The following is a 288358-nucleotide window of genomic DNA, read 5'->3' as shown; positions in this document are numbered from 1 at the left end:
AACTTTGTGTGAATGATCTGAAAAGCTGATCATTTGCATATCACACCATCTTCTTCGTGTCGGTTAAATTTCGCTTCTGTAGCACGTCATCTTCGTGGTGTAGCAATTTTAATGGCCAGTAGTGTATCTTTGATTATCAGAAGTCGGGGCGAAAGACCATTTAATGGGACCTTACTGTAGAGGTCGCCTCTTCACTGCTCATAGTGCTGTTTATGATGGTAACAAATTATTATTATCAGTACTATTATTATGTTGTGCGAGGAAACATTTATCAAATATATCGATCAATTAGAAAAAAAATCATTTATAATCATGGTTACCAATTCTGTTGAGTAAGTAGAGAGCAGAAACATTTCGTTCAGTGGACAAAACAAGAATGTGGGCTTGCAAACTGGACACTGTGGTCAGTATATTCTCTATCGCTTTCTGACTGACAACAAAAATAGTTCTCAGGCTCTCGTAAAAGACAGCGATGCACAAAATTTCTTACTGTAACCCGCAGCCCCACAGCTTCATCCATCTCAACAGCGAAATCACCATCACCTTTCAGTTTTTCCGCCATCTGATGATTAATGTCGTCAGCCATGTCCAGCATTCTACGACTAATAGTGTTTAATAACACCCTCTACCCAGTTGCCTAGCAGATGCCCATCGTGTCATAATAGATAAAGTGTCTGGAGTAGCCGGTGAAACAGTGTCTTCCAAGGACATATGTCAAACGGGCGAGAGTCCGATTTGTTAAAGAGGACGTTGAACATACTCATATTTTTCATTTATCCCTAAAATTTCCGTAGAGAACGATAAAATATTTTATCAGACAACGATCTCTGAGTTTTTAGCAAGCGATGATATAATCTCGTTACTCAGGAGTGCTGTATTTTGGCAAACCACTAAGAGGCAGTTATGATCCAATTTCCCTTCATCTTCCAGACTCAATTTACACTCCTCTTCTTTCATTTTGGATCTGAGTTGAGGAAGTGCTCAGGAATGCACGAGTGTAAATTTCTTGCGACAGCGTGATTACTACCTACAGGGCTTTTGGAATAAAGAGATTTTTCTTCGACACAGAAGCTAAAACAGTTTTTAATGCGAAAATGCAAAGAATCTGAAATTATTCAACCTTACACTTTCCCAAATTTCCTTATTTAAGTATGCACCTGTCACACCTTGTAGAGTAAGAATGATCATTATTTACACCGAAGAATGTCCCAGTAGACATATACGGTAGCCTAAATGAGGAGAATTTGGATTACTGTTTATTTATCTTATTTCGGGGTGCACTCAGCCTCGTGATGCCAATTGAGGAGCTACTCGACCGAATAGTAGCGGCTTCGGTCAAAGAAAACCATCGTAACGACCGGGAGAGCGGTGTGCTGACCACACGCCCCTTCTATCCCCTTCCTCCACGGAGGATGACACGGCGGTCGGATGGGCCCGGTAGGCCACTCGTGGTTTGAAGACGGAGTGCTGTTTGTTTATCTTATGGCTTTTAGCGCCAGGAGTCTCCGAAGATACGCTCGGGTCGTTTTCGATGCAGTTCTTTTCATTTAAGCAGAAGGGAATTGGAATCTGCCAGGAAAGAAAGATTCTGGAAAGGGATTGGTTGTGGCCTGTTGTAAAGGAGCAACACCAGCATTTGCCCAAACTAAAAATTGGGAACCACAGGTAACCCTTTTGAAGGTTGTCGGCATATGGATTTAAACCACCTCCTCTCCCGAAACCAGGGATTGGTTGGTTGGTTTGGGGGAAGAGACCAAACAGCGAGGTCATCGGTCTCATCGGATTAGGGAAGGACGGAGAAGGAAGTCGGCCGTGCCCTTTCAAAGGAACCATCCCGGCATTTGCCTGTAGTGATTCAGGGAAATCACGGAAAACCTAAATCAGGATGGCCGGACGCGGGATTGAACCGTCGTCCTCCCGAAACCAGGGATTGCTAGCTCGGCATCTCAGCACGCAGATCTACCCCCAAGTCAGCAGATTCTTTGGAAAAAATATTGTTTTGAAATAAAATACATTACAACAGCAAACTGAATTCTGACATTGCATGTTTTTCCTTTAATTGCACATGTTTAGTCATTTTATATGATGTGTACGCATATACATGCATATTTTAAGATTCAGTTGTGCATAGAATTATTGGCTTCTGTAATTATATTATGACAAGAGCGTAATTAGATTTTGAACGATATGGGGAGGGAGGGATGGAGGGCAGCTCAGACGAATCCGTGCAGCCCTCTGGAAAAATGTTTTAGAAAAGAACGAACTACAGGATTTGTCATCACATACCCCTTCTGCTATCCACATACCATACCTCTGTCATCACATATCGAAACGCGTTTTCATAACTGAGTACCGACCGCGTGGCAAGATTGGGCAATTTTCTGCCATTAGGGCTACTAACGATAGAATATTGAGCAAATTTTTTATAGAAATGCAACCATCTCCGCTTGGGCGATATTTTTTGTTGATCATCGCGACTTTTGGGCGACAAGAAGAATCCAAGTGTATTGTTATGCACTGATTTTAATTTACTGTTATTTCTATTGAAACTTACCACTCCGCTGCGTACTGAAATATTGAAATATTGCAATCAGTAAATTCTGCCACCCCCAAATAACGATTTTTAGTGCTGCCATTAAACTGCCATAATAGGAAATTAGGCCGTTGTAGTTGTGAGTACAATTTTTAATTTGCCATGAAGTCAGCGGACGAAACAAAATGTTCTCCTTTTCTTTCCAGTTACAAACTTATCCAGAAGCCATCACAACAGAAAATACCACAAAAACAATACACGGTAACACGTTAAATGCCAGTGCAAGTAAGAACTGAACAGATTAACAACACAATAACTAAGCTCAAGCAAGGCCAATAGTAGATCTTGGCCAAGACAGGTATGGGCTATGGATGTACAGAAAGTTTAAATCTACCGTTGGCTTTGCTGGCTATAGCTATATAGTGCATAATATGTCGGAATATAGAATTTAATGTTCTGTCACTTTTTTTAACTTTCGCGAAACATATTCTCGTGGTTTGTTTACCAAACTACCGTTACTTGCCTCAAAATGTTGTTTCAGTTTATTATAAAGCATGCTTTCAGTAGCTAGGACTTTGAGACGGTGACACAGTATTTCTTCATTTCGAACGGTAGTACATGCGAAACCGAAATACAAGTAACTGTCGTCATACGTTCTGCATTTTACTGTAATCACACCGTTAGCACTGCATGATACGTTTCAAATACCATATTTTGTAACGAGTTTCTTTGCGTGGCCATCCTCCGCAGTAAACACAGAAATATTTGCTTTGTAAATAAAAACGTCTTCTCTTGCTCCACTGTGTTTTATTTTCCCAGACGCGTTTCGCCTTTGTTCACTTTGTGGCATCTTCAGCGGGGGCTACAATCATACATTCATGATACACTTTTGTTTCATATGTGTTAATCGTACATTATAAAGCAGTTCACATCTCTGTTTTTTATGTAAATAAGTGATTTATTACTGTTCTCCCTGTTATTATTTGGCATCGGTGTTTCCTCTCATATGGTCACGTGGAGGTCGCACTACCGCTATATTTACGAAACATGAGGATGGTTTTTGTGTTTCAAACATTTTTATTCCCACTTTCATTTTGTTTGCACCTGTTGTTTTGATGCATTATCAGTGTTCTATGGTTATGAACTGTAGATTAAAACTGAAGAAACTGCAAAAAGGTGGGAATTTAAGGAGAATGGGACCTGGATAAATTGAAAGAACCAGAGGTTGTACAGAGTTTCAGGGAGAGCATAATGGAACAATTGACAGGAATTGGGGAAAGAAATACAGTAGAAGAAGAATGGGTAGCTTTGAGGGATGAAGTAGTGAAGGCAGCAGAGGACCAAGTAGGTAAAAAGACGAGGGCTAGTAGAAATCCTTGGGTAACAGAAGAAATATTGAATTTAATTGATGAAAGGAGAAAATATAAAAATGCAGTAAATGAAGCAGGCAAAAAGGAATACAAACGTCTCAAAAATGAGATCGACAGGAAGTGCAAAATGGCTAAGCAGGGATGGCTAGAGGACAAATGTAAGGATGTAGAGGCTTATCTCACTAGGGGTAAGGTAGATACTGCCTACAGGAAAATTAAAGAGACCTTTGGAGATAAGAGAACCACTTGTATGAACATCAAGAGCTCAGATGGAAAGCCAGTTCTAAGCAAAGAAGGGAAAGCAGAAAGGTGGCAGGAGTATATAGAGGGTCTATACAAGGGCGATGTACTTGAGGACTATATTATGGAAATGGAAGAGGATGTAGGTGAAGATGAAATGGGAGATACGATACTGCGTGAAGAGTTTGACAGAGCACTGAAAGACCTGAGTCGAAACAAGGCCCCCGGAGTAGACAACATTCCATTGGAACTACTGACGACCTTGGGAGAGCCAGTCCAGACAAAACTCTACCATCTGGTGAGCAAGATGTATGAAACAGGCGAAATACCCTCAGACTTCAAGAAGAATATAATAATTCCAATCCCAAAGAAAGCAGGTGTTGACAGATGTGAAAATTACCGAACTATCAGTTTAATAAGTCACAGCTGCAAACTACTAACACGAATTCTTTACAGACGAATGGAAAAACTAGTAGAAGCCAACCTCGGGGAAGATCAGTTTGGATTCCGTAGAAACACTGGAACACGTGAGGCAATACTGACCTTACGACTTATCTTAGAAGAAAGATTAAGGAAAGACAAACCTACGTTTCTAGCATTTGTAGACTTAGAGAAAGCTTTTGACAATGTTGACTGGAATACTCTCTTTCAAATTCTAAACGTGGCAGGGGTAAAATACAGGGAGCGAAATGCTATTTACAATTTGTACAGAAACCAGATGGCAGTTATAAGAGTCGAGGGACATGAAAGGGAAGCAGTGGTTGGGAAGGGAGTAAGACAGGTTTGTAGCCTCTCCCCGATGTTATTCAATCTGTATATTGAGCAAGCAGTAAAGGAAACAAAAGAAAAATTTCCGAGTAGGTATTAAAATCCATGAGGAAGAAATAAAAACTTTGAGGTTCGCCGATGACATTGTAATTCCGTCAGAGACAGCAAAGGACTTGGAAGAGCAGTTGAACGGAATGGATGGTGTCTTGAAGGGAGGATATAAGATGAACATCAACAAAAGCAAAACGAGGATAATGGAATGTAGTCGAATTAAGTCGGGTAATGTTGAGGATATTAGATTAGGAAATGAGACACTTAAAGTAGTAAAGGAGTTTTGCTATTTGGGGAGCAAAATAACTGATGATGGTCGAAGTGGAGACGATATAAAATGTAGACTGGCAATGGCAAGGAAAGCGTTTCTGAAGTAGAGAAATTTGTTAACATCGAGTATAGATTTAAGTGTCAGGAAGTCATTTCTGAAAGTATTTGTATGGAGTGTAGCGATGTATGGAAGTGAAACATGGACAGTAAATAGTTTGGACAAGAAGAGAATAGAAGCTTTCGAAATGTGGTGCTACAGAAGAATGCTGAAGATTAGACGGGTAGATCACATAACTAATGAGGAAGTATTGAATAGGATTGGGGAGAAGAGAAGTTTGTGGCACAACTTGACCAGAAGAAGGGATCGGTTGGTAGGACATGTTCTGAGGCATCAAGGGATCACCAATTTAGTATTGGAGGGCAGCGTGGAGGGTAAAAATCGTAGGGGGAGACCAAGAGATGAATACACTAAGCAGATTCAGGATGATGTAGGTTGCAGTAGGTACTGGGAGATGAAGAAGCTTGCACAGGATAGAGTAGAATGGAGAGCTGCATCAAACCAGTCTCAGGACTGAAGACCACATCAACAACAACAATCAGTGTTCTGTAATGTAGACATAACTACTTTGAGTTCACTGTATATCTCATCCTGTTTGGTTTGTTTACTTACACGTACATGTTACCAACGTAACGAAATATATGGTGAAAACTAACGTCTAACCACAGAACAAATATATCATGTTTTGCACTTATATCTAAAATTTGTCCATGTTTACCGAGAAACGCAAATCACCGATGACATATAACAATTATGAACGCCAGCCGTTGCAGAGGAGCGGTTCTAGGCGCTACAGTCCGGAACCGCGCTGCTGCTACGGTCGCAGGTTCGCATCCTGCCTCGGGCATGGATGTGTGTGGTGTCCTTAGGTTAGTTAGGTTTAAGTAGTTCTAAGTTCTAGAGGACTGATGACCACGGATATTAAGTCCCATAGTGCTCAGAGCCATTTGAACCAATTAAGAACGATCTGAAATCAACAAAACTAACGTTCAAACTGACCGTTGCTGAATAAAAACAAATGATTTACCTAGTACGATTCGACTCCACCTACTATGCTTTCATTGTAGCCACACTTACTTGCCTGCCTGCTAATTATTACTGCTAGGGTACACGTTATTCTTTTATTCACAAAGAAAGTAAAACTAATTATTATTTTAATGAAACTGCAGCGCGCCCCCACTGAAAGTCCGTGACGCTGCACAGTTTCAAAACCCCTGGTCTAGATCTTAGGTGAACGCAATGACAACCTACGTGCATTCTTTCAAACATGTTTGTTGCACTCTCCCTGTGCTCTGCTCGCTGCGGCAGAGTTAAATGTCAAACACAAACGCGCGCGCACACACGCCACACATACACACACACACAAACACACACACACACTCAAATAAACCTTGCCGCCAGCAGGAGCAGTCTTTTTTTTGTTAGCGGTGCTGCCCTCACATCTCGCCGCGTAACAAAACTCTCGACCCTGACCTGTGCCCTTCCAAAAGTGAAAAGTCTGACAGGAAAACCCGGACAGTTTTCGCTGAATTTTCCACGCTTTGTTCACCAGGACTGTACCTAGAGTCTAATACTTCACACACTTGCATTACATAGGTGCTCTGTATTCTCGTTCCTCTCCGTCTTTGTCACTTCCACTGTCTGCTCTCTGTTCATCAATTTCTTTCTCTGTTCCTCTTACTGCCTTGTTCCCTTGCTGCGTCCGGCGTTGAAATATAAAGTTAAGTGTGTGGGGGGGTGGGGGAGTAGGACGCCAAACGTGCCGAGTTGGAGCAAGAGAGGCACCACGGGACATTTTAATTTCCACTGTCTGTACTTGTACAAATAAATTCATAATACTTTGTTAGCATGAGATATTTGCTGTGGCTTGCTCGACACCGCATGTGTCTCCAATCGAGCACATATGGGACATCATCGGACAACAACGCTAGCGTGATCGACGAACAGCATTAACGGACATGGAACTTCGCTGCACAAACTGACATCCGGCACCGGTACATCACAATGCATGGACGTTTGCATGCAACGTTCTGGCGGTTACACAGCTCATTAATATACCAGCATCCCACATTTTCAATGGCATATCTCGCGCTTACATTAACCTGAGATCTTGCAGTCTTAATTGCACAAATATTTGTCCTAGACATACAAATTCCCGGAATTTCATTACTCTGCATTAAATATTTTTTGATGGCGAATTTTTCCCCGCCGGTGCATGTCGTTCATAAAGGGAGTATTACCGTAGAGCCAGCATTTTCATAACATGATGCTTCTCCCATCACTAAAAAATTCTAAAAAAATAAGAAATCGCCAATACCGGATCTGAGTTCTACCCTTTCCGGTAACGAAGGTTGGCCTGCTGTGTGTTCGAGATTCAACTCGCGGGGAAAAACAGAGCTCGCAGTTTTTGCGGTAACGCTGAACTGTCACCACCGGGGATTTTTGCGGGCAGAGCCGACTAAAAAATTCATTCCGGGTTTATTTACATATTTTAGCATTTTTATGGAACTTTTAGAGAGACTGGCAATAAAGTTTAGCGGGGGATTTAATTTGACACTGGCTGCTCTCCGCCCTCTAAACCGTGACGTCAGATTCAGTTGTTTTTTGTTTTTTCTCTTTCGGTATCCCTAATCTTCCCATGATGATCTATCGTATTTTTAAGTTTGATGCGCACAGACATATCGCTCCACCATAATTTAGTTATCTTGTTTTTATCATTATGGCCAGGTAAGGGCAATTTTGATGTTGCGGTTAATAATAGAAGCAATATTAAAGAAAAATCAAGACACGTTACTAGAATTTGTCGATCTGGAATAAACGTTCGAAATTCTGAGAAAAGTAGGTGAAAGCTATATGGAGAGACGGGTCATGTACAATACGTACAACAACCAAGAGCGAATAATAAGAGTGGACGACCAAGGACAAAGTGTTCGTATGAAAAGAGTGTAACAGAAGGATGCAGCCTTTCATTCCTACTGTTCAATCCGTACATCGAGGAAGCAATGATGGAAATAAAAGAAAGGTTCAGGAGCGGAATTAAAATTGAAGGTGAAAGTATATCAATGATATGTTTCGCTGATGACATTGATATCCTGAGTGAAAGTGAAGGAGAATTACATGATCTGCTGAATGGAATGAACAGTCTAATGAGTACATCATATGAGTTGAGAGAAAATCGAATAAGTACGAAGGTAATGAGAAGTAGCAGAAATCAGAACAGCGAGAAACTTAACGATTGATGGTCACAAAGTAGATGAAGTTAAGCAATTCTGCTACTGAGGCAGCAAAATAGCCAATGACGAACAGATCAAGGAGGACATCTAAAGCAGACTAGCACTGGCAAAAAGGGCATTCCTCGCCAAAAGAAGTCAACTAATATCAAATATCGACCTTAATTTGAGGAAGAAATTTCTGAGAATTTACACCTAGAGTACAGCATTGTATGGTAGTGAAACACGGACTTTGGGAAAACTGGAACAGAAGAGATGTGGTGCTACAGACGAATGTTGAAAATCAGTTGGACAGCTAAGTGAAGGTGCATGGACGTTGTACGCAGAATCGGAGAGGAAAGGAATATGTGGAAAACACTGGTAAGGAGAAGGGACAGGATGATAGGACACCTGCTAAGATGTGAGGGAGTGACTTCGATGGTACTAGAGGGAGCTGTAGAGGGCAAAAACTGTAGAGGAAGACAGAGATTGGAGTACATCCAGCAGATAACTGTGGATGTAGGCTGCAAGTGCTATTCTGAGATGGTTAGCATAGGAGAGGAATTCGTGGCGGGCCGCATCAAACCAGTCAGAAGGATGATCACAAAAAAAAGTCCTCGTGACAATTTCTAGTCCTGTCCTCATTTTCTGTGTTCGTTTGTTTCAATATGCTTTCACCTTTTCATTGCCTCCCTTTTTTCCTTCTTCAGAACACGGTTCTCTTACCTCTTCTATCTACCAGTATTTCTAATTTCATCACACTGCGGCGACAAAATTCATGGGATAGGGATATTCACTTATACAGATGGCAGCAGTATCACGTACAGAGGTATAAAAGGGCAGATCATTGGGTAAGCTGTCATTTGCACTCAGGTGATTCACGTGAAAGGATTTCCGACGTCGTTATGGCCGCACGACGAGAATAACAGAATTTGAACGCGGAATTGGTCGTTGAAGCCAGACGCATGAGATATTCCAGTTAAGAAGTCGTTAGGGAATTCATATTCTGAGATCCGCTGTGTCAAGAGTGTGCCGAGAACAGCAAATTTCAGGGTTTACCACTCACGAAAGACAACGCAGTATCCGATGCCATTCACTTAACGACCGAAAGCAGCGGCATTTTCGTAGAGTTGTCGGTGCTAACAGGCAATAATTGCTGTGTCTGCACACTTTGACATCGTAGCGCCTACTGCGTCGGCATCCCACTTTACACTCAACTATCACAGGATGCCTGCATCACAGGGAGTATACTCACCAGGAAAACATATGTCGTCTGTGTTGTCAAAACAAATACTTACCGGCGGTTACAACACAACACCAGGTCTCCACCAACAGCCACCAGGGACCGCTACCCGTTCGCAGAGCCTGAGGTCGCAGCTAGCCCAGGAAGTACTTCTGTACGCCAGGGACGTGATCGCAAATAGTCCCGGCGGATACACCAACAAGGTGCTTTATAAGGAGGCGCACTACCGGCAAAGAGCAGTTGACGCAACTCTCGGAAAGACACAAAGCTGTCGCCCCGGCAGCTACGCATACACGCCTCTTCTATCTGGCCGATCTCTCGGTACAGTCGACAAACCTCTGGACGTTGTAGAACTGTTTTTGTTTGCTCCACGTGAAGAGTGGGAGCTTTTTTTTAATAATTATTATTTTGTTTTTGTGCCGATCCGCAGTTGCCCCGCGTCGGTTGTTCTTTTGGATACTGTATTATTGTGTCGTTTTGGTGACTGAACCGTAAAATTACTACTGGTTCACCAAAGTTTATTAATCACAATTAATACACAAAATGTAAAGTGGAAGTACGTGCCAAGGAATAACTGGTGGAATTGCACCCAGTTTTCAGAAACACTCTTTATTCAAATTTCGTGCAAGACTTTACGATATTTAAAAAAAAAAAAAACGACAACAATCATTTAACGAATAAGTCACAATTTATTATAGGAAATGACTTTTAAATTATTAAATTATTACAAAAAAATTCACGCCATTAAAAAGGCACGTACAGGCAAGCGTATACAACGCGACGCTGTATAATATTTCAAGCTGAGCTAAATTACAGGTGAATTTCACTCCATTAATAAATGAATACAATTTGAATATATGACTTCACTTTTGGTCAGACAAGTTTCCCATTTGGTTACAGCAGCCGTACTTACGGCCGCCCACAACAGCCTCACTCAGGCTCATTAAATGGTGCAGAATCTAACTTGTCTGCAAAATATAAAGACAATCCTGTTTACCAAAGTTCTCAAAATAGAATAACGAAAACGCATGAATCATGCACACCGGGTGGGGGGGGGGGGGGACACTCACAGTTAATAACATTAACATTTCCAAAATATATACAAAAAAGCAAATTTTACAAATTTCTGCCAGTTAACTTACGGCAAACACACACGCTCGCCAGATAGGACTTGCGAACTTTTGCAACATTCTCCTTTCAAGGCAACAATTTCTACCCGTAATGAAATGGCAAACTTTTGCATGGCAAGAAAACACACTGATAACCAACTACCTGTATAAAAGACACAAGTATGTTGAGTAAAAGCCTTAAAAGGTACTTAATTGGAAAAACACACAACAGTTTTTGCTGACTAGAAACAATATAAAAAAAATCCATTACGGCGTACATTAACGTTGCTTGATTATAGCCAAATATACATAAACACAAAATTTACGTAAGTTACAGCTTCCAGATGAGCAGGAATTCGTTATGCAGTTGACGAGTTCTTACCACGAGGCAAAAGGAATTTATCTTCTTTCATAGAGTACCTTTTACACGTGAGTCTAGTAATACTAGTCATGCCAGGCGAGAGAATGGATCAGGTCTTGGTGCCTTGCATTTTAAACAGTACAGCCATTGGTGCCTTAGACTTTCACAGACGGGGCAGAGACTAACAGTTGAATAAACCCGTAGGTAAGCTGGGAGGAGAAAGAAGCAATCCGAACCACAGATTTACTCTGACTCCCGCACCCTTTCGTCCTAAAATGGGACAAACGGACCACTCTTTCTAATATTACCACCTTCCCGCGGGTGGCCACACGAGAATGAATGGCGGGAAACCCCCAAAATATACGGCTGGTATAATTAAGAAGAATAAGTAAATTGAATTAAATTAAACTTCATAAAATCTGTCAACAATCAATACTCAACTTGTGGTGCGTTACGACTTCTAGGCCTGAACCAACGCAGCACCTCCAAATGCTTTGCCGAGCCGCCCGCAGCCAGCCGTTTCAGCGGACGCAGGAAGGCGCGCCGACTTTCAGAACCTCCTCGCCGGTCGACGACAGCATGCGGCCGAACTGCAGATTAGGCCCCTCGCGGACCCACGCTCAGGGAGATTCCTTCCGTGACGAGCAGCTAACGCCCCATACCACGGAGCCGCTGCTGGCGCCGCTTACGCTGATGCCGCGGTCTGCGCGCTGTCCCTCTAGCACCGAGCACCGGCAGAGAAGTCGCTTCTTGATGCCCCGACTGCCAGCTCTCCACCAGAGCCCATACAGCCACTCCTTAAGCCCACGCGAACAGCCCACTTTTCCCCTTTCCCGCTAGAGGGAGACACCGAAGTCCTCAATTGCGACAGCGGCGCCACCGCCAGAAAACGGAGGGAGACTGCTTCACGCTACGCGCTGCGGCGCGCTTTTCAAAGCTAACTTTACTACGGCTCAGTGACTGCAAAAAAAAAAAAAAAAAACCGGCTCTGAGCACTGTGGGACTTAACATATGTGGTCATCAGTCCCCTAGAACTTAGAACTACTGAAACCTAACTAACCTAAGGACATCACACACATGCATGCCCGAGGCAGGATTCGAACCTGCGACCGTAGCGGTCACGCAGTTCCAGACTGAAGCGCCTAGAACCGCACGGCCACACCGGCCGGCTCAGTGATTGCAATAGATCGTTTTGGGACTTGTGTTTTCTACATCTACATCTACATTGATACTCCGCAAGCCACCCAACGGTGTGTGGCGGAGGGCACTTTACGTGCCACTGTCATTACCTCCCTTTCCTGTTCCAGTCGCGTATGGTTCGCGGGAAGAACGACTGTCTGAAAGCCTCCGTGCGCGCTCTAATCTCTCTAATTTTACATTCGTGATCTCCTCGGGAGGTATAAGTAGGGGGAAGCAATATATTCGATACCTCATCCAGAAACGCACCCTCTCGAAACCTGGCGAGCAAGTTACACCGCGATGCAGAGCGCCTCTCTTGCAGAGTCTGCCACTTGAGTTTATTAAACATCTCCGTAACGCTATCACGGTTACCAAATAACCCGGTAACGAAACGCGCCGCTCTTCTTTGGATCTTCTCTATCTCTTCCGTCAACCCGACCTGGTACGGATCCCACACTGATGAGCAATACTCAAGTATAGGTCGAACGAGTGTTTTGTAAGCCACCTCCTTTGTTGATGGACTACATTTTCTAAGCACTCTCCCAATGAATCTCAACCTGGTACCCGCCTTACCAACAATTAATTTTATATGATCATTCCACTTCAAATCATTCCGCACGCATACTCCCAGATATTTTACAGACGTATCTGCTACCAGTGTGTGTTCCGCTATCATATAATCATACAATAAAGGATCCTTCTTTCTATGTATTCGCAATACATTACATTTGTCTATGTTAAGGGTCAGTTGCCACTCCCTGCACCAAGTGCCTATCCGCTGCAGATCTTCCTGCATTTCGCTACAATTTTCTAATGCTGCAACTTCTCTGTATACTACAGCATCATCCGCGAAAAGCCGCATGGAACTTCCGACACTATCTACTAAGTCATTTATATATATTGTGAAAAGCAATGGTCCCATAACACTCCCCTGTGGCACGCCAGAGGTTACTTTAACGTCTGTAGACGTCTCTCCATTGATAACAACATGCTGTGTTCTGTTTGCTAAAAACTCTTCAATCCAGCCACACAGCTGGTCTGATATTCCGTAGGCTCTTACTTTGTTTATCAGGCGACAGTGCGGAACTGTATCGAACGCCTTCCGGAAGTCAAGAAAAATAGCATCTACCTATGAGCCTGTATCTAATATTTTCTGGGTCTCATGAACAAATAAAGCGAGTTGGGTCTCACACGATCGCTGTTTCCGGAATCCATGTTGATTCCTACATAGTAGATTCTGGGTTTCCAAAAACGACATGATACGCGAGCAAAAAACACGTTCTAAAATTCTACAAGAGATCGACGTAAGAGATATAGGTCTATAGTTTTGCGCATCTGCTCGGCGACCCTTCTTGAAGACTGGGACTATCTGTGCTCTTTTCCAATCATTTGGAACCCTCCGTTCCTCTAGAGACTTGCGGTACACGGCTGTTAGAAGGGGGGCAAGTTCTTTCGCGTACTCTGTGTAGAATCGAATTGGAATCCCGTTAGGTCCAGTGGACTTTCCTCTATTGAGTGATTCCAGTTGCTTTTCTATTCCTTGGACACTTATTTCGATGTCAGCCATTTTTTCGTTTGTGCGAGGATTTAGAGAAGGAACTGCAGTGCGGTGTTCCTCTGTGAAACAGCTTTGGAAAAAGGTGTTTAGTATTTCAGCTTTACGCGTGTCATCCTCTGTTTCAATGCCATCATCATCCCGTAGTGTCTGCGTATGCTGTTTCGAGCCACTTACTGATTTAACGTAAGACCAGAACTTCCTAGGATTTTCTGTCAAGTCGGTACATAGAATTTTACTTTCGAATTCAATGAACGCTTCACGCATAGCCCTCCTTACGCTAACTTTGAAATCGTTTAGCTTCTGTTTGTCTGAGAGGTTTTGGCTGCGTTTAAACTTGGAGTGGAGCTCTCTTTGCTTTCGCAGTAGTTTCCTAACTTTGTTGTTGTACCACGGTGGGTTTTTCCCATCCCTCACAGTTTTACTCGGCACGTACCTGTCTAAAGCGCATTTTACGATTGCCTTGAACTTTTTCCATAAACACTCAACATTGTCAGTGTCGGAACAGAAATTTTCGTTTTGATCTGTTAGGTAGTCTGAAATCTGCCTTCTATTACTCTTGCTAAACAGATAAACCTTCCTCCCTTTTTTTATATTCCTATTAACTTCCATATTCAGGGATGCTGCAACGGCCTTATGATCACTGATTCCCTGTTCTGTACATACAGAGTCGAAAAGTTCGGGTCTGTTTGTTATCAGTAGGTCCAAGATGTTATCTCCACGAGTCGGTTCTCTGTTTAATTGCTTGAGGTAATTTTCGGATAGTGCACTCAGTATAATGTCACTCGATGCTCTGTCCCTACCACCCGTCCTAAACATCTGAGTGTCCCAGTCTATATCTGGTAAATTGAAATCTCCACCTAAGACTATAACATGCTGAGAAAATTTATGTGAAATGTATTCCAAATTTTCTCTCAGTTGCTCTGCCACTAATGCTGCTGAGTCGGGAGGTCGGTAAAAGGAGCCAATTATTAACCTAGTTCGGTTGTTTAGTGTAATCTCCACCCATAATAATTCACATGAACTATCCACTTCTACTTCACTACAGGATAAACTACTACTAACAGCGACGAACACTCCACCACCGGTTGCATGCAATCTATCCTTTCTAAACACCGTCTGTACCTTTGTAAAAATTTCGGCAGAATTTATCTCTGGCTTAAGCCAGCTTTCTGTACCTATAACGATTTCAGCTTCGGTGCTTTCTATCAGCGCTTGAAGTTCCGGTACTTTACCAACGCAGCTTCGACAGTTGACAATTACAATACCGATTGCTGCTTAGTCCCCGCATGTCCTGACTTTGCCCCGCACCCGTTGAGGCTGTTGCCCTTTCTGTACTTGCCCAAGGCCATCTAACCTAAAAAACCGCCCAGCCCACGCCACACAACCCCTGCTACCCGTGTAGCCGCTTATTGCGTGTAGTGGACTCCTGACCTATCCAGCGGAACCCGAAACCCCACCACCCTATGGCGCAAGTCGAGGAATCTGCAGCCCACATGGTCACAGAACCGTCTCAGCCTCTGATTCAGACCCTCCACTCGGCTCTGTACCAAAGGTCTGCAGTCAGTCCTGTCGACGATGCTGCAGATGGTGAGCTCTGCTTTCATCCCGCTAGCGAGACTGGCAGTCTTCACCAAATCAGATAGCCGCCGGAAGCCAGAGAGGATTTCCTCCGATCCATAGCGACACACATCTTTGGTGCCGACATGAGCGACCACCTGCAGATGGGTGCACCCTGTACCCTTCATGGCATCCGGAAGGACCCTTTCCACATCTGGAATGACTCCCCCCGGTATGCACACGGAGTGCACATTGGTTTTCTTCCCCTCTCTTGCTGCCATTTCCCTAAGGGGCCCCATTACGCGCCTGACGTTGGAGCTCCCAACTACCAGTAAGCCCACCCTCTGCAACTGCCCGGATCTTGCAGACTGACGGGCAACCTCTGGAACAGGACAAGCAGCCATGTCAGGCCGAAGATCAGTATCAGCCTGAGACAGAGCCTGAAACCGGTTCGTCAGACAAACTGGAGAGGCTTTCCGTTCAGCCCTCCGGAATGTCTTTCGCCCCCTGCCACACCTTGAAACGACCTCCCACTCTACCACAGGTGAGGGATCAGCCTCAATGCGGGCAGTATCCCGGGCAACCACAGTCGTAGTCCGATCAGGGGATGCGTGGGACGAGCTGGCCGTCCCCGACAAACCCCCATCCGGACCCCCACAGTGATGCCCATTGGCAACAGCCTCAAGCTGTGTGACCGAAGCCAACACTGCTGGGAGCGAAGGGATGCCAACTCAGCCTGCATCCGAACACAGCAGTTGCAGTCCCTATCCATGCTAAAAACTGTTTTACAAAGAACGTCTGAACTAATCTACAGAGAGCGCAAACAAATCGACAAAATTTAAACGGTTATTAAAATACAAGATTGCCTAGTAACTGCAGTAATGCTGCTACTTGCGCACTGCTGACACTGCTCGGCGGCGGAAGGAGACTAAGCGAAATTACACTATTCGGGTACTAAAACGCGATGCTACACTCTCAAATACTATAATACGCCCGAAATTTATGAATTAAACAATGCAAGTACCAAAAACACACAAAGAAATTAAGAATTAAACTATGTAACAAATGAGTGAGCTAGGAGTATACGACTTGCTGCTCAGCTGCTTATCCAACGGCGGCAGGGAGCGTTTCTATTCTGCTAGCGCAGATACTTCAAGAGCACTGCGTGAAATAACCGTAGAAATCAAAGAGAGACGTGCAACGAAGGGCGAACTTTGGCATTAATGGACTGTGGCAGCAGACGACAGACGCGAGTGCCTTTGCTAACAGCACGACATCGCCTGCAGCGCCTGTACTGGGGTCGTGTCTACTTCGGTTGGACCCTAGACTACTGGGAAACCGTGGCCTGATCCGGTAAGTGCCGATTTCGGGTGATAAGAGCCGATGGTAGGGTGTGAGTGTGTCGCAGACCCTACGAAGCCTTTAGAGTCAAGTTTTCAACAAGGCACTGTTGAAGCTGGTAGTGCCTCAACAATGGGGTAGGCTGTGTTTATATGGGATGGGCTGCGTCTTGTCCAACTGAACCCACCATTGACTGTAAATGGTCATGTTCGGTTGCTGGAGGACCATTTGAGCCACTCATGAGCTTCATGTTCCCAAACAACGATGGAATTTGTTTGGATGACAATGTGCCATGTCACCAAGCCACAGTTTTCGAGGCAGTTTTGGAGGACGTTGTGGACGATTCGAGGGCCCGACATTATTATGGAACATAATCGAGAGGTCAATTGGTGCACAAAATCCGGCACCGCAAACGCTTGTGCTAACTTCCAACGACTTGTTGCGTACATTCCACGACGAGTTGCTCCATTATGTTGGCCAAAAGAGGGATGACGCGATGTAGCAGGTGTTCCACTTTTGTCACGTCGGTGTATTTCTTGTAGCACAAGTGCTTCTGCTGATAGACCTTCATTCAAGTTTTGTGTGTCCAGAAACTGCAAAGAGAGACAAGGCATCACTTTCACAGTCAACGTAAATGAAATGGAGGCAGTATTTAAGAAGGAAGTGACAAAGGAGCTACAGCCCATCGCGCATTTCTTACAGCCTTTACGTAAAGGAAGCAATACACTAAGAATAAATTTGGGAAGAATGTTGCACTGAAGCGCCAAAGAAACGGGTAAACCCGCCTAATAACGTGTGGAGCCCCCGCGAGCACGCAGAATTGCTGGAACACGACGTGGCACGGACTCGCCGAAGTAGTGCTGGAAGGAAGTGACACCATGAATCCTCCAGGGCTGTCCAGAAATCCGTAAGAGTACGAGGGGATGGAGAACTCTCTTGAACAGCACGATGCAAGGCATCCCAGATATGCTCAATTATGTTCATGTCTGGGCAGTTTGGTGGTCAGAGGAAGTATCTGAACTCAGAAGAGTGCAGTAATCTGGGTCGTGTCAGGTGTCTCATGGTCCTGCCCGAATTTCCCACGTCCGTCGCAATGTACATGAATGGATGGACATGATCAGACAGGATGTTACATACGTGTCACCTGTCAGAGCACAAACGTATCAGCGGTCCCATATCACTCCAACTGCACACGCCCCACACCATTACAGAGCCTCGACCAGATTGAACAGTCCCCTGCTGACATGCCGGGTTCATGGATTCATGACGTTGTCTCCATAACCGTACACATCCATCCGCTCGATACAATTTGAAACGAGACTCGTCCGACCAACGAACATGTTCCGAGTCATCAACAGTCCAATGTCGGTGTTGACGGGCCCATCCGAGGCGTAAAGCTTTGTGTCGTGCCGTCATTAAAGGTACAGGAGTGGGCCTTCGCCTATGAAAGCCATTATGTTTCGTTGAATGGTTCCCATGCTGACACTCGTTGATGATCCAGAATTGAAATCTGCAGCAAACTGCGGCAGGTATGCACTTCTGTCACGTTGATCGATTCTTTTCAGTCGTCGTTTGTCCCATTCTTGCACGACATTTTCCGACTGCAGCGATGTCGGACATTTGATGTTTTACCGGATTCCTGTTATTGGCGGTACACTCATGAAATGAAAATCCGCACTTCAACGCTACCTCCGAATTGCTGTGTCCCTTCGCTCGTGCTCCAACTATAACACCGCGTTCAAACTCACTTAAATCTCGATAAGTTGCCATTGCAACAGCAGTAGCCGATCTATCAACTGCGCCACACACTTGTTGTCATATACAGGGTGTTACAAAGAGGTACGGCCAAACTTATAGGAAAAATTCCTCACACACAAAGAAAGAAAATATGTTATGTGGACATGTGTCCGGAAACGCTTGCTTTCCATGTTAGAGCACATTTTATTACTTCTCTTCAAATCACATTAATCATGTAATGAAAACACACAGCAGCAGAACAGGAAATGTTGAAAATGACCTCCGTTAGCGAGCATACATGTATCCACCCTCCGTCGCATGTAATGGTTCAAATGGCTCTGAGCACTATGGGACTTAACATCTGTGGTCATCAGTCCCATAGAACTTAGAACTACTTAAACCTAACTAACCTAAGGACATCACACACATCCATGCCCGAGGCAGGAATCGAACCTGCGACCGTAGCAGTCGCGCGGTTCCGGACTGAGCGCCTAGAACCGCTAGACCACCGCGGCCGGCCGCATGTAATCCCTGATGCGCTGATGCAGCCCTGGAGAATGGCGTATTGTATCACAGCCGTCCACAATACGAGCACGAAGAGTCTCTACATTTGGTACCGGATTTGCGCAGACGAGAGCTTTCAAATGCCCCCATAAATGAAAGTCAAGAGGGTTGAGGTCAGGAGAGCGTGGAGGCCACGGAATTGGTCCGCCTCTACCAATCCGTCGGTCACCGATCTGTTGTTGAGAAGCGTACGGTCACTTCGACTGAAATGTGCAGGAGCTCCATCGCGCATGAACCACATGTTGTGTCGTACTTGTAAAGGCACATGTTCTAGCAGCACAGGTAGAGAATCCCGTATGAAATCATGGCGGTGAATCGAGGAAGTACAGTGCATACTGACGAAACTAAAATGAGCTCTAACATGGAAATCAAGCGTTTCCGGACACATGTCCACATAACATCTTTTCTTTATTTGTGTGTGAGGAATGTTTCCCGAAAGGTTGGCCGTATCTTTTTGTAACACCCTGTATAGGTGTAGCCGATTGCAGCGCCGTATTCTGCCTGTTCACATATCTCTGTATTTGAAAACACATGCCTTTACCAGTTTCTTTGGCGCTTCAGAGCAATATTACAAAGCCAACGAGGGAGTAGATGAAGCTGACATTGGTGATACGATACTGCTTGAAGAATTCCACATAACTCTGAAAGATCTTACTGCAAGCAAGACACCTTTCTTTCAGAATTATTGATATTATGGGACAGCCAACGGTGATGAAACTATTCCACCTGGTTTGTAAGAGAAAGTAATGAGATTGGTTTTTTGTCTGCCAAAGTTTTTATTTTTTTCAAAGGAGTGCTCTTCGGCAGCTATACACGGGTGGAGTCGTTCTTCCCAGTCATAAGAGCAGCATTGAATGGCTTCAACGGGTAGGGTCTTTAACATGTCGGTCATATTCTTTTGAATGCTCAGAGTAACAAAATGTTCTTCTAAGACATTTTCAGTTTTGGGGAGAGGTATAAGTTACAAGGACTGAGATCAGATGAATAGGAGGCGGTGGAACAACAGGAGTACCTTTTTAGGTCATAATTTTCGTAATGGAAATCGGCCGTTTCATATGCGGTGTTGTCCTGATGCACCATCCACTTGTGTGCAATATCTATCCTCACTTAATTCATCATTTTCCAGAGCCTTTCAAGCACATCTTTGTAGAACAGTTGGTTGGCAGTCTGCCTGGAGGCATCAATTCTTTATGCACTGCCGAAAAAAAGCAAATCAGCTTCTTTTTATCTTCGATTTGTTCCTTCGAGCTTTTTTCGGTCGAGCGGTGTCTCAGTGCGTCACTTCGCACTTTGCCGCTTTTGCTCAGAGCCGTCCTCAAAAATCCAGGTTTCATCACGTGTGGTCCAACGACTGAACCATTCGTGGTCATTTGCAATCTTTTCAAGGTATCACCAGGAGTGCGCCAGGGAAGTGCGATAGCGCGGTTCTGGTTCTCTATACACGTAAGTCATACGCGGACAGTATGACCTGCAATTTGTCTCTGTATCTCTACAGTAGACAATCGTCTTCAAGTGACTGTAGAAGGATACAGGAGCGCTTGGACAGAATTTCTCTGTGATTTGGTGAATTGCTGCCGCCCACACGTATGAGAAAATTTAAGCTAAAACAGATAAGTAGGAAAAACAATATTGTAATGTAAAAATAAAGTGTTTTTGGTGTGCTGCCAAAATGCAGTAGCGTCGATCTATGTGATCAAAAGTATCCGGACGACTCCAAAAACATACGTTTTTCATATTAGGTGCATTGTGCTGCCACCTACTGCCAGGTACTCCATATCAGCGACATCAGTAGTCATCAGACATCGTGAGAGAGCAGAATGGGGCGCTCCGCGGAACTCACGGACTTCGAACGTGGTCAGGTGATTGGGTGTCACTTGTGTCGTACGTCTGTACGCGAGATTTCCACACACTTAAACATCCCTAGGTCAACTGTTTCCGATGTGATAGTAAAGTGGAAACGTAAAGGGGCACGTACAGTACAAAAGCGTACAGGCCGACCTCGTCTTTTGACTGACAGAGACTGCTGACAGTTGTAGAAGGTAGTAATGTGTAACATGCAGACATCTATCCAGACCATCATTCTGCATCACGATCCACTGCAAGTACTATGACACTTAGGCGGGAGGTGAAAAAACTTATATTTCATAGTCGAGTGGCTGCTTATAAGCCACACATCACGCCGGTAAATGCTAAACGTCGTCTCGCTGTGTGTAAGGAGCGTAAACATTGGACGATTGAACAGTGGAAAAGCCGGCCGAAGTGGCCGTGCAGTTAAAAGCGCTGCAGTCTGGAACCGCAAGACCGCTACGGTCGCAGGTTCGAATCCTGCCTCGGGCATGGATGTTTGTGATGTCCTTAGGTTAGTTAGGTTTAACTAGTTCTAAGTTCTAGGGGACTAATGACGTCAGCAGTTGAGTCCCATAGTGCTCAGAGCCTTTTGAACCATTTTTGAACAGTGGAAAAACGTTGTGTGGAGTGGTGAATCACGGTAGACAATGACGCGATCCGATGGTAGGGTGTGGATATGGCGAATGCCCGGTGAACGCCATCTGCCAGCGTGTGCAGTGCCAACAGTAAAATTCGGAGGCGGTGGTGTTATGGTGTGGTCGTGTTTTCGATGGAGGGGGCATGCACCCCTTGTTGTTTTGCGTGGCACTATCACAGCACAGGCCTACATTGATGTTTTAACCACGTTCTCGTTTCCCACTGTTTAAGAGCATTTGGGGGATGTCGATTGCATCTTTCAACACGATCGAGCACCTGTTCATAATGCACAGCCTGTGACGCTTTGCAAAACCCGATGGGCAGAACAGGTAATTAGGATTGAGGAAAGGGCCAAATAAGGTTGGGTTAGTTTCACCTTCTAATTGTAATTTATTGTAATTTAATAACACATTTACAACCAAAGCGGCACATACCCTAACCTTTGCCAAAAGCAAATCTTCCATGGCCTTTCAGGGCCTCCAAACAAGAAATCTTAAAAATCAACAAGATAAAAATGCAGTTATAATAGCAAATACAATAGTTAAAAAAACGTATATCACAGTTAGGTGAAAAGCCTCAAGGCAAGGCAGATTGAACAAAAATATGCAAGGTGCCATACCAATGGCTGAAGGTCACAATTTTAAAATATATTACCATAATCTTTTAAAGGCAGAAGGCCGCAATGCTTAAGCTTGAAAAATAATTTTAACAATAATGTTATAAGGCTGAAACTCCACAATAACTTTTTCAAAATTAAAACAGAAATACAACCATAAGCCTTAAATTTTAAATAACTAAAACAGATAATTAAACACCGGTGGGAAAGACAATAAAGACAACGGCACTCAGAAGCCTCCAGGGAGGTCGGTCTGCTCTCGTTCACTTAGGAGAGACAGGTGGTGAGCCAAACTATGCTTGATCCGTCGGAACCCAACCAGGGGACAGCCACGGACCGACCGACACAACGACTAGCCTGCCACCAATCGGTACATCAGAACTGAAACACCAAAGATTACGAACGTGATTATCCACAATGAAATATGTATTATCTCTCAAATCTACACACCATGTTGGACAGCGACAATAGGTGAGCAAAGTACGCTGCGTGAAATCACGTTAGTGGCCAGGGTAGGTAACCAGAACACTAACGGACACAACGCAGAAAATTCCGCTGGTACACTTGAATTTCAAACACGGTAATATTGTTAACTTCACCCAAAACGAACACAGCCTGAATTTACGTCAGTGACCAGGGCAGGTAACCAGAACACTAACGGCCATAAGGCAGAAAATTCTGCTGGTGCAGTTGAATTTTAGTCAACCAATGTAGTTAATTGCACCAGATGCTGGCTAAATTTCGGCAATAGAATCACTCGATGTTGCTCACAGGAAAACCTCCCCAACAGCAAACCACGAAAACGAACCACCACTACGTGAATGGACATGGCTTTGGTAGTTGAAACCATCACTCAACTCTGACGTCCTGGGTCGGTGAACGACGAAACTCGTAGTGATCAGACAGCTCCACACACTTTCCGACACTACGCAGGGACAGCCAGCAGACCCAGCCGACTGCACCGCGCGGATCGACCACCTCAGAATGCCGACAACATCTAAAATAGTCGTCAATGAAAATAAAGCCAACTACACTCACAGCCCGACAAACACTTGGTCGAAGACCTAAATGATACCCAACGGTAACTAAGCATGCACGAAGACAAATCGGGATTCGATGCACACACACACACACACACACACACACAAACACACACACACACAGCCGACTGACGAACGATCGGCGAGCCAAAACGCGTCGTCCGGTAGGACGACCGACCGTCGATCCACCAAGACCGTGGCCCGGCTCAAGTGGTTCGTGGCGGCAATGGAGAGCCATGTCGACGCAGACCTCACTGCTGCTCCAACCCGACTGCGCCAGTGCCACATTGCAACTCCCCGACTGGCAGGTCCGGACTGCACTCCAGACGCGTTCCAACTGACTGGCAGACCAGAACTCGCGACCCGACCTCGCTATGCGAACTGGTCTACGACAGACAACGACCGGGAAGTAATAGCAGTTGAGCAAATGATACTACGAGCGGGGATATATCGATACGCGCTGCTAACGCCGCTCACAGCCAGGCAAAGCAACAACTCAGTGACAGTAATAACCTAAATTAACGTAGTGGGGTGGAAGTACGTTAAAAACAGGGGTAAAATACATGACTGCGGGAACACGAGCCGTGCACGGCTCATGGCCTGTGGGGGAGTGGTTACACGACAATAACATCCTTGTAACGGAGTGGCCTGCCCATAGTCATGACCTGGATCCTATAGAAGAGCGTAGCGTTCCAAAGGATTGGAAAAGGGCACAGGTCATCCCCGTTTTCAAGACGGGACGTCGAGCAGATGTGCAGAACTATAGACCTCTAACGTCGATCAGTTGTAGAATTTTGGAACACGTATTGTGTTCGAGTATAATGACTTTTCTGGAGACTAGAAATCTACTCTGTAGGAATCAGAGTGGGATTCGAAAAAGACGGTCATGTGAAACCCAGCTCGCGCTATTCGTCCACGAAACTCAGAGGGCCATAGACACGGGTTCACAGGTAGATGCCGTGTTTCTTGACTTCCGCAAGGCGTTCGATACAGTTCCCAACAGTCGTTTAATGAACAAAGTAAGAGCATATGGCCTATCAGACCAATTGTGTGATTGGATTGAGGAGTTCCTAGATAACAGGACGCAGCATGTCATTCTCAATGGAGAGAAGTCTTCCGAAGTAAGAGTGATTTCAGGTGTGCCGCAGGGGAGTGTCATAGGACCGTTGCTATTCACAATATATATAAATGACCTTTTGGATGACATCGGAAGTTCACTGAGGCTTATTGCAGATGATGCTGTGGTGTATCGAGTGGTTGTAATAATGGAAAATTGTACTGAAATGCAGGAGCATCTGCAGCGAATTGACGCATGGTGCAGGGAATGGCAATTGAATCTCAATGTAGAAAAGTGTAATGTGCTGCGAATACACAGAAAGATAGATCCTTTATCATTTAGCTACAAAATAGCATGTCAGCAACTGGAAGCAGTTAATACCATAAATTATCTGGGAGTACGCATTAGGAGTGATTTAAAATGGAATGATCATATAATGTTGATCGTCGGTAAAGCAGATGCCAGACTGAGATTCATTGGAAGAATCCTGCGGAAATGCAAACCGAAAACAAAGGAAGTAGGTTACAGTACGCTTGTTCGCCCACTGCTTGAATACTGCTCAGCAGTGTGGGATCCGTACCAGATAGGGTTGAAAGAAGATATAGAGAAGATCCAACGGAGAGCAGCGCGCTTCGTTACAGGATCATTTAGTAATCGCGAAAGCGTTACGGAGATGATAGATAAACTCCAGTGGAAGACTCTGCAGGAGAGACGCTCAGTAGCTCGGTACGGGCTTTTGTCAAAGTTTCGAGAACATACCTTCACCGAAGAGTCATGCAGTATATTGCTTCCTCCTACGTATATCTCGCGAAGAGACCATGAGGATAAAATCAGAGAGATTAGAGCCCACACAGAGGCATACCGACAATCCTTCTTTCCACGAACAATACGAGAATGGAATAGAAGGGAGAGCCGATAGAGGTACTCAGGGTACCCTCCGCCACACACCGTCGGGTGGCTTGCGGAGTATGGATGTAGATGTAGATGTAGATGTAGTGTGGGATCCGTACCAGATAGGGTTGATAGAAGATATAGAGAAGATCCAACGGAGAGCAGCGCGCTTCGTTACAGGATCATTTAGTAATCGCGAAAGCGTTACGGAGATGATAGATAAACTCCAGTGGAAGACTCTGCAGGAGAGACGCTCAGTAGCTCGGTACGGGCTTTTGTCAAAGTTTCGAGAACATACCTTCACCGAAGAGTCAAGCAGTATATTGCTCCCTCCTACTTATATCTCGCGAAGAGACCATGAGGATAAAATCAGAGAGATTAGAGCCCACACAGAGGCATACCGACAATCCTTCTGTCCACGAACAATACGAGAATGGAATAGAAGGGAGAGCCGATAGAGGTACTCAGGGTACCCTCCGCCACACACCGTCAGGTGGCTTGCGGAGTATGGATGTAGATGTAGATGAACACCTTTGGGATGTTTTGGAAAGCCGTCTTCTTGCCAGGCCTCACCGACCGACATCGATACCCCTATTCAGTGCAGCTTTCAGTGAAGAATGGGTTGCCATATCGCAAGAAACCTTCCAGCATCTCATTGAACGTATGCCTGCGAGAGTGGAACCTGTCATTAAGGCTAAGGGTGGGCCGTACTGAATTCCAGCATTACCGATGGAGGGCGCGACGAACTTGTTAGTCATGTTCAGCCGAGTGGCGTACCGCTGCATAGCAACATGTAATGGAACGCGTAGGGGCGCGTGTATTGGGCGCTTTCTAGGAAACTGTATCTCATGTGTCAAGGTGACAGAGTACAGAACGCTTTTGCCACCAATTATTGAGTACTGCACGAGTGTTTGGCATCCCCATCACGTCGAATTGAACGAAAACACTGAAAAAGCTCAGAGGCGGCCTGCTAGATTTGTTACCGGTGGGTTCCATCGACTCGAAAGCACACTCGGGTAGAAAAAGTCGTGGCGTACCCCGCCTAATATCGTGCCGGACCTCCTTTTCCCCAGCGTAGTCCAGCAACTGGATGTGTCATGGACTCAACAGTTGAAAGTCCGCTGCAGAAATAGTGACCTATGATGCCTCTACAGCCGTCAATCATCACGAAAGTGTTGCTGGTGTAGGATTTTTGTGCACGATCTCGATTATGTCCCATAAATATTCGATGGGCGGACAAATCATTCGCTCGAATTGTCTAGAAGGCTGTTGAAATCAGTGGTGAACGATTGTGGCGTGCTGCCATGGTGCATCGTTATCCATAAAAAATTCCAGCATTGTTTGGGAAGGTGAAGTCCATGAATGGCAGCAGATGGTTTGCAAGATCCCGAACGTCACTGTTTCCAGTCATGGATTGGTCCAGTTGGACCAGAGATCCCAGTCCATTCCATGTAAACACAGCCCACACCATTATGGAACCACCACCAGCTTGCACAGTGCCTTGTTGACAACTTGGCTGCGTGTCCCAGTGGGGACTGCGCCACACTTGAACTCTACCATCAGCTCTTACCAACTGAAATCGGTACTCATCTCACCAGGCCTTACTTTTCCAGTCGTCTAGGGTGCAACTGAGACCAGGAGACGCGCTGCAGGCGATGTCGTCTTCCTAGTAAAGACATCCGCTTCAGTCGTCTGCTGTCCTAACAGATGCGTTTATCGTACTTCCCACATCCATTTCTGCGGTTATTTTACACAGTGTTGCTTGTCTGTAAGCACTAACAAGTACGCAAACGCCGCTGCTCTCGGTCGTTAATTGTACATCGTCGGCTATTGCCTTGTCTGTGGTGAGAGGTAATGCCAGAAATTTTGTATTTCTCGGCACACTCTTGACACTGATCTCGCAACATTGAATTCCCTAATTTCCGAAACAGAATTATCCTGTGTGTCTAGGCTCCAAATACCATTCTGTGATCAAAGTTTGTTAATTATCATCGTGCGGCCATAATCACTTTGGAAATGTTTCCACGTTCATCACCAGAGTACAAATGACAGCTCCGCCATTGCACTGCCCTTTTATACTGAAATCTTGTTTCGCAGGATAGAGCGGATCAGGTTGTGGAGGAGGCCGTAATTGGTTACTGTCACTTGCACGCCCGCATCTCGTGGTCGTGCGGTAGCGTTCTCGCTTCCCACGCCCGGGTTCCCGGGTTCGATTCCCGGCGAGGTCAGGGATTTTCTCTGCCTCGTGATGGCTGGGTGTTGTGTGCTGTCCTTAGGTTAGTTAGGTTTAAGTAGTTCTAAGTTCTAGGGGACTGATGACCGTAGCAGTTAAGTCCCATAGTGCTCAGAGCCATTTGAACCATTTTTTGTCACTTGCACAAAACAAACTTTTATTTTGCTAAGAGCCACTTAATTACAGATTGCCTTAAAAGAATCAAAATAAAAAGATTATAGCTGAAGGCTTATTTAAGAAAACTTGAGATATCTCCTGGGCTGAAGGTCGAAAACTACACCAAAAACAAGAACGGCTGAAGGCCTGAACACAAGTTATAGAAAATTGCTTTTAAGAATACACACGGCTGAAGGCCTTACTTTAAAAATATTTCACGTAAAAGCTCGGCTGAGGGTCACACACAAGACATTGAACAACTCAGGGCTTAGCTTCTGGATAACAAGAATTTCAAATAGAGCAAATTTTTAAAAATTTTGTTTTGAACAAATGAATCTTCAAATTTTAATTTAAGATAGCTGAAGGCCTTGTCATAAAAATATTTCACGTAAAAGCTCGGCTGAAGGGTACACACTGGACACTGAACAACTCAGAGGTTAAGGCCTGGGTAACAGGAATTTCAGGTAGAACTAACTTTCAAAATTTAGTTTTTAAACAAATCAGTCATCAAATTTTAATTTAAGTGGGCTGAAGGCCTCATTTTAAAATTAAAACAGAGTAATTTAACAGGTGGCTGAAGGCCTCACACAGTACTTCAGACCAAAAGGAAAATCAGAATCTAAAACCAACAGAACGGTGGTGCTCTTTCAAGGGTCAGCCTGAGGAGGCAGCTCTAAAGGAAGGTGAGGTGAGAGAGGCAGCCAAGATTAAGGTTAAATAATCAGACGGCAACCCGACGATGTCAAAGTTAGCGTAAGGAGGGCTATGCGTGAAGCGTTCATTGAATTCGAAAGTAAAATTCTATGTACCGACTTGACAGAAAATCCTAGGAAGTACTGGTCTTACGTTAAATCAGTAAGTGGCTCGAAACAGCATATCCAGACACTACGGGATGATGATGGCATTGAAACAGAGGATGACACGCGTAAAGCTGAAATACTAAACACCTTTTTCCAAAGCTGTTTCACAGAGGAAATCCGCACTGCAGTTCCTTCTCTAAATCCTCGCACAAACGAAAAAATGGCTGACATCGAAATAAGTGTCCAAGGAATAGAAAAGCAACTGAATCACTCAACAGAGGAAAGTCCACTGGACCTGACGGGATACCAATTCGATTCTACACAGAGTACGCCAAAGAACTTGCCCCCCTTCTAACAGCCGTGTACTGCAAGTCTCTAGAGGAACGGAGGGTTCCAAATGATTGGAAAAGAGCACAGGTAGTCCCAGTCTTCAAGAAGGGTCGTCGAGCAGATGCGCAAAACTATAGACCTATATCTCTGACGTCGATCTCTTGTAGAATTTTAGAACGTGTTTTTTGCTCGCGTATCATGTCGTTTTTGGAAACCCAGAATCTACTATGTAGGAATCAACATGGATTCCGGAAACAGCGATCGTGTGAGACCCAACTCGCTTTATTTGTTCATGAGACCCAGAAAATAGTAGATACAGGCTCACAGGTAGATGCTATTTTTCTTGACTTCCGGAAGGCGTTCGATACAGTTCCGCACTGTCGCCTGATAAACAAAGTAAGAGCCTATGGAATATCAGACCAGCTGTGTGGCTGGATTGAAGAGTTTCTAGCAAACAGAACACAGCATGTTGTTATCAATGGAGAGACGTCTACAGACGTTAAAGTAACCTCTGGCGTGCCACAGGGGAGTGTTATGGGACCATTGCTTTTCACAATATATATAAATGACCTAGTAGATAGTGTCGGAAGTTCCATGCGGCTTTTCGCGGTTGATGCTGTAGTATACAGAGAAGTTGCAGCATTAGAAAATTGTAGCGAAATGCAGGAAGATCTGCAGCGGATAGGCACTTGGTGCAAGGAGTGGCAGCTGACCCTTAACATAGACAAATGTAATGTATTGCGAATACATAGAAAGAAGGATCTTTTATTGTATGATTATATGATAGCGGAACAAACACTGGTAGCAGTTACTTCTGTAAAATATCTGGAAGTATGCGTGCGGAACGATTTGAAGTGGAATGATCATATAAAATTAATTGTTGGTAAGGCGGGTACCAGGTTGAGATTCATTGGGAGAGTCCTTAGAAAATGTAGTCCATCAACAAAGGAGGTGGCTTACAAAACACTCGTTCGACCTATACTTGAGTATTGCTCATCAGTGTGGGATCCGTACCAGGTGGGGTTGACAGAGGAGATAGAGAAGGTCCAAAGAAGAGCGGCGCGTTTCGTCACAGGGTTGATAGCGTTACGGAGATGTTTAGCAAACTCAAGTGGCAGACTCTGCAAGAGAGGCGCTCTGCATCGCGGTGTAGCTCAATGTCCAGGTTTCGAGAGGGTGCGTTTCTGGATGAGGTATCGAATATATTGCTTCCCCCTACTTATACCTCCCGAGGAGATCACGAATGTAAAATTAGAGGGATTAGAGCGCGCACGGAGGCTTTCAGACAGTCGTTCTTCCCGCGAACCATACGCGACTGGAACAGCAAAGGGAGGTAATGACAGTGGCACGTAAAGTGCCCTCCGCCACACACCGTTGGGTGGCTTGCGAAGTATCAATGTAGATGTAGATGTAGATGTAGACCCAGGGACAGCTCAAGGACTGACCAACAACCTAATCAATTCTCTTCTGCCCGACAAAGGGCACGACAACGGAAAGTATCAGCCAAGGACGAATATACCAGCAGCACTGCGTCTTCAAAATTAGCGTCTATAAACAGCCAAGGCACAATAACCACTATAAGAAAAAACATGAACAAATAACTAAGAGGCTGTCTAACTACACGCCATGCCGGACAGCATCAACACTCCCGGATAACTGCTCTAATGACCAGGGCAGGTAACAGGGATGTTAACGGCCACAGGGCAGGAAATACCACTGGTGCACTCCACTGATACGTAACAACCAATTTAATAGTTAAAGACCATCAGGAAGACGGCTCCAACACACCATACATTGCTGCTAGCCGGGACGGCCGAGGAAGCGACAACCAGCAATGAATGAAGAGATGTCACAGCAGTTGAGGTTTCATAACGAGTTAACTTATCGCTCAACTTGTGTGTCTACGTTCGTTGGGCAAAAAACTTTGTAGCTCCTGCAGCTAGCGCCTCAAAAATCCGACCACGTGTGCACGCCGCCAGCGGCTCCGGCCTGATTACGCACCATAGAGACTTCCTCGCTGCTCTGCCCCAACCGACCGCTGCCACACACACACACCACCACATGGAAATATAGTGGTCATTCTAAAGATGGTACAGTAGCACTAGTATCGATAGGCGCTGCTGCTGCCACTGACGGAGGCAAGACAGCAACTCGTTATGGTAGTATGGAGAAATAAGTCGCCACTCGATTGTGACAAAATGCCAAAGAACAAACAGCATCAACACGAGCCGGCAATAGCTTATCTGCTTTGTGTACACGACAATACCGCCATCTGTATATGTGCATATCGCTGTCCCATGACTATTCTCACCTCGCTGCATTATGGCGAGGTTCCAAGAACTCAAAAAGGAATCCCTATAGGGTAGGTGAAGTTCTTCTCAAGGAACGCTGCTGACAAAATTTAGAAGACCGGCATTTGCGGCTGACTGCAGAACGATTCTCCGGCCATGTTGTGCAAAGACCATTAAGACAATAGAAATCGGGCCTCGTAGATAGTAGTTTCTTCCTTGCCCCATTCGCTTTTCGACCAGAAAATGGGGTGACTAATAGATGTAGACGGTACCCTTCGTCACTAACCGTATGGTGGCTTGCGAAATACACTATTGGCCATTAAAATTCTACACCAAGAAGAAATGCAGGTGATAAACGGTTATTCCTTGGGCAAATATATTATACTAGAACTGACATGTGACTACATTTTCACGCAATTTGGGTGCATAGATCCTGAGAAATCAGTAGCCAAAATAACCACCTCTGGCCTTAATAACGGCCTTGATACGCCTGGGCATTGAGTCAGAGCTTGGATGGCACGTACAGGTACAGCTGCCCATGCAGTTCAACACGATATCACAGTTTATCAAGAGTAGTGACTGGCGTATTGTGATGAGCCAGTTGCTCGGCCACCATTGACCAGACATTTTCAATTGGTGAGAGATCTGGAGAATGTGCTGGCCAGGGTAGCAGTCCAGCATTTTCTGTATCAAATGGTTCAAATGGCTCTGAGGACTATGGGACTTAACTGCTGAGGTCATCAATCCCCTAGAACTTGGAACTACTTAAACCTAACTAACCTAAGGACATTCCTACACATCCATGCCCGAGGCAGGATTCGAACCTGCAACCGTAGCAGTCGATCGGTTCCAGACTGTAGCGCCTAGAACCGCTCGGCTACTCCGGCCGGTTTTTCTGTATCCAGAAAGGCCCGTCCAGGACCTGCAACATGCGGTCGTGCATTATCCTGCTGAAATGTAGGGTATCGCAGGGATCGAATGAAGGGTAGAGCCACGGGTCGTAACACACCTGAAATGTAACGTCCACTGTTCAAAGTGCCGTCAAATCCAACAAGACAGAGACGTGTAACCTATGGCACCCCATACCATCACGCCGGGTGATACGCCATTATGGCGATGACGAATACACGTTTCCAATGTGCGTTCACGCGATGTCGCCAAACACGGATGCGACTATCGTGATGCTATAAACAGAGGCTGAATTCATCCGAAAAAATGACTTTTTGCCATTCGTGCAGCCAGTTCGTCGCTGAGTACACCATCGCAGGCGCTCCTGTCTGTGATGCAGCGTCAAGGGTAACCGCAGCCACGATCTCCGAGCTGATAGTCCATGCTGCTGCCAACGTCGTCGAACTGTTCGTGCAGATGGTTGTTGTCTTGCAAGCGTCCCCATCTGTTGACTCAGGGATCGAGACGTGGCTGCACGATCCGTTACACCCATGCGGATAAGATGCCTGTCATATCGACTGCTAGTGATACCAAGTCATTGGGATCCAACACGGCGTTCCGTAGTACCCTCCTGAACAAACCGATTCCATATTCTGCTAACAGTCATTGGATCTCGACCAACGCGAGCAGCAATGTCGCGATACGATAAACCGCAATCACAATGGGCCACAATCCGACCTTTATCAAAGTCGGAAACGTGATGGTACACATTTCTCCTCCTTACACGAGGCATCGCAACAACGTTTCACCAGGCAACGCCGATCAACTGCTATCTGTGTATGAGAAGTAGGTGGGGAACTTTCCTCATGTCAGCACGTTGTAGGTGTCGCCACCGGCGCCAACCTTGTGTGAATGCTCTGAAAAGTTAATCATTTGCATATCACAGCATCTTCTTCCTGTCGGCTAAATTTCGCTTCTGTAGCACGTCATCTTCGTGGCGTAGCAATTTTAATGGCCAGTAGTGTATGTATGATGGCGTACCGATCTCAGTAAATATTAAACGCTCTCTCAGCAATCGATCCCAGGAGCTTTGCGAGTGTTGCGGGCAGCAGCAGTCACTATATTGCAGTCCTATCGGCTTTTGGGCAACACTGCAGCGGAAATTCGCCGTCGTTTCAGGCCGATTAAATGATGAAACGCGCTCGAGCTAATGGTGTCGATGATTTGGATGACGATAACGACGCGGTTACACACGCGGTCGCACGTGTGGACCTGAATGCGGCCAGTAATGAGGCACGAGGCTGATTGGTGTGTTTAATGGCGGTTGCGACTGCAAAATGTATTATCTGCGTCATATATGGACCGCGTCCATTAAAATTATGGCGCAGTTTCATAATCAACTTCACGCAGATCCGCTTCAGCTGTAATTTCAGTAGCCGACGCGTCAGCCTGAATCTGCGTGATACACTGACCGTAATATCGTGACCAGGACAGGCAATCAACTGAAGACTAATGTCTGAAAATGAGTATAAATAGCAAACGCTACCTACATTTTTAGTTTGACGTACATACTACATCGGAATATTTTGTGCTATGTATGGCTGGTATAGAAGGCTGCTAATCTTGTGAACACTCCTTATCTTTCTTACGTAGCACCAGGCCTTTTATAGATGTAGCTTCAGCAAAACTTAGTAGGTTACACCCTGTTTTTGTTTGTAACAGATCTGAAGAGGGCAGTAGCCGAAACCGGTAGTAGTAAACTGTAGCAGTTTGTGTGAGCAAGACGGGCCTGTAAAATAAAATACAGGAAGGCAAGAGTCAGTGTGAGACAAGCAATAGATTACGCAGGGAACTTAATCCACATCGAGAAAAAGGTGAGCGAAAAAGAAGCGCTTGCTAGAAGTTTCTAATGATGGGTAGATATTATTTTATTTCTATGATAAGGCATCTAGGAGTGTTAAATTACGCAACACCTTTTGCTTGATATACACTGCAAGAAGTTAAATATTAGGGACGAGGATTGTGCGTTCAGCCGGCGTGTACCTTGAGACAATTTTATTTCTCCCTCTAACGTAAGTGTTTCTAACACCAAAAGTTGCCTGCCTACTATTATATGATTATAGTCAGCTGTTGGTACAGTAGCAACGTACAATGATTTCTATTTTCGACAAATATCACTGTTTTTTTACCTACAAGTAAATTTTTCTGTTCTTAATTCAATGTTATTCCAGCTATTAGGTTGGTGCATAAGTTAGTAGCCTTTTCCATGTACGAATAACAGAGAGTTGAGTCATCAACAATATAGTCTCCTTTAGTATTTACAGCAGTCTGCCAACAATGGAGTGGCTTTCCGATTCCGCGACTGCAGAAGTAACGCGGTTTTGAGGCGAATAACTCGTCCAGCCACGTTTGGAGCGCATTTTCGTCTGGAGAGGAAGTTCCTTCAAGGTTGTTCGATAGAAAGGGAAAAAGATGAAAATCTGAGGGCGCAATATCAGGTGAATAAGGAAGGTGCGTAATTACTTCCCAGTCGAACTACTTTATAGCGGGGTTGTTTTCTAAATCAGCCTTATGCAAACACAATTAGTTTATTTTTGTGTTTAGCCAGACATGTTTCGACACCTATGTGTCATCTTCTGTCGGTCAGATTTTTGTATCTTAAAATTACTTCCCTAGCTGAACTGTATTATTGTAACAGGTTTTAGTGCTCGTTGTCGTCGTTTTCTTGACAGAATGTCATCTGCAAATTTTTTTCGTCCTCTTTCGTGTCTCTGGTTAATGTCTCGATTAACTGCTATTTAGTGCATTCTTCGCACTCAGTTTTTCCAAATTTCCGCTCACTAATTCACCTCCCATGCACTTTCACGAAATGTGGCGAAAAGTGATCTGAGCAGTCATTTCTGACTCCATACTGAGTGAGAGGTGTTATCCTCGCTATAACCGGTGTATAATAATACAGTCCAGTCAGCAATGTAGTGTTAAGAAATAATCTGGGGGGAGGGGTGATAGGGATGGGGAAAGGGGGTTGCATAACTCAAGAGATATGAGGTCATATCTCATAAAACTTCGTGTTAATATTAAGATGAAGTTTTATTCATGGTAGTTCCTTTAAAAAATTGGGGTGTTGAGGTTGCCGGCCTAACACTGTAACTTAACTCGTTTGTAGCATAACGTGACTGATGAGTGTCCGGTTTGGCACTTCTTACGTGCTGCCATGACATCTACGAGGTGCATTCAAGTTCTAAGGCCTCCGATTTTTTTTCTCCGGACTGGAAAGAGATAGAAACATGCGCATTGTTTTAAAATGAGGCCGCGTTCATTGTCAATACGTCCCAGAGATGGCAGCACCGTACGGCAGATGGAATTTTACCACCAGCGGCGAGAATGAGAACTGTTTTAAATACTTAAAATGGCGGCGATTTCCTTACTTGAACAGCGTGGAATCATTCGTTTTCTGAATTTGCGTGGTGTGAAACCAATTGAAATTCATCGACAGTTGAAGGAGACATGTGGTGATGGAATTACGGATGTGTCGAAAGTGCGTTTGTGGGTGCGACAGTTTAATGAAGGCAGAACATCGTGTGACAACAAACCGAAACAACCTCGGGCTCGCACAAGCCGGTCTGACGACACGATCGAGAAAGTGGAGTGAATTGTTTTGGGGGATCGCCGAATGACTGTTGAACAGATCACCTCCAGAGTTGGCATTTCTGTGGGCTCTGTGCACACAATCCTGCACGACGACCTGAAAATGCGAAAAGTGTCATCCAGGTGGGTGCCACGAATGCTGACGGACGACCACACGGCTGCCCGTGTGGCATGTTGCCGAGCAATTTTGACGCGCAACAACAGCACGAATGGGACTTTCTTTTCGTCGGTTGTGACAATGGATGAGACGTGGATGCCATTTTTCAATCCAGACACAAAGCGCCAGTCAGCTCAATGGAAGCACACAGATTCACCGCCACCAAAAAAATTTCGGGTAACCGCCATTGCTGAAAGAATGATGGTGTCCATGTTCCGGGACAGTGAGGGCGTAATTCTTACCCATTGCGTTCCAAAGGGCACTACGGTAACAGGTGCATCCTACGAAAATGTTTTGAAGAACAAATTCCTTCCTGCACTGCAACAAAAACGTCCGGGAAGGACTGCGCGTGTGCTGTTTCACCGAGACAACTTTGAAGCGATTCCTCATGCTCGCTACTCACCTGACCTGGCTCCTAGTGACTTTTGGCTTTTTCCAACATTGAAAGACACTCTCCGTGGCCGCACATTCAACAGCCGTGCTGCTATTGCCTCAGCGATTTTCCAGTGGTCAAAACAGACTCCTAAAGAAGCCTTCGCCGCTGCCATGGAATCATGGCGTCAGCGTTGTGAAAAATGTGACGTCTGCAGGGCGATTACGTCGAGAAGTAACGCGAGTTTCATCGATTTCGGGTGAGTAGTTAACTAGAAAAAAAATCGGAGGCCTTAGAACTTGAATGCACCTCGTACATCGACATTACTCTGCAATTCACCCTTAAGTGCCTACCAGAGGGTTCTTCGAACCACCTTCAGACTATTTCCCCACCCTTACACCCTGTAACAGCACGTGGGAAAAATGAATACTTAAATCTTTCTGATTTCTCTTATTTTTTTACGATGATTATTTCCTTTTATGTAAGTTGGCGACAATAAAATATTTTCACAATCGGATGAGAGAGTTGATGACTGAAATTTAGTAAAAAAATCTAGACGCAGCGAAAAATGCCTTTGTTTTAATGACTACCATCCCATTTCACTTATCAAAAATTCAAAAGGCTCTGAGTACTATGGGACTTAATTTCTGAGGTCATCAGTCCCCTAGAACTTAGAACTACTTAAACCTAACTAACCTAAGGACATCACACACTTCCATGCCCGAAGCAGGATTCGAACCTGCGACCGGAGCGGTCGTGCGGTTCCAGACTGTTCGCTTATCATATCTGTGACAATATCTCCCCTATTTCGCGATAATACAAGACGGGCTTCCTTTCTTTGTTGTTTTTCGACGTGCACCATCAATCCTATCTGATGCGGATCCCAGACTGCGCAGCAGTATTCTAGCAGAGGATGGACAAACGTAGGGTAGGCAGTCTCTTTATTAAACCTGTCCCATCCTGTAAGTGTTATGCCAATGAAAAGTAGTCTTTGCCTTGCCTTCCCTGCACTATTATCTACGTGATCTTTCCAATTTAAGTTGTTCATAATTGTAGTTCCTATGTATTTAGCTGAATTGACAGCGTTTAAATTCGTGTGATTTATGGTGTAGTCAAAATTTCTTTTCGTTCCCGTGGAGATGACCTCACAGTTTCCCTTAGTGTCAGATAACTGTTACTTTTTGCACCATTCAGATATCGTATCTAAATCGTTTTGCAGTTAGCACTGATCTTCTGATGACTTTATTAGACAGTAAATGACAGCAACATCTGCAGAGAGCCTAACAGGTCTGCTCAGATTGTATCATAAGTCGTTTATGCAGATCAGAAACAACACAAGGTCTATAACACTGGCCGGCCGGTGTGGCCGTGCGGTTCTAGGCGCTTCAGTCTGGAACCGCGTGACCACTACGGTCGCAGGTTCGAATCCTGCCCCGGGCATGGATGTGTGTGATGTCATTAGGTTAGTTAGGTTTAATTAGTTCTAAGTTCTAGGCGACTGATGACCGCAGAAGTTAAGTCGCATAGTGCTCAGAGCCATTTTTTTTTTCTATAACACTACCTTGGGCAGAGCTGGGTATGACTTTCCGACGAATAAAACGCACTAGCACCTTTCTGATAGGAAACCACAGATCCATTCACAAACTGAAGCGATACTCCAGTGGCACGCAAATTGATTAGAACTCTCTTCTGATGAATCTGAGATCCACTGTTGATAACATTCATTGCTTCTTGTGATTAAAGAGGTGCCAGTGTTTCACAAGAAGAACTTTCCGAATCAGTGCTGTCTGTGCGTGAATAGCCCTTTAACTTTCCAATAAGCCGAAAACGGGTTGAAAATAAAGTTTGTTTCTCCGCAGCCTCAAGTAACGTATTGAATTCTGTCTGCTATGAGGTCCTCAGTCCAGTATCTACAAATGTCCAAGTAGATTTAACGATGACATTTACTGTACTTAACCTTGACGCTTGCTCATATACACTGGCTTTCAATCGCTTTATAGTCGCGATATACGAGGCGTGTTTTTAAGTTAGTACCATTTTGAAATTAAAAAAGACGTGCTAAGATATCTCAATAATTTAATTTTTACATGAAAGCCTGTAGTTTAATCCACGCACTGACGCCATTACGGTCTGATTCTTCCTTGTTTACGTTGTGTACTGAGTGTTTAAGATGCCTCCGATAATCGTGAGTCCCGCCGACTGTGAAGTACGGGCTGTTACAATATTTCTTACTGCTAAAGGCCTAAAAGCGATCGATATTCGTCGTGAGATCTGTGCAGTTTACTGAGAAAACATGATGAGTGATGGAATGGTAAGAAAGCGGGTGAGAGCATTTAAAGATGGCCGCACAAATGTGCATGATGAACAACGAAGTGGACGTCCTTCGGTCGTTAATGAAAGTTTGGTGCAGGAAGCGGACAATAAGGCGAGAGAAAACATACGCTCTACGATTTCCTCCTTGCGGGATGACTTTCCTAATGTTTCTCGTAGTGTTTTGTATGGCATTGTGATCGAGCACTAGAATTACCGAAAATTGTGCGCACGTTGGGTGCGGAAAATGTTGACGGATGTGCACAAAACCGAGCGTTCAGACAGTGCATTCACTTTTCTTAGGCGGTACCACAACGACGGTGATGATTTCTTCAGCCAGATTGTTAGGGGCGATGAAACGTGGTTGGCCTACGTCACACCAGAATCAAAGCAACAGTTCGTAGAAGTTGAGCAAGGGCATCGTTTTGCTGCAAGACAATGCCCGTCCGCATGTGACGAATCAAAGACCTCATCACATCTTTTCGATGGGAAACTCTAGATCATCCTCCGTACAGCCCCGACCTTGCGCCCAGTGACTACCACCTGTTCCTGCACTTGAAGAAACACCTGGGCGGTCAGCGTCTTCGAGACGATGACGAAGTCAAAACAGTGGTTATGCAGTGGTTAGCAAGTCAGGCGGCAGACTTCTATGAGGAGGGTATTCAAAAACTGGTACAACGTTATGACAAGTGCCTCAATATTGACGGAAATTATGTAGAAAAGTAGATTAAGGTACAGACTTTCATGCAAAAATAAAATTATTGAGATATCTTAGCACGTCTGTTTTAAAATTTCAAAACGGTACCTTAAAAAACACGCCTCGTATTACGGCATTTGTCCGTTTGTTTGTTTGTAATTCAACAAATGTACATTCTTATTCCGACCTTGACGAAGTTTTGCACACTTTGCATTCAAGAAGAGGGGTAGATTACTGTCTACTCAAGATTTCGTAATCAGACTTGAAACATACCGAAAATAACAAAAAATTTCTTGGCCCATTTACTACAGTTTTCCACTCTGCTCTAATGAACGTGAGGGGGGACGTAGGGTATATGTTTTTCGATTTACTTCGAATTTCTACATTCATATGAAGCAATGAGGAAAATAAAAGAAAAATTAAGTGTTAAGAAAAGAAATACTTCGTGCTTAGCTGAATATCGAAGACACATTTACCGACGGAGTTCAAGTTACTGCTACTCAGTATCTTCATTTTACCGAATTTCATTGAAACCTGCGAACTCTGCTGTACTTCTATTCCAAATTACCGCTCCATTATGTACTGTCTTCTTCCTCCTATTTCGCTTAATAAACGCGCTTTACTTTTAATCACAACAGCGTATAGAACGTGAACTGATTTACAATAAATTGTTACAACGTACAAATTTTCACAATACGAATATTTTCACAAAGAACAAATGGCTCTGAGCACTATGGGACTTCTGAGGTCATCAGTCCCCTAGAACTCAGAACCACTTAAACCTAAGTAACCTAAGGCCATCACACACATCCATGCCCCAGGGAGGATTCGAACCTGCGACCGTAGCGGTCACGCGGTTCCAGACTGTAGCGCCTAGAACCGATCGGCCACTCCGGCCGGCCACAAACGACAATTTAACATAACAAAATACATTCATAAATAATTCACATATGTTTACACGCTTGTATGAAGCAACAGACGCTGTTGACGATCCACTGCTGTGCGAAATACTTCGAAATTAATTAAGTGATAACGAATTCCTTGAGATCAGCTGTTTTACATATGGACCTACTACCCAATAGTGACATATGAAAATATGTGCCTGACCAGGATTCGAACCCGTATTTCAAAACTTATCGGGAGAGCTCGCATTAAAAACTTCGGTTATTCGTGCTCGCTCACCAGACCGACGCAAAATTCCATATGCCACACTGTGTACATCATTTTATCGTACTCCGCTAAATTGTGTTACGATAAAATATGAAAACAGTGTGACATGTGGAAGTTTGCGTCGGTCTGGGGCGCGTGCACGAATAGCCGAAGTTTTTAAGGCGACCTCTCCCGATAAGTGGGAATCCCGGTCAGTCACATATTTTCATATGTCACTATTGTTTTACAGATGTGTAAGGAATTCGCAGTTAGCGAATTAATTTCGAGATTCACACGTGTATTAACAAAAATAGGGCAGTGTGGATAGCGTTTTTACTAAGAGTCGTCACGCGTATTTTCTCTGTTATTTCTGTAATTACGTGCAACTAGATTCTGCTATGTGTAGCTGGAGCCAGCCCCAACAAATACTACTCCCCACGGCTTCCATGTGCGCCCCATTGTCGACAGAACGGCCCGCTTTGTTTGTCGTTAACACGAAAGTGATTTTTAAAGTCGACCTTTACGTACTCATTCAATAGAGCGGTCCTAGATTACTCTAGTGCGGTATTCGGTTTACCGATGTGTCTTAGCAGAAACAGTAAAACTCGAAGAGTACATCTACATCTACATCTACATACATACTCCGCAATCCACCATACGGTGCGTGGCAGAGGGTACCTCGTACCAGAACTAGCATCTTCTCTCCCTGTTCCACTCCCAAACAGAACGAGGGAAAAATGACTGCCTATATGCCTCTGTAAGAGCCCTAATCTCTCTTATCTTTGTGGTCTTTCCGCGAAATGTAAGTTGACGGCGGTAAAATTGTACTGCAGTCAGCCTCAAATGCTGGTTCTCTAAATTTCCTCAGTAGCGAATCACGAAAAGAACGCCTCCTTTCCTCCAGAGACTCCCACCCGAGTTCCTGAAGCATTTCCGTAACACTCGCGTGATGATCAAACCTACCAGTAACAAATCTAGCAGCCCGCCCCTGAATTGCTTCTATGTCCTCCCTCAAACCGACCTGATAGGGACCCCAAACGCTCGAGCAGTACTCAAGAATAGGTCGTATGCGTTCACACTGCCGGCCGGGCCGGGCCGGGCTGACGCGTACTGGCTCGGCTCGTGCCTGGCCAGCTCAGGCCGACGAGTAGTGCATTCACATTGCGCGCCGCGCCGAGCCGGGACGGCGAAATGGGGGAAAATCCACTTCTCCGATTTTCATGTTTTAAAAATTCTTAGCGGTATATAAGACTTCGCCACATCGTTTTATGAACTTATTTTTTCCTTAAAAGCGTTACTTACGTCGTGAAAAAAGAAAAAGTCTACTTTTCGTTTCGCGTGATTTCTTAGTTTCGTAACGCTTCCCAACCGATTTTGAAGAAAGTATGTGGCTAAAGAATCTGATTTTTGTACACCTGGTAGTGCAACATCTTAGCTTCGTATTGAATCATTTATCTTTCCATATTTCTTAACAGTCATTGTGAAATGATGCTATTTGTCAACGTTGTGCACTTGATTTACAAATCTTGTAGTGAAAAAGTTATGTAGCGGGTAGCGTACTGTTAGATCCGTTTTAGACCATACATTGCTGGGAATGAAATGTAGCTGAAAGTACCAAAAAGTTTTTCAAATGATAATGATACTGATATCTGTCTCTGGTCACAAGTAATGCGAGCTATTCAGTGGCGTCAGTGCCGCGTCCGCAAGCCACGGAGTTCGCGCGGTTACAGCTTGGTTTAGTGTAGTCATATAATGCAGCACAGAAAAAAATCTAATTACTAGTGATCAGCGCAGACCTATTGCCGGTTCCTCTTATTATTTTAATGGTCTCATTCTCTAGATAAATCCAAATGTATAAGAATTTTTCCCTCGGCTACTGGACAATTCATCTGCTATGCTTTTATAATTGGCCACACGTTGCATCGCAAAAGACAAACAATTATTTGTCATTAACATCCGACAATTAGTATGATGTACATTTCGTATTTCGAACTAAAAGATAACTGAAGCGCAATTCTGTAGTCTCGTTGTCAACTTTGACAGAAAAAGTAATGGAGAGTTAATGAAACTACTGTAGATCGGCACAGATGTGCGTTTCATTGTTCTTCATTGTTTTTTTTTTCTTCCTTGGCGGGCTGCGCTGCACTGTCAAGGTAATCCCCACTCTTTTGCTAAATGGCTGGCGGGAGGCCAAATAAATAAATTTAAAAAGATCTCCACCCTTCGACAGCTGACAAGCTAGTCAGTAGAAAACGCAGCTGCGGTCAACAGTTGCTCGCCTTTAGCTAGTCTGTGCTGTCGTGTAGAACAATGTCTTCACTCTTTTATTGGTATTGTTTTGACTCTGCAGTAACTCGTCGAGTTTTGAAGTACAGAAGAAGTAGGAGGTTATGGATTCATCCTATGAATAGCGACAGACATTTAGGAGAGTTTTTTTCGTTATATGAAGAACTTAAAAACTATCCTGAAAATTTTTATTCAAATTACAGAATGAATCATAATGCATTTCAGCATGTGCTGCAGAACATTCAAGACAAAATTTCTAAACAGAACACAAATTTTCGCAGAAGTATAACAGCAGAAGAAAAATTGTGTATAACGATAAGGTAAGATTCGTTAGTACACATCCCGCATCTCGTGGTCGTGCGGTAGCGTTCTCGCTTCCCACGCCCGGGTTCCCGGGTTCGATTCCCGGCGGGGTCAGGGATTTTCTCTGCCTCGTGATGGCTGGGTGTTGTGTGCTGTCCTTAGGTTAGTTAGGTCTAAGTAGTTCTAAGTTCTAGGGGACTGATGACCATAGATGTTAAGTCCCATAGTGCTCAGAGCCATTTCGTTAGTACACACTTTTTGGTTTGCAGTAGAACTTTGTACAGCATTCGCTACCTCCAGTTAATTGTAGTCATGCTTTTGTATTTTAAATTTCACAAACGCTAACTTCTGAGGGGAAGAGAGTTTATGGGACTCCTGAGAATCATTAGGAAGTAATTAGCTTCGTCATTTTGGGTAATGTCTTGCTGTGCCTTCAACGAAGAATCGCAGAAATACTCCTTCAGAATTATCCAACTTTTTTCTTCTTTTTTCTTCATGATGCAGCGCTTGGCAGTGGTGATGGTTCATCATGTGGAGCCACTGATGACCTCACAGAATTCTTTTCATTACCTTGTAAGATAGACAGATTGGTAGGCGAAGAGTTTTGAGATAATGCCCTTTGACTTAGTGGTTCTATTTCCACTGATAAGGAACTGCCACAGCATGACTTTACAATGCATTATCATCTGGTAGGGACACATTTCCGTCCCTCAGTGACACTCATATCTGTCTCCGTTTACGAGTAAATGCGAACTATTCAGTGGCGGCAATGCCGCGATTGCTGGCAAGCTATTGTTGTAAATGCATGTAAATACGGTAGATTAAATAAATGAATTAAAGTAATTTCGCATGTATCATCATAATAAACGTAATTTTTCGTCACTGATTGTGAAGTGTGAGGTAACATCTTAAAATAAAAGACGTGTGCAATCACACTTGTGATGAAAGCAGAAGGGAGACGTGTGATGCGTGTAGTGCAGAAGCTGTAGTGCTGCGCCACAGGCTCGCGCCTGCGGTCGGCTCGCGCCGGCAATATTAAACACTCGGAATGTCGCCGGCTCGGCTCCGGAAGGCTCACGCCGTGTCGGCGCGGCCCGGCCGCCAGTGTGAACACCGCAATTCAAAACCATGTGTTTGATATCGAAGCGGGCGGCGGCCCGGCCAGGCTCGGCTCGGCCCGGCCGGCAGTGTGAACGCAGCCTAAGTGTTTTATAACCGGTCTCCCAGAGTGAACGCATTATTGTGGCCAAGATAGACACGAAACCCACACCCACTACAGTAGTACAAGTTTATATGCCAACTAGCTCTGCAGATGATGAAGAAATTGATGAAATGTATGATGAGATAAAAGAAATTATTCAGATACTGAAGGGAGACGAAAATTTAAGAGTCATGGGTTATTGGAATTCGAGTATAGGAAAAGGGAGAGAAGGAAACGTAGTAGGTAAATATGAATTGGGGCTGAGAAATGACTTGGTTCAAGAATCATAAAAGAAGGTTGTATACATGGAAGAATCCCGGAGATACTAAAAGGTATCAGATAGATGATATAATGGTAAGACAGAGATTTAAGAACCAGGTTTTAAATTGTAAGACATTTCCAGGGGCAGATGTGGACTCTGACAACAATCTATTGGTTATGAACTGCAGATTAAAATTGAAGAAACTGCAAAAAGGTGGGAATTTAAGCTGACTAAACCAGAGGTTGTACAGAGTTTCAGGGAGAGCATAATGGAACAATTGACAGCATTGGGGGAAAGAAGTACAGTAGAAGAAGAATGGTTAGCTCTGAGGGATGAAGTAGTGAAGGCAGCAGAGGATCAAGTAGGTAAAAAGACGAGGGCTAGTAGAAATCCTTGGGTAACAGAAGAAATATTGAATTTAGTTGATGAGAAAAATATAAAAATGCAGTAAATGAAGCAGACAAAAAGGAATACAAACGTCTCAAAAACGAGATCGACAGGAAGTGCAAGATGGCTAAGCAGGGATGGCTAGAGGACAAATGTAAGGATGTAGAGGCTTATCTCACTAGGGGTAAGATAGATACTGCCTACAGGAAAATTAAAGAGACCTTTGGAGAGAAGAGAACCACTTGTATGAATATCAAGAGCTCAGATGGAAACCCAGTTCCAAGCAAAGAAGGGAAAGCACAAAGATGGAAAGAGTATGTAGAGGGTCTATACAAGGGGATGTACTTCAGGACAATATTATAGAAATGGATGAGAATGTAGATGAAAATGAAATGGGAGATGCGATACTGCGTGAAGAGTTTGATAGAGCACTGAAAGACCTGAGTCGAAACAAAGCCCCAAGAGTAGACAACATTCCATTAGAACTACTGACGGCCTTGGGAGAGCCAGTCCTGACAAAACTCTACCATCTGGTGAGCAAGATGTATGAAACAGGCGAAATACCCTCAGACTTCAAGAAGAATATAATAATTCCATCACAAAGAAAGCAGGTGTTGACAGATGTGAAAATTACCGAACTATCAGTTTAATAAGTCACAGCTGCAAAATACTAACGCGAATTCTTTACAGATGAATGGAAAAACTAGTAGAAGCCAACCTCGGGGAAGATCAGTTCGGATTCCGTAGAAATGTTGGAACACGTGAGGCAATACTGACCTTACGACTTATCTTAGAAGAAAGATTAAGGAAAGGCAAACCTACGTTTCTAGCATTTGTAGACTTAGAGAAAGCTTTTGACAATGTTGACTGGAATACTCTCTTTCAAATTCTAAACGTGGCAGGGGTAAAATACAGGGAGCGAAAGGCTATTTACTATTTGTACAGAAACCAGATGGCAGTTATAAGAGTCGAGGGGCATGCAAGGGAAGCAGTGGTTGGGAAGGGAGTGAGACAGGATTGTAGCCTCTCCCCAATGTTATTCAATCTGTGTATTGAGCAAGCAGTAAAGCAAACAAAAGAAAAATTCGGAGTAGGTATTAAAATCCATGGGGAAGAAATAAAAACTTTGAGTTTCGCCGATGACATTGTAATTCTGTCAGAGACAGCAAAGGACTTGGAAGAGCAGTTGAACGGAATGGATGGTGGTGGTGGTGGTTAGTGTTTAACGTCCCGTCGACAACGAGGTCATTAGAGACGGAGCGCAAGCTCGGGTTAGGGAAGGATTGGGAAGGAAATCGGCCGTGCCCTTTCAAAGGAACCATCCCGGCATTTGCCTGAAACAATTTAGGGAAATCACGGAAAACCTAAATCAGGACGGCCGGAGACGGGATTGAACAGTCGTCCTCCCGAATGCGAGTCCAGTGTGCTAACCACTGCGCCTCCTCGCTCGGTTGAACGGAATGGACAGTGTCTTGAAAGGAGGGTATAAGATGAACATCAACAAAAGCAAAACGAGGATAATGGAATGTAGTCGAATTAAGTCGGGTGATGCTGAGGGAATAAGATTAGGAAATGAGACTTAAAGTAGTAAAGAAGTTTTGCTATTTGGGGAGCAAAATAACTGATGATGGTCGAAGTAGAGAGGATATAAAATGTAGACTGGCAATGGCAAGGAAAGCGTTTCTGAAGAAGAGAAATTTGTTAACATCGAGTATAGATTTTGTAACCTCCCCCTCACTTAACGACCTTAATGACAGTGAAAAATTAAACCGCATGTACCTAATGGAAATTTGGGAAAAGCAATCGTCACCGAAGTTAATCTGTCGGTAAAGAGGGAGGAAAGGGTTACATCTAAATGAAAGGAATAATGCCAATGAAACTGGTGGATATTAATTTTGAAAAGGGGTAAAGTTAATAAAGAAAGTAAATGTGCGGCCGTTACGTTAACAATTAAGTAGCGGTAATTAGATATTTGAGATTTGGGGGAAATTACGGTCGCCATTCCTAAGTACAATTACTATAGTAACTGAAAATGAAAGGTTATTACACATATAATTAGTACTAGAAGCGTGGCAACTGAAGGTTAACACGTGTAGTGCGAAAACTGAAAGTTTGTCAGAAGTAATAAATTTCGCTACACTCCGACTTAATTTAGCAAAAGAATTAATAAACCCAGAAAAGCCGGCCGAAGTGGCCGCGCGGTTAAAAGCGCTGCAGTGTGGAACCGCAAGACCGCTACGGTCGCAGGTTCGAATCCTGCCTCGGGCATGGATGTTTGTGATGTCCTTAGGTTAGTTAGGTTTAACTAGTTCTAAGTTCTAGGGGACTAATGACCTCAGCAGTTGAGTCCCATAGTACTCAGAGCCATTTGAACCATTTGAACCAAACCCAGAAAATTGAAAGTTAATTTAGTGACTGAAGTTAATAGTGAGCTTTCTTTCTGAAGCACATCGAAATTCAGTAAAATACGGTTAGTCTTGGACTACCTCAACAATCATTTCAAAAGCTACTTGAATCTACGCAATTTAGAAATAAGAGATTTAACTTTGATCTTGAATTAAATGATTCTGAACAATTAACAGTAGTAAAATTTAGTACGTACCAAGCTGACCTGCAGTCACAGGTAAGCTAAAATACGGTAACAAAACTCACACTCCTAATTTGTGCTTGTGTAATCTAGATATTGTAGCCAGCTATGAATACCTTAACTGAACTTTGAAATTAAAGCAGTGAAATCGAATGATGCTGGCGTTTGAATTTCAAAGACACTCGGGTTCATTCCGGAAAAGGAAGGGACCCTGCTTGGTAATGCAATTGGGACAATGAGCAACAAAGGTTCATGCTATGTTGCTGTAATTTTGTGATTTGAACAGTTTGAAAAGCTGAGGTCTGCCATACAGTTCTAAAACTTTACGTGCTTCCAGTCTTCCTTGTTGGCTGATTGAAGGTTTGAAGCCGTCGATCGAGGAGGTGGCGACAGTCACTCATTGTCGGCCGTCGCTGTTGCTGAAGCCGGATGTTGGCACGCCTTCTTCTCGACGCGGTCACCAGACGAAACGGGCTCTTGATGTGCGCCAGCTAATGCTTCCCGTCCGCGACACGATGTCAGAAACTATCATCGCAAGTCGAGCGCAATTACATGCTGCCAAACCCCGAAAGCGCGGCAACTCGCGGGAGCGTCACACAACACACCTGCTCCACTCGCTACTCCAGCCAGACTCCCACAGCTCTGCCCGCGCTCCACGCGGCAAAGTTAACACTACCAAAGATCCTACACACTTTGATTCTTCACACGACCCATCGATGTAATCGTTCGATAGCATAGTTTTCACTAGGCCAGACCCAGCGTAAAAATACAATTAATTCTCACAAAACAAACCAATTATAAATCGACATAAATGCATAAATGTATACAAATAGTAAAACAATTACGATATACAAAGACACATAAATGTCATATCTTCAGGTAACAAAATAAGGAAAAATCTATAGTACAATAGATGGAAATAGAAGGATATGCATTTCCGGCGTTATAATTTAAGTGTCAGGAAGTCGTTTCTGAAAGTATTTGTATGGAGTGTACCCATGTATGGAAGTGAAACATGGACGGTAAATAGTTTCGACAGGAAGAGAATAGAAGCTATCGAAATGTGGTGCTACAGAAGAATGCTGAAGATTAGATGGGTAGATCACATCACTAATGAGGTATTGAACAGAATTGGGGAGAATAGGAGTTTGTGGCACAACTTGACGAGAAGAAGGGACCGGTTGGTAGGACATGTTCTGAGGCATCAAGGGATCACAAATTTAGCAATGGAGGGCAGCGTAGAGTGTAAAAATCGTAGAGGGAGACCAAGAGATGAATACACTAAGCAGATTCGGAAGGATGTAGGTTGCTGTAGGTACTGGGAGATGAAGAAACTTGCACAGGATAGGGTAGCATGGAGAGCTGCATCAAACCAGTCTCAGGACTGAAGACCACAACAACAACAACAAGCGGTCTCCTTTACAGATGAACCACATCTTCCCATAATTCTACCAATGAGCCGAAGACGACTATCCGCCTTCCCCACAACTGCCGTTACATGCTTGTCCCGCTTCATATCGCTCTGCAATGTGACGCCCAAATATTTAATCGACGTGACTGTGTCAAGCGCTACACTACTAATGGAGTATTCAAACATTACGGGATTCTTTTTCCTATTCATCTGCATTAATTTACATTCATCTATATTTAGAATTAGCTGCCATTCTTTGCACCAATCACAAATCCTGTCCAAGACATCTTGTATCCTCCTACAGTCACTCAACGACGACACCTTCCCGTACACCACAGCATCATCAGCAAACAGCCGCACATTACTATCCACCCTATCCAAAAGATCATTTATGTAGATAGAAAACAACAGCAGACCTATCACACTTCCCTGCGGCACTCCAGATACCCTCACCTCCGATGAACACTCACCATCGAGGACAACGTACTGGGTTCTATTACTTCAGAAGTCTTCGAGCTGGTCACATACTTGGGAACCAACCCCATATGCTCGTACCTTAGTTAGGAGTCTGCAGTGGGGCACCGAGTCAAACGCTTTCCGGAAGTCAAGGAATATGGCATACTTCTGATACCCTTCATCCGTGGTTCGCAAGATACCATGTGAAAAAAGGGCGAGTTGCGTTTCGCAGGAGAGATGCTTTCTAAAGCCGTGCTGATGCATGGACAGCACCTTCTCTGTCTCAAGGAAATTCATTATATTCGAATTGAGAATATGTTCGAGAATCCTGCAACAAACCGATGTTAAGGATATTGCTCTGTAATTTTGAGGATCCGTCGTTCTGCCCTTATCTACAGGCGTCAACTGCGCTTTTTTCCAGTCGCTCGTTGGGCAAGAGATTCGCGATAAATGGAACCTAAGTAAGGAACCAATGCAGTAGACTACTCTTTGTAAAACCGAATTGGCATCCCATCTGGACCTGGCGATTTATTTATTTTCAACCCATTCAGCTGCTTCATAACCCCAGGGATGTCTATCACTATGTTCTCCACATGGGAGTATGTACGAGACTCAAACGGCGGTAACCAGTATCCCGGCAGCAACAGCACCTGCCTGGCCCACACTGACTGCTACCGCCATGCACCAGTGCTACTCAGTCACTGGTGGAGTGCCGGTTACTCTTCTTCCTGCGTTATGCCCTCGCTGTTAACACATACTGATGACGTGAATATCGCACTGGACTAATTTCGGACAGCTCTATCGAACTGGCATCTATCCGCTTCATATATATAGGGTGTTACAAAAAGGTACAGCCAAACTTTCAGGAAACATTCCTCACACACAAATAAAGAAAAGATGTTATGTGGACATGTGGTCGGAAACGCATAATTTCCATGTTAGAGCTCATTTTAGTTTCGTCAGTATGTACTGTACTTTCTCGATTCACCGCCGGTTAGCCCAATTGAAGGAAGGTAATGTTGACTTCGGTGCTGATGCTGACATGCGACTCATTGCTTTACAGTACTGCTCTACAGTACTAGCATCGAGCACATCAGTACGTAGCATCGACAGGTTAGTGTTCATCACGAACGTGGTTTTGCAGTCAGTGCAATGTTTACAAATGCGGAGTTGGCAGATGCCCATTTGATGTACGGATTAGCACGGGGCAATAGCCGTGGCGCGGTAAGTTTGTATCGATACAGATTTCCAGAACGAAGGTGTCCCGACAGGAAGACGTTCGAAGCAATTGATTGGCGTCTTAGGGAGCACGGAACATTCCAGCCTATGACTCGCGACTGGGGAAGACCTAGAACGACGAGGACACCTGCAATGGACGAGGCAATTCTTCGCGCAGTTGACGATAACCCTAATGTGAGCGTCAGAGAAGTTGCTGCTGTACAAGGTAACGTTGACCACGTCACTGTATGGAGAGTGCTACGGGAGAACCAGTTGTTTCCGTAGCACGTACAGCGTGTGCAGGCACTATCAGCAGCTGATTGGCCTCCACGGGTACACTTCTGCGAGTGGTTCATCCAACAATGTGTCAATCCTCATTTCAGTGCAAATGCTCTCTTTACGGATGAGATTTCATTCCGACGTGATCAAATTGTAAATTTTCACAATCAACATGTGTGGGCTGACGAGAATCCGCACGCAATTGTGCAATCACGTCATCGACACAGATTTCCCGTGAACGTTTGGGCAGGCATGTTTTGATTGGGTCCCACGTTCTTCCACCTACGCTGAATGGAGCACGTTATCATATTTCATACGGGATACTCTACCTGTGCTGCTAGAACATGTGCCTTTACAAGTACCACACAACATGTGGTTCGTGCACGATGGAGCTCCTGCACATTTCAGTCGAAGCTTTCGTACGCTTCTCAACAACAGATTCGGTGACCGATCGATTGGTAGAGGCGGACCAATTCCGTGGCCTCCACGCTCTCCTGACCTCAACGCTCTATACTTTCATTTATGGGGGCATTTGAAAGCTTCTCTACGCAACCCCGGTGCCAAATGTAGAGACTCTTCGTGCTCGTATTGTGGACGGCTGTGATACAATACGCCATTCTCCAGGGCTGCATCAGCGCATCAGGGATTCCATGCGACGGAGGGTGGATGCATGTATCCTCGCTAACGGAGGACATTTTGAACCTTTCTTGTAACAAAGTGTTTGAAGTCACGCTGGTACGTTCTGTTGCTGTGTGTTTCCATTCCAGGATTAATGTGATTTGAAGAGAAGTAATAAAATGAGCTCTAACATGGAAAGTAAGCTTTTCCGGACACATGTCCACATAACATATCTTCTTTCTTTGTGTGTGAGGAATGTTTCCTGTAAGTTTGGCCATACCTTTTTGTAACACCCTGTATATATATATGTATTTTTTTATCGGTAAACAAACCAACCTTCCCTTCGATACTGTGCGTGACATGAAAGATATCCTGAATATTAGTTCTTTGGAGTATTCCAGCTTCACATTGATAAACTAAATTGCAAATACCTACCAAAACACTAAAGATAATGCGTCTGCCGACAGAATGGACACGCAATATATGAAAAACGCTTTTAACTCAAGACAAAAGGCGTTAACCATAACACATCGTCTAAGCAGAGCAGATAGTTACACATTAACATGATTTCCATTCCAGTGTTGACTAGATGACACGTTTAACCCTAGCAGTGTACCCCTATCAGGTCGGATTTAGGGAGGACATAGAAGCAATTCAGAGGCGGGCTGCTAGATTTGTTACTAGTAGGTTTGATCATCACGCGAGTGTTACGGAAATGCTTCAGGAACTCGGGTGGGAGTCTCTGGAGGAAAGGAGGCTTTCTTTTCGTGAATCGCTACTGAGGAAATTTAGAGAACCACCATTTGAGGCTGACTGCAGTAAAATTTTACTGCATATTTCGCGGAAAGACCACAAAGATAAGATAAGAGAGATTAGGGCTCATGCAGAGACATATAGGCAGTCATTTTTCCCTCGTTTTGTTTGGGAGTGGAACAGAGACAGAAGATGCTAGTTATGGTACGAGGTACCCTCTGCCACGCACCGTATGGTGGATTGCGGAGTATGTATGTAGATGTAGATGTAGATGTAGATGTATGCCTGTGAAACTGTCACACGAAGTGTACAGCAGGGTTGTAGTTATCTTCAATCCCATTCTGGAGTAACTGCTTGAAATCAGAATATTTTATGGTGAAATTGAACCCTCGTCTGCTAAACTCATTTCATTTCACCTCTCTCATGTGCTTCTCTTTATTTTTGGTGACACCCGTTCCCATCAGATCACCGAAGTTAAGCTTCATCGGGCTGGGCTAGCACTTGGATGGATGACCATCCGGTCTGCCGAGCGCTAATGGCAAGCGGGGTGCACTCAGCCCTTGTGAGGCGAACTGCGGAGCTACATGAGTGAGAAGCAGCGGCTCTGGTCTCGTAAGCTGACAAACGGCCGGGAGAGCGGTGTGCTGACCATGTGACCCTCCATATCCGCATCCAGTGACGCCTGTGGGCTGAGGATGACACGGCGGTCGGTCGGTGCCTTTCGGCCTTCATTACCTGTTCGAGAGGAGTGAACGATGCACTTTTTAAATCGATGTTAATGATAAAGCGTCCAAAATCCGAGATCAATTAGGAACTGTCAGGGAATGACCTCAGTGGAGAAACTTGAAAGTGATCCAGAACTAAAGACTTTATTTACGGTGTAACTGGATGATAATGCTATTCTTTTGATAAAATGCAGACCTTACACGAATATTTTGAGGTGTTCTCAGTTATTCATAAATCCGTTCATTCATTATTTCCACATTCTTGAAATACGGAATACAGTGTCATCGGCAGCTGGCAGGTCTGTGCTATTAGGGACAGATGCATTCCAACAATTACGATTCTTACTCTGAACGACTGTATTTTTTTCATCACTGGCTGAGGATTCGGCTGTGTGATCACTTTCGCCATTGTCCGTAACTGCTGCACGAGCAATAGTTACAGAATCACTTTCATCAAGAAAATCACTTATGTAACTTTCACAATTGTGTTCTTAACAATGCTTCCCACATACCATCTTTGGGTAGTAAAATATCACTCCTACGTGGCATTTTATCAGAATCTTTTGTAATGATATTGGACCCTCGTCTACTAAACTCATTTCATTTCACCTCTCTCATGTACTTTTTTAATCGATGTTAATGTTAAGACATCTAATATCACAGACTAAGTAAAAACTGTCATGGAAAAATCTCAATGGAAAACTTCAAAGTGATCCAGAGCTAAAGTCACTTCACTTTACACTCAGCGACAGAACAGTTACACCATGTGGACACCAGGGTCACAGTGACCCATAAAGAAATATTTATGTCAAATTAATTATATATATGAAGGTAGCAACTATTCTCGAAAGAACAGATACCATTGATGACCGTGCAGCTTCTCTAGATTAAATGATAATCAATTGAAACCCTCAGCGGCCGAAAGGTGTTGTTGATATATCTGGATGGGGACAGCTGAAAATCTATGCCCCGACCAGGACTCGAACCCGGTATCTCCTGCTTGCAGAGCAGACGTTCTATCCATCTGAGCCACTGAGGACAGATATGAATAGCGCGACTGCAGGGACTTATCCGTTGCACGATTCCCATGAGACCCACATTCCCAACTGTCCACGACCTACATACGAACAGTTACTTTCTTTTCTTTCTTTCTTTCACCGGCGCCATGTCCCACACTGACGCAGGGTCGGCATTGTTAGTAACGGATGTGGCAAGGTTAGTGGAAAGGGGCGAACGGATCCCCTTCCTGCCGCCACACCATACCCCCCCCCCCCCCCCCCCCGGGACGGAATTAGTGTACCCCACCTGTCTGCATCGAGTGTAATTAATGGAATAGTGCGAGCGTGTTCAGATGGGGACCAGCACGGTATTCAACTAGTGGGATGTGCAAAACCGCCTAAAAACCACTTCCAGACTGGCCAGCACACCGACCAACGACGGTAATCTGCTGGTCGGATTCGATCCGGGGCCGGCGGGCCTACCCTAGTCCAGGAAGCAGGGCGTTAGCGCTCTTGGCTAACCTGGTGGGTTACATACGAACAGTTACTATCTTCATATATATAGTTAAATGCTACCCCTCGTACGGGAATCGTCACCTTAGTGTGTGCGAGTAATGAGTGGATGGGAAAATATCTATTAGGAATGTAGATTGTGGACAGTTGCGAGAGTGGGTTTCCCAGGAAGCGTGCAAGGGATAAGTCCCTGCAATCCCGCTATTAATCTGTGTCCTCGGTGGCTCAGATTGATAGAACGTCTGCCACGTAAGCAGGAGATCCCAGGTTCGAGTACCGGTCGGGGCACAGATTTTCAGCTGTCCCCATCGAGGTATATCAACACTTGTCGGCCGCTTAGGGGTTCAATTAATTATCATTCAAATTAATTAAACAACAACATATCACTATTTTAAACCCCTTCCCTCCACTACATCCAATATTGGTGGCAGCGGACTGTGTATATGTAGTCCCTAATGCATAGTAAGAAATAAAAAAACTCCAGAGCAGAGTGAGCATGGTTTACACTTCTAGGCTTAAGAATATGGGATGCTCTTTTCGTAGGACTTCACATTTGGAGTGCTGCAATCAAGCGATCCAATACTGAGGCGCCATTTGGGGTGCCAAGCACTGTGGTCCGAAATGCCGACCTGAGAGTGGTTCGTTGCTCTCTGTTGCCAGTTGGGGCTGCCCCGTGCTGCGTCCATCAAGGAGGAAGAGGAGGGCAGCGGGAAGGGCACTGCCAGCGGCACGGAGGGCGAGGAGCGGCCGGAGGACGAGGAGGCGGAGGGCAAGGAGGATGTGGAGAGTCTGCTGCTGGCCACCTCCGCCTCTGGACGCGGGGGCTCCACCAGGAGGAGCCGCAGCCGCGCCGACGTCCTCAGGCTTCTGCTGGCGCGCATCTGCCGCTCGCACCGCTTCAAGAACCTCCAGGTGTGTGGGAGTGTCTCTCTGTCGAAAGTGTTTCCACAGCTGTCTTGAGATCCAGGTAACACTCGGTGCTGGCCTAACGAGATGGGCAGTCAATTTCCTGTAGGACTCACTGGTATCCAAGAACCTCCAGGTGCGTCTCTCTGTCCAAAGTGTTTCCCCAGCTGTCTTGAGATCCAGGTAACACTCGGTGCTGGCCTAACGACATGGGCAGTCAATTTCCTGTAGCATTCACTGGTATCCAAGAACCTCCAGGTACATGTCTCTATCCAAAGTGTTTCCCCAGCTGTCTTGAGATCCAGGTAACACTCGGTGCTGGCCTAACGAGATGGGCAGTCAATTTCCTGTAGGACTCACTGGTATCCAAGAACCTCCAGATGCGTGTCTCTGTCCAAACTGTTTCCACAGCTGTCTTGAGATCCAGGTAACACTCGGTGCTGGCCTAACGATATGGGCAGTCAATTTCCTGTAGGACTCACTGGTATGCAAGAACCTCCAGATGCGTGTCTTTGTCCAAAGTGTTTCCACAGCTGTCTTGAGATCCAGGTAACACTCGGTGCTGGCCTAACGACATGGGCAGTCAATTTCCTGTAGCATTCACTGGTATCCAAGAACCTCCAGGTACGTGTCTCTATCCAAAGTGTTTCCACAGCTGTCTTGAGATCCAGGTAACACTCAGTCCTGGGCTAACGAGATGGGCAGTGAATTTCCTGTAGGACTGACTGGTATCCAAGAGCACTACAGGGTCTGGATAAGAACTCCTGGCAGACAGTACTACAATTATCAGCACTGTCTGAAAATTCGCAAGCCCTGGCATCTTTCCCCGGACAGTGGGCAGTGATGATGATAATTAGTGTTTTAGGGCGCATAACAACGAGGTTATCAGTGCCCATTCCCAAAAGTAATGTTGACGAGTGCAGCCAAGATCTGTTAAACAAGTATCAATTCAGAGCCGATCTTTCCGAGAATTGGAAATGTTCAAATTGCAGGATTGGACACAGCACATCAAAACAGCTAGATAAAACTATAAATAAAATAGCAGTACAAAACAGGTAAAATAATTAACGGTGGCTGAGTGACCACATACAAATAATGGGTGACCAAACCACTTTACAGCACATTAAGATCTCAATCCCAATATTTTGGGAAGAAGTCCAGACATCACACAAAAACGTAAAACCCTAGTGACACTCGCCTCATTATTAGTTAAAATAGAGGGCAGGTCTGGTGGGAAACTGAAATCTTCCCTCAAACCCGCATATAAAACAGACTCAGTTAAAATATGTCGTATCGACAGCTGCGTCCCACAGGTCTGACACGTTGGTGGCTCCTCACAACGGAACAGAAAACCATGTGTCAAAGGACAATGTCCTATTCTAAGCCGCGTGAGGGCTACTTCCTCAGCGCGTCGTTGTCGGAAGGAGGTGAGCCACGGTCGGACAGAATCCTTCACCGCTCGCAACTTATTGTCCCTCACTTCCAGCCACTGAGCCTCCCACCCAACGCATGACCTTTCGAATCACGAATGATGTTATTGCCTGCAGGGGAACGGAACAGCGAGTAGGAGGTGGGATGGAGCAAAGCCTCCTTGGCAGCCGCGTTCATTTCCAGGAAATCCCTATGTGCCCTTGAACCCAGCAGAAAATGACATCCTTACCCTGCTTTCGCAAGAGCAGGAGTGTGTCCTGCACTTTTTGCACCATCCGATCTGTTGGGTACATCTGTTCAAGAGCCTGTAGACCACTTTGGGAAATGGAGCAGATGATGAATTTCGTGCCATGATGTCGTTGCATATTCTCTAATCCTTGCAGAATGGACAGTGGGCAGTCTGGCTTATGACAAGTGTTCCCACCACGTCAAGAAACTCCAGGTGGGTCTCTTTGCCCAAAGTTTTTGAAATGGTTCCATGAGCTGTAGATAATGCTGATCCATCGATTCATGTGTCACAAGATTAATTTACTTTGGGCTTCACTAGTAGCCAAGAGCACTCCGGGGTCTCATAGGTTTCACTGCGATTGCAGAGCCCTGCAGGGTCTTGATGGAACTCTTTGCAGACTGCCTGAAGATATGCAATCCTGGACATCATTGCAAGGTCAACAAGCACTTTAACAACATGAAAAGAGTTCCCACCACTTCAAGAAACTCCTGCTGGGTCTTGTTGTCCAAAGTGTTTCTATTGGTTCCACAGGATGTATATAATGCTATAGTGTCTTGTGGCAAAAACTGACTCTCTAATATGCTCCACTAGTATCTGAGAGCCCCACAGAGTCTCATGGGGCTCTTGTAACAGGGTACAAAATCTCCAAAAACACTTAAAAGACACTATTCTTGGTATCATTCCCGTGGAAATAGACTCTCTCTGTCAGTATGAAAAGTGCTCCCACTACTTCAAGAGCCTCCGACTGCATCCTTCTGCTCAGAGTGTTTGTACTGGTTTCACGAGATCTAGGTAAAATTTGGCTGTGGTATGTTTTGTTGGACAATCAATTTCCCAGGGACTTCAATTGTGTTTGAGAACCCTATGGAGCCAAGATGCAGCTCTTGGTAAAAAGTGTGAAGACAGCCCACAATGTAAAAGTAACCAATCCATGACATCATTCCCATGCCAACAGGCAGTCTCTGCCAGTACGTGAAGTGCTTCACTGCTTCAACAACCTCCAACTCATTTCTATGCTCAATCTGTTTCTACTGATTTCATGGAATCTAGGTAAATGTCAGCTGTGGACTTTGGTGTCAAGCAAAATATTTTCCCAATGGCTTCATTTATATCAGAAGAGCCTACCAGATTCTTGATGTAGTTCATGAATGACACCATGGCATTTACCCAAAGCATACGATTATTCAAAATATACAACCCCTGACATCACCGCCAGGGTATTGCTCAATCTGTCAATATGACAAGATTTCTCATCACTTCAAGAAACTCCAGATGAATCTCCTTGCCCACATCGTATTTAATGATACCGTGGGATGTTGGAAAAGTTGATCCCAGTTTTATGTGTCAGAAAATGACTTTCTCGTGCACTTGACTAGTATCTGACAGCCCTACAGAGCCTCAATGAACACTTGGCAAAAAGTGCGCCATTATCAAAGAACCTAAAAATACCCCATCATTTGCATCATTACGTGGGAAACGAAACTCCCTGGCAGTATTCGAAGTGCTTCCACTGCTTCAAGAGTCTGGGTTGCTGACTACACTGAAAACAACGTCCACATATGTCTCTTCAGCTCGTCAAAGATGTGAAAATCACATGGTGATTCATCCAGATGATGTTGCTGTGATTCCCAAGTCAATCACTGAAGTATTCCCTTCGTCCAATTGGCAGTGTGTGTGTGGGAGTTATCGCGCAGCGGGCTCATTCTGACCGACAACAGCCGGCCGGTGTGGCAGTGCGGTTCTAGACGCTACAGTCTGGAGCCGAGCGACCGCTACGGTCGCAGGTTCGAATCCTGCCTCGGGCATGGATGTGTGTGATGTCCTTAGGTTAGTTAGGTTTAAGTAGTTCTAAGTCCTATGCAACTGATGACCTCAGAAGTTAAGTCGTATAGGTCTCAGAGCCTTTTGAACCATTTGACCGACAATAATACGAGAGCCCGATGCCAAATGGCAAAGCGAACTCTGGGAACACCACACATCTGCCCCGGAAATGAAATCCAAAGCTGTTCACGCGAGTTGCAGGATAATGCCCGCCTCCACACCGCCAACAGGATGAAGGGTACGCTTCAGCGATTTGGTTGGGAAGCGTTGCAACCTCCTCTGTATGGCCCAGATCGTTCACGTTGCGATTTTCACATCTTTGGCGAACTGAAGAGAGACATGCATGGACGTCGGTTTCAGTCGGACGAGGGAAATGAAAGACTGGGTCCGGTTTTGTGTCCGCCAAAGGCCAACAGCACTGTACCAATCAATGTTGTAACGTGTGTCATGATTACTTTTGAATGGGTTGGGTTGGGTTGTTTGGGCGAAGAGACCAAACAGCGAGGTCTTCGGTCTCATTGGATTAGAGAAGGACGGGGAAGAAAGTCGACCGTGCCCTTTCAAAGGAACCATCCCGACATTTGCCTGAAGCTATTTAGGGAAATCACGGAAAACCTACATCAGGATGGTCGCACAGGGGTTGAACCGTCGTCCTCCTGAATGCGAGTCCAGTGTGCTTAACCACTGCGTCACCTCGCTCAGTTTACTTTTGAATGGAACCACATCATTATCCCATTGTGGCGGGTGTTCAGTTCTCATTTCACTGCCTATTATATTTTACAGTTATTTGTTCCACATACTATAATCGGACAATATTTGGTCTCTTGACAGATTTATGCATAACACCTTCCACCTATTTATGCCCAGAGTCAAGTGCCAATCCCTGTACTAGTGATCGATCCTCGGCAGGCGTTCGAGAATTTTGCTACAGTCTCCTGGCGTTGCGACACTCCTATAGATCACAACATCTCCTGCGAACAGAGTCATAGACATGAACTAGATCATTAACATAAACTGTAAATACTAGCGTACCGGGCACGCTCGCCTGGCATAGTTGTTGTTCTCCTCATTCCAAAGACTGGATTGATGCTACTCTATCCTGTGCAAGACTCTTGATCTCTGTGCCACTAATCCGACCTACATCCTTCTGAATCTGCTTACTGCATTCATCTCTTGGTTTCCCTCTACAATTTTTGGCCTCTACACTTCCCTCCAGCACTGAATTGGCTTTTTACCTCAGAACGTGTCCTATCAACCGATCCCTTCTTTATTCAAGTTGTTCCACAAATATCCTGTGCACCTCAATTATATTCAGTACTTCCTCATTACTTACGCGATTTACCCATCTAATCCTCATCTTTCTTCTGTTGCACCACATTTCAGAAGTTCCTATTCTCTTGTCTGAACTGTTTATGGTCGACGTTTCTCTTGCTTCAGAAAAGACATTCAAATACTTAAATATATACTTTTTCATAACAAATTTCTCTTCTTGACGAATGCTTTTCTTCTCGTTGCAAGTCTATATTTTACATCTTCTCTACTTTGGCCACCATCAGTTACTTTACCGCCGAAATAAAAAAACTCATTTATTGCTTTTAGTGTCTCCTTTCCTAATGTGGTTACCTCAGCGTCACCACACTTAACTGGACTACAGTCCATTATCCAAAAGCTTCCCTTGATGCTCATCTTACGTCCTCCTTTCAAGACACCGTCCATGCCATTCAGCTGTTCTTCCCAGTCCTTTCTTGTCTCTGACAGAACTAGTGACGTCGGCAAACCTCACAGCTTCTATTTCTTGTGTCTGGACTTTAATTCTTACTCCAAATTTTTCTTTGGTATCCTGTACTGCTTACTCGGTGTACAGATTGAATAACATCGGGCTAGGCTACAACCCTGTCCATTCCCTTCTCAACCAGTGCTTTCTTTTCATACTCCTTGACTCTTATAATTGCCGTCTGGCTTGTAAACAAGTTGCATATAGCCTCTCGCTACCTGTCTTTTACTTTCACTACTTTTAGAATTTCAAGGAGAATTTTCCATTGAACATGGTCAAAACCGTTCTCTAAGCCTAAGTGCTATAAACGTAGGTTTGCCTTTCCTTTACGTATTTTCTAAGTCGAAGGATTAGTACTGCCTCGCTTGTTCCCTCATCCAAGCTGATCTTCCCTGAGGCCGACCTCTACCAGATTTCCCATTCTTCTGTAAAGAATTTGTGTTACTATTTTGCAACCATGAGTTACTGAACTGGTATTTCGGTAATATTCACAACTGTCAGCACCTGCTCTCTTCGGTATTCGAATTATTATATTCTTATTGAATTCTGACGATATTTCGTCTGTCTCACACATATTGCAGGCCAGCTGGAATAGTTTCATCATACCTGGCTCTCACAAGGATATCAGAAGCGCTGACGGAATTTCGTCTACTCACGGGGCTTTGTTTCGATAGAAGTACTTCAGTGCTTCGCAGTATCGTTTCTCTCATCTCATCTTCAGCTGCGTCCTCTTCCCTTTTTATAATGATGCGTTCAGATACGTTTCTCATGTATAGCTCTTGTATATATTCTATCTATTTCTTCCATCTTTGACGTTTTTCTCCTTTCCTTCTAATGGTTTTCCGTCTGCGCTCTTCTTTTTCCAAAAACCTCTTTAATATCCCTGTAGGCACTACCTATTTTACAGATAGTGGCATATGCTTCTAAACTCGTTCATCTGCCCTCGAGCCATTTGAATTTCCCTTTGCCTACCTCATTGCTGCATTTTTGTATTTTCTACGTTCATCAACTACATTGAATGTCTCCTGTGAAGTCCAAGAATTTCCATTTCGTCGTCTGCTGGCTTCACTCAACTCTCAAAGCTACCCATTCGTCTTCTCCTGAATTCGTTTCTCTTGTTGCAGTCAATGTTTACCTAATTCTCCCGCTGAAATTCCGGACAACGTCTGGTTATTTCAACTTATTCAGGCCCCATCTCTTTAATTTCCTACCTTTCTGCAATTTCTTGTTTTAATCTACAGTTTATAACCATTAAATTGTGGTCCAGAATTGACATCTGTCCTTGGAAATGTCTTATGTTTTAAAATCTGGTTCCGAAATCTCTGTCTCACCAATACATAATGAATCTGGTTCAAAATCTCTCTATTAACATCATATAATCAATCTGAAATCACCCGGTGTCTCCATGTATTGCATGGGGGCTTAATTAAATATGATTGAAAATATTTTTAGTTTTTTTTTTAGTAGCTGTATGTCCGATTACGCTGTTTCGTAAACGGTTGGCCCTGACTGGTATTATTACGCAATCTGACTGCTTAGAACAACAACAAAGAAGGAAATGAAAATTTTCATTAACACAGTTAATTAATTAAGTCCCCAGAAACTATAAAACCTACTAAACCAAGCAGAAATGTAATTGTTCTGTGTGCGGGAGTGTGACTCAACGTACACATCTGGCACGGTTCTTCTTCAACAAGACAAGAACTTTAAATACCAATTATACTGATGTGATAAAAGAAAATTAGAAAAACTATAATTACGCAAGAAAACCAGAATTACACTCTAATACAAGAACACAAGCCAGATGCTTTGTTGACTGAACCTGTAATGACGCATTATTTAAAACATGGAAATAATGAAAAAACACGCAATATTTTACCTTCATATATATTGACGAAAAGCACACTGATCGTTACAATATCTTCATTAGAATAACATCTGCTATCTCTCCCATCAAATAACTGGATAAAACATGGAACAAGCACTCCTAACTACAACATCTCGACAAGCCTTGCCCACTCGCACATCTCAACACGAACTGTCTTCTACGAGCTCTGCCCACGCACTGACTACTGCGAGCTCTCGACAAGCACTGTGGAGGCGGCTTAATAGTACTCTTTGGCGCAATCTCTGGCGCAGTGGCTCAGTGTAGCCACCTTTCAGTATACAACTTTCCTTGTGGATTCTTGAACAAAGTGTTCGCGATGATTAAATTATACCCTGTTCAGAATACTACCAGGCGGCTTTCTGTACCGTTGCTTTCCCTCAATCCATATTCAGTTACTGTTTTACCTTCTCTTTATTTTCCTACTATCCACTTCTAGTCAGCCATTACAATTAAATTTCCGTCTCCCTTATCTCAATAATTTCTTTTATCTCATCATACATTTCTTCAGTCTCTTCATCATCTGCAGAGTTGGATCGCATGTAAACTTGTACCACTGTGGTAGGTGAGGGCTTCGTGTGTATCTTGGCTGCGATAATGTGTTCACTATGTTCATTGTAACTTACCCGCATCTGTACTTTCTTATTCATTATTAAACCGACTCCTGCCCTACCTGTATTTGATTTTCTATCTTTAACCCTATACTCACCTAACCAGAAGTCCTGTTCATCCTGCCACCCAACTTTACTAATCTCCATTTTATCTAACTTCAACCTACCCCTTTTCCTTTTTCTAATTTTCTAACCTACCTACTCGATTAAGGGATCTAACATTCTATGCTCCGACATCTTCCTGAGTACTCCTAGCCCGGATATCCGAATCAATTACTATTATACCTCTGAGACATTTCATCCAAGAGGAAGTCGTCATCGTTTAACCTTACAGTAGAGCTGCATGCCCTCGAGAACAATTATGGGTGCAGTTTCCATTTATTCAGCCATTCGCAGCACCAGCAAAGCAAAGCCACGTTGGCTGCTGATACCAGCTCGGATCAGTCAACCATCGAGACTACACTTGTTCATGGCTCAGCACTGAAATCTGCAGAATTTTGCGGAAGGGTTGCACTTCTGTCACGCTGAACGATTCTCTTCTGTCATTGTTGGTCTCGTTCTTGCAGGATCCTTTTCCGACCGCAGATATGTCGGTGATTTGGTGTTTTTACCTGATTCCTGCTATTAACAGTACACTCGTGATATGTTCGTATGGTAAAATCCCACTTCATGGCTATCTAGGAGATGCTGTAACCCATCTCCCGTGCGCCGACTATAACACCAAACTCACTTACATCTTGGTAACCTGCCATTGTAGCAGCAGTAACCGATCTAACAACTTCGCCAGACACTTGTTGCGTTATATAGGCGTTGCCGACAGCCGTGCCGTATTCTGACTCTGTTTTTGAATACGCCTGCCTGTACCAGTTTCTTTGGCGCTTCAGTATACATTGTTTAAAAATGTAATGTCAGTGTCAGACCAGCAAACGAATTAAATGTTCGTTTATACTAAGTTATCCATCTCTTCCTCCAGATGATGACCACGCTAAATTACGAGACTTAGTATCTGTGTACAGTTTTATGGATTGTATTTTCTATTGCCATTCTTGTCTGAAGCTGGGGTTCGTACCTCGAAACATGTTGCATCATTAAATAGCTTAAGCAAATTTAAAAAATTGTGACTGATAGTGGTCTCTGAAAAATCTTTTCATACTATTAGCACGTTTGTCCAGTTTTAGAAAACTGTCCAGTATTATAGTCAGCTGCACGCCTGATATTACACTAGTGGCCATTAAAATTGCTACACCAAAAAGAAATGCAGAAGATAAACCAGTATTGATTGGACAAATATATTATACTAGAGCTGACATGTGATTACATTTTCACGCAATTTGGGTGCACAGATCCTGAGAAATCAGTACCCAGAACAACCACCTCTGGCCGTATTAACGGCCTTGATACTCCTGGGCATTGAGTCAAACAGGGCTTGGATGGCGTGTACAGGTACAGCTGCTCATGCAGCTTCAACAAGATACCACAGTTCATCAAGAGTAGTGACTGGCCTATTGTGACGAGCCAGTTGCTCGGCCACCATTGACCAGACGTTTTCAATTGGTGAGTGATCTGGAGAATGTGCTGGCCAGGGCAGCAGTCGAACTTTTCTGTATCCAGAAAGGCCTGTACAGGACCTGCAACATGCGGTCGTGCATTAACCTGCTGAAAAGTATGGTTTCACAGGGATCGAATGAAGGGTAGAGCCACGGGTCGTAACACATCTCAGATGTAACGTCCACTGTTCAAAGTGACGTCAATGCGAACAAGAGGTGACCGAGACGTCTAACCTATGGCACCCCATACCATCACGCCGGGTGATACGCCAGTATGGCGATGACGAATACACGCTTCCAATGTGCGTTCACCGTGATGTCGCCAAACACGGATCCGACCATCATGATGCTGTAAACAGAACCTGGATTCATCCGAAAAAATGACGTTTTGCCATTCGTGCACCCAGGTTCGTCGTCGAGTACACCATGGCAGGCGCTCCTGTCTGTGATGCAGCGTCAAGGGTAACCGCAGCCACGGTCTCCGAGTTGATAGTCCATGCTGCTGCAAACGTCGTCGAACTGTTCGTGTAGATTGTTGTTGTCTTGCGAACGTCCCCATCTGTTGACTCAGGGATCGAGACGTGGCTGCACGATGCGTTACAGCCATGCGGGTAAGATGTCTGTCATCTCGACTGCTAGTAATACGAGGCCGTTGGGATGCAGCACGGCGTTCCGTATTACCCTCCTGAACCCACCGATTCCATATTCTGTTAACAGTCATTGGATCTCGGCAAGGCGAGCAGCAATGTCGCGATATGATAAACCGCAATGGCGATAGGCTACAATCCGACCTTTACCAAAGTGATGGTACGCATTTCTCCTCCGTACACGAGGCATCACAACAACTTTTCACCAGCCAACGCTGGTCAACTGCTGTTTGTGTATGAGAAATCGGTTGGAAACTTTCCTCATGTCAGCACGTTGTAGGTGTCGCCACCGGCGCCAACCTTGTGTGAATGCTCTGAAAAGCTAATGATTTGCATATCACAGCATCTTCTTCCTGTCGGTTAAATTTCGCGTCTGTAGCACGTGATCTTCGTGGTGTAGCAATTTTAATGGCCAGTAGTGTATTTTGCAACACTAATCGACGTTCTCACGTTAGGCTAGTGTGCATTACGAAAGAGACACTTGAGGCCCACTCTGCATAATGCGATATGTTTAGGCGATTTATTAATTTTCGCTCCCGTTTGCACCAGGATACAACGGAAAAGCTGTGAGGTTCAGAAGTGGTGGAGCGCATAACCTGACAATTACAACAAATGAAACTGCAACGTCGGTCATTTTCAGATGCTGCTGTCGAATGCAGACTTCATCATGTAACGGTACCAGCATCAACTTCCTTTTCCTATATACGAGTATCTCGGTACCTTACATTTCGGTAACAAGGAAAAAATCTTGTTCCGTGATGGAAAACATACAAGTTCCTTTTGTTTTCGGAACCAAGTTTTTTTGAAAGAACTACATGTTGTTGTTCTGTGACGTTGCTCTGTTTGGACACAAGTATTGCATGTGAAGCATTGCTCGACTGATGTGTTACTCGATAAGAAATCCCTGGAAACAATCACTGATTTTGTTTAAACAGATTCCAAACCGTAGTTCTAACACCTGATCTGCTCGTAACGCCTACATTTAAGAAAATTTTCATCGCCTTCTTAGTACACATCGGCCAGTCACCTGACATACAGTTGTTAGTAACAAAAGGCCCTTGCTTTTCTGCTACCACGATCTCAGTACTTCTGCTAAATCAAGCCGGAACTCTGCTGGATTCACTGCTTTCCACGAAAACCATTTGTTTCCAAGTACGCATTTGTAAAACAACCAGGAATTCTCTACAGCCATCTCAAGATAATGGTAAAACATATGTGCACATCACATCTTGCTCCTCTAGAATATTTTGTATCTTCCTAGCATACTGTCAATCAAACCAACCCTATCAATATCCCAATTATGTTCACCAATGGAATCTCAGTGTAAATATACCTCTTCTGGGATTTACAATATCGCTGTAATTTAGGCATTTTTCCTACAAAATTTTATGCCAACTTCACTTTCTATAACTCCAACTAACCTTAAATACTTCTGCTTCTCTGATGTCAGCTATATATTCTATCAAATTCTCACTTCTTTTTTCTGCGTTTCCTTTAAACCTTCATTTTACAATTTAGAATTCAATTCCTCGCAATAGTAAAGCACCAATTCTAAGGATTCCCTCCAGCTACTTTAACAAAGGAATTCTGAAAAGTACTAACAAAAGCAGACGATACTTATGATTTCTGGGAATATCAATTGCTAGGCGCACAACTTATATATGACAAATTATGACACTCTCCTCCCAGACGTTCAACAGTTCCTGGATTTCATGGTGATTTAAAGCTCTAAGCATTCTGCAGAATAAATACCCATAATAACTCAGTAACTTAGGGTATTGAGAAAATGTAAACTAGAGCTTATAAGGAGACTGGTCGTCATATATGAACTAATTGGTTTATAGTGACAGTATTTTCACAATGTTTGATTTCTGCAACTAAGAGATAGCTTCACTCATCAGCATAAATCGATATAATTTCACAAAACGATCTATCAGATTGTATAAAATGTAAGTTTACTTGTTAAATGCAGTATCTGTTCTGCTTTATACGACACTTCTGTCATATTTATCGTGATCTGAAAGCAACTGACTGCAGCTACTCGTATCCACGGAAAAACAACGGACGACTGCTGTGAGAACTTAGAAAAGCAGAGGTAATGTTGCACACTGCAGCACAGCACGTTTAGTGTTCTAAGAGTCGAGTGAAAGTGCTTATGGGGAATTGAATGGTATGTTGCAAAATCGCAACGCGTCGGTACAAAGAGATGCTGCGAATCGGATGAATTATAATAATTTTAAGTTTTTCTTCAAACGCTATAGTTCTCACTTTCTCACCCACTAGCAATACACAAAGTTCATCAGAAGAAAGACTCACCAACTGCGACATAGTCGCCTACACAAACAGTGATCCAATACTGTCAAATGTTTTTTATTCGAGTCTCTCATCACAATATCATTTCTTTAGACGATGACCGGTTTCAGTCCTCAATGACCATCCTCAGGTCTACACTATACAAACATATACATGTAGTGAGCAGTGTGTCTTTCAACGTAATACAGCAATACATATCACAATACACTATGATACAACCAGGGAAATGTACAGATAAAATATGGTAAAACGTACCTTTTTTACACCATGTCCTAAAGTGGTAAGGCCATAATGGCATCGTCAAGACATGTAAGCATACTCAGCACAGCATCGTCACATAGATCTAAAATAAGATACAGAATAGGCCACATCGTCCACACAGTAATTTTTGCAACTGGCTACTGAAGTACAGTAGCTACCAGAAATGTGTTTGCCTACGCCCTACATAGATGTCGCTATTTTGGCCTTAGAAGTAGTCAGCATTTACATAAGAAACATAACCTGATAAAAACACATTAGGTCAAATACATGTTACACATTTTTAAATATTGATAACTATTATAGAAACCAATTGTGATACAGTAACAGACGAATACAGTTACCCACATAAAATTATTAAAAGCGAATGTATAAAGATAGAAGGCCTGACACTTTTATGGTGAATTTACGGTCAAAAATTAATATACGTAATACATTGCCTGTTGCAACCTATAAATTACCTATGAAAGATAAAAATGTCTATATGACAGCTAAAGAAATTTCTATAATAGTTATTAATATTTAAAACTCTGCAACATGTATTTGACCTAATGTGTTTTTATCAGGTTATGTTTCTTACGTAAATAATGACTACATCTCAGCCCACAGTAGCGACATCTATGTAGAGTGTAGGCAAATATAATTCTGGTAGCTACTGTACTTCAGCAGCCAGTTTCAAAAATGACTGTGAAGGATGTGGCCTATTCTACATCTTCTTTCAGCTCTATGTGACGATGCTGTGCTGAGTATATTTATAGATTTTGACGAGGCCATCACAGCCTTATCACTTTAGGACATGGTGTAGAAAAGGTACGTTTTACCGTATTTTATCTGTAGATTTCCCTGGTTGTATCATAGTGTATTGTGATACGTATTGCTATGTTACGTTTAAAGGCACACTGCTCACTACATGTATATGTTTGTATATTGTAGATCTGAGGATGGTCATTGCGGACTGAAACCGATCATCATGTAAAGAATTGATATTGTGATCAAAGACTGGAATAAAAAACATTTGATATAAAAGACTGTTCAGGTATGTAACGTAGCAATTTTCTTACATTGCTCAACACAGACGATTTTATTGGATACTAGCCATATTCACAGGCTTCACAACGGAAGTGTCTTTGCATACCATCCCTTTTTAAGTTCCCTACATCAGTCAGTAAAAATGAAACCGAAGTAGCATCACTTTGTTCATAAATTCGTAATTCCTAGCAAAGAAGTCAAATACAAATGAAACCTGTCAAAAGAAGCAAAACAATTTCATTAATTTTTTGATACACATACCGATACCAGTAACCCCGAACATCCTAGCGAAGTAAATTCAATGTTAGTTTGTGTTTGAAACATAAGACTGCGGCGTTTAATTCTGTCAGTGACGTGAATTTTCTAGAATACTTGTGGCACTGAGCTAGGCATAAACACAAAGCTGCTAAACTGAGCAGCCTCCGATATCGTTTTCCTGTGATCAGATTTTGATGAAATAAAGCCTATGTTTTGCCCCAGGCTATGCTCAAGTAACCTATGAAAGCTCCATGAGAGTTCGTCTAGCAATTTTCGAGATTAGCGTGTTGAAACAGACGGAGACAACTGTTTCACAGTTTTGTTATTCCTGTAGGTAGGTGCCAGGCTGGTGGGAATAGTCGACATAGGTCGTCTACGAAAGTATGATTGATCTTACCAGTGAAGTCCCTGTCAACAATACGACTAGGCGAATTGGCATTGTACTGTAGATGAAAAGACTGAAGTTGAAGTTACGCTGCATTTTGTGCTCTCAGGGAATACTTCTCTTGTCAGGTCCTTCTAATAGGCAAGTCTTTTTGTAGAATATTTGAAAGAAGACACTATAATGAAAATCATCTTATGCATGGACTCACTCGACAAGAAAATTGTTGTTTTTGCTACAGTTTACAATTATTGTCTCTGACATCTAATGTACGCTGCAGATTCGGTTTTCCCCCTTAGCACTAAATCGTTCAACGCGAATGCTGGGATGGCTCCTTTGAAAGGGCGGGGCCGATTTCCTTCCCCATACTTGACACAATCCAAATTTGTGCTCTGTCTTTAATGACCTCTATATCGACTCCATAAACCTAATCTTCCTGCTTTCTTCCATAGGCTCCCTTAGCGAATCTTCTCCCAGACTGAAGTCCCTTATGCTACGAAATAAAGAATGACGCCACACAACAGGGTCCTAAAATTAACAACCAAACTCTGTACGTAATGCATTCGGGTTTGTAGAAACACATACCCGATAAAAAGTATTTCTTAGCTGTTAGCTTCCTCACTTAATCTCAATACTGGTGTAGCCATTACTACACTTACGGGAAAAATACACTATTGGCCATTAAAATTGCTACACCACTAAGATGACGTGCTACAGACGCGAAATTTAACCGACAGGAAGAAGATGCTGTGATATGCGAATGATTAGCATTCACACAAGGTTGGCGCTTGTGGCGACACCTATAACGTGCAAAGTTTCCAACCGATTTCTCATACACAAACAGCAGATGACCGGCGTTGCCTGGTGAAACGTTGTTGTGACGCCTCGTGCAAGGAGGATAAATGCGTACCATCACGTTTCCGGCATTATAAAGGTCGGATTGTAGCCTGTCGCGATTGCGGTTTATCGTATTGCTACATTGTGCTCGCGTCGGTCGAGATACAATGACTGTCAGCAGAATACGGAATCGGTGGGTTCAGGAGGGTAATACGGAACGCCGTGCTGGATCCCAACGGCCTCTTATCACCAGCAGTCGAGATGACAGGCATCTTATCCGCACGGCTGTAACGGATCGTGCAGCCACGTCTCGATCAATGAGTCAACACATGGGGACGATTGCAAGACAATAACCACCTGCACGAACAGTTCGACGACGTTTGCAGCAGCACGGACTATCAGCTCGGAGACCGTGGCTGCGGATACCCTTGACGCTGCATCACAGACAGGAGCGCATGCGATGGTGTACTCGACGACGAACCTGGGTGCACGAATGGCAAAACGTCATTTTTTTCTGATGAATCCAGGTTCCGTTTACAGCATCACGATCGTCGCATTCGTGTTTGGCGACATCGCGGTGAACGCACATTGGAAGCGCGTATTCCTCATCGCCATACTGGCGTATCACTTGGCGTGATGGTATGGAGTGCCATTGGTTACACGTCTTGGTCACCTCTAGTTCACATTGACGGCACTTTGAACAGTGGACGGTACATTTCAGATGTGTTACGACCCGTGGCGCTACCCTTCTTTCGATCCCTGTTAAACCCTACATTCCAGCAGGATAATGTACGACCGCATGTTGCAGGTCCTGTACGGGCCTTTCTGGATACAGAAAATGTTCTACTGCTGCCCTGGCCAGCACATTCTCCAGATCTCTCACCAATTGAAAACGTCTGGTCAATGGTGGCCGAGCAACTGGCTCGTCAGATTACGCCAGTCACTACTCTTGATGGACTGTGGTATCGTGTTGAAGCTACATGGGCAGCTGTACCTGTACACGCCATCTTAGCTCTGTTTGACTCAATGCCCAGGCGTATCAAAGCCGTTATTACGGTCAGAGGTGGTTGTTCTGGGTACTGATTTCTCAGGATCTATGCACCCAAATTGCGTGAAAATGTAATCAGATGTCAGTTCTAGTATAACATATTTGTCCAATGAATGCCCGTTTATCATCTACATTTCTTCTTGGTGTAGCAATTTTAATGGCCAGTAGTGAAATTCGAACAGCAAAAAATTGTTAATGTAGAGTAATGAAATTTCGGAAATACATTTGTCGAGGCAATGTATGTCAATGATTAGCATTGCAAGGTCATAGGTTAACGTAAGCACGAGGTAAAGCAATGCAAATGTGAAATGCTAGTGCATCAATAAGCGGTGTAACCGCCAGAATGTTGAATGCATGCCTGCATATGTGCATGCTCTGTTTGCTACAGGTGACGGATGTCAGTTTATGGAATGGAATACCAAGCCTGTTCCACTTTGTTGGTGAGTACGGGGACAGTTAATGCTGTTTGTGGATGACGCTGGAGTTCTCTTCCGATTACGTCCCATATGTGTTCGACTGTAGACATATCTGGTGATCTCGTAAGCCGAGACAACATGTCGACACTCTGTGGAGCAAGTTGGGTTACAACAGCGGTTGTTGTCGAGCGTTATCCTGTTGGAAAACACTTCAAAAAATGGTTCAAATGGCTCTGAGCACTATGGGACTTAACTTCTGTGGTCATCAGTCCCCTAGAACTTAGAACTACTTAAACCTCACTAACGTAAGGACATCACACACATCCATGCCCGAGGCAGGATTCGAACCTGCGACCGTAGCGGTCGCGCGCCTCCATACTGTAGCGCCTGGAATCGTTCAGCCACTCCGGCCGGCGAAAACACTTCCTGGAATGCTGTTCATGAATGGCAGCACAACAGGTCGAATCGCCATACATGAGTCAAAATTTGCAGTCATGGAGCGTGGGATAACCACGAGAGTGCTCCTGCTGTCATACTAAATCACACCGCAGACCATAACTCCAGGTGTAGGTCCAGTGTGTTTAGGCCTTCCATTTGCTTCCTTGTTTCCAACACACGGCCGTCACTGGCAACGAGGCAAAACCAGCTTTACGCGGCAGACCCCCACCATGCCTTCCAATGAGCTCTCGCTTGATACCGCTGGACACCCAAATGCTGGTTTGGGGTCAGTGGAAGGCACGCTACATGGCGTCTGGCTCAAAGCTGCCCTTGAAGTAACCGATTTATAACAGTTCGTTGTGTCACTGCGGTGCCACCTGCTGCTCGATTTGCTGCTGCAGTTGCAGAACGTTGCGCCAGAGCCATACGCCGAACACAGTAGTCTCCCCTCTCGGCAGTGTCACTTGGCCATCCGGACCCCGGTCTTCTTGATACAAAACATTTTCATGACCACCGCTGCCCACAGTCATGTACAGTAGCTGCATTCCTCCAAAGTCTTTCTGCCATATCGCAGAAGGAACATCCAGCTTCTTCTACCCCCGTTACACGACCTCGTTCAAACTCAGTGACGTGTTGATAATTGCGTTTTTGTTGCGTTAAAGGCGTTCTTGACTAACATCACCACACTACCGTTACAGCGTGTATTTAAAGCAAATCTGATTTCCACCCTAATAGTGGCGCTACTAGCTGTTGCGTTTTTTTTTTATTTCGTCAGTGTATTTTTTTTTGGCCAAAATAACGAGAGGAGTGTGTAACCGAACTTATGAATGCCCCGTTTGAGTGCGTCCTCTTTCGAGAGCAGATTGTCCACTTTTACATGCTTATGAACAGTCAGAATGACTATGATACCATTAATGGTGGTGGTGGTAAGTTCCTATGGGACCAGACTGCTTAGGTCATTGGTACCTAGGCTTACACACTATTTTATCTATCCTAAACTAACTCACGCTAAGGACAACACACACACACTTATGACCTCCGACAGGCGGAGCCGAGCGAACCGTGGCAAGGTGCCTAAGACCGCGTGGCTACCCCGCGCGTTATACCATTAATGAACTGATGTACACTCCTGGAAATGGAAAAAAGAACACATTGACACCGGTGTGTCAGACCCACCATACTTGCTCCGGACACTGCGAGAGGGCTGTACAAGCAATGATCACACGCACGGCACAGCGGACACACCAGGAACCGCGGTGTTGGCCGTCGAATGGCGCTAGCTGCGCAGCATTTGCGCACCGCCGCCGTCAGTGTCAGCCAGTTTGTCGTGGCATACGGAGCTCCATCGCAGTCTTTAACACTGGTAGCATGCCGCGACAGCGTGGACGTGAACCGTATGTGCAGTTGAGGGACTTTGAGCGAGGGCGTATAGTGGGCATGCGGGAGGCCGGGTGGACGTACCGCCGAATTGCTCAACACGTGGGGCGTGAGGTCTCCACAGTACATCGATGTTGTCGCCAGTGGTCGGCGGAAGGTGCACGTGCCCGTCGACCTGGGACCGGACCGCAGCGACGCACGGATGCACGCCAAGACCGTAGGATCCTACGCAGTGCCGTAGGGGACCGCACCGCCACTTCCCAGCAAATTAGGGACACTGTTGCTCCTGGGGTATCGGCGAGGACCATTCGCAACCGTCTCCATGAAGCTGGGCTACGGTCCCGCACACCGTTAGGCCGTCTTCCGCTCACGCCCCAACATCGTGCAGCCCGCCTCCAGTGGTGTCGCGACAGGCGTGAATGGAGGGACGAATGGAGACGTGTCGTCTTCAGCGATGAGAGTCGCTTCTGCCTTGGTGCCAATGATGGTCGTATGCGTGTTTGGCGCCGTGCAGGTGAGCGCCACAATCAGGACTGCATACGACCGAGCCACACAGGGCCAACACCCGGCATCATGGTGTGGGGAGCGATCTCCTACACTGGCCGTACACCACTGGTGATCGTCGAGGGGACACTGAATAGTGCACGGTACATCCAAACCGTCATCGAACCCATCGTTCTACCATTCCTAGACCGGCAAGGGAACTTGCGGTTCCAACAGGACAATGCACGTCCGCATGTATCCCGTGCCACCCAACATGCTCTAGAAGGTGTAAGTCAACTACCCTGGCCAGCAAGATCTCCGGATCTGTCCCGCATTGAGCATGTTTGGGACTGGATGAAGCGTCGTCTCACGCGGTCTGCACGTCCAGCACGAACGCTGGTCCAACTGAGGCGCCAGGTGGAAATGGCATGGCAAGCCGTTCCACAGGACTACATCCAGCATCTCTACGATCGTCTCCATGGGAGAATAGCAGCCTGCATTGCTGCGAAAGGTGGATATACACTGTACTAGTGCCGACATTGTGCATGCTCTGTTGCCTGTGTCTATGTGCCTGTGGTTCTGTCAGTGTGATCATGTGATGTATCTGACCCCAGGAATGTGTCAATAAAGTTTCCCCTTCCTGGGACAATGAATTCACGGTGTTCTTATTTACATTTCCAGGAGTGTATATGGATTTGCGAAACGAATGAGTACCCATGGTGTAATGGTGATGTAGGTTGTTAGACTTTCCGCCGTCCTACTAAAAGGTGATCAAGCATGTCATTGAGTGTGATGAACCTAATCAACCTTCGACTAGATCACATTTACAATACGAGTGTTATACGCTGTATACTCTACTGTGTCTCTTCGTTCTGGTAAGTGTTTATTAGAGGAACAGCAAATATTTTACAGGTGTGACGATTTGTTTCGACTGTCAATACCTAGTTACTTGTCGGCCGGTGTGGCGGAGCGGTTCTAGGCGCTTCATTCCGGAACCGCACGACCGCTACGGTCGCAGGTTCGAATCCTGCCTCGGGTATGGATGTGTGTGATGTTCTTAGGTTAGTTATGTTTAAGTAATTGTAATTCTATGGGACTGATGACCTCAGATGTTAAGTCCCATGTTGCTCAGAGCCACTTTGAACCTAGTTACTTCATTTGGAGTATTGCTTTGGACTTGATCGTTCTATTGACCATGTAAGCATACTAGAATTACTCTACTTGTGACCAAGGTCACTGCCGTCGATGAGACAAAGACGTTGAAATAAGGTTCTTCAGCGGCATGTTGACTTACAATTTTTATTTGAATGAGTAGGTTTTAGAATGATTAGTATGTATTTTAAACAATAGTCCACCTTTTATAAACTAGGTTCCATACTCGTTTTCCGGTTTCCTATTATTCGTTTTGCGACGTTATGATTGACGTTGTTTAAGTAACTTGTTTCACTGTCGCTTTAGTATGATGACAATGCAGTGTTATGCAAACATAACTCTATTTCTACATTCCCCCTCCCTTTACTATTCTTTAATAATGGATGTTGCCCTACATACGTCTGATTAGCAATGCATACTCTCTTTAGCACTGTTTATTATACGATATTTCTGTAAACGAAGTATTTTCAGTATTTTTGTGTTGGTGCATCAGATCGTAGCGTTTTTCCATAAGTTTAAACAGAACAGATACACAAAACAGACTTTAATCATCAACAATTTATTGTCCTTCGCTGTTTACAACGGTCTACCAACGCTGGCGTAACTTTAATATTCCGCGACTGTAGAAATCACGTGATTTTGAGGTGAAGAACTCGTTCAACCATGTTCGGAGCGCATTTTTATCCGGATAGGAAGTTCCGTGAAAGTTGTTAGATAGAGGGCGTGAAGGGAAAATATTTTTCCTTATACATTTTTTTAAAAATTCGTTTGGCTGAAGAGCGGAGAATTGTACCACTGACGGCCCAGCCCCACCCATACGGGGCGAGGGTGATGAAATAACAGTAAAAGAAAATAAATCCATCGTTAGGGAGATGTGAAAGGATTTGTTATTCATGGCACAAAAATGGGACATTTACAGAAACCGCTCAAAATGATCACCTCTTGCTTCCAAGTACTCCCTACGCCTGCATTCCATATTTGACCGTATATTGTGAAAACGTTCTAGTGTGTTCGATATCTGGTAGAATTAATTTTGGAGTCACTCCCTCAGATCATGGACGTTGGGTACAGCAACAGAGCACGATGAGGATTTTAAATTTCTGGAAAGCGAAAAGTTCATTGGATTCAGACTGACAACTGTTAAGTCCATGGTCCACCTGTTCGCAAACTGCTTATCGAGTTACTGACGATCTGTCGGTGTAAAGTGAAGTCGGAGCACTATACTGCATAAGCCACACTCGCTGGATGACGTCTACAGGCACATCACCAAATCAATAAAACAACTCATCCCTAAGAACTGCAGGTATACATTGGTGTGCGAAATTAAGAAACAAACGGGGATTTTGGAAGCATGTGTTTATTATTTTGCCTCAAGACAGTAACAACAGGAGATAGCAAAGTTGAAAAAAATGTAAGAATACAGTAAGTAAGCAACTGCAACGTGCATAACGGTGGACTAATATACACTACTGGAAATGGAAAAAGGAACACATTGACACCGGTGTGTCAGACCCACCATACTTGCTCCGGACACTGCGAGAGGACTGTACAAGCAATGATCACACGCACGGCACAGCGGACACACCAGGAACCGCGGTGTTGGCCGTCGAATGGCGCTAGCTGCGCAGCATTTGTGCACCGCCGCCGTCAGTGTCAGCCAGTTTGCCGTGGCATACGGAGCTCCATCGCAGTCTTTAACACTGGTATCATGCCGCGACAGCGTGGACGTGAACCGTATGTGCAGTTGACGGACTTTGAGCGAGGGCGTATAGTGGGCATGCGGGAGGCCGGGTGGACGTACCGCCGAATTGCTCAACACGTGGGGCGTGAGGTCTCCACAGTACATCGATGTTGTCGCCAGTGGTCGGCGGAAGGTGCACGTGCCCGTCGACCTGGGACCGGACCGCAGCGGCGCACGGATGCACGCCAAGACCGTAGGATCCTACGCAGTGCCGTAGGGGACCGCACCGCCACTTCCCAGCAAATTAGGGACACTGCTGCTCCTGGGGTATCGGCGAGGACCATTCGCAACCGTCTCCATGAAGCTGGGCTACGGTCCCGCACACCGTTAGGCCGTCTTCCGCTCACGCCCCAACATCGTGCAGCCCGCCTCCAGTGGTGTCGCGACAGGCGTGAATGGAGGGACGAATGGAGACGTGTCGTCTTCAGCGATGAGAATCGCTTCTGCCTTGGTGCCAATGATGGTCGTATGCGTGTTTGGCGCCGTGCAGGTGAGCGCCACAATCAGGACTGCATACGACCGAGCCACACAGGGCCAACACCCGGCATCATGGTGTGGGGAGCGATCTCCTACACTGGCCGTACACCACTGGTGATCGTCGAGGGGACACTGAATTGTGCACGGTACATCCAAACCGTCATCGAACCCATCGTTCTACCATTCCTAGACCGGCAAGGGAACTTGCTGTTCCAACAGGACAATGCACGTCCGCATGTATCCCGTGCCACCCAACGTGCTCTAGAAGGTGTAAGTCAACTACCCTGGCCAGCAATATCTCCGGATCTGTCCACCATTGAGCATGTTTGGGACTGGATGAAGCGTCGTCTCACGCGGTCTGCACGTCCAGCACGAACGCTGGTCCAACTGAGGCGCCAGGTGGAAATGGCATGGCAAGCCGTTCCACAGGACTACATCCAGCATCTCTACGATCGTCTCCATGGGAGAATAGCAGCCTGCATTGCTGCGAAAGGTGGATATACACTGTACTAGTGCCGACATTGTGCATGCTCTGTTGCCTGTGTCTATGTGCCTGTGGTTCTGTCAGTGTGATCATGTGATGTATCTGACCCCAGGAATGTGTCAATAAAGTTTCCCCTTCCTGGGACAATGAATTCACGGTGTTCTTATTTCAATTTCCAGGAGTGTATTCTTCTTTTTTTTTTCAAACTTGCCGGATTTCCACACACATTCCGACAACGGGTTAATGTGTTCAGTTTGGAGGGTGACCACCTCTGAAAGCAATGCAGGCTTGATAACGACGGAGCATGCTGTGAATGATGTAGCCAATCTCATGTTGAGGCAATAACGCCCATTCTTCCTGCAGAGTTGCTCGCAAGTCTTAAGAGAGTGATTGGTGGATGCCGTCGTGTGTCCCTAGTTCATCCCAGACATGCTCCACGGGATTCAAATACGTAGGGCGAGCAGGCCACGCCATGCGTGCAATGTGGTCCGTTTCCAAGAAGACGTCAACCACCTGTGCTCTACGAGGACTAGCAGTATCGTCCATCAATACGTTGTCTGGGCCAAAAGCAGCAACCGCGCATGAGCTAAGATCCCCTCTGACAGCAGTTAAATCGGTACGTATTTCCACAGGACTTGAAACGCCAGCTCGTGCAAGCACTCGTTCTACCGAACCTCCACTATTGTGATGTGATTCAACAAGGCACGAGTAGTGAAAACAAAAGACGGCTAGAACTAACCATGAATGCCTGTGTGCGTTACACCTGCAACATTCGCCGATATGATCACGTTCGTGCTTCATACTCCCAGCTAGGGTGGCTGCGGCTGGACAAATTGCGTGACTACCACACTCTATGTCTACTTCACAGACTCCTCGTCGCGCAAGCACCCCAGTACCTTGCTTCAGAGATTAAAAACCTGTCATGCCATCATAATCGAAACACGAGGTCACTCTTATTGGGTATCCTAACTGTGCCCTCTCACAAAACAAAAACTTTTGCAAACTCCTTCTCAGTTGCCGCTGTCTGCCTCTGGAACAAACTGCCCCTTACCTTGCGCAAAATTCAACCTCCTGCTGCTTTTAAGAAGAAGTTGAAGGATTTCCTACTATCATCCTCATAAAGTTCTCCACAAAATTAATGTACAAGGCCAATCCTCTCATCTGTGAAATAGCAAAGCTAGCGTCTCCTATCTTGCTCCTGAGATGCCTTCCTCTTCATCTATCTCTATTAGCCACGCAATCTTCTTTTCCTTTATATTTCCTTAATTATGTTTCATCATGTCTCTATTCTTCTCCTCCCTTCACCATGAGTCTCCCTCATACTCCCTGCTGCCAGCACTCCTATCTAAAATCTGTCTCTTCAATAATGTCTAATTATAACAGTACTTATGATCTACGAATATAAACTTTATATGTATGTATTTTTCCAGGTGTGCCTTTGAAATTATTTCACTTTTTGTACTAGATGTAGTTTAACATGCCTACTAAAACATATGAATGTAAAACAAGTAGAATGCCTGGTTAGATGTAAGAGAGGGCCTCATGGCCCTAATCTTGCCAGGTTAAATAAATAAATAAATAAATCTTGCCGACTTAACGGTACAATTTCATGAAGACGTGTCCGAGTGGTGAATATAATGCCTGCCCACACCGTTAGGGATAATCGTCGATATCAGTCTCTTTCCACAATGGTTGGGTCCCTAAATCGTGTTCCAAATGCGGATCCGTCGAAAATCAATGTCCAGACCAAATCGGGAGTCGTCTGTGAAAACAAGATTGGCCCACTGTTCGACCGTCCGGTTGGCATGTTGACAGCTCCACTCCAGAAGTTCTCTTCTCTGAAGACCCATCAGAGGTAGACTTGTAGCAGGTCTACGGCAATAAAGGCGACTCTGCGGAAGCCTTCTGTACACCGTTTGTCTCGATACAAAAACTCCAGGTAAAGCTGCGATGTCAGATACCAGTAGCTGCGTAATTACTAAGGCGCTGCCGTCGTGACTTTACAGCCAGAAACGGTCCTCTCTTTCTTATGTCTCATGTGGTCGGCTCTGTCCGGTCTTTGGGGTACAGTTTTGGCCTCTACAAACTGTCGCCACGTCTCAGAAACAACAGACCGATCCGCATTAAGCCATCGGGCCACATTCTTCATATGGTCTTACACCGCAGAGATTCCGGTAGTCGTCTTCTTTGTGTCTAACGCGCATGTCACTCTCAAACATTGGTGGAGCCGTACAGACATCGTCACACGAGGTAACTGTCTCCCAGTGTAGCGTTCAGCATAAAGATGACTTGCTACATCCGCTCTCCCATCCGCTAGGCCGCACATGTTGCGCCTGTACGTCGCTCCAAGCGCTCAGTACGTCGTCATGATTCGTACTCAGGGAATTTAAGGCGGAACAAACGACAGTCAGACAAATCAAAACTGCCATGACCAAGGCAGGACAGGAGAGATACTATACATTGTGGAAAGGGGCCAAAATAAGGGCTGTCAGTTACACTCGAACACACAACTTTATTATTCGATTAAACATTACAAGATCGCAAAACATATTTATCTTAAACGAAAAAAAAAGACACATTTAATGCTTGAGACTTAATTACAGGCTAGAAGCTAATTTTAAAACGGCTGTAGGCCAATAACTTAAAACACAAGTATAATCAGATATTTAACAAGCAAACTTTATCTTAAAACAGTTCTTTAGTTAGGCTGAAGTAAACAAGTTAAATTCAGATCGACTGAAGGCCTAACTCTTAAAACTCCATAACATTAATTTTATTTTTAAATACCAAATGCCTTACGTGAAACAGTTCTTTAATTTAGGCTGAATGCCTTAAAAGAAAAGGAACTCAAATTCAAAATCAGCTGAAGGCCCAAGACTTAAAAAAATCTCTACAACATTAAGATTTTTAAAATGCCAAAAGGCTTACGTGAAACAGTACCTTAAACTAGGCTGAAGGCCTTAAGAGGGAAACAATTCTAATTTTTTTAAAAAATCGGCTAGAAGTCATACAAGTACAAACAACAAGAACAACTAAAGAAAAAATAGTGCAGTATGCGCAAGGGTGCTGAGATGTAATTCAAACACTAACGATCGCTTAGGTGAGACAGGCAGTCGGGTCAACCATTCACAATCCCACGACAACCCAACCGACCGACAGTCATTAGACCAACTGACAACTTCCACTTCAACTGACGAGGGCACAACAGAGAGTTCAATGGAACATTGTAGAAGATATTGGCACCCACAACCAATCATACATGGAGCTGTCAAACTACACACTGTGCTGGACAGCAACAACACGATGAGGGAACTACACAGTCTGAAATTTACGTCAACGGCCAGGGAAGGTAACCAGAACGTCAACAGCCACAAGGAAGAAGATTCCGCTGGTGCACTTCAATTCAAATAACCAAATACAGTGAACCACCACTGGAGGGTGGCTACAATTTTCCAACTTGAAAAGTACGTTGTTGCTCGCGGGAATATCCCAACAGCCGACAACGAACTCAAAATGACACAATGTGAACAGTCTTGACTTGCTGGCAGGTTAAATCAAAACTCAACTTTCGTGCCGAGTGTCGGCGAGCCACGGACCTCGTAGCAATGGGAACAGCGACACACACTCCAACACCACGTAGAGACCGCCAGCAGGCCCAGCCAAACAACGCCCCGCCGAGAATTCCTTGCTGCTCCACTCCAACCGACCGACTGTTCGCACACTGCCCAACTGGAAACTCGTATAAGAACCAGGTCAAAGATAGCCCAAGGTGTGAATATCGATACACACCGCTGCTGCCACCGGCGGAAGGAGAGGATAACAGCACAATCGTGATAACCGTGAGAGACTAAACACAGATTCGCAACGAAGGTTTAATCCAGCACATAGCATGAGCCAGCCATGGCTCGAAGTGTGGACAAGAAAGTTAGTAAAAGTGCAGGTTTTAGGTAAATTAAACGGACCAGAAGACGTTATACAGAGCGTTTCCGTTACAGCATAAAAAAATTTAGTAGGACATAGAGAATGCTCCACTGACCCTCCAGGGTAGCCGAGAGTGCCAACGTGCTGCTTCCAGGACCCGGGTTGGCGCGGCGGCCCCGGATCGAATCCGCCCGGCGGACTAACGACGAGGGCCGGTGTGCCGGCCAGCCTGGATCTGCTTTTTAGGCGGTTTTCCACATCCCACTAGGTGAATACCGGGCTGATCCCCACGTTCCACCTCAGTTACACGGCTCGCAGGCATCTCAAGACATTGGCACTATTTCATGGATTATACTAGACGCAGAACAGTTGGGGTACACTAATTACTTCCCAGGGGGTACGGGGTGGTGACAGGAAGGGCATCCGGCCACCCCTTAAGATTAACATTGCCAAATCCGATTAACCAGCAGACCCTGCAAGTCGGGATTCATGCTTGGAAAGAGAGAGAGAGAGAGAGAGAGATAGAGAGAGAGAGAGAGAGAGAGAGAGCGAGAATGCTCCACTGAACAATTTGAGGTGGGTAACCTGGGGTCGGTGAAGTGAACTTAAGGAGATATGGAAGTAAACTAGTCTACCGCCTTGTCTAGCACTTGGAACTAACATGCGTACAAGTTTGCGCGTACTGTCCTGTTCATATACGTGTACATTCTTTATTTCCTGCAAGGAAAGGAGGAGGACGAGCCTGATTACCAGGAAGTCATGATACAGCTTTTGTTTACTTTACTTGTCCATAAGGTGGCTCTGTTGTATTCGCATTCCCCCTTAACAGAACGTGCTATGAATCGACGATAGACTTGTTCATTATTCAGCGCTATACAGAGACGCGAATGATTCTAATGCAGGTAGAGACGCATTCTCACATCGGACAGTAGCTAGAGTAAACCATCCACTTCCAGTACTCCCTGTACCAGCATCACTCGACATCCACGGAAAAAAATACGTCCATTCAATATAACAATTTGTGCTGTTCCATTTGTGCCAAGTTTATTTTCGAGGCATATTATGTGTTTGTAGACAGGGATGCGGTGGCGGCGTCGGCGATAGACACGTCGACGAGGCATAGTGCTTCAATGCCTACGATGGAGTACTAGCGGTGCAGTTTCGCAGAACTCACTGACATGCACCTTGTGTATGGGGAAGTACGTTACAACACTCTGGCTGCTGAAAGGCTGTAGAGGGAACGATTTCCTAACACGGATCACCTGTCGAGTGTTTATTTCTTTCCATCGACGAAAGACGGAATTAGAAGGAAGGTCAACGTTGGCCGTAATTTTCATGATTTACTAACAGCGAAATCGATTTTCGATCACATAATGATCATCTTCAGTGCTTTAGCGTACAAATTAGAGCTCATAGGCACTGATGTCTAGTTATTAGCAGTAACAGAACCTATGAAACGATTACAATTATTGTGATCATTTCATAGCTTCTGTTACTGCTAATAACTAGACACCAGTGCTTACGAGCTTCAATTTGTACGCTAATTGTACCTGTAATATGGTCGTTGTGGACACAACACTCTATGGAGTCGCCAATCAATAGAACTGTATCGGCTTGTGAAGTGAAGTGAAACACACAAGGGATATTTTCCGGGAGCGTTTGAATCTTGTTCGCCGACGTCATGCTTGCACTGTGGATGATTGCCGTCAGTTTCAGCACATTTTCTAAGACACGGTACAAACGGTACGTTCATTGTATCAATGATGGCATTTGCAGTTAAGGGACTCCGGAAAGGCTCAAAATCATGAAAAGTTCAATTCTTACTTTTTCGCGTTTTCTGAATCTACAGACTATTACCTTTTAATAGATATATAATTTATTCAATTCCGAAGACTACAACTATTTTTAAATTTTTTTTTAAATGTGTTCTGCATGGGCGTGACACACTGCGGCGCTGTTAAACTGCTGTCAAATGGTGTTATTATTAACGTCCGTGTTCATCAGGTACATTTTAGTGATGTGAGATAAAGTATGTCTTGTGGCTAACCTGTGATGGTTCAATATATATCGCTGGTGTGATTGTCGATTGTTTCATGTTTATTTACTCTGTCGTTATCTCGAAAATATTCGTAATTAATTCTGTTTCTTGAGTCTCTGTTTTGTTGAAGTATAATAATGAGTAAAAGTAAAGTTATTAGAAATCCTCTGAAGGCTTTTAAGAAAAGGAGAAATGTTGGAAAGCCAAAGGTATGTGTTATTACTGTAAAGAATAAAGACGATAACCAAGTGAGTGAACCTAACCTCTCAAGTACACCTGCCCATAGCAGTCAAAGTGGGAAAGAATATACTTCACAGAAGAAGCTTGGTTCAATGAGTGAAAACTATGAATGTTTTATGGGCGAATCGGATGTGAATGAAATATTTGATATGTCGGTTCTCAAAGGAATTTTTTCAAACTGTGTAAGATGTATTCATTGTAGTGAAGTTGGTCTGGAACTCTCCATAATAAAGCACATAGGACTTGCTAGTGAAATACAACTGAAATGTGATAAGTGTTCATACGTGACCACCTTTTGGAACAGTGTTGCAGTAACTGCAACTGAAGAAAATGGTAGCAAAATCTACGAACACAACAACGAGCGATGCTTGCTTTAGACAAGGAACGCCTTCGGGCTGCAGACAGGGCTGTAAAGAGTCTAGAAATACAAGCAAGAGTAAACAGGAGGAGGAACAAGAGGAAGCTGGAGGAGGAGTTTGCAGAGGATGAAGATAATCCATCCTATGGACCTGGAATGCACTAAAAAGTTAATCCAATCTTTGTCGCTCGATTCCCAAAACTTTTATTTTCTCATACTAATTACATGTTTTCTAAGGATCATCGAAACATATTTGTTTCAAACTTTCAGTAAATGTTACACAGTACCTTCTGCATAATTTAACACAGCCTTTTACCAAAAACTGTATATTTTTCAATATATAAATAAAAAATTGCAAAAAAATGTTGTGAATTTTCATTACAATTGAAAAAAAATCATCTTTAATAACTGAACTAAAATTTTGTAAAATCCCTGTGTTAAGTTGTAGCCCATATTCCAATAAATAATCTGTAAAAAGTTCAACTTCCTACCTCAAATACTTTGTGAGGAAAGATGTAATTTATAAGCGTTATTTTAACATTGCAAGTATAGTGCGTTCCGGAGACCCTTAACTGTAACTAATGTAAACAAAAAGGTACACAGTGATGTGATTTTATTCCTATTACCTCCTTAAGCTGGCTTCTACGACCCTAGGGCCCCTACCTCAGATTGTTCAGTGGAGCAGCCGCTACGTCCTGCTAAATATTTAGATGCTCTTGCGGAAACACCCCAATAGATAATTCTTTTCCGCGCCCGGTAGCTGAGTGGACGCCGACACGGTACCTCAGCGTGTTCGGTCAGAGGGGTGCGTGCTCTCTGTAATAAAAAAAAACTGAGTCAAAGAATTAACGATTAACTTCAACGGATGTCTTGTGACGTCCGCCTAGGCCAAACGCAACCAACTACGAGTATAACGAACAAAAAACAAAAAGAAGTGGTCAGTGGGACAGAATGTCAATCCTAAGGACTGGGTGTTGTGTTGTCCTAATCATCATCATTTGATCCCCATCGACGTGCAAGTCGCCGAAGTGGCGCCAAAGCGAAAGACTTCCACCCAGAGAACGGTGCCGGCTGGGTTGGCCGAGCGGTTCTAGGCGCTACAGTCTGGAACCGCGCGACCGCTACGGTCGCAGGTTCGAATCCTGCCTCGGGCGTGGATTTGTGTGATGTTCAAAATGGTTCAAATGGCTCTGAGCACTATGGGACTCAACTGCTGTGGTTATCAGTCCCCTAGAACTTAGAACTACTTAAACCTAACTAACCTAAGGACATCACACACATCCATGCCCGAGGCAGGATTCGAATCTGCGACCGTAGCAGTCCCACGGCTCCGGACTGCGCGCCTAGAACCGCGAGACCACCGCGGCCGGCTTTGTGTGATGTCCTTAGGTTAGTTAGGTTTAAGTAGTTCTAAGTTCTAGGGGACTGATGACCTCAGCAGTTACGTCCCATAGTGCTCAGAGCCATTTTGAGCCAAGAACGGTCTACCCGACGGGAGGCCCTAGTCACACGACATTTGTTTACCCCAAGGATTTTCGAACCCACGTTCGGGTTAACTTATCGTAATGCTTTAATGTCAAGAATAAACGCCTGTGGCTTCCTATCCGTGTTTTCACGCATTTTCCAGGAAGTGTACAATGTTGCCCCGCAACATTCGCCCGTTGTCATAACGAGTGCATTTGCCCCCTCCCCCCTCCCCACCCCCTCAATAGCGAGCCCGCGCGCGATGCAGCATCGAAAATTCCGCTCGCTACCTTTCCGCCATTTCCAGTTCATCTGCTATGCCGTTTGTCCGGAGAGAGATTTCGGCAGTAGGCTCGGCATTCCTTTCATGTCTGAATGGGTCAGCGAACACGGACCTCTCGTCACACGAACAGACACAACACACGGCGCGTAAGCGAGCCAATACAAACTTACACTGGTTTCCGAAAGCTAGCCCGGTATTACAAAGCAGAGGAAAAGAAGAACGGCAGGAAATACGCAGGAGAATTCGTTAGTCTCTAGATGCGAACGCCGCTGTGATGTAAGACTCGCTACGGTTTCGGTCCATCAATGCTCATCTTCACGAACAAGGACGCTGTATTCGTAAATGATGCAACAATCGAAATCTTTTGTAACGTTATTAAATTATGTAATCGTTCCTGATTACACTGACATACGCATTGTTGGGTTCAGAATAAAAAAGACAGCTAAAATACTTAATTCTACACTTGGGGTCGTGTACCGTGCTACATACCCTTTATTTAATTTGTAAGAAACCATTGCTATTTCGCAGAAAACTGGAAAAATGTTTGCTTCCAGAGACTCTGCCTGGGATACCGCAACGCACGCGATAGAATGCGCTACCAATATGATCCAGAACGCAGCGCATAAAAACAGTGTTTTTCTGGTTGATGATGATGATGATGATGATGACGTTTGGTTTGTGGGCCTCTCAACTGTGCGGTCATCAGCGCCCTTACAAAGTCCCAATTTTTACATAGCTCAATTTTTGTACACAGTTCGATCTAGCCACTGTCACGAATTATGGTGAAATGATGAGGACAACACAAATACCCAGTCCTCAGGCAGAGAATATCCATAACCCGGACGGGAATCGAACCCGGCACCCCGTGATCCAGAGGCAGCAACATTAGCCACTTAGCAGGAGCTGCGGACATTTTTCTGGGCTTCATACCTCACGCTCTATTGGTGATAAGAAGGTAGGATCAAGTTTTTTGGATAGTCCTTGGAATGGATACCATTTGCATGTACACCCAACATAAGGATCGTCTTAGAGTCACCATCCTATACTACAGGGCCAAATGCTTGAATCTTACATACTTCCTACACCTTAGGCAAATGCAGCAAGTCGGTTGGTTCTTTTGGCATTGGATATGGTCCACGGGCACGTTAAGGGGCTTGCAGAGGCACTTTTAGTTTATGGGCGAATTTTGGGGAAACCTGAAAAAATTGTTTTTCGACCAATTTTTCGCCGCCAGCACCGCGTATCTAAATAACTAACCGATTCAAATTGTTAAAATTTTAACTGCGTATTCTCTAGGCACTTATCTAGGAGTGCCATCTACCTAATTCCAAAAATCTTTATCCGTTACCAAGAAACTCAACAAAACATGTTTTTTTGGTACCAAAAAGAGCCGCAAATTCTAAGACGGCTATGCAGAAAAAATGGCTCTGATTTTTATTATACTCTTAAGATCCTGATCTCGAACAATGTAAAAACTTTCTTGGTGTCTTTATCCATTACCGAGATACAGAGGTTCCCAGTTAGCCTACTTTTACACGTAAAAATCGCACGTAAAATCCGGTGTGAGGCGAAAAACGTAGTTTCTCAAGTGACGTAGTGCGGATAAGTAAGCTATAAAGTTTCTTCTTTACCGTCAGAGGCGTTCTAGAACCCCGCGTTGTAATACCGAAGCGCACACAAAACTTTTGTGCACGTAAAATCCGGTCTGAGGTGTGAAATTAGTTATTGCCTCATTTCAACTTCACGTAAGTAAACTATCAGAATTTTACTGGGCCATAAAGTTCTTTTCATATGAGCGACACGCCCTGCAGTGGCAGGAAAAGAAGGGAACCATTGCGAAAATGCTTCTATCGCATCACTAAAATGGCAAATATGCTCCTGTTTGAAAGATTCTGAAGTCCCTCAGCACATTTAAAAAAATTTCCCAAAAGTTTTGGCATGCGAACGTATCCTTGCTCTTTTTAACATGCAACGCAATCAGGGTCTTTTAAACAGGAGCATATTCTCGGTGTTTGTGCTGTAACAGGAGTATTTTTGCGGTGATATTGTATATGTTGGTAACACGTCATACGCATTCCCTACCTGCCATCCCGGGACTTCCACGGATGAAATGAAACCAGTCTTTAGCGACATGAGTGACCCAATTTTTCTTACTAAATGAGTTCATAAGTGCACCCAGAATCCAAACGGAAATTTTAACTACTATATCTGGGAAAGAGTACCGAAGAAAGATTTTGTACACTATGTGATCAAAAGTATCAGGACACAAGACTGCAAATGACCCTCCATCGGTAATGCTGGAATTCAATATGGCGTTAACCTTGATAACAGCTTCTACTCTCGCAGACTAACGTTCAGTAAGGTGCTGGTTGGTTTCGTGAGGAATGGCGGCCCATTCTTCTCGGAGTGCTGCACTGAGGAGAGGAATCGATGTCGGTCGGTGAGTCCTGGCCGGAAGTCGGCGTTCCAAAACGTCCCAAAAGCGTTCTATATGATACACGTCAGATGTCAGTGCAGGCCAGTCCATTACAGGGGTTTTATTTTCGTGTAACCACTCCGCCACAGGCCGTGCATTACTAACAGGTGCTCGATCGTGTTGAAAAATGCTGTCACCATTCCCGAATTGCTCTTCAACAGTGTGAAGCAAGAAGGTGCTTAAAATATCAATAGAGGCCTGTGTCGTGATAGTGCCACGCAAAACAACAAGGGGCGCAAGCCCCCTCCATGATAAACGCGACCACACCATAACACCACCGTCTCCGAATTTTACTGTTGGCACTGCACACTTTGGCAGATGAGGTTCACCGGGCATTCGCCATACCCACACCCTGACATCGAATCGCCACATTGCATACCGTGATTCGTCACTCCACACAATGTTTCTCCACTGTTCAATCGTCCAATGCTTACGCTCCTTACACGGAGCGAGGCGTCGTTTGGCATTTACCGGCGTGATGTGTGGCTTACGAGCAGCCGCTCGACCATGAAATCAAACTTTTCTCACTGTCATAGTACTTGCAGGGGATCTTGATGCAGTTTGGAATTCCTGTGTGATGGTCTGGATAGATGTCTGCCTATTACACATTACGACCATCTTCAACTGTCGACGGTCTCTGTCAGTCTACAGACGAGGTTGGCCTGCACGCTTTTGTTACCGTACGCGTCCCTTCACTTTTCCACTTCACTATCACATGGGAAACAATGGACCTAGGGATATCAAGGACTGTGGAAAGCTCGCGTACAGACGTATGACCCAAGTGACACCCAATCACCTGACCATGTTGAAGTCCGTGAGTTTCGCGGAGCGCCCCATTCTGCTCTCTCAGGATGTTTAATGACTTCCGAAGTCGCTGATGTGGAGTACACGGCAGTAGGCGGCAACGCAATGCACTTAATATGAAAAATGTATGTTTTTGTGGGTGTCCGGATACTTTTGGTGACATGGTGTAGGACTGAGTACGTTGAACAGAGAAAATGTATTCACAGTTGCGGATACGGACAACCATCAGCTGTATAATGGATTGACGACAGTGAAAATTTGTTCGGCACCTGGACTCAAACCCGAATTTCCCGCTTATTTCGACCGACCACGACCCACAGTCAGATCCAAATTTCCGTGTGTGTCTACAACCTGTTGTATGACACATAGCTCAGGATTATGACGGCATAAGCATTGAGATGCTGGAGGGCCTAGAGTTTGCTTGAAACGGAGTGCAAGTTACCCACACACTACAGGGTTATTACAAATGATTGAAGCGATTTCACAGCTCTACAATAACTTTATTATTTGAGATATTTTCACAATGCTTTGCACACACATACAAATAGGCATTCACAAATGTTCGATATGTGCCCCTTTAGTGATTTGGCAGACATCAAGCCGATAATCAAGTTCCTCCCACACTCGGCGCAGCATGTCCCCATCAATGAGTTCGAAGGCATCGTTGATGCGAGCTCGCAGTTCTGGCACGTTTCTTGATAGAGGAGGTTTAAACACTGAATCTTTCACATAACACCACAAAAAGAAATCACATGGGGTTAAGTCGGGAGAGCGTGGAGGCCATGACATGAATTGCTGATCATGATCTCCACCACGACCGTTCCATCGGTTTTCCAATCTCCTGTTTAGGAAATGCCGAACATCATGATGGAAGTGCGGTGGAGCACCATCCTGTTGAAAGATGAAGTCGGCGCTGTCGGTCTCCAGTTGTGGCATGAGCCAATTTTCCAGCATGTCCAGATACACGTGTCCTGTAACGTTTTTTTCGCAGAAGAAAAAGGGGCTGTAAACTTTAAACCGTGGGATTGCACAAAACACGTTAACTTTTGGTGAATTGCGAATTTGCTGCACGAATGCGTGAGGATTCTCTACCGCCCAGATTCGCACATTGTGCCTGTTCACTTCACCATTAAGAAAAAATGTTGCTTCATCACTGAAAACAAGTTTCGCACTGAACGCATCCTCTTCCATGAGCTGTTGCAACCACGCCGAAAAGTTCAAAGCTTTTGACTTTGTCATCGGGTGTCAGGGCTTGTAGCAATTGTAAACGGTAAGGCTTCTGCTTTAGCCTTTTCCGTAAGATTTTCCAAACCGTCGGCTGTGGTACGTTTAGCTCCCTGCTTGCTTCATTCGTCGACTTCCGCGGGCTACGCGTGAAACTTGCCCGCACGCGTTCAACCATTTCTTCGCTCACTGCAGGCCGACCCGTTGATTTCCCCCTACAGAGGCATCCAGAAGCTTTAAACTGCGCATAGCATCGCCGAATGGAGTTAGCAGTTGGTGGATCTTTGTAGAACTTCGTCCTGAAGTGTGGTTGCACTGTTATGACTGACTGATGTGAGTGCATTTCAAGCACGACATACGCTTTCTCGGCTCCTGTCGCCATTTTGTCTCAGTGCGCTCTCGAGCGCTCTGGCGACAGAAACCTGAAGTGCGGCTTCAGCCGAACAAAACTTTATGAGTTTTTCTACGTATCTGTAGTGTGTCGTGATCATATGTCAATGAATGGAGCTACAGTGAATTTATGAAATCGCTTCAATCATTTGTAATATCCCTGTATATTCATTCAGTGTTTTATAATGAGAGCACAAAGCAACTTTTGACACACTTTTCCTTAATACTGTCAACTTGGCATCTGCTTTACCTACCATTTGTTTTACGTGACTCATTCCACTCTACTCGTGTGTCACTAAGGACCATCCCTGATGTGTCGGAGCTGTAACGAGAACACCGCCCAGGTAGACAATGCAGAATAGTTTCATCTGAATATCGAGTAACACATCTCCTTCGTGGAGGACTGAGTTATAAGGGACAATCAAAAGGTTTTAGTGCGAGGGCCGTACAGTCCAGAATCCGCATGGCACTCACGCAAAATCGCTGTGAGCATTGAGGCAGTACGTTGAAGGTGACCATTTAGTAAAACACCGGGTCCCCCTGCGTGAAGAAGTTCGTAAGTGCTTGCGGCACATCCTCATCTGGAAGCAATCGTCGATCCTGAAGGCCTTTTTAAGGGACCAAAGGCGTGATAATCGCATGGGGACAGATCAGCACTATAAGACAGGCTCTCAAGTGTCTCCCACTTGAGTTGTCGTAACTTCTTCGTTACGACATTTGCGAAATGGGGAAATGTGTTACCGTGATTCAACAGCACCTCTCGGCGCAACCATTCCACAACGGTAGCATTCGACAGACGCGCTGCCCCATACACATTCTTCATTTTCTGATGGATGTCTACCAGTGTGTGTCCTTAGGCAGCCAAGAAAAGAAAAAAAGGAGCACTTTGACCTGTATTGTATGTGACCCAGTGACCTAGAAACGACGGAGAGGCTCCGTCCCCGCCGCAGCCGCAGTGGTCCACAACCCCACGACGACTACCGCAGTCCACTTCACCCCTCCGCCGCCCCACACCGAACCCAGGGTTATTGTGCGGTTCGGCCCCCGGTGGACCCCCCAGGGAACGTCTCACACCGGACGAGTGTAACCCCTATGTTTGCGTGGTAGAGTAATGGTGGTGTACGCGTGCGTGGAGAACTTAGTGTAGCTTAGTGTAGCTGAGGCGGAATAAGGGGAACCAGCCTCCATTCGCCGAGGCAGATGGAAAACCGCCTGAAAGCCATCCACCGGACCGCGGCACAGGTCCGCTGGGCGGATTCGTGCCGGCGACCAGGCGATCCTTCCCACTCTGGAAAGCAGTGCGTTGAACAGCTCGGCTAACCGGGCGGGCCTGGACGCACTTGGTAACAATGTAGTCACGGTTCACGTTTCCGCATACACGTCGGAAACATATGAATCCAACACTAAACCTGTAACTACATGTCAGTGGTTATACACCCGAATTGGAATCCCACTATGTGCCAAAACCTTCAAATGGAAACGTCTTGATAGCCCCTTTTACATATAAGCACAGCAAATATGGTTCAGTGTGCGAAGGCCAAAGTGGGTGATAAAGGTTCATGTCTAGAATTGTTGGCTGGCGTACGACCAAAGTCTAAAGAAGTACTGTCATAAACTTCGTAGGGAAGGGATAAACATAGTACAGTGACTGTCCGACGATGGTGCCTTAGCGAGGCTCACCTGGCCCAGAGAGTTTGAAGGAATAACTGGTTCAATAGCTGAGACTGAACAGCGATTCGTGGTTGGGCGCCATTCTATATAATGCCAAAGTGTACAAACACTGGACTCCAACGGCGTTGCAGCAGTGGTAACACCGATTCCCGTCAGATCACCGAAGTTAAGCGCTGTTAGGTCGGGCTAGCACTTGGATGGGTGACCATCCGGTCTGCAGAGCACTGTTGGCAAGCGGGGTGCACTCAGCCCTTGTGAGGCCAAATGAGGAGTTACTTGATTGAGAAGTAGCGGCTCCAGTCTCGTAAACTGAAATAAGGCCGGGAGAGCGGTTTGCTGACCACATGCCCATCCATACCCGCATCCAGTGACGCCTGTGGACTGAGGATGACACGGCGGCCGGTAGGTACCGTTGGGCCTTCCAAGGCTGGACAGAGTTTTTTGAGTACAGATACAGGGCGAGCTGCCAGTGAACACGTGACACGATGTAGGAATTGAGTGACCACAATCACAGCATCATGGTCGTGGAAGCACTCTCTGATGGTAGTGGTAACTGCCTTTGGAGCTTGCCCGAGACTTCGTGAACGTCAAACCAGCGTGTGGTTGTTGTGGTTCTCGTTGTCCAGAAGGCTAACCAACATACATGTGGAGCGCGGATCGATGTTTGGTTTGCAGCTGCTTCTGCTTGTGTGGTTGACAACGCCTGAAGCTTATATACCCGCAGAACGCAAGTGTGTTGCAGGTTTACAGCATGCCGTCTTGTGGGAGTAAAATTGTGGTAAGTTGTATGGGACCAAACTGCTGTCATCGGTCGCTAAGCTTACATACTACTTAATCTAACTTAAATTAACTTACGCTAAAGACAACACACACACACCCATGCCCGAGGGAATACTCGAACCTCCGACAGGTGTAGCCGCCCGAACCGTGCAAGACGCCCCAGACAGCGTGGCTACCCCGCTGCTTTGTGGGAGGGATACAGCAGTTACTACTGGGTATTTTGAAGTTGTTGTTGTTTCCAGTGTTTTATTGCCAATAGCGTAATCGAAGAGTAGTGGGGCATTTACTATTTACGGGCAACATGGTTTATTTACGTTCAGGTTCAGCTGCCAGTCCATGCAGCAGTTGTCGATCATCTGCAGCTTTTCCGGCATTTCGCTACGGTATTGCTGGTTTAGGCATCACTTACCTTTGATGATGTGACAAATGGCGAGTTCCTTCGTGGTTCGGAGCCCACGCCAAACTCCAGATTCTTCCTGCATCCAGCTTAATAACTTGTTTGTCCGTCATTGGAACAAAGTACATTACTGATTCTTTGTGTCAAGGATCCGACAGTTTGTTGGTAGGTGTCTGGAGGTATGCGGCACTAGATGTCTACGCGTAGGCTATGTAATTCCCGTAAATAACGCGCCACTGATTTGCGTACGCGGCGTTGGCAACCCATAGCGACCCAGATAGGTTGCATACGACTTACGTCAGGCGAATTTCGTCTCCGAGACATTAACGTGAGTTCACCATAATGCTCTTCAAACCACTGTAGCACTTTTATAGTTCCTAGACACGGGCAATTATAGTGCTGAAAGATGGCATCACCGTCGGGAAAGACGTCAAGTATGAAGGGATGCAGGTGGTTCTTAGCTGTCAGCGTGTCTTCGATTACTGCCACAAGCGCAGCAGAATGTCTGCCGCAGCATGATACTGCTCCCAGCAGCGTGCGTCCGTGGCGCGCCGCATGTTTCGAGCCGCCGTTCACCTCGATAACGGCATTGATGGAGACGAGGAGCGACGTAGTGTAACAAAAATGTGGTTCACCCTAAGAGCGGACACTTTTCCATTCATGGACGGTCGAATCGCAATGGTCCCGTGCCCACTGCAATCATAACTGTCGGTGTCGTGGGGTCAGCATGTAAATACGTAGGGATGAACAGCAGTGGAGCTCCATGGTGAACAATGTATGACGAACAGTATGCTCCGAAACAATTCTTCGTGCACCAGTCTTGTGGTCCTCCGGCAAAGATGCCACAGATCTCCATCTTCCTACCTGACAGAACACACAAGCCTCCAAACTCCATATTCTTTGGACGTCCAACCATTTAGCGGCTAGTGGTAATCTCATTGTTCTTCTGTAGATGATCACAGCAGTAGCACGTGAACATTCGTCATGATTAGCCGTGTTCGCGATTCTCGTTCACAGGCTCTGCACAGAAATAATGTGACCTTGGTCACAGTTGCTTACGTTAATGAATTTCCCCGTCTGCAGCCCATATCTTCGCTAGTGTGATCCCCTGTCCGCGTCTGCCACCGCTTACATACTTATGTTACCACGTCAGGTGCCCACAATACCACCAAGCGGCATCCAACGTTGCGGTGAGCAGTGGTCATAATATTTAGGCTTCACTGTAGTACTGTGGTGTTCAAAATTACGTCCGGTGTGACGACACTTCTTCCTTACCTCTTAACGGGGGACGCTGATGAAATTGAACAAAAATGTCAACTTTCGATTTATTTTTTATTTGTTTGTACAACTCATGGACAATAAGTTCCCAAAGTTTCAATGTTGAAATCGCATCCTGAAATTTAATTAAAAAGTGTGACGCGGCCACATTAGCTGGTCTAAATATCTACAAGCTCAGAGGGATAACAACCCTTACATTGACAAGGAGAGGCTTCCAAATTGCATCCTGGATCTAGTTTCTGTGCGATCCTGCACTTCTCAAAATGTGTGTTCATGGCAAAACCCAAAATCCAAGTGAGTCTCTAAATTCACTCATATGGAAACGATGCCCTAAAAACACGTCTGCATCTGCTACATTTGTCAGAGTTGCAACTTATGATGGGAACGTCGTGAGGCTGAAGGTATTAGAAAGAATGGGCTTCAGGATAGGAAATTTTACTCAAGACATCCTGAGAAAAATAGATTTACAGCGCGTCTCTGCAGCTGGAAAGTCAGGTGAAGACCTGGTAAAGGAAATAAGACAGACAACAAGAAACCAGAAGAGAAGCCTTGAAGGGAAAGACGAACCAGAGTACAAATGTGGTGCCTTCTGAAGAAGTGTCACATGGAAAAATGTTAGGTTGAACTTTAAATTGCGTTTCCTGGAAAGTTTGTCTTTTAGAGTGTATGTACCTCTTTCTCAGATTCTGTGAATGCTAGAATTATGAAATTTTGTACACACATTTCTGTAAACCTAATAAACGTTGTCTCATGAGCAAATTTTGAAATTCTGATTGCAAGTTGAGATACGGGGCAAAGTGCTTGGAATTTTGCATGAATTTAAAATTGTACTTGTGGAATTTAATTAAAAAATTATGAAAATTCTCCTATTAGGCCTATTCCAAAAATCTCACGAGAGAAGCTTACAATATATAAAGAGATGAAACAGAGAAAGTTATGCAGAAATCTCTTGAATACTTTCTGAGGAAGAGGAATGTACATTATTTTTTGAAAATAAAACTTCAAATGTCATTCCAAAAAAAGTTGAATATATATAATCAAAGGATATAATATGTAAATGTGTTACTTTTATGTAAAGCGTGGCACAAAATTTCATTGCGATATTTCCAAGACTGTGGATTTGGTGCGTTTTTGAAATTGTGTATGTTTTTCATCAATGTCCCTCCTCAAGGGCAATATGAGAAGGACAATCGAGTGCCAAAGTGGCTGAGACTGGCCAGACTGTTCCTTCTAGAAAGTTCGAGAATGTTGTAGAATTTTCCAGAATGTTTAAGAATGTTCGACAAGTTTTTTGGAATGCGTTATAATGCTTCAGAATCCTATAGAATCTTCCAAGACGTTGGAGAACGTTCTAGAATGTGACAATGTTCTGGGACCTTCCACAAGTGTGCAGAATGTTCTAGAATATTTACAAATGTCCTAAAATACTCCACAGTGACCTAGATTTTCGTGAAGTGTTTTTTGAATGTTTTGTATTGTTTCAGAATGCTCTGGAATATTCTAGGAAGTTACAGTTTTCTTTAAATATTTTCCAATATTTAAAAATGTTTTCGAATTTTTGGAATGTCCTCAGTGAAATACTAACATCTTTGAACCTTTCCGGAACGTTCATTATTATTAGGTTGTGGAATATTCTTGGATGAAAAGTAAATCTCACAACAAAAAAAAAAACATCAAATGAAGAGGGTGTTTTTCAGTTATGCAGGTTGGGGCAAATAAAAGTGGAGAACACAGTTCCAGAGTACACTCATATACAGCAGGGGAAGGGAAATACAGCACAGACTATAGCAGATGTTGAGAACGACTAGCATTCATCTTGTGGCTATTTTGGGCCCTGGTCAACCGGTTGCTGCAGGCGTATCAAAGCTGGACTGCTGGAATTGCCGTTGTCTCAGCCGAAGTGTTAAGTTCCAGCACTTGAAGACTTTGAGGGTTGTTGCGATACACCTTAGAATGAGGGCTCCCTAGTACAAAATGATCACACACTGACCGATCAGGTGACCTGGCTGGCCAGCTGTGGCCGCCACCAAACTCACCTCTGCTAACAACTCTGTCACGCATGAACACTGTGTCTCCAATGTTCAGCCGGCTGTTTGGGCAGTTGCTCCACCCCGTTGGAAGTATCTGTATGTTTTCAGAATGAGATTTTCACTCTGCAACGGAGTGTGCGCTGATATGAAACTTCCTGCCAGATTAAAACTGTGTGCCGGACCGAGACTCGAAATCGGGACCTTTGCCTTTCGCGAGTAAGTGCTCTACCAACTGAGCGACCCAAGCACGACTCACGCCCCGTCCTCACAGCTTTACTTCTGCCAGTACCTCGTCTCCTACCTCCCAAACTTTACAGAAGCTCTCCTGCGAAACTGTTGTAGTTGTTGTTGTTGTTGTGGTCTTCAGTCCTGAGACTGGTTTGATGCAGCTCTCTATGCTACTCTATCCTGTGCAAGGTGCTTCATCTCCCAGTACTTACTGAAGCCTACATCCTTCTGAATCTGCTTAGTATATTCATCTCTTGGTCTCCCTCTGAGATTTTTACCCTCCACGCTGCCCTCCAATACTAAATTGGTGATCCCTCGATGTCTCAGAACATGTCCTACCAACCGATCCCTTCTTCTAGTCAAGTTGTACCACAAACTCCTCCCCTATTCAGTACCTCCTCATTAGTTATGTGATCTACCCATCTAATCTTGAGCGTTCTTCTGTAGCACCACATTTCGAAAGCTTCTGCTCTCTTCTTGTCCAAACTGTTTATCGTCCATGTTTCACTTCCATACGTGGGTACACTCCACACAAATACTTTCAGAAACGACTTCCTGACACTTAAATCCATACTCGATGTTAACAAATTACTCTTCTTGAGAAACGCTTTCCTTGCCATTGCCAGACTACATTTTATATCCTCTCTACTTCGCCCATCATCAGTTATTTTGCTCCCCAAATAGCAAAACTCGTCCACTACTTCAAGTGTCTCATTTCCTAATCCTATTCCCTCAGCATCACCCAAGTTAACTGTACTACATTCGATTATCCTCGTTTTGCCTTTGTTGATGTTCTTCTTATATCTTCCGTTCAAGACTGTGCATTCCGTTCAGCTGCTCTTCCAGGTCCTTTGCTGTCTCTGACAGAATTACAATGTCATCGGCGAACCTCAACATTTTTATTTCTTCTCCATGGATTTTAATACCTATTCCGAATTTTTGCTCACCTGCGAAACTAGCACTCCTGAAAGAAAGGATATTGCGGAGACATGGCTTAGCCACAGCGTGGGAGATGTTTCCAGAATGAGATTTTCACTCTACTGCGGACTGTGCTCTGATACGAAACTTCCTGTCAGATTAAAACTGCAAAGTTTGGAAGGTAGGAGACGAGGTACTGGCATAAGTAAAGCTGTGAGGACGGACGTGTGTTGTGCTTGGGTAGCTTAGTTGGTAGAGCACTTAACCGCGAAAGGAAAAGGTCTCGAGTTCGAGTCTTGGTCCGGCACACAGTTTTAATCTGCCAGGAAGTTTCATATCTGTATGTTATTTTTGCTCTTCCGTTATTGATGCCACAGATGGTTTGAAAATGTTGGCAATGATGTAACGCGCGGAAGTCAGCGTGTGGTGAGAGATGATGGGATCCGCAGTGCGGCATGCGGACACAGCACACCAAGCCACAACCCTCTGACAATGCAGTAATGTTTCGTGGAAGTAATCCGAACCCTTCTCTGCCCAGAACCTCTGAATCTGTGAGATGACATAACCATTCAGGTGGAACAAGGTTTCATCAGACATAAAAAACAGATCCATGTGCAAGCTATCCATTGTTACCTCAGTGATCAGCCACTCACAAACTTGGGGAAATCTGGAAAAATGGAGCAAGTTATCAAACTACTCCTCCAACTAAACAAAGCGCATAAAATTGATTCGTTAGAAGATGTAGAGATATATTCACATTACAAAAATATGAAGATAAAATGTTAAACGAAAAACTTCAAAGTGAGTCAGTCACTTACTTCAGATGCTTCGGTGATATACTTCAGGAAAAATAACAACACGCAGAAATAAGCACCATTGTTAAAATACATAAAGCGCATTAGAATCCATATTGTGAAAATAAATACATTCTGTACAAAAGCATGTCGTACTCTGTGGAACACCTCTAACCTTATCTCTGTCAACTACATCTAAAAACATCTTTGCAACCGTTTGTTTGTGTAAGTTATTCTCGATGTATACTGTGCAATGAAAGTTGTGTGTGTGATGTTTAACGTGCATGAGACTCTGCACAAGTGGACCATAAGAAAACTGTAAGCACAACTTCTTCCAAATCTCGCTTCTAACAGCACATAAAAAATCGATAACTAAGTACAAATTACGCGTTTTTATATATTGCAGTAAAGTCAACAAAACAAAGCAGAACCTCACACGCAAAAATGGCACAGTACGAAGAGAAAACACACTTGAAAATGGGAAACATTTCCCAAAAGCGTCGAGTAAAATATAAATAAAAAAATCGTGACTGGTAGCAGAAAAGTTGTTTATAAACAAACCCATGTTTTAACATTTGCAGGCTTTGAAAAAACCATTTATAATGGTATAATGGACAAAGAGAAACGAGAACCACTTGTATGAATATCAAGAGCTCAGATGGAAACCCAGTTCTAAGCAAAGAAGGGAAAGCAGAAAGATGGAAGGAGTATATAGAGGGTCTATACAAGGGCGATGTACTTGAGAACAATATTATAGAAGTGGAAGAGCATGTAGATGAAGATGAAATGGGAGATACGATACTGCGTGCAGAGTTTGACAGAGCACTGAAAGACCTGAGTCGAAACAAGGCCCCGGGAGTAGACAACATTCCATTGGAACTACTGACGGCCTTGGGAGAGCCAGTCCTGACAAAACTCTACCATCTGGTGAGAAAAACGTATGAGACAGGCGAAATACCCTCAGACTTCAAGAAGACTATAATGATTCCAGTCCCAAAGAAAGCAAGTGTTGACAGATGTGAAAATTACCGAACTATCAGTTTAATAAGTCAGAGCTGCAAAATACTAACGCAAATTTTATACAGACGAATGGAAAAACTGGTAGAAGCCCACATCGTGGAAGATCAGTTTGGATTCCGTAGAAATACTGGAACACGTGAGGCAATACTGACCTTACGACTTATCTTAGAAGAAAGATTAAGGAAAGGCAAACCTACGTCTCTAGCATTTGTAGACTTAGAGGAAGCTTTTGACAATGTTGACTGGAATACTCTCTTTCAAATTCTGAAGGTGGCAGGGGTAAAATACAGGGAGCGAAAGGCTATTTACAATTTGTACACAAAGCAGATGGCGTTTATAAGAGTCGAGGGACATGAAAGGGAAGCAGTGGTTGGGAAGGGAGTGAGGCAGGGTTGTAGCCTCTCCCCAATGCTATTCAATCTGTATATTGAGCAAGCAGTAAAGGAAACAAAAGAATAGTTCGGAGTAGGTATTAAAATCCATGGAGAAGAAATAAAAACTTTGAGGTTCGCCGATGACATTGTAATTCTGCCAGACAGCAAAGGACCTGGAAGAGCAGCTGAACGGAATGGGCAGTGTCTTGAAAGGAGGGTATAAGACGAACATCAACAAAAGCAAAACGAGGATAATGGAATGTAGTCAAATTAAGTCTGGTGATGCTGAAGGAATTAGATTAGGAAATGAGTAAGTAGTAAAGGAGGTTTGCTATTTGGGAAGCAAAATAACTGATGATGGTCGAAGTAGAGAAGATATAAAATATAGACTGGCAATGGCAAGGAAAGCATTTCTGAAGAAGAGAAATTTGTTAACATCGAGTATAGATTTAAGTGTCAGGAAGTCGTTTCTGAAAGTATTTGTGTGGAGTGTAGCCATGTATGGAAGTGAAACATGGACGATAAATGGTTTGGACAGGAACAGAATAGAAGCTTTCGAAATGCGGTGCTACAGAAGAATGCTGAAGATTAGATGGGTAGATCACACAACTAATGAGGAGGTATTGAATAGAATTGGGGAGAAGAGGAGTTTGTGGCACAACTTGACGAGAAGAAGGGATCGGTTGGTAGGACATGTTCTGAGGCATCAAGGGATCACAAATTTAGCATTGGAGGGCAGCGTGGAGGGTAAAAATCGTAGAGGGAGACCAAGAGATGAATACACTAAGCAGATTCAGAAGGATGTAGGCTGCAGTTGGTACTGGGAGATGAAGAAGCTTGCAGAGGATAGAGTAGCATGGAGAGCTGCATCAAACCAGTCTCAGGACTGAAGACCACAACAGCAACAATGGACAAAATCGGTTCTTATGATCAGAAATATAGCTCTGCCACGTAATTCGTTAATGAAGTGGTAAAGGAGTGGTGTGTCCAAGCCGTGGGAATAGATAATTTTGTATAATTTTGTCTCGGATTCAAACTAACCGACCTCAATCAATAAAGGGAGATCAGACTGAGATTTTCCTTTTACGCGCGAGCCAGCAATGCAGAGGAAGCATTACCTGAACATCTTTGCACTTCTAAAGTCAGTGGTTAGGAAACTATAGATCTTAAAATCAACGTTCTCCATGTTCTGCTACTTATTCCCAGACTGGCCAGCACTGTGACCGACAGCTGACCACAGTCTCGTCGTCTCGGTTTTGTTACCCACAGCGATAGCAGCGCCCCAAGCGGCCTGCAAGCGGCGGTCACGAATACGATATCGGATGGATGCGAATACTAACGTTTATATTGATTTGTAAAATAGTTTTTACAATAGAGACCGTATGTTGTGTCATAAAAAACGACAATAACTAAAAAAACGCTACCACATATGTCATTATTTGGTTTCCTAAGGACACTGGAATCTACGAAGCGGTGAATTACAGCACTGTTTATTTACGTTTCTCTTGTAACATACAGACATTTACCGAATATTTTTTTTAATTAAAAAAATTGCTAATAAACAACAGAAGACCTGATCTTTGGCAGAGAAACGTTCCATATCGATCCAGCAAGGTAGAATTTTGTTCACTATACTTTCCGCCAAATCAGTGAATGTAGAGCGTAAGGAACTCGTACGGATGTAATACCTATATTGTTTAACTTATCAAATAAACCACCACACATGTAGCCTAAGGGAAAACCAAACAGACAGTAAATCGTTAAAAGTAATAACATTGTTTCCCAGCACAGAAGAACCCAATTCCACAATGATTATTAAATCTGAGCCACAAACGGCAAGGATCTACAACATATATCATTTTGAAGCAAAAGTAATTACTTTACAAAGCGACCCATGTACTAAAGTGTAAGAATGGGCAAATAATTACACGCTATAATTTTTTTAAGTCTGATGGAAAATATCCGTAGATGTTTCTTTGGGACATATGAGTCGGAATTTTGTTTACATTAATGATAGAATCTGAAGAAAGGAATTACAATTTGTGCCACAGCTGACACCTGAACCCCCTCTCCTGCTTTCTAGGCAGGTATGTCAGTCATCACACCACCGTAGCAGGATATGTAACAGACTTGCAACGACTACCCTAGTCCAGTACCCTCCCTAACACGAAATTCAGCCTATTTTCCCCCCTGTGTTAAGGATTGCGTTGGACTAGGGTACTCCGTACAGCTCTGTTACATATAACATATACTGCAACGGTGGTGTAATGACTGACATATCTGCCTAGTAAGGGGGAGATCTGGGTTTGGCACAAATTTTGATTAATTTCTTCAACTTCTATCATTATCGTAGAAACCGTTTGTGACAATAGCAGAAGGCAACAACAGAAAATAATGCTTGTCATGCATGAAATATGTGTTTATATTCTCTTGCTTTCAGCGGGATAAACTGCAAACATACACATATTCGAAAGTATTTCTTCATGAGTAAGTTGTACCTTATGTCATGGAATCAGTGTGATCGAGCTGTTTTTACATGTATTTAACGATCTCCTGATATTTACTAATGCAAGGAACGCAAAAATGTAACAACGGTTTCGTTATTTAAGTAGAAAATAATTAAAAGCAAACATCATCCTTTCGACATGTACGACTGCATCTTTTCTCACTGCTTGGAGCATTAGTATCACTATAGTTGCAATATGGTAACAACTTTTGAAACAAAGAGTGTTGTGACTGTACCTATTAGCCTATTTTGCGTCGTTTGTACCGCACCAGGAAAGCATTTCCGACCACGTACTGTTATGTGTGAGCCGTACTCCTTCTGTTTTGAAGAGCGCGCCGCAGCGCGTAGTGTAAAAGCAGTCGCTCTCCGTTTCTGGCGGTGGCGCCGCTGTGGCAATGGCAGCTTTGGTGTCTCCCTCTGGTGGGAAAGGGGAAAGGTTGCCTGTTCACGTGCATTTAAGGGGCGCTATGAGCTCGTCATGGCATAAGCTGCTGCCAGCACGCCCCCTTTAGGGGGAATCGAAACTCAATAAAGGAAAAAAAAAAAAAACTCGTCATGGCGTCAGTCAGTCGGAGGCAGTTGGTCAGCCAGGGCAGGCTGTCAGTCTCAGCAAGTCTGGTCAGTTGGTCAGCCAAGTTAGTCTGGGTCTGTCTCTCCTCCGCATTCGTGCGGTTATGTCTGTCTGTCGTCCGGAGTGCTAGTATATGTTGGGCCGCGAGTCTGCTCGAGTTTGCTCAGGCAATAGTCATTGGCGGTTGGATCGATAGATCGGTTGGTCGGTCGCCACTGAGATACGAGATGACTTGTCCGCCTTGAGCGTCGGCGCATGTGAGGTCGCCACGTGAGTCCAGTGGGCCGCGCCGTATAGCGAAGGGTCGTGGCTTCGCGGCCGACACGAGAGCAACAGGAGTCAACCCACGACGTCGGTCTGGCCGGGGCGAGCTGCGACGCCGTGAGACGGGAGATCGGCGCGCCTTCCTGCGTCCGTTGAAGCGGCTGGCAGCGGACGGTTCGACAGAGCGATTTGGGAGTGCAGCGCCAGGTCTTTGCCAGAAATCGCAGTTATTAGAAGTGATTAGTGATATGTCGCTTCAGTTTCTTGTTAAATTCTACTTGTGTTCTTGGTCAGTCTCTCGTCCCCACCTTGCTTGTCTGTCTCCCGTCCGCATTTGTTAGGCAGTTAGTGTCTGTCTGCCTGTCTGTCGGTCTACCGTACGTTAATAGCTGTCTCTGTCATGTTTGTCGGATTGGGTGTTAACGAATTTATAGAATTAAGGTGTAAAGGCCGAATTCCTGAAATACGTTTTATCTTGCCTATCATCTTGCGAGGCGGTATATGTGTAATGTAGAGCATGTTGTACATTTTATGTGAGTCTGAATTTCATGGATTTATTTAAATAGTCATCTTTATAAAGTTGCCACCCTTGCACCGTAAGAGTCCTTTTAAAAACAAATTGCACTTTTGGTGGCAAATAATTTCTTAGTGTGAGCGTTTTTACCATTTCAATCCCTCTTACGGGCTGCATAGTTAATGTGTATGTGTGAGTTGTTGAAATTTTCAGTTTGCTGTGTTGCAGATTTGCACCAGTGTAGTTTTTCAGAGGTTGTTGTGAGCGGTCGTGACTACGGCCGTGTTGAAAGGGAGCAGGCAAGCTTCTCAGCCCGAAGGCTCATGCTGTCAATATTGTCCTTTCTGCCTCTAAATAAAATTGTAACTTGATATTTAGAGGGTGCTTTTCTGCTTATAAATTTTAAATCTGCTTTTGAAAAGGCTTTTATGAATAAAATTCCCATTTGTTAAAGGTAATTTTGATTTCATCAGTTACTCCCTGGCAACTACTTCCATGCTCACACAGTGTGATTGAATGTGTTAATGTTCTTGATGAATCCTTAGTAAATAAAATAAATTCTTTAAGAAAAGATTTTGAAAGTAAATTCACGGTTCAGTGTGATTCTCCATCGTCAAAGTGTACTCCCCGGATGCTAGAATACGCGGTGGGGATCACGAGGTGTTTGCACAGTAGCAACCTGCGCTGCTGACGTCACAGTGAACCCAATAAGCACTCAGTTGCTCCCAGTTGCCGCAACGTATGTTGCTGTAATTGCGTTTACTAGCAAATCCAAAGTTGCTCTTGGCAGTGTGAAATTTTTTTTAGTGACTGGTGACTAAGTGCAGAGCTACACTGTGATTATCAGTGTATTAAGAGATTAAAGTAAATGTTTATGTGAAAAGTAATGGTTTGCTGTGCAATTGCCATTTGTACTAACCACAGCAGAGAACTAAGTAAGTTAAGGATTAAGTTCAGTATACTTCCTAAAATCAGTGACACGAAGCGAAAATTGATAAATGCTGCAGACTTGTTTTGAGTTGAAAATGCTCATATCTGCTCAACACATTTCACTGATTCGGATTATAAATGGAATTTGAAAAGGAACTGTTGAATGTTGCTTCGAAACGCTAGATAATGACTGATACTATCCCAGTTCTAAATCTACCATCCTCTGGTGCTGATTTATGGCGTACTAATGGACCTAATAAAGACAAAAAGTATTTGGGCACGAAAACGAAGCTCCTGTAAAGAATCAGAAGGCGTGTTATGTGTAAATATATTACCAACTAATGAAGAAATTACTATTAAACAAAACATTAACCTTGAAAACAAACACTGCGCTAAATGGAACAATGTGTGCCTATGACAACAATTAGAAATTGTAGCAACACAGATAAAAATCCTTAGGAAAAACAGTGCACATACACAAGATCGTTTTTCTCGACGTAGGGCTGAGTTGTGTGGGATTAAAAAATGTTCAGCAGGTGATTCAGGGCTCTTTTTCTGACTGCCATATTTTGTCAAGCATTATCTTTTGTCAGAGACATATTGAAATATCCTCTTCCTAGAGAAGGCACACTAATCAAAAGAAGACTCAGGCAATTTAGTGTATCACCAGATTTTCTTGATTCAAGACTGAAAGTTCTAAGAACTCAAAGTTATTAACAGAATTAGAAAAAGGCATAGTTTGGAGATTTTACATTAACATTTAACTGCCTGTAGACAAAACCAGTCTAACTAATATACAACTTAATAATAATAACAGTAATATTCTCTAAAACCTGAGAAATCTCGATTACATTCATACCTGCCTATGAGTTAAACATGTGTGCACTTGAGTGTCCATAAGCTCCAATGCAGTGAGGCGTGGCGGGTTCACCTGCGCATGTCCCATGCCGTGCATTCCCAGTATCCGTGCTGTACTCCTTCTCTCGTGGAAGTTTGTAACCACAGTCTGAAAAATCGTGTACGTTGAACCTCACGGGTGTATCATCCGGTCCGCATGCCTTTTTGCTGTTGAACAATTTTGGTTCATTTTCTATTACGTGATCACTTACCTCAGTATCTGCCATCACAGCATTCGTACGATGTTTGAAAAATAGGGGGGAGGGGGGGGGGAGGTGAACATTATGTTCTTACACAGTGGACCAGTATTTCAGGCTTCTCTCTGTCATGTTCCCATTCGGTGCCGGCATTGCTACTCTCTTCAGTTACTGAGTAGGTGATTTCGATAGACTTGCTAATTTTCTGTAGGAGCGAAACTTCTTAGTATTCTTGGAGAGATCTGTTGGAAAAATATTACTTTCGCATTAACTGAACGCAAATCGCATTACCCTACTTATGCAAATTTTGGTTTCGTTCATCTTTTCTTTGTTAACAAAGCTTTTACTTATGTGTCATAAAGATGTCCTTATATTAATACACTGCGAATCTTTCCAGTCTCTCACCAGTATGTTCGGCACATACAGATCCAAGGCGCATTATACGATGCTTTTGAATGTTATCCCTTTGTGTCCTAGGTCTTCTTCCAAAGAACTAAATATTTGATGCTGTCTGCCCAGATCAAGCAACAATACGTCCTTAATTCCTTGATCCATTTCACATCTATATCAGTAATACATCGAGCGTCTGAAGACTTGCACAGTACGTCTATTCATCATCCTCTCTGCCCATTAATATGTGTGAAGTCATTTACAAACGTAAAGAATTTTGTAAAAATTCTCCTAACTCCTTCCACACTTCGTATAATTTATGGTGGCTGGTCCCAGCGCCCTTCCTTTATAGCGCTCCGTCTTCAGGCCACAAGTGGCCCATCGGGACCATCCGACCGCCGAGCCACCCTCAGCTGAGGATGCGGATAGGAGGGGCGTGTGGTCAGCACACCGCTCTCCCGGTCGTTATGATGGTTTTCTTTGACCGGAGCCGCTACTATTCGGTCGAGTAGCTCCTCAATTGGCAGCACGAGGCTGCGTGCACCCCGAAAAATGGCAACAGCTCATGGCGGCCTGGATGGTCACCTATTCAAGTGCCGGCCACGCCCGACAGCGCTTAACTTCGGTGATCTGAGGGGAACCGGTGTATCCACTGTGGCAAGGCCGTAGCCCGCCCTTCCTTTAGGGACAACACCAATTACTTTCATTCCTTCAGAGCAAGATCTGTTCAGAGCAAGCAAAACCCCCAGTTGGGAAACGGTGTCAGAATTAGTTGGTTACTGTCGAGTTGCAATTTACAATTTCTTTATTGATTACTTCAACCATTAAAAGTCATTTCTTTATCACTTGACCAGGAACTGATCCAAAAAAGCCAGTAGGCATGAGTGACTTTTGAAACGGCCAAGCCATTTTACTTAAAACAGACTTTGATAAAGCATTTAATAACAAAATTAAAACATTCCAAGTAATGAAACGAAAACCGCCAATTTGCATACAATTTCGCTACCGAACATGTAGGGAGCCAACTTCATTTAAACTTTGGCACGACAAGATATTAAATTATAAGGGAGGCAGAACTAGCATTTTCAAAGGCTGCCAAGTAGATTAAAACAAGCAAAGTAAAGATACCGTCATTCACGTTTTACAATAACTAACAATTTTAAAGCCACGTAATTTTAAAAACCCACCAATGAAAGGCAAACTTAACCTTTTTAAACAGTGGCCAAAAAACAATCAGAGTAAAATACAACCATTTAACATTTTACAATGACTAACAACTTTAATACCATGTCCTGCCACCAAAATGTCCTGGGATAGAAATAATTAACCGACCGGGTGTAAGGGCGGCCACAGTTGTCTCCCGAAGGGTGCGCAGGCTAGAAGCGCACTAACAGACCCACAACGCCTCACATTCAGCAATCACATCGACCTCACGCGTGGCCAGGGGATGGGGGGAGGAGGAATCAAATCAGGAACCACAATCCCTGCTCAAAAATACACTTCCTACCGGGCAGTACTAATAAGAAGCCAAAAGGTCTATAATTACACCGGCGACAGGGACAGGAAATCCGAACGCAGGAGGCCACAAGGCAGAAAAGACGCTGGTTGCACAGACCAAAATTGTTCAATAACATCTAAATCTTTAACCAACTTAACTTGCAGTTTATCAGAGAAACAGCAGGTGAACACCGATGCAAAGGTTCCTCACAGCCGACCGTGTCCACGTCGCCAGCGTACCCAACCGGGCACACAGTCACGCAGCCACGCGCTCTGTCACCGCAGCCCTCGTCTTCTCTGCACCCACGGCGGTGAAATACCACTCCTCAGGTTAGGCGAGTTACTGGTCCGTCATTCCCGCCTCCAGACGGAAAATTTAAAGACGTCCGTTGCCTCTCCCACCAAGTAGTGATTCGGAACCACAGCCGTGGCCCCCAGGTGTTCACAGCAAGAGCTTACAGCCTTCTCCCGTCAACTCGTCCCACTCGTCTCGCACCGCCAGTATAGACCACGCGGCTTCTCGGAACAACAGCCAACTCTCAACGGCCACGCCACGCCGCGGTCTCAACTACGACATTCTGTCGTTCCCGATTTTAAAAACCGACCGACCAACTCGTCACCGCTAGGCAACCAACCGGCCATCCCCCCAAAGCTCTTCTTCCCTCATACAAGGCTAACAGGAAGCAACGACTCGAAGATCGATAAGACCAGACACGCGGCCAGAGGGGAATCTCAACAGAATCGCACGCAGCGTAACGATAAATATGAAAGAATCAATTAACGATGGGATGGAAGGACTCGGAACAATCTTTACAGCGCGATATACGAGGGCCGTTCAGAAAGTAACCTCCGGTTGATTTAAAAAAATACACCAAGTTAAATAAAAATATTTTAATATATACATCTTACAACTACATCTTTGCACTATTTTTCTACATAGTCTCCATAGCGATTGAGGCACTTATCGTATCTCTTCACAAGCTTTGAAATTCCTTCTGCATAAAAATCACCCGCTTGTGCCTGGAGCCAGCCTGTGACCGCATCTTTGAGCTCTTCGTCGTCATCAAACCGCTGTGACCCGAGCCATTTCTTCAAATGCATGAAGAGGTGATAATCACTTGGCGCCAGGTCTGGGCTGTAAGGTGGACGGTTGATAACGTCCCACTTGAAGGATTCAAGAAGGGCCGTTGTTCTGCGAGCAGAGTGAGGACGGGCGTTATCGTGCAAAAAAACGATACCGGAAGTCAGCATATCACGGCGTTTGTTCTGTATAGCCCGTCGTAACTTTTTTATTGTTTCACAGTACACGTCTTGATTAATGGTCGTACCACGTTCCATGAATTCAACCAACAACACCCCTTTGGCATCCCAAAACACCGTTGCCATCAGTTTTCTGGCAGAAAAATCTTGCGAGGTTTTTCTTGGTTTGGTAGGCGAATTTGAATGTGCCCACATCTTTGATTGTTCTTTTGTCTCAGGGTTCACGTACTTAAACCAGGTTTCGTCACCGGTCACGATTCTGTTTAACAATGGTTCTCCTTCGTCCTCATAACGTGACAGAAAGTCTAATGCAGAGGCCACTCTTTGAGTTTTGTGGTGGTCGGTAAGAATTTTGGGCACCCATCGTACACAGAACTTACGGTAACCCAATCTTGCTGTCACTATCTCGTACAAGAGAGTCTTAGAAATCTGTGGAAAACCAGTAGACAACTCCGACATTGAGAAACGTCGATTTTCACGAACTTTTGCATCAACTGTCTGAACGAGTTCGTCAGTCACCAATGATGGTCTACCACTCCTCTCTTCATCATGAACGTTTTCTCGTCTACTTTTAAATAAACGTACCCATTCACGGACAACTCCTTCACTCATAACTCTTGGTCCGTACACGGCACAAATCTCACGATGAATAGCTGCTGCAGAATATCCTTTGGCTGTAAAAAACCTTATGACAGCACGCACTTCACATTTGGTGGGCTTTTCTATTGCAGCACACATTTCAAACTGCCACAAAAACTAAACTAGCGCAGGTACGACGTTCACTCGACCACGGCTTGATGCCGACTGACCTGTTGAGTGCGTGAACGCACAGATGGCGTCGCTACTCCCCCCACAACCCGCACTGTGACCAATCGGAGGTTACTTTCTGAACCGCCCTCGCATGTTGAGAGCCGACTCGCGGCTCATCCACAATCCTTTACTGAACATAATGGGAACTACACATACGAAGCAATGGTGTTTTATCTACATACCCTATTTTTCCACGTAATCTCCGTCCTGTTGTGTGGCCTTCCTACAGGGCGAAACGAGGGCGTGTACGCACTACCACTACCAATCCTTGTCCTAATTGCGGAGGCAATGCTTCACTGCGTGAATCACTTCCTCAAAATGCCTTCCACAAATGCATTCTTCACTGGTCCTTTGAATCTTTTCTTCTGTGGGGAATCGGAATGTCGCCATTCCATCGACTGTCGTTTTATTTTGGTTGGTTGGTTGGTTTGGGGAAGGACACCAGACAGCGTGGTCATCGGTCTCACCGGATTAGGGAAGGACGGGGAAGGAAGTCGGCCGTGCCCTTTCAGAGGAACCATCCCGGCATTTGCCTGGAGTGATTTAGGGAAATCACGGAAAACCTAAATCAGGATGGCCGGACGCGGGATTGAACCGTCGTCCTCCCGAATGCCAGTCCAGTGTCTAACCACTGGGCCACCCCATTCGGTCGTTTTATTTTGGGCTCAAAGTAGTGAGCCCATATTAAGTCACCTGACACAGCCCTGAAGAAGAAGGGCTCACCACCAGTTTCAAATCGTTGCAACAAATCAAGACAAAGGTTTTTCCTGTGCGATTTGTGATCCACCGTGAGACACCGCAAGGCCCATCTTGTACACACTTTTGAATATCCGAGAGTGCGGATAATTGTATCCACACTTCCTTTGCTGACTGACAGATGAAGCGCCAACTGCCGAGTTGTAATACGGCTGTTCTCGCGAATGACAGCATCAGCTCGCTGCAACATGTCAGGTGTGACAGACGTGGATGGTTTCCCCGACTGCTGCAAATTGTGGAGCTCCGCCGAACCGCCTTCTGATGACCTCACCCTCCGTGGCCAGCGACCAGCTGTACTTCTGTCGACAGCAGATGCTCCATAGGCTTTGTGAATGCGTTTGTGAATAATCCGCACAGTTTCTTTCTCTGCGGTGAGAAATTCAATGACGACTGTAACGCACATCACCTACAGACGACATTTTCTACATCTACATCTACATACATACTCCGAAATCCACCATACGGTGCGTGGCGGAGGGTACCTCGTACCACAACTAGCATCTTCTCTCCCTGCTCCACTCCCAAACAGAATGAGGGAAAAATGAGTGCCTATGTGCCTCTGTACGAGCCCTAATCTCTCTTATCTTTGTGGTCTTTCCGCGAAATATAAGTTAGCGGTAATAAAATTGTACTGCACTCAGCCGCCGGCCGGAGTAGCCGCGCGGTTCTAGGCGCTACAGTCTGGAACCGAGCGACCGCTACGGTCGCAGGTTCGATTCCTGCCTCGGGCATGGATGTGTGGGATGTCCTTAGGTTAGTTAGGTTTAATTAGTTCTAAGTTCTAGGTGACTGATGACCTCAGAAGTTAAGTCGCTTAGTGCTCAGAGCCATTTGAAGCACTTTTTGCAGTCAGCCTCAAATGCTGGTTCTCTAAATTTCCTCAGTAGCGATTCACGAAAAGAACGCCTTCTTTCCTCTAGAGACTCCCACCCGAGTTCCTGAAGCATTTCCGTAACACTCGCGTGATGATCAAACCTACCAGTAACACACCTAGCAGCCCGCCTCTGAATTGCTTCTATGTCCTCCCTCAATCCGACCTGATAGGGATCCCAAACGCTCGAGCAGTACTCAAGAATAGGTCGTATTAGTGTTTTCTAAGCCGTCTCATTTACAGATGAACCACATCTTCCCAAAATTCTACCAATGAACTGAAGACGACTATCCGCCTTCCCCACAACTGCCATTATATGCTTGTCCCACTTCATATCGCTCTGCAATGTTACGCCCAAATATTTAATCGAAGTGACTGTGTCAAGCGCTACACTACCAATGGAGTATTCAAACATTACGGGATTCTTTTTCCTATTCATCTGCATTAATTTACATTCATCTATATTTAGAATTAGCTGCCATTCTTTGCACCAATGACAAATCCTGTCCAAGTCATCTTGTATCCTTCTACAGTCACTCGACGATGACACCTTCCCGTACACCACAGCATCATCAGCAAACAGCCGCACATTGCTATCCACCCTATCCAAAAGATCATTTATGTAGACAGAAAACAACAGCAGACCTACCACACTTCCCTGGGGCACTCCAGATGATACCCTCGCCTCCGATGAACACACACCATCGAGGACGACGTACTGGGTTATATTACTTAAGAAGTCTTCGAGCCACTCACATACTTGGGAACCAATCCCATATGCTCGTACCTTAGTTAGGAGTCTGCAGTGGGGCACCGAGTCAAACGCTTTCCGGAAGTCAAGGAATATGGCATCCGTCTGATACCCTTCTTCCACGGTTCGCAAGATATCATGTGAAAAAAGGGCGAGTTGCGTTTCGTAGGAGCGATGCTTTCTAAAGCCGTCCTGGTGCATGGACAGCAACTTCTCTGTCTCAAGGAAATTCATTATATTCGAACTGAGAATATGTTCGAGAATGCTGCAACAAACCGATGTTTAGGATATTGGTCTGTAATTTTGAGGATCCGTCCCTCTAACCTTCTTATATACAGGCGCCACCTGCGCTTTTTTCCAGTCGCTCGGGAGTTTACGTTGGGCATTTTGAAACTGTCCTGCAGGTACGCTATATGTTGGAAGTGACGGAAACGTGGCGCGCTCACTCAGAATTCAGATAATACATACGTAACGTTTCGCATTCGTCGCATTGCTTTCGACAGAAAAAAAAAAATGCGGTGCATTACTTTTGGGGAACCCTCGTATTTAGTAGCGCTACTTGGTTAACTGAAATTACCAATTACGTCCAAGATCACAGAATTTTTCACATACGATTCAATGAATTCTCTGGTAATTAGTTTACGGAATACGCAATGCAGTTTTTTGTTAGACTTGTGCGAGTGGAGAGTAATTACCATTGCTGCAGAATTCATTCGATTGTAATTACTTCTATCAATGTAACAGACCTCTCTTTCCTTCCACAAAAATTGTGCTTTTACTAAACAATGGTGGTGTATTTACATTTTTCCGTGATTCTGCAAGTCGGATTCGTTACACACCGTCGTTCCTGCAAATTAATAACGGTGAACGGAATTCGTTTCTTTCTGCCTCCACGTTACTACAAATTTTAAATTTCAACGTTTGCAGTCATTTTGGCTGAAACTAAATGAAATACATTTGTCACCAGCTGCGTTTTTTATTCCAGTCTTTGATCACAATATCAATTCTTTTGACGATGACCGGGTTCAGTCAGTAATGACCATCCTCGGATCTACAATATAAAAATATATACACGTAGTGAGCAGTATGTCTTTCAACACAATACAGCATTACGAATCACAATATATAATCATACAATCAGGGAAATGTACAGATAAAGTACAGTAAAACGAACCTTTTCCACACCATGTCCTAAAGTGATAAAGCCGTGATGGCATCGTCGAGACATATAAATATACTCAGCACAGCATCGTCACATAGATCTAAAATAAGGTGTAGAATAGGCCACATCGTCCACACAGCCATTTTTGCAAATGGCTATTGAAGCACAGTAGCTACCAGAAATATGTTTGGCTACATCCTAGATACACTCCTGGAAATTGAAATAAGAACACCGTGAATTCATTGTCCCAGGAAGAGGAAACGTTATTGACACATTCCTGGGGTCAGATACATCACATGATCACTGACAGAACCACAGGCACATAGACACAGGCAACAGAGCATGCACAATGTCGGCACTAGTACAGTGTATATCCACCTTTCGCAGCAATGCAGGCTGCTATTCTCCCATGGAGACGATCGTAGAGATGCTGGATGTAGTCCAGTGGAACGGCTTGCCATGCCATTTCCACCTGGCGCCTCAGTTGGACCAGCGTACGTGCTGGACGTGCAGACCGCGTGAGACGACGCTTCATCCAGTCCCAAACATGCTCAATGGGGGACAGATCCGGAGATCTTGCTGGCCAGGGTAGTTGACTTACACCTTCTAGAGCACGTTGGGTGGCACGGGATACATGCGGACGTGCATTGTCCTGTTGGAACAGCAAGTTCCCTTGCCGGTCTAGGAATGGTAGAACGATGGGTTCGATGACGGTTTGGATGTACCGTGCACTATTCAGTGTCCCCTCGACGATCACCAGTGGTGTACGGCCAGTGTAGGAGATCGCTCCCCACACCATGATGCCGGGTGTTGGCCCTGTGTGCCTCGGTCGTATGCAGTCCTGATTGTGGCGCTCACCTGCACGGCGCCAAACACGCATACGACCATCATTGGCACCAAGGCAGAAGCGACTCTCATCGCTGAAGACGACACGTCTCCATTCGTCCCTCCATTCACGCCTGTCGCGACACCACTGGAGGCGGGCTGCACGATGTTGGGGCGTGAGCGGAAGACGGCCTAACGGTGTGCGGGACCGTAGCCCAGCTTCATGGAGACGGTTGCTAATGGTCCTCGCCGATACCCCAGGAGCAACAGTGTCCCTAATTTGCTGGGAAGTGGCGGTGCGGTCCCCTACGGCACTGCGTAGGATCCTACGGTCTTGGCGTGCATCCGTGCGTCGCTGCTGTCCGGTCCCAGGTCGACGGGCACGTGCACCTTCCACCGACCACTGGCGACAACATCGATGTACTGTGGAGACCTCACGCCCCACGTTTTGAGCAATTCGGCGGTACGTCCACCCGGCTTCCCGCATGCCCACTATACGCCCTCGCTCAAAGTCCGTCAACTGCACATACGGTTCACGTCCACGCTGTCGCGGCATGCTACCAGTGTTAAAGACTCCGATGGAGCTCCGTATGCCACGGCAAACTGGCTGACACTGACGGCGGCGGTGCACAAATGCTGCGCAGCTAGCGCCATTCGACGGCCAACACCGCGGTTCCTGGTGTGTCCGCTGTGCCGTGCGTGTGATCATAGCTTGTACAGCCCTCTCGCAGTGTCCGGAGCAAGTATGGTGGGTCTGACACACCGGTGTCAATGTGTTCTTTTTTCCATTTCCAGGAGTGTAGATGTCGCTACTGTGGGCTTAGATGTAGTCGTCAGTTTCGTAAGAAACGTAACCTGATAAAAATACATTAGGTCAAATACATGTTGTTGACTTTTATATGTTGATAACTATTATAGAAATTTCTTCAGAGGTCATATAGACATTTTTATCTTTCATAGGTAATTTATAGGTTGCTAGAGGTACTGTATTACGTATACTAATTTTTGACCGTAAATTCACCATAAAAGTGTCAGGCCTTTTATCTTTATATATTTCCTTTCAATAATTTTATGTGGCTAACTGTATTCGTCTTTTACTGTATCACAATTGGTTTCTATAATCTTGATGAACCACTACCAGTGGTTGAAGTTCCTGTACCTCAGGTGCAACGTAAAGTTCCTACATGGCCGGGAAAACTGTTGCCGTAATGCCAGGCTCAGTGAAGAGTAACATTCCAATAACTGTGTTGTGCACTAAGTCACGTCACTCATACATTTTCAGGGTGTTCCTTATATATTGCATCACGACGTGTGGGTTCTCCAATCCCCAGATCCAGATGGCCGTTTACTCCCTCAGATAAAAGACATCATATTTACGCCAGTGACTGTAACACTTTATTTCACGATTGCAATTTCGGCCTTAGGGCATTATCAAGTGCACATGTTATGGCTATTAGCCCATGTCAACCTAAAATGAGCTGACACATTTATATGTCGTTGTCATTACTAACAAATACATTGGTCCCCTAGGCTTAGAACTACTTAAACCTAACTAACCTGAGGACGTCACACACATCCATGCCCGAGGCAGGATTCGAACCTGCGACCGTAGCAGCAGCGCGGTTCCGCACTGAAGTGCCTAGAACCTCTCGGTCACAGCGGCAGGCTATTAAAGTGGCAAACCCAGTTCAATTATTCACCTGTTTTAGATGATATCATAATTCCTAGATAGAAGTAATACTTTGGGCCTCAATCCACAGGCTGATGCATAATTTTATTCTTAGATATAATTAGTCCTCTTAGTGTAATTTCTGAACTGTGTAATTCCATGTGCAATTTGTCGAGAAATGGTCCTTGAATTAATTGTACATTAAGCCAAGGGCTGACTTTTTAAGAATTTGAGATATTTATCTTTGCGCTGTCATCATGTTTATCTTTGCTTTATAACTTTTGGAATCAGTAATGTACGAGTACTTGAAAATGGGCGTATAACAAGAAATCTAGGTTGCACAGTAACCATTACAAAATTTGTGTAACAAGGCAAAACACAATGTTTGTCCAGTTTCTTTATTACTTCGTTAGGGTTGTTTTCGTCTGCATCGATTCGTTGCAGCACGTTCCAGCAAACTCAGCCCCTCTGGGCCTATCGTCTGTTTTCTTGCCTCGTCACCGACACTGCCAGTCCTTTTCAACTTTTCTCACCACCCTACTGATACTCTTAAAATTGGTCAGCTGTCGACTATGGGCACTTCGAAACCACCACTGGACTGTAATAAACGGCCTTGTTTCATTAAAATACAAATCCCGTGTAGAAGCCATTGTGACAGAAGCAGTCCTAATTTACGCTACTTCTCATAAGAGAGAGAGAGAGAAAAAAGAGACATCAAGTGGTATGAGAGTACATGTGATAGTGTATCCATAAAAACTCTATGTATTAAGGAGGTAGCTTTCCGTGACAGCAGGGAAATTAGGTGATTTTTCATGACTTTTTAAGTAAGATAGAAAATAACACTAAATCTGTGATATATTTTTTTTACTTTCACTTTTGTCTTTAAGAAATCATTTTTTCGTCCACACAGGATGTTCATTATAACTGCTATACCAGGAGAAGGACCCCTTGAGGACAGAATACTGTTCATCAGCAGGAATTCCCGAAGCCCTTCTCTTGCACCTGTAAAAAGACAGTTTTGTATTAGTCATTTTTTATATGTTTGTTATCGGCGTACATAGGATGATATTGACAGAGGCTGAAGAAATGAATTAAAATTTCTGCTCTGACTGGGACTTGAACCTGGGTCTTCTGCTTACTGCAGATATACACTATGTGATCAAAAGTGTCCGGACACCTAGAAAAAGCATACGTTTTTCATATTAGGTGCATTGTGCTGCCACACTGCCAGGTACTCCTTATCAGCGACCTCAGTAGTCAATAGACATCGTGAGAGAGCAGAATGGGGCGCTCTGCAGAACTCACGGACTTCTAACGTGGTCAGGTGATTGGGTGCCACTTGTGTCATACGTCTGTACGCGAGATTTACACGCTGCTAAACATCCCTGGGTCCACTGTTTCCGATGTGATAGTGAAGTGGAAACGTGAAGGGACACGTACAGGACAAAAGCATACAGGCCGACCTTGTCTGTTGACTGACAGAGACCACCGACAGTTGAAGAGGGTCGTAATGTGTAATTAGCAGACATCTATCCAGACCATCACACAGGAATTCCAAACTGAATCACGATCCACTTCAAGTACTATGACAGTCAGGCGGGAGGTGGGAAGTTGTGGATTTCATGGTCGAGCAGCTGCTCATAAGTCAGACATCACGCCGGTAAATGCCAAGCGACGCCTCGCTTGCTGTAAGTAGCGTAAACATTAGACGACTGAACAGTCGAAACACGGTGTGTGCAGTGACGAATCACCGTACACAATGTGGCGATCCGATGGCAGGGTGTGGGTATGGTGAATGCCGGTGAACGTCATCTGCCAGCGTGTGAAGTGCCAACTGTAAAATTCGGAGTCGGTGGTGTTATGGTGTAGCCGGGTTTTTCGGAGATGGTGCTTGCACCCCCTGCTGTATTGCGTGGCACTGTGGCAATACAAGTCTACATTGATGTTTTAAGCACCTCCTCACTTCCCACTGTTGAAGAGAAATTTGGGGACGGCAATAGCAGACATCGCAGAGAACGTTTTAAGCCAGGAAAATCCATTTTTTTTAAATTTTCAAACTTTTCCCTTATCTTCCAAGTACACATGAGTGTTTTTGTGGCGCTACTGCATGCTTCAGGCAGTATTTACCCAACTTTGAATCATATGTATATTTCATGAAACTATTCAGAAAATGGGAATGAATGTGTGAGCATGTCGACAATGGAGTATTTTAAAGATGTGTTTCTTGGTTTTTTAAGATGTGAACTCTCACTTGTCATAGTGAGAAAAATTAAATCTCACAAAGGCAGTGTTTGCCTTTTATATCTAATCAGAATCATAGTCAGTACGTTCCTTGCAAAGTGTTCCTTACATACTGTCCTGCAGCAACTCCTGCACATAGTTTTAGTATTCTCGTTCGTTTCCGAGGGACACATCTCCCTTATGACAATCGAGCTTTATTCTGACTTGGGTCTTTCACTCCAGCGAAGGACCTCACAGCAAGTTTGATAACTGAAGACAACTGTTCCTTGGTGGGGCAAATTTTTGTGCTTAGAGTGGCATACTTTTCTTTGAAGCTCGCTTCAGATACTGCAGTCACATCTTCTGAACCATCACTGTCTCCATTATGCCCAGTATTTCCATTATGATCACACCATCTGAAGTGTAGTCCGTTCACTTTCACCAGCATTATTTATCCCACTTTTGCTTTCCTAGTGTTTTACTTAGGATACCACGTGTTTATCATGTTCGAACCTGGAATCTTAGGTGGCCACAGTTGCTGCGTTATCACATGCACGAGGTATTTTTCAACCAGGCATTAAAAGATAACAACAGTACTCAACAAAATGGCTCTGAGCGCGACTTAACTTCTGAGGTCATCAGTCGCCTAGAACTTAGAACTAATTAAATCTAACTAACCTAAGGAGATCACACACATCCATGCCCGAGGCAGGATTCGAACCTGCGACCGTAGCGGTCACGCGGTTCCAGACTGAAGCGCCTTTATCCGCACGGCCACACCGGCCGGCTTAACCCAACAAGACTAGACTGGGGAACTTACACATTGTTGCAAAGAGGTACAGTTCTTGAAAGATATGTGGAAGGTCGTAGTTGTAGAATTCGTCTAAAAGTGCTACCAACGTGTCAAAGCTATAGTGGAGTTGGGAAGAGAGAGCAATGGAAAACTGCATGAAAGGAACGATAGAGTTCGTGAACTAACATCAACACACTGGAGTTCTTGCAAAGCCCGTCAAGTAGCGAACCTATAGCGCTTCGTCACTGCTCTACAACGGGTGTACGTTTTCACTATCGGACAGTCGCTGGAGAAGCGATCGTCGTTCTTTGACGATAGATCGCTTCACTCTAAGCGAGTGGCTCCATTTCCGTTCATCAGCTATGCTGTCTGTCGCGCGTCTCATTTCCTGCTCTGCAGAGAGACAGGCACAGAGAGGGGGAGAGGGGGGAGGTGAGAAGAGAGAGAGAGAGAGAGAGAGAGAGATAGAGAGAGAGAGAAACAGTTCCGTCAAAAGGAATTTCTGTGCGCAGAGCAGCTCAGAGCTGGAGAGGGTATTGAATATGGACCGAGACAGTAACAAAGTGAAAACATAATAGATGGAACGCTATAGGGATGCTGAATCAAATATTTTGTGTTTCAGGAAAAGGTGAAGTCTTCTGTATATCCAGCTATTTCATATACACCTTTGAGCCAGAAACATTATGACTATCTGTTCAATAGCGCGTTGTTCCATTTTTGATACACAGTACAACAGAGATTTTGCTTGCCATGGATTCTACAAGTCCTTGGCAGGATCCCGTAAGTGCCGGAAGTATGCCGCATCAAATATGTTTTCGCAGGTCAAGCAGTTCCCGTAGATTACGGGATGGTGGTTTATGGACACGCAGCTGGCACCCACTATGTGTTCCAGTGGTTACAGATCAGCCACACTTGCTGGCCAAGACATCAATGTGAGTTCATTGTAATGCCCCGTCGAACCAGTGCAGCACGATTGTGACCTCGTGACACGGACTGTTATCCTGCTGGAAGTTGTCGGCATAGGGGGAGACTTAAAGCATGCATGTGGTCCGCAGTAATTTCCACATAGTTCACTGATGTCGTGATGCCTACGATTACCACCACATGGAAACCCAACTCAATGTACCCCACCGTACTGTACGAGGGCCACTGCAAAAGAAATGCACACTATTTTTTTTTAAATCCATCTTTTATTCTACATGTTTGAAAGTTTTACAGTGTGTAGATACGTCCTTTAGGAACAATATTTTCATTTCTCCACATAATTTCCATCCTTCTCAACTGCCTTACGCCATCTTGTAACCAGCGCCTGTATACCCGCACGGTAAAATTCTGGACCGATCTGTTGGAGCCACTGTTTGGCAGCGTGCACAAGGGAGTCGTCATCTTCAAACCTTGTTCCACGAAGAGAGTCTCTCAGTTTCCCAAAGAAATGATACTCGCATGGAGCAAGGTCAGGACTGTATGGCTGGTGTTTCGGTGTTGTCCATCCGACTTTTGTGATCACTTCCACGGTTTTTTGACTGAGATGTGGCCGTGCATTGTCCTGGAACAACAAAACATCCTGCTTTTGCCGATGTGGTCGAACACGTCTCAGTCGAGCTCGACGTTTCTTCAGTGTCGTCACATATGCATCAGAATTTATGGTGGTTCCACTTGGCACGATGTCCACAAGCGCAAGAGTCCTTTGGAATCGAAAAATACCGTACCCATAACTTTTCCAGCAGAAGGTGTGGTTTTGGATTTTTTTTTCTTATGTGAATTTGCATGATGTCACTCGATTGATTGCCTTTTCGTCTCTGGTGAAAAATGATGGAGCCATGTTTCATCACCTGTCACAATTCTTCCAAGAAATTCATCTCCACCATTGTAGTACTGTTCCAAAAGTTCGCTGCATACCATTTTTCTTGTTTCTTTGTGAGTCACTGTCAGCATCCTGCCACAAACCAGTTTTAACGCCAACACTTTCAGTATTCTGCAAACACTTCCTTCCCCTATCCCAACGTCGCGTGACAATTCGTTCACTGTGATGCGTCTGTCAGCAGTCACCAATTCGTCAACTCTCTGCACATTGTCTGGAGTGTGTGCAGTACGAGGCCTGCCGCTGCGAGGACAATCCTCAATATTGCCGTGCCGCTTGCCCACCGACTAACTGTAGTGCTATCGACAGCAGCATCTCCGTACTCCTTTTCCGACCTCTTGTGGATGTTTCCCACTGTCTCGTTTTCACAGCACAGGAATTGTATGACAGCACGTTGCTTCTGACGAACGTCAAGTGTAGCAGCCATCTTGAAGACGTGCTGTGACGGCGCCACTCACGGTAACAGATTGAAGTAAGTTTGAAAACAAGCGGGAAGGACGTATCAACACACTGTAAAACTTTCACACATCCAGAATGAAAACTGTACTTTTACAAAAATAGTGTGCATTTCTTTTGGAGTGACGCTCGTATTAAACTGGGGACCTAGAAACCACGGAGAGGCTTCACCCCGTCGCAGCCCTCAGTGGTTCATAGCACCACAACAGGCCACAGCAGTCCACCCACCCCACCGACGCCCCATTCCGAACCTAGGGTTATAAAGTACCCTGTAGCATAATTGTACCCTTACCGGTCTGCATCTCTGGTATAGTGCATGTTCCGTGCACGTATTCGCCTTGCTGATGGCGTGTAAGGACCCAACCGTCGATCTGGTGTAACAAGAAATGCGATTCTATTGATCCACCATGAAAATTCAGTGATGTGCTGGCCACTGCAATCATAACTAACGAAGTCGTTGGGTCAACAGAGGAACACATAGGGTTCATATGATGCGAAGCTTCATGTCCAACAGAGGCCTTTGAAATGTGTGTCCGAAACACTTGTGCGTGCACCTGCACTGTACTCTGCCGTCAGGTCGGTCACAGATCGCTGCCTATCCTGGATTACACAGTGGGGGATCCTCCACGTTTTGTTACATGGTCGCCCAGTACCATACCGCCTCCTCGTTACTTCACAGTCCTTCAGCCACCTTCTATAGATGCTCACGACAGTAGTACACCAACGGGCGACCATCTTCGCCGTTTCATAGTTTCTCGTTTCCAGCCACAGCTCCACAACAATGCGCGCTTTGTGAGAACCTGTTATATCAGTCGACTTCCGCGTTTGCGGCCAGTATCTTTGCTACAATGACTGCCCATTCGTCTCTCTTCCGCTCACATTCTTTCCTTACTGTGTCAAGTGCCCGAAACACCACCAGGAGGCATTCAGCCTCGAGGAGGACAGTGTATAAATAGTACGTTGTCGTGTTGGAAGTCACATCTGGAAGGTGGAGAGATCTGTAGAGATTGGATAAGAGCCCCTAACCGTTCTTTCCACCAACCTGTTGTCTCCCAGAGTTGTGTCCCCAACGCAGGAGACAGCTCATCGGTCGTGGGATCTGAAGCACTCCGTCGTCAGGCCACGAGTGGCCTACCGGGACCATCCGACCGCCGTGTCATCCTCAGAGGAGGATGCGGATAGGAGGGGCGTGGGGTCAGCACACCGCTCTCCCGGTCGTCACGATGGTATTCTTGACCGAAGCCGCCACTATTCGGTCGAGTAGCTCCTCAATTGGCATCACGAGGCTGATTGCACCCCGAAAAATTGCAACAGCGCATGGCGGCTGGATGGTCACCCATCCAAGCGCCGGCCACGCCCGACAGCGCTTAACTTCGGTGATCTCAACAGGAATCGGTGTGTCCACTGCGGCAAGGCCGTTGGCCGTGGCCACGGTTGGTTCCTTGCGTTTCGTCCTTGTCTGTAGCGCGTTCCTTTTGAAATTCCCGCTTCGCGCTCTGCTGTTTTCTTAACCTAGCCAGAGGGCGGTGTTAGCGGGAGAGTGTCGGTCGGGAGGAGGAACTCTGATTTCGGACGTCTGGGAGCGTACAGGAGGCCGCGCCGTTTTGTTGATGGTTTGGCGTGACTCGTGTCGGGTGTGATGCATCGTTAAAGCCGTGATAGCAGCCAAGGTTACTGTCTTAGTCGCAGGTGGATCCAAGGCCTGGTTGTCCATTGAAACTCCTGTCCTACGGATGTCATCGGACTTCTGTGAAGTTTGGAAAGTAGGAGACGAGGTACTGGCAGAAGTAAAGCTGTGAGGACGGGGCGTGAGTCGAGCTTGCGTAGCTCAGTTGGTAGAGCACTTGACCGCGAAAGGCAAACGTCCTGAGTTCGAGTCTCGGTCCGGCACACAGTTTTAATCTGCCAGGAAGTTTCTTATTCTTAATTTGTTTCTCTAGGTAGCCATTGTTGCCATTGTTAGGGTGCTTAGATGGAGTGTGGCTCCTTTGACTATAGATTGGTCAGTTTCTAATTTAGTGTTTTTCCACTAGTTTTTAATCGTGCTTTTGCACATGTATGTATTTATATATATATTATCAGTGGAATCTAAATGTTTTTTTATTACTTTTGAGCTGTACTTAATGTCATATTGTAAAAAAAAGGAACTTCCTGGAGGTTAACTGTCGCCGTAAGGTATTGTAAACGGTGCACTTTCCTGGTATTTACTTTAATGTTCTAGTCAATGTGTAAAGTTGCTAATTATTTTCCCTTTAAATGGAATGTGCATGCCTTGATGTTGTAAGTTTCATAACCGGTTCTTTAACGCGCCTACGCGCATATTTATATTTATGGGAGAACGTAAATTGTGTTCGCCTGTTGAACTTTACCTAAAGTGCAGGAAACTGAATCAGGTGTTTATTATTGTTCTAGTGCTACTATCTGTCAAGTGTAACACGCGACATTTTCTTGCTCTGTTATCAAGTGTTACAATAAATGCAAACTGCAGTGAAGTGATTTCCAATCCGCATATAATAAATGGTTCAAATGGCTCTGAGCACTATGGGACTTAACATCTGAGGTCATCAATCCCCTAGAACTTAGAACTACTTAAACCTAACTAAGCTAAGGACATCACACACATCCACGCCCGAGGCAGGATTCAAACTTGCGACCGTAGCAGTCACGCGGTTCCGGACTGCAGCGGCCAGCCCGCCTATAATATTTAATTGTTTGATGTAAGACTGATTAAGCCTTTTGATGGAATATTGGAGGGAGGTGCGCGTGACTCAGGATCTTCTTCGGCGGAGGCTGCTACGCTCTCATCTCGAACTTGTACCTGTGTTTGTGCTTTTTTTTTTTTGTGGGATGCCAATTGCCCAGGTTTTTATCTACAGAGGGCGAGATATGATGGTAGGCGACATCTCTCGTTAATGTCTCCTGTTTGTTTATATTTTAAAATCTCACTTTTTAGACTCTCTTCTACATCACTCGACATAGCTTTCTTAATACTAGAGGTTGAACAGAAGTCATGGGATAGCGATATGCGATATGCACATATACAGACGGTAGTAGAATCAGGAACACAATGTATAGATGTGCACTCCACTCAGGTGAAAATGGAAATGAGCGTTTGGGGTCATTGGCCGGGAGGCCCCTTGCGGGGCAGGTCTGGCCGCCTTGGTGCAGCTCTTATTACATTCGACGCCACACTGGGTGACCTGCGCGACGAATGGGGATGAAATGACGATGAAGACAACACACCACCCAGCCGGGAATCGAACCCGGGCCCGTAGGACGCCAATCCGTCACTCTGACCACTCAGCTCCATCCACTCAGGTGATTTGTATGAAAAGGTTTGCGACGTGATTGTAGAGAATTAACAGACTTATACTGGTAGTTGGAGACAGACGCAATAGACATTTCATTCCGCGTATCGTTAGCAATTCAATATTCTCGTAGCCACTGTGTCAAGAATGTGCCAAGAATACCACATTTCATGCTTCACCTCTCACCACGGACAACGCAGTGGCCAAAGACCGTGAGCAGCCTCGTTTGCGTAGAGTTGTTAGTGCTAGCAGACAATCAATGCGTGAAATAGCCAATGTCGAACGTAAGGCGAACGTGTCCGTTGGAACAGCACGGCGAAATTTGGCGTTAATGGGCTATGGCAGCAAAAGACCGACGCGAGTGCCTTTGCTAACAGCACGACATAGCCTGCAGCCCCTCTCCTGGGCCCGTGACCATATTGGTTGGATCGTACACGACCGGAAAACCGGGTCTGGTCAGGTGAGTCCTGATATCAATTGGTAAGAGATGGTGGTAGGGTTGGAGTGTGGCGCAGAACCCACGAACCCGTCGTTCAAAGTTGTCAGCAAGGGTGAAGCTGGTGGTGGCTCCATAATGATGTGGGCTGTGTTTACATGGAATGGGGTGGATCCTCTGGTCCAAATGAACCGATCATTGACTGGAAGTGGTTATGTTCGTCTACTTGGAGACCATTTTCAGCCATTCGTGTACTCCATGTTCCCAAACAACGATGGGATTTTTGTGGATGACAATACGCCAATTCACTGGACCACAGTTGTTCGCAGTCGGTTTGAAGAACATTGTGCACAATTCGGAACCCAAATGGCAGAATATGAATCCCATGGTACATTTATGGGGCATAATAGAGAGGTCAGTTCTTGAACAAAATCCTGCACCGGCAACGCTTTTGGAAATGTGGACTGCTATAGAGGGAGCATGGCTCAATAACTTTGCTGGGGATTTCGAACAAGTTGTTGAGTCCATGCCACGTCGAGGGAAAGGAGCTGTAACACGATATTAGACGGTATCTGATCACTATTGGGATTTAGAATAAACATCCATTTCTACAATATTGTCCGCCCCAATAGCTGAGTGGTCAGCACGGCAGTCTCTCATGCCAAGGAGCCTGGGTTCGATTCCCGGCTTGGTCGAAGACTTTTCCCGCCCAGGGACTGGGTGTTGTGTTGTCCTCATTATCATTTCATCATCGCCAGTGGAAGGCAACGGGAAACCACCACTGGAATCACTTCCCTAGACGCTCATGCGGTGGACCTCTCTGACGAGGCTTCCCCCATCACAAGGCCTGCCAGAAGGCAGAACACGAAGTTTTTTTTTCTACAATATTCATGGGTAAACTTTCTTTAAAGTCAAAGAGAAAAATGGATATCTAAAACACCAGAGAAAACATGAAAATGCATGAAATTTCAAATAAATGTTCCGGAACAATACACTGATGAGTTGAAACATTATCACCAACGCCCATGTCAAGGTTGAATGCTCCTGATGGAATTACTGGCAGACTACGCAGTAGGGGAACAATGTAGCAACGGGCAGTCATTAAAGCGCAGATACCGGCCGCAAAGGAGGGAATCTACTGGTATGGGAGGTTCTCATAAAGGGCACATTGTTGTGGCGCTGCGGCTGGGAACGAGAATCTCTGAAACGGCTAAGCTGGTCGCGTGTTGGCGTACTACTGTCGTGAGCAACTGTGGAAAGTGGTTGAAGGGTGGTGAAATAACGCGTAGGTTCAGATGGTTCAAACGGCTCTGAGCACTATGGGACTTAACATCTGAGGTCATCAGTCCCCTAGACTTAGAACGACTTAAACCTAACTAACCTAAGGACATCACACATATCCATGCCCGAAGCAGGATTCGAAGCTGCGACCGTAGCGGTCGCGCGGTTCCAGATTGATGCGCCTAGAACCGCTCGGCCACGGCGGCTGCCCGAAGTCGTTGTCGCTCCAGGGTGAGCCCCAAGTGAAACCCCATTGTCGTCTAGCAGCCCGGTTCCGGATTCAAGCGCCTAGAACCACTTGGCCTAACACATAGACCGTATGGTATTGGACGACCACATCTCATCACAAAACGTAGAGGTCGGAGGATCCCCGGCTGTGTAATCCAGGGTAGGCAGCGATCTGTGGTGACAGAATACAATTTTGGTGCAGGCGCGTTTTCGAGCAGATCGTTCAAATGCCACTGTTGAAGATGGGGCTCCACAATCACATATGTCTGTGTTGACCCAGCGGCATTGTCAGTTACTATTGCAGTTGGCACAGCATCACTGAGTTATCAATTTGGATCAATAGGAATGTGTCATGTGTCGAATGAATTCCGTTTCTTCCTACACCAGGTCGATGGTTGGGTCCTTACACACATTCATCCAGGCAAATGGCTGCACTAGGAGAGGCGTTTGAAAAGTCTATGCAAAGTCCGAGAGATGGCAGCACCGGCGCGTATCGAGGTCATGTTTAGTTAGACGCATCTTTGTAAAGAACGCACACCAAGTTTCAGCTATATTGGTCTATTTATTTGTGTTTGGAATTCGTGTGAATCAAGGAAGTAGAGTGGCTGTCAAAAAATGGATGAAGAAGAATTTCGTGTGGTGATTAAACACTACTTTATGAAAGGTACAACGCCTCAGGAGACTAAAGAGAATATAAACATAACGGTGACTCTGCACCTTCGATTAGAAAAGTTTATAAGTGGTTTCAAAATTTTCGGAGTGGCCACATCGGCACAAATAATGCTGAACGTTCTGGACTCCCTGTGGAGGTTACGACTCCAGAAATCATTGATAAAATCCATGATATGATGATGGATGACAGAAGAGAGAAGGTGCGTGAGATTGCTAATGCTGTGAGCATTTCGAATGAACGGGTACATAATATTTTGCATAAACATTTGGACATGAGAAAGCTATCCTCAAGATGGGTTCAGCGATTGCTCACGCTTGACCAAAAACGGAATCGTGTGAAGTGTTGCAAGGATGGTTTGCAGCGGTTCAGGAAGAATCGGCAGGACTTTAAGCGTCGTTTCGTCACTTTGGATGAGACATGGATACATTACTATACTCCCGAGACCAAACACCAATCTAAACAATGGGTTACCAAGGGAGAATCTGCATCAAAAAAGGCGAAGACCATTCCTTTGGCCGGAAAGGTTATGGCGACTCTCTTTTGGGATTCGCAAGGGATATTCCTCATCGACTACCTGGAAAAGGATAAAACTATTACAGCTGGATGTTATTCATCGTTATTGGAACGTTTGAAAACAGAGCTGCAAGAAAAACGCCGGCGATAGGACCGCAAAAAAGTCCTTTTCCATCAGGACAATGCACCAGCCAATACCTCAGCAGTTGTGGTCGCAAAATTAATGGAAATAAGATTCCAACTCGTTTCACATCCCACCTATTCTCCAGACTTGGCTCCCTCGGACTACTATTTGTTCACCAATTTGAAGAAATGCATGGCGGGACAAAGATTTTATTCAAACGAGGAGGTGATTGCAGCAACTGATAACCATTTTGTAGGCTTGGACAATTCCTATTATTCGGAAGAGATCAACAAATTAGAATAGAGTTGAACGAAGTGTTTAAGTCTAAAAGGAGACTATGCCGAAAAATAAAAATGGTTTACCCCAAACACGTAAGTTGTTTTTATTTTTGCGTGGACTTTTCAAACGTCCCTCGTAAACGTTCACTGGGATGCAGGCCCGTGAAGCCATAATTATGCTATGCGGAGCATTGAATTAGGCTTCCGTGGGATTTCTGGTACTCGAAGTCTTGTGAGAGCAACATTATTGAGCCGGCCGCGGTGGTCTTGCGGTTCTGGCGCTGCAGTCCGGAACCGCGGGACTGCTACGGTCGCAGGTTCGAATCCTGCCTCGGGCATGGGTGTGTGTGATGTCCTTAGGTTAGTTAGGTTTAAGTAGTTCTACGTTCTAGGGGACTTATGACGTAAGATGTTGAGTCCCATAGTGCTCAGAGCCATTTGAACCATTTGAACCAACATTATTGAGGACCACCTGCAATGCTTCATACCTGAACAAGGCTCCCCCTCCAGCGGTGACATCTTCCAGCAGGACAACTGTCTGTCTCGCGAGATCAGAATCGTGCTACGGTGGTTTGAGAGCACTATAGTGAACTCACGCTGATGTCTTCGCCAGCAATGTGCATGATCTGTATCCACTAGAAGAAATATCCCATAATTTGCGGGAATTGTTTGACCACCGTAGAGACGTCCCGTGCTACAAACTTCTGGAATCCAGTCAAGGACTTGGAGAATCGAAGCTAAGCAGAATCTATTATGTACTTTGTTTGGAAAGTAGAAAAACACGCTGTTTAACAGCTGGTCGAATGTTTTGGCTCAGCAATGTACACTATGTAATCAAAAGTACCCGGACACCCTCAAAAATATACGTTTTTCATAATAGGTGCATTTTGCTACCACGTACAGCCACGTAGTCCACATCAGCGACCTCAGTAGTCATTAGACATCGTGAGAGGGCAGAATGGGGCGCTCCGCGGAACTCACGGACTTCGAACATGGTCAGGTGATTGGGTGTCACTTGTGTCATACGTCTGTACGCGAGATTTCCACACTCCTAAACACCCTTAGGTCCACTGTTTATGTGATAGTGAATTGGAAACGTGACGGGACACGTACAGCCCAATAGCGTACAGGCCGACATCGTCTGTTGAGTGACAGGGACCGCCGACATTTGAAGATGGTCTTAATGTGTTGTAGGCAGACATCTATCCAGACCACTACACATTAATTCGAAACTGCATCAGGATCCACTGCAAGTACTATGACAGTTAGCCGAGAGGTGAGAAAACTTGGATTTCATGGACGAGCGGCTGCTCATAAGCCACACATCACGCCGGTAAATGCCAAACGACGCCTCCCTTGGTGTAAGGAGCGTAAACGTTGGACGATTGAACAGTGCAAAACGTTGTGTGGAGTGAGGAATCACGGTACGCAATGTGTCGATCCGATGGCATGGTGTGGGTATGGCGACAGCCCGCTAAACGCCATCTGGCAGCGAGTGTAGTGCCAATAGTAAAATTCGGAAGCGGTCGTGTTATGGTGTGGTCGTGATTTTCATGGAGGGGGCTTGCACCCCTTGTTATTTTGCGTGGCACTATCACAGTACAGGACTACATTGATGTTTTAAGCACCTTCTTGCTTCCCACTGTTGAAGAGCCATTCGGGGATGGCGATTGCATGTGTCAACACGAACGAGCACCTGTTCACAATGCACGGCCTGTGGCGGAGTGGTTACACGACAATAACATCCCCGTAATGGACTGGCCTGCACAGAGTCCTGACCTGAATCCTGTAGAACACCTGTGGGATGTTTCGGAACGCCGACGTCGATCCAGGCCTCACCGACCGACATCGATACCTCTCCTCAGTGCAGCACTCCGTGAAGCATGGGCTGCCATTCCCCAAGAAGCCTTCCGCTACCTGATTGAACGTATGCCTGCGAGAGTGGAAACTGTCATCAATGATAAGGTGGACAAACACCATATTGAATACCAGCTGATCCGTGATTTACTTTGAAAGAATATTCTTAAGAATTTATTTTATTTACTAGCGATTCATCGAGAACATTAACACATTTAACCACACTATGTAAGCATGGAAGTAGTTGCCAGTGAGTAACTGTTAAAATCACAACCAAATTCCTTTCAACAAATGGGAACTTTATTCACTTTAATAGTGCCTAAAAGTATTATTTAAAAAGAAACAGATTTAAAATTATAATCAAAAGCACCCTCTAAATATCAAAGCTACAATTTATTCAGAGGCAGAAAGAAAGAAGTTTTGACTGTATGACCTTTCGGGCAGAGAACCTTGCCGCTCGCTTTTGACACGGCCGTAGTCACGACCGCTCACAACAGCCTCTGAAAGACTACACTGGTGCAAATCTGCAACACACCAGATAACTTAAAACTACGAGTTTTAACAATTTACACAAGCACACAAACTATGCACCCCCCGTAGGAGGGAGGGAAATGGTACAAAACACTAACAATTAAAATATTAACCTTGCCACCGAAGGTGCAACTTGATTTTAACTCCCAAGAAAAGTCTTACGGTGAAAGGGTGACAACATTGTACACTAAAATGATCATTTAAATAAAAGCCCATGAAATGCAATCTTATATAAAATTCTACAAGGTTGGCCAAACAATAGTTACGATACTCTACAGTACACAGATACCGCCTCTCAAGATCATAGGCAATAATATCAAAGTTTCCAGAGATCAAAACATATTTCAGGTATTAGGCCGTTACACTCCAAGCAATAAATTCGTTAACAGACCAAATCCGACAAACATGACAAAGGCAGCTACCAGCGTACGATAGATTGATAGGGAGATTACCGAACAACCCGAACCGCAGGTTGCTCTAACCCGCCCCTGCTCCACTAGGGAAAAACGGACCACCCAATTTATAAACAACCACCTTCCCGCGGGTGGGCAAACGGAGAAGAAAGGTGGGACGACCCCAAAGCAAAACGGCTGGTGACCTCACCAAGAAAACAATTAGAATTTAACAAGAGTAAATCAAACAAGATATTACCAGTGACTTAACTTCTAATAAAAGGCGATTGCTCGAGAAGACCTGGCGCAGCACCCCCAAATCGCTCTCCCGAACCGTCCGCTGCCAGCCGCTCCAACGGACGCAGGAAGGCGCGCCGATCTCACGTCTCACGGCGTCGCAGCTCGCACCGGCCAGACTGATGTCGTGGGTTGACTCCTGTTGCTCTCGTGTCGGCCGCGAAGCCACTACCCCTCGCTATACGGCGCGGCCCACTGGACTCACGTGGCGACCTCACATGCGCCGACGCTCAAGGTGGACAAGTCATCTCGTGTCTCAGTGCGCGAGCGACCGACCGACCGATCCAACCGCCAACGACCGTTGCCTGAGAAAAGTCGAGCAGACTGACGGCCAACGTGCAGACTCAGATGCAGGAACTCAGCCCCGACCGGCGACCACTTGCTGAGTTTTCTTACTAAATGGTTCAAATGGCTCTGAGCACTATGCGACAACTTCTGAGGTCATCAGTCCCCTAGAACTTAGAACTACTTAAACCTAACTAACTTAAGGACATAACACACATCCATGCCCGAGGCAGGATTCGAACCTGCCACCGGAGCGGTCGCTCGGCTCCAGACTGTAGCGCCTAGAACCGCACGGCCACTCCGGCCGGCAGTTCTCTTACTGCCGCAGAGGAAAGACTCTCGTTTTACCGGCTGTAAAGGTCGATCCGAACGACAGACAGACAGACAGACAGACAGACACTAACTGCCTAACAAATGCAGACGAGAGACAGACTAGCAAGCTGGGGACGAGAGACTGACCCAGACTGACTGACTGGTGAGCTCATAGCGCCCCTTAAATGGACGTGAACAGGCAACCTTTCCGCTTTCCCACCAGAGGGAGACACCAAAGCTGCGATAGCCATAGCGGCGCCACCACCAGAAACGGAGGGCGGCTGCTTCGCACTACGCGCTGCGGCGCGGTCTTCAAAACAGCAATTTTTACCACGGCTCACCAGCATTACCGATGGAATGCGCCACGATCCAGGTGTGAGGATACTTTTGATCATAAAGCGTTTATCGATCTGAAAGAGTCTTTTAATCTGCCTTCTCCGAAAGAAACATAACTGGAAAATGAATGGAATCGTACAGTACGGTAATCATGGTATGTATCGTAATCTAGTATTGAACAGAGAGCGCCCGTGGTACAGATCGGCTGTGCGGTGTTGTCGGCAGGTGGAGATGCTGTACCAGCGCTACTTCCTGCGCACCAACCAGAGCAACATGACGCACCTGCTGGGCCTGCTGCTGGCGCTGTGCACGGTGCTCGCCTCGCTGCACCTGGCCACGCTGCTCATGGCCCCCGAGGCCGCCCCCGGCGGCCTGGGGGCGGGGGCGGGCGCGGGGGCGGGCGCCGACACCGGCGTCGCCTCCTCCGCCGTGGCGCTCACCCTCGTCGCCTGCATCCTCGTCTACGCCGGTGAGTACCGCCCCCAGTCTGTGACGCCGCCGCTGCCTCGTCTGTAGAGTATGCGCTGCACGGAGGCCTACCTCAAAGGGGACCTCCTACATTGTCTCTCGCAATGTAACGAGCTGACTACTACGTACGGCCGCAGGTGTGAGTACACTAGCACTTCACATTGCGTATTCCAGTATGCAACTTTCAAAACTTTCACGCAGATTGATAAGCCGTGATTTATAATGCGCGTTATACAGTGCTCTGTAAACCAGTGGTCTCCAAATACCGGGTGATCAAAAGCTCAGTATAAATTTCAAAACTGAATAAATCACGGAATAATGTAGATCGAGAGGTACAAATTGACACACATGCTTGGAATGACATGGGGTTTTATTAGAACCAAAAAATACAAAAGTTTGAAAAAATGTGCGACAGATGGCGCTTCACCTGATCAGTATAGCAATAATTAGCGTAACAAATTAAGACAAAGCAAAGATGATGTTCTTTACAGGAAATGCTCAATATGTCCAGCATCATTCCTCAACAATAGCTGTAGTCGAGGCACTGTAAAGCATGTCCGGAGTTATGGTGAGGCATCGGCGTCGGATGTTGTCTTTCAGCATCCCTAGAGATGTCGGTCGATCACGATACACTTGCGACTTCAGGTAAGCCCAAAGCCAACAATCGCACGGACTGAGGTCTGGGGACCTGGGACGCCAAGCGTGACGAAAGTGGCGGCTGAGCACACGATCGTCACCAAACGACGCGCGCAAGAGATCTTTCACGCGTCTAGTGGTATGAGGTGGAGCGCCATCCTGCATATACGTCGTACGTTCCAGCAGGTGTTTATCTGCCAGGCTGGGGATGATGCGATTCTTTCATATATCGGCATACCTCTCACCCGTCACGGTAGCAGTTACAAAACCAGAATAACGCATTTCCTCGAAGAAAAAAGGCCCGCTAACGGTAGATGTGGTAAATCCAACTCATACCGTGACTTTCTCGTCGTGCAATGGAGTTTCCACGACACTTCTAGGATTTTCGGTAGCCCCAATTCTGCAGTTGTGGGCGTTGACAGACCCTCGGAGCGTGAAATGAGCTTCGTCGGTCCACAACACGTTACTCAACCGATCTTCATCTTCCGCTATCTTTTGGAACGCCCACACCGCAAATGCCCTCCGCTTCACTAAATCGCCAGGTAACAAACAGTCCGTGATGCCGATGGATTTTGTACGGATAGCATCGGAGGGTACGCCTCAGTGCCAACCAAACAGTAGTGTATGGAATGCCGGCGCGACGTGCTGACTTCCCCGTGCATAGATGAACCCGCTACAGTCTCCATTTCTTCCTGAACTGTCTCGGTCGGCCACTTCGGGGTCTATCGTCTAAACAACCCGTGGCTGCTAACTTCCAAATCATTCTCGCCACAGCTGCATTTGTCAACGAACCTTTACCCGTTCTAATCCCCTTCCTATGGCGATAGGATTGTAACGCTGAACTAGCAAATTCTCCATTCTGATAATACAGCTTCACTAAAATCGCCTTTTCAGGTAACGTCAACATGCTGTGACTGCTGGCGCATCTGATTCTCTCTCTCATTACAGCTCCATTACACGATTGTCATGCGCAGTCACTGACGTTTTGCTGTCCGGCGCCATCTGTCGGACATTTTGTGAACTTTGTTTTTTTTTCGTAATGAAACCCCATGTCATTCCAAGCATGTGTGTCAATTTTTACCTCTCTATCTACATTATTCCTTGGTTTATTAAGTTTTCAAATTTATGGTGACTTTTTGATCACCCAGTATTTTAGCTCAGGACCCAATACTGACATTGTGAGGTGGCATCATGATCCACATATGTACCGATCCCTGTATTAATTCGTAACCTACATAAATTAATGTGTTATTAGCCTGCAATAGATCAGCTAAAGGCGCAATATATTGGCACCCAAGTACTAGTCGGACCTATTTGAAAAACATAGTGTCCACTGAAACTTCCTGGCAGATTAAAATTGTGTGCCCGACCGAGACTCGAACTCGGGACCTTTGCCTTTCGCGGGCAAGTGCTCTACCATCTTTTTTTTTTTTTTTTTTTTTTTTTTTTTTTTTACGCTACCGCTTTTTTTTTTTTGTAATCTTTATTATGGAACAAACGGAGAGTACATATATATATATATATATACACAAAGCAAAAGTTCTTCAAGGTACAAGTTAAACATATACAAAGGAGTGTTAGGTAAACAAATTATTAGAATAACATGAAATACAACAAATTAGAACATATCCTGCTTTCCTTTTTTTTTTGTTTTTGTTTTTGTTTAGAAATTTGTATTGAACAAACTAAAAGTACATATATATTCACTATGCAAGAGTTCTTCAAGGTACCATTTAAAAATATACAAATGACTGTTAGTTAAAAAAAAAAAATATTAAAAAAGAAAAACATTAAATACAACAAAATATAACATATTCTGTCTTCTTCCTTTTTTTTAAAAAAAAATTGTGTTTGTTTTTGGTCGATGCATGAGAACGTGGATAAGGGTGTTGTATCATGTGACAGGTAGGCATGGTACACCCCAACTTTGAGGGGGGTCAAGGAAGACGCTGCGGAGATAACCGGCAAAAGTTTGTCTGTAAGATGGTTTTTGGGTGAGGGTGCTATGCGCGGTCACAACTTTGTACCAGAAGTCAAGGACTGTATGCGGACCACTCCGAAAGAGATATTCTAAAGCCTGTCCTCGAAACCAGATTAGGGTATGGTGCTTAGCAAGAGGGTAGTGAAATGTCTGGGGCAACAACAGGAAATCCGGGGTTACCGTCGTTGGCGGGGCACGGAGGTAAAAGCCCACGATTCGTTGGATGAGGAGCCATACGTTTTGTTTCAGGGGGCACGTAAGACGGTGCTCGTCGGTGTCTTCGAGCTGACAGTCAGGACAGAGTGGGGAGGTGGCCAGTCCTATGCGATAAAGTCGACTATTAGTCGGGAATTTTCCATAGACTAAAACATACCAGAGTGCAGACACAGACGACGGTAAAAAGGGTGCATGCACACACCCCCAAACCGTGCGCCAGTTAATGTCAGGATGCTGTAGCACCATGGGGTCGCAAGGGTTGGACAGCATAAACAAACGATAATAATCTTTTGTTCGGGGAGGACGGGTGACTGGAAGATCGGCCCGAACGTAGCTGAGTTCTATGAAACAATTCGCGACGTAGTACAATAATGGAGAAATAGGTGCCACATTGATCGGTGGATCGAGAGAAGCTGGTCGGAGGATATCTAAGAGACTGCGTGTTAAAGACGGGACCGGCCCCTGCCAGTGCCGCAACAGAGTGTGGACAAAGAGTGCAGAAGAGCGTGCCCGCACGTTGATGAGTCCGAGGCCACCTTTTGCAGGAGGCAGTGTTAGAGTGTTGTAGCGGACTTTGAAAAGTGCCCCTGCTGACACGAAATATCCAAAGGCTGATTGGATGCGGCGGCCAAGGAGTAACGGCAGTGGGAGGATCTGGGCGACGTGTACCAGTTTAGGGGCGACATACATGTTTACATAGGACACACGTTGGAGTTGGTTTAAGTTACGGTGCACTTGACCGCGAACATGGTGCCGAATCGACTGCAAAAGCCGCCGGTAAGCCAGGGCCACTGTGCGGTGTGTGGAGCTCGTAAATTCGATACCCAAGTAACGAAGGGTGGCACTAACTGGGAGTGGGGTCGGCACCATAGCCGGGAGGCCGCGCCCAATGTGCATCATAGTCGATTTACGGACATTAAGAATGCTACCAGAAAGACGTCCATACTGCTGGATCCATTGGATGGCGTCATTGAGTTCCGTGGAGGAGCAGGTGAGAAAGAGGAGATCGTCCGCATAAGCCCTACAGTGAAAGGTGTGGTCACGCAAAGTGAGGCCCTGCAGTCTAGAGGTAAGTCCAGTGATGAGGGGCTCAAGTGCAATGGCATATAGTAAAGTAGACATAGGGCATCCTTGACGCACAGAGCGGCGTATAGGAATCGGTCCTACAAGCCTCCCATTGACTTGTACCATCGAGACCGCGGGAAGGAGCAACCGGCGAATGGCATCGACAAAAAGCAATGGGAACCCCATACGTGTCGCCACCATGAGGAGGAAAGGGTGTCGAACGCGATCAAAGGCACTCGTGAAATCGACGGATACCAGTGCTGCACGAAGGCAACAAACCGACGCCAGTGCAATGAGGTCACGGCATTCTCCCAGGGCTGTTTGTAAGGTGGCCCCACAACCACGTGCAGTCTGCTCAGGAGAAAGGACCGTAGCTAAGACGGTGCGTATGCGCGCTGCTAAGAGGCGTGCATAGATTTTATAGTCTGCATTCATTAGTGTAAGGGGGCGATATGCAGAGACATGAGACCCTCCCTTCGGTTTAGGCACAGGTAGAAGAATGCCAGTGACGAATTCAGGTGGAATTGGGAAGGACGGAGTAAAGAGTTCCTGAATCATTTCCGTCCAGCGAGGAAGCATTAACGTGGTGAACGCCCGGTAAAACTCCACTGGGAGACCATCTGGTCCGGGTGATTTGTTCTTGGCCCCTTTGTTGATCGCATCTACCACCTCTTCTGCGGTGATTGCAGACATCATGGACGTTGACTCCGCTACGGTGAGGGTCCGGTCAGGGGAAGGACGGAGATCATCAGGAATGGGCGTCGCCATCGGTTCATCATCATAAAATTGGCGATAATGTTCAGCAAAGGCAGACACGACCGCCGCCTGTGTTGTGTGGTGAACACCATCGGAGGTCGTGATGTTGGGGACGAAAAGCCGACGTCGACGACTATGGTCGGATGCGGCATGGATTGTGGATGGGGTTTCGTCGTGGAGGAGGTCTTGTCGTCGGGAACGCACCACGACACCATGCAGTCGTGCACGTTGAAGAGAGAGGAGACGAGCTTTAGTACGTTGTCGTTCCCTGTGGGTGTCAGGTGATGGAGGGAGCGCATCGAGCTCACGGAGGACGGCGTAGTGAAAATTTGTGGTGTCTCGATGCCATGCTGCTGCTTCCTTGCCACATTGTATGAAGGCCTTTCTGATCGCAGGTTTGGCACATTTGAGCCACCAATGGAACGTGGATGTGTACTGCGGAAGGCGTCTTTCGCAAGACGCCCATGTAGTGGCAATACATTGTCGGCAGTGTGGATCATTAAGGAGGGAGGTATTAAGCTTCCAGTAACCTCTGCTGCGCCACACTGACTGAGGTGGCAGAGCCAGGGAGCAAATGACGGCGCAATGGTCCGAAAATGCAAGGGGCCATCGTTCAGCTTGGGCGACTTCATTGCCGAGGTGAGCAGAGACATAAAACCGGTCCAGTCTGCTCGCAGAATGTGCTGTATAATGGGTAAAACCGGGGGTATTGCCATGAATTTTCTCCCAAACGTCCACTAGATGAAAATCTTCGATTAAGGTGAGCAGCGCCGGGCATGGCGAATAACCAGGTACTTGGTCCTGCGGATGGAGGACACAGTTGAAATCCCCTCCCATGATAAGGCGATCATAGCGTCCAGAAAACAGGGGCGCCACGTCATGTCCGAAGAAAGTGGACCGCTGCCGACGGTTCGTGGACCCAGACGGAGCGTAGATATTGATGACGCGCATGTCGAAGATGGTAACAGCCATGCCTCTTCCACAGGGAAGGATTGTCGTGTCCGTGAGTGGGATTCCTTCGCGTATGTAGAAAGCCACTCCACGCCCTGATTGATCACATGTGGACGTGTATGAGTCGTAGCCGTAGACTGGTGGTAGTGTGGCAACGCGTACTTCCTGAAGAAGGGCGACGTCGACGTCAGAGGCCCGAAGCATGTCACATAGGAGTTGCAGCTTGGGTGCAGTGCCGATCATGTTGATGTTCAGTGTGGCAAACCGGTATGTTTGTTTCAGTGGTGGTGGACGCGCATCTACCATCACCAAGGGAAGTAAGAGGAGGGCACCGACAGGAAGTCCCGTCCCATCAGCTGCAATGCCTCGCTTTTGATGTTAACAGGTAGCCTCGTCCGGCGGAGGTAACTCATCCGGAGGAGGGGGCGTACCTTCCTCAATGTCGTCGGCCCATGCTCCTGTGCCGTGGGTCTGTCCAATGTCCATGGGAATTGCGTCGTGGTGAGAGAGATCTGGAGTTGTCGGCGGGGAGACAGGCGTCTCAACCGGCGCACCGATCGTTACATAGTGCGTGGCGACCTCCATAGTGGTCCCGTCCTGCGAAACGTCTTGTTCATCGTGAAAGTTGTCCGCCGACCTCTGCGTGGAAATGTCGGCTGCTTGGGTGTCGTCTTCGTCGTCGCGGGTGGCAACGCTCTGAGAGCCCGTGGGTGAACGGCGACGGCGTTTGCGCCTACGTGGCGAGCGTTGTTTGCGCACGTGTTCCTCAGTGTCGGTCGACGGCAAGGAGGAGCGTCGACCTGGTTCGAAGGCGTCGGTGGGTACAATGAGATTGTCAAACAGGTGTTGTGAAGATGTACTGGTCTCCTCAGCGTCCGGTGCGGGAGCCTGTTCGGCGGCAAAGTTGTCAGGTGGGACGTCTGTACCGTCCGTTGGTGACTGGGACGGTGGGACGTGCCGATCGGAAGGACCGGGCGACGGACTGGACGAAACTGTAGACGTGGCAAGAGCCGCTGCGTAAGTGACCGGTAGGGCGGTCATCGTGGGTGTGACGGACGCTTCCGACAACGGGAGCTGCGCGACACGTCGTTGAATGCATTCAGACCGTAGGTGACCTTCTGTCCCGCAACCGGAACAGGTCCGAGGTTGGCCGTCGTACATTATAATGGCACGGCAGCCTCCGATACGTAGATAGGAAGGCACGTGTTTCTGCAACTCGATGCGGACCTGTCTAACACCGTTTAAAACTGGATAGGTCTGAAATTGGACCCATCGTTCGGCAACATGCTCCAGAACGTTGCCATAGGGACGGAGCGCCTCGATGACGACGTCTGCAGGTAGTTCGAACGGCAGTTCGAAGATCCTTATCGTCCGTGTGCCGAGACCTGCGTGATCGACGGTAACGGGTCCGACGTTGCCGTCGGAATGACAGAAGCGCAGTCCACGTTTTGCCTCTTGAATCACCTTGTCGCACGCCGCATCGTTGATCATTTTGACGTAGACGGTACTGCTAACTATGGACAAGTGGATACCAATTAGATCCGTTGGTGGTATTTTAACTTCATCGCGTATAAATCGTTCTACCTCCAGGGCCTTGGGTCGGGCGAAGTCGGAACAAAAGTTGAAACGTAATGTCTTCTTCCGATAGTTGTGCGCCATGGTGGTCTAGAAAGAAAACGGCACTTACAGCGGCCGAAGTAAACACAAACACACCGTGCGCGCCTCGCCCGCAGCGCTCTGGCGCGTGACCGCCTCGCAGCACTGCCGGCGGCAGACTGAACCATCTGAGCTACCGAAGCACGACTCACGCTTGGTACTCACAGCTTTACTTCTGCCAGTATCTCGTCTCCTACCTTCCAAACTTTATAGTGTCCACTGTTTCAGATTACTGTCACCAAAAAAATGGTTCAAATGGCTCTGAGCACTATGGGACTTAACAGCTGTGGTCATCAGTCCCCTAGAACTTAGAACTACTTAAACCTAACTAACCTAAGGGCATCACACACATCCATGCCCGAGGCAGGATTCGAACCTGGGACCGTAGCAGTCGCGCGGTTCCGGACTGCGCGCCTAGAACCGCGAGACCACCGCGGCCGGCTTACTGTCACCCGCAGATACTCAAAGCAGTGATCTCTCAATATTAGTAAGTGTAACCTACTGCGTATAACAAGGGGAAAACCCTCATTAATGTATGAGTACAAAATAAATGGCCAGTCTTCGGAAGCGGTAACATACGTGAAGTACCTGGGTGTGACTATTCGAAATGATCTCAAATGGAATGATCAGATTAGACAAGTAACGGGTAAGGCGAACTCTAGATTGCGGTTTATTGGTAGAATCCTGAAGCGATGCAGTCCTTCAACAAAGGAAATAGCTTACAATACGTTAGTTCGTCCAGTCTTAAAGTACTGTTCGTCCGTATGGGACCCTTACCAGTTGGGTCTGATTCAAGAGATTGACAAGTTCTAAAGAAGAGCGGCAAGATTCGTGACTTGTACATTCAGCCATAGCGAGAGCGGTACAAATCTCATAGAAAGTTTGAAGTCGGACACACTTGCAGATAGACGACGCGCTAAATAGAAGGGGCTGCTCATTAAATTCCGAAATCCAATCTTGACCGAGGATGTAGAGCATATATTATTACCACCAACTTTCAAATCGCGTAATGATTATCATTCAAAGATAAGGGAAATAAGAGCACGTACTAAGGCGTTCAAACAGTCGGTTTTCCCTCGCGCGATCCGCGAGTGGAAGAGAGAGAGAGAGGGGGGGGGGGGGGGGGGAACATGACTTTGATGACTTTGGTGCGAATTGTGCCCTCCGCCACACACCGCTTGGTGGCTAGTGGAGTATATATGTAGATGTAGGTCGTGACGCTGTAAGTGTACGACGAAGCACTGAGTTGTGTGTACGAGCAGGTGATTAATTAAGAAACTTCCTGGCAGATTGAAACTGTGTGACGGACCGAGACTCGAACTCGGGACCTTTGCCTTTCGCGGGCAAGTGCTCTACCAACTGAGCCACCCAAGTACGACTCACGCCCCGTCCTCACAGCTTTAATTCCGCCAGTACCTCGTCTCATACCTTCCAAACTTCAAAGAAGTTCTCCTGCGAACCTTCCAGAACTAGCACTCCTGGAAGAAAGGATATTGCGGAGACATTGCTTAGCCACAGCCTAGGGGATGTTTCTAGAATGAAATTTTCACTCTACAGCGGAGTGTGCGCTGATAGTAAACTTCTTGATACATTAAAAGTTCGAGTCTTGGTGCGGCACACAGTTTTAATCTGCCAGGTAGTTTCATATCAGCACACACTCTGGAGAGTGAAAATTTCATTCTTGGTGATTAATTGCTTCCGAGGGCCGTTCGCTAAGTAAAGCCCTCCGTCTTCAGGCCACATGTGGCCCATCGGGATCATCCGACCGCCGTGTCATCCTCAGCTGAAGATTCGGATAGGAGGGGCGTGTGGTCAGTACAGGTCACTCCGCCGCCGCCGCTACTATTCGGTTGAGTAGGTCCTCAGTTGGCCTCACGAGGCTGAGTGCACCCCGAAAAATGGCAACAGCGCATGGCGGCCTGGATGGTCACCCATCCAAGTGCCGGCCACGCCCGACATCGCTTAACTTCGGTTATCTGACGGGAACCGTTGTATACACTGCGGCAAGGGCATTGCCATTCGCTATGTAAGGCAACATTTTTTTTTCTTGGCCACTTACTTTTCAAAGAAGGCAGAATTCGTTGTGGGACATCGTGCCATATTTCCGCATCAGCCCCTACAGTTTCGTGAACTTGTAATGGGTAGCGGCACTGTACGTAGCCCTCAAGATGGCGTCTGTTATGGAGGTGTGTTCCAAGCAGACAGCTCTAGTTGAGTGTCTTTTGGCGGAAATCGAGTGCATTGCAGACATTCACGGCCGCTTGCAGAATGTCTACACTGACTTGGCAGTGAACAAAAGCACGGTGGGTCGTTGGGCGAGCCGTATGTCATCGTCGCAGCGAGGTGACGCAAATCCATCCCATCTGCTGTCTGCCAGCTGGCTCCACACAGCTGTGCCTCCTGCAATATTGGAACGTGCGGACACTCTCATTCGATGCTCAACTCTATGCCTCTGTTGGTAGTACCGACACATTTGTGAAACGCCAAGTATAAACACCAGGAAAGTGGATATTTTTCCCTGGCTTAAAAATAAAAAATACTAAGCACAGTGTAAACGAGACTCGTCCAGATCTCCTGCAACTCATCAGTTTATACAAGTCACGTGACAGAATGTACGGACTTCACTTCCTCGCATGTGAATGGGGTCACATAGTTTTACGTTTACCCACGTGTCACCGACTGTAACATTTCAAGGTCACTCCCCAAGTGCCGTAGAGTTGGTAATACGGGGTGTTCAAAAAGTCTCTCCGCAGTGCCGTATGATTGTTAGCCGTGCGTGCCGTATGCCGCAGTGAATATACCGAAATGAAACTCAGTGAAATACACGTTATTACTTTATTGAATATTCATTTTTACTTACAAATTTTCACATTAAATGTTGAAAGTGTCCTCCCTGTTGTTCAATACACAGTTCAATTCGTCTAATCATTTTTCCAAACACAACCTATAACATTTCTTCTGTAACAGAAGCAGTGAAAGTGGATATTGCAGTTTTCAGTTCATGGATAGATTTTGCACGATTTTTATAGGCAGTTGCTTTCGCTGCACCCCAGAGGAAAAAGTCAGGTGGTGTTAGGTGAGGCGATCGTGGAGGCAAAAGTCCCTGTGAAATTATGCGAGCACCAAAAACATCAGCAAGCAGTGACATTTAAACGCGAGCTGTATGCGCGTTTGCACCATCTTGTTGAAAATAACCGTTCAGTATTTCACTTAACACAAGTTCTTCTATGAATGGGTACAGAATATCACAGCAGTACCGTTGTGCGTTTATTGTTTCGTTGAAAAATATGGGTCCCACAATCCGTCTAGAAATTGCAATCAAAACTCCTATTTTAACAGACCGAAGTGGTTCCTCACGAATACACAGTACTCCACGTAAGAGAATTTTGCGAGTTCATGTACCCGGATAAATGAAACCACGCCTCATCAGTGATAAACGTTTTGTTGAGAAATCCCTTCCATTTTGTTGAGCGAAATTTTTGAACCATTGACAATAATGCAGTCTCTTGCCATGATCAGTATTTTTCAGTTCTTGTACGACTGTCAAAAAAATGGTTCAAATGTCTCTGAGCACTATAGAACTTAACATCTATGGTCATTAGTCCCCTAGAACTTAGAACTAATTAAACCTAACTAACCTAAGGACATCACACAACACCCAGTCATCAAGAGGCAGGGAAAATCCCTGACCCCCGCCGAGAATCTAACCCAGTAACCCAGGCGTGGCAAGCGAGAACGCTACCGCACGACCACGAGCTGCGGACTGAATGACTGTCACTTTGTATGGAAAATTTTTTCGTTACAGCTGTGTGTGCCGTTCAGACACTAACATCGATTTCCTGGGCGAGTTTTCTGACTGACTTGTTCGGACTCGTGGACATTTTATCGGAAATATCGAGTAGTTTGTCCTCAGACAAAACCCCAGGACGACCACTTCTCGGTGCATCTGTCACTGAACCCGTACTGCGAAATTTGTTGATCAAATCTCGCCCAGTATCGCGATGTGGGAGTGTTGTCTCCGGGAGAACTGAATCAAATGTTTGACGAACTCAAACTGTGTATTTACCTCCAGCTTTGAACACTTTTTCGACTAAAAACACACGTTCTTGAATGGACAGCATTTTAATATTGACATAAACGAACAAAGGAACTGAACTGAAACGTTGACCTCAACACGTAACGACACACACCAACGATACTACTGACGCTGGCTGAGATGAACGAAACAGTGGAATGTTGGGAGAAGGGCAGTAACCCAGGCAGGCGAAAAATCATACGGCACGCGCGGCTAACAATCATGCGGCACTACGGAGAGACTTTCTGAACACCCCGTATAACTAACAAACAAGTGAGGAACGCGAGGCGCCTCGTCTTCTGAACCAATAACAGCACCGAACAAAAGCCGGTCCCGGCGTCGACGCTACCACGTTGCCGGCTTCCGTGTAAACATTGTATGCTAGTGCGCGAACGCCTGCTTTTGTGGTGTGTTGTGCTACCGCCTCGACTACGGTTTTTGTTCGTTAAAAAATGTCACCAAAACGATGTCGTTCAACGAGCGACAATCCGTCGAGCCGTGGAGTGCCATTACATAGTCAGGCTTTGGAATTACCACGGAGGACGCGTTTTACGAGCAAGAAAAATAATTTGTTTCTGTTCATGGGCATGCGTCGATTCCTGCCGATTAAATTTCAGAGCGTACCTCGAAAACTCTAGGGCTCAGTGAAAGAACAGTTATAAGGAAAGGGGTGCTACTTCAAGACTTACAAGACAGTGAAGTAAACAGTGTGGAAGAAAGCCCCTGTGCGAGAAACAATGTGTTTTTTACTCCGGGAAAGAAAAAATTGCAGCCCCGTCCTGTTACAGATGTTGATTCTTTCCAATCCTATGCAATTTTTCGGCACATATAGGGATACTATAAAACGAAGGAATACCCCACAATAGCACAGTCACTAATTATTTTAAAAGGAAGTGAACTTTCCTCCGGGGAGAAAATGTCACTTAAGATGACATTAAAGAGTATGGGCCTCTGTTTTAAAAAGTTACATGGACGAGGTTACTTGAAAATCTCATCTCATTGCAGCTCGTACGATTTTCTTACACAAACGTATAGGAAAGGACATACACTCAGCCTTACGGTTGGACGTAACCTGGGTCATCGCTGGAGAATCGATCGATTGAGAAATGCTGGACAGTTGATACTCCAAAGCCGGCCGAAGTAGCCGAGCGGTTCTAGACGCTTCAGTGTGGAACGGCGCAGCCGCTACGGTCGCAGGTTCGAATCCTGCCTCTGGCATGGATGCGTGTGATGTCCTCAGGTTAGTTAGGTTTAGGTAGTTCTAAGTTCTAGGCGACTGATGACCTCAGAAGTTAAGTCCCATAGCGTTCAGAGCCATTTGAACCATTTGATACTCCTACTAGCAGCGAACATCAGCCAACACGAAGAGGGTGCCGATTTATTGTGGCCCACGGAGGATCTTCTGTAAGTAGGCTGTTTAGGTTTTTATGTTAGAGTGTAGCCATGTATGGACGTAAAATGTGGACGATAAATAGTTTAGACAAGAAGGGAATAGAAGCTTGCGAAATATGGTGCTACAGAAGAATGCTGAAGATTGGATGGGTAGATCACGTAACTAATGAGGAGGTACTGAATAGAATTGGGGAGAAGAGGAATTTGTGGCACAACTTGACTAGAAGAAGGGATCGGTTGGTAGGACATGTTGTGAGGCATCAAGCGATCACCAATTTAGTATTGGAGGGCAGCGTGGAGGGCAAGAGTCGAAGGGGGATCAAGGGATGAATACACTAATTAGATTCAGAAGGATGTAGGGTGCAATAGTTATTTGGAAAAAAATGGCTCTGAACACTATGGGATTTAACTCCTGTGGTCATCAGTCCCCTAGAACTTAGAATTACTTAAACCTAACTAACCTAAGGACATCACACACATCCATGCCCGAGGCAGGATTCGAACCTGCGACCGTAGCAGTCACGCGGTTCCAGACTGTAGCTCCTAGAACCGCTCGGCCAATCCGGCCGGCTGTTACTTGGAGATGACGAAACTTGCACAGGTTAGAGTCGCATGGAGAGCTCCATCAAAGCAATCTCTGGGCTCAAGACCACAACAACAACACAACTTTGTCACCAGAATCGAAATGGTCGGCCTCATATCATCGGGAATTGTCCACGACTTTTCCAAATGTTCTGTGACTGCCTTGGTAGCGACGCCGCAGCTAGATCGGTATTTCGAAGAGCTAACAGACCAGTTGAACAGAATTAGTCAAGAAATCCCTCAGGAGGACATCTAATAACTATGTCAATCAATGCCAAGCCGAACAACTGCTTACATAAGGGCTGGATGTGGACCATCGCTTTGTTGATGTGCACATAGTTCCGCATAGTCAGCGCGTACACAACTTTCCCACTAGACCGAGCCCCGCTAAGCACAACAGCGCAGGCGCAGCGCTCGTCCGTCTCCGCACTACGAGATTGCGCTGCCTTAGAGTCGGACGAAATTCTGCTTCCGCCGATCCGCGTATTAATATGTAACGCAGCCAATGAGATTGCTGCTAACATAGAACCTTTTCTCCTCGCGGATCACACTCGCGCAGTGATACCTGAACGCTCGAGGTATTATAACGAGTGTACAGACCTCCGATTAGTCGGAGCACTTGGTCCCATGGTTAGCGTCAACAGCTGCAGTGCGAGAGATCCTTGGTTCAAGTCTTCCCTTGAGTGAAAATTTTGCCGGCACGGTAGCGTGTTCAGTGAGCGGGTTAGCAGCCCTCTGTAATAAAAAAAACTGAGCTAATCGATCAACAACGAACTTAAACGGATGTCTTATGACGTCCGCCCCGAGCAGATGCAACGAACAAAAACGAACAAAATGAGATTATAAAAAAAAATAGTGAGTCTGCATTAGTCTGTACCCGTCTGGGTTAGTCTGCATTAGTCTGCATTTGTCTGTACCAGTCTATAGTAAAGTTTCAGTCTGCGCCTAATAAGATTGTCATACTCCTGTACATAGCCATGATGAGAAATGTATAGACACTTTTGTCAAGTATCAGAGATATGAGAGAATAAGATTAACGAACCAAGACCAAAGGAACTTCAGACTGTCAATTTTGAATAGCATCCAGAATCAAGTTACGTAATGTCTATATTTTTCATTATTTTAATAAATGTGTGTGAAAATTAATCAAGTTCTGTTTACAGTTGGTCACCGTCAATCTGCTACTCTAAGCGTGCAAGTGGCATTTCTATCGTCTGACCTAACGGCAGAAGATAAACACGCCACGATAAGACCACGAGACATATTGCTGACGCTCGCCTACTTCGTTAGAGCGACAAGCCAAGTAATCTGATGGTGTGTGTACCGAAGGTCTTACAGTACGCACACCACAACTGACTTGCTCAATTCGTGAAGCTATTTCTCTTGAGTAAATTACCCATAGTAATCATTTGTTTGTCTGTAGATGCGCATTATATATACTGATTTCCGTCCCAATCGAAGGATTCCTTTTTGGTAAGTTTTTTTTTGTTTGTCTTAGAGTATATATTGCTCCAAGTCACTATTGCCATTTTTTGTCGTAGCTTTTGCGTAACGCTATATGGCTCTTTGGTAAAGCTGATAGTTGTGGCATGGAAACAGGCCACCCGATAACAGCAACAAGTTGGAGGTATGGGTTCTCTTCCTGCCACGTTCATACGTTTGACGCTGCGTACATTTGGTCAATATAACAAATTTCTATCATGGTAACCATCCGAATAAATGAATAACGCAAATAATTTTATTCAAAAATGAGTTACTTACGGACAAAGGGACATATAAATGGCTCTGAGCACTATGGGACTCAACTGCTGTGGTCATAAGTCCCTTAGAACTTAGAACTGCTTAAACCTAACTAACCTAAGGACATCACAGTACACCCAGCCATCACGAGGCAGAGAAAATCCCTGACCCCGCCGGGAATCGAACCCGGGAACCCGGGCGTGGGAAGCGAGAACGCTACCGCACGACCACGAGATGCGGGCGACATATAAATGATGGTCGTTTTAACTAAAGAATGATGGAATATTATTTGTTTACTCATGAATCAGCATTCGCGGCGCCACTATTTACTTTGACACAGGCTGGGCCCAGGGACCGTAATACACTTTTTGCAATGCAAGTACCTGAGTATCTCTAGAAAGCGATGTGGTGAGCTACAATGTTCGGCCAGGAATTTTTCACACCTGCACAGGCAGCCAGAGGGGTTATAAATGAAAATAGTTCCACTAGATGATTTTTTTTTTCCTCTTTGGCGACCAACTGGAGTGTAGCCTGCTCGGAAATATTTTGATATTGTTAACTTGATTAGTAGGACCACGCAGTTACGGGCACACATCATGTGCGTTCCGCTGCGCTCTCAGAAACTCGCGAACTATTATATGCGCAAAGTATGGAACTGGCAACGGTGTCTAATGGAATAGCTTCACAATGCTTTTCTTTTAGCCTTCCTTGTGGCAAAAAATTCTTAAGACGATATACGGAAAGCATGCATCTCTTGTCGTTACTTAATTTTCGAATATAGCTGACACATTATGGGAGAAAAATGTTACATGCGCATCGTATTTTCATCTGCTCCAAACCAAAACACTGTCGGAGGTATCTAACGTGAGACATCTCAGTGGTCACGCATTTTGTTTTATTGAGAGAAAGAGAGCGCTAGACTTATAATTAACCTGTTACTACACTGAAGCGCCAAAGAGCTTCCCATAGGCATGCGTATTAAAATACAGAGAAAACAGGCAGAATACAGCAATGTGGTCGGCAACGCCTATAGGGGGTGGTCCATTGATCGTGACCGGGCCAAATATCTCACGAAATAAGCGTCAAACGAAAAAACTGCAAAGAACGAAACTTGTCTAACTTGAAGGGGGAAACCAGATGGCGCTAAGGTTGGCTCGATAGATGGCGCTGCCATAGGTTGGTTGTTTCGGGGAAGGAGACCAGACAGCGAGGTCATCGGTCTCATCGGATTAGGGAAGGACGGGGAAGGAAGTCGGCCGTGCCCTTTGAAAGGAACCATCCCGGCATTTGCCTGGAGCGATTTAGGGAAATCACGGAAAACCTAAATCAAGATGGCCGGACGCGGGATTGAACCGTTGTCCTCCCGAATGCGAGTCCAGTGTCTAACCACTGCGCCACCTCGCTCGGTAGGCGCTGCCATGGATCAAACGGATATCAACTGCGTTCTTTTAAATAGGAACCCCCATTTTTATTGGATATTCGAGTAGTACGTAAAGAAATATGAATGTTTTACTTGGACCACTTTTTTCGCTTTGTGATAGATGGCGCTGTAATAGTCACAAACATATGGATCACAATATTAGAAGAACAGTTGGTAGCAGGTAGTTTTTTAAAATTAAAATACAGGACGTAGGTAAGTTTGAACACCTTATTTCGGTTGTTCCAATGTGATAAATGTACCTTTGTGAACTTATCATTTGTGAGAACGCATGCTGTTACAGCGTGATTACCTGTAAATACCACATGATGTCCGTTAAGCTCAATGCATTTGGCAATACGTGTAACGGCATTCCTCTCAACAGCGAGTAGTTCGCCTTCCGTAATGTTCGCACACGCATTGACAAAGCGCTGACGCATGTTGTCAGGCGTTGTCGGTGGATCACGATAGCAAATATCCTTCAACTTTCCCCACAGAAAGAAATCCGGGGACGTCAGATCCAGTGAACGTGCGGGCCATGGTATGGTGCTTCGACGACCAATCCACCTGTCTTGAAATATGCTATTCAATACCGCTTCAACCGCACGCGAGCTATGTGCCGGAGATCCATCATGTTGGAAGTACATCGCCGTTCTGTCATGCAGTGAAACATCTTGTAGTAACATCGGTAGAATATTGCGTAGGAAATCAGGATACATTGCACAATTTTGATTGCCATCGACAAAATGGGGGCCAATTATCCTTCCTCCCATAATGCAGCACCATACATTAACCCGCCAAGGTCGCTGATGTTCCAATTGTCGCAGACATCGTGGCTTTTCCGTTGCCCAGTAGTGCATATTATGCCGGTTTACGTTACCGCTTTTGGTGAATGACGCTTCGTCGCTAAATGGAACCCGTGCAAAAAATTCCTCAACGTCCCGTAATTTCTCTTGTTCCCAGTGGCACAACTGTACACGACGTTCAAAGTGGTCGCCATGCAATTCCTGGTGCATAGAAATATGGTGCGGGTGCAATCGATGTTGATGTAGCATTCTCAACACCGACGTTTTTGAGATTGCCGATTCTTGCGCGGTTTGTCTGCTACTGATGTGCGGATTAGCCGCGACAGCAGCTAAAACACCTGCTTGGGCATCACCATTTGTTGCAGGTCCTGGTTGACGATTCACATGTGGCTGAACACTTCCTGTTTCCTTAAGTAACGTAACTATACGGCGAACGGTCCGGACACTTGGATGCTGTCGCGAGGATACCAAGCAGCTTACATAGCACACGCCCGTTGGGCATTTTGATCACAGTAGCCATACATCAACACGATATCGACCTTTTCCGCAATTGGTAAATGGTCCATTTTAACATGGGTAATGTATCACGAAGCAAATACCGTCCGCACTGGCGGAATGTTACGTGATACCACGTACTTATACGTTTGTGACTATTACAGAGCCATCTATCACAAAGCGAAAAAAGTGGTCCAACTAAAACATTCATATTTCTTTACGTATCACGCGAATATGTAATAAAAAATGGGCGTGTATATTTAAACAGACGCAGCTGATATGCGTTTGACGTATGGCAGCGCCATCTAGCGGACCAGCCATAGCGTCATCTGGTTTCCCCCTTCAAGTTAGACGAGTTTCGTTCTTTGTAGTTTTTTCGTTTGATGCTTATTTCGTGAGCTATTTGGCACGGTCACTATCAATGGACCACCCTGTATAAGAAAACAAGTGTCTGGCGCAGTTGTTATATCGGTTACTGCTGCTACACTGGCACGTTATCAACATCTAAGTGAGTTTGAACGTGGTGTTACAGTCGGCGCATGAACGATGGGACACAGTGTCTCCGAGGTAACAACCAAACAGTGACTTTCCTGTACGCCCATTTCACGAGTGTACTGCGAATATCAGGAATCCGGTAAAACATGAAATCTCCGACATCGCTGCAGCCGGAAAAAAATCGTTCAAGAACGGGACGAACGGCGACAGAAGAGAATCGTTCAACGTGACAGAAATGCAACCTTCCCCATATGGCCGCAGATTTCAATGCTGGGCCATCAGCAAATGTCAGCGTGCGAACGATACATCGAAACATCATCGAAATGGGCTTTCGGAGATGATTGCACAACACACAGCTTTACGCCTCGCCTGGGCCCGTCAACACCGACATGGGACTGTTGATGACTGGGAACATGTTGCCTGGTCGGATGAGTCTCGTTTCAAATTCTGTCGAGCGGGTGGACGTGTACGGGTGTGGAGACAACCTCATGAATGCATGGGTCCTGCATGTCAGCAGGGGACTGTACAAGGTGTTGAAGGCTCTGTAATGGTGTGGGGCGTCTGCAGTTGGAGTGATATGGGACTCATGATACTTCATATTAAAACCGTTATTTCTTAGATGTGAAATCCTGGCCCGATGTCAGAAAGGGCCTGACGGCCCTCATCGCATCAGGGTAAATAAATACATCTACGAAACTTCCTAGAAGATTAAAAGTGTGTGCCAGACCGAGATTCGGACTCAGGTCAAGTGCTCCACCATCTGAGATACCCAAGAACGACTCATGACCCGCCCCCACAGCCTCAGTTCTGCCAGTACCTCCGGTCAAGTGCTCCACCATCTGAGATACCCAAGCACGACTCACGACCCGCCCCCACAGCCTCAGTTCTGCCAGTACCTCTGGTCAAGTGCTCCACCATCTGGGATACCCAAGCACGACTCACGACCCGCCCCCACAGCCTCAGTTCTGCCAGTACCTCGGGTCAAGTGCTCCACCATCTGAGATACCCAAGCACGACACACAACCCGCCACCACAGCCTCAGCTCTGCCAGTACCTCTGGTCAAGTGCTCCACCATCTGAGATACCCAAGTACGACTCACGACCCGCCCCCACAGCCTCAGTTCTGCCAGTACCTCTGGTCAAGTGCTCCACCATCTGAGATACCCAAGCACGACTCACGACCCGCCCCCACAGCCTCAGTTCTGCCAGTACCTTCGGTCAAGTGCTCCACCATCTGAGATACCCAAGCACGACTCACGACCCGCCCCCACAGCCTCAGTTCTGCCAGTACCTCTGGTCAAGTGCTCCACCATCTGGGATACCCAAGCACGACTCACGACCCGCCCCCACAGCCTCAGTTCTGCCAGTACCTCGGGTCAAGTGCTCCACCATCTGAGATACCCAAGCACGACACACAACCCGCCACCACAGCCTCAGCTCTGCCAGTACCTCTGGTCAAGTGCTCCACCATCTGAGATACCCAAGTACGACTCACGACCCGCCCCCACTGCCTCAGTTCTGCCAGTACCTCCGGTCAAGTGCTCCACCATCTGAGATACCCAAGCACGACTCACGACCCGCCCCCACAGCCTCAGTTCTGCCAGTACCTCCGGTCAAGTGCTCCACCATCTGAGATACCCAAGCACGACTCACGACCCGCCCCCACAGCCTCAGTTCTGCCAGTACCTCTGGTCAAGTGCTCCACCATCTGGGATACCCAAGCACGACTCACGACCCGCCCCCACAGCCTCAGTTCTGCCAGTACCTCGGGTCAAGTGCTCCACCATCTGAGATACCCAAGCACGACACACAACCCGCCACCACAGAATCAGCTCTGCCAGTACCTCTGGTCAAGTGCTCCACCATCTGAGATACCCAAGTACGACTCACGACCCGCCCCCACAGCCTCAGTTCTGCCAGTACCTTCGGTCAAGTGCTCCACCATCTGAGATACCCAAGCACGACTCACGACCCGCCCCCACAGCCTCAGTTCTGCCAGTACCTCTGGTCAAGTGCTCCACCATCTGAGATACCCAAGCACGACTCACAACCCGCCCCCACAGCCTCAGTTCTGCCAGTACCTCTGGTCAAGTGCTCCACCATCTCGGATACCCAAGCACGACTCACGACCCGCCCCCACAGCCTCAGTTCTGCCAGTACCTCGGGTCAAGGGCTCCACCATCTGAGATACCCAAGCACGACTCACGACCCGCCCCCACAGCCTCAGTTCTGCCAGTACCTCTGGTCAAGTGCTCCACCATCTGAGATACCCAAGCACGACTCATGACCTGCCCCCACAGGCTCAGTTCTGCCAGTACATCTGCTCAAGTGCTCCACCATCTAGGATACCCAAGCACGACTCCCGACCCGCCCCCACAGCCTCAGTTCTGCCAGTACCTCTGGTCAAGTGCTCCACCATCTGGGATACCCAAGCACGACTCACGACCCGCCCCCACAGCCCCAGTTCTGCCAGTACCTCGGGTCAAGTGCTCCACCATCTGAGATACCCAAGCACGACTCATGACCCGCCCCCACAGCCTCAGTTCTGCCAGTACCTCCGGTCAAGTGCTCCACCATCTGAGATACCCAAGCACGACTCACGACCTGCCCCCACAGCCTCAGTTCTGCCAGTACCTCTGGTCAAGTGCTCCACCATCTGGGATACTCAAGCACGACTCACGACCCGCCCCCACAGCCTCAGTTCTGCCAGTACCTCCGGTCAAGTGCTCCACCATCTGAGATACGCAAGCACGACCCACGACCCGCCCCCACAGCCTCAGTTCTGCCAGTACCTCTGGTCAAGTGCTCCACCATCTGGGATACCCAAGCACGACTCATGACCCGCCCCCACAGCCTCAGTTCTGCCAGTACCTCGGGTCAAGTGCTCCACCATCTGAGATACCCAAGCACGACTCACAACCCGCCCCCACAGCCTCAGCTCTGCCAGTACCTCTGGTCAAGTGCTCCACCGTCTGAGATACCCAAGCACGACTCACGACCTGCCCCCACAGCCTCAGTTCTGCCAGTACCTCTGGTCAAGTGCTCCACCATCTGAGATACCCAAGCACGACCCATGACCTGCCCCCACAGGCTCAGTTCTGCCAGTACTTCTGCTCAAGTGCTCCACCATCTGGGATACCCAAGCACGACTCCCGACCCGCCCCCACAGCCTCAGTTCTGCCAGTACCTCTGGTCAAGTGCTCCACCATCTGGGATACCCAAGCACGACTCACGACCCGCCCCCACAGCCCCAGTTCTGCCAGTACCTCGGGTCAAGTGCTCCACCATCTGAGATACCCAAGCACGACTCATGACCCGCCCCCACAGCCTCAGTTCTGCCAGTACCTCCGGTCAAGTGCTCCACCATCTGAGATACCCAAGCACGACTCACGACCCGCCCCCACAGCCTCAGTTCTGCCAGTACCTCTGGTCAAGTGCTCCACCATCTGGGATACCCAAGCTCGACTCACGACCCGCCCCCACAGCCTCAGTTCTGCCAGTACCTCCGGTCAAGTGCTCCACCATCTGAGATACCCAAGCACGACCCACGACCCGCCCCCACAGCCTCAGTTCTGCCAGTACCTCTGGTCAAGTGCTCCACCATCTGGGATACCCAAGCACGACTCACGACCCACCCCCACAGCATCAGTTCTGCCAGTACCTCTGGTCAAGTGCTCCACCATCTGAGATACCCAAGCACGACTCACGACCCTTCCCCACAGCCTCAGTTCTGCCAGTACCTCGGGTCAGGTGCTCCACCATCTGAGATACCCAAGCACGACTCACAACCCGCCCCCACAGCCTCAGTTCTGCCAGTACCTCTGGTCAAGTGCTCCACCATCTGAAATACCCAAGCACGACTCACGACCCGCCCCCACAGCCTCAGTTCTGCCAGTACCTCCGGTCAAGTGCTCCACCATCTGAGATACCGAAGCACGACTCATGACCCGCCCCCACAGCCTCAGTTCTGCCAGTACCTCTGGTCAAGTGCTCCACCATCTGGGATACCCAAGCACGACTCACGACCTGCCCCCACAGCCTCAGTTCTGCCAGTACCTCTGGTCAAGTGCTCCACCATCTGGGATACTCAAGCACGACTCACGACCCGCCCCCACAGCCTCAGTTCTGCCAGTACCTCCGGTCAAGTGCTCCACCATCTGAGATACGCAAGCACGACCCACGACCCGCCCCCACAGCCTCAGTTCTGCCAGTACCTCTGGTCAAGTGCTCCACCATCTGGGATACCCAAGCACGACTCATGACCCGCCCCCACAGCCTCAGTTCTGCCAGTACCTCGGGTCAAGTGCTCCACCATCTGAGATACCCAAGCACGACTCACAACCCGCCCCCACAGCCTCAGCTCTGCCAGTACCTCTGGTCAAGTGCTCCACCATCTGAGATACCCAAGCACGACTCACGACCTGCCCCCACAGCCTCAGTTCTGCCAGTACCTCTGGTCAAGTGCTCCACCATCTGAGATACCCAAGCACGACCCATGACCTGCCCCCACAGGCTCAGTTCTGCCAGTACTTCTGCTCAAGTGCTCCACCATCTGGGATACCCAAGCACGACTCCCGACCCGCCCCCACAGCCTCAGTTCTGCCAGTACCTCTGGTCAAGTGCTCCACCATCTGGGATACCCAAGCACGACTCACGACCCGCCCCCACAGCCCCAGTTCTGCCAGTACCTCGGGTCAAGTGCTCCACCATCTGAGATACCCAAGCACGACTCATGACCCGCCCCCACAGCCTCAGTTCTGCCAGTACCTCCGGTCAAGTGCTCCACCATCTGGGATACCCAAGCACGACTCACGACCCGCCCCCACAGCCTCAGTTCTGCCAGTACCTCTGGTCAAGTGCTCCACCATCTGGGATACCCAAGCACGACTCACGACCCGCCCCCACAGCCTCAGTTCTGCCAGTACCTCGGGTCAAGTGCTCCACCATCTGAGATACCCAAGCACGACACACAACCCGCCACCACAGCCTCAGCTCTGCCAGTACCTCTGGTCAAGTGCTCCACCATCTGAGATACCCAAGTACGACTCACGACCCGCCCCCACAGCCTCAGTTCTGCCAGTACCTCTGGTCAAGTGCTCCACCATCTGAGATACCCAAGCACGACTCACGACCCGCCCCCACAGCCTCAGTTCTGCCAGTACCTTCGGTCAAGTGCTCCACCATCTGAGATACCCAAGCACGACTCACGACCCGCCCCCACAGCCTCAGTTCTGCCAGTACCTCTGGTCAAGTGCTCCACCATCTGGGATACCCAAGCACGACTCACGACCCGCCCCCACAGCCTCAGTTCTGCCAGTACCTCGGGTCAAGTGCTCCACCATCTGAGATACCCAAGCACGACACACAACCCGCCACCACAGCCTCAGCTCTGCCAGTACCTCTGGTCAAGTGCTCCACCATCTGAGATACCCAAGTACGACTCACGACCCGCCCCCACTGCCTCAGTTCTGCCAGTACCTCCGGTCAAGTGCTCCACCATCTGAGATACCCAAGCACGACTCACGACCCGCCCCCACAGCCTCAGTTCTGCCAGTACCTCCGGTCAAGTGCTCCACCATCTGAGATACCCAAGCACGACTCACGACCCGCCCCCACAGCCTCAGTTCTGCCAGTACCTCTGGTCAAGTGCTCCACCATCTGGGATACCCAAGCACGACTCACGACCCGCCCCCACAGCCTCAGTTCTGCCAGTACCTCGGGTCAAGTGCTCCACCATCTGAGATACCCAAGCACGACACACAACCCGCCACCACAGAATCAGCTCTGCCAGTACCTCTGGTCAAGTGCTCCACCATCTGAGATACCCAAGTACGACTCACGACCCGCCCCCACAGCCTCAGTTCTGCCAGTACCTTCGGTCAAGTGCTCCACCATCTGAGATACCCAAGCACGACTCACGACCCGCCCCCACAGCCTCAGTTCTGCCAGTACCTCTGGTCAAGTGCTCCACCATCTGAGATACCCAAGCACGACTCACAACCCGCCCCCACAGCCTCAGTTCTGCCAGTACCTCTGGTCAAGTGCTCCACCATCTCGGATACCCAAGCACGACTCACGACCCGCCCCCACAGCCTCAGTTCTGCCAGTACCTCGGGTCAAGGGCTCCACCATCTGAGATACCCAAGCACGACTCACGACCCGCCCCCACAGCCTCAGTTCTGCCAGTACCTCTGGTCAAGTGCTCCACCATCTGAGATACCCAAGCACGACTCATGACCTGCCCCCACAGGCTCAGTTCTGCCAGTACATCTGCTCAAGTGCTCCACCATCTAGGATACCCAAGCACGACTCCCGACCCGCCCCCACAGCCTCAGTTCTGCCAGTACCTCTGGTCAAGTGCTCCACCATCTGGGATACCCAAGCACGACTCACGACCCGCCCCCACAGCCCCAGTTCTGCCAGTACCTCGGGTCAAGTGCTCCACCATCTGAGATACCCAAGCACGACTCATGACCCGCCCCCACAGCCTCAGTTCTGCCAGTACCTCCGGTCAAGTGCTCCACCATCTGAGATACCCAAGCACGACTCACGACCTGCCCCCACAGCCTCAGTTCTGCCAGTACCTCTGGTCAAGTGCTCCACCATCTGGGATACTCAAGCACGACTCACGACCCGCCCCCACAGCCTCAGTTCTGCCAGTACCTCCGGTCAAGTGCTCCACCATCTGAGATACGCAAGCACGACCCACGACCCGCCCCCACAGCCTCAGTTCTGCCAGTACCTCTGGTCAAGTGCTCCACCATCTGGGATACCCAAGCACGACTCATGACCCGCCCCCACAGCCTCAGTTCTGCCAGTACCTCGGGTCAAGTGCTCCACCATCTGAGATACCCAAGCACGACTCACAACCCGCCCCCACAGCCTCAGCTCTGCCAGTACCTCTGGTCAAGTGCTCCACCGTCTGAGATACCCAAGCACGACTCACGACCTGCCCCCACAGCCTCAGTTCTGCCAGTACCTCTGGTCAAGTGCTCCACCATCTGAGATACCCAAGCACGACCCATGACCTGCCCCCACAGGCTCAGTTCTGCCAGTACTTCTGCTCAAGTGCTCCACCATCTGGGATACCCAAGCACGACTCCCGACCCGCCCCCACAGCCTCAGTTCTGCCAGTACCTCTGGTCAAGTGCTCCACCATCTGGGATACCCAAGCACGACTCACGACCCGCCCCCACAGCCCCAGTTCTGCCAGTACCTCGGGTCAAGTGCTCCACCATCTGAGATACCCAAGCACGACTCATGACCCGCCCCCACAGCCTCAGTTCTGCCAGTACCTCCGGTCAAGTGCTCCACCATCTGAGATACCCAAGCACGACTCACGACCCGCCCCCACAGCCTCAGTTCTGCCAGTACCTCTGGTCAAGTGCTCCACCATCTGGGATACCCAAGCTCGACTCACGACCCGCCCCCACAGCCTCAGTTCTGCCAGTACCTCCGGTCAAGTGCTCCACCATCTGAGATACCCAAGCACGACCCACGACCCGCCCCCACAGCCTCAGTTCTGCCAGTACCTCTGGTCAAGTGCTCCACCATCTGGGATACCCAAGCACGACTCACGACCCACCCCCACAGCATCAGTTCTGCCAGTACCTCTGGTCAAGTGCTCCACCATCTGAGATACCCAAGCACGACTCACGACCCTTCCCCACAGCCTCAGTTCTGCCAGTACCTCGGGTCAGGTGCTCCACCATCTGAGATACCCAAGCACGACTCACAACCCGCCCCCACAGCCTCAGTTCTGCCAGTACCTCTGGTCAAGTGCTCCACCATCTGAAATACCCAAGCACGACTCACGACCCGCCCCCACAGCCTCAGTTCTGCCAGTACCTCCGGTCAAGTGCTCCACCATCTGAGATACCGAAGCACGACTCATGACCCGCCCCCACAGCCTCAGTTCTGCCAGTACCTCTGGTCAAGTGCTCCACCATCTGGGATACCCAAGCACGACTCACGACCTGCCCCCACAGCCTCAGTTCTGCCAGTACCTCTGGTCAAGTGCTCCACCATCTGGGATACTCAAGCACGACTCACGACCCGCCCCCACAGCCTCAGTTCTGCCAGTACCTCCGGTCAAGTGCTCCACCATCTGAGATACGCAAGCACGACCCACGACCCGCCCCCACAGCCTCAGTTCTGCCAGTACCTCTGGTCAAGTGCTCCACCATCTGGGATACCCAAGCACGACTCATGACCCGCCCCCACAGCCTCAGTTCTGCCAGTACCTCGGGTCAAGTGCTCCACCATCTGAGATACCCAAGCACGACTCACAACCCGCCCCCACAGCCTCAGCTCTGCCAGTACCTCTGGTCAAGTGCTCCACCATCTGAGATACCCAAGCATGACTCACGACCTGCCCCCACAGCCTCAGTTCTGCCAGTACCTCTGGTCAAGTGCTCCACCATCTGAGATACCCAAGCACGACCCATGACCTGCCCCCACAGGCTCAGTTCTGCCAGTACTTCTGCTCAAGTGCTCCACCATCTGGGATACCCAAGCACGACTCCCGACCCGCCCCCACAGCCTCAGTTCTGCCAGTACCTCTGGTCAAGTGCTCCACCATCTGGGATACCCAAGCACGACTCACGACCCGCCCCCACAGCCCCAGTTCTGCCAGTACCTCGGGTCAAGTGCTCCACCATCTGAGATACCCAAGCACGACTCATGACCCGCCCCCACAGCCTCAGTTCTGCCAGTACCTCCGGTCAAGTGCTCCACCATCTGAGATACCCAAGCACGACTCACGACCCGCCCCCACAGCCTCAGTTCTGCCAGTACCTCTGGTCAAGTGCTCCACCATCTGGGATACCCAAGCTCGACTCACGACCCGCCCCCACAGCCTCAGTTCTGCCAGTACCTCCGGTCAAGTGCTCCACCATCTGAGATACCCAAGCACGACCCACGACCCGCCCCCACAGCCTCAGTTCTGCCAGTACCTCTGGTCAAGTGCTCCACCATCTGGGATACCCAAGCACGACTCACGACCCACCCCCACAGCATCAGTTCTGCCAGTACCTCTGGTCAAGTGCTCCACCATCTGAGATACCCAAGCACGACTCACGACCCTTCCCCACAGCCTCAGTTCTGCCAGTACCTCGGGTCAGGTGCTCCACCATCTGAGATACCCAAGCACGACTCACAACCCGCCCCCACAGCCTCAGTTCTGCCAGTACCTCTGGTCAAGTGCTCCACCATCTGAAATACCCAAGCACGACTCACGACCCGCCCCCACAGCCTCAGTTCTGCCAGTACCTCTGGTCAAGTGCTCCACCATCTGGGATACCCATGCACGATTCACGACCCGCCCCCACAGCCTCAGTTCTGCCAGTACCTCGGGTCAAGTGCTCCACCATCTGAGATACCCAAGCACGACTCACGACCCGCCCCCACAGCCTCAGTTCTGCCAGTACATCTGGTCAAGTACTCCACCATCTGAGATACCCAAGCACGACACACAACCCGCCCTCACAGCCTCAGTTCTGCCAGTACCTCTGGTCAAGTGCTCCACCATGTCAGATACCCAAGCACGACCCACGACCCGCCCCCACAGCCTCAGTTCTGCCAGTACCTCCAGTCAAGTGCTCCACCATCTGAGATTCCCAAGCACGACTCACGACCCGCCCCCACAGCCTCAGTTCTGCTAGTACCTGTGGTCAAGTGCTCCACCATCTGGGATACCCAAGCACGACTCACGACCCGCCCCCACAGCCTCAGTTCTACCAGTACCTCTGGTCAAGTGCTCCATCATCTGAGATACCCAAGCACGACTGACGACCCGCCCCCACAGCCTCAGTTCTGCCAGTACCTCTGGTCAAGTGCTCCACCATCTGGGATACCCAAGCACGACTCACGACCCGCCCCCACAGCCTCAGTTCTGCCAGTACCTCTAGGCAAGTGCTCCACCATCTGAGATACCCAAGCACGACTCACGACCCGCCCCCACAACCTCAGTTCTGCCAGTACCTCTGGCCAAGTGCTCCACCAGCTGAGGTACCCAAACACGATTCACGACCCGCCCCCACAGCCTCAGTTCTGCCAGTACCTCCGGTCAAGTGCTCCACCATCTGAGATACCCAAGCATGACTCACGACCCGCCCCCACAGCCTCAGTTCTGCCAGTACCTCCGGTCAAGTGCTCCACCATCTGAGATACCCAAGCACGACTCACGGTGTGCCCCCACAGCCTCAGTTCTGCCAGTACCTCTGGTCAAGTGCTCCACCATCTGGGATACCCAAGCACGACTCACGACCCGCCCCCAAAGCCTCAGTTCTGCCAGTACCTCTGGTCAAGTGCTCCACCATCTGAGATACCCAAGCACGACTCACGACCCGCCCCCACAGCCTCAGTTCTGCCAGTACCTCTGGTCAAGTGCTCCACCATCTGGGATACCCAAGCACGACTCACGACCCTCCCCCACAGCCTCAGTTCTGCCAGTACCTCTGGTCAAGTGCTCCACCATCTGAGATACCCGAGCACGACACACGACCCGCCCCCACAGCCTCAGTTCTGCCAGTACCTCTGGTCAAGTGCTCCACCATCTGAAATACCCAAGCATGACTCACGACCCGCCCCCACAGCCTCAGTTCTGCCAGTACCTCTGGTCAAGTGCTCCAGCATCTGGGATACCCAAGCACGACTCACGACCCGCCCCCACAGCCTCAGTTCTGCCAGTACCTCTGGTCAAGTGCTCCACCATCTGAGATACCCAAGCATGACTCACGACCCACCCCCACAGCCTCAGTTCTGCCAGTACCTCTGGTCAAGTGCTCCACCATCTGAGGTACCCAAGCAAGACTCACGACCCGCCCCCACATCCTCAGTTCTGCCAGTACCTCTGGTCAAGTGCTCCACCATCTGAGATACCCAAGCACGACTCACGACCCGCCCCCACAGCCTCAGTTCTGCTAGTACCTCGGGTCAAGTGCTCCACCATCTGAGATACCCAAGCACGACTCACGACCCGCCCACACAGCCTCAGTTCTGCCAGTTCCTCCGGTCAAGTGCTCCACCATCTGAGATACCCAAGCACGACTCACGACGCGCCCCCACAGCCTCAGTTCTGCCAGTACCTCTGGTCAAGTGCTCCACCATCTGAGATACCCATGCACGACTCACGACCCGCCCCCACAGCCTCAGTTCTGCCAGTACCTCTGGTCAAGTGCTCCACCATCTGAGATACCCAAGCACGACTCACGACCCGCCCCCACAGCCTCAGTTCTGCCAGTACCTCCGGTCAAGTGCTCCACCATCTGAGATACCCAAGCACGACTCACGACCCGCCCCCACAGCCTCAGTTCTGCCAGTACCTCTGGTCAAGTGCTCCACCATCTGGGATACCCAAGCACGACTCACGACCCGCCCCCACAGCCTCAGTTCTGCCAGTACCTCGGGTCAAGTGCTCCACCATCTGAGATACCCAAGCACGACACACAACCCGCCCCCACAGCCTCAGCTCTGCCAGTACCTCTGGTCAAGTGCTCCACCATCTGAGATACCCAAGTACGACTCACGACCCGCCCCCACAGCCTCAGTTCTGCCAGTACCTCGGGTCAAGTGCTCCACCATCTGAGAGACCCAAGCATGACTCACGATCCGCCCCCACAGCCTCAGTTCTGCCAGTACCTCCGGTCAATTGCTCCACCATCTGAGATACCCAAGCACGACTCACGACTCGCCCCCACAGCCTCAGTTCTGCCAGTACCTCTGGTCAAGTGCTCCACCATCTGAGATACCCAAGCATGACTCACGACCCGCCCCCACAGCCTCAGTTCTGCCAGTACCTCTGGTCAAGGTGCTCCATCATCTGAGATACCCAAGCACGACTCACGACCCGCCCCCACAGCCTCAGTTCTGCCAGTACCTCGTCTCCAAAGGTCCCGAGTTCGAGTCTCGGTCCGGCACACAGTTTTAATCTGCGAGGAAGATTAGTAGATGTATTTATTTACCCTGTTGAGTTTCATATAATCGGACACATGCTGCGGAGTGAAAATATCATTCTGGAAATATATCTACATCTGCATGGTTACTCTCGTCTAAGTGCCTGACAGAGAGTTCACCGAAGCACCTTTAAGCTACTTTCGTACCCTTCCACTCTCGAAAAACGCGGTGAGAAAACGAATGTTAAAATCTTTCGTGCTAGCTCTGATCTCTTTATTTTTATTTTATTATTAATATCATTCATCACAAAATACTTTCACATTATTAGGAGGAACTGGTGGTTGAAATTTCAAGAGAAGGTCCTGCCACAGCGAAAAACGCCAATTCTTTAATCATAGCCACTCCAATTCACGTATCAAGTCCGTGACACTCTATCCCCTGTTTCGCGATAACACACAACAGAACTTTTTCGGTGTCCTCCGTCACTCTTAACTGATGTGGACCCAACTGCAGAGGAATACTCCAGAAGAGGGCGGACAAACGTAGTGTAAGTAGTCTCGTTAATAGACCTGTTATATCTTCTAAGTGACCTGCCAGTTAACAATTACAGTCCTTGGTTTGCTCGCACCCCACGTTATAAATCTGGTCGTTCCAATTTAAGATATTTGTAATTTTAGTCTCTAAGTACACACATCAAAAAAAGTTTTGCATCACCCAGGTTCCCAGAACTGCTGAAGATAGACTTTGACTGTGAATATTGTATCACAGACACAGTCCCTCTGAGTGTTCAGAGATCTCACTGAACCCTCCAAAGGATGTACACAACCGTGAGCAGCGCCTATTAGATGGAGCAGATCCGACAGCCAATCAGTTTCAGTCATTCCGCCAGGAAGGTGGTACGCGGCTCGTGTTGTCTGTAGATGGTCGATACCGCGGTTCGATCGCGTAAGCATTGCTTCTTTGTGCCAGGAAGCGCTCTCAACAAGGGAAGTGTCCAGGAGTCTCGGAGTGAAGCGATGTTGTTCGGACACGGAGGACACACAGAGAGATAGGAACTGTCGATGACATGCGTCGCTCAGTCCGCCCAAGGGCTACTACTGTAGTGGATGACCGCTGCCTACGGATTATGGCTCGGAGGAACCCTGACAGCAACGCCACCATGTTGAATAATGCTCTTCGTGCAGCCACAGGACGTCGTGTTACGACTCAAACTGTGCGCAGTAGGCTGCATGATGCGCAACTTCACTCCCGACGCCCATGATGAGGTCCATCTTTGCAACCACGACACCGTGCAGCGCGGTACAGATGGACCCAAGAACATGCCTAATGGACCTCTCAGGATTGGCATCACGTTCTCTCCACCGATGTTTGTCGCATATGCCTCCAACCAGACAACCGTCGTGGAGGTGTTTGGAGGCAAACCGGTCAGGTTGAACACCTTACACACAGTTTCCAGCGACTGCAGCAAGGTGGAGGTTCCCTGCTCTTTTTTTTTTTTTTGGGGGGGGGGGGGCATTATGTGGTGCCGACGTATGCCGCTGGTGATCATGGAAGGCGGTGTAACGACTGTACTATATGTGAATTCCATCCTCCGACCGATAGTGTAACCACATCGGCAGAATATTGGCGAGGCATTCTTCTTTATGGACGACAGTTCGCGCCCCCATCGTGCACATCATGTGAATGACATCTGTAAGGATAACGACATCGCTCGACTAGAGTGGCCATCATGTTCTCCAGATATGAGCCCTATCCATGCCTGGGATAGAGTGAAAAGGGCTGTTTATGGACGACGTGACCCACCAACCACACTGAGCTCCGTTGATGAGTGGGATAATCTGGACCAACAGTGCCTTGATGAACTTGTGGATAGTATACCACGACGAATACAGGCATGTATCAATACAAGAGGACGTGCTACTGGGCATTAGAGGTATCGTTGTGTACAGCAATTTGGACCACCATCTCTGAAGGTCTTTCTGTATGGTAATACAACATGGAATATATGGTTTTCATGAACAATAAAAAGGGCGAAAATGATGTTTATGTTGATCTCTAGTCCAATTTTCTGTACGGGTTCCGGTACTCTCGAAACCGAGGAGATGAAAAACGTTTTTTGATGTGCGTATTTAGTTGAGTTTACAGCCCTTAGATTTGTGTGAGTAAATGTATAGTTGAGTTTAGAGCCCTTAGATTTGTGCGAGTAAATGTTTAGTTGAGTTTACAGCCCTTAGATTTGTGTGAGTAAATGTTTAGTTGCGTTTACAGCCCTTTGATTTGTGTGATGTATCGATTGACCGAAATTTAGCGTGTTCTTTTTAGTGCTGACGTGAATGACTTCACAGTTTTCATTATTTAGAGTCAAGTGCCACTTCTTTGCACCACACGGATATCTTGCCTGAATCATTTTGCAGTTGTTTTTGATCACCTCGTGACATTACATGACGGTAAATGACAGCATCATCTGCAGAAAATCTTAAGAGAGCTGCTCAAATTTTCTCCTAAATCGTTTATGAACAACAGAGGGTCTATAACCCTTCCTCGGGGAAGGACAGTTATGACTTATGTTTCACTCGATTTCTTTGCGTCAGTTATTACGAACTGTGAATTTTCTAAATAAGTAAGGTAAAATAATGCTGTCCGAATGGATATCACTCTTGTGGAAGGTGCGTGTAAGGTTCTTAACTGCTGCCGATGTTTGTATCAGACTATTGCTCCTGCGGCTAGAGAGAGCGAAGTCCGCAGTCTTCATCGTTTCCATCCATCGCCGGCCGAAGTGGCCGTGCGGTTAAAGGCGCTGCAGCCTGGAACCGCAAGACCGCTACGGTCGCAGGTTCGAATCCTGCCTCGGGCATGGATGTTTGTGATGTCCTTAGGTTAGTTAGGTTTAACTAATTCTAAGTTCTAGGGGACTAATGACCTCAGCAGTTGAGTCCCATAGTGCTCAGAGCCATTTGAACCATTTTCCATCCACCTGCTCCTTCGCTCTTCACTTAGTTTTCGCACCAACTGTTTCGGAACATCAGTACTTGCTTGTCTTCTGTTATTCTTGCAGTAATGATTCACACTCTCTCGACTAGCACGGAGTGTAATCCTCCTGGAACTTTTCAGTGGAGAGTTTTGTATCAGATTAGCGACCCGCTCATAGTTCTCTGGTATTGGAGGAATACTGTTGGCTGATCACCCTTACCAGATAGGGAGATGACGGCGTGCGAGGGAATGGCGCTTCGATATGTAACACCGAGCCAACATACTTGCCATATACATCATTTCCCTAGACCAAAATGTGTCCAGATTCCCAACAAAAGACCACCTCGTTGCGGCGGTGTTGTAGCAGCTGTATTTATTTATTCATTCGTATGGCTAGGGCCCCCCGTCGGACAGATCATTCGCCGCGTGCCGGCCTTTCAATTTGACGCCACTTCGGCTACCTGTAGTCGATGAGGATGAAAGGATGATGACGAGGACCCAGTCCGTCGGCGGCGAAAATTCCCCGACCCAGCCGGGAATCGAACCCGAGTCCAGAGGATTGACAATCCGCCACGCTGACCATTCAGCTGCCGGGTGCGGACGTAGCAGTTGAAGGAATCATGGATAAACCGGGCCAACTCGTCTGCCAGATAAATTCGGTGGAGCGTTTGCAGCGCCTGAAAATCCAGTCAAGTGCCATCATAATGCCATATAACTGCATCACGATTTGTAAATTGGTCTGGAAGGCGCAATTTTGTGTGATTGACGCAGAGTTCTTTAGATGAATTTCGGCAACACCCAGTTGCTGATAACTGTCTTGAAAGTTTCGTTCTTATTACTTCTGGCGACGTAATGTTTTATTTGAGTCCGTATGAGTTATGTTGGGTTGTAAAGAGAGAGAGAATGTGGCAGCCGCATTCGAATCAGAACGCTTCACACCTCGCAGCTATTGGTCGTCAAATGGTTCAAATGGCTCTGAGCACTATTGGACTTAACATCTGAGGTCATCAGTCAAATGGGTTCAAATGGCTCTGAGCACTATGTGACTTTTAACTTCTGAGGTCATCAGTCCCCTAGAACTTAGAACTACTTAAACCTAACTAAGGACATCACACACATCCATGCCCGAGGCAGGATTCGAACCTGCGACTGTAGCCGTCACTCGGTTCCAGACTGTAGCGCCTAGAACCGCACGGCCACTCCGGCCGGCGGTCATCAGTCCCCTGGAACTTAGAAGTACTTAAACCTAACTAAACTAAGGACATCACACACATCCATGCCCGAGGCAGGATTCGAACCTGCGACCGTAGCAGTCGTGCGGTTCCAGACTGTAACGCCTAGAACCACTCGGCCACAGCAGCCGGCTTATTGGTCGTCCATTTTGCCAAAGCGTACTTATTACGTGACAGCACGAGTCCCTTTATTTTGTTCAAAATGCACATGAACGGTGACAGCAGCAAGAAACTTCTTTTTTCTTGCAGTTGTAACTGTTCATGTTAATTTTAAATTAAAAAAACCACTGTTCCCTAAGAGAAACATTCTCAAAAATTACCTTTATTTGATGTCCACATCCTGTAATGTTATGTGTGCCTCACTGATTTTTTTAAAACTAATTTGTGCATGATTTTACTCTGAGAAGCTCAGTAATGTATGTAAATACCGTAGATGTAAATGTGATTCAAAATGTACTTGAAGTGAAGTGAAGCGCAGCTGGACAGCAAGAAACTCTTTAGCGTGCAATCCCCGCAACGATAGTAGTTGTGAATCTTTGAGTTTGGACTAAAAAAAAAAAAGGCAATTGATTTATTAAAGAAAAAAGGGTACTCTTAATCTGTATCTTGTGGAAAGAGAGCATGTTGCTAGGCCATCGCTCAGAATGTATTGTTACATTTAATGAAAATTGATATTTTAGTGATGAAAGTGTGTAAGAGTTGCCAAACATTTATGTATAGAAGTTTTCTGGAATTGAAGAATAGAAGTATCTTGTTTTTGGAAAAGGAGGTGAACTTCATCACCGTTTATCAATCGACATAATTGTAAGTGTACAAAGTTCACTAAAGTACAGGAAAAGAAATGCATTCTATGTAGTTTTCATTCAATACGTAACTACCTCTTATAATTTCTTAATTACAGTAATTGGATTACGACCTTGTACAATAGTATGGTGCCGAACTCCACTGACCATTTTTGATGCAGCAGGACGTGTAGTTTGAAGGAAGTTTGTGTGCCAAGGAATCTGCTTTTCTCACGAAAATCAGGTTGCTGTTTGGTCTTATTTAGTTACAACAGTGGTCCCTTAGGTATGAAAAGCTACGAAAACTTGGTCTCAAAGCTATCCGCAATACGGCCAAGTAATTAAGAGAGTCGTATTTTTAACTTCAAAGAACAATAACTTCTTCCAAATTACATCACCAACTGATGCAGAAGCTGATCATGCAAGGAAGCACCAATCAAAATTCAGGTAACAGTTACGACTTAAAGTAAAAATGTCAATCAAAACTAATCTCTCTCTCCAAACTCATATATAAATATTCATATTACAAAGATAAAAGTCATTTTATAATCCCATAGTTACGAAGTATTGATGCACGGTAGGGAGCTGGGGGTCATTACCACATATGATTCACGGAGGACATCTTTAAAGTTCAAGGAAGGACATGTCGTTTTTTAATATCTAGAATGTGTGAGATTGTCACGGACATGATAAGTGAATTGGGGTGGCCATCCTTAGAACAAAGGCGTTTTTCGTTGTGGCAGGATCTTTTCACGAAATTTTAGTCAGCAACGTCCTCCGAATGCGAAAGTATTTTGTTTGCGTCCATTTACGAGGCCTGTTCAAAAAATTCGGGAACATTCGTAATTTCGCGCCAGTGGTGTGCTGGAGCGAAAGCGACTGGCATCCCACACGCCTGTGTTTTATTTCTGACTGCCGGAAGTTTCATTGTTGTAAGTCTGTTAGTTAATGTTCAGCGCTGTGTTGAGTAGAACGCTGTCTTGTACAGTTCGCGAATTTCGAGATGGCAGAGTTCGAGGAGCAACAGGTCTCCTTTAAATTTTGAGCGAACTCTGGAAACCCTTTACAGAGACACGCCAAATGCTGCAGGAAGCCTACGGTGATGAGCGATTAAGCAGTACTCGGCGTGACGAATGGTTAACACGGTTTAAAAACGGCCAGACTCAGGTCAAAGATGACCCTCGTTCAGGAACGTGAACGAAACTGTTCGTGCCGGTCGAAGACTGGCTGTCCGAGAGACTGCAGTAGAACGAAACATTTCAGTGGGATCGTGTCACGAAATCCTGACACAGCATCTAGGAATGCATTCTGTTGACGCCAAGTTAATTCCACGGCTCGTGAGTCAAGACCAGAAAGAGCTTTGCCTCGCAATCTGTGAAGAGCTTCTGGATCGCGCAAATGAGAACGAGATGTTTCTCAAGACAATCATAACTGGTGACGAGACGTGGGTCTACGGTTATGATGTTGAGACCAAGGTTCCAGTCCTTACAATGGGTCGGGAAGTGTTCTCCAAGTTAAAAATAGCTCATCAGATCAACTCAAATATCAAAGGCATGGTGATAGTTTCTTTGACTTTAAGGGGTTATTTCGTAATGATTTCGTGCCACAGGGACAAACTGTTAATCGACAGCAGTATTGGGACATGTTTCGACGCTTGCGAGAAAATGTGAGAAGAAAACGACCTGAAATGTGGCGGGACAATTCGTGGCTCTTGTATCACGATAACGCACCCGCACATTCGTCATTGTTGGTGCTTGAGTGTTGCACAAAATACGAAATCGCTGTTCTGCCTCATTCTCTGTGCTCTCCAGACCTGAGCCCTCCGGTCTTCGTTTTACTTCCTAACTTGAAAACCCCGTTGAAAGGACGAAGATTTGCAACGATAGGCGAGACAAAAGAAAATTCGCAGAAGGCGCCTTGGGCGATCCAACAATAGGCGTACCAAGATTGCTTCCACAAGTGGAAAGAGCGTTGGTCGCGGAATATCCAGTTCAACACAAAAGTATTCGACCACCCTCATTGTACTTGAAATGTGAAGTTCTCTTCGAACATTTGAGGCCCACGAGAAGCAATTGCCGGTCCATTGTCTGACAATACACCACAAGCTGTAATTAATTACGTGCGATGTATATTTGCATTGTAAGGCACCACAACAGGCGGTTGTGATTTTCGTGAGAAAAGGACATTACTTGGCACACAAACTTCCTTCAAACTACAGGTCCTGCTGCATCAAAACTGGTCAGTGGAGTTCAGCACCATACTATAGTACAAGGTCGTAATCCAATTACTGTAATTAAGAAATTATAAGAGGTAGTTACGTATTGAATGAAAACTACATAGAATGCATTTCTTTTCCTGTACTTTAGTGAACTTTGTACACTTACAATTATGTCGATTGATAAACGGCGATGTTCACCTCCTTTTCCAAAAACAAGATACTTCTATTCTTCAATTCCAGAAAATTTCTATGCATAAATGTTTGGCAACTCTTACACACTTTTATCACTAAAATATCAATTTTCATTAAATGTAACAATACATTCTGAGCGATGGCCTAGCAACATGCTCTCTTTCCACAAGATACAGATTAAGAGTACCCTTTTTTCTTTAATAAATCAATTGTCTTTTTTTTAGAATCCCAACTCAAAAATTCACAACTATTATCGTTGCGGGGATTGCACGCTAAAGAGTTTCTTGCTGTCCAGCTGCGCTTCACTTCACTTCACTTCAAGTACTTTTTGAATCGGCTGTAGACCGAGCAGGCTCATTCTGTGCTGCGTTTCCTTCTACATCTACATCTACATCCATACTCCGCAAGCCACCTGACGGTGTGTGGCGGAGGGTACTCTGAGTACCTCTATCGGTTCTCCCTTCTATTCCAGTCTCGCATTGTTCGTGGAAGGAAGGATTGTCGGTCTGCCTCTGTGTGGGCTCCAATCTCTGATTTTATCCCCATGGTCTCTTCGCGAGGTATACGTAGGAGGGAGCAATATACTGCTCGACTCCTCGGTGAAGGTATGTTCTAGAAACTTGAACAAAAGCCCTTACTGAGCTACTGAGCGTCTCTCCTGCAACGTCTTCCACTGGAGTTTATCTATCATCTCCGTAACGCTTTCGCGATTACTAAACGATCCTGTAACGAAGCGCGCTGCTCTCCGTTGGATCTTCTCTATCTCTTCTATCAACCCTATCTGGTACGGATCCCACACCACTGAGCAGTATTCAAGCAGTGGGCGAACAAGTGTATTGTAACCTACTTCCTTTGTTTTCGAATTACATTTCCTTTGGATTCTTCCAATGAATCTCAGTCTGGCATCTGCTTTACTGACGATCAACTTTATATGATCATTCCATTTTAAATCACTCCTAATGCGTACTCCCAGATAATTTATGGAATTAACTGCTTCCAGTTGCTGACCTGCTATATTGTAGCTAAATGATAAGGGATCTTTCTTTCTATGTATTCGCAGCACATTACACTTTTCTACATTGAGATTCAATTGCCATTCCCTGCACCATGCGTCAATTCGCTGCAGATCCTCCTGCATTTCAGTACAATTTTCCATTGTTACAACCTCTCGATATACCACAGCATCATCCGCAAAAAGCCTCAGTGAACTTCCGATGTCATCCACTCGGTCATTTATGTATATTGTGAATAGCAACGGTCCTACGACACTCCCCTGCGGCACACCTGAAATCACTCTTACTTCTGAAGACTTCTCTCCATTGAGAATGACATGCTGCGTCCTGTTATCTAGGAACTCCTCAATCCAATCACACCATTTGTCTGATAGTCCATATGCTCTTACTTTGTTCATTAAACGACTGTGGGGAACTGTATCGAACCCCTTGCGCAAGTCAAGAAACACGGCATCTACTTGTGAACCCGTGTCTATTGCCCTCTGAGTCTCGTGGACGAATAGCGCGAGCTGAGTTTCACACGATCGTCTTTTTCGAATCCCACTCTGATTCCTACAGAGTAGATTTCGTCTCCAGAGAAGTCATTATACTCGAACAAAATACGTGTTCGAAAATTCTACAACTGATCGACGTTAGAGATATAGGTCTATAATTCTGCACATCTGTTCGACGTCCCTTTTTTAAAACGGGGATGACCTACGCCCTTTTCCAATCTTCTGGAACGATACGCTCTTCTATAGACCTACGGTACACCGCTGCAAGAAGGGGAGCAAGTTCCTTCGCGTACTCTGTGTAAAATCGAACTGGTATACCATCAGTTCCAGCGGCCTTTCCTCTTTTGAGCGATTTTAATTTTTTCTCTATCCCTCTGTCGTCTATTTAGATATCTACCATTTTGTCATTTGTGCGACAATCTAGAGAAGGAGCTGCAGTGCGGTCTTCCTCTGTGAAACAGCTTTGGGAAAATACATTTAGTATTTCCGCCTTTGTCATCCTCTGTTTCAGTACCATTTTAGTCACAGAGTGTCTAGACATTTTGTTTTGATCCGCCAACCGCTTTGACATGTGCACAGTACGATGGGGCGGGAAGGAAACAATATGTCATTTGAAAAGAGGCAACTTGTTATTCTCCATCACGCTAAAGGACGTTCCGAAAGACAGATTGCCGCATGAGTAAGAGTACTGTAGCAGACATTAGAATTAAAAATAAAGCAAAAACTGGGCGACCAATGAAGCCGAGTAGAAGAGAGCGGAGTAATAAGAAAAATTAATACAAACCCAAGGTTGTGGGCAACGAAAATTTCTGCCACAGTGCATCAGGAATATGGGAAGGACGTGCGCCCTGAAACATTACGACGAATTATCAGTAGACCACGGTTTTTTAGGTCGTAAAAAGTGTGTTTTAGGCACCTAAAATAGGCTCCTTCAGTAGTTCATTTAGGCTATATAAAACCTAAAATAGGCTCTAATAAAAATGATGCAGAGAAAATAAAAATAAATTAAAATACACAGTGTTGACAGTATGATCATCTTAGTAGTCATTAGAACAAGGAGAATGAATATTTACACAGTTACAGAGCACAGCAATCTGCAACATTAATGTTGAACATAACTCCAAATATTTTTGAGTTCCTGCAAGATAATGATCTCTGTAAAAAAGATGTGGCAATGGTTTAATTAATACATTCGTAGTTTCACATATTCTGACCATAGTTGGCTTCACAATAAATAAGCAAAATCTTTTCTAGGTTTTCTAGTGAAAAACTGTTGCGCTTGTCAGTCAGAATCAATTTATACGCTGAAAAAGAACGTTCTACATCAACAGATGTGACAGGGGCGTACTTCATGTTCGGCACATGTTGGACAGGAATGCTGCAGTCAGGAGTGCTGGATTTTCCACTAAGTATGTCGGCAGCTGCACACAACTCCTTCAGGCCAGTGTTCTTCTGCAAAACCATTTGCATTTTTGCCCGTACTTTTTCCCCTACTTCACCTGGCGCTTCATTAATTTTCATTTTGACTTCTTCAAGCAAAGAAATATTGTCCTAGGTAAGTCTCTCTGAGCCTTCTAATTGTGAAATTATTCTTGCCATAAATGTGTAGTGGGCCCTAATGTAAGATAAGTCCCGTTTTAAAGAATAACCTTTGAGTAACTCCATTGCTGCAGTTACGGATGCAGCATTCTCCGATATATTTTCAACCACCTTCTGGACAGCTGAGAGATGCGTACTGTAGTTTTCTGCTGCTATCAGCCACGTGCCCCAGCGGGTGACAACTGGCTCTGGCGGCAATGGGACATCTGGAAGCTGTTCTTTGAATGCTTGTATTCTTGATGGTGCCTTAACAAAAATTTTCTTCGCCATAGATAATACTTTATTTACTTTAGGAAATTGTAGTCTTACTTGCTCTGCTATGCGGTTGATCCCATGCACTACACAAGTTACGTGCAGCATCAATGGGCAGAATAATTTTAATAGTTGAAACGCTGCTATCATATTTGCAGCAGCATCAGTGACGGCCAGAAGCACCTTATTCTCATCCACTCTGTTTGGGTATAGCACCTTAAGCCCATTGTTGACAAACTGTGCTATTGTTTGTTGGTTAGTTTTTGCAGGCTGTTTTGAGTAAATCAAATGAGCCCTGGATGGAGCATCTGGATCTAGCTTGCCAATACTCAGGTTTGCAATGTAACGGCCAAGACTGTCAGTAGTTTCATCCACAGAAATCCATATACAAGATTCTCCAACATCTAGGATTCTGTGCAATGCAGCATTGTAAGCTGAATCCACATAATTCTTGCGTAAAGTTGACTGCAGGAACAGACTGATGGCAGTACTTCTCAAGAAAACCTCTGAAAATAGGGTTTTCTAGTTTCCGAAAGGGGATGTTTGCTGCCACAAGTGCTTGACACAAATCACTGCAGAACTTTTTTTTTTCGGAGGATTCACCAGATTTATTGGTTAAAAGAGTTTGCTTCAATTTTGACTTTCGTTCAACATTAGCTTTATGTGCGATCCCATCTGCATGCTGAGTTAAGTGAGATTTCTTAACACTCGAAACCTAATACGAGAGAAAAGGGAAATGCAGTTTAGAATCGCATATAAAGAGTATTTCGTATTACTAAAGGATAGCGATAAAAAAGGTCCAAAATGGATCTGAGCACTATGGGACCTAACATCTATGGTCCTCAGTCCCCTAGAACTTAGAACTAATTAAACCTAACTAACCTAAGGACATCACACAACACCCAGTCATCACGAGGCAGAGAAAATCCCTGACCCCGCTGGGAATCGAACCCGGGAACCCGGGCGTGGGAAGCGAGAACGCTACCGCACGACCACGAGCTGCGAACGCGAGAAAAAAGAATCCTAAGTGACAGGAAAATAAGAACTCTAAGAAAAACATCAACTAACCTCCTTGTTGCATGCTTGGCAGAAAATAATTTTCCCATCTGTTGTGTAATGCGGAAAATCTTGCAGACACTGCCTTATATGAGTAGACTTTGAACTAGCTGTTTTCGGCATGGCGTAGTATTCTCACACAGAAACTAGAATTTATTTTGCACTTAGAACAACAGTAACACTTAACTCGCTGGGAAAACCTTTTTTTTTTTTGTGGTGCATGGGAGCAGTAGGGGAAGTACCGTACTCGTTGCTGGACATATGGCACCTGACAGATGGCCGCCCCTTCTGAACAAGCGAGTGGAATCTACCGGTGCTTCAGATGAAAACATCTCAGTACTGCCAAATTATTTTTCGAACCGGAAAATTCACGTATAATACCTTTCACGAAACAGAGTAGTTTTATAGGACTGCCTGTAGACAGCAGCGAGAAAATGCGCGAAGGGCAGTAATTTAGCTATAGAGGACGTCTACGATTAACATTGTAATTTTTTAATCCGTGCTCGGCTTAAGGACTATGAAACCGTTTCTTTGCGAAAATACACAGCTGGCCAAAATCCTACGAACGAAATATTTCCAAATATAACATTTAGTACTCCCACGTTCGATTCTAATGTGTAACTCAAATCTTTGACCGGTCAACCGTGCCGAGTGCTGTTGGTAGTAAGGCAAGCAAAGGAATTGTAAACAGTCTCTAACGACCTTCGCCTTCGACGAGACGTAAAGCCCTAAGTTTACTTCCTTTTTCTAATCTTTGAAAACACAAGAACTCTATGTCAGATTAACGAAATAGGTACTTTTTAGGATTTTGATGCCGAAATAGGCAAAATCAGCCGTCAACGTTGAAATACGCAATTTTAGATCCTATAGAATTAACGGTATTCAGTTTAGTTAGTCTCGAAACGCAGAAGTACCAATTTATATGCAAATTGGAGCTTAGGGAAAAAAATAGGTTTTAACCTAAAGATCCGTGATCTATTTTTTACATATGAATAATAAAACACCTAAAAAAAGTATTTGGTATTAACAGGGATAGCGATATAAAAAAATTAAAAAAAGACCGAAGTGTTAGGCAAATACGAAGCATGAGCCCTTATCAACTAGCCACCTTGCTGCACGCTGGGCAGAAAATATTTTTTTCCATCTGTCGTATAGTGTGGAAAAACTTGAAGCCACTATCTTATATGATGAAATAGGCACTTTTTAGGATATTAAAGCCGAAATAGGCAAAAACAGGAACTAACGTCGAAATAGGCTTTTTTAGGTCCTATAGAATTAACGCTAAAGTGTAAATAGTCATGAAACGCATAAGTACAAATTTTTATGCAAATAGGAATTCAGGAACAAAATAGGTTTTTACCTAAAATTTGCGGTCTAATTATCAGATGAGAGGGGTATAATGGTCGATTAAGCAGAAAGAAGCCTATGATAAATTAGTGGAGCCGGCCGTTGTGGCCGAGCGGTTCTAGGTGCTTCGCTCTGGAACCGCGAGACCGCTACGATCGCAGGTTCGAATCCTGCCTCTGGCATGGATGTGTGTGATGTCCTCAGGCTAGTTAGGTTCAAGTATTTCTAAGTTCTAGGGGACTGATGACCTCAGATGTTAAGTCTCGTAGTGCTCAGAGCCATTTGAACCATTTTAAAATTAGTGGAATAGGAAGGAACGAAAGGACTTCGTGAAGCAGCATGTAAATAAAACTGTCAGTTGGTGGGACGAAGTAATTTTTGTTGATGAACGTCAATTGCAGATATTCTCCTCAAACGGAAGACCTATGACTTGGAGAAAAACACGTGAAGAATTTCAATCGAAGCATCTGCAACGCACAGTTAAACACGGTGGTAGAGGTGTCATGATTTGGGGTTCCATGTCGTCATCTGTGGTAGGCGAAGTGGCCGGCCGGAGTAGCCGAGTGGTTCTAGGCGCTACAGACTCGAACCGCGCGACCGCTCCGGTCGCAGGTTCGAATCCTGCCTGACCTCAGAAGTTTAATCCCATAGTGCTCAGAGCCATTTGAACCCATTTGGTAGGATTGTAGCATTCATTGAAGGTACAATGGACAAGTATAAGTATCTGAACGTCCTAAAAGAGAACTTACCTCAAAGTGCTACGAGTTTCGGGCTTTAGAGGACGTTCAAATTGTATCAAGACAATGATCCGAAGAAATCTGACATTGTGAGACAATCGACGCTGTATAATGGTCTTAAGGTTTTGGATACACCTCCTTAGAGTTCAGACTGGAACCCAGTAGAAAATCTTTGGAGTGAATTGAATTGAAAAGTACGACAAACGCCAGTGACATGAAAACAAGCTTTAAAGGAACGAATACTGGAAGAGTGGCGACAAATAAGTCCTGATTATACGCGAAACCTCGTTCACAGACTGTCTAAACGCTTGGAATAAATGCTCTGCAGAAACCACTTTCCAGCACAAGCGACGAAAATATCAGATACGTAGAAAGATTTTTATCATGGTTGGATATATGGGAATGTCGTCCTGATTGCACCTTTGGATTATCCAATAACATTTTGCACATATCAGATTCTAGAAATGACCAAGTATTGCAATGAGGACCCGAATTTTAAATATCTTTTCCCAGGAAGGGTTCAGACAGATGCTCTAGAAGCGAGATTTGGAAAACATCGGACAATGGCAGGATTTCAATGTTTGGTATCTGTGGTACCTTGAGACAGGTATTTGCTAAGCTAAGAATTCAGACCTTGCTGTCCTTGAAAATTCCATCATCTGCTCTTGGAGAAGTTGGAACAGATTCTGATTCTTTTGAAACTGACTGTGTAGATAATTTGACCTTACCTCCACCACCACCATCAAACTTTGACAGTGAAATGGGTTTCAGTGAGGAACAAATTCAGCTTGTTCAGGACCACTTCCCTGTTTTCACATACTTAAAATGTAGAAGGTTGTGGTTGTTATGCTTGTCGGCCTAAAACGTGTGTGGCTGTGATAGCGGCCATGTTTCTTCATGTATTAGTGTTTAGAGTTTTTTTTAACATGGCTCTCAATCAGCGACTGTTGTATAATACAAAATTTTGAAACACGAGTTTTGTGTTGACTGTAGCAGAGGACACATGGCAGCCGCTAGTGGCTCGCACCTCTGTTGCATTTCCTTTTAATTCTATCTGACGCTGTCAGTTATGACCGCAGCTTTCGTATTTTTTGGTACGTTATGCTGTAACATTTAGTTTTAGTTTTGTTCGAAGAAGGTGTCCCTTGTGACACCGAAACCTAGGTCACAAATTAATTGTGTTCGCGACTGAGGGCTGTGTTTTTCAAAATTTTGTATTATTGTTTATGTTGTTTGAACTAAGTTTGCAAATACTAAAATGCTGTTCTGTTATTTATTACACAGTCCTATACTATTTTGTGCTGAGACTACTCCTGTAATATGTAATGCCTGTATATGTTGTTGTTGTTGTTGTTGTTGTGGTCTTCAGTCCTGAGACTGGTTTGATGCAGCTCTCCATGCTACCCTATCCTGTGCAAGCTTCTTCATCTCCCAGCACTTACTGCAACCCACATCCTTCTGAATCTGCTTAGTGTATTCACCGCTTGGTCTCCTTCTACGATTTTTACCCCCCCCCCCCCTCCCCCGCACGGTGCCCTCCAACACTAAATTGGTGATCCCTTGGTGCCTCGAAACATGCCCTCCCAACCGGTCCCTCCTCCTCTTGTTAAGTTGTGCCACAAACTCCTCCCCAATTTTATTCAATACCTTCTCATTAGTAAGTGTGATGAAGTCGTTTCTGAAAGTATTTGTATGGAGTGTAGCCATGTATGGAACTGAAACATGGTCGATAAATAGTTTGGACAAGAAGAGAAATGTGGTGCTACAGAAGAATGCTGAAGTTAGATGCCTGTATATAATGAAATAAAAATAAAACCTAATAAAACCGAATAGTTTTGTCTGTCAGTTGTGGAGGATAGTATTTCGAAGGAGACGTTGCAGAATAAGTGAAAGGTAAGACTAGAAAAATTTTGTGGACAATTTTTTGAGCACGTAGGGAGAAATCAGAGCTTGCACTGTAAGATTTAAGTGTTCGTTTTTTCCGCTTGCTGTTATGGTGGAGCGGTAGAGAAATGCCTTTAAGGTGGTTGGACAGAACCCTCTGCCAGGCACTTAATTGTGAATTGCAGTGTAGTCACGTAGATGTAGATGTCGCTCGTGTGTGGTCCGGGCTCATAATTATTTCAAATACCTCCCATACGCAGCGCGCGCGGTTTTCATTAGGAAGACGACTCTGTCACAGGCTAATGAACGCAAGCACCTGCTCTGTCAAATGGGGCCGCGCAGACAGATGGCGTATCGGAGAGTCGTGGAGGGGGGAGGGAGGGAGGGAGGAAAGGTACCACGGCCGGGGGAGGGGGGAAAGGGGGGAGGAGGTGAGGGCACGCTAGCTCACGCGGCAGGTCACGCAAATGTCACGACCCGCGCGGCCGGTGCGTTCTGCGCGCACGCACTGCGCACGCCGCAGCCTCCGTCACGCGCCGGACCCGTGCGACGTCACGGACCGCGCCCACACGCCACGTGACGTCACTCATCTGGACCGCGAGCTGGAGCCCTCCTAGTCCGCGGCGGCGAATTACCTGCACGTTCGCACCACCTGCAACACAGTCCGTCCATTTATGGCAGCTACATCTGCATCTCCCGATACTGTGTTCCTCTAGACACTGTGCAAGCGGTGCGTGGGGGAGGGTGCTCCGCTACGATGTTAGCGATTTTGTCTCGTATTCCACTCGCGTGTTAATCTTTCAACACACACTACGACAGTCGAGCGCGAAACTCCGTAGTGCAAAAATATTCAACCTTGTGCAGGCTGTAGCGATGTTAGCGTTCCAAGCGGCTACCCTGTAGCAAATGGAGAATGGGATGCGTAATATAAACTGGAAAACTGCTGCTATAATGGTGCTTCTTCGATATTTCGGTGACTTCCAATACAATTATGAAAACATAATAAAACTAAAATGACGCATCCGCATTAATGACAACCTGGAATAGTAAGATCTCCGTTAAGCCTTAGTACGTCATTCAATCTAGGCCAGTCGTATTCGTATAGTCGAAAATCATTCAACAAGAGAACGAAAAATAATGTGTAGCCTGACTGTTTTTCAAAAATGGTTCAAATGGCTCTGAGCACTATGGGACTTAACATCTGAGGTCATCAGTCCCCTAGAACGTAGAACTACTTAAACTTAACTAACCTAAGGACATCACACACACCCATGCCCGAGGCAGGATTCGAACCTGCGACTGTAGCAGTCGCGCGTCCCGGACTGAAGCGGCTAGAACCGCTCGGTCACCGCGGCCGGCGATTGTTTTTCACCAACAGTCTTACCGCAGTGGTAACTCCGGTTTCTCTCTGATAATCGAAATTAAGCGCTGTCGGGCTTGGCTAGTACTTGGATGGGTGACAATACAGGACTACCGAGAGCTGTTTGCAAGCGGGTTGCCCCCGGCCCTTCTGAGGCCTGTTGAGGAGCTAGATGACTGACAAGTTAGGGCTCTGGCCACGAAAGGCGATAACAGCCGGGAGAGGGGTGTGCTGACCGCATGCACCTCCGTATCTGCATCCAGTGACGAGTGTCGGCTGAGGATGACACGGTGGTGGGTCGGTACCGTTGGGCCTTCCGAGGCATGTTCCCGTGGAGAGAGAGAGAGAGAGAGTTACAATAAAGTTCAAAATCAACTGGTTATGAGTACGTATGCATGCTTGTCACTAACTTTGTCAAGCTATGCGCCTAATGTACTTCTTTTACGAGTGTTGTACCACAAAACTTTTTACCCCTCTCTGTACATTATTCAATTTTCTGTTCAGAATTAATTTATCACTCTGCAGCGGAGTGCGTGCAGGCAGATTAAAAACGGGTGCCAGTCCACGACTCGAACTCAGGACCTTGCCTTCCACTGCACTACCGCTGAGCTACCTAGGCACTACTCATGACCCGCCCTCACAGCTGTACTTCCGCAAGTACCTCCTCCTACCTAAACAATGGACGAGTGAACAGTGTAAAAACGTTGTGTGGAGTGTCGAAACATGGTACACAGTGTGGCGAGCCGATGGCTCGGTGTGGGTGCGGCGAATGTCCAGTGAACGTCATCTGTCAGCGTGTAGAGTCCCAACAGTAAAATTCGGAGGTGATGGTGTTATGGTGCGGTCGTGTTTTACGTAGAGGGAGCTTGTTCCCCATGTTGTTTTGCATGGCATTACCACAGCACACGCCTACGTTGATGTTTTAAGCACCATCTTGCTTCCCACTCTCGAAGAGCAATTCGGGGATGGCGATTGCATCTTTCAACACCTGTTCATAATGCACGGCCTGTGGCGGAGTGGTTACACGAAAATAACATCCCTGTAATGGACCGGCCAGTCCTAACCTGAATCCTATAGAACGCCTTTGGGATGTTTTGGAACGCTACTTCGTGCCAAGCCTCACCAACCATTGTCGATATCTGTCCTCAGTGCAGCACTCCGTGAAGAATGGGCTGCCATTCCCCAAGAAACCTTCCATGCAGATGCAGGTGATCAGACAGGATCCTTACGTACGTGTCACCTGTCAGAGTCGTATCTAGACGTATCAGGGGTACCATATCACTGCAACTGCACACGCCCCACACCATTACAGAGCCTCCGCCAGCTCGAACAGTCCCCTGCTGACATGCAGGGTCCATGGATTTATGAGGTTGGCTCCATACTGGTACACGTCTATGTGCTCGATGCAATTTGAAACGATTCGTTCGACTAGCCAACATGTTTCCATTCATCGACAGTCCAATGTCAGTGTTGACGGGCCCAGGCGAGGCGTAAAGCTTTGTGTCGTGCAGTCATCAGGCGTACACAAGTGAACCTTCAGCTCTGAAAGCCTATATCGGTGATGTTTCGTTGAATGGTTGACACGCTCATACTAGTTGATGGCCCAGCGTTGAAATCTGCAGCAATCTGTGAAAGGGCTGCACTTTTGTCACGTCGAACGATTCTCTTTAGTCGTCGTTGGTCCCGTCCATCAGGATCTCTTTCTGGCTGCAGCGATGTCGGAGATTTGACGTTTTACCCCTTCCTTATATTCACGGTTTCGTTTTACACAATCTAGGGACTGTACACCTTAGTACGTGACACAAAATTAGACTTGATTCATTAACATGTTCCTGAGAAAAAAGATTTTTGAAGAGTGGAGGCAGACAGACAGACAGACATACATACAGACAGACAGACGTCAACAAAGTGATTCTTTGAGGGTTCCATTTTTACTTATTGAGATGTGGAACCTTAAACAGCGTCTTTCTGGTGAAACACCAATTCTGATTTCACTGATCTTTGATTAACAGCAAACTCGACTTAAGGGGGGTAGGACGTCAAACGGGCCGACTTCGAGAAGGGGAGTCACCACAGGACATTTTAATTTGCACTGTCTATACTTTTACAAATAAATTCGTAAAACTTTGTCAGCACGACCAGGAAGGATTCAGGATTCACACTCATAGCTGTGGAAGTTCAAAAACACGAAAGAAAAATATTTTTTAAATGTGAAATTTCATGATTTTTTTTCACTTACTGTTGGCTCCATTTGTTGCTATAGGTACACTTTTCTTCGTAAGTAAGAGAGATTCTTCGATGAAGTTTGCACAGCTTACAGCCATACTTACAGGTGTATGAAACTCTAGAATTTATTTAATCTATGGAAAAATGAATGGGCTGTTACGTTTTAAACTTCGTGTTTAGAGAAAACTCGAATTTTATAGTTAATTATTTCAATTTTTACCACAGTTTTTAACAGATTTTGAAAATTCTAGAGTTTCATACACCTGTAAGTATGGTTTGTATGCTGTGCAAAATTCATCGAAGAATCTCTCTTACTTATGAAGAAAAGTGTAACTGCAGCAACAAATGCAGCCAATACGAAGTGAAAAAATTATTTCACATGTGAAAAAAATTGTTTTGTTATGTTTTTGAACTTCCACTGCTATGAGTGTGAGTCCTCAATCCTTCCTGGTCATGGTGACAAAGTTTTACGAATTTATTTGTAAAAGTATAGACAGTGGAAATTAAAATGTCCTGTGGTGCCTCTCATGCTCCAAGTCGGCCCGTTTCACGTCCTACCCCCTTCGGATATTACTGAGATGGCCACCAAGGTAGGTTCCTTAAAATTTCTTTTTTTTTTCATTTCCCAGACGAAATCTGGTTAACACGTATAGTATTCTTCTATTATTACAATGAATCTTATAGGATCAGTACAGCGTATCAATGTAGAGCTATTAGTACGGCGTAAGAATTTCCTGGCACATTAGTTTGTGTGTGGGTGCAGTATTCTGAAAGTTTCGCGGCAGACCTCGTTACTCTCTGGCATGGTGTATCATGTGAGAGGCTTTACTTACAATGTGGCGAGGCGCGTTACGAGCTGAGTGCTCGGAGCAAGTTTGGGCGCTAAGAGGGAAGGCTCGTCTGCCCTGACGCAGCTCATCCGTCAAGCTGCCAGTAGCAGCCACCAGCTCTTCACTACCCTCCCAGCCTCAAGATTTTGCATCCACGGTGGCGGCTGCATGCGTACAGCAGGTGCTGATAGAGGTGTAGCAGTGAGAGAGGAAGAGAGGATGTGAAGCAGACAGAAAGTGAGTGAGTGAGAGAAAGAGAGAAAGACAGAGGAGGGGTGAGGAGAAGGAGTTGAGAAGGAGGGTATTGAGGAAGGAAAGTGTGATGAAGGAGGAATGGAAGGTTACAGGTGAGAGGTAGGCATGGAGGATGGAGTAGTAAGAAAAAAGGTTGGGAGGGATGGTAGTGAGCAAGGGAGGATAAGGGGAGAATTATTCTGATTTCAAGCAGTGCCGATTTGGATAAATATAAATATAAATTAATAGGATTAAGTAGGAATAGTTAATCTTTGTCGTGTTGGAAATAATTGTGGTAGCAGGGAATGTCTGCACCAAAGTATTGTTAGTAGGAGAGACCGCACATTGGTATAATTTTAAAAAGGGCGAGAAAGTCCGCGTATGGATAAATTTAAAAAAAAGAAAGATCGCACATTGATACATTTTGTAATGGTAGCAGGGATTGTCTGCACCAGAAAGCATTGTTGGCTGGAGAGACAGAACTTTAGCGTTCGTAGGAAGTCAGTAGTGAGCGAGATGTGAAGCGAGTTGGTAGCAGGTCTGAAGCGAGAGGTTGAGAGGAGCGGTGTACCTGCCAGCCACCAGTTATGATTTACAAGAGATTATAAACGGATGTACAGAGACATCAGCTGACTGTTATCATAAGAGGAACCAATATTATTTAATTATTTTTTTGAGAAACTCAAGAATACTGAAGGTATGTTTGCGCAATGCTATTGTAAAAAGCAAGTCCCATTTGAACGTTTGTAAAATCATTGCATTCAGAATATAATTAATTTTTGCTAGCAATATTGCAATACTGATTATAACTCATCCCAAAAACCATCAAAGTAAAGCTATACAAAGTTTTATTGTTGTCAAAAAAAAGTTTAACTATGAATTACGTAACTTCAGTCAAATTAATTACAGAATAACGTCAGCTTTGCTATTAAAGAATAACGTCAGCTTTGGTAATAAATACAGCCGCTTATTATGACAGCCCACGAGCAGCTAATATAGTAAAACAGTGTTAAGTATATTCATGTGGCAGTTCGGTGTAGCAGTCAGATGGCGATCCAGTAACAGTAAAAAAGGTAAGGAACAGTTTTGGGTTATTGCAGATAATGACTGAGGGCCACGACAACGACACATTCTATGTTTCGTCGAAATAATCAGAAAATCACTTTTAATAAGCAGCATTTAAATTTGTATGCGAAGATTGCACTTATTATTATTGAGAAAGAGAATTAATTTCAAAGGGAAGATTTCATTTTTTATTATTAAGCAAGAGATAGAAATCCTAAGGGAAGGTTTCATAGGTTATTGTAGAAGGGAAGGTTGCGTAGCAAAAGAGATATAGAGGAGACGGGAAGGTTTCAAGCGAATGGAAAATATCACGGTAGTTGGCAACATTTACGAAAATAAATGACTCTCTGGCCACCGAGAAACGGCAGTTGGTAATGTCCTATTACAAAAACACAGTGATTACTGGAAAAGGCCGATGCTTTAAACCAGTAAATAACAAAATTAAACTCTTCGAATGCCTTTCCATTTTACTATGAAAAATATGTCTAAATATGTTCTTAAATTCTAAACGTAACTAACTAAGTACCTGGCCACACTTTGCTATGACTCAGTCTGCTTAAATGGAAAAGAAAGAAAACATAGAGCACACGTTTCTAATATGTACGAGAATTGGAAATACGCCCCATTCTTCTTCTGTCCCCTGTCTCAGTCCATTTCTCCTTCCCCCTTCTTTCTCCATCCACTTCTCCTTCACCTTCCCTCTGTCCATCATCTCCTCCCCCTTTTCTCAGTCCATCTGCTCATTTCCCCCCTCTCTCTTCATCTCCTGCTGCCTCCTCTATCTCGTCCTACCCCTCTCTCTGTCCATCTTTTCGTTCCGCTTTTTTAAGTACATTTCCTCCCACCCATCTGTTCATCTCCCCTCTTTCTGACTCTGAGCCGTGTCAGTTGTTATTGTAAAGCAAGATTCTGTTGAGGTATTCTAATCATAAACCGATACGCCAGAAGTACTTCATATTGTCTATATATGACTAATCGTTTACTACAGCAATGTGTAAAAATTTGAAGTGAATCAGAAAGATACATTCTGAGACTTCTGGTAACAATGTTTCTCTTTTATTACATATATACCTAATGGTGTTCCAGTAAGAATATAAAAACCCGCTGATATTCGACTGCAAAGTTTTGTCAAAATTTCAAACCAATCTGTGAAGAACTTTCGGATATTAGATATTTTGAAGAGATGAGCATCTGCGTTTGAACTTACATAGAAAAGTAGATGTTTCCAATCGCAAATCTCCGAAAGTTTTTGTCCAATTGCTTGAATTTTGACACCATTCCATTGGTATAAACGCATTTTACCTATTTTTAATTATATTTAATAAATAAATTTATGTAAATTTAATAATAGGGAAATGTTGTTACAAAAACTCAAAAAGATAGATAAACATATATTATACACCGTATGTTTAAGAATTAGGTGCCTAAAGAACGCCCGTATTAGAATTAAAAATTGTGTCAAAATTACAAAACAATCGGTCAAGAATTATCAGAGAATAATGATTTTGCAAACCACCATTTACATTTTTATAACGTTTCCACTTTTCTTACATATACACTGCTGGAAAAAATCAGTACAGATTGAAAGACGACGTCGATTTGGACCAATGACGGCATATGCCTCCTTGGGGATGGTACACTGAAGATCCAAAGAAAATGGTATACCAGCCTAATATCGTGTAGAGCCCCCGCCAGCACGCAGAAGTGCCGCAACACGACGTGGGATGGGCTCGACTAACGTGTGATGTAGTGCTCGAGGGAACTGACACCATGAATGCTGCATGGTTTCCATAAATCCGTAAGAGAACGAGGGGGTGGAGATCTCTTCTGAACAGCATGTTGCAAGGCATCCCAGATATGCTCAGTGGAGTGTTTGGTGGCCAAAGAAAGTGTTTAGGCCCAGAAGAGTTCCTGGAGCCACTCTGAAGCGATTCTGGACGTGGGGGGTGTCGTATTGTACTGATGGAATTGCCGAAGTCCGTCGCAGTGCACAAACGAACATGAATGGATGCAGGTGATCAGACATGATGCTTACGTACGTGTCACCTGTCAGTCGTATCAAGACATATAAGTGCTCCCATATCACTCCAACTGCACACGCCTCACACCCTCTCAGCCTCCACCAGCTTGAACAGTCCTCTGCTGACATGCAGGGTCCGTGGATTCATCAGCTTGTCTCTGTACCCCTACACGTCCATCCGGTCTATGCAATTTGAGACTCGTCTGACAAGGCAACACGTTTCCAATCATCAGCAGTCGAATGTTGAGGGTCGCAGGCAATTTGTACAGCTTTGTGTCGTGCAGTCATCGAGTGTGAAGTGGACTTTCAGCTCCGAAAGCTCATGTCGATGATGTTTCGGTGAATGGTTCGCACGCTGACACTTGTTGATGGCCCGGCGCTGAAATCTACACTAGTTTGCGGAAGGGTTGCACTTCCGCCACGTTTAGCGGTTGTCTTGAGTGCTAATTGGTCCCGTTCTCGCAGAATCTTTTTCAGGCCTCAGCGATGTCGCATATTTGATGTTTTACTCGATTCCTGATATTCACGGTACACTCGTGAAATCCCCACTTCGTCGCCACCTCGGAGATGCTGTGTCCCATCGCTCATGCGCCGACTACAACAGCACGTTCAAACTCACTTGAATCTTAATAACCTGCCATTGTAGCAGCAGTAACCGATCTAACAACTGAAACAGTTAGGCGTTGCCGACTGCAGCGCCATATTCTGCCTGTTTACCTATCTCTGTATTTGAATACGCATGCCTATACCAGTTTCTTTGGCCCTTTAGTGTAGATGTGCTGATAATGATTTCAGCGTCATCCGCCATAGGATGGCGTAGAGTGCTATCTATATCTACCCTGTAATAGGGAACGCTCACGGGAATTCCACTGTTAAATGCAGAGGAGAGAGAAGATAGGTGGAAAGAATACATTGAAAGCCTCTATGAGGGTGAAGATTTGTCTGATGTGATAGAAGAAGAAACAGGAGTCGATTTAGAAGAGATAGGGGATCCAGTATTAGAATCGGAATTTAAAAGAGCTTTGGAGGACTTGCGGTCAAATAAGGCAGAAGCGATAGATAACATTCCATCAGAATTTCTAAAATCATTGGGGGAAGTGACAACAAAACGACTATTCACGTTGGTGTGTAGAATATATGAGTCTGGCGATATACCATCTGGCTTTCGGAAAAGCATCATCCACACAATTCCGAAGACTGCAACAGCTGACAAGTGCGAGAATTATCGCACAATCAGCTTAACAGCTCATGCATCGAAGCTGCTTACAAGAATAATATACAGAAGACTGGAAAAGAAAATTGAGAATGCGCTAGGTGACGATCAGTTTGGCTTTAGGAAAAGTAAACGGACGAGAGAGGCAATTCTGACGTTACAGCTTATAATGGAAGCAAGGCTAAAGAAAAATCAAGACACTCTCATAGGATTTGTCGACCTGGAAAAAGCGTTCGACAATATAAAATGGTGCAAGCTCTTCGAGATTCTGAAAAAAGTAGGGGTAAGCTATAGGGAGAGACAGGTCATATACAATATGTACAACAACCAAGAGGGAATAATAAGAGTGGACGACCAAGAACGAAGTGCTCGTATTAAGAAGGGTGTAAGACAAGGCTGTAGCCTTTCGCCCCTACTCTTCAATCTGTACATCGAGGAAGCAATGATGGAAATAAAAGAAAGGTTCAGGAGTGGAATTAAAATACAAGGTGAAAGGATATCAGTGATACGATTCGCTGATGACATTGCTGTCCTGAGTGAAAGTGAAGAAGAATTAAATGATCTGCTGAACGGAATGAACAGTCTAATGAGTTCACAGTATGGTGTGAGAGTAAATCGGAGAAAGACGAAGGTAATGAGAAGTAGTAGAAATGAGAACAGCGAGAAACTTAACATCAGGATTGATGGTCACGAAGTCAATGAAGTTAAGGAATTCTGCTATCTAGGCAGTAAAATAACAAATGACGGACGGAGCAAGGAGGACATCAAAAGCAGCATCGCTATGGCAAAAAAGGCATTTCTGGCCAAGAGAAGTCTACTAATATCAAATACCGGCCTTAATTTGAGGAAGAAATTTCTGAGCATGTACGTCTGGAGTACAGCATTGTATGGTAGTGAAACATGGACTGTGGGAAAACCGGAGCAGAAGAGAATCGAAGCATTTGAGGTGTGGTGCTATAGACGAATGTTGAAAATTAGGTGGACTGATAAGGTAAGGAATGAGGAGGTTCTACGCAGAATCGGAGAGGAAAGGAATATGTGGAAAACACTGATAAGGAGAAGGGACAGGATGATAGGACATCTGCTAAGACATGAGGGAATGACTTCCATGGTACTAGAGGGAGCTGTAGAGGGCAAAAACTGTAGAGAAAGACAGATTGGAATACGTCAAGCAAATAATTGAGGACGTAGGTTGCAAGTGCTACTCTGACATGAAGAGGTTAGCACAGGAATGGAATTCGTGGCGGGCCGCATCAAACCAGTGGTGGCAAACGTGTGAAGCAAGCAGGCAACTATGACATGGAGATGCACAGCCAAATGAGCGAGTTCGAAAGGGGTCAAATTGTGTCCTTGCTAGTGGCGGGGTAGTCCTTTCTGAGAATTTTCACACAAGTTGGACGTCCTAGATGGTGGTATCGGTGGACACGTGAACATTGTCACACCTGTACAAGAGGTTCTGGACATCCACACAGCACAAACGCGCACCAGGATCGGGGTAGTGTAGGGGCAGCAGTGACAGATCGTGCAGCTACCACAGGACAGATGAGATGGCTTGTAAGTCCAACCGTGTCAACACGAACTGCTGCGGACTACGGGCATGCACACCTCTAGCCGAGCTTCCACTCACGCCACATCAGCGACGTGCGTGGCTCAACAGGTGCCGTCGGAGGATCACTTGGAAGACGTAATGGCGAGCCGTGGTCTTCAACGATTAAAGGGAAATCTGCTTGCACGAAAATGATGGTCGTTTCTGCATAGACCTTGTGAGTGTTATCCCGCAGACTGCATTAGTCCAAGAAACTCTGGCTGCACCCCAGGTCTTATGGTCTGGGATGTGATAAGCTACGCCCGTCGTTGACCTTTGGTGGATCTGAAGGGGGTGCACTCCGTACTTGCAGAATGTTTTAGACCAGTTATTTTCGCGTTCTTCCAACAAAAAGGTGGTGCGTTTTTTCAGCAGGATAATGCTCACCTGAAACTCAACGGCTATGCGAGACGTATGACAGCTTCCCTGGCCAGCACATTCTTCAAACTTGTCTGCAGTCGAGCATTATGGCACAAGAAGTGATTCGTACGAGTCATCAACTGACCTCTCTTATTGAACTAAGTGAACAAGTTGAGCAGGCGTAGCATAATATATCACACGATACTATTCGCACTCGGTACGATCGACTAGATGCCACAGCCAGCAGCTGCATTGCTGTTCATGAAGGTCACACCATGTACTAATATGGGTGTTTCAGCATGGGTCGATCGATACCCGGTACCTTACAATCCATTGTGCTACTAATCCGTAAACGTATTCATTTCATGTACTCCATATGCAGTGTAACAACAATAAATCGTGACTAAGCAGTAAACGTATAAAGGAGTGTACTATTTTTTTTTTCCAGAACTCTACACTACTCGCCATTAAAATTGCTACACCACCAAGATGACGTGCTACAGATGCGAAATTTAACCGACAGGAAGAAGATGCTTTGATATGCAAATCATTAGCTTTTCAGACATTCACACAAGGTTGGCGCCGGTGGCGACACCTACAACGTGCTGACATGAAGAAGGTTTCCAACCCAACTCTCATACACAAACAGCAGTTGACCGGCGTTGCCTGGTGAAACGTTGCTTTGATGCCTCGTGTAAGGAGGAGAAATGCGTACCATCACGTTCCCGACTTTGATAAAGGTCGCATTGTAGCCAATCGCGATTGCGGTTTATCGTATCGCGACATTGCTACTTGCGTTGCTCGAGATCCAATGACTGTTAGCAGAGTATGGAATCTGTGGGTTCCGGAGGGTAATACGGAACGCCGTGCTGGATCCCAACGGCCTCGTATCGCTAGCAGTCGAGATGACAGGCATCTTATCCACATCGCTGTAACGGATCGTGCAGCCACATCTCGATCCGTGAGTCAACAGATGGGGACGTTTGCAAGACAACAGCAATCCGTACTAACAGTTCGACGACGTTCGCAGCAGCATGGACCATCAGCTCGGAGACCGTGGCTGCGGTTACTCTTGACGCTGGATCACAGACAGGAGCGCCTGCGATGGTGTACTCAAAGACGAACCTGGGTGCACGAATGCCAAAACGTTATTTTCTCGGATGAATCCAGGTTCTGTTTACAGCATCATGATGGTCGCATCCGTGTTTGGCGGCATCGCGGTGAACGCACATTGGAAGCGGGTATTCGTCATCGCCATACTGGCTTATCACCCGGCGTGATGGTATGGGGTGCCATTGCTTACACGTCTCGGTCACCTCTTGTTCACATTGACGGCACTTTGAACAGTGGACGTTACATTTCAGATGTGTTACGACCCGTGGCTCTGCCCTTCATTCGATCCCTGCGAAACACTACATTTCAGCAGGATAACGCACGACCGCATGTTGCAGGTCCTCCACGGGCCTTTCTGGATACAGAAAATGTTCGATTGGTGCCCTGGCCAGCACATTCTCCAGATGTCTCACCAATTGAAAACGTCTGGTCAATGGTGGCCGAGCAACTAACTCATCACAATACACCAGTCACTGCATGGGCAGCTGTGCCTATACACGCCATCTAAGCTCTGTTTGACTCAATGCCCAGGCGTATGAAGGCCGTTATTATGACCAGAGGTGGTTGTTCTGGGTACTGCTTTCTCAGGATCTATGCAGCCAAATTGCGTGAAAAAGTAATCTCGTGTCAGTTCTTGTATATTTGCCCAATGAATACACGTTTATCATCTGCATTTCTTCTTGGCGTAGCAAGTTTTATGGCCAGTAGTGTGTATTACATATTTTCGAGATCGCATTCCAGTAGGTATAAAAACATCTGAGTACTCGAATGCAATATTCTGTCAAAATTTCAAAGCAACCTGTGAAGAACTTTCGGAGATTTAGATTTTGAAGGAAGGAAAATCTAAGCTTGTACCTATGCGGAAACCGTAAATGTTCCTAATCTCAAATTTCTGAAAGTTTCTGACCGAATGCTTTGAAATCTTAACACAGGATTGCATTGGAATAGGCATGTGTCTTATATAACTATTTTCAATATATTTAACATTTTTTTATAAATTCAATAATTGGGAAACGTTGTTACAAAAAATATTATACATAAGAAGTAGGTACCTAAAAAGAAGCCTGTATTAGAATGCTACGTTGTGATAAACTTTCAAAGCAGCAGGTCAAAACCTTTCGGAGATACACGATTTTGAACAAACCAATATTTACATTTTTATTTATATAGGTACATACGTGACAACAAATAACATCACGTAATATTCTGTGACATGGAGTGAGGTGCTTTGCTAAAAAGGCCCTTTTAGTTGCATAAGTCAAATAAGGATTTTAATATGCAGCGTGCAAAACATTTTCGTAGCCAGTGCAGTTTGTACACTGCCACCATTTTCCGAGTACGCTGTCAACGAACTGAAGTATGTGGTCATTGCATTTTATACTCCCATAACAACGTAATTCGTACTCTGAAGGGTTGCCTGACGATGAACAAAGAACGAAACGCTTAGCGGTCTACTAATAGGTGATAGCGTGTGTGAAATAATGTTCGTTTGTTACGTTATGTTATATTGTTTATTTTATGTCGTGTATTATCTTACGTTATATTTGTTGTCATTCGTAAACAGCTACTGAAACAAGCTGTCTATAACCGAATAAGGCTTCAGGTTTCACTGACAATTTGATGTTACGAATGGTTAAACAGGAATTTTATACCAGAGCGTGTACCATAATACACTTAACTATGTAGTTCTTTTAATTGCTGGTTAGGAGAAGTTGTTATTGTTTACATATAATTGAAAATTTCCCTCTATAGCGTCGACTTGCACTGAAAACGATTCAGGGGCGTACTGCTGGAGGAACCTATCTACATTGAAATGCATACTCTGAAAACCAATGTACAGTGCATGACGGAGGGTTATTCCCTTTCGTATTCCAGTTTGAGATGGAGCAAGGAAAACCGTCCCTGCGAGTCCTGGTTTCTCTTATCCTGCTGTATCGATTCTTGAGCATAATGTACGTTGACAGCATTAGTATCGTGCAGCAATCAACTTCAAACCCCAATTCTCTAAATTTTCTCAATATTACTTCGCGAAAAAACGTCCTCTTTTTTTCCAGCAATTCATATTGGAGCTCATAGAGCACCTCCTAATACTCACATGATGATGAAACCTACTGGTAAAAAACGTCCCAGCACGCCTCTGAGTTGCTTCGATATGTTTCTGTAATCGTGCTGGAGAGAAATGACATATGGGGTTCCCCAAGGTTCAGTCTTAGGTCCACTACTGTTACTAAATTATGTAAACAATCTTGCGTGTCGTATACAACAAGCAGAAATAGTTCTTATTGCACATGACATTAGTATTGTAATCAACCCAAGCATACGTACAGAAAAAGAAGAAATGGTTAGTAAAATTCTTAAAAGTATCACTGACTGGTTTCCTGCAAATGGTCTCAACCTCAATGTTAAAAAGACACAAAATATTCAGTTCTGTCCGTGTAGAGGTACTACAGCAATGATAGATGTAACACATTGCGAGAAGACAATAAATAGGATGGAAAATTCCAAATTTTTAGGGGTCCATATTGTTGGGAATTAAATTGCGGAAAAGCACATTTTGGAATTACTAAAACAACTTAGTTCAGCCACATATGCACTTAACATTCCAGATCTTGGGGAGAGACAACTCGGTAAGTTTGCATATTTTCAATCAATAATGCCATACAGAATAATGTTCTGGGGTATCCATCTTTAGGAAAGGAAGTTTTCATTGCGCAAAAGCGTGCTGTAAGAAAAATATGTTGTGCTCAATCACGATCATGTTGTAGACATCTGTTTAAGAAGTTTGCCATTCTGACCAATGGTTCACAGTATATTTATTCCCTCACGAAGTTTATTGTAAATAGTCCAATGCATTTGAAAAGTAACTTTGAGGTATATAATATTACAATACCTCAACGAAAAATGACATTCGTTACTCCATATTATGGTTGTCTGTAGCACAAAAACAACGTGTACAACGTTGAGACAAAAATTTTTGATCACTTACTCAGTGATAGAAAATGTTTGACAGTAAAGTAAAATTTGATATGAAAACTTTCTCCTCAAGAACTCCCTTGTTTCGTAGAAGTATTTCTATTATCGTAATGTGTAGAAAGTGGTGGGTACGAATTACTGACTCACATCTGTATACCTTTTTTCTGTTTGTAAACGGAAAAAAATGAAATAAAAAACATAGAAACGTTCAAAATGTAGACATGTAAAAAATTAATTTACGATATGAGTGTAAAATGACTTACTCCACAACATTAAGATCTATCATGCAAACTGATCCGTGGCACATGTCAGTAACTTAACTGGAGGATCCAAAACTCTCCAGCAATAGTCGAGAATGGGTGGGACCAGTGTTCTGCACTCGGATTCCTTTTATAAATGAGCTATGGTTTTGTAGAATTATTCCAATAAACAAAAATCGACAATTCGCCATCTTTACTACCGACCTCATGTTGTCTTTCCATTTTATGTCGCTTTGCAATTCACTGTAAATAATGAAAAGTGGAAGTCATCCACATGAATACTGAAAGGTTTCCACTAATTATCAGTTACACGATGAATCACTCAAATCTAAAGGTTTTCAATTCAAGTAAATACTTAGGGACTACAGTTACGAACAACGATCACATAGATACTGTTGTGGGGAAAGGAACGAATGCAATTTATTGGCAGAACACTTAGAAAATTCAGCAGGACTGCTAAAGAGACTGCCTACAGCGCGCTTGTACACCCTCTTCTCGAGTACTGCTGCGCGGTGTGGGATCCGCATCAGACAGGGTTGATGGACGACGTCCCAAAAATTCAAAGAAGGGCAGCTCGTTTTGTGTTATCACGCAGTGGGAAAGAGAGGGTCACGGCGAACTGGGGCGACAATCGTGGAAACAAAGGCGTCTTTCGCTGTGGCAGGATCTTTTCACCTTATTTCAATCACTAACTTTCTCACCAGCGTGTGACAATATTTTGTTTGCACTAACTTGCATAGGGAGAAATGATCGTCATAACAAAATAAGAGAAATCAGAGCGTTCATGGAAAGAAATGTGTGTTTTTCTTGTGCGCTGTTTGAGAGAGGAGGAGTAGAGAAATAGTTTGAACGTCGTTGGAAGAACTCTCTGCCGGGTAGTTAGATGTGAATTGCAGAGTAAACATGCAGACATGGATGTAGATGCAGTGTTACGCCTAGATATTTAATTGACGTTAACTTGTCAATCAGCTAATCACTAATACTGTACTCGAAAAATTACTTTTTTTCTTCTTTTTTTCACTAATCTGCACCAACGCACATTTTTCTCCATAAAATCCTGTGCAAGTCATCCATCATCATGCCCATACAGTTATTCAAGGACGACATATCCACATACACCACAGCGTCATCAGAAAAGAGTCGCAGACAACTGCTCACAATATTTGTCAGACCGTTTATGTTTACGGGGAACAAGAGCTGCCCTATCACACACCCTTGCGACATTCCTGGAGTTACCCTTGTCTCTGTGTCATGAGTGACTGAATTTGAAAAAAAACATAAAATTTTACCAGCAATTATTTCTGTCAAAAATGTTATATTGTTGTCCAATATATTATGCTGATTATGTCGTCCACGTATTGAGACTAGCAGGAAAAAGAATAAATTTGAAAAGAAACTATTTTCCTTTTACTTTTGTGCACAGTGGTGCAAATTGCCACTGTTTTGCAGGAGTAATGTTACAGATTCCCTTGAAAACGGCGCAGGACTTGTATTTACCCATTCTGAGATTAGATATGGTAATGTGTTTCTTTTTGGGGTTGCCATATCTCTGCCGAATCCCGTTATGTGACATCAGTGTTCGATTCTCCACATGCGAGTGAGCAGCAGCTTCCTCCTCTCATGCGCTAGTCACATGGGGCCATTGATAACTTGCATGACGTTGGGTATAGCCATACGCAACCCATTGATCGCGTATTCGCACGCCAGTCGTTACTCGCACAGCAATCTTGGTACGCCGACTAATGCAAACTGCAACAGTGCAGAATCATAAACTGCTGTGTCAAAAAGCCCCAGTTCTGACGCTGTTTGCTTCTGACAGGTGCTGGAAGACGTCTGTCTTTCGTACACGAGACACGTCACCATTTCATTACAAACAACAAACATTCGAATGTGGTCTCTGAATGAGTAGCCCGCTGTGGAATTTTTCTTATGTTGAACATCTAGATGGCTTTACCCCTACGTGTTTTGTATGGTGGCGCTGAAACGCTAATCCATAGCACATTCAGGCTTGTACTACACTTCACGCTAGTTTAATATTTGTTGCAGGCCGCCTTCGCCGTGTTGCAATCTTAGTGGCAAGAGTGAAATTTTAAACATAATATTGTTGGCAACAACGAACTTTGCAATACTGCCTCTTCCGATGTGAGATCAATCCATCTGTCAATGAGATTCTACCAACTGAAAGTGAGTAACTTTGGGCTGGATAGGGAATAAAACTACCCCGTAAAGCGCTTCGTACACCTTAAGATAGGCAACCGTACACAGGTGTTCGGAAATTCCCGTTGCTAACTTCTAGCACTTGTAGAAGGCAGTGAGTACATAATAAAGGGTGTAATCAAATGAATCATCCGATTGGGCACGTCTCTTTCTGAAACTAATAAACATATACAAGGAACTTTGTTTTTTCATGAGTAGGGAGCACAATTTTTTTTTTCATACCTTTTCATACGTGTTCAATATGACCGCATTAAGAAGCACTGCATGTATCAATGCGGTACTGAAATTGTTCCCACACTGCAGCGAGCATGTCTTGAGTTCAGCCTCCATAGCTGCTGTTAAGCGATTCCTCTGTTCATTCTTTGTCTTGCTAAGGGAGACACATAGTCTTTTATAAGCCCCCATAAGAAATATATATAGTGAGGTGCGATAACCTCGGAGGTCAGAAATGTAAGGCTGAGTCATTTGGTCCAGTGCAACTGATCCATCGTACAGTAATCCTGTGGTTTAAAAATTCCCGAATTTACAGATGCCAATGTGGCGGTACCCCATCCTATCGGTAAATGAAGTCGTTCTAACCAGTCTCCAACTGTGGGAGAAGAAAGTTCTCCAGCATATCGAGATATGTGCTACCTGTAACAGTGTTCTCGGCGAAGAAAAATGGACCGTACACCTTTCCCTGTGAAACTGCACAAAACATATTACATTTTGGAGTCCGTCTTATGTTGTACAACTTCATGTGGTTGTTGCGTACCCCATATTCATATGACGGTTCGCCTTTCCATTTAAATGGAATGTTTTGCCTTATCACTAAACACTAAGCGTGGAAGAGCTCCGTCATCCTCCATCTTTCCAAGAACGAAATTACAGAACCCCCACACGTTGTTGTGTGTCACTTTGACAAAGAGCCTGCAGCAGCTGAGTTTTGTACGGTTTCGTGTGTAAACGTCGACGTAACACGCGCCAGACAGACATCGGGGGTCATGCTGAGCTGTCGAGCTGCGCGGCGAACGGATTTCTGCGGACTGCTTCTGAAACTGTGCCGGAAGCGTTTGACGTCTGTGTCAGACACTCTGGGAAGGCCCGGCGATTTGCCTTTACGCAAACAACCTGTTTCTCGGAATTGTTCGTGCCATCGTCTAATGCTCTGTGCTGTAGGAGGATCCACACCATACCAAGTACCAGACTCACGCTGAACAGCTGCTACTGACCCGCACTCCGCAAAACGTAGAACACAAAACGCTGTCTGTTGTCCCGACACCATTTCCACTGGAACTGAAGTGGGCACACACTGCTGCTACCTTGCGGGAACCATCTAAAACTCGAGAGTTTGCTCTTTCCAACAGTACGTTATTCACTCACGTATCTCAAATAACATAATAGTTGTGTGTGCGTGTGTGTTCGTTTTAAAGGCATGTTTCTTTTTGGTACACCCTGTATTTTGAATTGAATCCCGTGTTCGGAAAAGTACAGTTTCCGTTCTACGACTGTTACAATTCGCATGTTAAATGCTTCAGTTCTACTTGATGAATTGAATCACACGTGACGCGGTACAATTATTAGGCAACAATTCCAAAGAAAACATGAAGAAACTTCAACATCGCAACGCTTCTGCAATCGTTGGTTAATATATTAAAAAACTAGAAACCCGCCTCGATTGCACCAGATGCGGTAGAAACTGAACTGGTCACACTTGAGAATATTGCTATAAATAATGGCTGTAGGCCTCAGTTGGTAAGACAGATGTATAACAAGAAAATGAATAAAAATAATATTATGTCTTCCACCCTAGGGGATGCTTTAGATGACAAACAGGTGGCAACGATATCTATCCCTTACATATGCAATATAAGTTACAAATTGGGGCGTTTACTCAGAGCCCATAATTTCAGAATCGCCTATTCTACTAATAATAGTTTACATAGGAATTTAATTCACTCCTTGCAGAGTAAGAGCGATAAACTTTCCCAATCAGGAGTATATAAAATTACATGCGGGGATTGTCCAAAATTTTACATCGGGCAAACGGGGCGAGCTCTGGGTGTCAGGTATAAAGAGCATATCCCTACTAGAAGCGGTGACGGTTCTAAGGACTCTACTTATGCGGAACATCTCGTCCAAACGGCTGACGGACCCAGCCCTCCAGTTAATATCGAGTTACTTCATGCCCAGGTTAAGGTTCAAATGGTTCAAATGGCTCTGAGCACTATGGGACTTAACTACTGAGGTCATCAGTCCCCTAGAACTTAGAACTACTTAAATCTAACTAACCTAAGGACATCACACACATCCATGCCCGAGGCAGGATTCGAACCTGCGACCGTAGCGGTCACGCGGTTCCAAACTGACGCGCTTAGAACCGCACGGCCACACCGGCCGGCCCAGGTTAAGGGCTTAAAACTGGATGTTTTGGAAGAAATGCAGATCTTTAAGCATCTGCAACATGATAAAGACAATATCCTTAAAGACCAACTCCTACTAAGAAACAGAAAATTTTGTGAAGGTTTCGCACCTTTAATTTGTTCCTCATACTTGTAAATCTGATGATCTGGGGATTTTCACATGCGTGCGCTGATTGGCGAGCGCGCTTGGTCAAGCTGTTCATCTTTTTCCTTTTTTTCCTCATTTGCCGGCCGTTGTGTCCGTGCGGTTCTAGGCGCTTCAGTTTGGAACCGCGTGACCGCTACGGTTGCAGGTTCGAATCCTGCGTCGGGCATGGATGCGTGTGTTGTCCTTAGGTTAGTTAGGTTTAATTAGTTCTAAGTTCTAGGGGACTGATGACCTCAGAAGTTAAGTCGCATAGTGCTCAGAGCCATTTGAACCATTATTTTCCTCATTTTCCTGTTACGATGAAGGTGATTTTAGCCTGTTGAACACCTCACGTTTTATCCCTACATCTTTATTACCACGACGTCTTTAGATTACGTCCCCTCAGCCCCCCCCCCCCCCCTCCCGCCGCCTCCAGGCTAACTGTTGGCTTTAGGAAAAGTTTTTAAGAGTTCCTCCTGTTGTCATACGTAGCTTCATATATGTTTCTTTCCTAGCATAAGCAACCGTGTGCGGTTATTGTTAGGTTTCATCTCCTATTTAGCTCGTCTCTTGTTCTATCCATTTCATTTCTTGATATACGTTGATCCACGGTTCGGAATGTATGGGCTATTTAGCCCCGACCCATGTATAAACTTTCTCGTATTCGTATGCGCATGCGCATTCAAGTAACTTCCGTTGTCATGTGCACAGGTAGCGGGTCTGGCGCGTAAGTGAGCGACCATTTGTAGCTGCAGTTTATGGCGAGTCATGGCCCATCGAACATAGGCCGGTGTGAGGTGGAGCGTACACCATTAAGTTAAGTAGTGGTTTTGACTTTGTACATATGTACTGTTTGAGTTTTCCTTTTCTTTTTCGTTTATAAATGTATAGCTATGGTGTTCTTTTAATCATTGACAAAGGTCTTCTCAGGCACTTGTGGGTTTTATTGTTCTGAAGAAGGTGTAGTTATCTACGCCGAAACCTAGGTTAACACTAGGTGCTTTTCTCGCAATCGAGGCGGGTTTCTAGTTTTTTAATACATGAAGAAACATCCATTTATCGCTTTAACGCGTTTGTTTCTATTAACAGTTCAACGTTAGGTATTTACATTATTCCGAAAGACAAAAGAACCCATCGTACTGTACGTACAGAACAGTACTGATCCATTACAGCAGAGACTGTATGTGGCTACCACCGACGATGTTACAGACATTGTACATACGAAGCACTTTCTGGGACACACTCTGTGTCCCACCAGGGTTTCTTCAGTGTCTAGTGCTGCGGCCAGTACTGGTGAAATCAGATGTTCTTGTCTCTACAGGAGTCTCGTGAATTAAACTTTCCATACGACCCCACGAGAAGTAGTCCATAGAGTTAAACCCGACGTTGGACCACCTCTGCCTTCTCATCTTTCACCATATCGTCTGTTGAAATATCTCCGAACAGCACGTGGAAGGTGAGATGGTGCACCGTCACGCCGAAACCACATTTCCTGACTGACATTCAAAGGCACAACTGCCAAGGTAGGGTCCAGTACGTTATATAGGAAGATCAAGTGTGCAGGAGCAGTTAGCCGCGGTGGAAGGAGGTATGGCCCAGTCATATCCCATCCAGAAGACCTGCCCACTCGTCAATACCAAACCAGTGCTGGAATCTCTGATCATGCACGGCACGAGGGTTTCCGTCCGCCCAGACACAGCTGTATCAAGAATTCAGATACAGCAACCCTTAGTGAGGTTACATTCATCTGTATGATGAAATGTATGAATAGGAAAAAGAATGCTGTAGTGTTTGAATACTCCATTAGTAGTGTAGCGCTTGACACAGTCACGTCGATTAGATATTTGGGCGTAACATTCCAGAGCGATATGAAGTGGGACAAGCATGTAATGGCAGTTGTGGGGATGGCGGATAGTCGTCTTCGGTTCATTGGTAGAATTTTGGGAAGATGTAGTTCACCTGTAAAGGAGACCGCTTGTAAAACACTAATACGACCTATTCTTGAGTACTGCTCGAGCGTTTGGGATCCCTATGAGGTCGGATTGAGGGAGGACTTAGAAGCAATTCAGAGGCGGTTTGCTAGGTTTGTTACTGGTAGGTTTGATCATCACGCGAGTGTTACGGAAATGCTTCAGGAACTCGGGTGGGAGTCTCTGGAGGAAAGGAGGCGTTCTTTTCGTGAATAGCTACTGAGGAAATGTAGAGAACCAGCATTTGAGGCTGACTGCAGTACAATTTTACTGCCGCCAACTTACATTTCGCGGAAAGACCACAAAGATAAGAGAGATTAGGGCTCGTATAGAGGCATATAGGCAGTTATTTTTCCCTCGTTCTGTTTGGGAGTGGAACAGGGAGAGAAGATGGTAGTTGTGGTACGGGGTACCCTCCGCCACGCACCGTATGGTGGGTTGCGGAGTATGTATATAGATGTAGATGTATATCTGTGAACAGTACTCGACGTCGAAACAATGGTGTGTCGATGCAGCGATGCAGAAACCACGTGCAGTTGGCAACGCGTAGTGGAAAATCTGGTGGTCACATGGCGTGTACCCTTTGTTAAGTGGTACGTATGTAATTGTTGCTCACGCAGAACGTCCCAGACGATACTGTGACTGACACCCATTGCCCGCGCAGTTGTTCGAGGCCTCGTTGGCGGGTTCTCTTCAACGCGATGCAGTATATCTTCCTCACATCGTGGCGTGCGGCGTTGCCATGCACCACCACAGTCCTGCCCCCTCACAGGGAAGGAAACCGATTGTCGGAGAAGCTGCGCAACTTGGGCAAAAAGTTTGTGTGATGGCGTGCTGCCTTCTGGAAAACGTTCGCGATACAGCCGACTAGCAGCTCTTGCGTTACCTCGAGCTCCGCCAACCAAAAGGCGTACGTCTGTATATTCGGAAAACGTGTACCGAAGCGTATTCACTGTATCTGAGGCACACAGACATTGAACAGGTCTCGTAGCAAAGCAGATGCAAAGTGACTTTATGTGACCGTCTTACGTAGTACACGTCATCGTGTCTACCCTACTACATTCCAGGACAAGCAGCTCTGTGACTTTTCTCTTTACCTCAGTAGACGTGGACGTGTTACACGTGTGAGTTGAAACCGTCGTAAAAGAGAAATGGTACGTATCCGGACTTGGTTTCCTATTCACAATATTATGTGCTGACTTCCCTTTACAGTCCGCCTGCTGAGCTCAGTGGTAATGTGCTTGCCTCCCATGCGGCTGGCCCAGGTTTGATTCCCGGCCGGGTTGGAGATTTATTCGCTCGCGGATTGGGTGTTGTGCTGTTCTTATCATTATTTCATCCTCATTAGCGGCACGCCCCAATGTACCGGCCAGCAATGCCACCATGTCGTTTTTTCCCCCCTTTACAAGTCGTAGAAGTTCGTAATGGCAATTTTCCAACGTCCTGTATTCGTCATCAGCACCTGGGGAGCATTAATTTAAGTTCAGTTACCTATCTTAAAGTGCATGAAATACACTGCCTAACGAATAAAATTAAGCACCCAGAACAGACGAAATTGAGCTTCAATGGCTGAGACTACATGTGACGCTATTTCAGTTATTAAAAAACAGAGTGAAATTTGCAAACAACTTCGCAGTGTGAGCCAACTTATTAGGATGACGTTGCACTCCCATCTCCTTTACTGGCTGGAGTAGCCGAGCGGTTCTAGGCACTACAGTCTAGGTTCGAATCCTGCCTCGGGCATGGCTGTGTGTGATGTCCTTAGGTTAGTTAGGTTTAACTAGTTCTAAGTTCTAGAGGACTGATGACCTCAGCAGTTAAGTCCCATAGTGCTCAGAGCCATTTTTTCTCCCTCCTTTTCTGGCCTTAGTGTACGTCCTGGTTTGGTTGAGAGGCAAGCTTGCCCAAAACTGTTGTATCTGGTCCTTGATACCAGTTGACTTGAGAGCTGGACCCAGACGTGTTGGACTGGGGACAAATCTTGGGGAACGTGCTGGCTAAGGGAGTACCTCAATATCGTACACACTTGTCGCTAAGGCACGCGCCACGCGTTATCCTGTTGAAAAACGGCACCACAATACTATCGCGTGAGTGCGAAGACATGAGGTTGCAGGTTTCGTGTGACGTACTGTTGCCCTTCCAGAATTCCCCCAATCACTACCTGTTCTGATTTGTAGTTGTACCTGCTGACTGCCCATACCATGACACCGCTGTGTCTCGCCAACACAGGAAGAATGGGGCCTCTTCCCACATCACCACTGTCTCCGACAATGGTCAACCAGTGTAAGAGGGCTTTCATTGCTGTACACACTGCCCTACCACTAATCACCGGCCCGTGCTTCTTGGCCATGGCACTGCACCAAACACAACACAGCCTATGTATCAGGTAGTAATTCTCTAGTCCAACTCGTGCTAGTCTGAGACCAGTCACGTGGGATGACTCATGGGCTTCTTACTTATTGTTTAATGGTAGTTGGAGATGTGAAGGGGTTACGATGTGCTTGGTGCACATTACGGCCAACTTCCCTTATGAGGATCAGATGTCCTCGACCTGAACCTTCACGACAAATATCCCAGCCCCCACAATTCCCATGCAGTCCAACATCTGGCCATTGTCTCTTCCGAATGCTCCAAAAATCTGGATATTTCACGGTTGCGCCAACTGTGCAAATGGAGGATCACAACAAGGCACCTCTCCAATTCTGTCAGATGCTGATAACGCTGTCTCAAATGAGTACAGAGCATGTCCGTGTTCCTCACAGTTAACACTCGACAACAGTCAATGTAAACACGAGCAACACTATTGCTCTCTGGTAGATGTTGTAAATAGCTTGTTTGTATGTTTGTATGTTAGCAGCGGTATATATTATTAATATCGCTGACAGCGCTCTGCCCAATTTGCAAGAGATTCTGTGCTTGGACGGATTAGCAGTTAGCGAGCGGATAGAGAAGGGTTTGCACGCAATTTTCTTAGTGGAGATTTACTGTTGGTAGGACATGCATTGTAAAATCAGGATGGATGTAGTTGGTAATGTATGGCTAGGGGAATAATTGACAACTATACAATTTTTCGAACTAGATGTCACATGAATAAGCTGGCTGTAGTTGCCGCGTGCTGTAATTGCTGTAGTTCGTGTTACGAAGATCTTCTGTGAGGTAAGTGACTTATGAAAAAGTATAAGTTATTGCTACGATTTCTTGCAATTCAGGGACATTCTTTTGTCTTGATTATTGATGTTGTCACAGTACAGCAGTCAGACTGCGTTGGGCTTGTATGTTGTGGATAATAAATGAACGGGTTAAGTTTGAGTTGACTTTGTCAGAGAAAATTCTGTAATTCTGTTGGTCAGTGTTGTAAATGATAAAAAAATGATTAAAGAGACAGTAGTTTCACCAATAGTTTCACCCAGATGTTTCAGTGTTATACCTGTTATAAAGAAATGAAACTCTAACCATTTACATACCCACTTATAATGACATGCTTATTATGAATAATAGCGAGCTACACTGCTATCTAAATTGTTTATATTTTATATCATTCACAATGACGCCATTTCGGCATATTGCCATCGTTAGATGCTCTCTAAGTACATAAGTAAGCGATGGTCTTAATATAATGGTCTTATAACTGTAATCTGAAAAGCTTTAATACATCATTAGGTCTTTTTACCTTACATGTATATTTTACAGAATTTCGTGTAACACATGCCACAAATTCTACATAGGGCAACCTGGTAGAAACTTCAAAATTAGATATAAAGAGCACATCAGAGAAAGTGAAAACAGCTCATTCACATTTTTTCAACATTTACAAGCAGGAAAACACGACGTAAAACAAGAGACACTAGAAATCCTCCATATTACGCTGAAGAGAACATTCACGAACGTCCTCGAGGAAATAGCGATCTATTCACATGCATACAGAAACCCGAACAATTTACTGAACGAACAAACCCACATTAAAGTCAAGAAAATGGGTAAAATATTAAATCAGAGACGATAAATAACAGCTATAGTAACACCGATAACAACATGAAAATTATAAAACAGAGACATAACACCAACATAAATCATAGACATCAACAACTATTACGAAAAAAATTAAAAATGTAAAATAAAAATCTCAAATAAAACTAAAACAAACTCTAGGCAACAACATAATTAGAACCAAACCTATGAACATTATAAAAAGCAACTGAATTTCACACATCGATTATTTTATGATGAGAACCATGTAAACATGCAATATCGCTGATCCACTGCCATCCAAGATGTAATAAAAGTAGCATACGTGGAAACCAATTAAAATCTTATATAGATCTTGAGTGTACACCTAGGAGAAAGTAATAACTCTAAAAAAGACGGGACGTGACATCAACGATGTTACAAGTTAGGTAAAAACACCTAATGATGTATTATAGCTTATCATATCATAGTTACACGACCATTATATTAAGACATCGCTTATTTATGTATTTACAGGGCACCTGAAGATGGAAACATACGAAATGGTCTCATCGTGAATGATACAAAATATAAACTACTTAAATAGCACTGTAGCTGGCTATTATTCATAATAATCACGTCATTAAAAGGCATATTTTGCACTGTGGGCCCCAAGGAACAAAAAAGAATCTACCTATGATGTGTGTGTGTGTGTGTGTGTGTGTGTGTGTGTGTGTGTGTGTGTTTTGTAGGGCGCTCAGCAGCAATATTATTAGCGACCAATTGATGATAAAAAATTCGAAACCATTCATTCATTCATTACTGCTGAAGCTCGAACGAATTGTGTTGTTTAAATTTTCAGTCTCTAATCGATATAAAACAGGTTATTTGCTTTTTTTTAGCATTAAATATACACATGCATCGATTTATTCAAATTGTGCTGCATGCATAAGCTAGCTATGAATCAATTCCATTCAACACCTCTTCAAATCAGCAATATTCCACTCCCTATAAATCTAAATGTACATGTATTATTTAGCAGGTCACTACACGGTGCGTTGCAGAGTGTACTTCCTACCAATGTTGGCGATTATTCTGTCATAACTCTTTTGCATACAGAGTGAAGGGGAAAATGACTGTCTTACTGTCTCTATGACATGTATGCCTGAATATGGTAGAGGCCATAAACTTCAGATTTTTGTTATATCTGCGTTGTGAACAACCATGATCACTTAACAAATTCAATTCCTCTTGTATGTTTCCATTCTGTTTTTACATTACACCACCTTCTCTCCATAATGTCTTTTCTTTTCTTCTGCCAATGTTGTCTCTTCATATGCCTTGAAAGTCTTCTAAACTTACTATCTTACTTTTAAAAAGGTTCCTTTATGTTGTTTCTTGTTCTTTGATGTTGTGCCTTTTTAATTCTTTTCTTGTTTGTATAATCCACTTCCATCATCGATTTATTTTTTCAGAAATACAGAAATATTTCTTTTATTAGTCGGCCCTCACTCATTCACCAGAGATTTCCAAAGAAGGTTAATCTGCGCTCGGGCATTACTTCTGATCTTTTGATAGAGCTCGTAGTTACTCCTCAATTTCCATCCATCTGTAGTTTGCATTGCACCCATTACTTTTCTAATAATCGGTCTTTCAAGTAGCTCTATTCTGTCCAGCTTATAGTTCAAAAGCATGCACACACATTTAAACCTTTTGGGCTTACTACTGTGGTATAGTGTTTTAAATTTCTTTTTCTGGGTATACGTTTCCTGTTCTTGATGATTTTTTGTAAAATCGCATGCTCTTTCCATTTTGTTAACTGTCACATCCATTACAAGTTTTTCTAGTCTACTCTGCCTCGTAGTGTCTTACCAACAGTTTAAATTTACCAAGTCTCTCTAATCTACCTATTTGCAGTTTTTATATTTTGTCATCAGTTTTATTTTTTTTTTCAGCTAAAATTTTAGATCAGTTTGTCATATACCTATTCAGTACTGCATATTCAGTGACTTGTCCTCACAACGGACTCTGGTCGTTATTCTAAAGTGAGTAGCATCGAGGGCATGTTCACATATGAAAATAGGAAGTTTTACTTAGCTAATTATCTTGATGCTGGCTTCATTGTCCTCTATGGGGCATGCTAATGACTGGAGTTTTTCCTCTAACACGAATAAAATGAAATCATGAAAGGATAGTCAAAATTGAGTAATTATCGCAATGCTACGTGCAACGTTTCAGAAATTATGAAGGCACAAAGTCAACAAGCAAAGCAAAGAATACATCTTCTTTCCGCACCCTCGCAGAATGACTCGTATTTACTACCACGTCTTGCCGAGACTCCACACAATTAAGACAATCAAAGATACTATAGAAAGCAAAGACTCTCCTTCTTTGTCAGATACAATCGCTGGTAGATATTTAGCAGAATTGATAGAACTGTATTTACGAAATTTTGTGTTAAAACTTCAATATTATTAGAGGAAACATGGAATCTAAATATTTCTGCAAGTAATGGAAAATCGTTTGCAAAACCAGGCAGTTTATCAGAATGTAAATTTTTATCTTATTATTACTATTATTCTAGCGTTATGAACGGAATATGAGATCACTATGTTGCATTTAGTATGTTATCACTAGTCGGACACTTCTCAAGCGTCTAGGACTGCAACACGTGTTGGTAGAAAATTTGTGCAGATCCCAGTCACGTGGATTTTTGTACTTAGCAGATTAATATTTTAGCAATGACAATGGTTTTGATGTGCCGACTAAAATACTTTAACACTGGTTCCAATGTACCGATAACTACTGAGACCACTTTCACTGGTTTACGCCTGAGTCGATGTAGCTCTATTTTCAAGTCTTCACGTGTGGCATGTTTTTGCAGTTGTTTCTCGTTGATTCTGCTTTCATCTGCCATGGAAGTTTCCATAATCGACACTTCCTTTATCTTTGCAACCGTAGCGACTGATGTATTGTGTTCCAGCATTAGACTGTAGTCGGAAGTCCACAGTAATTTGGCACTTTCGTTTTCAACACCCGACAAGTCCAGAATTGCTACAGAGTTTCTCCAGGAACTATCTTCTGAGTTTAAACCCTTTCGCTGGCCACCAAAATGATCATCATCGAACATATGTGGGATGCCTTGCAACGTGCTGTTCAGAAGAGGTCTCCAGCCACTCGTGCTGATACGAATTTACGGACAGCACTGCAGGATTCATGGTGTCAGTTCCCTCCAGCACTACTTCAGACATTACTAGAGTCCATGTTACGTCGTGCTGCGGGACTTTTGCATGCACTCGGGGTCCTACACGATATTAATAAGGTGTAACAGTTTCTTTGGCCCTTCACTGTGTGTGTACTTATACCGTTTACACCTTATATACACTATGGCCATTAAAATTGCTAGATCAAACAGAAATGCAGATGATAAACGGGTATTCGTTGGGCAAGTATATTATACTAGAACTGACATGTGATTACATTTTCACGCAGTGTGGGTGCATAGATCCTGAGAAATCAGCACCCAGAACAACCACCTCTGTCCGTAATAACGGCCTTCATACGCCTGGGCATTCAGTCAAACAGAGCTTGGGTGGCCTGTACAGGTACAGCTGCCCATGCAGCTTCAACACGATACCACAGTTCATCAAGAGTAGTGACTGCCGTACTGTGATGGGCCAGTTGCTCGTTTTCAGTTGGTGAGAGATCTGGAGAATGTGCTGGCGAGGGCAGCAGTCGAACATTCTCTGTATCCTGAAAGGCCCGTACAGCTCCTGCAACATGCGGTCGTGCGTTATCCTGCTGAAATGTAGGGTTTCGCAGGGATCGAATGAAGGATAGAGCCACGGGTCGTAACACATCTGAAATGTAACGTCCACTGTTCAAAGTGCCGTCAATGCGAACAAGAGGTGACCGAGACGTGTAACCGATGGCACCCCATACCATCACGCCAGGTGATAAGCCAGTCTGGCGATGACGAATACACGCTTCCAATGTGCGTTCACCGCCATGTCGCCAAACACGGATGCGACCATCATGACACTGTAAATTGAACCTGGATTGATCCGAAAAAATGACGTTTTGCCACTCGTGCACCCAAGTTCGTCGTTGAGTACACCATCGCAGGCGCTCCTGTCTGTGATGCAGCGTCAAGGGTAACCGCAGCCATGGTCTCCGAGCTGATCGTCCATGCTGCTGCAAACGTTGTCAGACTGTTCGTGCGGATGGTTGTCGTCTTGCAAACGTCCCCATCTGTTGACTCAGGGATCGAGACGTGGCTGCACGATCCGTTACAGTCATACGGATAAGATGCCTGTCATCTCGACTGCCAGTGATACGAGGCCGTTGGGATCCAGCACGGCGTTCCGTATTACCCTCCTGAACCCACCGATTCCATATTCTGCTAACAGTCATTGGATCTCGACCAATGCGAGCAGCAGTGTCGCGGTACGATAAACCGCAATCGCGATAGGCTACAATCCGGCCTTTATCAAAGTCGTAAACGTGATGGTACGCATTTCTCCTCCTTACACGAGGCATCACAACAACGTTTCACCAGGCAACGCCGGTCAACTGCTGTTTGTGTATGAGAAATCGGTTGGAAACTTTGCTCATGTCAGCACGTTGTAGGTGTCGCCACCGGTGTCAACCTTGTGTGAATACTCTGAATAGCTAATCATTTTCATATCACAGCATCTTCTTCCTGTCGGTTAAATTTCGCGTCTGTAGCACGTCATCTTCGTGGTGCAGCAATTTTAATGGCCAGTAGTGTACATGTCACATGAGAAAACGTTCATCTTGACTTTATTTCACGTGAAAGTGGTCACACAATTTCCTATTTACCCCTGTACTACTGTCAGTATAATGCAACTGAATTAATGTTGACACAGGTTAAAGGTTTTGTGGCATAAAAGCACAAAACATTCAAGATAACAGACGGGTGAGATTGAAGCAGTAGAAAAATATCTCGCGTTTAGTGTGGGTAGTGCCTTCCGCTGGCAAGTTCTCTACTAAGCATGAATTCAGACCAGTCGTCACAGCTTTACTTCCGCCAGTACCTCGTCTCCTACCATCCAAACTTCACAAATGGAGAGCACTTGCCCGTAAAAGGCAAAGATTCCAAGTTCGAATCACTGTCTGAAACATAGTTTTAATTTGCCAGGAAATTTTATATCAGTACACACTTCGTTGGAAAGCGAAAATTTCATTTTGGAAGACTGTTATCAGCACACTGAAAAACTTCCAGAAAGAGCACTTTGACAGGCTGGTGAAGATCGATATGAACCGTTAACCTACTATCGTAAATATACAATCACCTCTTTCGTGACATAAAGAGCAGTATGATGGTATTACAATGCAAGCTTTGGAAGGAAGTACGGTAACAGTAGTTTTTGGTTTTATAGACTCTTGATTTAAAAACATGGACTTGTTTGTCAACATATCAGTTGCATAAACAGTATACGAGAACTTACAAGCCTTTATTGATCGAGAATTTGCACCCTAATAATTACGCAGACACTCACTTGCTGTGAATGACGTAACTATAATTTTGTCCAAGAAGAAGAAGCCACCTAGCTAGGTAGTTATGTACTTTAAGCCTTTCATAGCGCATATTACCGTACTATGCTCTAATAACTGTCGTGAATGCAGCCTGATAAATTGCTAAAGAAACTCCGACTTTTCGACAGGTGACCCCGTCCTTTTTCAGGCATATGTTCGAATATGTCGTAAAACAAAAGGGAGGGCTACCTGGCGAGATAAGGGCGGTTTCCGACGTTATTGGGAACGATTCCTTGGATCTATTGTTCCATGGATCGTATATATATTCTCTGACTGTAATTTCGAATGAGTTACAGTACAGGACATTAAAATTGCTACACCACGAAAATGACGTGCTACAGACCGGATATTTATCCGACAGAAAGAAGATGCTGTGATATGCAAATAATTAGCTTTTCAGAGCATTCACACAAAGTTGGCGCCGGTGGCGACACCTACAACGTGCTGACACGAGGAAAGTTTCCAACCGATTTCTCATACACAAACAGCAGTTGACCAGCGTTGCCTGGTGAAACGTTGTTGTGATGCCTCGTGTAAGGAGGAGAAACGCGTACCATCACGTTTCAGACTTTGATGAAGGTCGGATTGTAGCCTATCGCGATTGCTGTTTATCGTATACCGACATTGCTACTTGCGTTGCTCGAGGTCCAACGACTGTTAGTAGAATATGGAATCGGTGGGTTCGGGAGGGTAATACGGAACGCCGTGCTGGATCCCAACGGCCTTGTATCAGTAGCAGTCGAGATGACAGGCATCTTATCCGCATGGCTGTAACGGATCGTGCAGCCACGTCTCGATCCCTGAGTCAACAGATGGGGACGTTTGCAAGACAACAACCATCTGCACGAACAGTTCGACGACGTTTGCAGCAGCACGGACTATCAGCTCGGAGACCGTGGCTGCTGTTACCCTTCACGCTGCATCACAGATAGGAGCGCCTGCGATGGTGCACTCGACGACGAACCTGGGTGCACGAACGGCAAAACGTCATTTTTTCGGATCAATCCAGGTTCTGTTAACAGCGTCATGATGGTCGCATCCGTGTTTGGCGACATCGCGGTGAACGCACATTGGAAGCGTGTATTCAACATCGCCGTACTGACGTATCACCAGACATGATGGTATGGAGTACCATTGGTTACACGTCTCGGTCACCTCTTGTTGACACTGACGGCACTTTGAACAGTGGACGTTACATTTCAGATGTGTTATAACCCGTGACGCTACCCTTCATTCGATCCCTGCGAAACCCTACATTTCAGCAGGATAATGCACGACCGCATGTTGCAGGTCCTGTACGGACCTTTCTGGATACAGAAAATGTTCGACTTCTGCAGTGGCCAGCACATTCTCCAGATCTCTCACCAACTGAAAACGTCTGGTCAATGGTGGCCGAGCAACTGGCTCGTCACAATACGCCAGTGACTACTACTGATGAACTGTGGTATCTACATCTACATCTACATCTACATCCATACTCCGCAAGCCACCTGACGGTACCTTGAGTACCTCTACCGGTTCTCCCTTCTATTCCAGTCTCGTATTGTTCGTGGAAAGAAGGATTGTCGGTATGCCTCTGTGTGAGCTCTAATCTCTCTGATTTTATCCTCATGGTCTCTTCGCGAGATATACGTAGGAGGGAGCAATATACTGCTTGACTCTTCGGTGAAGGTATGTTCTCGAAACTTTGACAAAAGCCCGTACCGAGCTACTGAGCGTCTCTCCTGCAGAGTCTTCCACTGGAGTTTACCTATCATCTCCGTAACGCTTTCGCGATTACTAAATGATCCTGTAACGAAGCGCGCTGCTCTCCGTTGGATCTTCTCTATATCGTGCTCAAGCTGCATGGGCAGCTGTACCTGCACACGCCATCCAAGCTCTGTTTGACTAAATGCCCAGGCGTATCGAGGCCGTTATTACGGCCAGAGGTGGTTGTTCTGGGTACTGATTTCTCAGGATCTATGCTCCCACATTGCGTCAACATGTAATCACATGTCAGTTCTAGTATAATAGATTTGTCCAATAAATACCCGTTTATCATCTGAATTTCTTTTTGGTGTAGTAATGGCCAGTAGTGTAATTTATACTCGTAATGCTCATTGAGAGCGAAAAATGTAACAAGACACTGACCATTTTCATGATATACTTTGGCGTAAGCGTTAATCAGTTTCGATGACCTTGTCGTTAGACAACTGTCTTTTTGCTAAAAATTGCACTTGACGTTTTCTCAAAGCTGTGTCAGCTGTTCAGACCTGCCGACATGATGCAGAAGCTGTGGAGTGGACACAACGTTATCATAACATTTCTCATGCTGATGATCGATCGAAAACGGTTTTCAAATTTGTTTTTCTCCAGATACATTTGAATGTATAATGTGATGTACCTTAGGCAAATGAACCCGATTGTTGTCTGCAAACAACAGAGTTTGACCACAGAGACTTTATTTGCCTGCTCTCTGCTGCCACACTTAAGTAAACCTTATCTGCTCTATGCTTCCCTATCGCTTAAGTGCCTTCCAAAATGAAGTGACCCGTAAATACCGCGTGATTATAATTAACCTTTCCTTTTTTAACACATTAACTAATTACTGTACGATGACCAAAGTCAAGGACATGGAAAAGAGAAATAATGCAGAATCAATTCAACTGGAACAGTTTTAATGTGCTGCGACGGTACTCTCTTTCAAATTCTGAAGGTGGCAGCGGTAAAATACAGGGAACGAAAGGCTATTACGATTTGTACAGAAACCAGATGGCAGTTATACTCGTAAGAGTCGAGGGGCACGAAAGGGAAGCAGTGGTTGGCAAGGGAGTGAGACAGGGTTGTAGCCTCTCCCCAATGTTATTCAATCTGTATATTGAGCAAGCAGTAAAGGAAACAAAAGAAAAATTGGGAGTACGTATTAAAATCCATAGAGAACAAATAAAAACTTTGAGGTTCGCCGATGACATTGAAATTCTGTGAGGGACACCAAAGAACTTGGAAGAGCAGTTGAACGGAATGGACAGTGTCTTGAAAGGAGGATATAAGATGAACATCAACAAAAGCAAAACGAGGATAATGGAATGTAGTCGAATTAAGTCTGGTGATGCTGAGGGAATTAGATTAGGAAAGTAGTAAAGGAGTTTTGCTATTTGGGGAGCAAAATAACTGATGATGGTCGAAGTAGAGAAGATATAAAATGTAGACTGGCAATGGCAAGGAAAGCGTTCCTGAAAAAGAGAAATTTGTTAACATCGAGTTTAGATTTGTCAGGAAGTTGTTTCTAAAAGTACTTGTATGGAGTGTAGCCATGCATGGAAGTGAGACGTGGACGATAAATAGTTTGGACAAGAAGAGAATAGAAGCTTTCGAAATGTGGTGCTACAGAAGAATGCTGAAGATTAGATGGGTAGATCACATAACTAATGAGGAGGTATTCAATAGAATTGGGGAGAAGAGGAGTTTGTGGCACAACTTGACCGGAAGAAGGGATCGGTTGGTAGGACATGGTCTGAGGCATCAAGGGATCACCAATTTAGTACTGGAGGGCAGCGTGGAGGGTAAAAATCGTAGAGTGAGACCAAGAGATGAATACACTAAGCAAATTCAGAAGGATGTAGGTTGCAGTAGGTAGTGGGAGATGAAGAAGCTTGCACAGGATAGAGTAGCATGGAGAGCTGCATCAAACCAGTCTCAGGACTGAAGACCACAACAACAACAACAGGAACGGTACATCGTACCATCACATGCCGGTATCATTACCGCTTCAAAAGGGGGCTCAGCCTTGCGCCCATCAGTGTCCAGAAGAGTCTGAAAGCGCAAGACTGCATTCTGCACAGCAGAACGTAGCATGTCCGTAGGGATACTGGCTACATCTCTTGATATGCTGCACTTCAGATCAGCACACGTATGAATGTCCCGCTGGTAAACCGTGTCCTTCAGGTAGCCCCACAACCAGAAATCACAGGGAGTGAGATCAGGTTATCGCGCCGGCTAAGCATTTGGAAAGGATCGGCAATTCGATAGTTTCCAAACGTGTTTCGGAGAAGCAGGTGAACTTCACGAGTGATCTGTGGTGGGGCTCCTGATCTATGGTGGGGCCCCCTCCTGTAGGGAAGATATGACGTGCTGGCAAAGCATAACGCAGTGACTCTGCCCAGTCACACTGCACGTCTTTGGTCCTTCAACGCCAGTCTGTTCAAAAAAGAATGGGTCAATGATGAACACAGCCGTGGAGCCACACCATACAGTGACACGTTCAACATCCAGAGGAACTTCATGCACAGTGATTGGAGATGAAGATCCCGACACTCGGCTATTCTGTGTGTTCAACTCACCTGTCAGAGAAACATGATCATCTGTCCATAGGATGGTCCAGGGCCAACCCTCGTCAACTTCAATCCTTGCTACAAAGTGGAGAGCGAGGACAACACGTCGTTGTGTGTCTTGTGGTGCGAGCTGCTGTACCGTATGGATCTTATACAGATACCATTGAGAATGGTTCGAAGCAGCTTCTGTACAGTGGACTATGGGATGTTCAACTGTCATGACGCAACACGCGCACTGCCTGACGATTGGGAATTGCGCCCAGCGTTGTCTGCTGTACCAACAGCGATTTCATAAACCACCTGTGGTGCAACCAGTCGTCGCCCTCTTCCTGGAGCGATGCCCAGTTCTCTGGTTGATTCGAACTTCTTCATCAGTAGACACCCAATTGAAAGAGACGATGAGAAGTATCTCAGGCACACTTAGGGCTACCCCATGTGACTGGCTCCCATTCCTTGCCACCATAGAACCCCCTGATATAAGGCGCTCCATGGCGACCTCAAGAATATATAGGAAGATCTTACACAATCCAGAACTCCCTATACACCAAGACTTAGCACCAATCTACAGGCTAAAATCTAGGTCCCCCTTTTGGAAGATTGGCGGGGAATTACAGGACTTCAACCCAAAGCTAGCCTGGGGGGAATCATGGCGCAAAGGGACACACAAGAACCAAAAGCTTATCGATGACCCCAGCAAGAAGATAAATGGTTTTGATCTCCCTTGGAAGCTCTGGGTTGCCTTAAATCGCCTTAGAACAAGCGTGGGAAGATGCAAACATCTAATGAATAAGTGGGGACTTGCGGAGAGTCCCGTGTGTGAATGTGGTATAATGGAAATGTCGTGTGGCTAGGGCCTCCCGTCGGGTAGACCGTTCGCCTGGTGCAGGTCTTTCGATTTGACGCCACTTCGGCGACCTGCGCGTCGATGGGGATGAAATGATGATGATTAGGACAACACAACACCCAGTCCCTGAGCGGAGAAAATCTCCGACCCAGCCGGGAATCGACCCCAGGCCCTTAGGATTGACAGTCTGTCATGCTGACCATTCAGCTACCAGGGCGGACTGTGAATGTGGTGAAATCCAGACAATGTACCACCTACTGGTGTGTGAAGTGGTAGGATATAGTGGTGAACTGAAGGACATACGTTACTTGCCTGACCTAGCCATAGATTGGCTCAGAAATATAAGTACCATTGTGTAGTGTTGTAATTTCCTGGTGGATTGTAGTGACACTGTAATATTTGCCTTGTATATGCCGAACGAATAAATAAATCATGCTCCACACTGCACGTGGAGAAAGAGGACCCTTCTGTATTCCTTTCAGCCAGCGATATTCTCAATGTGCGGCGGTAGCATTACTGCTGATGTGATATTAGATTTTCACCAATAATGTCCTGCCCCTTTCGTCCAAGCTCAAGTTGATATGTCAACAAGTGCACTGCGACTCGTCAGATGTGTGAGACTATGATCACGGCACCTGGTGGCCATAGTTGGAACTGGACGGTGGCACTGTGACATATGGAAATCATGGACCCCATACTCTGGACAGTAATGTTACCAAGTTTGGTACTCGTATGGTAATTGGTACCTGTGTTGTAACATGTTAAATAGGGAGACTTTAATCCTAAGTAAGAGACTCCTCAGCATCAACTGACCCATAAAACGACATCCGAGCATTAAGGACTACATTCCCTGGTCACTTGTGTCAATATGAGCTTACTGTCAGCTTAATTCTAGGCCTTCCCAGAGCCAATGGTTCAAATGGCTCTGAGCACTATGGGACTTAACTGCTGTGGTCATCAGCCCCTAGAACTTGAAACTACTTAAACCTTACTGACCTAACGACATCACATACATCCATGCCTAAGGCAGGATTCGAACCTGCGACCATAGCGGTCGTGCGGTTCGAGACTGTAGCGCGTGGAACCGCTCGGCCACTCCGGCCGGACCAGAGACAATGTTTCTTCTCTTCTCCGTCATTGATCTTGACCTTGGTGGGTGATCTGGCAACAATGCAGGCTCTCTTACGACTGGCTTAGTGCCATTGCTGAAACTTATCTCTGTGGCCACGCCAGCCGTGTGAGTGTTTGTCACTCACCCTCCGAGTTTGAATGCTTCCACTCAGTGTGAGACAAACCAGCCGACGGTAGCCTCAGTTAAATGAATAGTATCACTCAGAGTCTGGTTGTTCAGACATTATTGTTGTTCATCAGCCGTGCTTGCCAAAGTAAATCTTATTTCAAGAAGAGGTAATTAAAATGACGTACTCAAAAGTATCTCTTCGAATTTCGCATGTGAAAACTCCTTTAGCCTTTTACATAAAACAAAATTCATTAACAATCCACATCTTTACTCAACATATCAATTTCTCAACGTACTCTCCCTGGCGATGAACCCATTTCCGCCAACATGAGACCGGTTTATTGATACCGTCACTGTAGAACGTTTGTCTTTGTTGGCAGAGCCACAACCTCGCCTCTGCTTGGACCGCTTCATCACCATAGAAGTGAAGCCCTCAAACCTGTTCTTTAAGTTTTGGTAACAGATGAAAATCGGATGGGGTCAAGTCGGGACCGTATGGATGATGATCGACGAGAGTGAACCCAAGGCGTATGTGGCATTGTCATTCTGAAGCTGAGTGTTAACCGTGTATGGACGAAGTCTCCGAATTTGAAGCTCGATTACAGCACACTGTTTTGTCATGCACCAACATAGTTACGTTACACACCACCATATTAGAGGTTACAATTCAGTGTCTTGTACCGGCAGAGGACTGCAAATATGTAGACAGGGAGAATAATGATGTAGAATCTTAATAACATTTGTTTCATTTCTAAAACTCCAAAAAATTCGGAGGCACTACGTTTCAGCATTCCCTCGTGATAACCATGCTTCTATAAATGAGTTACACTACTGGCCATTAAAATTGCTACACCATGAAGTTGAAGTGGTACAGACGCGAAATTTAATCGACAGGGAGAAGATGCTGTGATATGAAAATGATTACCTTTTCACAGCATTCACACAAGGTTGGCACCGGTGGCGACACCACAACGTGCTCACATGAGGAAAGTTTCCAACCGATTTCTCCTACACAAACAGCAGTTGAGCGGCGTTGCCTGGTGAAACGTTGTTGTGATGCCTCGTGTAAGGAGGAGAAATGCGTACCGTCACGTTTCCGGCTTTGATAAAGGTCGGATTGTAGCCTATCGCGATTGCGGTTTATCGTATCGCGCCATTGCTGCTCCCGTTGGTCGAGATCCAATGACTGTTAGCAGAATATGCAATCGGTGGGTTCAGGAGGGTAATACGGAACGCCGAGCTGGATCCCACCGGCCTCGTATCACTAGCAATCGAGATGACAGGCATCTTATCCGCATGGCTGTAACGGATCGTGCAGCCACGTCTCGATCCCTGAGTCAACAGATGGGGACGTTTGCAGGACAACAACCATCTTTACGAGCAGTTCGACGACGTTTGCAGCAGCACGGACTATCAGCCCGGAGACCGTGGCTGCGGTTACCCTTGACGCCTCCCATGGTGTACTCGTCGATGAACCTGGGTGCACGAATGGCAAAACGTCATTTTTTCGGATGAAACCAGGTTCTGTTTACAGCATCATGATGGTCGCATCCGTGTTTGGCGACATCGCGGTGAACGCACATTGGAAGCGTCTGTTCGTTATCGCCATACTGGCGTATCACCCTGCGTGATGGTATGGGGTGCCTTGGTTACACGTCTCGGTCACCTCTTGTTCACATTGACGGCACTTTGAACAGTGGACGTTACATTTCAGATGTGTTATGACCCGTGGCTCTGCCCTTCATTCGATCCCTGCGAAACACTACATTTCAGCAGGATAACGCACGACCGCATGTTGCAGCTCCTGTACGGGCCTTTCTGGATACAGAGAATGTTCGATTGGTGCCCTGGCCAGCACATTCTCCAGATCTCTGACCAATTGAAAACGTCTGGTCAATGGTGGCCGAGCAACTGGCTCGTCACAATACGCCAGTCACTACTTTTGATGAACTGTGGTATCGTGTTGAAGCTGCATGGGCACCTGTACCTGTATACGCCATCCAAGCTCTGTTTAACTAAATGCCCAGGCGTATCATGACCGTTATTACGGCCAGAGGTGGTTGTCCTGGATACTGATTTCTCAGGATCTATGCACCCAAATTGTGTGAATATGTAATCACATGTCAGTCCTAGTATGATCTGCATTTCTTGTTGGTGTAGCAATTTTAATGGCCAGTAGCGTATTTTAAAATAACTGCATTTAATGACCCAAGTACGAATTTTTTTGTACATCTGCCACTAAATGTGAATTTTCGGTTGGTGTTAAAAGTTCAGTAGCTGGTACTATATCGTAAGTTTATGTTGAAGAAAAGGAACGTCTAATTGTGTTTAAAAAATCTAAATTTATTGGAGCCCAAGCTCTATCTTACTGCCGGTTTGCGTCCATCACGGATAATTCTCTTTCTGTAAAGGCAGCGGTGATGTAAACTGAAAGCATATAGGATACTGTTTGTAATTGTTCGGTAGCTTGCTCTTTGAGGATATGTTGCCACCTTTTGCAGGTATTTTTCTCTAAAAATATTTTTCATCATTTGTTAGTGTCAAATACGTACGTATTTCAGGTCACTGATGATGCCTGTCGGATAATAACGGAGAGAGCCGTATTGCACGAAGAATTAGTTTTAATCAGTTCTAGTTGGATGGATGTAAAGTAATGGTTATAAACGTAGTTGGGGTTGGTTGATTGGGTTGGGTTGTTTGGGGAAGGACACCAGACAGCGAGGTCATCGGTCTCATCGGATTAGGGAAGGACGGGGAAGGAAGTCGGCCGTGCCCTTTCAGAGGAACCATCCCGGCATTTGCCTGGAGCGATTTAGGAAAATCACGGAAAACCTAAATCAGGATGGCCAGACGCGGGATTGAACCGTCGTCCTCCCGAATGATAGTCCAGTGTCTAACCACTGCGATTAACGTAGTAATTGCCAACATAATTTTTTCAATATTCTCTGGATAGTTAACCAGCCAGCATTCGACTGCTAGAGTTTGGGGAAACCACGCAATAATCTCATAGATGCTTGACGGTAATGAATGAATAATAATCCACTGGATACATGTTACTACTCCAGGTTGACTCGATCTGTTATTGGCGTAGAATGGTTTGACTCGAAAGAATGAACGAATAACTGAACCGATACGTAAAACTGCGGCCGAACGAATCGATTGTTTTACAACAACCCATCACTAGTTGGAGGCACTTGTTGGCAGAAACTCGTTTTCTGAAATTGGCCGAACCGCTACGCTACAGAGGAATGGAAATCAGATCCGTGCAGAACTGGTACTGCAATGTGGGACCTCGAGTAATCTGCTCTCTCTCTCTCTCTCTCTCTCTCTCTCTCTCTCTCTGTCTCTCTCTCTCTCTGCCCCTCTGTCCCTCCCCCACTCCAATCTCCCCCTGTCATATGACATGAGAGCCATGCGTAGTCGAAAATATGTTAAACGAAATGCGGAAATGAAGTTGCAGCCGAAAATGTAAAGCAGAATGCGAGACAGCGAACGAAATGCAATGACAGCGGTATGCACAAACACCCGCTCACTGTAACACGTGTTGGTGGCGAGCTCGAGGGACAAAGTGGGAGAGAGAGAGAGAGAGCGATGTAAACACGTAATGGGGAACGCGCCAGATCTGATAACGGGGTGTGTGGCCAGAGGCAGTGCGTTTCGCAGCCGATCGCATCTGCGGTGGAATGAGCGCCCGAATTGAGCAGTAAATCGCCTGGTGGCGGCGAAGAGTGGGGGTGGCTGGTGATGGGAGGGAGGGAGGGAGGGAGGACGGGGGTGGTATCTGCGTGCCGCGCCTCCGCCGTCGTTAAATAATGTCCCTCCGACAAATCGTGTCCATTCCAGAATCCTAGCAGTGCGAGCAGATTTTAAACAACACAATTTAGCAAGGGAGTTCTTGATGAAGTGAATGCATCTAACTGCGTATGGACGTAAAATATCGCTCGCATCTACGCCAGTACTCTGCGAATTACTGCGAAGTGAGTGGTAGAGGAAACTTTTTCCGTACGACGCATTTGAGGTGTCCTACCGGAAGAAAATACTCTCTTCTTTCATTAAAAATGAAACTCCTCCAGCTGTAATTAAGATTTGATATTTAGTCGGCTACTAGTTTCGACGTTGCGTGAACGCCACCTTCAGGCCCGTACACTTTAATGAAATCAATTGTGTGTGGCCGACGGGCCTGAAGATGGCGTTGACGCAACGTCGAAACTAGTAGCCGACTAAATATCAAATCTTAATTACAGCTCGAGGAGTTCCTTTTTTAATAAAAATTATACCAGCTGTGTCCCACCATAATCCAATTTAAATATGGATGTTTTGCTCCAAGATAAGACTGAGCGGATACTATAACACACAAAGCATTGGCTCACTTTATTAGAGGTGCCTTCAATAAGTAATGCACCACATTTTTGTTTTTTTTTCTGAAAGCAGCTTGGCTTTATTCGGGATTCTAGTGCATCATACTATTCCCAACTCTTTAGGCTATAAACCCCAATTTTTCAGCAGTGTCTTCGGTCAGTACCACGGCCTTACGACACCTTACTGGGAGGATATGTACTTTCGCACAATTGGCTGACATCTGGACAAACATCTTGCTGCATCAGTAACCTTCAGTCATCCAGGTATTGCTTCCCTTCATGGAGTCAAACGGTCTGCATACATACATTATAGATGTTTCAGACATCAAAAGGTCTCTGGAACCATACAGTTTCGTTTTATAAGTACACATTTGTTTAAAATAACGACAAAAGGTGCTTTGTAAACAAAGGTGAAATACATCTGCTGTAAAATTCTCTTTAATTACACTGAAGCGCCAAAGAAACTGGTATAGGCATGGGTATTCTTATATGCAGATAATCAACAGGCAGAATAGTGCGCTGCGGTCGACGAAGCCTATATGAGACAACAAGTGTCTGGCGCACCTGTTTGATGGGCTACTGCTGTTACAACGGCATTGAGTTTGAACGTGGTGTTACAGTCGGCGCACGAGTTATGGGAAACAGAATCTCTGAGGTAGCGACGAAGTAGGGATTTTCCCGTAAGACCATTTTATGAGTGAATCGTGAATATCATGAACGCAGTAAAACATCAAATCTCCGAGATCGCTGTGGCCGGAAAAAGATCCTGCAACAACGTGACCAACGACCACTGAAGACAATCGTTCAACGGGACAGAAGTGCAACCTTGAAACGTCCCCTTTGAACAATTATACATGACTGTCCTTAAACTGACACACAATATTTTGTAGCGCAACGCAATCTGACTTTCAAAAATCCCTACAAAAGAATGGCCCTGACTAACATTAACCTATACGTTTCACAAATCACTTACCTCACCAAAAATCTTCGTTACTCGAACTGCTGCAATACAGCAAGGGCCACGACTGCCAGCTAAATAAAAGATTCAAACTACAGAAGGCACTAACTACTGATAGGCATAGTTAGCAAATGAAAGATTTTAATAGAGAACAAACAATGTATTTACCTTAATAGTCATAATATATATAGCAGTTCATGACATCCAGTCTTACAAATTTCAAAACTAAGCCATCTCACTTCCCCACGTCCACCACTGCTGGCGGCTCACATCCAACTGCGCAATGCTACGCTCTGTTAACATCCAGCTGCCCAACACTACAATGGCGAGTATTACAACAATGCCAACCAGCCACAGACTGCACACAGCACAGCCAGTGATTTTCATACAGAGCGCTACGTAACGTTGCCAATAAGAAAACATAAACAGCCTACTTGCATAGCCCCCATGCTTCCCACAAAAAATTTTACAAATTGTTTTGAGCAGTGGCCAATAATGATTTGATAAAATTTTTCATAATTACAATAACAAAGAAATCAAAGGCACACACTTATTGATACAATGTTGGTCAAAAGCTAAAATTTTCTCACATTCCATAAAGACAGTCCTGATCGTTCATCACCGTAAAATAGCAGTGTTTTTCTCAAAGTCTGAGCAGTAGAAGAAAATGCACACGGAAGTAGTGGAGTTCCATGCAGTCTTGAAGAAGTATTGTTGTCCTTCCAACGAATAGACAGTGCTGACTCTTGACATGCAGACAGGTAATGGGCCACAACAGAGCAAACCCACCACAGAGTCAGTTGAAGTTTTGAAGAATATTGGTAGGTAGGTCATCACAGAGTAGACCCACTGTAGTCCTGGTAGAGATTACAGTATTGGTGGGCCATCAAAGATGCAGAGCCGTTGTAGTCCTAGTAGAGACTGTGGTATTGGTGGGCCACCAGGGGTGCAGACCCACTGCAGTCCTTGTAGAAATAATGGTACTGGTGAGTCAGCAAAGGTGTAGACCCACTGTAGTCCTTGAAGAGATGGCCAGCAGCCATCTGCTGCGACTGTGCAGGTGCACAATCACCATCGAAAAGTCTTGCAGACAATATAGCAGGTCCATAACCACCACTTGTGCACTCACAAAGTTTGTGGAATTGTCCTTAGAACCAGCAATGCTGTTATCCAGTCCCTTGCTGAATTTTTAACACATGTGTAAACACTAACAGTCCCTACTTCTCACATATTGTCCATATACTATGACCAACAGAAATGTGTGCAGTGAAATGGAACTTACAAGCTACTTAATTTGATGAACTGGTGTCAATTACAATTTTATAACATAAGAATACAATTAAAAAGGTACTAAATACATCATTAAAGAACATAACAATACAGATAACATTTGTAGTACAGGCTTTACAAAAGAATCGAAATAACATATACATCAGTGTTATAGGAATTATGACATGAGTACATACGTAAAAGATCAGAATAACTTTCGAAACATCAACTTCACACATGAGCATTAAAACAAAACAGAACAAATAATGTTTAAACATCTTTACAAAGTAAATAACATAGTATTAGAAAAATTCTACAACATAACAACATCAGCTAAACACATAAAGACAGGAAAAACACAAATACACAAGGTAACACAAACACATAGTGGGATAACACAAGGAAAGGAGAGGGTTTCTTTTACTGCAGTATTTTGCAAACAAAACTTTCTTTACTTCTCGGAGATCTCCCTTCGTTCTTCATTATTTCCAAAAAGTCCTATCTATACCTGCTTTCTGTACTTTTTTCGTATGACTTCTCAATGCATTTCTTCCAATTCATCGCAACTCATTCTCTTGTATAGTCTACCCCCTCTTAAGCTAACTTAAATCTACTGAGCTCAGATGCTAAACTAAGTGATGAGGCAATGCAGCAGCACAGAACAATCAACACAAACAGCAATGACAAAAAAAATACAAATTGGCAAAGTAAGCAACAATATTACAACTAATATAAGGCAATGAGCAGTAACAAGAAAAATAAATCAGTAGTAAAACTAGCTTAACAGAGTAATACAAAGTGAAATTTAGTAGCACTATGCCTGGCAAACAGCAGCAGCAAATGCAATAAATTATATCTAAACATGACAAAGCTCAAGCAGAAAAATATTACAGTAAAGGCAACAATGCAGATAAGGGAAAATGTCTATTCACATCTTAATATCTATGTCATTAAAGTGGTGCACCACAACTTATTCTACAAAATAAATTACCAAGTACTTGAAAAGAAAATTATGAATGCAGTTCCTGTGAAGGTAAATGTCTTTTTGTGCTCCCTCATATTTTTGAAAAAAATTATTATTTACTCGATCTGAAGACAGAAAATATTTATATTAGTACATCTATAAATTTTATTTCAACCAATGCTGCAATGCAGCTAGAAACTAGATATTAAACAAATTGAGTAAATAAATACATAAAGCAAGCCATATGGCATTTCTCTCAACTAGCAAGACAATAGCCGTGAAATGTTTCTCGTCATTTCATTAGGCAATTTAGTAAATATCATAAATTAAGAGCTCCACAGTGTAATCATATGTTTTCAATTTCGACCTTGTCGTTTTTGCAATGCTTTGTACAAAGGAATGTCAATAGCGAGGATAATGGCCTCTTTTTTTCTCCACCTGTGCCTCTGAAAGGCACTCACTAATGACTTCTTTCCAGGCGACTGTCGCCCATCTGGGTACCCACGACGCATTACGTGAAGGTCACTTAACTTTCTTACCGAAATATTTATGACACCAGTTTGTACAACAGTGACAGTCCCACATAAAAAATTTAACGGATCGAGAATTTGCGTTGCAAATGTGTAGATACAAAATCTTATGAATACAACAGTGTCCAAAAAATTTTCGCCGGCATTGTGATACATTCACGCGTTTACACACATTTCATTACTCTTAAAGTACGATTCTTGGTTTCCAACATCCTTTTTCACAAGTCAGAGTCCCTAACCACTATTCATTACTCCTTACCTTATTCGTCGACACTTCTTCAATATTTCATCATAACAGATACGTAGCATACTCAAATAACTCATATAGCATCAGCTTATTGATCATAAACATACCGCAACCGCATAATACACATAGTCGTCGTAATAATATCATAACACCTCAGTCAACTCTCAAAATCGTCGTAGCTTCCTCCAATAATTTCAAAACCTAAAAAAAATTCTCTGCTCATGTCAAAAGTGTCATCTGCCTCAAACGTACTTTAAAATCATGGTCCCTTACCAAATACATCATTCAAAGCTCTCATATTATCACAATGGTTCCGAAAAAATATGAACAGTTCACAAAGTACAGACAAAATACAATTTCGTAAGTGTGAAGTTACCCAACTGCATAATTGCGTAAACATGTGCCACTGATGTAGTAAAAAAAATGTTTATCTCTCAGTTAAATGATCAGATAGCTGTGTAATTTGTGTATTAGAGAAATATGGTACCAATGTGTAAAGTTGTATAAGCAAATACCATATTAGCTAGGGCTCCTTGTGCTTGCCAAACACATGGTACACAAAGTAAGCGTGTACCCCCCCTGAGGATTAATGTAATTATACCCTCAGGTGTTACAGGTTACAGCAATGGAATGAAATGTATCACGGAAAACCCTTGTATCATTGTACTTCAAATACCTTAAAAAATAAATGTTTTAAGTGCGAAATTAATCACTCAAATACGTGTATTGTAGCGCTAAACTGTGCATCATGTTGTAAGATAATCTCTGTGGAAGTCTCGTAGTTATCGTCCTCCGAAAGCTAAGTTCTGCAGAAGTCAATGTACTTACCTCATGATAAACAAAAGTGAAATGCTTTGCGTATAGATATCGTAGTTATTACGCTTATAGTTGTGATGAAGAAAGTACTGTACTGTAACGTATTGTTGTGCTACGGAAAAGGCTGTCTCATTGTAGCTATACCACAAAAGTTACTACTAAAACATGTTTTACTTTCCAGAACAAAACAGAAAACTGTGCAGATATAAAACAGAAATACTGCAAAAGCAACATTGTAAATTGTCACTCATTAGTAGCGTCGTTATAAAATCATGTAGCTGTCGCATAAACTAACCACTATGTCATTTGGTATCTCACTGAAAGTACTTTAAATCCAGAATGTATTTTCAAGTAAACCAAAATGTTGCATTCAAATCTCATTAGCAGTACCGGTAAATGTCCTAAGTATGTAAGCCTTATAGTCGTTACGTAATCGTGCAACTAACAAGCAAGAATGTACAAATACAACACTGTGTCGTCTGTTCACTATAACAATGCATTCGTAATTTCTGTTTAAAAATGTTCCCTAGGTTCTAGACTGGATATTTAACTTCAAACATTGTTGCATGTTAACAGTTTCTTAAGTCTGACAAAGCATACTAGAAATGTGAAGTGAAATGTTTTATGGCAAAGACAAAGTTAAAAAGCAGATTATCTTTCAATAAACGGTTTTACATGTGAAATGTGGTGTAAACCTTTACTCTTCCTAGTACGCAGAGTTTCAACTTCAACGCAATTATCATGTGGTATACGTCGGATTCTGTAAGGTCCATTGTAAACTAGAAAGAATTTGTGACTCAAGTGTTTCTTCTTATGTGACAATGAATGAGCTTTAATGAGAACTTTCTGACCAATATATAATTTCTTTGGATTTGCTTTACCGTGTAGTTTTCTCCTTTTGTCTGCTGCAGATTTTATATTTTTAATAACCAAATCAATTATGTTCTTGTGTCGAAGTTTACGTCTATTCGGGAAAGGTAAAAGCTCTCTGATTCTGTTCGGTGGTTCTTCATTCTTCAGTACAAGAGTAGGTGGTAAAGCAGTGGAATCATGAGGCATTTCATTCAGCACATTTTGAAATAAGTGTAAATATCTGTCCCAATGCTGATGCTTTCTGTGACAATAAAATCTGCAAAGCTTATAGATTTCTTTCATGATACTTTCAGACGGGTTATAATGTGGTGAGTACAATGAAATAAAAACAGGTTTGATTTTATGATTCCGAAGCCTGCGTGACCAAACAGCAGATCTGAATTGTGGTCCGTTATCTGAAATGACTTTAGCAACGTGGCCAACTTCACGTAAGAAATTTTTAACAAAGTCGTTGGATACAGACCGTCCAGTGGCTTTGCGTAATGGAGTGAAAGAGTAAATTTTGAAGTAAGTTCAACAGCGACTAGAACGTACGAAAATCCATTAGATGTTCTGACAAGCGGTCCCAAGAGATCAACAACAGCAAATTCTTTTAATTTAGAAGGAATAATAGGAAAGAACGGAGCACGATGTGAGACAGTAGATGGTTTCGCCTTTTGACAAAGTTTACAAATAGACAAGACTCTTCGAATTCTCTTTTCCATATTGTTAAAATAACAAGTCGTTCGAAGAATATGACAACATTTTCGTGGACCAAAATGTGCGTAGCTGAAATGAATGTACCAAATGAGCTTATTAACAAAATCGTCTGGAATGCAAAGTACCCATAGCTTGTGATCAACAGTGCAGCGTTTGAACAGTATGTTGTTTCTAACCAGATAATAATGCCGAATCTGTGTGTGTGTCTTTTCATGCCATTTGCTCTTGATGTCTTTCCAAATCGGATCTTTATCTTGTTCATGAGCAATGTCCTTTAAAGATGTGGTGATGAAGTTTTCAAAGGCGACTTTCTGAATGTAAAGAATACTGAAATTTTTCTCGAGGTTGCCTTCTGTGTTACTTTTCTCAAGCCCAGCCGGTGCGCGTGACAGTGCGTCCGCAACAATGTTCTCCTTGACGGGAATGTAGACTATTGTGAAGCAGAATTCTTGCAGAAACAATGCCCAACGCTTTAACCTGTCATGATTTAATTTTGAAGACATAAGAAATTGTAATGCACGATGATCACTGTATACTTTTACGTGCTTACCAGGAAGAAAGAAACGGAATTTGTTAAATGCCCAAACGATAGCTAAAGCTTCTAATTCAGTAACGGAAATTTTTTTTTCAGATTTTGTTAGCAGTCGGCTAGCAAAAGCAATGGTTTTCTGAACAGTAGTGTCATTTTCTATGGCTTCTTGAAATAAATGGGCACCAAGACCGACTTTAGAAGAATCCGTGCTAAGGCAGAAATCTTGTGACAGATCTGGATGAGCTAGTATTGGCGCGTTAAGTAGCGATTCTTTCAAAGAATTTAATTCCAACTGTGCTTGTTCGTCCCAGTTCCAAATAGTATTTTTTCCAGTGAGAGAACAAAGCTTTGGTGTAACTAGAATTTGCATATTCAGAAAACGACGGTAAAAATTTACGAGACCTAGAAAACTGCGGACTTGTTTTTTTTTTTGGATGGAACTGGAATGGCTCTGATTGCTTCTAACTTTTCAGGTTCCGGCTGAATGCCTTCAGAAGAAATAATATGTCCCAAAAACCTCACCTTTGACCTACCGAATTCAGATTTTTCCAAGTTAACTGTAATTCCAGATTCTGCAAAAATATGTAACATGCTGTTGAGGATGCGATTGTGTTGTTCCCATGAGGCTTCTGCTATCAGAATATCGTCCACATATAGGGTGATGTGACGTTTTCAGAACTCAGGTAATATGGAATTTAGCCCGCGAATGAATGCTGCCGAAGAAACCAAAAGGAAGTTTCCGAAACTGATAACAAACGCCGAAACAAAGGAAAGCTGTGTATTTTCTACGTTCTGGATGAAGTTAGATCTGATAAAAGCTGGATCTGAGATCAATAGAAGACAACACTTTTACGCCACTAAAATTTTGAAGAAGTTCTTCCATCGTTTGCGGCCTGTCTGTTTCAGGAATGATGATAGTACTGATTTGTCTCGAATCTAAGACAAGTAACGGATTGTTGTATGAGCTTACTGCAGGCTCAATAATGCCCTCATTAAGCATTGATTGTATTTCTGTTCTAACACGGTCACTATAATGTGCTGGACTTACATATGGTCTAACACAAAATTTAGTATGCTCACGAACACGAAATTGGTATTGAAATCCCTTGATTGTTCCTGTTTTGTGAGTAAAAACTGTGGAATGTGCTTGTAAAATCTTAAAAAGGTCCTGCCTATCAGTGTCATTACAATTCTCAATTGTTCGAATTTTATTCTGAATTAACTCATTAGTTTCAAATATGTCGTCGATATCATCCCTGTCAGTACTTGCAGAGTGATTGTTAGTGTCTAGTTCCATAAAAAATTCTTAACTGTTGTCTAACAGAAGGTAAAGCCGATTAATTTCCTCGTCATGGTTTGAGAGCCAATCTTCAAATTTCAAAGCTATTGACTTACCTTCTTTCTCTAAACTTATTTCAGCATCGTGAAAGTTTAAGATTGCTTTGTATTCATTCAAAAAGTCTACTCCCAATATAATTTCCGTCGACAATAATGGAACAATGAGAAAGTCCATAGAGAAGCTGTGGCTTTGACAAAAGGATTCTAAGTTTGTTTGTTGGCGAACATCTACACTTTTTCCAACGATTGCACCTTGTAATTTAATCTTACGTAACGTAAGTGTGGGGCAATCGTTCGATTTGTTGCATTTGCTAAAGGCTGTTTCACTAATTACTGAAATGGGACTGCCAGAGTCAAGTACTGCAGTAAATTTTACGTCACTTACTGTAATGTGAATCACAGGATATGCAATGTTGTTATTTTTTACGTCGTGTTCCTGGAGTAAGATGTCCCTAATGTCTTCCATTTTTACGTAATTACTAGCTACGGTAGCTGCGTCGTCAGTTTCATACGTACGTTTTGTGGCTGCCAGCGGTATGAGTCATTGCCTATTGTCTCTTTGTTGGCGCGCGTCGTTATTGGGATTTGGAGACCTAACTTATACAAATTCACCTTGTCGAGAGTGCCCTGCTCTGTTTGAATCTCGCCAGTTCTGATGGAATTCAGTTCTGTCGTTTTGTCGGTAGTTTACATAGTTTCTTGTTTGTCGGTCATGTGGTGGAGAATTTCTCCCGGAATCGTAACTGCGCGCTGAACTGTTGCATCTTAAGTTATTCTGTCTCCCTTGATAATAATTGTTTTTGTTCCCATATTGTCTGTTTCTATGGTAATCTCTGTCATATTCATTACTACGGAAATGCGAACTTTCTCTGTAACTATTATTACTCTGCCAGTGGTTGTCATATGGGTGGTGTCTGTTTTGGTCACGATTTGCGTTGTAAAAATAGACTTGTCGTGTCCAGTTATTGTTTCTGTCGTCACGGAATTGTGACGGATGTGACCTGTAGTGATTGTTTTCCTGTTTTCGCATCCTGCGACTGTCTGAGTCAATTTCTAATTCTTGTAAGAGTCCCTGAAAAGCTTCAATGTCGTCTTTGCAACGTCCTGCCAAAATAATATTTCTTAAATGTTCAGGTAATTTAATTAAGCAAATGCGGATGAGTTCTGAGGGGCTGTATGGGTTTGACAGGTACTGATTCTTGTGCAACATGTCTTCAAAATATTTCACAAGACTGGAAAATTCAGATTGTTCGAAATGTTTCATCATTATGATGCTATGTTTTACTCGGTCTTGTGTAGCTTGAGACCAATATGCTGAGAGGAAGGCATGGTAAAATTCTCCTTCACTGTGACAATCGTGAATGACCGATCGCATTCTTACAGCTGGTTCATTCCCTAAGTAGCCACACATAAATTCTAATCTGTGCTCTAATGACCAGTTGGGAGGAAAACAATGAGAGAATTGATGGAGCCATGCTTGTGGATGAATGTCGTTGCCAGAATTCTTAAATGTTTTGAATTTACGTGTAGTAATGAACAGCTTATAGTCAAAATCATCATGTCGGCGAGTCGCATGTCGGTCATTGTTACGTCGTTTCGGCGGTTCCATCTCAAAATTCGGTGTACCTTGCCCATTTCTTTCATAATTTCTGAAGTGCCCTGAGTTATTATTTTGTGGCTGTTCCGTATTTCTATGTCCATCTTCTCGTATTGGAGCGCGAGTGGCCTCTGAAATACGTAATTTTTGTATTACCTGTGTCAGCTGATCTTGTACTTCCCGGATTTCTCTTTGGTGTTGCGTATTAATTTGATTCTGATTTTGTTTGAATTTCCTAATTTGTTCGCACTCTTCTGTGTCATTAAATACCACCGGTTTTGTGTCATTCAGATTATCATCTACCTTCGTAGATAAATTATTTAGCTGATCCGAAAGTTCAACTACTTTCTCTGATAATGAACTAATTTCCTCCATGTGTCTTTCTACTGTGTCCTTTAAGTTTTCCTGAGTTTTTGCAAGTTGCGTAACCGAATCGGTAGATGCAACTGAGTCAATTTTAGCTTGCAAGGTCTCATGATTTTCATGAACAATAATTTGCAGTTCTTTTATGGCTGCTTCGTGATTCTGTAATGCATTTTCATGCCGCGAAAAAATAGGTTGAAAATGCTCACAAATTTGTGTTTTTACGTCGTTACAGACTTTTTGACATTTCGATTCGATTTTATGTAACTCAGTAGTTAAATCTTCACGTGTTTGTTCAAGTGTGGTGTGAAGATTTTGTTCCATTGCGTCTAACTGTTGCTGTGTTTGTCTCTGGTGTTGTTCCATTGTGTCTAACTTTTGCAGCTTTTGCTGTGTTTGTCTCTGATTTTGTTCCATTATGTCTAACTTTTGAAGCTTTTGTCCCATTTGTTGCATTAATTGTAATAACAATGCACTGGTGTCTGAAACATGTTCCTCAGTGCTTTTCGGCAGTGAATTTGCACCGGCAACATTCACATTTTGACAGGCGGAAAATGTGTCTTGACTCATTTGAGAAAACGATGAGACCCAAAACCTGAGTCTACAGTATTTGCAATATTGTGTTCTGTCATTCCCGATTCCTGAGGCGAGCTGTTGCCGACCGATCGATCGATAATGCTTCCCTGTTAACTACCTGTTTCACTGTCTACACCATTATTTGACGCCCGCTCCATTTCCCTATGCACAATTACCAAATTACTACTTTGAATGTCTGTTAATTCATTACACAGTGGTGCTGATAAGCTATGCTCGTCGTCGCTATTATTTCTCAGTTTACTTTGGAGCCTAGTGTTACGTTTTTCACACGCCATTATTGTCACAATATTTCACACGATAACACAGAAAATAAGAGAACACATTAACATAGCGCTGAAAATAATATCTAGTTAATTGCAAGCTGCGAAATACTTGGTGCAAATCTACATGCGTGCCACACCTGCTTTACTGTACAACAATGAAAGACTGCAACTACAAAGGAAATTCTCTCTACAATTACGCGCTAGCAATAAACCAAATCTACACTAATTACACAAACTACATGAAAAAATCAGAAGATTCCAGTGAGGTATCCTCGGCTAAGGGTCGACATATGAAACGTCCCCTTAGAAAAATTATACATGACTGTCCTTAAACTGACACACAATATTTTTTAGCGCAACGCAATCTGACTTTCAAAAATCCCTACAAAAGAATGGCCCTGACTAACATTAACCTATACGTTTCACAAATCACTTACCTCACCAAAAATCTTCGTTACTCGAACTACTGCAATACAGCAAGCGCCACTACTGCCAGCTAAATAAAAGATTCAAACTACAGAAGACACTAACTACTGATAGGCATAGTTAGCAACTGAAAGATTTTAATAGAGAACAAACAATGTATTTACCTTAATAGTCATAATATATATAGCAGTTCATGACATCCAGTCTTACAAATTTCAAAACTCCGCCATCTTTCTCCGCACGTCCACCACTGCTGGCGGCTCACATCCAACTGCGCAACGCTACGCGCTGTTAACATCCAGCTGCCCAACACTACAATGGCGAGTATTGCAACAATGCCAACCAGCCACAGACTGCACACAGCACAGCCAGTGATTTTCATACAGAGCGCTACATAACGTTGCCAATAAGAAAACATAAACAGCCTACTTGCAACCCTTCCGCAGATTGCTGCATATTTCGGTACTGGGCCATCAACAACTGTCAACGTGCGAACCATTCAACGAAACATCATCGATATGGGCTTTCAGACCCGAAATCCTAGTTGTGCTTCCCTGATGACTGCACGACACAAAGCTTTACGCCTCGGCTGAGCCCGTCGTCATTGGACTGTTGATGATTGGAAACATGTTGCCTGGTCGGACGAGTCTCGTTTCAAATTGAGCCGGCTGCTGTGGCCGAGCGTTTCTAGCCGCTTCAGTCAGGAACCGCGCTGCTGTTACGGTCGCAGGATCGAATCCTGCCTCCGGCATGGTTGTGTGTGATATCCTTAGGTTAGTTAGGTTTAAGTAGTTCTAAGTTCTAGGGGACTGATGACCTCAGACGTTCAGTCCCATAGTGCTTAGAGCCGTTTGAACCATTCGTTTCAAATTGTATCGAGCGGATGGACGTGTATGGGTATGGAGACAATCTCATGAATCCATGGACCCTGCTTGTCGGCAGGGGACTGTTCAAGCTACTGGAGGCTGAGTAGTGGTGTGGGTCGTGTGCAGTAGCAGGGATATGGAACCCCTCGTAAGTTTAGATACGACTGTAACAGGTGAGACGTACGTAAGCATCCTGTCTGATCACTTGCATCCATTCATGTCCACTGTACATTCCGACGGTCTTGGGAAATTCCAGGAGGACAATGCGACACTCCACACGTCCAGAACTGCTACAGAGTGTCTCCAGGAACACTCTTTTGAGCTTAAACACTTCCGCTGGCCACTAAACTCCCCAGACATGAACATCATTGAGCATATCTGGAATGCCTTGCAACGTGCTGTTCAGAAGATATCTCCACCCCCTCGTACTCTTACGGATTTAGGGACAGCCCTGCATGATTCATGGTGTCAGTTCCCTGTAGCGCTACTTCGGGCATTAGTGGAGTCCGTGCCACGTCGTGTTGCGGCACTTCTGCGTGCTTGCGAGGGCCCTACCAGATATAATGCAGGTATACCAGTTTATTTGGCACTTCGGTGTAATTGCAGTAAAGACTGAGGACCCAATAATAATTGATAATAGTAAATATTTGAGGAGGTGGTACTATACACGAATTCGAATAAAACATTCCATATAACTTTTATCCATTTGTTATTGTTTACAATTGCAGTTTTCATGTCGTGTGCCGATACTCCTGTTGCTATGATTGATTTATTGATTTTTGTTTTTGTTTTGAAATTCAACGTATGAAGTTTTGCTTGTGTTTACAAAACTGAACCTTTTCAACTGTTAGGTTGACAGTTGTTACTTGAATTATTTCTTGTATGATTTGAGCATCCATTATGTATTTACAAATGCTGAGAATGGCAATGCAGTATTTGGGTACAGGTATTGTAATGGAGACGGCCTGTATGACCGAGCGGTTCTAGGCGCTTCAGTCTGGAACCACGCGATCTCTACGGTGGCAGGTTCGAATCCTGCCTCGGCCATGGACGTGTATGATGCCTTAGGTTAGTTTGGTTTACGTAGTTCTAAGTTCTAGGGGCCTGATGACCTCAGAAGAAGTCCCACAGTGGTCAGAGCCATTTGAACCATATTGTAATGGAAACGCTACTGCTGATTGTAGACTTTAGAGAATAAAGTGCACGATTTTGTAACAGCAGAGTCCCAGAATCAAGACTCTTCGCTCCCGTATTTCAGTGAACTGGTTGAGTCTGGTGCGGTGGCCAGCTGTAATATCTCATCTGGACGTCCAAATGAACAAAGTGTGGATTAACAAGCAGGAGACAAAATTCAGGTGGTAGAACGTAATCCTTCAAGAAACACACACTGCATTCCCATACATATCACTGATCCTCATGCAAGAATACGTCTTTCATCACATATGTACGTCCCCCATCCTTATCGTTATTAATGGATTCAACTCCTTCGAGAAGGAGTGAAGTTCGTATAGTGGAATTTTGTTGTTAGCTAATCCTAAATCACTGAGTAATAGGATTAATATCGTTAACTGACGAAGCCACTGTCACGCTTGATGTCACTTGTGATGAAATCAGTAGCCCTCTTAACTCACCTCAGTGGTCTCACCAAAACCCACACGACTCTGAGCAGACACATTTTTAAGAAAGCTTCTCTGTAGATGTGTGCTGTGATATGATAAACAGTCAGTTGACAGGGCTCATTGTGTTACCACATTGTCTTACAGGGCCGCTATGTACACTATCCTTGATTCAAGCTTGCAGTTGGGTCCATGCAGGATACAGTTCAGATAGCTCTGAGCGCTATGGGACTTACATCTGTGGTCATAAGTCCCCTAGAACTTAGAACTAGTTAAACCTAACTAACCTAAGGACATCACACACATACATGCCCGAGGCAGGATTCGAACTTGCGACCGTAGCGGTAGCGCGGTTCCAGACTGTAGCGCCTAGAACCGCTCGGCCACCGCGGCCGGCGCAGGATACGCTGGCCGATGCACAGTCACCAGTTTTCGTCCAAAGCGCTGGGCCAGTTCATTCCGTTGTTCGGAAGGGGAGACCGACAAGCGTTTGGCTCCTCTCGGCCGGTCGGTGACGGCCTGCAATCTTTCTCAAACGATTTTACAGAGGCTGTTGTGTAAAAAATATCATTTTTGTTCACCTGTAGCTTTCTACAGCGTGATAACGAAGATATGCAAATATTTTAATATGTTATTCTACAAGTAAAACTAAAGGAAATTGTTCATGTAAACATGGGTCCACAAATGTTCAGTAACGGAGTCACGGCTAATAATAGATTTTGCCTGAAATTTAGCAACTTAGCTAATATTAAGCCAATGCAAAACTGTTCGAGGTTAAAGTAAAGCACTATTTACATTTATTTGGTTGCTACTGGTCTGGTGAAACTAATAGAACATGTACCAGACGTGTATCTCGTCCTCGATCGTCAAATGCAAGTTTTCTCACCTCCCACCTGACTGTCATAGTACTTGTAGTGAATCCTGATGCAGTTTGGAATTCCTGTGTGATGGTCTGGATAGATGTCTGCCTATTACACGCTACGACCCTCTTCAACTGTCGGCGGCCTCTGTCAGTCAACAGACGAGGTCGGTGATGTGTTGCCTTAAGAGCCAACACCGTGTTGCTAGAGGAGGCCGAAATGCACGCGTTTAAGCTCACGCAGACTGGCGTGAGGTCTGGAACAATTAAAGGAGTTGAGTCTAATAAATAAAGTACGAAGCTCTTGGAATACTTAACCTCAATCCATAATTGGAGAACATCGCTCTTGATGATACACAATTACAATCCCAACATAAAGCGGTAATGGCGCCCCGGCAGGTCGCAGCAAATGACGCAGCTGAAGGCCATACCAACCATCGTCTCGGCAAATGAGAGCGCACCTGTCAGTGATCCATCTCTGGAAAAGACTGCCGTACAACTGGGGGAGAGTGCTAGGAAGTCTCTCTAGACCTGCCGTGTGGCGGCGCTCGGTCACGGACCGCGGCCGATTTAAAGGCTACCACCTAGCAAGTATGGTGTCTGGCGGTGACACCACAGTCGGCCTGCACGATTTTGTGCTGTACGTGTCCCTTCACGTTTCAACTTCACTAACACTTTGAAAACAGTGGACCTGGGGAAGTTTAGGAGTGTGGAGATCTTGCGTACAGACGTATGACACAAGTGACACCCAATATCACCTGATCACGTTCAAAGTCCGTGACTTCTGCGGACCGCCCCATTCTGCTCTCTGACGATGTATAATGACTACTGAGGTCACTGATATGGACTACCTGGCAGTAGGTGGCAGCACAGTGCACCTAATATGAAAAACGTACGTTTTTTGGGATGTCCATATACTTTTGATCGCAGAGGTGCGACAATAAAGTAATGAGACTAATTTTCTTTGCAAGATGTGGCAACCCTGCAGGCTTGCGTAGGCACAATATCTTTGACCTTGGTCTATAAGGTGCTTCTAGTCCAAGCGGCACACCGGTGCGACTGCTCAGTCGTGAGTTGTGCTGTTGTAAGTTGACACGTGTGTTTGTGTCTCTCGTCACGGAAATGGAACCGCATAATATTGCGCAACGGTATGCCATTTCTTTTTGTGTTAAACTGGGTGAAAACGCGACGACAACGTGCGGTAAGCTTCATAAGGATTTTGGAGAGGAGGTTATGTCAACAGCTCAAGTTTTTCGGTGGCATAAAATGTTTAGTAAAGGCAGAACGAATGCTGAAGATGAAGACCACAGTGGACGACCATAAACCCCACAGACGGATGTCAACTTGGCCAGGGTTTGTGAACTCATACGATCTAATCGACGATTATCCGTGAAAATGATTGCAGAAGAAATGAACATCAATCGAGAAACGGTTCGTCTAATGATAACTGAAGATCTTGGTACGAGAAAGATTTGTGCAAAAATGGTCCCCAACAATCTCACACCACAACAGCGAGAAACACGGAAAAATGTGGCAGCCGATCTGTTAGAGCAAACGGAAATCAATCCAGAATTGTTGAGCCGTGTTATCACTTGTGATGAAAGTTGGTTTTTTCAGTACGGTCCAGAGACAAAACGCCAAAGTTCGCAATGGTGCTCAAAGGGATGACCCAGACCAAAAAACAGCTCGCATGTCAAAGTCAAAAGTGAAATGCAGCACATTTTGGGATTTTTGATAACAATGTTTTCCCTTGGTACATTACATACGTATCGTGTATTTATGAATTACGTGCCGAAAAACACACTCATACAAAAATTGCACGACGTGTCGAAATTTTAAAACAATCAGTCAAGAACTTTGGGAGATCCAATATTTTGAACAAGTGAACATTTACATTTCTATTTATTTATATAGACGGGAAACGAAATCTTTGTTGCCCCTGGAAGTCGTTAGATAACGGCACGGTGTAGCCGTGCGGCCTAAGGCATCTTGTCACGGTTCGCGCAGCTCCCCCCTTCGGAGGTTCGAGTCCTCCCTTGGGCATGGGTGTGTGCGTGTGTGTGCCTAGTGTAAGTTAGTTTAAGTTAGATTAAGTAGTGTGTACGCCTAGGGACCGATGACCTCAGCAGTTTGGTCCCATAAGATCTTACCACAAATTTCCAATTTCATTAGATAGGCAGCTTGTACTTGTCCAACTTCGATACTGTGAAACAAGCCTCTTCTACAGCAAGCTCTCTGCTTTCTATATTTTGAGAAGTGGTAGTATGGAGCGAAACAACACAAAAATTTCCAGTAAACATAGGCTCTAGTGTGAATACGCTAGACACTTCCGCATGTCGTACGAGATACACTAAACTGGTAACTTTTGTCTCCATACAAAACTCATGTAACAGCTTTCGCAATGTGTCACTACCTACAACACCAAGTTTTAGAGCTCTGTGTTGTTAATTGCTGAATTCAGCCATTGTTTCCCAAATGTACGTTGTGGAAGGACAGTTAAACCATATCGAGTTCAGTAAGTGTGTGTGCTTTCACTCATTTATTCATGTCCTATCTGTCTTGAACCAATCCAATGTTTAGTTTTCAGAAGACTGTTAGTGCGGTACTAGCCCTTTGTACGATGACGATAGTGCAAAGTACCGTGTGTGTGTCGTATGTGACACAGTGGATTTTTATCTGATAAAAACGTTTGTTCATTTCTAAAGATTCAACAATGATTTTATATGAGTTTCGGCACATTTCGCTGTTACTGAATAGTAATAGGAGAAGTAGATGTAATAACAATAAATAATAATAATAATAATAATAATAGTAATAATAAGAGGAAAATGATTTGATTGAAAGTAAAATACATAAAAACTTGCTACCGATAAGGCTCAATGCGGCAGGGAATGCCTGGTTGCAACAGTGTAATAGCAAGACTGTATGGCACGGAATGTCCTGTCAACTTGTGTCTCCTGATGGAAAGAAACGATGCCGTAGCGTAACACATAACGGAAGCGACAAGTCTTGTCTCTCACAGAACATCTTCTGAACAAAAGTGTGAGTTGCTTTTCAGTGCGCGATGATTTAATTAATTTTTTTTTGTATTGGTTTGCTTTTCATAGCAAGTTTATGAAATATAAAGTCAGTATATGATTCAACATCATTTTCTGCAATTTGCATACGTTGAATGCTAGTGTGCCATATACGACATGTTGGTTTTTGGGTACTCTAGCCATAATTTTGGAAAACATTGTTTTGACCTTGCTGGTCAGGTGATTACACAAAACAGAAATATTAGACTAATAAACGTACTTTTCTACTAGTGGAACTGAAGAGGTTGAGGGCTACTAGCGGTTGTTTAGTACGAGAGGTGTGTTTAAGAGTAGCGAAAGTAAACAAGTGTTCATAAATGTTAAGGTAAGCAGTTTAGAGTCAATGTTTTGTGAAATTTTTTGCTTCGAGTAATCATTCCTGTCATTTCCTTAATACTGACCATTACATATGCAATACCAAAACGAAAGCCGACGTTTTAAATTTCACGTCCAAGAAATAATACACGCAGGAGAATCGTGCAAACATACCGTCATTTGACCATCGGACAGACTCCCGTATGACAACAAAGCAATGAGCTTACCTGGAGCAGAGAAACAACTGAAAGACTTGAAAGCAAACAAATCACCAGTTCCGGATGGAATCCTAAATAGGTTTTAGAAAACAAGGGCTGCTCTACGACAATAGCCCGTTACCTGGCGTGCATTTGTCGTGAATCTCTCACCCAGTACAAAGACCCAAGCAACTGGAAAAAAGCGCAGGTGACTCCAGTCTATAAGAAGCGTAAAAGAAAAGACCCTAACTTCTGTTTGCTGCAGAATGCATGAACATATCCACAGTTCGAATATAATCAACTTTCTCGGGATTGGGGAGCATATGTCCACCAATCAAGTGGTTTTAGAAAGCATCGCTCGTGCGAAACTCAGCTTGCTCTCATGATATACTGCGAACTGTGGATTGAGGGCAAAAGCCATGTTCCATATTTCTAGAATTCCGGAAATCATTTGACACGGTGCCCCACTGCAGGCTGTTACGGAAGGTACGGGCATATGGAATAAGTTCACAGGTATGTGAGTGGCTCGACGGCTTCATAAATAAAAGAACCCAGTATGGTGTCCTCGACTGCGAGTGTTCATCATAGACAAGGGTATCGTTACCAGTGCACCAGGGAAGTATCATAGAACCGCTGTTGTTCTGTACATACATAAATGATACGCCAGACAGAGTGGGCAGCAATCTGTTGTTGTTTGCTGTCGTGGTGTGCTGTAAAGTGTCGAAATTGAATGACTGTAGGAAGATAGAAGACAACTTGAACAAAATTTCCAGTCCGTCTGATGAATGGCAGGTAGCATGCCCTAAATGTAGAAACAGGTAAGTTTGTGTGGGTGAGTGGGAACATCAAACCATTAATGTTCGGAGGAAGTATATAAAGGGTCTATACAAGGGTGATGTACTTGAGGACAATATTTTGGAAATGGAAGAGGATGTAGATGAAGATGAAACGGGAGGTATGATACTGCGTGAAGAGTTTGACAGAGCACTGAAAGACCTGAGTCGGAACAAGGCCCTGGGAGTAAACAACATTCCATTAGAACTACTGACAGCCTTGGGAGAGCCAGTCCTGACAAAACTCTACCATCAGGTGAGCAAGATGTATGAAACAGGCGAAATACCCTCAGACTTCAAGAAGAACATAATAATTCCAATCTCAAAGAAAGCAGGTGTTGACAGATGTGAAAATTACCGATTTAATAAGTCACGGCTGCAAAATACTAAAACGAATTCTTTACAGAGCAATGGAAAAACTGGTAGAAGCCAACCTTAAGGAAGATCAATTGGGATTCCGTAGAAATATAGGAACACGTGAGGCAATACTGACCCTACGACTTATCTTAGACGATAGATTAAGGAAAGGCAAACCTACGTTTCTAGCATTTGTAGACTAAGAGAAACCTTTTGACAGTGTTGACTGGAATACTCTCTTTCAAATTCTAAAGGTGGCAGGGGTAAAATATAGGAAGCGAAAGGCTATTTATGATTTGTACAGAAACCAGAGGGCAGTTATAAGAGTTGGGGGACATGAAAGGGATGCAGTACTTGGGAAGGGAGTGAGACAGGGTTGTAGCCTCTCCCCAATTATTCAATCTGTATATTGAGCAAGCAGTAAAGGAAACAAAAGAAAAATTTGGAGTAGGTATTAAAATCCATGGAGAAGAAATAAAAACTTTGAGGTTCGCCGATGACATTGTAATTCTGTCAGAGACAGCAAAGGGCTTGGGGGAGCAGTTGAACGGAATGGACAGTGTCTTGAGGATATAAGATGAACATCAACAAAAGCAAAACGAGGATAATGGCATGTAGTCGAATTAAGTCGGGTGATGCTGAGGGAATTAGATTGGGAGATGAGACACTTAAAGTAGTCAAGGAGTTTTGATATTTGGGGAGCAAAATAACTGATGATGGTCGAAGTAGAGAGGATATAAAATGTAGACTGGCAATGGCAAGGAAAGCGTTTCTGAAGAAGAGGAATTTGTTAACATCGAGCATAGATTTAACCGTCAGGATGTCTTTTCTGAAAGTATTTGTATGGAGTGTAGCGATGTATGGAAGTGAAACGTGGACGATAAATAGTTTGGACAAGAAGAGAATAGAAGCTTTCGAAATGTGGTGCTACAGAAGAATGCTGAAGATTAGATGGGTAGATCACATTACTAATGAGGAGGTACTGAACAGAATTGGGGAGAAGAGGAGTTTGTGGCACAACTTGACTAGACGAAGGGATCGGTTGGTAGGACATGTTCTGAGGCATCAAGGGATCACCAATTTAGTATAGGAGGGCAGCTTGGAGGGTAAAAATCGCAGAGGGAGACCAAGAAATGAATACACTAAGCAGATTCAGAAGGACGTAGGTTGCAGTAGGTACTGTACTGGGGTATGAAGAAGCTTGCACAGGATAGAGTAGCAAGGAGAGCTGCATCAAACCAGTCTCAGGACTGAAGACCACAACAACAACAACAACAACATTATTACTAGTGTCCTGCTTGACACACTCACGTCGTTTAAATATCTAGGTGTAACATTGCAAAGCGATTTGAGGTGGAATGACCATGTGAGAACTGTTGTAGGGAAGACGAATGGTCGACTATGGTTTATTGGGAGGATTTTGGGAGAGAGTCGTTTACCTGTAAAGGAGACGGCATAAAGAATGCTGGTGCGACCTGTTCTTGAGCACTCCGTACCAGGTCGGATTGAAGGAAGAATTCGAATCAATTCTGAGGTGGGCTGCTAGATTTGTTACGAGTAGATTCGAACAACACGTAAATGTTACGGAGATGCTCGGTAACTCAAATGGGAATCCCTGGAGGCAGGCGTGGTTCTTTTCGAGGTACAGTATTGAGAAAATTTAGAGAACCGGTGTTCGAAGCTGATTCTGCTGACGCCAACATACGCTGCGGTTAAGGACCACGAAGGTAAGAGACGAGAAATTAGGGTTCATACGGAGGCATATAGATAGTCGTTTCTCCCTCGCTCTATTTACAAGTGGGACAGGTGTGGAAACGACAAGTATGGTACAGGTTGGTTGGTTGGTTTTGGGGAAGGAGACCAGACAGCGTGGTCATCGGTCTCATCGGATTAGGGAAGGATGGGGAAAGAAGTCGGCCGTGCCCTTTCAGAGGAACCATCCCGACATTTGCCTGGAGTGATTTAGGAAAATCACGGAAAACCTAAATCAGGATGGCCGGACGCGGGATTGAACCGTCGTCCTCCCGAATGCGAGTCCAGAGTCTAACCACTGCACCACCTCGCTCGGTTATGGTACAGGGTACCCACCGCCACGTACCGTACGGTGTCTAGCGCAGTATCTATGTAGATGTAGACTTTCTAGTCGTCTCGAAATACTCCATATACAACAAATAAATGAGGACGTCGGTTGCAAGTGCTGCTCTACGATGAAAAGGTTGGCACAGCACTGAAATTCATGATTAATAACATCAAGCCACACAAGACTGATGACACAGAAAGAACAAAATAACAATTTTTATTCTGGAACAACTGAGTGCAGCCACCTGCTTTTAGTCGTAGAAGAAAAATGTGTTCGGTCCAATTTGCATGAAAAATTAAGTGATGGAAAGCACTTAGCAGGTTGTGTAACGGGTTGGTTTGAATTAGTGACCAGACACAAATGGGAAAACGTGGTTTCTTTGTGGTGCCGGGACGACATTCAGTGGAAAGGCTGAGAATTTATGGGCCATCTGTCTACTGCGGTTGAGAAGTGGGTGGAACTCTCCATTCGGGCAGAAGCACATCAGTCACAGCGAACGGGGGGAGAGAGGGAGGAGTAGGGGCGGTGTGTTGCTGTCCTTGCGCCGAAGGGGGCGGAGAATATTTAATCTGGCGGAAGTGTTGTGGCGAGAATTTCCGCTTCTCGCCTGCAGAAGCAACATCTCGTATTGATTGTCTCGCAAAGAGTGAAACAATCCCAACTCAGTACTGAGAAAACCCTAAGGGTAGCTCGTGAGCGGCCGTACTGCTCGCAAATGGCAACGACATACGGTGGGAAAACTTCAAGCACGAAACTGAGGACCCCAACATACACTGAAGCGTCAAAGAAACTGGTAAAGCCATGTGTTTTCAAATACAGAGATATGTAAACAGGCAGAATACGGCGCTGTGGTCGGCAACACCTATATCAGAGAGCAAGTCTCTGGTGCAATTGCTACAATGGCAGTTTATCAAGATTTAAGTGAACCTGAACGTGGTGTCATAGTCGGAACACGGGCGATGGGACGCAGCATCTCCGAGGTAGCGATGAAATGGGGATTTTGTTGTACGACCGTTTCAGCAGTGTGCCGTGAATATCAGGAATCCGGTAAGACATCTTCGGCATCGCTGCAACCGGAAACAGATCGTGCAAGAACAGGACCACTGACGACTGAGGAGAATCGTTCAACGTTACAGAAGTTCAACCCTTCTGCAAATTGCTTCAGACTTCAGTGCTGGGCCATAACAAGTGTCAGCGTGCGAACCATTGAACAAAAGATCATCGATATGGGCTTTGCAAGCCGAAGGCCCAGTCGTGTGTGCTTGATGACTGCACGACACAAAGATTTACGCCTCGCCTTGGCCTGTCAACACTGGCTTTGGACTTTTGATGGCTTTAAACATGTCAGACGAATCTCTTTTCAAATTCTATAGAGCGGACGGACGTGTACGGCTATGAAGCCAACTCATGACTCCATGGATCCTGCATGTCAGTTGGGGACTCTTCAAATTGGTGGAGGCTCTGTTACCGTGTGGGGCACGTGCAGTAGGAGTGATATGGGATCCCTGATACGTCTAGATAAGGCTCTGACAGGTGACACGTACGTAAGCATCTGTCTGATCACCTGCATAGATTCATGTCCATTCTGCATTCCGACGGACTTGGACAATTCCAGCAGGACAATGCGACACCCCACACGTCCAGAATTGCTACACAGCACACTAGGTTTACGTGATGTGGAACGTTTTCAATGAGGGCTGGTGTTTAAGATGCATTTCGTTCTCCTCACGTGCATATATTCATGTCCGTTGTGCATTCCGACGGACGTGGGCAATTCCAGCGGGACAATGCGTCACCCCACACGTCCAGGATTGCTAGAGAGTGGCTCAAGGAACATTCGTCTGAGTTCAAACACTTCATGCCGGCCACAAAACTCTCCAGACATGAACATTATTGAGCATATCTGGGATGCCTTGCAACATGCTGTTCAGAAGAGATCTCCACCCCCTCGTACTCTTACGGATTTATGGCCAGCCCTGCAGGATTCATGGTGTCAATTCCCTCCAACACTACTTCAGACAGTATTCGATCCGCGTCGTGTTGCAGCAGTTCTGCGTGATTATTACCAGCAGATGGTGCCCGCAGTTATTTATTCGATCGGCCGGCCGGAGTGGCCGTGCGGTTCTAGGTGCTACAGTCTGGAACCACGTGACCGCTACGGTCACAGGTTCGAATCCTTCCTCGGGCATGGATGTGTGTGATGTCCTTAGGTTAGTTAAGTTTAAGTAGTTCTAAGTTCTAGGGGACTGATGACCACAGCAGTTAAGTCCCATAGTGCTCAGAGCCATTTGAACCTTATTCGATCAGCTCCTCATTTTGCATTAGGACTGAGTACACTCTCCCTAGCTCAGAAAAAAGTCTCAGAAAATAGCGGAAATCGAACGTGTGTTCTTCCTCAATGAAAGCATCGACACTTGAGCCCCTCCTATTTATTTTGTTCCGTAAAATTAACTTTTATCCATTGACTAGAAACACAGAATACAGGTAACTAAGGACACAACTTTGATAGTGGGTCTTTCTTTTTAGTTTTACAATCTAAAAAGAATAACAAAAAATCTCATTTATTTAACATCCCATGAAGGAAAAAAATAACTCTAACATGCTCCTGGTCTACGAAAACGAATAGGCTACCACTCGTTCTGAAGACACCTCTTGCGAGCATGCCTTCGGAAAGGAACGCCGAACCCGTGATGATCATGAGAATAGAGCTGCACATGTCTACCTCGCTCAACGGGGAGGTTCCAGCTGCGGTACGGGTTGTAAAAAAAGTGCTCCTTAATTGGATAGCAAAGTGGGCTGGTCTCATTAGCTAAAACGTCCAAAAATCTATCATGTTCAAGGGTCCAGTTCTGAAAAGATAAAGGAAGGCTGTACACTTTATCTAGTTGACTATATGCATCTCTGATTGTGGGAAGTACACCATCCGTCTATGGAGGCGATTTTCTCTTTATTGTCTCTAACGAAACAAAATGGGAGCCAATAAATGTGGATGCAATTACGACTGCAGAGCGCTATAGGATGTCAACGCGCAGCCGATGTACATGTTCGTCTGACGATCAAACATTTTTCTTGTTAAACAACTTTTTTTCGATCCGTGCTAAAGGGAATAAAACTATGAAATTCCGTAGCACTATTTTGTCGGTGTCTTGCGGGGAGAACGCGACAAGTGCCATAAACCGATTCCTCAGTTAACGCGCCCACTTTAAGAGGGTTAAAAATAAGCCAACAGGTCTTTCTCCTTATCCTTAGATACTCGACTGTTTCTGAGGAAACGACAGTCCCAAGTTTTATAGGTACTTTTTTTCCTTTGAGTCAGTAAAAACTGGAACTGAAGCCGTGGCACGGTGGATAGCGGCTTCAACACGTTTGAGCCCCGTGTTCGAAACGCGATTAAAACTTTTATTTTTGTTCTTCATTTATCTAGGCATGTCCGTAGAAAATTGCTAGACGAATATTTTTTTAATCAGTATCGAAATAACATTGTCCTTACTCGTCTAATAACTATACGTTTGATGGGGAATGAATTTAAAAAAGAAAAGGATCAATAAATGAATGATAAAATTATTTGAAATTCTTTTCAGCGAAATTCTTGTAGTGGTTCATAATCAGTTGTAAGCGCCTGTTCCCGGTAAAGTGAACCGTTACGTGTGGATTATCGTGAAATTATTGTCAATACGTAATTCTTCAGCAATTTTAACGGCATTTCTTTCCGGACTGGGATTCATACGAAGATATGCTCCTGTGGCAAATCTGCCTTCGGACGATACTGCTGGTGTTCCGAAATTCTATGTTTCGAGTGTCTCGACAAACAGTACCATCCAGTCAATGCACGAATCTTCCTATAAAATATACACATCAAAAAAGTTTTGCTTTACCTCGGTTGCGAGAGTTAAACTGTACAGAGAATTGGAAGAGAGATCAAAATAAACATCATTTCCGCCCTTTTTATTGCTACTGAAAACCACACATTGCATGTTCTACCACCATACAGCGAAATCTTCAGTGGTGGTCCAGATTGCTTTACACACCTGTACCTCTAATCCCCATACCACGTACTATCCACAAGTTCATCAAGATTGTCCCACTACTCAATGGCGATTCGGCGTAGATCCCCCAGAGTGTTTGGTGGATCACGTCGTCCATAAACAGCACTTTTAAATCTGTCCCATGCATGTTCCATAGGGTTCATGTCTGGAGAACATGCTGGCCACTCTAGTCGAGCGATGTCGTTATCCTGAAGGAAGTCATTCACAAGATGTGCACGATGGAGGCGCGAATTGTCGTCCATGAAGACGAATGCCTCGCCAATATGCTGCCGATATGGTTGCACTATCAGTCGGAGGATGGCATTCACGTATCGTACAGCTGTTACAGCGCCTTCCATGACCACCAGCGCCGTACGTTGGCCCCACATAATTTTTTACCAAAACAGCAGAGAACGTCCACCTTGCTGCACTCGCTGGACAGTGTGTCTAAGGCGTTCAGCCTGACCGGGTTGCCTCCAAACACGTCTCCGACGATTGTCTGGTTGAAGGCATATGCAACACTCATCGGTGAAGAGAACGTGATGTCAATCCTGATTGGTCCATTCGGCGTGTTGTTGGGCCCATGTATACCGCGCTGCACGGTATCGTGTTGGCAAAGATGGACCTCGCCATGGACGTCGGGAGTGAAGTTGCGCAGCATTCAGCCTACTGCGCACGGTTTGAGTCGTAACATGACGTCCTGTGGCTGCACGAAAAGCATTATTCAACATGGTGGCGTTGCTGTCAGGGTTCCTCCGAGCCATAATCCGTAGGCAGCGGTCATCCGTTGCAATAGTAGCCCTTGGGCGGCCTGAGCGACTCATGTCATCGACAGTTCCTGTCTCTCTGTATCTCATCCACGTCCGAACAACATCGCTTTGGTTCACTCCGAGACGCCTGGACACTTCAACGCCCTTGTATTCCATAACATGACAAGAAGCATTCGTGTAATAACGTGCTACGGACATGGGTAAATACATGAAAAAATATAAGAAATTAATTGAATAGATAAAGAAGGAATTGTGTTTCGAACAAGGAAAGAGGAAAATCAGGAAAAAATGACTCTGCCACCATTTTGGCTGAGATTATCGCGTGATAAAGGGCAACTGAGTTACGTCGAAAAATTTGACCGTCGTTTTCTCAGAAAAGGTTGAGCAGATGTAAAGAAGCCAAGACAGGTGTTCACTTATTTTGATCACTCTTCAACTGAGCGAAATTTCTGTGAAACCACGTTATGACACTTGCCGTGTTCTTCTCTTTAGTATTAATTAGTGCTTGCCGATTTCTCAAGTTTTTTGTTGAACATTAGTAAGTACACTACCTGATCAGAAGTAACGGGACGCAATTATATAAAAAGGGGGGAGGGGGGGGGGTTGTGTTGTGAGTAGAGAAGCGGTGACAGTACAGTGGATTGCTCAGGGGACCTCAGTGACAGAACGTGGGGTGGTCATTGTATGTCACTAGAGTAACAAGCCCATCAAGGACATTTCAACCTATCGGGCATGGACGTGTGTGATGTCGTTAGATTAGTTAGGTTTAAGTAGTTCTAAGTTCTAGGGGACTGATGACCTCAGAAGTTAAGTCCAATAGTGCTCAGAGTCATTTCAACCATTTGAAGATTTCAACCCATCTAAAAATGACAAAGTGAACTCTTAATGATGTGATTGTGAAGTGAGTACGCGAAGGAACAAGCACAACTAAACTGAGGTCAGGCAGACCTCATGTCCTGAACTCAAGGATCGTCGAATATTGCGGAGGGTGGATGTGCAAAATCACATGAAATGAGGGGAACGAATCAGTTGTGAGTAGCAAACTGCTACAACCGCTCCATCTGGCACCAACACTGTGCGCAGAGAGGTAAAAAAAATGGGCTGCTGTGTACATCTACATCTACATGGATACTCTGCAAATCACATTTTAGTGCCTGGCAGAGGGTTCGTCGTACCACCTTCATAATTCTCTATTGTTACAATCTCTTATAGTGCGCGGAAAGAATGAACATCTATATCTTTCCGTGCGAGGTCTGATTTCCCGTATTTTATCATGGTGATCGTTTCTCCCTAGGTAGCTCGGCGTGAACTAAATATTTTCGCATCGCAGGAGAAAGTTGGTGACTGGAATTTCGCGAGAAGAGTCCTCCGCAACGAAACACTTCTTTGTTTTGATGATATCCGCCCCAAATCCTGTATGATTTCAGTGACACTCTCTCCCCTGTCCTTCTTCGAACGTGTTCGATGTACACCGCCAGTCGTACCTGTCACTCAACAGACGAGGTGGGCCTGTACGCTTTTGTGTTGTACATCTCACTTCACGTTTCCATTTGAGTATCAGATCGGAAATAGAGGACCTATTGATGTTTAGGAGGGTGCAAATCTCGCGTACACACGTATGGCACAAGCGACACCGAGTAATCTGACCACGTTCGAAGTCCTTGAGTTCCGCGGAACGCCCCATTCTGCTCTCTCACGATGTCTAATGATTACTGACAAGGGGAAGGCCTCAGACACGGCCAACCGGTTCGGCCCAGATTTGGCAGATCACTTGTGTACAACCTAAAACTAAGGAATCTAAGATATTTTGGGTCAACGACCCCGCGTTTTTGAGAAAATCACCCCTAAAGGTTATGAAGAGCGATCGACTCAAAGTTTGCGGGATCGATAGATAATTGTAAATAGAGCATTTGTCATCACCACGTATGGGGTCCGAAGACGCATACTTCTCCAGAAATCGAGGTAAGAAACTTTTACAACTGCCGCTTCTGTACCCCACATGCTCAACGCTTTTCGCCGACAGCGCCGATAGCGCAACGGCCAAGGTAACTGGTTGCGAATCTCGAAGAAACGTAGTGGATGTTATTCTTTTGGTTTGTATTTTTCCATATCTCAATTGATAGGGATAGGAGGGTTAATAAGGTCAGTAAATCAACAATGAATGATAATTAGGTAGGAAAATAAATTTCTCAAATCTCTTGGGATAGTAAACAACTAAAGTGTTACTCCAGGTCACTTTACAATGGCTCTTCCAGTCACTGTTACGTGTCCTCACTTTTCTTCGAACAACTATATGGATGGTACTTGCCATACAAACATTAGAAACAAATATGCTCACGGCACCAAGAGCATCTAATAAATGCAATCTTTCGACAGCTACACTGTTCCTTCCCTATGGTATGACGAAGAGGCAACCGGTACAACATAACTCTCCCCGCGTGCATTCTAAAACCCGAACCTCACTGTAAATCTGTGATCCTTATTGGTTTACTTACCTTGTTAACCCTCCTATTCCTATCAATTGAGATATGGAAAAATACAAACCAAAAGAATAACATCCGCTAGGTTTCTTCGAGATTCGAAACTAGGTTTTCCAATTCGCAGCCGTTGACCTTGGCCGTTGCGCTATCGGCGCTGTCGGCGACAGGCGTTAACCATGTGGGTACTTCTGGAGAAGTTTGCGTTTTCGGACCCCATACCTGGTGATGAAAAATGCTCTATTTACAATTATCTATCGATACCGCCAATTTTGAGTCGATCGCACGTCATAACCTTTAGGGGTGATTTTCTCAAAAACGCGGGGGTGTTGACGCAAAATATCTTAGATTGCTTCGTCTTAGGTTGTACACAAGCGACTTGCCAAATCTGAGCCGAATCGGTTGGCCGTCTCTGAGGCCTTCCCCTTGTGAGATCGCTGATATGGTACCTGGCAGTAGGTGGCAGCACAATGAACCTAATATGAAAAAAGTTATGTTTTTTGGTGTGTCCGGATACTTTTGATCACATAGTGTGTAACATAAACAATTTGAATACAGGCTAATACTCACTAGCCTGGTCCTGATTGTTAAAATTGGTAAATACGTTATAGGAAACTGGAACTGCTAATATGTACAGAATTAACACACTGTGAGAATGAGACATAGTCATGCATACACTTATCACAGTGTTGTGACCAACTGCTGTCAAAGATGAAACATAACAGACATTTTTACTTAAGCTGGTCTAACAGTCCCCATTGAGCTATTCACCTACTGAGTAGAAGGAGTTGGCTATTAAAAAAGTCTTTCAGAATATGTTTAAACTGTGCTTTATCTGAAACTGAAATGTTAATGACTGCTGGCAATATATTGAAAATGTGTCTTCTTGAATGTTAGACCCCTTTTTCGACCTAGGTAAGTGATTTCACGTCTTTATGTATAAAAAATGGTTAAAATGGCTCTGAGCACTATGGGACTTAACTTCTGAGGTCATCAGTTCCCTAGAACTTATAACTACTTAAGCCTAAGTAACCTAAGGACATCATACACATCCATGCGCGAGGCAGGATTCGAACCTGCGACCGTAGCGGTCGCGCTGTTCCAGACTATAGCGCCTAGAACCGCTCGGCCGGCCGGCGTCTTCATGTATATTGTGCTACTCATTTTATTTAAAATGAGTTGCACTGGGTAGAATACAAAGTTTCTTGAATAGGTGTCTAGATGATGTTCTTGAATTTACACCACAGATCATGCTTAGTACACGCTTTTGCACGCTAAAAACTTGCACGACTTGCCTGTATATGTCTCCTGTGACAGGTTCCCCAACAACAACGGGCGCGCGTGCACAAAACTGTGACTTTCGTTGTTGCGGCAGCTTCAGCGTTTGGGTTCACAGTAGCGCTATTCCAAAGTTAGTGCTTCCGCTCTGAGGTGTGAATTGAGACATCGGCGAGTGAGGTATCGAATTTTCAGAGCCACAATGCAACAATATCACAAGTAGAATCATTTACGGCATATGGTTAAACCACAGCAGACAAACAGTTCCTAACACGTATTTTGCGCCGTCCTGTACAAGCAAAACAGTTCCAGTGGACTTGGGTCTCGGTTACGATTTACTACCGTCCTCAGTATAAAACACTGTGCTAGCTACAGCTAATGTATTTGAAATATGTTCTTCGATAGAGTTCCAGTCTAATAGCTCTCAAATTTCATTAAAGTGGTCGTTTTTTCATAGGCGGGAGTGAGTAAAATATTTGCGCACTTGGAACAGAAACTTGGTCACTGCAGTTTCGTGAAAAGATCTCGCCGCAACGAGAAATGCGTTTGTTGTTATTGTTGCCACCCCAACTGGCAATAATATCCACTATTTCGTGATAGTCTAAAACGAGCTGCCCTTCTTTGAACGTTTTCGATATCCTCAATCAGTCCTATGTGATAACGATCCCACACATCTACATCTACATCGATACCCGCAAGCCACCTGACGGTGTGTGGCGGAGGGTACCTTGAGTACCCCTATCGGTTCTCCCTTCTATTCCAGTCTCGTATTGTTCATGGAAAGAAGTATTGTCGGTATGCCTCTGTGTGGGCTCTAATCTCTCTGATTTTATCCTCATGGTCTTGCAATGCTCCAGAAGAGGACGGACAAGCGTAATGTAGCCACTCTTTTTAGTAGATTGTTCGCCTTCCCCACTACATTTTCTGCGTGATGCTTCCAATTTATGTTTTTATCGTGACCGCTATGTATTTAGTCGAATCGAGACCCTTCAAATTTGTTCACTAAATCGTGTAACCGAAACATAACGGATTTTCTTTACCGCTTGACTTCATACACTATGTGATCAAAAGTATCCGGACACCCCAAAAACATACGTTTTTCGTATTAGGTCCATTGTGCTGCCACCTACTACCAGGTACTCCACATAAGTGACTTCAGTAATCATTAGGCATCAAGAGACAGCAGAATGGGGCGCTCTGCGAAACTCACGGACTTCGAACGTGGTCAGGTGATTGGGTGTCAGTTGTGTCATACGTCTGTACGCGAGATTTCCACTCTCCTAACATCCCTAGGTCCACTGTTTCCGATTTGATAGTGAAGTGGAAACGTGAAGGGACACGTACAGCACAAATGCGTGCACACCGACCTCGCCTGTTGACTGACAGAGACTGCCGACAGCTGAAGAGGGTCGTAATGTGTGATAGGCAGACATCTATCCAGACCATCACATGAATTCCTAACTACATCAGGATGCGCCCCAAGTACTATGACAGGTAGCCGTGAGGTAAGAAAACTTGGATTTCATGGCCGATATTCTACTCAGAAGCCACAGAAAACGCCGGTAAATGTCAAACGACGCCTCGCTTGGTGTAAGGAGCGTAAATTTAGACAATGGAACAGTGGAAAAACGCTATGTGGAGTGACGAGTTCCGGTACACAAACGTTGCGATCCGACGGCAGACCGTGGTCGTGTTTTTCGTGGAGCGGGCTTGCACCCCTTGTTGTTTTGCGTGGCACTATCACAGCACAGGCCTACAGTGATGTTTCAAGCACCTTCTTCCCTCCCACTGTTGAACAGCAATTCGGAGATGGCCATTAACATCTTTCAATACGATCGAGCACCTGTTCATAATGCACGGCCTGTGGCGGAGTAGTTACACCACAATAACATCCCTGTAATGGACTGGCCTGCACAGAGTCATGAATCCTATAGAACACCTTTGGGATGTTTTGGAACGCCGATTTCGTGCCAGGGCTGACACACCGATATCTCCTCAGTGCAGCACTCCGTGAATAATGGGCTGCCATTCCGCAAGAAACCTTGCAGCACCTGACTGAACGTATGCCTGCGAGAGTGGAAGCCGTCATCAAGGCTAAGAGTGGGCCAACACCATAATGAATTCCAGCATTGCAATGGAGGGCATCACGAACTTGTAAGTCATTTTCAGCCAGGTGCCCGGATACTTTGGATCACCTAGTGAACATTTTATTGTTCAGTGTCTACTGCCACTTTCCGCGCTATACAGATATCACCCGTAAATAATTTAGTTTTGATGTTCTGTTGACTCTGTTAGATCGTAAATGACAGTATCATCTGGCAACATTGTAAGAGGACTTCTCGGATTATCACGTAATTCGCTCATACACATTAAGCACAACAGAAGGACTGTAACGTTCTAATTTGTAACTTCCAATATAATTCGATTTCACAAGGTAAGTTCGCATCAATTACTGCGAAACTGTCAGACAGGAAATCATGAATCCAGTTGCTCAGCTCATGCCACAGGTATTCACTCGCATTAGAAGCCACATATGAACGAGGGCATTTAAACGGCAATAAAGGTGGAATCTTACAAGTAAGTGTTGGAGCATAATAAAGACTGACTATGGCCGAAACATGCATATAAAATGCAGACTAGCATAAAAACAAGACCTTTTCTGAAAGAGAACACAAATTTAAATGTTATGGAGGCTTCTCTGAAGGTATTTATCTCAGTTATAGCCTTGTACAAACTTGAAACGTGAGCGTTAAACAGTTCAGAAAAGAAGAGAGTAGCAGTTTTTCAATGTCTAACGTTACAGAAAAATGATGAATATGAAATCGTGAATGATGAATGATCGTATAAGTAACGAGCTAGTGGCTTACAATTCTTCTTCCAATTGTTTTGAAATTCACCGAAAAAATGGTTCGAATGGCTCTGAGCACTATGGGACTTAACAGCTGAGGTCATCAGTCCCCTAGAACTTAGAACTACTTAAACCTAACTAACCTAAGGACATCAAACACATCCATGCCCGAGGCAGGATTCGAACCTGCGACCGTAGTTGTCGCGCGGTTCCGGACTGAAGATTCACCGAAAGTAAATACGCATAAACGAAGCACACACTTACACTGGCAGAAAAAAAATCGCAACCGCAAAAAATAATTAGAGTAATGAAATTTAAGTAATGAAACTAAGGGAATACATTTGTCTACGTAACATATTTAAGTGATGTCCGCCCCCGGTAGCTGAGTGGTCAGAGTGACAGAACGTCAATCCTAAGGGCCAGGTTTCGATTCCCGGCTGGGTCGGAGATTTTCTCCGCTCAGGGACTGGGTGTTGTCCTACCCATCATCATTTCATCCCCATCGACGCGCAAGTCGCCGAAGTGGCGTCAAATCGAAAGACTTGCGCCCCGGCGAACGGTCTACCCGACGGGAGGCCCTAGTCACACGACATTTACATTTACATTTAAGTGATTAACGCTGCGACATCACAGGTTCAAGTAAGCGCGAGATACGCCATTGCAAATGTGAAGTGTTGGTACCACTGAAGTAAATCACGGCTGTTTGGGGTCAGTGGAATGGACTCTACGTGGCATCTGCTTCGGAGCTATTTTTGAAATAACCGACTTGTTTTCTCATTGAGTAACTGTGCTGCCAACTGCTGGTACAATATTAACCGGTCTAACCGCAAGAATATTGGATGCAAGCATGAAATCCTGCATGCATTGTATCGCACAAGTGCCGGATGTCAGTTTGTGGGTTGGAGTTCCATGCTTGTCGCACTTCGTCGATCAGTACAGTGGAGCTGACGTAAGACTGAAGACAGATCTGGTGGTTGCGCCAGCTAATGCGACATGTCGACACTCTCTAGAGCACGTTCGGTTATAACAGCGGTAGGTGGTCGAGCGTTATCCTGTTGGAAAACACCCCTGTGAACCGTGGATTTACTTTCAAAACCTTTTCTTAAGAATTTACTTTATTTACTAGCGATTCATAAAGAACATTAACACATTTCATCACACTATGTGAGCGTGGAAGTAGTTGCCAGTGGGTAACCGATGAAAACAAATTAATTTTTTTTGAATGAATGGAAATTTTATTCCTAAAAGCCGCCCCCCCTTTTTTTTCTTGGAAACAGATTTAAAATTATAATCAGAAAGCACCCTGTAAATATCAAGTTACAATTTATTCAGAGGCAGAAATAACAAAAAAAAAATTTTTTTGGCAGTATGAGCTTTCGGGCTGAAAACCTTGTCGCTCCCTTTTAACACAGCGGTAGTCACGACCGCTCACAATAACCACTAAAAGACTACACTGGTGCAAATCTGCAACACACCAGATTACTTTAAAAACAAATTTTAACAACTCACTCACACACACAAACTATGCACCCCGTAAGAGGGATGGAAATGGTACAAAACACTCACATTACAAATTATTTGCCACGGAAAGTGCAATCGTTCTTAAAATAACTCCTACGGTGGAATGGTGGCAACTTTATATACTAAAATGACCATTTAAATAAAAACCCATGAAATGCAGTCTTATGTAAAATGTAGAAACATGCTCTACATTACACATATACCGCCTCTCAAGATGATAGGCAAGATAAACACATATTCAGGAATTCGGGCTTTACACTTCAAGAAATAAAATCCTTAACACCGAATCCGACAAACATGACAGAGGCGGCTATTAACGTACGGCAGACCGACAGACAGACCGACAGACAGACACTAGCTGCCTAACAAATGCGGGCGAGAGGCAGACGAGCAAGCTGGGGACGAGAGACTGACCACGAAAACAAGTAGAATTTAACAAGTTAAATGAAACAACATATCACCAATCACTTAACTGCGATGTCTGGCGAAGACCTGGCGCAGCACCCCCAAAACGCTCTCCCTAACCGTCCGCTGCCAGCCGCTTCGACGGACGCAGGAAGGCGCGCCGATCTCCGTCTCACGGCGTCGCAGCTCGCACCGGCCAGACCGATGTCATGGCTTGACTCCTGTTGCTCTCGTGTCGGCCGCGAAGCTACTACCCCTCGCTATACGGCGCGGCCCACTGGACTCACGTGGCGACCTCACATGCGCCGACGCTCAAGATGGGCAAGTCATCTCGTGTCTCAGTGCGCGACCGACCAACCGATCGATCCAACCACCAATGACCGTTGTCTGAGCAAACTCGAGCACACTGGCGGCCTAACACATACTGTAGTTGAATTCTTTTATCTTGGCGGCTCGCGCATGCCCGCCCAGAGGCGGGAGATTGCTGCGTTGCCAGTTGCGAACGACGCACGCGCCAAGAGAAGCAGCGCCATAGTATAGTATAGTTCGCAAGCTTACGCTTAGGGGGGAGCGCGCAGTTTATGAAGTAAAGCCACCACGGCCGCATTAACCCTTTCGCTGCTACAGACACGTGCTCCCCGCATTCCGCGCTGTGCGCAATCACTGCACTGCTCGCCTGTGCAGAAACACGGCGTTCCCACTGATTTCATACACTTATCATTCGATATCACAAAAACTATTTGGCCCTAAAATTTGATTTTTACACATCTTCTTGACTGATACCTTCCCCCTATAAATGACTTAATTATGTTTCGAGGTTCAACGCAGTTATTGTGCAGCATTAAATGTAGTAAACCATTGCACGAAACAATTTGTGTTTGTCACAACGGACAGCAAATACTTGCCAAAACATAGATCAGTCGACGAAAACATTGAATATGATGTTGCGAAAGCAGCGAACCAAAGAATTGCGTCAGACAATCAAGTAGCTCGGCAACGTACGAGCCGCAATTCTGCTCTAAATAACACTTTTAATACTGTCGCGAAAGAATATATCTCAATATGAATAGTAAAACAGCGACTGCGGAAGAGAAGATACACAAACAAAACAGATGACATTAATATTGTATGAGTGCCTTTTCATTGTTTTTAATTGCTGTAAAAAGAAATATTGGAGGACAAAATTACAAAAACCGAAAACTTATTATGATTATAATGAAGAGACAAAGCACTAGAATTTTCAAAAATTACATTCAAACGAATAAAATTCATGAAGTAAGACACTTCGATATTGTTTTTAAATAATGAACATATTGAGCCCCGATCAAGGATTTAACTCATAACTTTTCGCTTAGCAGCCAAACACCTTGACCATTATGCTAACGCAGCTCGTCCTTTAACAACTCTCCTGGAAAACTCTAACATACCACACTAAATACCGACAAACACTGTTGGTATGAAGTACAATAGGACATAAACAATTACCACTGTTCTTTATTCTGAAAAAGTGGTTCGTGAGAATGATACAAAACCTTTCCTTGCTATCACCTGAATTTGGAGGCTTATTGCTTGTTTGGTTTAATTAATTAATAGAATACGAAGCAATTGGTATAAAGAATGCTTTTTCCAAACTTTCTATAAAAGAAAGTCTACTATCAAGACATTGCTTTTGTTCGGTTACGTTATTTATGGCTGATCGTTTCTAAAACTGAAGACACTCGTCCGTGCTCTGCACTGCAGTCGAGCTCTGGCAACGCCGGTCTCTGTTCATTGGCTGACTGTGTTTTGTGACGTCAGATGAGCAGAACGAACCTAAACTCGGCCGCCGTCGTAAATGACGCGCACTATAGCACTCCAGATGACAGACAGGCTGCCCCACACTAACCCGGCTACCAATTTACTCGCCCCTAGCGAGCTCATAGTGCCCCTTAAATGCACGTGAACAGGCTACCTTTCCCCCTTTCCCACCAGAGGGAGACACCAAAGTTGCGATTGCCACAGCGGCGCCACCATGAGAAACGGAAGGCTACCACTTTACACTATGCGCTGCGGTGCGCTCTTCAAAACAACAAATTTTACCACAGCTCACCCTGGAATGCTGTTCACGAATGGCAGCACGAGAGGACGAACAACCAAACTGACGTACAAATTTGGAGTCAGGGTACGTGAGATAACCACGAGGGTGAAACTTCCTGGCAGATTAAAACTGTGTGCCGGACCGAGACTCAAACTCGGGACCTTTGCCTTTCTCGGGCAAGTGTTCTACCAACTGAGCTACCCAAGCACGATTCACGCGCCGTCCTCACAGCTTTACTTCTGCCAGTTCCTCGTCTCCTACCTTCCAAACTTAACAGAAGCTCTCGTGTGAACCTTGCAGAACTAGCACTCCTGAAAGAAAGGATATTGTGGAGACATGGCTTAGCCACAGCCTATGGGATGTTTCCAGAATGAGATTTTCACTCTGCAGTGGAGTGTGCGCTGATATGAAACTTCCTGGCAGATTAAAACTGTGTTGGGTAGCTCAGGTGGTAGAGCACTTGCCCGCGAAAGGCAAAGGTCCTGAGTTCGAGTCTCGGTCCGGCACACAGTTTTAATCTGTCAGGAAGTTTCATATCAGCGCACACTCCGCTGCAGAGTGAAAATATCATCCTGGAACCACGAGGGTGCTCCTGCTGTCGCACCCCAGAACATAACTCGAGGAGTAGGTCCAGTGTGTCTAGCATGTGGACAGGTTGGTTGCAGAGCCTTAACTTTCCTCCTAATCGACACACGGCCATCACTGGCACCGAGGCAGCTGTCATCTGAAAACCCAATAGACCTCCACCCTGCCCTCCAATGAGCTCTTGCTAGACACTATAGAGGTCGCAAATGGCGGTGGTCTGGAGTCAGTGGGATGTACGCTACAGGATGTCTGGGTCGGAACTGTCGTTGAGGAAACCAGTTTGTAACAGTTCGTTACGTCACTGTGATGGCAACTGCTGGTCAAATTCATGCTTCAGATGCAGTACGATGGGCCAGAGCCATACGCCGAACACTTTGGTCTTGTCTCTCGGTAGTGCGAAGTGGTCGTCCACAGCCCGATCGTTTTGCGACCTTACATTCTCGTGATCAACGCCACCAGCAATCATGTGCAGTAGCTACATTCCTCCCAAGTCTTTCTGCAGTGTCGCAGAAGGAACATCCAACTTTTTGTGACAGTATTACATGACGTCGTTCAAACTCAGTGAGGTGTTGTTACAGGCGTCTTTGTCGCCTGAAAGGCTTTCTTGGCTAACATCAATCCACTACATCGAATCGCAGAGGTAACTAATTGGGGTTTGCGTACTGCAAGACCTTCGGTACACACACCATCAGATTATTTGACTTGTCGCTCTAACGAAGTAGGCGAGTGTCAGCAATATGTCTCATGGTCTTATCTTCTGCCATTAGGTCAGACGATAGAAATGCCACTTGCACACTTAGAGTAGCAGGTTGACGGTGACCAACTTTAAACAGAACTTGATTAATTTTCACACACATTTATTAAAATAATAAAAAGCATATTACATAACTTGATTCTGGATGCTGTTTACAATTGACAATCTGAAGTTCCTTTGGTCTTGGTACGTTAATCTCATTCTCACATATCTCTGATACTTGAGAAAGTGTCTATACATTTATCTTCATGGCTATGTACAGGAATATGATAATCTTATTAGGCGCAGACTGAAACCTGACTGCAGCCTAATGCAGACTGACTAATCGGAGGTCTGTACACACGTTATAATACCTCGAGAGTTCAGGTATCACTGTGCGAGTATGATCCGCGAGGAGAAAAGGTTCTACGTTAGCAGCAATCTCATTGGCTGCGTTACATATTAATACGCTGAACGGCGGAAGCAGAATTTGGCCCGTCTCTATGGCGGCGCCATCTCGTAGTGTGGAGACGGACGAGCGCTGCGCCTGCGCTGTTGTGCTTAGCGGGGCGCGCTCTAGTGGGAAAGTTGTGTGCGCGCTGACTACGTGGAACTATGTACACAACACTAATGATCACGACTGCCTTTATTTGAGACTGTTAGGGGCCGGTTGCGTCTTCTGGTTTGCACCTGTACAGGAAATGTTGTAAATTAAACGTTGGTAATGAGGAAATGATCGTATGAGAGTTATCTTAAAGTACTGAGTGAACAGACATAACAAGGAAGAACATATTACACACCTATTTAGGAAACTAAGTGTGGATCACATATGCCCCACAAGGCACGGGCGTCTACGTATTTAATGAATAGGAATTGTAATTTCATACCAATAGAAAGTTACGTACAACTGCTATTGCATTTGGTACGGGGAGTTATTACAGAGCGCCACAGAGTAGCAGTTGGTGTGGCTAGACACTCAGTCGTCTTCATCAGTGGCGAATGTCCAGTCTGAAAAGCTAAGAAACAGAATTAGCAATTAGAAACTGATTCTTGAATTAAAAAACTGCGAAGCAGCAACTTAAATGAAATCGGCATGTGCACAGTCCCCACATAACGTGGTAGAGCTGCCAAAATCCTGTGTCACAATCACGCACTGTCATCGCTTCGCATTTACTCAAGTTGCGCCTCAACTTTCTTTCCTCCCAAATTCGCTTGAGTACCTCCTCAGCCGTATCCGTACAAAAATTAATCTTTGTCTCTCTGCTCGAAACGGATGATCTCATAAAGTGGTGGCCTGATTTTGGCTCGGTTTTTTGCTACATGATCGGCATTGTTTGAAGGCGGTTTTCAGCTGTACAGCGTTTCCATGTACCGGTTTTCCACTAAAGGCAGCTGTGAGAAAGACAATGCAATCAACTATGCTATACGAGAACACATCGTCTCCTGCAAACTGGCTCACAGCGTCGTGAATGCGGACGGTAGTTTATACTATCAAACTGAATTTCTGAATTTGTTAGATCTATCTGGTGTTCCAACGCTTACGTTCTTACTCATAATCTGGGCTCAATAATTTTTTGCGCAATATTAATCCAGCTCGATTGTGAGGTGACAATTCTTAACAGGAAGTCTAACTGAAAAGATGTGCTCATTCCTTGTACTCCTATCATTCCGACCGATATGTCATTTCATTTCAAACGACTACAGTTACCGTTTGCCCAGTACTTTCAATGACCATTAACAAAGAGCACCGGCAATAAGAAACTTCCTGGCAGATTAAAACTGTGTGCCGGACCGAGACTCGAACTCGCGCACTCCGCTGCAGACTGAAAATCTCATTCTGGAAACATCCCCCAGGCTGTGGTTAAGCCATCTCTCCGCAGTATCCTTTCTTTCAGGGGTGCTAGTTCTGCAAGGTTCACAGGACAGCTTCTGTAAAGTTTGGAAGGTAGGAGACGAGGTACTGGCAGAAGTAAAGCTGTGAGGACGGGGCGTGAGTCGTGCTTGGGTAGCTCAGTTGGTAGAGCACTTGCCCGCGAAAGGCATAGGTCCCGAGTTCGAGTCTCGGTGCGGCACACAGTTTTAATCTGCCAGGAAGTTTTACAGTGAGATGATGATGATGGCGTCTTTCTCTCCTTTAATGCCATTCTTGGCTAACATGAATTCACCACTTCCAAACTCAAAAGTAACTAACGCTAATGACCGTTACAACTTGTATTTAAACTAAACCTGACTTGCATCCTCGTAGTGGCGCTAGTAGCGCCACCCTTATGCCACTGGCGCGTAATCTGAATGGCCATCATCTCTCAGATTCACAAACATGCCTACCAACTTTCGCTTATGTCGCTCAACTTCTTATTTGTGTTATGACTTTTTTCCCATCAGCGTAGGTAGCGACTTATGGTGAGGCGTCGGGTAGCTCTTTAAACGTACGTAAGTCACAAGTTATGTTCATTGGCACGGGACTTCCCGTGGAGTGCGTTACACCTCTCACCACCGTTGATACCATTCGCTGTTTGGGAATAGATTTTTCATCTGATGTCCGGCGTTCAGCCACCATCAACTGTCGACGCCTCCTTTTAATGATCAGAGCAGGTCTTATGGACCATCGCCTTCGATCCCTAGATATTCTCCGACGACCTCGATATGTCAATATATATATCGCATCCCGAGTTCCCCATGTAGCACAAGTTCTACCTTTCCCGCTTACTGTGGCACGTCGCGTGTTGGCAGCGACGGCATCTTTCGTCAGCTCTGGGCTGTTGTTCAAAGATAACTATGCAACCCTTACTCTTCCCCGTGAACGAGGTGGGACAGGTCTGTTTCACGTGCCGGATAGAGCTCGCACCCTATTTGTCAGCTCCCAGATGACGGTATGGACACGTTGCCCAACGAGCCTCACTGGTCTCCTCCTGTCGGCATATTCGCCGGTCTCACTGTCAGCCCCAGTGATGATCTCGGATGTTCCGGCCCAGTTCCATTATACAGGTTGTTACGAAAAGGTACGGCCAAACTTTCAGGAAACATTCCTCACACACAAAGAAAGAAAAGATGTTATGTGGACATGTGTCCGGAAACGCTTACTTTCCATGTTAGAGCTCATTTTATTACCTCTCTTCAAATCACATTAGTCATGAAATCGAAACACACAGCAACAGAACGTACCAGCGTGACTTCAAACACTTTGTTACAGGAAACGTTCAAAATGTCCTCCGTTAGCGAGGATACGTGCATCCACCCTCCGTCGCATGGAATCCCTGATGCGTTGATGCAGCCCTGGAGAATGGCGTGTTGTATCACAGCCGTCCACAATACGAGCACGAAGAGTCTCTACATTTGGTACTGGGGCTGCGTAGACAAGAGCTTTCAAACGCCGCCATAAATGAAAGTCAAGAGGGTTGAGGTCAGGAGAGCGTGGAGGCCACGAAATTGGTCCGCCTCTACCAATCCATCGGTCACCGAATCTGTTGTTGAGAAGCTTACGAACACTTCGACTGAAATGTGCAGGAGCTCCATCGTGCATGAACCACATGTTGTGTCGTACTTGTAAAGACACATGTTCTAGCAGCACAGGTAGAGTATCCCGTATGAAATCGTGATAACGTGTTCCATTGAGCGTAGGTGGAAGAACATGGGGCCCAATCGAGACATCACCAACAATGCCTGCCCAAACGTTCACATAAAATTTGTGTTGATGACGTGATTGCACAATTGCGTGCAGATTCTCGTCAGCCCACACATGTTGATTGTGAAAATTTACAATTTGATCACGTTGGAATGAAGCCTCATCCGTAAAGAGAACATTTGCTCTGAAATGAGGATTGACACATTGTCGGCTGAACCATTCGCAGAAGTGTACCCGTGGAGGCCAATCAGCTGCTGATAGTGCCTGCACATGCTATACATGGTACGGAAACAACTGGTTCTCCCGTAGCACTCTCCATACAGTGACGTGGTCAACGTTACCATGTGCAGCAGCAACTTCTCTGACGCTGACATTAGGGTTATCGTCAACTGCACGAAGAATTGCCTCGTCCATTGCAGGTGTCCTCGACGTTCTAGGCCTTCCTCAGTCGCGAGTCGTAGGCTGCAATGTTCCGTGCTCCCTAAGACGCCGATCAATTGCTTCGAACGTCTTCCTGTCGGGACACCTTCGTTCTGGAAATCTGTCTCGATACAAACGTACCGCGCCACGGTTATTGCCCCGTGCTAGTCCGTACATCAAATGGGCATCTGCCAACCGCATTTGTAAACATTGCACTGACTGCAAAACCACGTTCGATTTTGTTGATGCTACGTACTGATGTGTTTGATGCTAGTACTGTAGAGCAATGAGTCGCATGTCAACACAAGCACCGAAGTCAACATTACATTCGTACAGTACATACTGACGAAACTAAAATGAGCTCTAACATGGAAATCAAGCGTTTCCGGACACATGTCGACATAACGTCTTTTCTTTATTTGTGTATGAGGAATGTTTCCTGAAAGTTTGGCCGTACCTTTTTGTAACACCCTGTATACGATACTTCTTTCTTGAACTCAGTTATCTACGCCTCACCTTACCAAGACGGCTTTTACTCAAGACATAGGCAGTATACAATGTCCTCCAGTTAGGTCGTCCACCTAACCCGATTGAACAAAAGTTCCCCCAGGTTGACTGGCTTCGTGTATGGCGCGCTGTGTTCGCCTCTTACCTTGACACGAATGTTCAATCTGTCTGGTACCTAACTGTCAATGGTAAGCAAATCAACCAATTTCGCCTTCATCGTATCCACCTCGCCCAGTCACCTCTACGTTCCACGTGTGGACTGCCAGACAATGATGAACATCGGTTTGTTTGCGGACCGGCGGCGGAGGTTTGGCACTTGATTCGTCGTATTGTGGTTTTTCTAACGCGGGACGTTCCGGATCGGACTACTCCCCTTTCATTATTATTTCCGGAACGTGACTATTTTCCTCGGACAAAGACCAATGCTGTGAATTGTATTCCCTGACGTGCCATTCACTACCTATTTGGACAAACTGTAGACTCTGTACTCGATTTTTGGACATACCTCAATGACCGTCCATATGTCATTGTCCGTCACCCAAAATACAGACAATTTCTCTCGAACTTCCTTGGGAGTGCTTTCCACGACCCGCCTCGCAGCTGGAATGTGTTAAGGCAAGAGAGAAGAAAGTTTTCTTGTTTGAACCAATGAACATTTCTGGACAATTGAACGGAACACATCAGTTTCGAGAAAACGTGACTCAACATATTACCAGCGGGGCGCAGAAGGCCTCTGATCAATTACACAACAAAACTAAACCAAAAAAATAAAAACAGTAAAAATAAAAATAAAATTCAGAAAAAGGAAGATTTTGATTTGTTTGTAAGGATAGCCCTAACCTTGGCTTCCCATATTTCCCCTGGTGTATAGGCAGCTCTGTGGGGTAGGTTTAGTCAGGAGCCAATGCCTGAAGTGGACCAGATTTTTTTGTTATAGGATGAAAAGTGGCGGTGGCACTTAGGTTTTTTTTTTAGTTCCATTTTTCTAAGGGGCTTTCAATTAAAAAAAAAAAGAGAGAAAAAGGTGGAACATCCCACAAACTGACATCCGGCAGCTGCTCAACACAATGCATGCCCGTTTGCATGCTCACATTCAACACCCTGGCGGCTACTCAAGTAATTAATATATCAGCATTTCAGATTTGCAGTGCCTTATCTCGCGCTGATATTACCCCGTGATATTGCAGTGTTAGTCGCTTAAATATTTTACCTACACAAACAGATTCTCCTAACTTTGTCAGTCTACATTAATAATTTTTTGGTGTCATACATATTTTCGTCGTCAGTGTGATAAAAGGATTACAGCGGTCAGTGGGGTGAATTCTAACTCTATGACCTGGCCACTCGCGTGATCCTGCCTGCATCTGCAAATTACAGCCGCAGGAAAGACAGAAGTAAATGACATCATAATTTGGGTGGCAAAAACAGGGGGTGGGAGTATTAATAAACTGTCGTTTCCTCTCAGCTCTCAGGTAAATTGCACTGGGGATTCTGGATCTGACAGGGGAGTGGTTTGAGGTACCATTCCGAAACATGTTATAATACTCATTTTCCCTGTACTTTATCTCGTAGCTCACAAAGCGAGACACTACACAAAATAATTGGAAAGAGAACTGAGAATCTGTTATAGGCAGCTTTAAGAGTGTTGGTGAAGGGCGGAGCAGTGGCCAATGGAGCGAACTTTTACCCTCCTACGTCTGGCGACAGGCATTTTGTTCGTTATCGAATTCTCTTGAATTTCAAGCACTGATTGTCTACGACACTGCTGAACAGGCGGCTAACATTACCTGGCGCAGGTTTAAGAATAGCAACCTCTCCGGGATTGTTTTTGTTCCTCTGTTTTCGTGCCGTTAACGAGAAATTAGGCTGATTGCTTGCCACGGCGGCGGTCTCGGCGCCATTCTGCAGTCAAAATGGATGCGAACCTTTACAGGACACTGCTGAAATACACGGATTGGAAAGACCCAAAACACAGCACATTACCACGCCTAATACTTTGTAGGAAACCCGTTGGCATTCCTAACAGCTTCGAGTCGTCCCGGAATAAGTAAATACAGCTATTGTTCGGCTTTCAAGGGACTGTTATACGGGGTGTTCAAAAAGTCTCTCCGCAGTGCCATATGATTGTTAGCCGCGCGTGCCGTATCATTGTTCGCCTGCCTGGGTTACTCCCCTTCAAGTGGACTCTCCCAACACTCCACTGTTTCGTTTATCTCAGCCAGCGTCTGTAGTATCGTTGCTGTGTGTCGTTACGTGTTGACGTCAACGTTTAAGTTTAGTTCCTTTCTTCGTTTGTTTCGTTTTTTGTCACTGTTAAAATGCTAACTACTGAAGAACGTGTGTTTTTAGTCGAACAAGTCTTCAAAGCTGGCGGTAAATACACAGTTTCAGTTCGTCAAACATTTAATTCAGTTTTTCCGGAGACAACACTCCCACACCGCGACACTGTGCGAGGTTTGATTAACAAATTTCGAAGTACGGGGTTCAGTGACAGATGCACCGAGAAGTGGTCGTCATAGCGTTTTGTCTGAGGATAAACTACTCGATATTTCCGATAAAATGTCCACGAGTCCGAACAAGTCAGTCAGAAAACGCGCCCAGGAAATCGATGTTAGTGTCGGAACGGCCCACACAGCTGTAAGGAAAAAATTAGAACTTTTCCCATACAAAGTGACAGTCGTGCAAGAACTGAAAAATACTGATCATGGCAACAGATTGCTCCATTGTCAATGGTTCAGAAATTTCGTTCAACAAAATGGAAGGGATATCCTTAATGAAATGTTTTTCACTCATGAGGCGTGGTATCATTTAACCGGGTACATGAACTCTCAAAATTCTCGCATGTGGAGTACTGCAAATCCATTGTGTATTAATGAGGAACCACTTCAATCTGTGAGGAGTTTGCATTGCAATTTCTAGACGTCGGATTGTGGGGCCCATATTTTTCAACGTAACAATATACGCACAACGATACTGCAGTGAACTCTGTACCCATTCACACGAGAAATTAAGTGAAATACTGAATGGCTATTTTCAACAAGATGGTGCAACCGCGCATGCAGCTCGCGTTTCAATGTCACTGCTTGCTGATGTTTTTGGTGATCGCATAATTTCACAGGGACTTTAGCCTCCACGATCGCCTGGTCTAACACCACCTGACTTTTTTTTCTGGGTTGCAGCGAAAGCAACTGTCCATAAAAACCGTCCAAAATCCATCGACGAATTGAAAACTGCAATATCCACTTAACACTGCTTCTGTTACGGAAGGAATGTTACAGCTTGAGTTTGGAAACATGATTAGACGAATTGAACTGTGTATTCAACAACAGATGGGACACTTTCAACATTTAAAGTGGAAATTTGTAAGTAAAAATGAATATTCAATAACTTAATAACTTGTAAATCACTGAGTTTCATTTCGGTATATTCACTGACCCCCCCCCCACCCCCCCCACCCCCCGATGAACCATGGACCTTGCCGTTGGTGGGGGAGGCTTGCGTGCCTCAGCGATACAGATGGCCGTAACGTAGGTGCGACCACAACGGAGGGGTATCTGTTGAGAGGCCAGACAAACGTGTGGTTCCTGAAGAGGGGCAGCAGCCTTTTCAGTAGTTGCAGGGCCAACAGTCTGGATGATTGACTGATCTGGCCTTGTAACACTAACCAAAATGGCCTTGCTGTTATAGTATTGCGAACGGCTGAAAGCAAGGGGAAACTACAGCCGTAATTTTTCCCGAGGGCATGCAGCTTTACTGTATGATCAAATGATGATGGCGTCCTCTTGGGTAAAATATTCCGGAGGTAAAATAGTCCCCCATTCGGATCTCCGGGCGGGGACTACTCAAGAGGACGTCGTTATCAGGAGAAAGAAAACAGGCGTTCTACGGATCGGAGCGTGGAATGTCAGATCCCTTAATCGGGCGGGTAGGTTAGAAAATCTGAAAAGAGGAATGGATAGGTTAAAGTTAGATATAGTGGGAATTAGTCAAGTTCGGTGGCAGGAGGAACAAGACTTTTGGTCAGGTGAATAAAGAGTAATAAATACAAAATCAAATAGGGGTAACGCAGGAGTAGGTTTAATAATGAATAAAAAGTAGGAGTCCGGGTAAGCTACTACAAACAGCATAGTGAACGCATTATTGTGGCCAAGATAGATACGAAGCCCACACCTACTACAGTAGTACAAGCTTATATGCCAACTAGCTCTGCAGATGACGAAGAAATTGATGAAATGTATGATGATAAAAGAAATTATTCAGGTAGTGAAGGGAGGCGAAAATTTAATAGTCATGGGTGACTGGAATTCGAGAGTAGGAAGGAAACATAGTAGGTGAATACGGATTGGGGATAAGAAATGAAATAGGAAGTCGCCTGGTAGAATTTTGCACAGAGCATAACTTAATCATAGCTAACACTTGGTTCAAGAATCATGGAAGAAGGTTGTATACATGGAAGAAGCCTGGAGATACTAAAAGGTATCAGATTATATAATGGTAAGAAGGAGATTTGGGAACCAGGTTTTAAATTGTAAGACATTTCCAGGGGCAGATGTGGACTCTGCCCACAATCTATTGGTTATGAACTTTACATTAAAACTGAAGAAACTGCAAAAAGGTGGGAATTTAAAGAGATGGGACATTGATAAACTGACTAAACCAGAGATTGTACAGAGTTTCAGCGAGAGCTTACGGGAACAATTGACAGGAATGGGGGAAAGAAATACAGTAGAAGAAGAATAGGTAGCTCTGAGGGGTGCAGTAGTGAAGGCAGCAGAGGATCAAATAGGTAAAAAGACGAGGGCTAGTAGAAACCCTTGGGTAACAGAAGAAATATTGTATTTCATTGATGAAAGGAGAAAATATAAAAATGCAGTAAATGAAGCAGGCAAAAAGGAATACAAACGTCTCATAAATGATATCGACAGGAAGTGCAAAATGGCTAAGCAGGGATGGCTAGAGGACAAAAGAAAGGATGTAGAGGCTTATCTCACTAGGAAAATGGAAAGGAGCGTTTGGCGTCATTGGCCGGGAGGCCCCTCGCGGGGCAGGTCCGGCCGCCATATCGCAGGTCTTATTACATTCGGCGCCACATTGGGCGACCTGCACGCCGGATGGGGATGAAATGATGATGAACACAACACAACACCCAGTCCCTGAGCGGAGAAACTCTCCGACCCAGCCGGGAATCGAACCCGGGCCCAGAGGACGGCAATCCGTCACGCTGACCACTCAGCTACTGGGGCGGACATCTCACTAGGAGTAAGATAGATACTGCCTACAGGAAAATTAAAGAGACCTTTGGAGAAAGGAGAACCACTTGCATGAATATCAAGAGCTTTGATGGAAACCCAGTTCTAAGCAAAGAAGGAAAAGTAGAAAGGTGGAAGGAGTATATAGAGGATCTATACAAGGGCGATGTACTTGAGGACAATATTATGGAAATGGAAGAGGATGTAGATGAAGATGAAATGGGAGATACGATACTGCGTGAAGAGTTTGACAGAGCACTGAAAGACCTGAGTCGAAACAAGGCCCCGGGAGTAGACAACATTCCATTGGAACTATTGATGGCCTTGGGAGAGCCAGTCCTGACAAAACTCTACCATCTTGTGATCAAGATGTATGACACAGGCGAAATACCCTCATACGTCAAGAAGAATATAATAATTGCAATCCCAAAGAAAGCAGGTGTTGACAGATGTGAAAATTACCGAACTATCAGTTTAATAAGTCACAGCTGCAAAATACTAACGCGAATTCTTTACTGACGAATGGAAAAACCGATAGAGGCCGACCTCGGGGAAAATCAGTTTGGATTCTGTAGCAATGTTGGAACACGTGAGGCAATACTGACCTTACGACTTATCTTAGAAGAAAGATTAAGGATTGGCAAACCTAGGTTTCTAGCACTTGTAGACTTAGAAAAAGCTTTTGGCAATGTTGATTGGAATTCTTCAAATTCTGAAGGTGGCAGGAGTAAATTACAGGGACCGAATGACTATTTACAATTTGTACAGAAACCAGATGGCAGTTATAAGAGTCGAGGAGTATGAAAGGGTTGCAGTGGTTGGGACGGGAGTGAGACAGGGTTGTAGCCTCTCTGCGATGCTATTCAATCTGTATATTCAGCAAGCAGTAAAGGAAACAAAAGAAAACGGTATGGACAGTGTATTGGAAGGAGGATATTAGATGAACATCAACAAAAGCAAAACGAGGATAATGGAATGTAGTCGAATTAGGTTGGGTGATACTGAGGGAGTTAGATTAGGAAATGATACAATTAAAGTAGTAAAGGAGTTTTGCTATTTGGGGAGCAAAATAACTGATGATGGTCGAAGTAGAGAGGATATAAAATGTAGACTGGCAATGGCAAAGAAAGCGTTTCTGAAGAAGAGAAATTTGTTAACATCGAGTATAGATTTGTCAGAAAGTGATTTCTGAAAGTATTTGTATGGAGTGTAGCCATGAATGGAAGTGAAACGTGGACGATAAATAGTTTCGACAAGAAGAGAATAGAAGCTTTTGAAATGTGGTGCTACAGAAGAATGCTGGACATTAGATGGGTAGATAACATAACTAATAAGGAAGTATTGAATAGAATTGGGGAGAAGAGGAGTTTGTGGCACAACTTGACTAGAAGAAGGGATCGGTTGGTAGGACATGTTCTGAGACATCGAGGGATCACCAGTTTAGTACTGGAGGGCAGCGTGGAGGGTAAAAATCGTAGAGGGAGACCGAGAGATGAATGCACTAAGCAGATTCAGAAGGATGTAGGCTGCAGTAGGTACTGGGAGATGAAGGAGCTTGCACAGGATAGAGTAGCAAGGAGAGCTGCATCAAACCAGTCTCAGGACTGAAGACGACAACAACATCAAGTTCTAGGGGACTGCTGACCTCAGATGTTAAGTCCCATAGTGCTCAGAGTCATTTTGAAGCTCCCTGTTGTGACAGGGTTCGCGAGTGGAACATCCAGTTCTGTACTGACTTTCGCAGCTGTGGTCCTTTTATTTCTCATCAAGGTCCTCTTGAATGACGGCGCGTCCCGATCGCTCATCACACGCTTTCGTCTGCTTTCTCAGTTAGTGGATGACTTTTTCCGCTTTCCCTATATGTGGTATATGAGCCAGATCGCTGGTCGATCATCAGCGATCGGCTTGTTATCTTTGGCGCTTCCCCGGGCATGAGCATCTTCGCATTTTCGGCTGGGGCGCGCGGGACGGCGAGAGGCAGTCGGTTTGGGGCCGCCGGTGAGACTGGCGGAGTAGTGGCTCGGGTGTTAGCACGTGTGTGATGTCTGTTACGCCGGGGCTGTTTGCTAATTGTGAAACTCCTGCGGCGGCTACTGGTTGCCTGGAAGGCATTTCGTATCAACTGTGCCAAGCCTCGCAGTGAGAGGGGTGTCCGGAGTTGGTGTTGGCCTGAAATACTAAACCCCATTTTCCAAAGCTGTTTCACAGAGGAAGACGGCACTGCAGTTCCTTCTTTAAATCCTCGCACACACGACAAAATGGCTGACATCGAAATAAGAGTCCAAGGAATAGAAAAGCAACTGGAATGACTCAACAGAGGAAAGTCCAATGGACCTGACGGGATACCAATTCGATTCTACACAGAATAGGCGGAAGAACTTGCGGCGCTTCTAACAGCCGTGTACCTCAAGTCTCTAGAGCAGGGGTCTCCAAATGTTTTAGTCTGCGGGCCACATTGATTCCTCCACGAAGTCATAAGGGCCAGGATCTACCTAGTGGGATTTGGCTCTGAGCACTATGGGACTTAACTTCTAAGGTCCTCAGCCCCTAGAACTTAGAACTACTTAAACCTAACTAACCTAAGGATATCACATACATCCATGCCCGAGGGAGGATTGGAACCTGCGACCGTAGCGGTCACGCGGTTCCAGACTGTAGCGCCTAGAACCGCTCGGCCACCGTGGCCGGCCACCTAGTGGGATTAAAGAACCCTAGCACTCCATGATCACCGTAATATAAGCCTAAAGGAAGGATGAAATCGCAGAAATCTAAGGTTGTGGGGATAGCTAGCACTGAAACGATTTTTATTTAATTACATAATTTTGATTAGTGGACGTACCTGACCGAATTTCTGGCATATTTTATTCTGGCGAATTTCAGCGACAAAAAAGTATGTCACTGCACATTCTTCACGAAAGCGTCCTGCAAAGTTAACGAAATCTCAAAATCATTGTTAGCAACACTATTACTACAAGACGTAACAGAGGTAGAGTATGTCAACGCATTGTTATTTCAAGTTGCGCAACAATAAGTTTAGTTATGTAGTCTTGTATCGAGTAGCAGAGCCAGAGCATATATTTGATAGTTCTGTTGCGTGATTGTGTCTATGTTGCGAGTCTCTCACGAGTTTTTTAGTGTTTTATCCGCTGTACTAGTAGGTGTGGGACAATTCAAAGTTTGAATTCGAAGAGACAAGAAACATCTGAAAACCTAAGTACGTAAAGAAAGTGAAACCTTACTTAAGAATCATCTTCCACAATGATTGATTACTAAGGCTAGTCGCCGAAGTGGCGTCAATTTGAAAGACTTGCACCAGACTCGTGAGTAGAATAAAATGCAAAGACTCTTTTTACTGCCGGCCGCGGTGGTCTCGCGGTTCTAGGCGCGCAGTCCGGAACCGTGCGACTGCTACGGTCGCAGGTTCGAATCCTGCCTCGGGCATGGATGTGTGTGATGTCCTTAGGTTAGTTAGGTTTAAGTAGTTCTAAGTTCTAGGGGACTGATGACCACAGCAGCTGAGTCCCATAGTGCTCAGAGCCACTTGAACCATTTTTTGAACTCTATTTACTTAAAATGTTTTCGCCAAACTAGTCTGTTAACCTTTTTTTTTCACTATCGCACGGAGAATGGTCTGTCTGTTTATTGTGGATAGCCACAGGTTTAACCATGACCTTCCGCTTTGTAAAGATAGAGCTCCGACAATGTCGCGGTGTATTGGTCCTGATAGGCCTCGAAACTCAGTTGTTGGCAGTATAGGTACTGTTGTGGATTGGCAGGAGCCAACCCACGGGGTTTGGAGGTAGCCGAAAGGCACGTGTTTAAGCTCACGCAGGCTGGAGTGAGGTCTGGAACAGGACAAGGAAGCTAGACTTTAGCAAAAAAGGACGTAGCTGTTGGAATACTTAACTTTAATCCGTAAATGGTGAACATCGCTCTTGACGGTACATGATTTACAGCATCAATAGTAACTGAACAATGGCGCCTTGCTAGGTCGTAGCAAATGACGTAGCTGAAGGCTATGCTAACTATCGTCTCGGCAAATGAGAGCGTAATTTGTCAGTGAACCATCGCTAGCAAAGTCGGCTGTACAACTGGGGCGAGTGCTAGGAAGTCTCTCTAGACTAGACCTGCCGTGTGTCGGCGCTCGATCTGCAATCACTGACAGTGGCGACACGCGGGTCCGACGTATACTAACGGACCGCGGCCGATTTAAAGGCTACCACCTAGCAAGTGTGGTGTCTGGCGGTGACACCACAGAGTACCACGTCAAATATTTGGCGGGCCGGATACCGGGGATGTCCGGCCAGCCGTCGCGGGCCGGTTTCGGCTTGCGGGCCGTAGTTTGGTGACCCCTGCTCTAGAGGAACGGAAGGTTCCAAATGATTGGGAAAGAGCACAGGTAGTCCCAGTTTTCGAGAAGGGTCGTCTAGCAGATGTGCAAAACTATAGACCTATATCTCTGACGTCGATCTGTTGTAGAATTTTAGAACATGTTTTTTGCTCGCGTATCATGTCGTTTCCGGAAACCTAGAATCTGCTCTGTAGGAATCAACATGGATTCCAGAAACAGCGATCGTGTGAGACCAACTTGCTTTATTTGTTCATGAGACCCAGAAAATATTAGATACAGGCTCCCAGGTAGATGCTACTGTATTTACCTTGACTTCCGAGAGGCGTTCGATACAGTTCTGCACTGTCGCCTGATAAACAAAGTAAGAGCCTACGGAATATCAGACCAGCTGTCTGGCTGGATTGAAGAGTTTTTAGCAAACAGAACACAGCATGTTGTTCTCAATGGAGAGACGTCTACAGACGTTAAAGTAACCTCTGGCGTGCAACAGGGGAGTGTTATGGGACCATTGCTTTTCACAATACATATAAATGACCTAGTAGATAGTGTCGGAAGTTCCGTGCGGCTTTTCGCGGATGATGCTGTAGTGTACAGAGAAGTTGCACCATTAGAAAATTGTAGCCAAATGCAGGAAGACCTGCAGCGGATAGGCACTTGGTGCAGGGAGTGGCAACTGACCCTTAACGTAAACAAATGTAATGTATTGCGAATACATAGAAAGAAGGATCCTTTATTGTATGACTATATGATAGCGGAACAAACACTGGTAACAGTTACTTCTGTAAAATATCTCGGAGTATGCGTGCGGAACGATTTGAAGTGGAATGATCATATAAAATTAATTGTTGGTAAGGCAGGTGCCAGATTGAGATTCATTGAGAGAGTGCTTATAAGATGTAGTCCATCAACAAAAGAGGTGGCTTACAAAACACTCGTTCGACCTATACTTGAGTATTGTTCATCAGTGTGGGATCCATACCAGATCGGGTTGACAGAGGAGATAGAGAAGATCCAAAGAAGAGCGTCGCGTTTCGTCACAGAGTTATTTGGTAAGCGTGATAGCATACTCAAGTGGCAGACTCTGCAAGAGAGGCGCTCTGCATCGCGGTGTAGCTTGCTGTCCAGGTTTCGAGAGGGTGCGGTTCTGGATGAGGTATCGAATATATTGCTTCTCCCTACTTATACCTCCCGAGGAGATCACGAATTTAAAATTAGAGAGATTCGAGCGCGCACGGAGGCTTTCCGGCAGTCGTTCTTCCCGCGAACCGTACGCGACTGGAACAGAAAACGGAGGTAACGACAGTGGCACGTAAAGTGCCCTCCGCCACACACCGTTGGGTGGCTTGCGGAGTATAAATGTAGATGGAGATGTAGATGTTTGCACAAATTGAGGTGCCTGTGTGAGATGGTTGCTTCGTCCTTCTGGCAGCCACCACAACCGTATCTTCGGCCGGAATGTCTACAGTTTGTGGTGAGCATAGTGTGAACAAGTTCTCGTAGGATGTGCTCCCAGCCTGACTCTTAGCCTGTGTTATTTGTGGGTGCCGACCCCTTCTCTGTTACTGCTTCCGGGTGTCCTGTAATATTTCACAGAAAAACTGTGTTTTTGTGTCAGTCTGTGTTTCTGGCTCAGCCTCCGCCTAGAAAGGGGAAAGAATAAGCGCCTCTTTCTTTGGGACACTGCAGTTCAAACAGAAGTGTCGTAATTTTAATTGTATGTAAAGTGTATCTAATGTCTTGCAGTTTTCTGGGGCACGCAGCTGTGTTATTGAACTCATTTTGAAGTGTTCTGTCGGGTGAATGACTGCTCCCCACTTCAGTGTATTCATTTGAGTAGGTTTTCTGGATATTTGTTACTGGGGGTTCATTGATTCAATTTAGTTTTTCTCTTTCTTTAAACTACGGAGAATTGTTTAGTTTATCTGGTTATTGGCTTAACTGGCGCTTCACGCACTAAATGGGTCAAATGGCTCTGAGCACTATGAGACTTAACTGCTGTGGTCATCAGTCCCCTAGAACTTAGAACTACTTAAACCTAACTAACCTAAGGACATCACACACATCCATGCCCGAGGCAGGATTCGAACCTGCGACCGTAGCAGTCGCGCGGTTCCAGCCTGTAGCACCTAGAACCGCTCGGCCAGTTCTAAGTTCTAGGGGACTGATGACCTCAGAAGTTAAGTCCCATAGTGCTCAGAGCCATTTGAACCTGCACCGAGTCCTGACCTAAACCCTATAGAACACCTTGGGATGAAACTTCCTGGCAGATTAAAACTGTGTGCTGGACCGAGACTCGAACTCGGGACCTTTGCCTTTCGCGGGCAAGTGCTCTGCCGACTGAGCTACCCAAGCACGACTCACGCCCCGTCCTCACAGCTTTACTTCTGCCAGTACCTCGTCTCCTACCTTCCAAACTTTCAGAAGCTCTCCTGCGAACCTTTCAGAACTAGCAGAGTCAAAATCTCATTCTGGAAACATCCCCCAGGCTGTGGCTAAGCCATTTCTCTGCCTCTTCCTCGTACAGCCTCTTTCGAGCTGGTGGCAGGGACCGACCTAACAACCTGAAGCGTGGACTCCAGTACAACATAAACACGGCAGCTGTATACGTGCCTTTCATCCGACCTCAGCCTCCGCAAAGGCGCCCCTACCCTTTGGTGGGGAATGCGGATGGTCGTCTTCGGATCATTGGTAGAATTTTGGGAAGATGCGGTTCATCTGTAAAGGAGATCGCTTATAAAACACTAATACGACCGACTCTTGAGTACTGCTCGAGTCTTTGGGATCCCTATCAGGTCGGATTGAGGGAGGTCTTAGAAGCAATTCAGAGGCGGGCTGCTAGATTTGTTACTGGTAGGTTTGATCATCACGCGAGTGTTACGGAAATGCTTCAGGAACTCGGGTGGGAGTCTCTAGAGAAAAGGAGGCGTTCTTTTCGTGAATCGCTACTGAGGAAATTTAGAGAACCAGCATTTGAGGCTGGCTGCAGTACAATTTTACTGCCGCCGACTTACATTTCGCGGAAATACCACAAAGACAGGATAAGAGAGATTAGGACTCGTACAGAGGCATATAGACAGTCATTTTTCCCTCGTTCTGTTTAGGTGTGGAACAGGGAGAGAAGATGCTAGTTGTCGTACGAGGTACCCTCCGCCACGCACCGTATGGTGGATTGCGGAGTATGTGTGCAGATGTACGTGTAGATATACAAGGGAATCTCATCTGTACATTACTGTTTCGTTGAGAAGAAGGAGGGATGGCTTGCAATTTATAGAGTCACTTTTAGATGACAGAACTACTGCAGTGTACTCTGAAGAACACAGCCCTTTGTATTAAATGTGCGCGACCAAATTGTTCAGTCAAAACAGAAAGTCCTCTTTCACGCGCTCCAAAATAGGGGAAAAAAGCCACATTCCGAAGTCGGAAAGCAGGCATGGAATCTCAGTGACTGGAGTGATATTGTCCTCACTGATGCGTCCCGCTTCACACTGAATCCCGATGGCAAACCAAGACGCTTCAGTAGACTCCTGGGACGGCGGTGGGACGCAATACGGCCATATGACCTCAAAGCCAGGAGTGGTGATCTGGTGTGTCCTTTTTTTATATAGTGGCACCCCTTTGGTTGTCATCCGTGGCAAAGCGATACGTCGGATAAATTCTATTCCCAATTTCGTTGCTGTTCATGGAATGTCATTCTGGTCTTACATTTCAGCACGATAACGCTCGCCCGCACATGGCGAGAGTATCTACAGCTTGTATTGGTTCTTGCCAAACCTTGTTTTCCCTCCCATTCGGGTAATTCCTTCCTGGTGCGTCTTTTTTACTTATATTTATTTATTTAGCAATTTTTTTCAGTGTATAATAGATAAGTCTTAGATCCATTATTGCTTTCCGTGATCCTAAATTTCTCTGGAATCTAAACTTATTTTCTGCAAGGTTGCCAATGGATTTGCCTGTGTTGTTAATAGAAGATATACACCAGGCGCAGACATTTTCCGATATTCCTAGCCAATATTTTTTAAAAGTTTTTCTGGATTTTTTGTTTATCCGCGAATTAAAAAATTCTCACGGCATCAGCTCAACAAATACAGATAGTAGTATCCACTGCCTGATAGCAATCTCGAAAATGTGTTTCAAATTAATAATTTCCGATACATTCCGCACCGTTTGCGAAATAAATGTAATTTAATGCATTTACAAATGGATTCCGCATGCCTCTGAATCAAGAAGAGGTACATTTTTTGCCGCCTATTTGAGTAGCAGCAGATAAATATTGTGAATGAAATAGTGCATGCAATCAACGTGCAGCAGTAATATCTCTGTATGTATACACAATGCAGATATTTCCGTACACTCTTTATTGGCACCGCTTTCGTATTAATAATTCTCGATGCACTCGGTGTAACAGCCTGTTCTGCGTTCCAACACGGTGGACAAACTAAAACTAGCCGGAAAATATTTCATACATCGTGAGACAGCAACCGAGTGTGCGAGGACGTGCTGAAAAGTAATGGCCCCGATTATTGGGGTTCGGCCGGCCGGAGTGGCCGTGCGGTTCTAGGCGCTACAGTCTGGAGCCGAGCGACCGCTACGGTCGCAGGTTCGAATCCTACCTCGGGCATGGATGTGTATGTTGTCCTTAGGTTAGTTAGGTTTAATTAGTTCTAAGTTCTAGGCGACTGATGACCTCAGAAATTAAGTCGCATAGTGCCCAGATCCATTTGAACCATTTTTATTGGGGTTCCATAGCTCAATGGTATCACATTGTTGTCCGTTTGTCCGACTGTTCGAAACCTTTTTCTCAAGAACGGATAGACGGGTCAAGTTCAAATTTATGTCACATAGGAATATCTACGGGCGCTTTGAGGTATAATAGTCAGAAATGGCTCTGTGCACTATGGGACTTAACATCTGAGGTCATCAGTCACCTAGAACTTAGAACTACTTAAACCTAACTAACCTAAGGACATTACACACATTCATACCCGAGGCAGGATTCGAACCTGCGACCGTAGCGGTCTCGCGGTTCTAGACTGTAGCACCTAGAACCGCTCGGCCACCCTGGCCGGCTATAATAATCGTTAGCTTCTAAGTCAGTGGAGTCAAAAGGTACGGCCATTTACGTCACATGTTTTGGTACGCGAAAACTCACACATCGAAACGTAGAGCGTACTTCCTGTTGACCTAGAATCATGAGATCTGCGAGGAAAAAAGGTTTCACGGCAGAAGTAAAGGGAATAATTCGAAATCGTTAATTTGCAGTTACATCACACGAACAAACTTGATTTTTGACATTTTTTCCCGGACTGTCTCTGTGACCATCTGTCTGTTAAGACCCATTCTTTCTCAGGAATGTGTATACATATCAGGTGAAATTTATGTCACATTCACTGAGGTCTGTAGTTCTTTGGTGGTATAGAAATGTTAAGCTTGTAAGAGAGTGCAATAATAAGATATGGTCATTTATGTCACGTATTATGATACTAAGAAACTGACTTGTAAAAACTTACAGAATACCTCTCGTGGACGTAGAATCGTTAAATTAGGAAAGAATGAAGGTTTCACGCCGCAGGTAATGGAAAAAATAAGAAAATTGTTAATCTGTAGTGATATCAAAGGAAAAAAATATTCCTTTTTCTTCTGTTACCCAATTTCAGACTTGAAATTAAAACATTGTCGAAAGTCTAGGAATCCCTAGGACATGTCTCTTGTTACGATGAGTGTCAATCAACGAAAAAAAAAACTGTCGAGGTCCTCAATTCCCGGTATGAAGACCTAACTGTATACGTAATTGAGTTTCTACGAAATGCGCAGTGCCCTTGTCTTATTCTCACCTAGCCAATATTTTTTTCTCTTATTCTCTTCCCAGTATCCGTCGAGGTATTGCAGCTCACGCATATTAGTCGTTCAGCTTTCTCACTTCTGTGACGCAAACTGCAACTCTCTGCCGCTAAGGGGCTCAGGATTGTAGGGTGTAACATGGCCGTGAGTAACGTAACAAAGTGGGTGTAGGAGAAAAGGAGTGCTGTAATCGAGTTTCCAATCGCAGAAAACATGCCTCCATTTAAAATTTATAAAAGAAGACTGTGCCGACATCAGTAACGTGTGTCAGCTAAATCAATACGACGCCTTCGGTTCGCCGCCATCGATCAGCCTCCATACAATCCCGGCTTGGCCCCATCTGATTTTCACGTATTCCCAGAACTTAAAGAACATCTTGGAAGACTACTTGCAGCAAGAGAGAGAGAGAGAGAGAGAGAGAGAGAGAGAGAGAGAGTATGACAGACAGAGACAGACAGACAGAGTAAAGATATCAGATGTTGTCGGAGCACAGGTGTCCATAAAAAGCGTCATGAGCTAAGGTACTATTTGCCGAAAAGCTTCATAGGCATGAAGAAGTGTAGGCATCGCAGCCTTTTTGAGTTAAGCCGCGATTTGGAACAAACCGCATAGCTGTAAGTTGCTAGGAAATATATACACTCCTGGAAATGGAAAAAAGAACACATTGACACCGGTGTGTCAGACCCACCATACTTGCTCCAGACACTGCGAGAGGGCTGTACAAGCAATGATCACACGCTCGGCACAGCGGACACACCAGGAACCGCGGTGTTGGCCGTCGAATGGCGCTAGCTGCGCAGCATTTGTGCACCGCCGCCGTCAGTGTCAGCCAGTTTGCCGTGGCATACGGAGCTCCATCGCAGTCTTTAACACTGGTAGCATGCCGCGACAGCGTGGACGTGAACCGTATGTGCAGTTGACGGACTTTAAACGAGGGCGTATAGTGGGCATGCGGGAGGCCGGGTGGACGTACCGCAGAATTGCTCAACACGTGGGGCGTGAGGTCTCCACAGTACATCGATGTTGTCGCCAGTGGTCGGCGGAAGGTGCACGTGCCTGTCGACCTGGGACCGGACCGCAGCGACGCACGGATGCACGCCAAGACCGTAGGATCCTACGCAGTGCCGTAGGGGACCGCACCGCCACTTCCCAGCAAATTAGGGACACTGTTGCTCCTGGGGTATCGGCGAGGACCATTCGCAACCGTCTCCATGAAGCTGGGCTACGGTCCCGCACACCGTTAGGCCGTCTTCCGCTCACGCCCCAACATCGTGCAGCCCGCCTCCAGTGGTGTCGCGACAGGCGTGAATGGAGGGACGAATGGAGACGTGTCGTCTTCAGCGATGAGAGTCGCATCTGCCTTGGTGCCAATGATGGTCGTATGCGTGTTTGGCGCCGTGCAGGTGAGCGCCACAATCAGAACTGCATACGACCGAGGCACACAGGGCCAACACCCGGCATCATGGTGTGGGGAGCGATCTCCTACACTGGCCGTACACCACTGGTGATCGTCGAGGGGACACTGAATAGTGCACGGTACATCCAAACCGTCATCGAACCCATCGTTCTACCATTCCTAGACCGGCAAGGGAACTTGCTGTTCCAACAGGACAATGCACGTCCGTATGTATCCCGTGCCACCCAACGTGCTCTAGAAGGTGTAAGTCAACTACCCTGGCCAGCAAGATCTCCGGATCTGTCCCCCATTGAGCATGTTTGGGACTGGATGAAGCGTCGTCTCACGCGGTCTGCACGTCCAGCACGAACGCTGGTCCAACTGAGGCGCCAGGTGGAAATGGCATGGCAAGCCGTTCCACAGGCCTACATCCAGCATCTCTACGATCGTCTCCATGGGAGAATAGCAGCCTGCATTGCTGCGAAAGGTGGATATACACTGTACTAGTGCCGACATTGTGCATGCTCTGTTGCCTGTGTCTATGTGCCTGTGATTCTGTCAGTGTGATCATGTGATGTATCTGACCCCAGGAATGTGTCAATAAAGTTTCCCCTTCCTGGGACAATGAATTCACGGTGTTCTTATTTCAATTTCCAGGAGTATATATATATATATATATTTATCAGGGATAGATTTGATCTCATTCTGCACCTTGCAGTGTTGCAAGAAGTGTGCGCATTCGTTCGGCACAGATCCTCCCGCGATGCTGTCCAGGGATTGTGTGCATAACAACGAAGATCGCTTCCATTTCACAGCGATGACAGGTTGGCAAACAAATATGGCCTCGATTCAGCGGCTGTCATCGAATATTCTGATGGCCGCTCGGGGGTGAAACGATCCGTGACCGGTCAGGTTCCTGACGAATTTTCGCGCCCTGTCGGCGAGCTTTCTGCGTCGCCGCCTACTGGTGATAGGCTGACAGCTAGCTAATTGGGACGCAGCGATTTGATTCTGCCAGAGATACCCGACGTAGCTCGCTGCACGTCGGCTGAAATTGGAAAATGAAGCGTCAGGACGTTGATCCGGAAACAAACAAATCAAAATCTAACTGGAAGATATACGGCAAACAGTAACTGTTTTAATTTTGTTTATATGAAGACGCTTTTCTCGTTTTCAATAATTTCCCATTACACTAATAACACTTACACCGTCTTCAATATAACATTTTATTTTGACCAGTACATTTCCACTGTTAAAAAAAAAAAGCCAGGCAGTTTCAAATACCATAATTTTCTTTCCATCTTCACAATGTGATAGTTTAGTAACTGAGTTGGTGCATCTTTCCATAAGTTTAATACACGCAACAGATAGAGGAGATTGGCAAAGTAATGTGAACACCTGTAGTTACTTAAGAATGGTTTATTGCTAAGGAGTTGGACCCCCATTTGCCGTCAGTACTGGTAGAAGTCGACCTCGGGGAAGATCAGTTTGGATTACGTAGAAATATTGGAACACGTGAGGCAATACTAACCTTACGACTTATCTTAGAAGAAAGATTAAGGAAAGGCGAACCTACGTTTCTAGCATCTGTAGACTTAGAGAAAGCATTTGACTATGTTGACTGGAATACTCTCTTTCAAATTGTAAAAGTGGCAGGGGTGAAATACAGGGAGCGAAAGGCTATTTACAATTTGTACAGAAACCAGTTGGCAGTTATAAGAGTCGAGGGGCATGAAAGGGAAGCAGTGGTTGGGAAGGGAGTGAGACAGGGTTGTAGGCTCTCCCCGATGTTATTCAATCTGTATATTGAGCATCCAGTAAAGGAAACAAAAGAAAAATGTGGAGTAAGTATTAAAATCCATGGAGAAGAAATAAAAACTTTGAGGTTCGCCGATGACATTGTAATTCTGCCAGAGACAGCAAAGGACTTGGAAGAGCAGTTGAATGGAATGGATAGCGTCTTGAAAGGAGGATATAAGATGAACATCAACAAAAGCAAAACGAGGATGATGGTATGTAGTCGAATTAAGTCGGGTGATGCTGAGGGAAATAAATTAGGAAATGAAACACTTAAAGTAGTAAAGGAGTTTTGCTATTTGGATAGCAGAATAACTGATGGTGGTCGAAGTAGAGAAGATATAAAATATAGACTGGCAATGGCAAGGAAAGCATTTCTGAAGAAGAGAAATTTGTTAACATCGAGTATAGATCTGTCAGGAAGTCGTTTCTGAAAGTATTTGTATGGAGTGTAGCCATGTATGGAAGTGAAACATGGACGATAAATAGTTTGGACAAGAAGAGAATAGCTTTCGACATGTGGTGCTACAGAAGAATGCTGAAAATTATATGGGTAGATCACGTAGCTAATGATGAAGTATTGAAGAGAATTGGTGAGAAGAGGAGTTTGTGGCACAACTTGAAGAAGGGACCGGTTAGTAGGAGATGTTCTGAGGCATGAAGGGATCACAAATTTAGCATTGGAGGCAGCGTGGAGGGTAATAATCGTAGAGGGAGACCAAGAGATGAATACACTAAGCAGATTCAGAAGGATGTAGGCTGCAGTAGGTACTGGGAGATGAAGAAGCTTGTACAGGATAGAGTAGCATGGAGAGCTGCATCAAACCAGTCTTAGGACTGAAGACCACAACAACAACCCAGCTGCGACCCTTCTCGGAATACTGGCAGATAATGACTGTACAGTCCCCGGAGGAATGTTATACCGCTCTTCAATCAGAACCTCTTCTAACTCCTGTAGTGACGAGGGAGGTGGAAATGTGGTCCAGAGTCTGTGCTCCAGTACCACCCACTAGCTTTCCATAATGTTCAAGTCCGGCTACTGTGCTAGCCAGCGAAGACGTTGCAGTTCAGTTGCATGCTCCTCATACTACGACTGTACTGTCCTGGCTGTGTGAATGGGTGCATTATCGTCCTGAAATATGGCGTCGTTGTTGGGGAACAGAATTTGAATCATGGGGTTAACACGGCCTTTGAGAATAATGACGGGACCATAAGACTACCATGATCTAGCTGACCACACCATCACACTTCCACCTCAATGCCTCACCGTCGGAATCGCGCAATCAGGATTGTAAGCTTCTTTTGGCGTTCTGCAGATGTAAACCAGGCTCGATGTTGGAAATAAACGGGAATGTTGATTCGTCGGACCATATGACGTGTTGTCACTGATCAGCCGTCCAGTATTTAAGCTCCTGACAGCGTGTTTTACGCTTCTTTGCCTTGGTTGTCGTCACTAATGGTTTCTGTATACCAGCTCGTCCACGAATATTCGCTTTATGGAGTTCTCGGCGGACAGTGTCTATAGATGCGGGGTCTCGAAGATGGGTATTGAGCTCAGCAGTCACTTTGTAAGTAGGCTTGTTTAGGTTTTTTATGTTGGTAACGCCACGTAGCGCTCTGTATGAAAATCGCTGACTGTCCTGTGTGCAGTCTGTGGCTGGTTAGTATTGTTGGAATATTCGCTATTGTAGTGTTGGGCAGTTGAATGTGAACAGCGCGTAGTGTTGCGCAGTTGGCAGTGTTGCCAATTTAGCGACTTTGTCGCTAGAAATGGCGACTTTTGCCTTCGTCTTAGCGACAAAAAAAATCTTTTTAGCGACAAAAATTATTTAGCGACTTATTTGGCGACTTTTGGAGTACTGTCGACTTTTGAAGTACAAATCAAAACTATTTTGAGCCAGTATTTTCATTAACAAAACTAAGATTTTAACTATAGACTGGGTATTACACTGACTTTGTTCTAGATTTACTAAGTTAAATTAAGTTCTTAGCAGATCATGTAGCATTGTTCAGCATTTAGTAAACCTGAGTGTGGGAATTGCCTACAGGGTAAGAAAACCTTGACTATAGAACAATTCATTATTCATTACCTACTAGCCTGCTATCGTCGATAGCGTATCGAGCTATAATTCTTCAACGTTTGAACTCCCTTTACTTTTCGAATTGAAAAAAAAAACATACGTAATATTAAGTATAATAAAATACATTTCTGTCCAGCAACCTCTAATATTTCGAAATGTTAACTCGCAGTCAAATTATTACCTCACGCACAGTGGTAACGCAAGAACAATTCGGTGGGGGTATCTCAGATATTATTACGTTTTAAACAATGAACAAAAGGACAGATATCGAGCTACCGCATGAGTAGATTGTTTCATGACCTCTAAGTCGCCTGAGTTTTAATGTATTTTCAGTGATTATAAATTATAGACACTTATATTGTGGTGGCTTACATAATGGATTTACCGCAGAAGAAGTAGGCTCAAAAATATCGGGATGTGTGGGAAGCAGGACCTGAATTCTGTGCGTGGCTGAAACCAGTCGTTGGAGACTTATCCAAGGCAAGATGTCAAGTATGTGCAACAGAGTTTTATGCTAAATTGTGTGATATTAGAAGGCATTCGAAAACTATTAAGCATAAACAAAAAATTGATTTAAAAGAAACACAAACCACCTTACCTGTGAAAATTGTTCCGAAAACTACAGTTAGGATAACAAGCAGAGCGGAAGGCTCCCTTTCTTTATTTATTGCTGAACATTGTTCTATTTTAGCTGTAGATCATTTAGGAATACTGTGCAAGAAGGTGTTTTCCGCTGATGAGGGCGCTAAAAACATGCAATTACATCATACAAAGTGCACTAACATTGTAACTGAAGTTTTGGCTCCATATTTTACACAATCATTGGTTGAAGATATAGGTAACCAAAAATACAGTGTACTAACAGATGAATCCACAGATGTATCAACATCTAAAATGCTAGGTATCGTTATACGGCACTATAGTGTAAACAACCAAACCATTAGATCAGCATTTCTCAAACTGGCTGTAGTAGAAACTGCAGATGCAAGAAATCTGGCTGCTGTTCTTGTGAATTCTTTGAAAGATCTAAACTTCCAATCGCTAATATGGTAGGAATTGGCACAGATAGTGCTTCTGCAATGGTTGGAATAAACAAGGGGCTTTTCGAACAACTCAAGAGAGAATATGGTTTGAAGCATTTCGTATTGATCCGTTGCATTTGTCACTCTCTTCAGCTTGCAGTTTCGCACGCCTCAGCGATTACCATACCTAGAAACATAGAGTTTCTTGTACGGGAAACCTACAATTGGTTCTCCATTTCACCCAAAAGACAAGAGGAATATACAAAGGTTTATGAGGCAATAAATTGTGGAAAACAGCCACTAAGCATTTTGAAGGCCTGTGCAACACGTTGGCTTTCAACTGAACCAGCAATACGAAGAATTCTGGAGCAGTGGGAAGAACTAAAGCTACATTTTTCACTTGTCATGGTTGAAGACATCTTTTGAACAAGATGTATTGTAACGACTCAGATCATCTTTACATGTTTTACCTTAAACATGCTTTAAAAGACGCATAAATAGCAATAAAAGCTTTTGAAGGTGAAGAAAACGACCCCACTAAATTACTATATACACTTGTATTTTTCATGCAGTCACTCGGACAAAACATAGTTTTTCCAACTGTTGATTTGTTGACAACACCAGTTCCAAGCGAATGTATGTACGCAAATCCGAACCTTGGCTTTGTGTTTAAACAGAAATTGTCTGAGTCAAGTTTTTCTGAAGAAAATAAAGTTTATTTGAAGAAGAGATGCATTCAGTTTAGTCTGAAACTCATAAAAAAATTCAACAAATACTGCCAAGTAACGTTACGATCCTGAAAAAAATGTCAATACTGAATGTTGAAGAAACAATAAAAGTGAATAAAAATAATGCTGTAACGGATGTAGCCAAAGAATTGGGTTTCAGTGGCGATTTCATAGACGGGATGCTGCAAGAATGGCATAATATCAACTTCATTAGGTGGAATAACACTACTAACACTGTTCGATTTTGGAGTGAGGTTTTGCAGTATAAAAATGCCGCAGGGGAGAATCCTTTTTCTTTGATTTCACAGCTAGAAATCACTGTCCTATGCCTACCGCATTCAAATGCAGAAGTGGACAGAATATTCAGTTCTATTAACATTATAAAAACTAAACAACGTAACAGATTATCGTTAAAGACAATTAATGCTTTGATCATATTGAGAGACCAGCTGAAGAAACAAAATAAAGATTGTGCATCTTTTGACATACCATCAGACATATTGGAGCTTATTGGAACGAACAAAAGTTACTCTTTTGCGACAAAACCAGTCTAACTGCAACATCATCTTTTGAGCGACGTTCAACCCTCTACATCAATTACAGTTCTGTCAGAGCATGAAACAGAAGAGTTATTCGATCTTCTGAGTGAGGACGATGAATAGCTCGCATACCGGTATGTATATATTTTGTAACCTAATTTGAGTTCTTGCTTTCTTTTGTTACAAATATCGTTGTGTATTTCTAGTATATTTGACTACTCTGATTGAAACAACAATCTATGTGTTGCGTCAATTATGATCACATGTTTAATTAAACATTAGCGTATTTTATATGTATGTTGTTGCAAGCGATGCGTCATTTAATTAAGACAATATAGCAATTACGTATGAGACCATTTTTATTAATATTTTATTACCCCCCTCCCCCCCCCCTCCCAACTGGCTAATTGCATCATTCACAGCAAGAAATTTTCAGTACACCCCTAGTAAAATAATTTTTAGCGACTTTCTAGCGACTTTTGATATTGAATCTAGCGACTAGAGTTTTTTAGAGTTGGCAACACTGGCAGTTGGAGGTGAGTCGCTAGCAGTGGTGGATGTGGGGAGAGAGAGACGGCAGAGTTTTGAGAGCGGACGATCTGGACGTGTGTTCATCAGAAAAACGAAATTTGTCATGAACTGATACATATATTATGACCTTTGAACACTATGAAGGTAAATACAATGTTTGTTCTCTATAAAAATCTTTCATTTGCTAACTATGTCTACTAGTAGTTAGTGCCTTCAGTAGTTTGAATCTTTTATTTAGCTGGCAGTAGTGGCGCTCGCTGTATTGCAGTAGTTCGAGTAACGTAGATTTTTGTGAGGTAAGTGATTCATGAAAGGTATAGGTTATTGTTAGTCAGGGCGATTCTTTTGTAGGGATTATTGAAAGTCAGATTGCGCTGCGCTAAAAATATTGTGTGTCAGTTTGGTGATGATCAGAATAAGTAAAGAGAGAACTGTCTGAGTACGTTCAGTTTTGCTTAGCTGTTTGAAACTCAAAGTAAGAGGTTTACCAGCACTGTCAATTCATAATTTTTTCTAAGGAGATGTTTCAACTTTAGCCGCCGTAGTTCTGCGTTGTTTTGGCACAATTCGTGTTAGCGTACGACGATCTCTGTCATTTAGTTCTGATTTGCGCCCACTATTACGTTTACACGACGATGTCTTTCCGTATTTTGTGTAGGCAGTCGTGACTGCTGAAACAGTTGCTCTTGAAACATTCAATATGTCGGCTACCTTCGTTAGTGATG

Source organism: Schistocerca serialis, chromosome 11 (genome assembly GCF_023864345.2).
Source record: "Schistocerca serialis cubense isolate TAMUIC-IGC-003099 chromosome 11, iqSchSeri2.2, whole genome shotgun sequence".
In the NCBI taxonomy this organism is placed as follows: domain Eukaryota; kingdom Metazoa; phylum Arthropoda; class Insecta; order Orthoptera; family Acrididae; genus Schistocerca; species Schistocerca serialis.
The sequence above is the reverse complement of the archived record's forward strand: the minus strand, read 5'-3'. Positions refer to the sequence as shown.